The sequence below is a fragment of the Plectropomus leopardus genome, chromosome 14 (assembly GCF_008729295.1).
Source record: "Plectropomus leopardus isolate mb chromosome 14, YSFRI_Pleo_2.0, whole genome shotgun sequence".
NCBI lineage: Eukaryota > Metazoa > Chordata > Actinopteri > Perciformes > Serranidae > Plectropomus > Plectropomus leopardus.
The window spans coordinates 22226835-22444515 of NC_056476.1; the positions used below are offsets into that span (position 1 = coordinate 22226835).

General features: G+C 41.2%; 2 protein-coding genes across 4 annotated transcripts; one reads left to right on the top strand and one right to left on the bottom strand.

The window, feature by feature from the left end:
- The first annotated feature begins 78610 nt into the window (after positions 1–78610).
- Positions 78611–213916, top strand: ralgapa2 (Ral GTPase activating protein catalytic subunit alpha 2). Of its 3 annotated transcripts, none has more exons than XR_006106507.1 (41): positions 78611–78832; positions 97632–97742; positions 98119–98168; positions 109236–109293; positions 111645–111688; positions 111818–111998; positions 112173–112288; positions 114036–114174; positions 115591–115799; positions 116500–116745; positions 116994–117173; positions 118197–118331; positions 118775–118923; positions 119039–119150; positions 119539–119776; positions 120782–120961; positions 124467–124589; positions 125548–125633; positions 125735–125825; positions 126016–126189; positions 127554–127730; positions 129395–129588; positions 129881–129979; positions 130530–130685; positions 134608–134736; positions 136802–136930; positions 137664–137722; positions 138660–138768; positions 140959–141069; positions 141366–141434; positions 141698–141835; positions 147206–147383; positions 148752–149580; positions 152019–152090; positions 152792–152915; positions 153025–153180; positions 156302–156460; positions 160191–160318; positions 186615–186736; positions 199274–199379; positions 213834–213916. XR_006106507.1 is itself a non-coding variant. In XM_042500411.1 (41 exons), exons 1-40 carry the CDS (start codon positions 78727–78729, stop codon positions 192366–192368), a joined length of 5871 nt encoding a protein of 1956 aa, XP_042356345.1. In that variant the 5' UTR covers positions 78611–78726; the 3' UTR covers positions 192369–192405; positions 194465–194551. The 3 variants fall into 3 exon arrangements, 2 of the variants coding, with proteins under 2 accessions (XP_042356345.1, XP_042356344.1); XM_042500411.1 differs by lacking the exons at positions 199274–199379; positions 213834–213916 and adding exons at positions 192364–192405; positions 194465–194551; XM_042500410.1 differs by lacking the exons at positions 199274–199379; positions 213834–213916 and adding an exon at positions 194465–195417.
- Positions 200748–202956, bottom strand: insm1b (insulinoma-associated 1b). Its single transcript, XM_042500413.1, has one exon. It carries the CDS (start codon positions 202797–202799, stop codon positions 201354–201356), a length of 1446 nt encoding a protein of 481 aa, XP_042356347.1. The 5' UTR covers positions 202800–202956; the 3' UTR covers positions 200748–201353.
- Positions 213917–217681: the final 3765 nt, after the last annotated feature.

Consider the following 217681-nt stretch of genomic DNA (forward strand, 5'->3'; position numbering starts at 1 on the left):
TCAAGACCATTTTTGTCCACTGATGCAATGATTATGTAAATCAATAGCATAGTAATGCAAATGCACCTTTTAAAGGAGCAATGGATTCTTCATTTTTTTTAGAAGATTCAGGCATTGGAACTGAAATATGAAGGACAATAAATTAACATGAAAAAAAAAAGTCTAGTTTGTAGGATTGCTGTAGGACAACATGGCAGACTCCTTGGAAGAGCATCCAGTCCTTATGTAGTGTAAGCCCCTTTTACACTGTTCTGTATGTAATGTAAGATCGCGTAATGGGGTGACAGTCTTTAGTTCACCAGGGGAGTGAGAAACAGTGTCTGTATAAACATGGCATCCAGCAGGATGGAATTATGAGCACCACAGGTGTGATGTTTTGACAACGTGTTATACGTGTGATCTATTGTAGGAGATTCAAAAAGCAGCTAGTAGCAGTTAGTGACAAACTCAAAGATGCAGAACAGCAGTTGTTAATGTCGACAAATTGGGAAAACAGTGAGATTCTAGAGCTCCTTACACTCTGAGCAGAGGACAAGATAAGCCTCCATTAAAACAGAGATGGTAAATGATTGTTATTGACATGTTGTGCCATTGTTATTGTTTACAAAGCACTGTTGATGCATACAGTATATGTCACACTCGAGGCTGACGTTATTGTGTCACACCCTTCAAGCCCTTTTTGATTGCAGGATGCTGTAATGCAGTCTATAATCACACACTGGAGTGCCATTGTATGGTTCTTTTTCTAATTGCAAAGGAGGCATAAAGAAGGAAATTCTTAGCGGTCCTATAGCACAATGTTTAAAAAGGGCTATAAACGGCTAATTGTAAGGTAACGAAAACAAACCGATTCTTCAGGTGATTACATACTAATGAAAGTGTGGTTATATTATATCAAAGTCAAGGTCAAGAAATCTTTATAGTGCCTCAAGAGGCAAGTTCTTGTGCAGCCAACAGAAGTCCATTAAATGCATACAATAAAACAGTACATTTAAAATCACATCAAATTATTTAAAAACCGATGAAAGCAGGAACAAATTAGTTTTTTCAGTTTTTCATATACTGTATGTCTGCCAATAAATGCTCCTAAATCCTACACACTGAACCGTTAACACTTGTTAATACAGTATATAAAATAAAGTATATATAGAATTAAAGTACCTTCATACGAGAAGCTCAGTTTGAGACGTGACACAAAATTTGGCCAACAAAAACAAAACCAAGCAATGCCCCTTGTGATTAATAGTCAAGGTTTAGTGAAGCTTCAGGAACACCACAGTTACCTTCATAACCTGGCTGGTGCTGCAGTGGGCTCTAAGGGAAAGTCTCATAATGGTCGATACAACTGTTTTTTTCTGGCATCATGTTGGCTAAAATTCAAGTTGCATTATTATGTACACAAACAAGTATGTAAACACAACAGGCAATATCGAGGTCAGGTCCATATGTCATATAATCAGTCAACTATGTAATTGTTGTCACAGGCCTAATGGTAGATGTAAACAGCAATTTTAATGCAAAATCCTACATACAGTACCAAGATCTGTAACTTAATGTCTGAGCAACCATAACAGACAAGCAGCCAGGAATAGACAGCTCATTATATGAGCACCTCTCCCTACACCCAAAGAGCCAATCCAGTTGTGGATGGCCCATTTGACCTTCTTCTCTAGGAGAGGCCCACAGGGCACATGTCACATCCACATTAAGGCATTAGGGAATGCTTTATTTGTTTGCGTGAGGGGCATCCTCTCCCGTCTCTTCCGTGGGTCACACTCGGTTGACACAGCTGTATCATTGCGCTTATGTGGGTTTAGTCTTCCAGGTCAAATTATCCTTCGATTTGAACTGAAATTGGGAATGGCAGAGGCAAGGATGAGCTTGGGGGCCCCGGCCCTCTCCTCTGTATTAAGTCATCACGGTGTCGTAAGGCGAGCTCATATAATGAACCCTGTCACCGCTACCACTGCGCCAATATCCCCACAACACAGCGTGCATATTGATTGCCGATTGTGAGTGCGAGAGCATGTGTGTGTATGCATGTGATGTATGTGTGCATGCTCGCGCAAGCTCACCTTTTTCTAGCAAGGAGCAAGGGAATCGTGTTACTCTCCGACTGATTAGAAAGCTCATGCATAGGAAATCACGACAGAGACACTGCTCCCCATCTGCCCGCAGTGCAGGTGAAAACAATTTACACATCGGCAGGCTAATGGATACATTCATAGGGAGCACAGACAGAGGGAAAGAGGGATCAAGGGGGAGAGGGAGAGAAAAACGGAGAGAGAAAAAGAGAGGGCTTGTAATGGGCCCAGGCCGATGCAGGCCAGTGGCCCTGCTCATGTGGCCAAGCCAGATAGCAGCGTATCAGATAACACATAATCACCGGGGTCAGGGACTAATGAATGCGGTCGTGGCCCACCAGAGCAGGCTTTTGCCCGCGCTAAAGACACTTGTAAACAATTCGGCTGGGTGAAACATGGCAATAATATGTTGATTCAGCAGGTAATGAGGTTCCCCTGAATCAATACCCCCAGCTAACCCCTCTCCCAGGTGGGCCAGTGAAGAGCAGAGAGCCAGGTTGGTGAGCGCACACCTCTGCCGGTGACCTTTCCGTGCCAGTAAGGACACGAGGCAGTCTGAAGAGGACTATTCTCCTATTGCACAAGGCGCTGAGTGTCAGAACTTTCATTCGCAGCAAGCAAATGAACAGGCAGGCGCTGCATGCTAATGAGTGGCAGGCTATTTTCCACCTTTTTTATCTGCACATTATGCTCTTGACTTTGGAGAAGGTGGGAATTAGGTTGGACCTCAGTGTCAGGCTGCCTGATGGCTCCGCTCAGGAAAAACTGGTAATTGAAGCCGATGGCTGCCGCGGAGGAGGTCTGAATTTGGAAATAAACAGTTTCAAGCACTGCACGTCATTTCTAGAGAGATGACAGGGGGAATGGAAATGAGCTGTCTGGATCTAATGTGCTTTCGCAGCAGGGAAAAAAGGGGGCCATCTTTCAGACAACAATTCCACTCATTAGGACTTCAGTGCCACCGTAATGACGAGAGACCAAGTTGCTAAATTCAGAGAGGACAATTAGGAAATGTTGGCACGCGGACAAACCAAGTAAACAAGAACACATGGCTCTGAATTCTACATATACTGTGCCTCGACATTGTGAGATACATCTAATAGCTTTTAAGGGGAGTTAAACTAGGAAAAGCAATAAATTGCCTCCTACTGGGTAATTCTTGCCGCAGTTGCAACTCCATTATTATTGCTTGTTTATTATCATAATGGAAAATAGTCTAATTAATTCCCCTCTCATTTGTAAAGTAAGTCGTTCATGCTTATTAAAGGGAAATGCCACAGATTAAAAGCCCGTGCTTTATACCATGCAGTTTGTATTCAGGGTTGGATTTAATATTTTAGAGGAAAGCATCTGGATGTATGTACTGGAAACTCCTATTGTTGTGTCTTCATTCATTCACCGTTTACATTTGTGGTTTTAACAGCTGAGCGTTTTTTACGCATTGTCATAATGGCAGATGCCTAACTGTGAAGAAGTAATTGTAGGAACAGCAGTGACAGTAAACAATGCACAGTGCAACAGCAAACAGACTGCATGAGACACTGATAACTTGAAAGCTCATTTTCCTCCAGTACACTCCTCTGCAATTTTGGCAGATGTGGCCTCTTCACCTTCCTCTCACTTGGCCCCAATCCACTGTACCCCCTGTGGCTACCACCAACTTCTCAGGCTCTGCTATGCTCTAGTGTAGTGTTGCCATGTGTGTGTCCACTGCCTCACTCTCCCTTAGGAGCCACTGCCTCTCCCCTATTTCAATTTCCAAAGGATTACCAACAACAATGCATTTCCTCAACAGTTGTGCAAAGTTCCTCCACTCCCCTCCTATACCAGCTCTTCTGCTGGTTGGCCAAACAAAGCCTTGAACCCCCAAAATATAACATGTGGACTTTTCGAGCAGGATTCCATGAGTTGAATGATGGTTTGCTCATTAAAATCTTTAGCTGCTGGGTTGATCTCTCTCGCTGCATTAGGGTAAAGAATTTGTTTATATATTTTCAAATGACAGCAGCAGTTAATCTCTAATGCTTTTTAATGTGGCATGTAAAAAAAAAAAAATGCAACCTTCCATGGACGCGGCATGCAACCTTGATGTAGCGGGCGAGACCACAGGGGTTTCTTAGACTCCGATAGCCTTCATGCTCATGAATAAAACAGGGGGTTTAGGGGGCTTCCTGTGCTGCTAATTCACAGTGCTGAGCTTCCAATCTGTTTTTATGGTACTTGGGCGGAACAATTTCTCTTCCCCTGCTTCAGGGCTGCATATAGCACAGAGAGCGGATTCTCGGCAGCTCGTACAGGGATAGTAATTTGCCATAATCAGTCATTGTGCACTGGTGAGTTCAGCACAAGCTGAGACACATGATACTTTGTGGTGTTTCTTCAATTTTATGCAAATAAACAAAGCAGCACAGCTTCTAAAATTGCCCTTCATTTCTAACATGGAAATGCGTGTTGGCATGTAACTGCCAACGCAACTTTCATGTAGCTGTTAGGTGTGAGTGATTTATGTATTAGCTAAGCTCTGCTGTCCTTTTATATGAGTTGTGTGTTTGGCATTTCTCATGAAGTACAGAAATCTTTTCTGACAAATGAGTGATTATGATTAAGGCCGTATCCTTTTTACACTGAGCCTCTCGCTAAAAGCAACACATTGCCGTCACTCACTGCAATTAGTAATGAGGAACGCTGTTCTCTTCCTCGTGAGTCCTGTTTGCAGACTCATTACCAGGCCCTGCTGGTTTCTCCAGCACTGAGAGGAAGTTAAACAAAGCGCCACTCACGCATAGCCCCTCCGCGGCGACAACAGGCTCCAGACCCATCGCAAAACGCTGAGAAGTGAAGGGCCTGCGAAAACAAACCACTACGACACCCTTCACTCTTTCTTCTACTCGACCGCACCCTGTCACCGCCCAAGCCAATCACTACTACCTCGAGCTACGACAAGAACTGAGAAAACAAATCACCGGGCAGTAAACCCCCGAACCTCTCCATCTTAATTCTGCCATGCACCTCATCGTAACACAGATAACCTGGAAGTGTGACCAAAGCTTCCTCTTTTGATGTGAATTTTTTTATATTTCTGACTATCCCTCATTATAACAAAGAATAAATTGTTATTTTTAATTCCGATCTTGTACATATAAATGCACCCAGATACACAGAAGTGGTCACAAACAGAGGCAGATGTACATACTGATGTACTGCATACACACATACAGTACACACACACAAGAGGCAGAGGGGACCTAATTAAATGCAGACAGTGACTGTGTGGACTGGCGTACAGTGGAGCTTGGCCTCAAGCTGCCACAGCAACAGTTCATCTCGGCCAATTAGATGTTGCATCAAAGCCAGGGCAGCTATAAAGCGGTGGGTTCACAGGCGACATTGTTGTGTGCGTGGTCAGCAATCAGCAACGTCCCCTGCTGGGATCTGCCGCCGCTGAAACCGTAGAGAGAGTCACCTGACAACAGCCAGTACAGCAGAGGCCTGCCTGCCCGCTGTGTGATCTTCTCCTGATGTGTGTGTGACTGAACCACAGGCTCCTGGGATGGAAGTAATGCAATGTTTAAAAAAAATATATATGTGTGTGTGTGTGTGTGAACCCCCAACGATTTTCCTCTTTATTGGCCCTCTTTCAATCAGAATATATGCGTTTTTGATCCTGACAAGTGTGACGCAACCAAACTAAAGATAAAAAGTCAGTACTTTTGCACAAATTATTAATAATGCAAAATTGTTGAACCCCCAGCATGTTTGCTCAATGCTTTACCCTTTTTGCCCCGGTCACGAGCCAGACATCTTATCATTAGCTCGACATTCACATTTTCTGATTCAGCAGTCTTAATTTTGATGTTTCATTTTCCCATCCACTTCAATGAGAAAATTGGAAAAGGTTTTGTGTTTTTTTTCTGTCATTGCTTTTTCCTCACAGCTGGGTATTCTGGGCTTCTGTAAATGAAGACAGGCGTTACATATAATGACACAACGATGCGCGGAATCATTTTTACCATAAAATGAAATGCTTTAGCGAAGATCTCACTTATTCTCCAGTGCTTATATCTCAGTAGTCAGCCCTATCTAATGTAGATACAGGTGATCCTGTAAGAGCCGTGAGAGCCAAGAGAATGACAGCAGAGAGAGTGCAGTTAAGAGTCCAATGTTTAACCCTTTACAACCTGGAATGACACCACTTTTCCAGTGCTGATTTCAGACGCCTTTTAATAGTATTTAAACCTTTGAACTGTGAGCAAATTGGTGTGTTTGTTTTTTTTTTTTTTTTTTTACAAAATGTGGGAAACAAAGGCAATGAGCAACTTGGTAAGAGATGTTCCACAAATTGCAAGAAATTAGTAGACTGAGAAAATTATTTTTTGAAAAGCTAGAGAAAAAAGTCTAGGAAAAAAAAGAAAAAAACTAAGGAAAAACTATATATTGTAATTTTCATACATGTATATTTGAAATTAAGTTACAGAATTGATATATTTTTTAAGAACTTTTCAGTCATTTTCTTATTATTTTAAACTTTCTTTTCTGCCTTTTTAACAATTATTTATTTTTAAAACAATTTTTAGGGAATTTTCTTGTAATGTTGACTGATTTCTCGGTAATTTTGGTGAATTTGAGCCGGCCTTCTTTCCATGTTTTTTAAAGAAAGCAAGCCAATTTGCTCATGTTGCAAACGATTAACCTGTTGATGGACACATGTACAGTGAGTCGCCTGGTCCTCTCTGAGACTTAGCAGCAGGAGTCGCTCGGTTTCTCTCCTCCAGCCTAAAGCTGAGAGTGAGGCAGGAGTCAGTCCAGGATGGGTTTCCCAGGATTAGGAGGGGGGTCAGGGCTGGAGTGCTGCCACTCTCCCTCTCAGCAGCTGAGCCACAGCTCCCTCATTATACCTGAGGAGTCAAAACATTGCCCATGGTGCACTGGGGCCTCTGGGACAGGCCCACCCCTTGCACCATACAGGGTGGGGTGGAGTCTTTACCGTAACAGTGACGGGAAAACGCAGACATTTCTCATATGGTCATTATCAGTGTATAGAAATTTGCATGCTGTTGAGGAATAATTCCAAAGAGCAAGAAAATACATTTGAAATTGGTGAAAATTATTAAGAGCACTTGAGAAGACACTCCATCATTCCTGTGAATGTGTCTATTGTAGGTCACAAAGTATATTCCAGTGTATACATGGCAAATAGACCTAGCCTCCCCGGCATGTAAAGGCATCCATTAACCAATCACATCAATAGGCTTTTGTTTAATTTATGAATAGTTATTTATATATTTCCTCCTTTCTTTCAGTGAAACATAATTACAGATTATGTAATGTTTAGGCCTGGCATGTTGATTACTGTCCGGCATTTGAAAGGCTGCAGTTCTTAGTGAATTAGAGAATGATTAGTGCATGGCAAATCTACTTCATTCTAAATATGTTAATTAACAGTTTATGCAGTGGGTGCAGCAGTTAAAAGCACTAGTAACCTCACACAAGCTTCAGATGTAGCCACACTCTAAATTGCTTGCCGTGGGTTTTCTTTGAAAGGCTATATTTAATTAAATGCCATACAGTAGCCATTTCGGGGCTAATGGAACTTATATTATATGTAAGAGATCTGGTGAGGAGTCACTTAACCATCCATTACAACTGTGGTTTCAGTTCTGCAGCACAGATTTTTCAGTGCCACGTGTAAATGATGGGGATTAAATCAGCATTCTAATACAATTTAGGTGAGATATGTGGATTGAGATGAGTTTTGCAAACCACTGAGGTAGATTTCATAGATTGATGCAAATGTTTTTCATCACTACATTGCATTGAATCACTCTGTGCTTTCTGAAAAGACATCATGTGATTTGGGATGATGAATGAAAGCGATTCGACATGGATTTAAACATTTTTTTTATCGTAGAGTACAAGTTAATTTCAGATTTAATGTAAGATGAGGGTAGAAGCTTTTGTAAAATCTTCAGCATGTGAACACAAGACCAATCCAGTAAGACTAAGTGGCTCCCCAAGATCACTAATAGAGCACAGAGCCGCCTAGTGTTAGCACTCGACATGCAATGGACTCCTCCAGTAGCCTCGGGTCGCACACTGTTGTAACTGAATGGCCAGAAAACACACTGACGTATATGTTTGAGTACATATGGGCTTACTTGTATGATCATTTTGAAGAAAAGTCAGTGTTCTCACAAGATATCTCTAACCACATGCATTAATTATAATGTTAATTCAGACAAGTGTATTTGGGTGCGTGTTTGTATTATTAAGTCTAGCATTTCAACTTTTGAATAGTTTTGAGCATGAAAACAAACATTCCCAGTCCTGTACACACCTCCTTGTTTCATTGTGGCAAGCTGCTCCACTGATGTGGCACGGTTTCTCATATCTTGGTTAAGGGTGCCCCCATCTGGCCAACGGCTCACTTATGTGAGCACAGATAGTGTGAGGCAGATTTGGTTGCTCCTTTGGTTACCTACTACCCCACCGCTCGGTCTTTGCACTGATTCCTGTCATGGAGGCAGATTGTTAGATGATATGGACGGTGTATGTAACCCACTTATGGTAATTTTTGCATTGATTCAAAGTGATTTTAATCATTTCTAACATGTGATCATTAGTGTTTACACTGTGGAGTTTAAGAGGACAGAAAACACCAAAGAGTTTTTATTTGTACCCCAATGTTTGCTATCTCTCTCTCTCTTTCTCTTCCTCTTACACACACACACACCCTCGGGGTCCATGTAGCAACAGTTGTTTGGAGGGGGGGGTGTGACTATATTGGGTGAAATAAGGGTGGCGGTGTGCGGTGGTGTAATTTGCAGCCTTGCCGTAGGAGCTCATTTTCTTGTGCGTGGTCACTGGGCGCTGGCTGCTGTTCATCAGTATGGAAGTCTATGAGGTTGAGGAAAAATTGTAATGATGGACACTGAGCGGCGGGAATCAGCTGCTCAATAAGCCTCCCTAATTGCTTAGCAACAGTGTTCCAGGGTCTCTCATTTGAGATCAAGAGTTTAGTGGACTGAAGACTCCGCTTTGGAGAAATAGAGCTTGTGCCATTCGATAAGACGGCGGAGAAATGGGCTCTATCTTCTACTTCCTTTGTGCCCTCCCTCTCATTCCTCCACCCCCCTCTTCTCTCTCTCCTTCTCTTTCTCTCTCTCCGTCTCTCTCCCACTGACCCCCCCCCCACCACCATCCCAAAAGCCCCACCCCCCTCCCCAACCCTTTCCTACCAGGATGATTATGTTACTTTCAACTGCATGATGTATTCAGTTCACTAGATTATTTTCTGTCATCTCAGTTAATTGAATTCTGTCCATCACATATAGATGTTTTCACATTTGCATAAAGGTTAGAGTGGTGAAGAGTGTCAAACTTCAATTTAGACAATGTCACTCAAATAAATATACCGGCCTCTTTCTCTGTCTCTCCCCCTTTCCTGGCTCTCCGGAGGTGGGTATTTACGGATTCTGTCTGAATTTAAATAGATCTGTATTCCTGGGATGCGCCAGCTCTCATATACATGTAAATATGAATATGAAAATGACCGGATGGCTCTCTGATACGGGGTGTGTGACCACGCGCGGTTGGGTTTGTGTGAATCTTTTTCAGTAATCTGCACGTTCGCACACGTTTTGATTACATGTGTGCGCATCCGTCCACATGGCCGCCCTCATGGCAGGTTTGTGACACAGACAGTATGTGGGCATCACTATCCTCTACAGAGGCGCTCAGTAAGCACTTCCTCCTACTCCCCTACTCATTGTCAAGTGCCTCTAATGTCCAGCCTACAACTGTCATGTGAAAATGTAGGACCACAGTGGGAGGAGTAAGAAAAAGACCTACCCGAGTATGTGAATGTATCTACACACATGCATCTAGAAGCATGTGCACACATTCATTTTTACACACACACACACACACACACACACACACACACACGTCCATTGAGATTTTAAAGCAGTTCCTCCAAGGCAGGCAATCTGTTAAATGGCTACGACTGACAGAGGGAAACGGAGCATAATAACATGTCACACAAGGAAACATAGCGAAGAGGGGGGAGAGAAGCAGACTTCCCTGACAGACAAGAAGACCCGGGCCAATTCACATTTAATAAGTGTCCCGGAATATCCAATTATGTCTGCTTTTGAAAATTGATTCATGTGTCTTTAGCGGCAATTTTCATATTAGCCGCTTTCAAATAAACATCTATTAGGTTTATGTATCACATTGGCGTGTGGCGACAGCATGCAGCCCGAGCTAAAATAAGTCTGTGTCAGTTAGTCAATAAATGGGAGCGCGAAGACGACGGACAGATTAGAGTGCTTATCTCTTTTCATCAACTCTGAATGCCGGCTGAATTGAAGGTCAATATCTGAGGATTCTCCAAGCCGAGCAGGTGTCTGGAGAGTATGGATTGGCTAGTGCTTGCAGCGCCTGTGTCCGTCTTTGTAGGCAGGCCAGGGCCAATTTCAAATGTGTCACAGCAGCATTCGAGCCAACAGTTACCTGGACAAAACCACTATACATTATACTACATTCCTCTTTAACACTCCTTCCCCCACCGCTCTCGTCTTCATTCTTCTTTCTTCCCTCGCCGTCTCCGAGTCCTCTCTGTTGGTCTAGATATGTCACACTGTGGCGCTTTGTCACGCCTTGTGACACATGGTGCGAGTTATCAGGGGAGACTTAGGAAATGTCTCCTGAGAGACAAGCAAAGGTGGGTTATTATTTATGATAGCGCAAAAGACAATTGTGCGCTTGTATCGACTGGGAGATTTGCAATCTTTTTTTTTAGGAACAGACTAGGCTCGGCAGTGGAGAAAACTTCTTTTTTTGATTGTAAATTTGAAAACTAAAAATATGAGGGGAAAGTATGGAAGGTGAAAGCCTGCCTCTTTTCAATAGGCCATCTGTTTACAGCCATTTTCAAGGTTGTGCATTATTGATTACATCTCTATTTGTCCTCCCAGAGACACAGTCCGAAACCACTGTAGATAAAGAACTATTTAAAACTTACGCAGGCAGTGCACAGCTCTATCTTGCTTCTTTTCTCTTCCCTGGTTTGCAATGAATGCAGAGGTTTTCTTGTTGGAAATGGACAGTGAAAGCAGCGATAGGCCGTGAACGGGGCAGATGGCGCTCTGCTCTCGCCTCCGGTATCCTAATGTTTGTGTTTGAGCTTAGCACTCTGTTCAAACTCTAAAATCACACAAAAAAACAGGAGATAAAACAACATCAGCACTCATGCGACGCCACACATGAGCGTATGCAGAATGTGTGCACGTGTGTATGTGTAGTTGAGCTTGGTTACGAGGCTGTGGAGGTGGCGCTTGTATATTGAAGGGTCTTGTCCAGTGTGTCAGAGGGCCCTTTCGGCTACTCTCTTCTCAGACAAAGCTTTGGTGAAGGGGCTCACTCCAACAGGACATGGCTGCTGGGGGGGAGAGAGCAGCAGCAGCACTCCAGACCTACTCGCCTGCAGGAGGAGGCTATCTCGGCCACCTAGTCCACTCCTCAGGCTGGCCGATACCCTCCACCGCCACCACCAACACCCACGGGGAAGGCCATATCTGACCTTATCTCAGCATGTGCGCAGCTGTCTAGCAACACACACTGGGAGAGCCACAGAAAACAACCTTTTCATGGAGAGTGTAAGAAAATCCCAAAATTGGCAGCGCGTAAACGTTTACACAGCCTCGCCAGTCTTGAAACTGGATATAACAGAGCGAGAAAATTATATTGGACAGTTACTAGTCTCAGAAAAATCAGCGCTAACATGAACACAGTGAACCTAATTGTTGATAGGACATAAATTTATTTATTTTTTTGTACTTTGAATTAAACCACACAAGAAATTCATATACTTATAGAGCACTGAATAAAGAGAATGTGCCTGCTGAGTGTTACAAGGAAACGAATGTCTGGCTTTATTTGTGTACGTATCTGTAATGTTATTGTGGGCATTTTTATTCATACAGGCAAAGTTGTGAGCTCACCCTTGGCTTTTATTTACATGGTAGTCTTTCGTCTGCTCAACGGGAGAGCCTAGCAAACTGTAGATAGGTCCTTTCAGATACTTACAAAGGCCGCTTCAGCAGCTTTTTGTTGCCGTAACTACCTCTTTCTTCCTCACATTTCAAATATCTTTGGTTCAAACCTGGTGGCCTTGATGAACAAGGTTCTATGGAATCAATCAACTGCTTCTCTCAGAAGATCTTAACATGGTTTAATGTTGGCCTTGCCACATTGTCCTTTTGAGATATAAACCTCATCTAACTTACGCCTGAGATCCAAGTTTCTTTTCTGAGGGGTCTTTTTGTGTAGAGTGGATTTCAGCGTGGCCTCAGTGTGAGGGGGGGGGGGGCAACCAGAGAGAGAGACAAGCAAGGCTGAGGCATATTGTTCTCACTAATAATGAATGACAGCATACCTCAAGTATTTTTGTGACTCATTCATTCACTTCAATCAAAGAGACATCTTTAAATCAGTCATGTTTCATTTATATTCAGCTTTTTACGCAAACAATATAAGTGCTGCATGATTGCGTGGCTATAATATCAAATTAATGCATTTATTATATATTTAGCAGCGATGCATGGTATTGGATTTTGTTACTGATATATGAAATGCCGATATAAGACTACTAATTTGGCTGATAACTGATACCAATATCGATGTACATACACTTTTATCCACACCTAATTTTAGAGATCATCGAGTCTCTAATGTAGTGGAATTAACATCATATTATGCATACTCTTATATGATGCCCACCAACAGATGGAAACATGACATACAATGCTTTTCTATGTATGTAAAATTCATTCATTGTGCAAATTAAGAATAATACTTCAATTTAGGATTAATGTTTTGTTCACTTTGTCAATTACAAAAATATCTGTAATATTGGCAGAAATAAGCATGTTGGCTGATATTTTATATGAACGCCAATATATGTCGATACCGATGATGTGGCAATATTATCATGCATCCCTAACATTTAGGTTTGACCACAATTCACTAATTGAATCCTGTAGTTCCCCTTTACTGTATTGTCAATATAACCCCAATATAGAGATTACCACAAGTTACACAGACAAAAAAAAAACTGTAGTATCTGTAGCAACAAACTGAAAATAAACAGATATGCTTTTGTGAATATTATGCTTTCACCGTATGTGATCAGATAACAAATAATACCTTTCTTTTTTTTTGTCATATGCGGCAGGAAGCATTGTTAGTGAAACAGACAGCTATTCATGGTGGACATATGTGCAAAGCCCCATCAGCGTCTACAACCTCTCCCAGCTTCAGTAAAACAGCAACATCTGCCTTCAGTTTTTATAGCCCACAACATATGTCCCTTCTTTGGTGACAAAGCTGGCTAAGGCTCTCATGCTGTTCCTGTCCCCTAGTCCAAACATACATCTTTAGATACCTGTCAGCCTTTATTATTCCGTCCTCTGTCGCTGCAGATAAGGGAAGTTAAAGTTTAATGAAATGCAGCCCGGCTACAGAGGCCTGGCTTTTATAATTTGTCACAGGCTGGGTGCTGGGAGCCCACTGCTATGTAAACACGGGAGGCAGTGGTCACGGCCATTACTTCTAAATGACGGAACATGAACGAAGTGGCAGAAATGTCACTCGGCACCAGCCATTTTCCTGTTGTTGCCTTGCGCTGCTGCGCTGTGCTTCGCCCATAAACCAAGATGGAGACGGCAAAATTTGAAAAACACAAATTCTAATAAAGCCAGCCGCAATGTTTTCACAGCAAATTACCCACAGAAACTGTATCCAAATGCAGTCATTTTCCGTCTGTATTTTCACATAAAATTGATAGCCAGCATGTTGCTCAGGCTGTGTTCCGCGTAGCCTCGGATGTAAGAACCAATGTGGTAGTGTGATGAGTGAAAGCCCTGCGGCAGTGACTGTAGCCATCACACTTGGGCCTGGGGAAGAAAAGATTTCCTGTCTCACACATGAGGGCCACAGCAGCACTTACACTGTCTCCACCTATATAACCCGTATGGTAAATAAAGATAGGCCTGGGAAGCCTGCAGCTATGGTGGTCAAGGAGCTCTGATGCACTTTCACTGTACTGAGGAGTCTAACTGCCTTTAAGTATTACATGTTTTCTGGCCATTAGCTGGAGGTTTTTAGGTTTAAACAGAGTGGTCTTTGTCTAATATTAAAAACTACCTGCTGATCAAATGTTCATTATCCTTTATATAAAAGGTCAGTACTTTTACATGCACCGATAACTCGAATTATGGTAATAGCTTGATTAGGCCATGTATTTGGACTACTATCCTTGTCCCAGTATACAAGCACGGGGGAAGAATGGGCTTATTGACAGAAGTATGTCCAACTTTACCACAGTGGGTGGAGATATGACCCCTTTCAGCTAGCTGCTATACACCAAATCACAATGTTTATATACTATACCTTCCAGGTAAAACCACCACTTCACATAGCCTCCATCAAACAGCGCTGAGCAAAGGCAGCCTTCAGCCACCTAAAAAGGCCCACTTACAAAAATTAATCAGTTTGAGTATACTATATTTAGAATATTTTAACTGCTTTACCTTGCCGTATGACAGCCCATACTGACAGGGATTTGAGGCCATTGCATAAAAAACACCAGGCTCCTGGTGTGTGACTTTTTAAATTCTAAGATAAATACAAAAACTACAATTTAAAGTTTTGCATCCCTTGCCTATGCCAAATCCCTCCCCACTGCTTTTTAAATTTTTTCTTAAATGCCTTAGTCATTTTGCGCCACCCCTTCCCCCTTCATAAATTACTAACAATCTCAAACTCTAGCCACTGTGGGAGGCTGGGACGGTGACAAGGAGCGTGAAAAAGACCACCTCGGCCAGTTCAAATCCGGTCGAGGGGTATACGTGAAAGAGTAACTCGATTCTGAACCAAATTAACTTACTGGACGAAAAGTCCAGTTTTAGTCAGACTAACAATAATTAGACTTTTTCTAACACCATGTAAACGCACTGAGTGTTATTAGCAGTACAGTCCATTAGGCCATAGACAACGAGCAGCCCAGTGTGACATAAGAGAGAGGGACCATCCCTCTTCACTGGTTTGTTCTGCACTAGACAGAACTCTAGGAAACGGCTTATTCTGCCACTTCCATTTTGAGCTCCATTTTAGCGCGGACTGCAGTCTAGCTGAGAGCAGGGGTCCACACAGCAGAACAGACACACACATACATACACACTTCAACAGCAGTTGATGTCTTAATACAGGCAGGATCTAATTTAGCTGATCCTCTGACATTTATCCTTTAGGTAAACTCTAGCCCTCCCCTCTCAGTCCCAGAAGCACCCGTGCCAACAAAACGGCGCCGGCATATTTTAGAGCACTCGCTTCACACCTCAAAGTGCCCTCAGGGACACTCGGTGCCTCCTCTCCGGTTTCTAGTGAAATACTCCACTTTTGATGTTATTTCTCAGGCCCTTTGTGATCAGGTAGAGGAAGTTAACTGAGAGTACACCCTTGATGAAAAGAGCGGGGCTTTTTATTTATTCTTGGCTGCAACCATTTTCAGGTGGTGCCGAAATTGATGGGCAGCGGCACACAATAGCATATGCGCTCACTTATGGCAAGGCGCACCAACAAAGCTGTTGAGCAGACATGCGCAAACATACTCCGAGGTGGGCTGTGTGTGTGCGCGGGCTGGTAGGGGCGACAATCAGTAGCTCTGTGACAAGGGAGGGAGGTGGTGGCTGGCGGGAGGGACAGAGGGACAGGAGTGATAACAGATTGAGCGACTCTGATAAACTCTCCTCTAATGGTTCTGCCTGTCCCTCTCCCCCTCTTTCACTGGCGGCGGATTAGAAACCTGGATAAGGAGAAGCAAACACTGGCAGCTTCTCTGAGTAAGCAACAGAGAGAGGGAAGCAGAGGAAGATAGAGAGAATGAGGGAGAGAGATGGGAGGAGGAGAGACATGAGGAGAATGAAGGACAGAGGGAGAGAGGCAGAGTGGGAAGGGAGCCGGAGAGGATATTCAAGGAGTGGCACTTACCCACAGCCATCCATCGTTTCTCCTTACAACCCACCCCTCCACGCCACCCCACCCCGATCCCCTTATAGCCTCCTGCTTTATTTTTGCTTTCTCGGCCCTTGACAATGCAGCAACTGCTTACGGAGCACTGGAACTGCTCTTTGAGCCTGAAGTCGATGATGGGTTCAAGTGGCGGGTTGCAGGAGGTGTCAAACACGGCCTAATTCTGTGTGGTTAACGGCTAGGCGTGACACGTGCAGGACAGTGTAAACATGGATTAGGTTGATGTCTCAATCACAGCGTGGCAGACTGACAGACAGGCTGCTGACAGTGGCAGCAACATGGTGACGGGTTTGAACAGATTTGCACAGTGGTTCATAGCGCATGCCGACCCTGATCAAAACATGAAATCAACTTATCTTCACTGTTTATCCTGCTGTGCAGAGCAGTGTCCGAAATTTCCCTTTTGACGCACCGGCCAAGGTGGCTGGTGGATGGAAAAATCTTCCTGCCAAGCATATTTTTTTTACTGGCCAAAATGAGAAATTGCCATTTGTTTCATTACATTAAATTGAGATAATAATGCATTATGTAAACAAAGAGAAAAGGCCAGAGCAAAATCTGAGGAAACATTATTTAAATATATTGAACAATTCATCAACACAGCCTCAGCATGTGAATTAGTTTACTGTGGTAAGCAGTGATGCAGTATATTTGTCTAGGGCTTTTATTGTGAAAGGTAAGAACAGAAGAAATGGAGCTAATGTGACAATGAGAGAGGCAAAAAGAGTTTGCTGTCTTGGTTCAGACTTCGGGTCTCCGTGTCATTATTTTATAACTTTCATAAGAATGTGCGTAACGCTAGCTTGCAGCAGACCGGCAGCAAGGGATTGTGTGTGTGAATCAGCTGATGTCCCGTACGGTAAACAGCACTTTACTGCTGTATGCCTATGACACTGACAGCAAAACACAGCAGTGACTCTCAGTGTAGAGATTCTCACATGACTATTTTGGTACAAATATTCACCCGCCAGTGTGGATAGCCCTAGATAGCCCTCTGAGATTTACTTGTTAATTTACTTGTTTAATTTCAGACCGTGGCACAAAGGCAAAAGACCTATGTAGACTGGACAAATATCTCCTGTGTTCTTTTTCAGTAGTAGGTAATGTTTGCCTTTACTTGGAAAAGTTCTGTAGAAACCAAGGTCTTGATGTCTTTAAAAACCCTATAGATTGATTGATTCATGCTTATTCATATCATATTTAAGATCCGGTGTGGATTTAGGGGCACCTATTGGCACAATTGGTGTATAATATTTATATGTCTACATTAGTGTATAATCACCTGGAAAAAAGAGCTGGTCATCTTACATAGAATCCACTATGTTGTTTCTACAGTAGCCCAGAATGGACAAACCTAACACTGGCTCATGACGTGTAGGCTACTTTAGTTATCCTACACGTATTGCACATGGCTCTGTAACTTCACCACTAGATGGCACTAAATCCTACACACTATACCTTTAAGGGCATAGTTTCATGATATATGACTAAATTATACCTGTACCAAAACTGTTAAAGTGAGAGATCAAATGGATGTTAAATCCTTTAGCTTTGGTGTGACTTTTTATCATTTTGCAGACATTGCAAAGGCCAAGTACCTTGACTTCCAAATAAGGGTCAAAGTTCAAGTTTGACCTCAAGATTTTAATGTAGATAAAATAAAAAAAAACTTCATTTAAAAAAAAATGCCAAATTTAATATTATGCATAAAATTCATTTGACTTGACACCAAAATAGATCTAAAGTCATTTTTCTTAGTTCACTCTGATAATTTAAGGTCTTTTGCCCTTTACTATCAACTAATGTCAGTAGTGTACTTGAAAAAATCTGAATACTGCTTTTGAATTTGAATATATACAGTTATTTCAGAGCCCAGCCTCCACATTCTAGTCCAAGAGTTCATAATTCAATTGAGAAATATTTTTTTTTTAATTGAATTGGAAAGCTTTGCACAATTGAAGCAACCCTTTGTTCAACTTGGATAATGTTTATTCTGTAGAATTGGATGACTTGGATAATTGCAGCACTTGGAGTATTTATGTAAGTGCCTTACATACGTTCACTTGCTGTTTAATTTCCCCATATATGCACAATTGTGGCAGAGCTTCCAATTACTGTGCACTTTCAACTACATTTTCTGCACACACACATATGTATGAATGAAATATCAAAAACTCAAATATGAGTAATATATCTTTGAAAGAACAGAATGACAAATACAGTTTTTTTTTTTTTTTTTTTTCAAATGGGATGAGGCATTTCGGTTTGTATGTGCCTTCCAAATAAATTCCTTTTTACAATAAACACAGTAGCTTCATTTAACAGACAGTGACTTTTACATTTTTAGCAGTGACCACAGTGTGACCCTCCTGAGCATCAGTAAAATAGCAGATACTTATTAAGAGAGATGCTGTGCTTTACTGAATGTGGAGGGGTAGAATTCAACGCTTGGCTACAATTCAACTGAGATGCGGTCTCAAAATTGAGAGGGATAATGTAACCATGTAAAACGAAAGGCAAATAATTATATCCAGCTTTAAAGCCTCTATTAGTTGCAATTCCGTACGAACAAATGGAAAATTGCACACTTAGTAATTTGTCCATTTGATTATGACTGCTGAGTATGTGTGATTAAAATAGTGTAATTATATCTACTGTATTGCATTCATGCTCTGAACAAGACAGTGAAATGTCGGACAACTGCAGTGGCAGTTCGATTGACTGGACACAATACTATATACTGTGGTAAATTAATAGATTGTTCCATTTGCTAAATTGATCCATGAAAAGGATTTACCCAGAGAAGCCCAAACCACACGTAGCTTTCACACGGCAACAGGGGTTAAACTATCAAAAAGACAACTATGGAATTCCACCACAATGTTTCTTTTCAGATTGTGTGAAAACGAAGCATTAAAGCACCACTCCAGACAGCAGTAAAAAAAAAAAAACACTTTCTTTAGTGAAACTCTTCCAACAATGTCAAAGAAAAAATGACAGAAATTGCCATACACTAGTGGTAATTATGTTGAGTAGCATCCTAGTCGACAGGGTCGTCTTTCTCTGCACACAAGACAACGTCACGCTTCTGAGGACCAGTGAACTTGACACTAGAACATGAGGCTTCTCTCAGCCTCACGTTCTGGTGTCAAGTGCTGCAAACAATATACACTCACAGCAAGCACTGCTCGACTCCGGAGACGACATGCTCCGATGATTGTGCCTTTGCCACAACTATTTGTGATTGACAAAGGCCCGTGTAACTCACCATTGACTTTACCTCACAATCTGGTATCTCCGTAGATCTCAGCGTGAGAGCAAACAAACGAGCAGTAAATAACTCGCTCACTTGGTCCCCGCGGACCGTCAATCAAACGGACAAGTGTACACTACGCCGTGTTAGAGAGCTCGGAGCTGAACTAATCCAGTAAATACAACAAAAGCCCCGACCTGAGAAAAATCCTGTGTGAAGATCCAGTCTCAAATCACAGGAGGAAAGCTGGGAACACAGAAATCTAATGACTCCAAAGCAGGCATGAAGTGTGAAATCCTACTCTTTCCGAGGAACAGCTGAGCCTGCATGTGAGACGACTTGTAACATTTGCTGTGATAGATAATCATATTTATTGATTCACTGAGTGGAGTCATTAGCTATAGTTAACAAGTCGCTGTGGCGGAAATATTAGTCACTACTGTGTAAAAGCCGTGCTTAAAAGACTGTCACTTGAAACTGCTAACAGCAAAATGAATGCAACTATTGTTTGGTGCTGAAGTCTTTCAGTGGCTGTCTTGCCATCATCACACTCATCATACCCATGCATTACACTGAACAAAAGAGCTAAAGCCCAATTATTGAAAGATCCACACAAACTAGCGAGCTAGCTGAATATTGTCAACTCCAGCCAAATTTCCAATCTTCCTCTATTAATTAAGCCATTTAATCATCCACCACACTAATTGCATAATTAAATCACTGCCTCCTGGGTGCTACTGATGTGCAGTGGGTAATCTGGCGCAAAAATACCACTCATCAACAATGTGGGCTGGTTGATAATGGTAATGGATGGCTAGGACCACAGTAACTCACCAAGGACAACTTGCTTTGTAAATACACAAAAGGTTATGGTCAGTTTTTGCACCATTGTAATATAAACTGGATACTGCATGATAGTAATTGTTGGGGAGGAGGTTTTGTTTATTGTCAGAGTAGAGAGTCATATAGTAATACCAATGCCATCCTGCATTTGTGCCACTATTGGTGTTAAAGAAGCTATTCAGATGGATCTACAAAGAAATTCTGAATTGAGAAAAATACTGTATTTTCCTTTTTATAATTATGCAATTATGTTTGACCCTGAGATATACTTTTTTCAATGTTTTTATTTTCGTCACGCTGTAAATGTAGTAATCACTACTTGAACTAATATGTAAAGTAACTTACAACCTGAGGGAAATAGTTTTCCCCCTGTGAAGATCTCTAAATTAACAAAAGTGTAGGCCTGGTAAAAAAAAAAACAAACAAAATCAAAACCCAACTGATTATTATGAGGCATAACATGAAAAGTTTTATAACAGGACGTTCAAGGTATTTTCCTGTTAATATAAGAAGACGTTATGGCATAAACCCATATCATGCAATAACGATTCACTTGCCATGGTATGGGATCATGCTATTACATGAAATATTTCATCTTCTAACAAGATAAATAAGTATATTGTTGTGACAAGAGTTTGTTTTTGTTAAAATATGAAAATAACTTGTTATTACATGAAAATATCCTTTTATAACAAGAAAAGTTTCATGTTACAACACGAACAATTTCTTGTCGTAAAATGAAAATGAACAAGAATAGTTTCTTGATTCATGAAAATAACTTTTTATAACATGAAAACATCTTGTTATAACATGAAAACTGCTTTTTATTACATAAAAACATCTTGACAGAACACGAAAATATCTTATTACATGAAAATAACTTTATAATATGAAAACATTTTGTATCATGAAAATGTCTTGTAAAAGCATGAAAAATATGACATATATTTAAAAGGGTTTTTTTTTTTTGGCCCAGCAGTTCTACTCAATGTCATTTTGAATTCTGAAAAATATTACTTCAAACATTAAATTGCTTTTTTTTTTTCCAATAAATTATATGACATTTTGAGTTTAAGAATTTTAAGACAATTGCTTAGACACATTCAAAACATATTTCAAAGAAAACATTAAAAAATAAATAAAATCATTTCAAAACATTCCACTGCACAAAAGATACAGCACCCTCATCCAAACACAACAACATGCTGTAGCCCTCCAATTTAGCACAATTGTGGTCAGTCGACATGAGTGTGACCAGCACAAACACCTTGTGTGTTGGCATTGTCGGGTCCGCTCGTCTCAGCACAAGACTCAGCGGCTCCAGCCAAGTGTTTAAATTCCTGAAGAGCCTCCAGAAGAAATTAGTATGTAATGGCCACACTCTGCAAGAAGAAAGACCCATTATGGCTTTCCACTGACTGTACTTGGCTTTCATTTGTGAGCTAAATGGATGCGCGTGAAGGTGAGAGTTCACTAGCCATTCAAGTATTTGGCTTTAACTGGCTCCAGCACTCTTGCTTTAATTCAAGCAGAAGGACAAGTATGAATAATCGCTCTGGATAAGACTCATCACAACCAGCGGCATGAGCCCCACCACCGCCACCAACCCCCTGCCCGCCCCCCCGCCCCAAAAAATGGCTGCTGAAGCTTAATGACAAAATACCATTTACATCATGCCTTTTAATTTGCAATTTGCCAGCTTTTGTTGCTGCTATCTGATTTTGGTTTGTTAGCTGCACACTGTATTATTTTGATGCAAATTTCCTCCCAGCTCATCTCAACTGGTTCTAATTTCACATTTGTTTATCAGAGCTAGGGAAAATAGCTAGGGAGAAATGGGTAACTCTAATCAATGTAAAATAGAACACAAAATATCCAATGATTACGAATCCGCGAAGGCTGGCAGACTGTGCAGAGAATTGAGACTGTAGGATGCAATAACCCATGTGGTATTACGGAGACAAAGGGACCACACCCAGCTGACACTGTGGGGATGAATTGTAAAAAAAAAAAAAAATTGAGGTTTTGAAGAGAAATGTCTGTCATTGGGCCTGGAACGAAGGAGTGACTGAAATACACAGGAGTGTACCGCCAAAACTGCTAATACGAGGCCCCAAGGGTGTTCGTCTCATGTAATATATGCACAGGCTAATTTATTACACCAGGACTAATTTCCATTGCTTGTGCTTGGAGTTGCCTTGCTAATTATGGAATGTTTTTTTCTTTTAACCATTTTTTTCCCTCCCCGATTCATAATTGCACAGCCACATTCAGGGGCAGCGTCTTTGCAAATGAGATGAGGCCTTGCCATTTGGCATTCGCGGCCCCCCACACCCAGGTTAGCCCGCAGCCCACACAGGGCACAAGCGATGCTCCCTTTCCTTCCAAAAAACACCCACCCACCCAATCACCGACGCTTGGATCTTTGATGGGCTCTGCCCCCAGAACTGCTATGACCATCTCAGAAATATCAGATAGGCTGGTGTGTAATTAGACTTGGGACTTTAATTAGGAAAAGTTAACTGTTAGATGAAAGCTGTCACATCTGTGATACGTACTGCTGGTTCAGTGGATGGATCCCAGGGGGGTCTGCATCAAAAGGCCCTTCCCTGCTGAGCAGACCCACTCTAGCATGTTCTCATGCGCCAAATCAGGCCCTCTGAGTGGCAGCGGATGTGAGGGGATGGAAAAACAGAGGCACGTACACAAGTTAACTGCAAAAGGGGAGACAGAGAGGAGGAGGAAAAAGGAGAAGTGAATGGAGGAAAAAGAGAAGAGGGAGGGAGAAGAAAGGGAAAATATCGCCGAGCCGCTCGGCTGCTTTTTTTTGTGTGTGTGTGTGTGTGTGTATGTGTGTGTGTGTCTCGTTAAATGGAGAACACAGCACAGACACAAAGGGATCTGAGAGAAAACAATGTCGCTTAACAAGACATCACTGGCTCATCATTAGCAATTTGTTGAGGGCATAATTTTCCCCTGCCCCTTGCATAATAGGTGCCCTGGGATATTGCCGACGCTTTTGTGTGCCCTCATTTGGCTATTTATTTACTTGGCTGGTGTCACAAAAGAGATCTGGCCACCTCGAGCGAGAGCCAAGATAACGGCGTTATGGCTCCACATCACAGCCCTATTAAGATGGAGCTCCTTTAATTGACTCCCCGAGCTCATTGCCTGACCTGGAGTCTCACTGATCCCACCCAACCAATAAGAGGCCTCGTCTCATAGGGCAAAGCTTGGTGTTTGACATGTTTTTTTTTCTAATGTGGTTTTGGTTGGTGTCAAATGGCCTTGTTATGGGTATGCTTGTTTGTGTTTATGCACAGCTCGCTGAGTTTTAAGGTGTAGTCAGGAGCTATTTTGATTGAGCGAATCTTTCTCTCGACTTACTCTCTTCCCGTGCTGGAAAAAATACAACAGCTGCAAACCGCTGTTGTGGTGTTAAATATGGTGAAACTGCTTGACGGATATCACTGCCATCAATCACAAAAGCGAGGAGAGGGAAAAGAGAAAGCCTTATAATTTCATTGTGTACGTTTCCTGTTTACCCATCCCCACAGATGGTACTGCCAGCGCTCCACAGTAGAGCTCTCACTGTTGTTCCATCGTCCCCCGCTTTTCTGTGGCCCTTTTGTGACAGTATAGACACAGAGCTGTCATTTACATTCAATAGACACATCCACTGGGGATGGATGGATGGTCGGATGGATGGATGACCAGAGTCATGGCAACAACGTAGCTATTTGGAAAAACAGAGAGCAGTTTTTTTTTTCTGGAAATGGAAAGAAATTGATGATGCTAGCTTTGGTGCGGCATTGCGATGAGTATAATGATACACTATCTCAGGACGACTTCCTGTGGCTTGCCCCTTTTTCCACCCATCGTTCTTTTTGAATGACAGCATTCACATCAGTGTAACTGTAATACGATTGTCTGTGTTGTTGAGGAAATGAAAATCAAGTATTTGACCTTTGTATCCTACAAGTGGCTTAGTGTTGCCTGGCAGTGGCTTTCAGACTGATGGTGCAGCAGCATCCTTTCATGCCGCCACTCTTGCTTTATTTTTTCATAATTGTTAAGCCTTCATATCGAGACTAAACAGCTTTAATGTATTCTGTCCATAGCATAGCTGGAATTTGCATGAACTTATCAGGCTTAAAGCCAGGCTGTCTGTTCTTAGCCCCAAGTGTGTTAAATGTGTGCACATGCACACAGCAGCCCCCGTGTCTGCAGCTTTGACACAAGACTGTGCTTTGGCATGGCCAATTGAGAAGATAGTGAAATCGATTTCCACATTGTGTTTCACACCCTTTCATCAGGCCCGGCCCTCGTGGCTGGAATGCTTGTGATTTCAAAAGCACTTAACATACGCCAGCCCCTTTGTTCAAGAAGCAAACTACTTCTGAGGAGACATCAATGCAAATAAAACCAACTAGCAGAGCGAAGGGAAACTCAAGCTGAAGAACAACCAAATTACCCGTAGTTAATACGTCTTCATTACAATTTCTCTCTCTCTCTCTGTCCCTCTCTCTCTCTCTCTCCCCAGCATACCAAAGATTCTCAGCGCTAATGATTTTCTGGGTATTAAAGAGGCACCCACTGCTGTCACTCTGGATATGAAACAAGAAAACAGATTATTGTCGAGATCACCCACTGTGAACACCCAAATGATACTTAAAAAATAATGATGTTCTTAACCATACTCATTAACAGCACAGTGCAGTGAAAGAACAATACTCTCCTCTAGGAAAGCCAAACAGATTTCAAATTAGAGCATAAAGCAGAGAGGCAATCAGTTTGGGAAAAAAAACAACACTGAGGATGGAAACAAAGCAGACGGTGCGGTGATATTCTGTTCCCACGCGCGGGGATTTGTGTACGCTAGCAGTGGTTTAAAGTGACTGAACATTTGGCCATGGTTATTGGTGTAAACCCTGCCTCTTTTGTAGTCGAACACATGAAAGGCATCTATTGAAAAATATAATTCAGTCTAGTAACTTCCTGCAGCAAATGTCGACTTCCTACTATCTGCTTGACGTGCGTATAGTCGTTGTCACATCAGATTATAACGATAATTATTGTCCCCCCACTGTTCATCACTTGAGACATCTGCTAAGTTTTCCTGCTGAAATAATTGGCACCATACTGTAAGAACCAAAAAGTATATCCACGGTAGCATGTAAGGGGACTTTTTGTCATTTGTTTAGTTTAAAACTGTAAGTTTAGGGCTCACAGCTTGACAGGAAGTCCATCTCAACAAGTTGCCAATGAATAACTAAAGCCTAATTTCCATTACATAGGAGAACGATTCAAATGTTGGCCCTATAAACAGACAGTAAAGGAAGTCCAATGTTCCATAACTCAACCCTTGTAATGGCGTACTTTCCTGAATAGGACAACTAGGGACACAGTGGGATTGTTCAGTTCTCGCCAAGCCAAAACGATTCTTTGTCAGCCAGGCATAAATAACATAGTGTTGATTGTTCTGTCAAAGTTAATCTGACAGCTCGGGGAAGCAGTCATTTATCTAATGACAGAGTTTCTATGACGACAATCGATCCTCCTGCAGCCTAGGGAGTTTTTGTGTGTGTATGTGTGTGTGTGTGTGTATGTGTGTGTGTGTGTGTGTGTGTGTGTGTGTGTGTGTATGTGTGTGTGTAATGCAAAACACTGGCTGTGTTTCTTGAACACAGTAAAACACATTCAGGAACAGGGGACAGAGATGCTTTGTGGTGATTGCTATAAAGGTGTTACTTTAAAGCATTCTTAAGCTGCCTGAAACTTTCGGTGTGCATTCTTTGGTCTTTTATTCGCAGAACTTGCACAACTTGTGAAATGTTTACTGGTATTCTCAATAATAACTTTGGCACAATAACACTTTTTTAAATGTCATCACAACACTGCAGCTCGTCTCGTGTCCCCAAGTGAATTCTACCTGACATGCTGTGATATCATTTATTGTTCTTTACTGTTTCTGAATGCCTGTCTTCTTCTAGGGAAATGAACACTAATTGTGTTGTTGTAAAAATGTAACATCTATTTGGCACAACATTGTCAAACATCTTTGCTCTTTTTAGAGCTTTTTTAGAAAAGGCATCAAGATAAAAAAAATTTTACATTACATTGTACATTATACAATTTCAATTTTGTGTGAGGCAATTCATTTTTTTTGTATTTTTAGGCTGTATTGTGATACATGATATATATCTCAATATTTTGAAATCTCCTCTAAACTACTGTAAACTAAAATACAGAATTATTAAATGAAAAGTTACAGTTACAAATAAAGTAGCTGCTGCAATAGAATAAAGTTACATAAATATATAATAAAATTTGATAAAATACTGCTATAATGTTAAATAAAGTTTAAAGTTAGTAGTAATAGTAAAGTTAAAATAAAGTATTGTTACAATCAAATAAATTAAAGCAAAACCCATGGTGCTTTAATTTTAAGGGACCTGGCTCGTCTTGGGCTGGAAGTGTTAATGTTTTTGCTGTGGACTTGAAGCTTCTGGTCAAAAGTTGGATGTAAATGTTAGCAGTAAGTTAAACTGTAATTGTGGAATGAGGATTCATCTACTGTGAGCTGGAAAAAACTAACAGCTCTCCAGTTCATATATTGCAAAGATTTTAAGCCGCACTGGTGCTCAGTGGTCGCAAAATGTGACTAATATCTCTGCAGACAGAAAAACACAAAGCCTCACCTGCTCACACTAATGCCACTACCACTCATTAGGTAAGACTTTTAGCGCAGGGCCATTAAACATGATGATCTATTTTCTGTAAACTGAAAACTAACAAACAGTTCATATTTTAATAGTATCTGCAAGTCATAGTGGTGCTCCATGGTAGCAAAATGCGACTAAATAGTCATGGTCTGGAGCTCTGCAAAAGCCCTGCTTCGTGTGTGTGTCTGTGAGAGGCAGAAAGCCGTCAAGGAATGCAAGGGAAAAACAGAACACTAAAGCGAGTCTCATGCCGATCGCTAAAAAAACAAGACAATTTATACTCTGTTGCGATATGTTTGATATTGTGATAATGTTTGCGATAAAGTCTTTTTATACATAATACGTGGAACAAGCCGTGATGCATCAAGTATATTCGTGTATTCACCCACCCCTAGATCTGACTTTCATACCCAAAACATGTCCAAAAAACAAAAGTAGCCCCTCTTTTGGGTACCTGCCCTTCCACATTTGCTTGTTTTTGTGCCGTGCATTGTGTAGACACCCCCTTGGCCCTTGGATGGATGCAGATAGTTTTCAGATGACGTGAACAAAATAACCTTTGACATAATATGTAACAATATGCGTTTTTTTTGTTTTTCGTCAGACAATATATTTTGTCAAATTGTAAAGCACTAATACACAGTATATGGTAAAACTTTTCATTTCATTCATTTATTTATTGCAAACATGTAAAAGAAAATAGAAAAATGGTTATACAAAAAAACAGACAAAAAAGTAATATTTACAGACAATGAAAACATGAAGCAGGGGCGCCCAGTAGCTCAGTTGGTAGAGCGGGTGTCCCATGTACAGAGGTTATGTCCTCGCTGCTGCAGCCATGGGTTCCTCTCTCTCCCCCATTCATGCTATGTCTGTCCTATCCAATAATGGCAAAAATGCCCCTAAAGAATATCTTTAAAAAATATATAAATAAATAAAATACAAAGCAAAAGAAATAGTCAAACACATGATGAAGAAGTACAAACTTATTTAATCCCACCCCTACTGCTTTTTTATTAGTTTAAAGTTATACTTTTATTAACTACACATAACTACACCCAAAATCAAGTATCAACACTTTTACATTAATACTGACAGAAAGAAAGAAAAAATAAAATACAGGAAAATAAACTAGGGGAAAAAAAAAATATTAAGTAACCAAATAAATAAACAGTATCCCCTGAAATGTGATTGTCAAGTCCCCTCTTCATTCCTGTACCTCATGATCAAATCATGTTTTTATACAGCATTTTAAACTGATTTATGTTTAGACATTGTTTTATCTTCACATTAAAACTTTTCCATTGTTTCACTCCACAAATTTATTTTTAAAAAAAATCAGGCCTTAATAACTTAATAATATTGTATCGTGACAAAGGTATTATGATAATATTGTATCATAATTAAGTATCTTGATAATATTGTATTGTGTTGCCTCTGGTGAATTCAACCTCATAAGTTATTTAATAGGTACCTATGCATAATTCTGATATTGTTCCCAGTAATTTTTATTTCTGTGTCCCAGGAATTAAACCCTAATTCCACTATAGTATCTTGCGCACCTAGTGGTGAAAATCTTATAGGTGACACAGGCGACCGCTTAGCATGCCATCTGCAGGGGTGCTGTCAAAATGATCCAAGGATCTTATGCTATTAGTCTGTCTGTAGTAAGGGTACCACCTCTCATCCCGGCAATGCAGTTCACCTTAATGTCATGAGTGAGTGATCATAGTAAGAACATGCTATAGCAATAGTGGGTATGGTGGAGTGTATGTGTGTGTATGTGTATGTGGAGAAATGCAATGATAAGTGTTGGGGCCTGCCTATAGGCACCGAATGTGCAGCCTGTCACTATGTGCACCCCTACAAATGCTTAAGACTTACATTTTTTACACCGCTATTGTGAAATCATTTTGTGTTTCTAAAACTGTGTTAGGTCCATTCCTTTTATGAGTCCTCCTCTTTTCACTTTTTCAGTCATGACTGAGGTTACTGTAAAAAACATCGCTCCTGTGAATAAATGACACAAAAGAAAGCAATTTAAAAGTGACATTTTAGCAGTTTAGGGAGGTTGGCTGTTGTGTGTTTCCAGAGAGGGAATATGGAGGAATATTTAAGCAGCTCATATTATAATTTAGTACTCATCTGTAAATGGAGTCAGAAATATCTCCACTCTCGGACTCTCCAGAACACTTAGCTAAATTCTCTCTGTTACATTCTCGTTGCACCAATCAGGTCAGTGCTCTGGCTATCCGTGTGACCTTGGTGGTTCCTAACAATGGCTACATGGTTTTAGTTTGTGGAGAACTGGCGGAGAATAGATTGAAGTATTAGATTGGAGAAAGGTGTCCTTGGATTCCTCTGTTGTCAAAGAATCGCATTTGATATAAATTCATCTTTTGCTTAGAGTCTTATTGCTCGTCCTGGAGTAAATTAATGACAGCTAGAGGCAGCACACATGCTTTTATGATGATATACATCCCTCATAATGAAATGCATTAATGTCGCGAGGATGCTGGGTGTCGTCAAATGTATTTTTGGATTATAATGAGTTAAAGGACGTTGTGGAGCACTGAATGACCCAGTAGGCATCGGGTAATAGCTAGCAGCAGAGAAATTAAAATATTTTCTTGGCAGAAGTCTGGTTGCATCTGTTTAGCTCCGTCAGTACTTTTAACATCCTATTACTCTGAGGAACATTCGGCGTAGTATCCATTTAAATTCAAAAACTGCACCGCTGTTGTTTCGTTTCTCTATGAAATGAGGAAATTAAGAAAGACTCCCTATCTGTGTCTGCTTTAGCTAATGTCCAAGTGTCCTGATACCTTGACAGAATGTGTCAAATTGGGTACGTGCTAGAGAACGAGGAGGGTTGGAGGAAAAAAAAAAAAGGCAGAACCTTGACAAATATCATCCATAACATTAAAATGGCCCCTATTGTCATTACGGACAGAGAGATTAAATTCATCTCATCAGACGTAAGTATGACTGGTGCCTCAATAGGCTGATGCCAAGCAGCAAGCCAAGAAGATTAGCAGGGCACTGATATCATTATTTCCGCCTATCAGGGATTTAGCAGGGAGGCAATTGTAATTTCTAGGCTTATTAGTTCACACTCGGAGGAGAGAAAGCCCAGTGATAGAGCCGACTGTGACAGCCGGGCATTCCAGCAGCAAGTGCTGTCACTGTGACACTGACCAAATGCCAGTGTGCCTCTGTCCCTGTAATCCTGCCTAATGGAGGTTAACACACAATACAAAGAGGTCCTCATCAATGATCACAACAATTCACACATTTGCATTTTTAAGTTATAAGAGCGGTCACAGAGAAAATAAAAAATTAGGGAGGCGGTAACTTGTGGGAATGAGGAGAGGAGCGGCGGAAACGAGGAAGGGAGGGAGGGAATTTATTGCATAGAGATGCAAGCGCACACATTCGCCCATACACATCAAGTATGTTTTAAAGTTGTGTGGAGAAGTGGAGCAGCAATCTTGAGGGTGGCAGGCAGGCAGATCCTCTTGGCAATTCGAGACATCTGCCTCTCCTGCCTGGGCAGCCTGTGCCAACGCGGGGCCCCTGGAGAGAGCCCTGTTTCCAGCACACTAAAGCCCAGAAGTGTTTGTCTAGCCTAATAAATATTGCACAGCGCTTCCTCTTAATCTCATTAATGTTTGTGCATGTCTGTTGGTGGCTGTAGATATAAACAAGGGATGAGCATTAAGCCCTTTAAAAAAAAAAGGAAAAAAAAGAAGAAGACACCCGTCATTGACGCCACCGGCCTCCTCCCTAGATATACAACTTTTGTCGGCTTCCTTTAAGCCAACAGACACAGAGAAAGACTTAAAGCACACAGCCATTACTATCTGCTCCCCAACACCTGAGTTCATCCCCAGTTTGATTTGTCTCTGTAAATCCACGCATGGGATTGGAGAATGCTGTCACATTGGGGCCAGATGAAGATATCTGCGCCTGTGTTTGGCAACATGTCTCCTTAATTATGCCTAATTTGTAGACCAAATAGCCGCTTATCACTCCCACTGTCTGTGACAGCTTAATAATCTCTAACCTCAGTGTGTGGGTGTGTGTGTGAGAGAGGGAGAGAGCTGGGGGAGCGTGACCGGGACCTTAATATGATTTGTGTGTTTTGGTGTCATGGTTTAACAGTTTTATAAGCCAGCCCCGGTGATAAGTATCATGTTATTAGGGAGTTACATATTTGACTTTATTTTTCTCAAAGGAAGCCACATTGTGACCAATTGTATTACAATAATGGCATTAATCAGGGTCTCCTGGGAGGGAGGAGAAAGGTGATTTGCATTGCGGCAGCTGACAGCTCTCGGTTAATATCTTTGCGTGCATCGTGGACTCCCAGTGTACACTCTAGAAAAGGTTATTGGTGAAAGAATAGAGGAAACCTAAAGGGTTTTGAGCACCTTTGTTGGACTGTCGAATGTCATTGTGGTCACGCGTGATGACAAATAGTCAAAGGGGGCTGGTGATTGCTTTAAAAATCATCAACATTGTTTTTTTTTCCTCCTCTCTTAATGCATTCCTTCTTTCTCCACCGTTTCTCATGTGATTGTGTGTGTGTGTGTGTGTCTGTGTGTGTAACATAAGGAGGGGGTATGGGAATGGAAGTAGAGGTGGGCGAGAGGGCCCTGATGGCCCTGCAATGAAATCTGCCTGAGCTTGCCTCTACCAGCTGCAATTATCATTAAGCCTCCAATGGAACTGGTCCACTCCAGAGACACCTAAAAGCCGCCGTAGACCCACACATAATATTGTATTAAATGGGACCAAAAAAATCAATACACAATGCAAATGAAAAGCAGGGGAGTAGGATCCACTCAGTATGCATATTTCCTGTCAAGTACACTTTCTGACCCGCTGAACGCCGTTCGCGGCGGAACTCAGTACTTTTGAAAATTACTGATGATCTCTTGTTATGAGCCCCTATCTGCCTGCCTGGCACTATTTGTGATACGCTTGTCTAGCCGCGTGTGCTGAAAACCTGCTCGCTTCCTCGCTGAATTAAAAGAGTTTGTCCATGAACTGAGGAGAATGTGCTGCTTATGTCCTTTTTGTACACAGTAAATGGAAATGTTGATAAATACCTCCTCCCATGAAGCACTTGTTTTGTGGTGGCTCTGTGCGGCGCACAACGGCACAAGAGAGCTAATTATGAGAAGGATGAGCCGGGGTGAGGAGCAGGGTGGGCAGCTACTTATTTTGCTGCCTTTCTTTCCATTGTATGGAGATATTATTTCTGGGATGTAAACATTTGCGCTGCATTCGTGTGTGTTTGCGGGAGCGGATGTGCACGTGTGCAGCATTGGAGGGCACATACAGTACATGGAAGAAATACTCCAGCAGGAAGGAAGGGAGCGTCTGAATGCATGTGCTCTGTTAGTGCAAACAGATAAGTGCTTATCATATACCTGTAGCCAGGAGGTCATATCCAATATAGCCAAGCAATTCCTCCAAGCTCACTTCCCCTGGTTGAATTTGCAATCTTAACTGGTCGGGTGGCCCCTTCTATTGTGAACAGGGTACACACTGGGCTGTCAAGGTATTCTCTCAGAGGCCCACATTCACTCTATCCCACAGAAGCTATTTATTCTCTCTCTCTCTCTTTCTCACTCACACACTGGCGCGCGCACACACACACACACACACACACACACACACACTATTTTAGACACAAGTTTTGATTTCCTGGAATCATTTTCAGATATTACAATTTGATATCATACAGGCGCCAAGATGTAATAATATTATTTGCCGTAGTGGACTATGTGGCATCTGTATTAAGAAGCTCAAGCTTGTGGTGATAATCTAAAATATGTAGGACAACTTGGAGAAATGATGCACAATTTCTGAATACTCGTGTATGTGTTGTTATAATATTTTAGTGTTTCTTGATGGGGATAAAATTGCTTTACTATATCACAATTATGAAAGTCAAATTTTCAAACTAGGTCCCTGCATATTAAAGTTATTTATTTTGTTATTTTTTGTACAAATTTTTTTGTTGCTTTTATATTGACCTATATAACCTGTATTATAGCTCTTTTAGTGATGACAACCTGTTCAAAAACGTTAATATTTATTCCTCCTCAGTTTTTCTCAGCTGTTTTTGGTACCAAGAAATTATAATAACAATTATAAATGCACCATTTTGTCTTAGCTTTTTAGTTGATGGCACATCAACAGTGTTGGGAAGATTGCTAGCTACCCCGTTAAAAATGTAATAAGTAATTATTTTGATTACTTCATCATAGTAATATAACTTATTACATTTCATTACTTTTTTATGAAGTAAACAGCACCCAAAATTTGAGCACAAACTGACAAATGAATGGGGCCGGTCTGGACGTATAGGCAGCTGCTTGTAAACCACAGTACCATTTATGATGTTGCATAGTAGTCTTTTGCTGAAAAGAATATATTTTGTTGATAAGTAACTATAATATACTTACATATTTTTCCCCCATAACTATAACAGATTATAATAACATTTATTTTGTAATCTAATGGGGGAATCATAAGAGGCTCCATGATACGACATTATTACAATATTTAAGTCATGATACAATATTATCACGATTTTCAGTGTTTCATAAGTATTGCAATAAGTACATGTTTAGTTTGTATTTGCAATATTAAGAATTTATATAAGCAATTTGGCACCCATGTTTTGATACTGTATTAGCAGGCAATAAAACCCAAGAAACTATGCTGTATTTAATTTTCTCCCCCACCCCTAATGTTTTTAAGTATCGCCCTTACATTCAACTACTTACTCCCTAACACTGCACATTAGATACTTTTTGTTATATATGCATGCATATATGCATAACAACAGCCACTAACTGAACATACAAACTAAACTGAAATAAAAGTTCCTTCTAAAACAACACCATAGTAATATTATGGTGATCTGTCATCACCAAGATGTGAAATATTGACATCCTTCTAATATAGCTTCTTAAATAATAATTTTCAATAAAAGTTGTGTCATTTAAAATCTCCTTCTATCAAGAATTCTCTTTTTTATGCAAATACCAAAATAAAATATACTTTACACCAGTTAGAGTTGATCATTTTAAATGATCATGTGCTTTTGTCGTCTGTGTGTTCACTTTCTGCACAGTAGACATTACAAGTAAGTGGCAGCATGTTTATCACGCAACAATTTCATCATCACGGAGCAGAGATGAGCTGTTATCTAATTAGCCCCAAGCTAACACACTCGTAAAATAGGACTTTACACAAGACTGATGTTAGTCACACTCTTTCCCTCCTGCTTTCTTTCTCACACTTTCTTTTTTTTTTTTTTCTCCTACTGCACCGCAGCGCTGGAGAACATTTGTGAATTTGTTTTAGGTCAATGGTTATGATGTATACTCATTATAGCAAAGGTCAGACCCATACATAAATGTATACTGGGCTACCGTGAGCGTGGCCCATTTTCAGAGAAGGATCTCAGGATGCTTAAAGGACCTCGCCCTGGGAAGAGAGAAGGGCAGACCTCACAGGAGGTTCACAGGAGCTCACTGTCTGTCTCAACCAGTCAGCCAATCCCGTGTCTCACTTCACTGATTATGCTCACTTCCCCAGGCCGCATTGGCGATACTCCACAGGGAAAGGGGTGAAAGAAGCGGGGTTTTATACGTTGTTGTGTCTAAATAATGATGTCGGAGCCGTGAACAGGGGTGCCTGCTATTCCCCTTGGAGTTTTGGTTCATGGCCTGCCGCCTTTCTGGTTAAAGGCTCCTGTCTCTAATGACCCATGTCAAAGAGTACCCCGCGCTAGCGTAATGACATATCGTACTTCATCACTTAGACCCCACACTGACAATTATAATCATATATATAGCTTTCGCTGCCAGATTAGGCCACTAGTATGACAAATTGATATGGAGATGAGAGACGGAGGAGCAGAGAAGGAGGCGCGAGAGCAGGGGAATATGTCCAAGCACTGAGCGTAGCGATGAGGGATGACTGAAGACACCTAGTGAGGAATTGCAGTATCAGTGTTCCCTACACAGGGTTTCATTCTTCACCCACGTTATTGTTCATTCACCCCCTTGCCCCTTAAAGAGTCATATCCTGCCCTGTTTGGCTAAAGAACACTTTCTGTCTGTATGGGTCCTGTCACTCCCCTCTTGTTTCCTACAATGGGGGGGGGTTTAAGCTGCCACACTAGATGTGTAAAACCCATCCCTTTCTGATGGAGCTAGGGCAAGGACCACCAGCATACTTGGCCCCTCTGGCCTACGATGCACCCAAAACAAAAGTGCATTGAGAGTCTCCCCGGTTTTTGTTCCTCGACCTCGAGGTACCAACACCCACAAGGCACTGGACTCACTTCCTGTGCTGCACTTTGCTGTACATTTATTACCCTGTGCTGCCAATAACATGCCCTTCAAGCTCCAAGATGGATGTTTGCTGAATGAGTTAACCTTGTGTATATTTGACAGTGGCTATTGGTGGTCCACCTCTTTGAGGCTGTCTTGGCACAAAGAGGCCTTTTTGTTCCAGAATTTTTTTCTTTCTGCCTCTCTTCCTTGTGTTCTTCTTGTTGTCCTTTGTTTCCTGCCTCCCCATCTCTTTTCCCCAAAAAATAAAAGAAGCACCCTTAAGGGCAAGCTTTTCAATTCAGCATCTTTTTATTCCCTTTAGTGCAAAATTTTTATATTCCACAATATCTCCGACTATAGTCCCAGCCCCCCAGTTTTCTATTCGCAGCCCAGCCTCCATGCCCCAGCCCTGCCTGTCCTGCAGCAGATTTAGCTTTTGTTGGCCAGTGTTAATAGGATTAAAATGGGTTACTAGCTCAATCACAGAGAGCTTCAAACCATCCCTAAATGTAAGTGTCTCATGGGGGTCGGGGGGCATTGTGGTTCTGTCTTTCCCCCCTCTGGCAGCCCTCCTGATCGGAGGAGAGACCCCAGGCCTGATGGGGGTGGCAAAGGTTTGGCCTCCAGGAAAATCCGCAGGATTATGTCAGCACTCATTACAATGTACACAAAGACCACAGGATCAGTAGGAGCACAAACGGAGCAGTTAAGTCAAATAGGGTGGGCCAGGGGATTCTCCGCTTCCACCCCGACATTGATTAGCCTTTGTGCTCGGGGACTCCCCACATTCAGGCTACAGCCGCTGGGTTACTGATAGGCAATGTGCAAAGTTGGCGCTACACCTGCTTTTAAACCAGTTAGAATCTCAATTTGAAGGTTTAGACTAGTTTTCAGTTTGGAATATCTAAATATACCCATCAAAGCCTCCTCCTTTTTGTTTAAACATTTGATTCTGAATTTAATTTTGATTGCACAATATGTTGATTTGCTATAAGCCTGGCTTCCACTATGCAATTCTGCCTGCCTTCGGATACGATCTCCTGGGAAAAAATGAAGGATTGATTTACGGCACAAAAGGAAGTGCATCCGACATTGTGCGGGAAGAGAAGCTGTTTGTTTTCTCAGTTCCAGCACTAGCTATCTGCAGCAAAGGAGTAATTTTGCAGTGAACGAGGGATTTTTGCAGTTGTCATTACTGTCCACAGTAGCAGTGGATTGATTGATTTATAGGTCAGTCTGTTTGTGACGTTATTGTAGGGAATATGAAATGAACGTCACATTATATGAGCAATTATTTTAATGCATACACTATAGTCTGTGGCTTTTGTTTGATATCTAGTGCACATTTCTGACTCGTTAACTTGTTTGCCATATTACTGAATTCCACTGTTCCACTGAACATCCTGCTGAGCCCCGTTCAAACTTTTTGGAAAATGAATCGTCGAATATTCTAATGAACAGCCAAATCCATATTACGGACATAATTCTGAGTCGGGTACCACCCTACTTTACCTCCTCGGTGAACATGTTTTTTTTTCTTCTCTCTTCAATGTTGTGTGTGTGTGTGTTGATGATGTTCAGTGTCGATTGGTTATCTGTGGATAGTTGCGAAGCTCTCAGGAAAATAGAAAGCGATCCCGCTGGTCTTTGCGACAGTGGTGTCAACAATAATACCACTTGGAGGTGCTAGGTGGGGGTAGCACTGAAAAGTTGAAAACTTATCGCTTTCAACTTAAAATGAACTACAGCATGTCGTCTAATGATCAGGTTTTTACTAAGCAGACAAAAACAGTCAGCCAGCCATGATAAAAAATCAAACCTTGGCGAGGTGGATATTGTGGGTATAGTGCACCGTGCCCAGCACCCATACATAATTAGACAGTGGATGAGAATAGTAGGGGATCTATTGTGATAATGTGAGGTCACATCGCTCTTGAACATCCATGATAATGACCATATCCAATGAAGTTGTATCCATTAGGCACAGCTGAAGTGTCCAGTACCGCATTCACACAGCCCTGAGACTCACACATACACACACATGCATATACCTCATTTGCATAGCGCTTAAACAAAAAAAAAAAAACATAATTAAAAAAAATAAAGCACAATAAACAGCGGGACAGGATTAATATTCTGCTTCTCATTAAAAACAGCACAGAAGCATCCTGGGTGGAGCGTGTGCGTGACTACTACAGTGTCGCCCTCCAAGGCTGGAAACACGAGGGGGGCCAGCGGGCGATTGATGTTTGTGTTCATTTGAATAGGTACTCAGGGGCAGTGTTCCACCCAGCATTTCCATAGGTGCCGATAACGCACTCATCCATTCACAGACGCGCACTCACTCAAAGACGGATAAATACATGTGTTGCGTTCATGCACACATCTCCCACCGCACACAAGCGCGTTTGTCGATCAGCGTGCACACTTGTGTTAAGCTGTCCAAAATGGCCACATTCACACTTCACCAGTGCTTGTGCATGCTAAAAAGGGCTGATGTGCCAGCAGTGTGTGCATGTTTGTCCACTGCAGTGATGTTGCAAAATATGCACCGAGGCTGAATCTACTAAGAACATCATTTTACTGACCAACAAATGTAATGCAATCTCCATGTACCCGCACGCTCGGGCCGCTGCACAGATGTTGCATTTACCAATATGTCCTGGCTAAACAACAGGAAGCGACTGAAGGGATTTTGTTTCCATTTCTGCTGCATCAGGGTAGAAAACAATGCACTTGGTCCACATATAGAGTACACAGCGGTTCCTGTTAAAGTAGCTTCTCGGTAAAGATTGCTGAGGTCCTTTAAGAATATTACAGCCATATGGGTTTTCCCTCCACACATATCTGTTTATTTATTTACCTAGATTAGATCATAAAATCACGAAATTACCCTAAAATTGCTTTTTCGAGAATGCACACAGTATATACTGTAGATTTATATATATATATTTTGCCCCTATCCCCTCCTGTCAGCGTATTCATAAATGTTGCCTGGAAAATTTCTTATTCTAGCAATCCTCCAGATAGCCAGAGCCCATTTCCATAGCTTTAAATAATGTCAATCTGGGCAAACCCTGGATTGAAGCCCCTGAGCCGGAAGGCACAATTTCTCCTTTGCCTACAGTCTGATAATTTTCGGAGCTATTGGCAACTTGGGAATTTTGCAGCCTTATCACTGGGGCTCAGCGAAGTTCACTGCCACTAATCGGTGCAGGGATCACTCATTCAAGGATTGCATGATCATGTTTTTTTTTTTCCAGGGCAGTGACAGCTGTCTGCACCGTGGGCATTAGCAATGCAGATGAACCAGCCTAATAGGTTAATGCGTAACACATGAAAATTAGGTTTAATCCCCAAGCGAAATAATCTAACATTTTCAAATTCCTTGATGTGGGAATAGAGACATTGCCTGTGACTCAATTAGGTGCAATGCGGATCAAAGCAAATTTACCTTGAGCATGTGCCCTAGATCCCCAGCACGCAGCCATGTGTATGTGTGCAAGTGTTTTTCGGTGTGTGTGCATGTGACAGTGAGGGATATGGCAGTGTGCCTGTCCTCGTAATGCCGCAGGCAAACCCAGGGCGGCAATAACATCATCATGACAGGACCTCTGCCTGCTTATTTATTCCCTTTACTTACCTCACCGCTCAAATAATGTCAATGCACACATGCACACGGACGTACACACCCCGACACACACACATTTGAAAATGAATAGCCTTAGCCGTGGAACCTGCAGAGAAGTGATAACTGAGACGGTGTGAGCAGCCTCCGTCACAGCAGCAGTGTTTTCAGCCTAATTGGAACTAAGTACCAGACACATGTGGGAGCAAATATATGTGGCGATTCATATGCATGTGGTCAGGTTGGGATATATTTCTTATTCAAATCTAAATTGAATGGGGGGCTGGCTGAATCCATTCCAAATGTAGCGCTAATGTTGGATTCTATCCTGCATCATGCCCCGTGATTACTATTAATAAGCTCCTGCCATGTGTACATCGGGAGACCCTATACAGTGCCCTGTAATGGAAATGGAGCATCAGGGGTTGTGTGTGTGTGTGTGTGTGTTTGCACATGCGTGTATGTGTGTGTATCATTAGCAGGGTGCAGCTGGCCATTAGGGTCCTAGGGTGGGTGTTGTTTTGCTCTTCTCCTCACTGTATTCCTGTCGGTTATTCTCTAATGTGTTACTCTGACCACCGGCACTTTGTTAGAGGACAAAAACATTTCCTCATTGCCTCTCACACAAGTGTGTGTGAGTGAGGTCGAGATTGATTTCTCAAAGCAGGTAGCGAGTAATGAAAGACACACTCCAAGCCTTCGCGAATTGGCAACCGAGAGAGGAGAGAAGACTTCAGAAATAAGCACTGTTTGGGGGTGGGAAGCGTCAAAACGCACCAATTACTATCCCCAGACAGTTACCCCTCCAAAAAAAAAAAAAAAAAAAAAAAAACACACACTGAAATCAATGAGGACACAAACTGAACAATCAGCTGCAACTAGCTATCAACAATGGAGTGGAATATGCAAAAATGCCAATTAAATGTGTTAGCATACGCACAGGTTTTTTTTTTGTATGATATCCCAACATCTGTGGCATTAGCCATGGCTCTCTTTATGTAAAATAGAGACAGGGAAATGAATACGCAATCTACCACTGTGTTTTCATCATTAGTGCGCTCCAACTCACGGCTCTGCTGCCTCCCAAGCCGCCTGAGTGGGGAGCGAGAGGAACATTTGTGTGCCCTCGCTTGCCAAATTAATTCTTGTCTTGACATCTTAATTCTCAGTTCTTGTGTGTGGTCAAATCAGCCTACTATAGAAAAGCAATCAAGCAATTATTCCCAAATTATATTTGCCCAACACACACTGATTGGTTATTCTTTTCTTATTGAGTAAGCTCATTAATTCTGAGCAGCTTGCTTGTTATGCCTCTGCCATTACTCCTTTCCCCTCTCATCCCCTCTCTCTCTCTCTCTCTCTTTCGGTTTCTCTCGGTCTCTCTCACCCCCTGCTCTTCATCATGCACACTCACTCCCAGCTCTTACTCCCACTCCCCCGCCACCCCCTTACACACACTCCTCTCTCCTTCTCTCTCCAACAGATGCACCCTATCTTCCAGCCCCAGCCTGCTGATGTTTTGGAGATGACATACACTACAAAAGCCCCATGATCTGTGGCATTGTCTAGTCGGCCAATTACTATTCCCATCTCTGATTAACTTTGATGTGGAACCTAATGAGATAAGGCAGCTTATCAAGGCGGCAGCTGATAGTGGTCTCATTTATTCCTGTGCCTGGCACGAGTGACAAAAACTAATGAGGAGGAGTTTGCATGTAAGCTCAGGTCTGAGGGAAGTGCGAAATTGTTCATCCGCAGTTCATCAGCTCCCGCCTGAAATGGCCTCGGCATCGACAGCGCCGAGGACACTCCACATAACAGTGCCAGTGGCTCGCCCCGTAAGAACAAGAGCCACCAAGTTCCCTCTGTGTCTGACTTTCTCTCTCTCCTCCTCCTCTCTCTCCAGCATCTTTCTCTTATCAGCTCCTTTCCTCCTTCTCCAGGCTCTAATGGTGCAGCTAATTGCTCAGGTTGTTTAGCTGTGAGGAATGGAGGAGTGTGTGTGTGTGTGTGTGTGTGTGTGTGTGTGTGTGTGTGTGTGTGTGTGTGTGTGTGTGTGTGTGTGTGTGTGCAAAGCCTGATCTCCAAGAGGTGAAACCTTCATTTTCCACTCCTGCCATCTGTGTCTATTTTTATTTCATTTAGTAATCCAATCTGCAGTGGGATATACTCTGTTGCCGATTGCATTTTTGTATAACATATTTCATGTTTAAAAAGAGGCACATTCTGTTAAAATAGCATGTTTTGAAATTTCAAGTTAAAATTAATTAATGAATTGTGGCTTACAAAAATGGAATTAAAATATATAAATGTTTCCAACGTTTCAATTGCACCAGAGGTAAAAATAGTGTCTTTTTCTCATTAGAATGAAAATATGGAGTCTCTAGTTTCTGTGCCACCGCAAGCAAGGCAGTGTAATAATTACTGTCCTTTAAAAGGGTTGTTAATATTTTCTTATCAACACTACCACTACATTGTAATGAAACAGTCCTTTTAAATAATACTTTTGTTGTGAAGCAGCAGCACATTCTTGTAATGTGGTTTGACGAAGGAGGGAGGGAGGAAAAAAAAAATAGCCTGAAGTGAATTGAACTGTGAATTCTCCTGCACGGACTGTGTGTAGAGAGGCAGGAAGTGTGTGCCTTTTGATTTGGAGTATAAAAGTAAATAATATTTGTACATCTAACACATACTCGAAGTGAATGAGCAGCCCCTGAATGTGTTTCTATGAGCAAGTGGAGAGCTCTACAGACTTTAAAGCCGGAGCCCAATTAAGCCTCGCCTCATCGGGAGAGGGAGAGGAGCTGAAAGCTGAATACATAAGATAATGCAGCCGCACTAAAGCAGCCAGCTCGCTCAGTGTAAAATTAGAGAGGGAAGAAAAAAATCTTGATAAAGCGAGAAGAAAAAGCAGGGACAGACAGTAGGGGGAAGAAGAGGAAAAGAAGTTCCTTTGGGCCAATTTCCTTTGAAACTGGTTAACCAAATACAGCTATTCATATTCAACACAATTAATAGCGTCTCTTTCTTGTTCAGACGGCACATCACAACGGGCAGAGGGGAAGAGAGAGAAGAGGATTTCTTTCTCCCTCCAAATTGTAGCCAATTTAAGGACAAAGCGGTACCCTCTAGTTCCCCAGAATAGGAGTCGCGCGCATAAAAGAAGACTGACATCCAAATCTCATTCAAGGACGCAATTTCCAAATGCTAATCATAATCTGCAGATGTTGGCCACTGATACATCCGTTTATTTATTTATTTTGGAAGCATGTCTGTGCCCATTTGGACGGCCTGTGAAATTTGAAACAAAGAGGGAAAATCCCTTCTTTTTGAGGCATGTTGAACAGTGTGCGAGACCAGCCACAGCATGGACATCTGCACCAGCCTCAGATGGTGTGCAAACACACAAAAAAAAACAGTTGCACATGCAGAGATGCACACATGCACGGAGGGAAACACATACACACCCATCTTTTCCTTTTTTTTTTTTTTTTTTACTTCTCTTGCTCTCCCTTTCTCTCCAGGTCGTTTTAGAGTACCTCAGATGTGTCATCAGACATTGGTTTCCATCTGAACCTGAGGGAAAAAAGAAATACTTGACAGAAAGGTATATAAAAAGAAGACACTCTGAATTTTTGACATTTTTTTCGCACAGCTGCTTCAAAACGAGTAGGATGTGAGAGGCACGGAAAAGCAACTCCAAGACGCGTTTTTGTTTATTTGCTGCCTTTTCTCCCTTCCCTCTTTCAGGGAGATGGAGGCTAGCACAAGGCCACAACTCACTCATCCTTGTATAGAGGGACTCAGCGCAGGGCCGTGAAAGAGGAATAGACGTGGCTAAATTAATTCTGGGATCTGTTCTATTCAGACGTACTCAAAAAGGATAACCCCTTTTTTTCCCATTTAGATACCAAATGCAAGGTGAAACTCCGCTCAACCTTTCAGTCAGGTGACATTAAATGTGCTGCTTCCTTTGATAGGTAAATATACAGCCGTAACTATAGCTGCTAACTAGTAATTAGATTCATTCAAATTGTGGCTGGTGATGAATCAATTGTGTATCTAAGTTCTGAATTGTCCCCAGCTCACCATTCTTTGCATTTTTCCATCCTTTTTTTCTTTCTTGCTCTTGTTTGCATATGTGGAATTTAGATTTCAATATTTCTGTTGATAAATAAACTAATACGTCAGAGAACATTCATTTTTCATACAACCATGCTGTATATGACATTGTAATTTAGATATGTATAGAGACAGGGCATATAAAGCCTGTGTTGAGTACATGGTGAACTCCCGTCTTGACTAGGGATGTAAACCACCACTTTCAGCACGGTACGATATTCTGTTCTTTGGAAAATGATACACTATTTGCCAATATCACAAAGTCTGCCACAATACGATTTCGATTCAATTCAATTCAAGGGCTCGCAACCAATATGAGACAATATATTATACCCATTTAACAAAATGGGTTACAGCAGAAGCTGCCATCCCTTTTTCTTTTTTTCCTTTTGGCCATAAAAGATAACATTGGGCTGGGCTATAAAACAATTACAGCAATTATCTTGGTATAGTATTCCTCAATAGAGATGTTAAAAATCCTTGGTATTAAACCACCCAAATGCCCATAGAGAGGGGCAGTAGTCACCTTGAACACCAGATTCCATCCACCGTTAACCTTTTGAAACCTGGAATGACATCACTTTTCTTGTGCTTCATTCAGACACCTTTCACAAGTATTTAAACCTTCAAGCCTTGGGTAAATAGGTTTGAGTTCTTAAAAAAAAAAAATCACATGAAAAAGGCAATGAGCACCTTAGCAAGAAATGTCCCACAACTTGCATGAAATAAGTAGCTTTAGAAACTTTTTTTTAAAGTGCTAGGGACATTTTCCAACGAGAACGATATTTGAAATGATCATAATTAAATATTTGAATTACTTTCATAGAATTATCATCATTTTTAGGCATTTTTTAAGTCATTTCTTTTATTTTTTGTTGTTTGTTTGGTCTTTGGGAATTATTTTGTAAATTATTGTTTGGGTTTTTTTGGGCTAATTTTCAGGTAATCTTCGTACTTTTTACTAATTCCTTGCTACCTTTTTACTAATTCCTTGCCAATTTGCCCAGGTTTCAAAGGGTTAACCAAAAAAGGAAGGAGAAGTAGTAATAGTAGTAGTTGCAGAAGAAGACAAGACCGGCCACTAATATCGGTCTATACTCATGAAGTAAGTTTTAGTACAATTGTTTTGATTACGGATAACAGGGCAGTGCTAACACACCACATGATTCAATTCACCACAATAGCTGTATAGTAAACTCATCTAATGCTAATGGTAAGTTGGCAAACTATCCTGCTGCACTAACTGGCTATTTCATTAGAATGCTATGACATAACATGACTAATGGTAACACAAATAAAACTCAAATACATTTCCTCGTCCATAAACATGACTTCAGTTAACTGTATTGTTTCTTCAACTTTAACTCAGGTGCAAAAGTTGCCCTTTTAACATGAAAGAAAAAATGATTTGGCTTTTTTAGCATGACGATTATTGTTATCAGCTGATATGAAAATGATGACAATTTTTATCATAACATTTTTAACCATATCGGCCTGCCCTACAACACATAAAACTCTCTCTCTTTTTTTTTAAAATAACTGTAACCAGTTAAGGGCAGGAAAGTTTACTTTAAAATAACTCAATTATCACACATAAAACTGTTCTTGGGATAAGATAGCATTCAGGATTTTCTGCCACAAAGGCCTTTTTTTAAAAAAAAAAAAATCTTCACACAAACCACAGTCTTTTTCTTAAAACTTCAGGGCGTCTGGATTAAAGCCCTAAAGGCAAATTTCTCCCAACAGCCATGAAACATGGATTAACAACAAGATCATTGAACAAAAGCCTTAAATTCAGCGTAATAATAACTGTCAAGGATCAAAGACAAAACAATTGTTTTTTGTTAGTTAGCCATTATTCGTTTTAATAATAATAATATAATAATAATAATAATAATAAATAGTAGTGAAATTTTATCAGTAATTGTGTAATTTCATTAGTAATTAGTTACACTATTTTTTTACTGGAAAAAGCATTATTATTACTCGTAACATCTAACTGCCCTACACATGTATTTATACTTTTTCTTACTCACTGATGGTTTAAGCCACTGACAGAACCCAACAGAACAACACTGTTTATTTTCAGGTTGCATGAAGGCTTTTTTGGCTTAACATGGTTGAAACAGAGCAGCCGATGTTGTGATAGTGAGGATTTAGCAGAGTGAGATGCTGGCCAGGCAGGTACATCGTGTTTCTTGAGTATTTTATCCCCTAACCACATTGTTTACATATGATGTGCTTTGTCTGTTGACTGGTATTTTCTCCGAAATTCCAAATATTTTCACTTTACTTATTTATTCCCAAGTAAATAACATCACCTCATCGTCTTTTTCTTGGCCGATTATCAATATCTGCTGGGTGCTGTTTGGCTGTGACACAGAATTTCAAAATAAAGGCATATACTAAAAATGATGATATAGAATTGATGTTTTCGCTTTGCATCAGTGAGATCATTGAATCGAGGCATCGATCAGTGAATCGCGCAGAATGACAGTGTATGTGTGGCATAAGCATTATCATGTAATCGTATAATTCTCTCTTCTTGCTCTGAAATCTGATATTTTTGTGGGTCTGTGAAAGCAGCACAGAAGGCGAAGTTTCCATGACTTCTTTTTTTCTGCAGCAGTTTGTCACCTTCGTGGTGGATAATTGATCCCTTCACAGCTGATCAGATAACAACAGTGGATGAGAGGAGCTGTATGCAGATGTTTGCAAGTGAAAGCAAAGTTTGAGACGATGCTGATTCAACGGTTAAGTTTCAGTTTCAATTTGCCTGATTATGCTGTTACGCTGTGCCCCGTCTGCCCTGAGTGCGCTATAAATAACCAAATGGTATACACAACAGTGCTAATAACAAGTCCAGCTCCAACAATCTATTTGTGGCAATGAATGATTTATTTATGTCAGCCTGCCACAAATAAATGGATGTGTGCGAAACCCTGTTGATGAAGATCGATGGATCACTACACCCCTGATCATAGTCATGCTGCCCTCCATCATCGCTGATTGACTGCCTCTGGTTATGTAGTAATTAATAATCATACTTCTCTACATGCGATCCATCCTTCAGTGGCTGCTGATGCTACAGGGCCCATTGTGGCTCAGTGGGGTTTATACTTGACTACAAAAGCCATTGATTGAGGTGGCACTAGAGAGATGAGTATTGTGTTGCTATTTGTAATATTTCACGGTGGCTTGGAGGTGCTGTATAGATGCTTGTTCCCTTTGAAGACTGTCTCTGGACGTTTCCAGAGCCACTGTTGGCTCCTGGCTCTCTTTGTTGACTTTGTCCCCAATAAACAATCCTCCCAGCTGATAGCATGCCAGGTTCTGTTTGAAACAATCAGCACTCATGCCCCTCTCATGCATGCCAGGCCAATCAAAAGGCAGGGGGAGACAAACAGAGCCGCGCAGCTGTCCTCCGAAACAAAATGAAGCACTTCCGGGGCCAGCGAGGAGGACCGGGGGCGCTGGGTGCAGCCTAAATGGACCATTGTACTCTCCCAGAAAAAAAGCCTTCAGGATCACACAGCACCCAATTGTGGGCCAAGTGACACTCCTCCACACACTACCCACACCTACAAATCACACATTTACCTTCACCAACCCCCCCCCCCCCAAACCCTGTTTCTTCATTCATTCACTCCCTCCCTCTCCTGGTCGATGAGACTTGGTTGTATTCTTCAGGGAGAAAGAAAAGACTGCTACAAATGGATAGAAAGGCTCCGGTATCCCCACCCACCTTTCTCTCCAGTCAGCAGCAGACTGTGCGAGGCAGACTCTGCATGTCCAGCCGCCAAAACACTCAACATGCCACAGCAGTCTGACTGAAAGCAGGTCTGCATTTTAATATTCATATTCAGTGCGCCAATTCATTAACATTCTATTGGAGCATACAATAGAGACTGGAGAGGCTCTGACCCTGCAGTTCCTCGATCAAGGTCAGTAACTAAGAAAATAAAATTACCCCCCCCCCTCGCCCGTCGCCTCCACCCAACATGATGAACGCATTCACTGTGTTCTCAATAAGGGCACTTTGGAATGAAAAGACTGTGCTTCAAAAGTAAAAATTATTATTTTGATCTCACAATATGAAAGGCAAATTCATCTTCAGGACGAGCATCTGAAAAGTACTTCTGTCGTCACAGTGACCCTTGTAAATGATGGATTTGGTAAAGTTTCCTATTTAGGCTCAGCCGTTCCCGTGCACATTGCATACAGGGGTCTGCAAAGGCACTCACAAAAGCTCCAGGGTTTTTTTTTTTGTGTTTTGTTTGTTTTTTAAGTTCACCCAAGCAGCTTTACAACCCATGCCAACTATGCGCTGCAGTGTCTGTAAAAGGTCACTCTCACTATTTACATCCCTGCACATATGGACGCACACACACAAGTCAAGAGAATAAATCTAGCCGACCAGTCGATTATGTGATTGGGTGCTGTGACAAAGGGTGAGCATGTTGCTAACACGTTCCCTGTCAGTAGAGGGGCTATATGTGGGCAGACACAAAGCCTCATTAAAATACATACAGAGCCGGTGCTGCTCCGGTGGGTGTGAAAGATGCTCCATCAAGATGTCGTTACAACAAGGCTATCTCCACCCACTGGCATGTATCTCCCTCACACTGTCCTCCCCCATGCCTGGACAGCACAATGGCAGGCTCCTTTATAGCCGGTGCGGGCCATTCCCTCCATTCCCTGCGAGGTCAGGGCCTAATCCTCGGGGAGTTCTTGCATTGTGTTTTAGCGAAGCGGGGTCAAACTGTTTGAAATGAGGGGGTTTAGTTAAACATCTATTAGGCAGGCCCAGTGTGTTAGGGTGCGCTTGATTTATGTGCAAAGCTGTTGTGCTCAGCTGTCCAGATACTCGGCAGTGCATTGGGCTGTATGTTTCGCAAGTCCTGTATGTGTCAGCGTGAACAAAAAAATCCCACGGCATACGTCGTTTTAAATAATACGCATTGACCTAACGTTCACCTCGACACATGTTCATCTGCACATATGATGTGTCTTCCACGAGTGAATACACAATGGTTCTGTCATCTTGTTTGCCGTTGAGAGGCGCTGTGCTGGACAAAAAAAAAAAAAAAAAAAAAAGAGGGGGAAAAAATTAAAGAATAAAAGTTGAAAGTAGCTGTGTTGTCAGCAGTGCCGTGTAGGCCAACTGCCCTGTTAGTGAGGCTGACATTCAAAGAGAGTTGGGACGCCGACAACAATCCCACAACCTCCTGCTGCGAGAAGACATTTCGCATGGTGGCCGAGTGCTTTGATACAGCTCTTGTGATCCTCGCTGGCGTGGCTTTGAGAAAGCAAACACACACAGCACAGAGCCCAGGCCATCGCCATTACATACCATTTGAACACAGTGCTTTTTATATATTCCAGAATTTTTCCATTATTATTGTCATGAAAACCGCCCTCTTTCAGCCGGGCATTAAACGCATGTTTGTATGGAAACGTGGCCTTTGTTGCCGCACCAATATTTGGTTTCATATCTTGTTCTGAAAAACGTGCATTACGCTGAAACTGTACAGGTGCATGAAAATGTATTTCCAGATAAAAGACCACTTCATTGAAAGTGTCCTCTTGTCATAACCAAATAGAGAATAATTAAAATATGACACAGTCCTCACGCTACCCATTAATAGCAAGGCTGCCGCTATAAGAGCTAAATGTGACTGCAAAGCAATAATGCAGGTTAGTGGATATACAGCCCACTTTCAAGACTAAAGGCAAAACAGGCTCCGCTAATTACTGAAGCACTATGCAGTCATTTTTCTGAGCAAGGGGTTACTGAATGGTTGCCTATTACTTCACTCTCCCTGCACCAAATGCTTAAGATAATGACCAGTTACTAATTGGTGCTTACACCTTATATCAGTTTGTGCAGAATATAATTGCAGCTATTATGGTTCTAAATAATCATCGGAATTAGCATCTTTTAGCAAAAACCGCGCTAAATAGAAGTATGGAGCGTTTTCCAGGAAGAGGTCTTAGTGTCGATGCACCACCGGTTGATTCGTCATTAACTAGAGGGTTCAGGGCAGAAGGAATGCCTTTCCAATCACGTTGTGGTGTCAGTGCATCTTCTTGCACCAGCTAATGGAGGCACGGATGTAGCACATTCACATCTGCGTGCGGTCATGTGTTTACCTTCTTTAGTGGCGTATCAGCCGTGTTTATGTGCGTAATGCGTGTGGGTTCGTTTGCTCGCCACCAAGTGCACAAGCGAAAGGGAGGGAGGTCTATATTCTATGCAGATCACGCTCCCCATGCTTCAGCAGCTCCTCCTTTGTGTTGGCCCTTCCGTCAGCTGTTGACTTCCTAAGTGTCTCAGACAGCCGTGTTTCTGTCTGCGCCTCTGTCCACTGCCTTGTCCCGCTCACATTTCTGAAGTCCGCTGACTGCTAATGGCCGTGTCCAGACAAAGAGCCCACTCTGTGGCCACTCTGCGGGGCCGGGCCGGGGGCCAGGGACAGCCAGGAGGGAGGGAGACGGAGGGGGGCGTCCAGGGAGGTGGAGACACAGGGAGGGCCGGGTTTGGGGGAAAAGGGAGGGCTGAAGCTGGGAAGAGCACCCGGCACTGCCTGCCTCTCTACACTCATGTCACGCTTGTGTGACAACCACTCCTCTGTGCTTGTTTGAACTGTCCTTCCCAATTAGCACTAATAAGTCACTCTGTAAGGATGAACAAGCATAGTGTGCCCAATCACCCCCCAGTTCACATAAACAGATTTGTGCACAAAATACAAACACACACATGCTCTCCCCCCTGCCACCCCTAAGCTTAGCAGCCCATGAAAATCCCAGGAGCACAACCCCGCTAATAGACAGAGGAAGCCCAAAACGCATCTCGTTCCCGGCAAACAAGTGCCAGTAAAGAGGCAAATTAATGACAAGTCGTTTGAAGGGTTCGCCTAAGAATAATTTTACTCTGGCGTCTCACCACCACTGAAGAATTGATTAGATCCCTGCTCAATCAAAGTGCCTGAATCAATAAAGAGCGGAGCAGGCATGCTCCAGCCCAATTTATTCACAGCATCACTCTAACATAAGAGTCAGAGAGAAACGGAGAGAGGGAGGGAGAGGGAGCGTCTCTGACAGGTGACAATGTGAAGGCCCTGCTGAAACTAAAAGCTAGTGTCAATAGCAGAAAGGCAGGTGTGCCCCGATTCATGTCAGTGCACTGCTCATTAGATTAGCTCAAACGCCATGCAGCCTGCATTCGGGGAGGCACAGCGCAACTTTAAATCGTCTATGTCGCTAATAAACATTAGAAACTTTAGAGAAATAATTGCTTTTATTTAATTTTCGGTTGCTGGAAGATACATGCTGCATGGGGAAGAAAGCTAAAGAAGTCTGGAATAATGACTTCACTTGTGTTTTCTCAAAGTACAGACTGGAGGACTTAGTCAAGCTCGGCTGTGCTCGGCTGTTTATTGTTGCCTGCTTGTTTATTGTCATGCAGAAAGCAGAGGAGGTATTAAAGGCAGATTCTGCCCTTATTTTAAAATGTGCTGCCGAAGATTAGAGCGCTTGCCAAACACTGTGGAAACACTTAATTGATTTCCTTTGGACTGTTTACCTCTACTGTAGCCCTCCTAGAGCCCAGCACTGGCTCGCGCGCGCACACACACACATACACACACACACACACACGTAGAGTACAACCCTGGCCCCATTGACGCCAACGCAGGCCTGCCAAGAGCCTCATTAGTATTCACAGCAGTGGCATTTGCCAGCCTGAGCGTTGCCGTGGTGATGCTGCCCACACAAGTGATGATAAATGGTGCTTTCAGCTTCTCTGCCTTCCATAGAGCAGAGCAGGGAGCTGAGGAGTTGCTGGCTAGGACCCAGCTACAGCCACAGCTAGCAAGGCCTCATCCCCAACGCTGGGCAACTGACGCATGACTACACAAGCCCGGGGCTGCTTGAAGGCTTTGGGTGCAGGGGAGTGGTGGGTAAGAGGGGTTTGGTGCCGCATGGGTTGTGTGTGTGTTTGTGTGAATATGGAGAAAAGAGATTTAGGTTACGCTGTGTGTGTGTGTGTGTGTGTGTGTGTGTGTGTGTGTGTGTGTGTGTGTGTGTGTGTGTGCGCGCGCGCGTGCGCGTGCGCGTGCGCAGGGAGAGGGGGAGGAGGGGGCATGTTGGGAAGAAGTGTGTGCTTGAACTTGTTATTGTTGGCTGAAAAAGTGATGTCAGCTTCAGTGTTTCTCGAGTGTGTTTTGTTCCCTGTATTTTTCAGTTATGTGATAATCTGATCACAAGTTAGTGACATAAAATATGTGACTTAAAAATCTCTCACTTTATGCATTGGTATTGTTGACTCTTATGTATTTATGATGCCTCAACAAATGTGGCATTGTGTCATTTAAAAAAAAAAAGAAAAAAACATGGTGGAAGTAATTATTGCCTACCTAGCCAATGATACAAAACATTGGTTTTGTATTAAAATATGTATTTAATTTACACACGGTAATAACACATACATTAACATTAGCGTTCCCTTAAGTTTCATTAAAAACTGTCACACTAAAACTCTTTTTTTGATAATTGGAAATCATGTTTTGTTTGAATTTACAAACACAGAATCACTCTATTTCTTGACTGCCTTCAAAATAAAAGGATCCCTACAAAAGTGCCATTTGTAACTTTATGCATGTATTAGAATAAACATGTTCTGTCACAAAAACAATTAAAATACCTATTTTTTTTTATTTTTTATTTAATTTTATTATAATTACAAAAAAAATCTAGAGAAAGTTAGAATCCCTTTCTGCAGTGAAAAAAATTGCAGGTAGACAACCCTGTTCAACATTCAGTAAAAGGATCCCAACCTAAGTGTTATTTATTACTTTATGTATGTAGTTAAATAAAAAGTCCTGTCATGAAATTTAATTTTAAAAGAAAAGTTTATTTATTTATTTTATTATTTATTTAAAAAATCTACAGGAAGTTAGAAAGTAAAATACCCACTGGAATCAAGGTAGACAAAACCTGTTAAACACTGGTGCACAAAAGCCAAAATAACTGATTATTGTGTGAATAATTACTGTAACAGCTCAGTTAAACAAATTCAGCGCGAATTGAGTGTCGGAGCCACTGCAGGCTGATCCAGTCCCTCTCCTGTTTCTTTCTGCTGCAGGTGTCACAGCGAGGGCTGTTTGAGCCTTAAATCAGCGTAGACAAACAGAGGGTTAAGGTATCCAGCTACACTTGCCTTCCCCAGAGCTCACACATACAGATGTGTAAGCAATGAGGACGAGGAGGCTGGACCGAAATCCTCCTGATCCTAGTTAAACAGAGGAAGACAGTGTTATTCTCACATTATGGTGCACTGATACGTAGCGCATTAAGAGCCAGCCTGATTTGAAATCGTAGTGTCTTATTAGAAGTAGTGTTGAAGCAGAGATAGACAGTGTCTTTATTTTATTCACATATCGATAAAAAAATTATGTAAACTGTTTTAGGTTTGGTTTTAAGAGCTTCAATCTGTTTGTTCCTGTGTGTTTTCCTACAGTAAAAAAAAAAAAAAAGCTTGTTATAATTAAAAAAAGTTCATAGAAAATATATTATTTTTAATTTAAAATGAAGATATTCATCTCGGAGTTTCAAAAGAGGAAAAATCAAACGCATCATGAAAAACTGGTTGAACTACACAGCCCACACTGCCTCAATACTCCAGATATATTCAGTATTTTTTTTTTTTTTTGTTTTTTTTTTTTTATCTCTGAAGGCTTCAGAGTTGAATCAGTAACAGAAACCTTCTTCCAGCATCAAAGTTGAATACAAACACAATATTTCTACCTTACAATTATCTCCCAGCTGGCAATTTGCATTACACAAACCTCTTACACATCCCTGTTGCTATATTCCTAGCACGACCCAGATGCTCTCTTCAGTTACTTTTTTGGAGTCTATTAAATTCAAAACTGGGTAGTGAATATGTCCGATGAAATTACAGTAATTCTTACACAGACCACGAGCATAGCCCCCCCGGTCGAACTTGGGGATGACCGCCCCTTCAAAAGATGGCCTGACCCTTCCAGAATCAAGCCTGATTACCCATCTCTAGGACACTAAGAAGCACCCAACTTCAAAAGGAGCAGAGACAATCACGTGGCACTGGGGAGGGGAGAGCGGGGTTCAGAGACCTCAGCCCTGTGCTGTGGCGGTTTGGGCCAGACTGAACGGTCTCAGCCAGGGGGCCGGGGCTATTAAAAGATAAATGTATTTCTCTGTTCCATTATTCATGATGTGAGGAGGTGGGGAGGGAGCAGGGAGCCAGAGGCTTAGCACAGCAGTGGATCCCTTCTCGGCCTCGTCGGGACCAAGGCCCCCACTGCACCCGCCGCACCCACACCCTGATGCAAGAGAGGTGAGTGGGGTGGGGGTGGGGGGGCAGAGGCGACAGCTGTGAGGTGAGAGAGGGAGATAGAGAGATAATGCAGCAGTATGTATTCCCACACACACATTTAATGCAGTGGTGTACTGCAACAAAGTATACTTCTTGACAGCACTTTAATATTTCTGTGAGTATCCACACTTTGCTTCATCATTTTTGATATTTCTGTCAACTTTTACTTATACTTCACTACATTTCCTTGATAATATATATACTTTTACTCCACTGCATTCCTCCTAAGCATTTTTACTACAAAATAGTGAAGGCGTTGAATGTAATGTACACTCCAATATCAAGGTAGTGTAAGTTGCAAAGAAATAGACTTTTACATAAGTACATTAAATATAAAATGAATTCTCATATATAATATAATATCAGATACTCAAAGAACTTCACTCAAGTGATATTCTAATAGGCGACTTTAACTTCTACTAAAGTCGTTTTTCTGGAGAGATATCTTTATTTTTGCTCCAGTATGGCTCTCAGGTACATTCACCACTGATTAAATGTCATAGGTGAATTTCATTGTTAATATTTAACAACTGGTGTAATACAAACTACAAAAAGATACATTATGGCAGCATTAAAAATGAAATTATTGTGGGTTTTTTTCTTTCTTGCTCATAAGTGTTTTTAACTCATTTATGCACATACACACACATGTATCAGAAACTTGGAAGGAGCATCAGGCTGTGGTGCTGAATAACCTCTCAGCCGCTGATTAAGTAAAGGGTTTGGGCAAATACTTTGGAGACATATTGGACTTTCTACACTGGAGTGAATGGAAAAGTGAGCTTTTGTCCAACTCGTCTCTGATCTGCTAGAAAAGCAGATTAGGATGACCCCAGTGTCACTCATTTGGAGATGAGTCAGTGCTGAGAAAAGCCAAACACACTGGAGAGAATGTCAAACAGCAGTAACAGCTAAGCCTCTTCTATTTGCTGCTGTTTATTGCACACAATTATTCCATTTTTTTCCTCTCGTATAAGCAAAGACAATCATGCTATAAAATATATGTTTATTTTTAATGAAGTCAGATTTTTTTTATAGAACGCATTTAAAAATAACAGACGTTGACCAAAGTACTTCACTATGAGTTAAAGTTGATCAAATAAATACAGAAATAAATAAAGAGGATATAAGTACATTGTTAAAGGCACACAATATCCTGCAATGCCAAATTATAACACAAAATGGCATTGCACAAGCAACAACAAAAAAGTAAAATGAAAAAAATAATAATAATAATAATACAATTATTAAAATAATAAGGTGGCTATTTGAGATTTCTCCTGCTGAAGCAAGGCAAATTGTGTATATATTTCAACATGATGCTATTTCTTTCTGGTATAATATCGTCATTAAATCTATTTTCAGGAGATTAAGGATAAAAATGACGCTTATATTGTGTTCAACAACAACAAAAAAAAAAACATTTATCTCACATGCCTCATGATGGGAGAAACTACCTGTTCATGTTTTAATCAAATGCTTTCCAAATTGTTTCATAATTACCTATAATTGAACGCACAGCTGTGCAATTTTGCTGTTTCATGCCAGTATCTATTTTCTGCTGTTGCTTAAAAATTGTGCTGGCGTTATGTTTGTCTCAACAATGGCAATCACTGTAATCTCTGGTTTTTCAAACATCCTTCCTTAAATTATTTCCTGGACAAAAATGAAACAAAAACAATTGAAATGTATTTAAAATATAAAATATATATACCAGTCAATTAAAATTTCATTCATTCAACAGAGGCCTTCTCACGATATAGAGTGTAGCTCCCGTGTCCATTAAAAAGTGCTTTTCCCCTCGACACAAGTGGGTCCCCATTGCTTATATTTACAAATTTGAGATGCATTATACCGGCATAAAATGCACACCAATGTTTGGGAGAAAAGACGAGCTCTATGACAGAGTGGAGGGTGGTCTGAACACATCAGTACTCATGACTCCATGCTGGGATCATTTGTTTCCAGACAAGAGGGCACAAGGATGGGAAAAAAAAAAAGAATATAAGACAGCCGGGAGATGTGGGAAGGGCAGCGGAGGGGTGGGAGCCGGTGATGAAATGTTTGTGTATGTATGTGCACACTTGGACAGATGAGTGTGTTTTATCTGTCTGTGTGTACCGTGTTAATGTGGATCACCATTCTTGCTTTTGCCACTTTCTGATTTGAATTAGACACAAGAGACAAAAGGCTTCATATTTGCGCTTGCATGTCAAGGATTACTTGTTCCATTGAATGTGTCCCCCCCATTATCTGCTTATCACTCTCTGTGCTCTTTAATCTCTTTCTTGTCTCTCCTCAATGGCTTCCTCTCACTGTCTCCCCATCACAAATGTAGCCTTTCTCCCCTTCTATTTTTTAACACTTACAAAACTGAAAAGGCTCGGCCTGGTCTGGGCCACCTGGAAGCGCCAGTGAAGCTTTCTCCCAGGCCTGGCTCCCTGCCACTAGCCAGCTGTAGCATTGTGAGTGGCCCATCTCAATTAATTCCATGCATTGCAATTGTTGCCGGGCACTGTTTACAGCCACCTCCTACTCCGCCTGGGTAGCCTCTCCGATTGTCCCGGGGCCTCCCTTGTTTAATACTGTTTTGCAAGTTATTAAGCCCTGGAAGTCCATTAATCACAGTTCACGGGCTGTGTAAGCCCACACAAGGCAGGCAGAGGTGGGGGATGGGGAGGCACACTCGCTGTCCTCAATGGGCTTAGACGGTGGTCCATTCAGATCCCTAACGAGATCATTACCACTAACTAAATACAAACCTGGACCCCGCGACCCGCTGGGAAATTACGTAGGAGCTCCCTGGTGCAAGACATTAATATACACCCCCCCCCCCCTTCTCCACCCTCTATCTCCACAACCTACCGTTTTCCTGCAACAGTGCGTAAACGCCTCACCCCCAAGTCTCCCAATGCAACCAACCCCGCTCCCCCCTCCCATCTTGTCCATTCTCACTTTCTTGCCAATGGACAGAAAACTAAACCTGTCATCAAAAGGGCCTAGATCCACTGCTGTGGTTGTGGTAAACCAAGCCTGACAGACATTTCACTGAGGCCTCAATGGCCACATCAGTGCAGCGAAACACAGACCCCCCCGCCCACCCCCCCTTCTCTTCTTTCTCTCGCTTTCTCTCAGTCCCCTCGCTCCTCTCTTTTTACCAGGCCTCTGGCCAATGAGCAACAAACACCCGGGGGCTTTTCAGATTACTTGACACACTGTGTCCACTTTTGGGGAAAGGGAGACCACCTGGTAAGCTCATTTTAATACAAAACCAGTTCGGTCTCCTCTCCCTTTTTTTCCCCTACTCCGCTAATTCCGCCTCTCAAGCCAAGCTACCACCATGAATTCTGTCTAATCCAGTGACCCCCACAGAACATTCCTGGTTTTACACTCCTCGGAAGAGGCTGGATTTGGGCGGATTACATGCTTCCAGTTCTGTTTGGAGGCACCTGTGACTGGGAGTGGAAGGGAGGACCAACGATGACAGCGAAACACAGAAAGTGAGGAGACAAGAGAGAGATTCCTCCTTTCTTCTCAACCTTTCACCTTTTATCCCACTTTTTGAATCATGGGGAGTCTCACCTTTGCTCTCCTACCTACAACTTTCACATTGTTGGAGGCAGGTTGGACGTCCGAGCAGCCGCGGCGTGGTTACTGTGTGGCCCGGGCGTGGGGGTGGAGGGGTGTGGGGGGTTAAGAGGGATGACAGAGCAGGGGTGAAGGATGTGGGTGGAAAGAGAGGTTGGTTGGGGGTGTTCGCACTGACTTTCACTTTAGCCCCTCAGCTTATGTTAAGATGTTGTCACTTTCACCATCTCAAGTGTTGCCACTTCAGATGCCGGAGCTTAGCGTTTGCAATGGGCTCTCGGGGGGTTGAGGGAGGGAGAGCGGGAGCAACAGGGAGGAAGTCTGGGAACATTTCCATTTTGAACAAGCACAACTTTGTCACCTGACAACCATGGCACCCCCTTTTCAATGTTACCCCCCACCCCCCCCCCCCCCCAACTTCCTGTCTTGTCTTTGCTCCTTTCGCATCTCCTTCTCTTTAGCCGCCTCCCTTCATCTTTCTCAAGAACTCTTTAAGGCGCTGTTTCCGCCCTGAATTCCTCTGCCAATTTGATGAATTGTATCTCACAGCCTTTGAGTTTTCTTGCGTTAGGCGCTTAATTGTTTCGCTCTTCTTCCTCTTTTTTTTTTTTCTTCCACAATATCATGGCAGATGCTTAAGCTGTGCGTGAAGTTGTAGATGTGCATATTTTAAATTAGGTGTAATATCCCCCCTCTTTAATCCATGATAAGATCTCAATTGTTCCATGATGTGAAATGGAGATGCAGCGACAACCGGGGCTGAATTAAATCGAAATCTTAATTTACCTGGATATTATCCTCCAGTGAAATATAATCACTGACTGAATAACTGGGCACACCAGCAAATTCTTAATTGACTCTTAATGAGTGTCATGGAACATATTCTTCAGCGTAGATGCAGAGATTAGGGAAAGGCAGCTCGGTATGCCTCAAAAAAAAAGAGAAAATTATGAGCCAAAACATACGAGCATGACCACATGCAAACACATAAACGCACTCGTATTTTTCAAATTATCCACTCTGCGAAACACAACTATAAATACAAAATTACACACAAAATCTCAGCACATAGGCTGGTACGAGAGGGTCTACCTGGCGCTGCATTGATTGTTCCTCAACACTGACCAATTGTAAGCTCATAATGATGATCTCTGGCATGACAAGTGATTTTAACCTGCCTGTGGGCCGCCCCCGCACCGAGTCACAGATCAGCTGCCCCACGTAAACAAAAACATTAGGAGAGCGTTCCACATTTAAGAGCATGCTAATTACAGTCATTCCCATCTGAAGTACTTTCTGCTGCAATTTGCTCAGATCACCAAACCTCCAATCCCTCTCATGTAAACAAATAAACTCTCACGCACACAAAGAGATAAAGCAAATAATAAAATAGACACTGGCGCTATCGGAACTCGCTGGGGGCACTGTGTTTGAAGTAGGCTTCAAATAGTATCATACTACTCTACAGTGTTGAGTCCTAGTGTTGTGCACATCCCCAGTGAGGAATAATTACAAGGGCTGTTGTTGATGCGCTCAGGAAAACAAATCATTTACTTTGTAATGGCAGAACGGAGATGAATGCTTTCCCAACGCAGGAAAATAAAGAAATTATTGTTATTATTGTTTATTTTTTTCCCCAAAAAATTTAAAAACAAAAGTGTATTTGTATTTTGTACACATTGACTCAAATACAATTTGAACCAGAGCTGGGTGCAAATCATTGGCTTTCAAGTCACAAGTCTCAGGTCCTTGCACTTATGTTCCGAGTCAAGTCTCAAGTCCTAAACTTTGAGTTTTGAGTCACAAAGTAGTAAATGTTTTGAAAATCACAAGTCAACGTCAAGTCTTTGCACATGAGTCCTAAGTCCAGACAGGCAAGTTCTGGGTCAGGTCCCAAGTCAAAACAGGCAAGTTTCAAGTCAATAGCCCAGGTCAAGACAAAAAAGTAGCAAGTCAATTCCCAAGTCCCTAAACTTTGAGTTTCAAGTCCTCAACAAGTCATAATGCACTCTTCACCAAATTCAATGTCATTCTAACAGCAGAGTAATGATGTATTCAATTTAAAATAAAAACATGAATGCTTTTTAAATTTTAACTTATCTACTAAAACCAGTTCATTGGAAGATGTTGCATCTCTGTCTATAATTTTTGTCTCGTGTTTTGCATACTGCAATTCGCTTTTTTGTTTATTACCGATTACCTTTGGTATACATTTTTTTCAAACTGGCGTAACGTCAGTTCTTCTCCTCTAACTCGATTAGGTGCTGTTTAAACAGATTGGTTTAGAGAAAGTGGATCATCTGGTAATTTAGTGTTGACTTACTGTTAATGAATAGTGTTAATGTTGGTTGATTTGGGAACTGAATCAATTCCTTGCACATTTTTAAATAACCTACTTTTTAAATCTTTGAAATCTTTAGGGTTTGGGCTGAAGTCCAAGTGAAGTAATAAGTCATTGGTGTTAAAGTTCAAGTCGAGTTGATAGTCTCTTTTGATTTGAGTCTAAAGTTATCAAATCTGTGACTTGAGTCTGACTCGAGTCCTAACCTCTGGTTTGAACACTCAGTATTCATAGGTCATAATCCAATTTTTGTGTTGAAATAAAGAGAATGGAGTTCAGCTAATTGATCAAAACCCAACAGGTGTCAAATGATTCAATTTCCCTTCCGCTGCTTCTTAATAACGATTACATAATTACCAGTTCCTACTCAGCACCCCTCCATTCTGATTTGGTCACAACCTCTCACCTCGGCCCCTAGGCGCCGGAGCTGATCCGCGGGCAACAGATACGGGAGTGAATGTCACCGCAACCCTCTCCAGCCCTCCAGGTGAGTGTGTTTCTCCAGCAGTGGAAGGAAATGAAGCAAAAATGATCGAGTGTTTGTTTTCTGACATTTTGTCTCTCTGCGGCCTCATCAGGGCTGAGCCTCGCAGACGTCAAGTGTTAATTTAAGGTTCCTGCCGAGCGTGAGCCTGTCAGCGGCGAAGCTTGGAGGAGGGAGGTGAGCTCTTGCAGAAAATGACCCTTCTGGTCTGATTGTCTTCTGGCCTGCAGACTGGCACTGAGAGGAAAAACAAAGACACGGGGAGAGAGAGGGAGAGAGAGAGGTGGCTGAGTGCTAATGCACCTCGCAGCAATTAGAGAGGCTTACCTGACTGTGTGAGCACAGCACGCAAACACACACAAGGTACACTCTGTAGAGTACACCACCCCCTCAAAAAGGCACATACTGCACACTCAGGTAAATACATACACACCAGCTGATCCTTTTGAAACAACTTATTCGCTCAACCAAACACACACAAATAGACACACTTTCACCGTGGCCCATTCCCGGCGGATGGCTTCCCGCCACCTTTTAGCCCGGTGATTAATTGGCCTGAGCTTACGATAGTCCGACCCTTTATTCTGTGAAACTTAAACAAAAAGGACAGGCCTCTCTAAAGATTACAGCAGCACATTAACCACAGAGTGAACCATGAAATTGCTTTTTCCCCTCCCGCAGTGTTGTGACTCTATAGTGGTCACTGCCAGTCACGGGGAAGGTGCACGGGCATTAGTGTTACATCACTGATAGACAACAAAAACATGACATGCGGGTGGAGCTTAGCTGAGAAATGCAGATCAGCTGACCGCCATGGACCAGTGGTAAAATAGACACAGGTACGGCGGCGGGATAATAGGCAGTACGGTTTTATTCGTCAAAAGAGTCAAGTTTTTTTGCTGGAGAGAGTCCAGCACATCAAATTCACAGTGATAAAGAGGGTTTAGAGGGCTGTCACATTGGAAGAAAAGGTTAATTCCGTAATTATTTCAGTGTGAAAAATAAATAATGTACCCTTTGCCGTTTTCCATCATTTCCTAATTCGCTTGGAAATTCATTTTCTTTTCTCCCTTTTTTTTTCACTCCACCTAGCCCAATTCAATCACTTGAGTTCATCTGTCTGTGTTATGCAAATCTGAGCGGCTGAGATTGAACCCATTTGAATACCTGGTTCAACTCGTGAGCGGAGGGGCTGATAGAAAAGATGAATTCTTCCGTTTCAATGTGTCTCCCTTTTTCACCCAGTCGCACGGTATCAAGGCTACCTTTTTACATGGTGCTCTCATTTATTTTAGCCCATTGCACAATGCTGCTCTGGCAGTCAAATGTATGAATAAGGAGAGGGAGTCACCCTTTCTCTCACTCATTTCTCTCTCTCTCTCTCTCTCTCTCTATCGTGCGTTACTGAGAGGCGAGGTCTCTATCTAAGATCATGGACACTAGCAGAGGAGACCAGAGAAGATAATTTTGAAAAACATGAGAAGAGGGTTCATTTGGAGCTGAGGATGGCTCAAATATCCTCTATATCTGTCCCTGGCAATTCCCCCAAGTGAAAAGGAATGGAAAATCTGTCTTTAACTTTAAGAGTTGAGCTGCACTCGGCAGATATGCTGGCTACACGCCTCCCTGTGTAATTCCCTTTTTCCACCAAAATTTGCACATGTATATGGGTAGTAAAAATGTTAAACAACGACCGCTTTCCTGTTGCAAATAGACCAGAGCTACATGCACACCTCTGTAGTAGAGAAGTATTTCTCTTTTTCCTGTTTTTATGCCTATGCGCCAGCAATTAGCCATGGTTGGAGGCGTATTTTTTTGGGTTGTCCATATATACATGCAAACTTAGGTACATCTCATTCTTGTGAATGTGATATCTCAAGAATGCTTTGAGGGTATTTTTTCAACTTTGACACAATTATCCACTTGGACTCAATGATAGACTGAATAGATGTTGGTGGTCTTAGGTCAAAGGTCAAGGTTAGTGTGACCTTATATCCATCTTATTCAAGAATACCTTGAAGGATTTTTTTAAAAATTTGGCACAAATGTGTACTTGGACTCAGTGATGAACTGATTAGAATTTGATGGTCAGAGGTCACTGTGACCTTGTGTCCATCTCTTTTCATAAATGCAATAGCTCAAGAGGGCCTTGAGGGAATTTCCGCAAATTTAGCATATTTGGCTATAACTCAGAAATGTATATGCTAAGTATGACAAAATTTAATGCATTCATATCTCAGTAACAAAGGTGTGGACATTTGTTTGAAACTGAATTGATGATGCTAATCTGGGTGTCCTACTTGAAAATGCGGATTGTATAGATCTTTTGTGCTGCCAGAAGGAAGATGTGTGTGAAGCATCCATGTTTTTAAAGACATGGATGTAAACTGTAAGTGCAACTCGACTGGTTTGTGGAAGCATACAACTGTGAGATCGAAATTCTATTTTTTTCTGATTTTTTTGGTGCATCATGTTAAATGTGATGAACGGGCCGGAAAACAAGTAAGTAACTAGTGGAGAGCAGCATGGAGGCCAGTGAAAATGTTACGGTGGTTACGTTGTTTTTATATCACTCACCTATTCAGTCTCTCTCTTGAAATCGGTGTAGACTAACTTTTGATCAATTTGCTTGATCGAAGGGGGGCGTCTAAGGGACTAAAATTAGTGCTTTTATCCGGGTGTGATATTTCCATCACTGCTGAACTGAGCCATCTGGAGCTGGAGCTGATAAATACCTGTGACTACTGCAGTGTCATTTGTCCTGGGAGTGAATGCTTTCCTGTTACATATAAAAATAAGGTTTTAGTGAGGTTTTTGTGCTGCAGAAAAGAGGTTTAACTGGTCAGGGTTTTGATTGACAGACATCCCTGGGCCTGAGGAAGGCTAAGGCCAGTGTCTTGGACGCATGCAGACATAACACTATTATTCCACCTTATCCCGAGGAGTAAGTCCAGGCAGCCAGGGGCACAGTGGGAGGCTAATAGACTCGCCCAGAGGAGCCCCCCTGAAGCTTGATGCATTGTGTCAAGGCCTTGTCTACTTCACGCACATTAAGGATCACATGCAACAATTTCACAGTACAGCAGGGGGACTGGCCCCCATCCCAACCCCCCTGATTGGCCGGTGATGGATGGTGTTGACAATTACAAGCCGAGTACCAAGTGGAGCAACACAAAGGTCAAGGTTGAAGCTGCCAGTGTGGTCCTGTTAACAATGGAAGGTCTCCATAGTAGGAAAATGCTGTTTATACTAAACACTAACTATGCAGAGTGTTATGTGGGCACAAAGGGCTTTAGTCATTTGAAGCCATGGTTTTTGTCAAACAGTGTTTAGCATTCAGGGACTGGACTACTTAAAGCGTAACACCTCCTAAATAGTTTAAGCCACCTTAAAAAGGCCTGTCTAAAAAAAAATCAATATCAGTTTAAGTGTATGGTATATAAAGAATATTTTAGTGCTTTGCCTTTGTGTCAGACAACCCATGCCAACAAACACTGGCAAAACAGTTATTTTCGAACACGGTAGTTACTGGTCTCCTGCTGCCATGATCAGTTAGTGAGTGTGAGGTGAAATGATGAAAATGGAGAAAATCTTATATAGTTCACTTAACCCTTTGAAACCTGGACTGATATCACTTTTGTTGTGTTAAATTTCGGCACCTTTCACTAGTATTCAAACCTTTGAACCCTGAGCAAATTGGTGCATTTCTCAACAAAAAAAAAGTCAATGAGCAACCTGGCGAAAAACAGCAAGACAATATTAATTTAGAAAATTATTTCTAAAAAAAGAATAGGTTAAAATAAAAAAATCTTTATACTATAACTAGATTTTAAATGAAAATGAATTATACAATTATTTTACAGAATTAATATAATCTTATAATAAATTATAATAAATCTAAATTCATTTATAATTTTTGAGGTCATGTCCTTGTTTTGTTTGACTGGTTGTATTTTTTTCTGCTAATTTTGAGGTAATTTACTAGGGGGTAATAAATAATAATACATCCATTGTATCGATGCATTGATTTATATTCCTGCGATCATACTACATTGACACGTGAACGACAAAGTCATCCTTCTAATGTGACTTGCATCTATCTAAAATCATTTTTCAAGCCATAAATCGATTGTATCCATGCTAAGAATCTGCGCTTTATATTTAGCACGTCAAACGTTGTTATGTCAGGGTGTTTCACTCGCATTTGCGACTAAAAACAGTTGGGTGCGAATTGTAAAATGTATTTAGGAGCACTTGTGCAAGTCATGCGCATAGCCACAAGTGTGTCAGGGTGTGCCTGTTCCAACCAAAGAGACAACTAGCACAGCCAAAAATCTGATGAAAAATTAATTCATTTTTAGTTACAGCCTTATTAAAAAAATGGGGGAGGGTTGTTTTTTTTTAAACTTAGCCCACTTCCCTGTTGTTTACCTTCTGTCTGTCTGTTTAAGTTAAAGATTAAATCAAATAAAATTAAATTAAATTAATTTTAAGTCCTGCATTCAGGAGAGGAATTATCAGCACAATGGATTTTAATTTACTCAAAATCTGTTCAAGGTGGACCTTCTAATTTTTATTTAATGCTGGATAGTTTAGTAAATTATAATGTGACATACTGTAATTGTTACATTTTGTGAGTAACAATTTGAATGTCTCTGTCAGGTAAATGAAGTGCTACAGTGTTCTCCTGTGAAGTAAAGGTGTACAGTTGTCAGGATATGTGGGAAATGTTTTGAAGTTTTTTTTCATTGCGCCCCTAAAGTTTTTTATGTGCTTCTAAATTTTTTAAAAGAAGGAAAAGAAGTCAGCATCAAGCCCTACATGTATGTGATATGTTTTTTACATTTATAATGGTAAACAGTTGAAAACATTACTGCGGTTTATTCTTCGACGTTCTGGCCATGCATATTGCCTCAGCACTCAGCAGCGTCAGTCAAGATAATGGCGGATCATGACAGGGAAGCACCAGGTCAACAGAGACCAAGAGATTTTTAGTCCATGTAAGGTGACAGTGACCTTCAACTCCCAAATTTTTATCACTGTATCCTTAACACCAAGTGGACGTTTGTGCCAAATTTTTAGAAATTTCCTCATGGTGTTCTTGAGATATTGTGTTCACGAGAATGGGACAGAAGGATGGATGGACGGACAACCCCAAACATAAAACCTCTGTCTATCACAGGCGCAGAGGCATAAAAACAAAAGCCAGTATTCCACTGCCTGCTTAAGGTGAAAATATCACATAGTTATGCTGCCTCGCCGTTCTGTATATAACGTCTGATCACGGAGAGGGGGAACATCATCATCTCTGAGCCGGGAATGGAGGTAGTAACAGTGTCAGAATGAGGTCTGTGTAAACGTAACACCGCAAAGACGTGACCATGTTTGGGAAGGTGTGACGTTTTGATAATGAATTATGTTGGCAAGATTTAAAAAGTAGCTGTAAGCTATTAGCGGCTAACTCAAAGAATAAGAACAGTGGTTGTAAATGTATGCGAACTGGGAAAAGGATGAGATTCGGGAGCTCCTCACCCTCTGAGCAGTGATCAGCTGCCATACAGCAGCGAAGGTCAATGATTTTGATTGACATGTTATGCCTCTTTTAGTGTTTATAAAGTACTGCCAACACAAATCACACTAGAGGCCGATAATGTTGTGTTATAAGTCATGCCCGTCATGCCTCTTTTGAATGCAGAGTTTAATCACACACTGGAGTGGCATGATGCTGCTGTTGTTTGGGTCTGTGTATAAATGCAAGAGAGGTATAAAGAAGGGACTTTGTAGCAGCTCTAAAGCGCGATCTCTGTGTCAAAAGGGCTACAGTCACACTCCAGCCAAATCCCTTACTCTGTTAAATATAGTACAGTCCCTGAAAAGTGACAGTTATGGCTGAAAATGACAACAGAAATTAACACGTGCTGATTTCACAGATCTCCGCAATTCAAATCAATTGCCAGTTGTCTACCCGGATGTGTTTGTTGTTGTCAGCCTTGGAGCAGTTTCAGACTTCATACCCTATGACATCCCCAGTTCCATAAGTTTTTGAACTTTAGCCTTTGGATTTGACTAATTTTGGACTGCCTTAGACCATAGGAATAGCAGGAATTTTGAAAATGGGCATAGGTCTCCTTTAAAATACCATTTAAAAAGGACATTTGCATGAGGAAACCACCTTGTTTCTACACATAGCAGTGGCAACATCACTCTGAGAAGAGGGGAATAAAACAGTTGCTCCCACTGCAGTGTCCTGCAGGAGTGAATTTTTTCAATATAGCACTTCAGGTTGAAGACATTTCTCCTGTCATTTTCCTCCAGTACTTCAGTGTAATTCTTTTTTTTTTTCCTCCTCTCTCCCCTCCATTTTTTCCCCGGCGACTGCAGTATGTGGCAGTCTGAATTGTGTGTTATTACCCAGCAGGAGACAATATCATTACCACATATTTGCTGTCAAGGGTCTGCAAAGAATGGTGCTGTCTTGGGCCTCAGTGATCTAACAACCTCACACAGGGCTCCAGAATTACCCACTCCTGGCTGGGGGAAGTCAAACACTACCAGTTAGAGAGGGGAGTGAACAAAAGAGAGGTACCCGCTCTCTCTCTCCCCCACCGTCTCCCTCTCTCGTGAAGATAGAAGGGGACACACCTCCTCTGCGCCAAACGGAGGATGCTATTCTCCCGCGCCGTGATAGAAATATATGTTTGGTTCAAGTGCCGAATGATATGAGACTGCAAGGTAGATGTGGACGGGCTGCATGTGTGACAGTCTGTCATTTTAGATAAAGAGACAAATTGTTATCTCTGTGATATGTTATTAGTGTTGGATGAGTAGCTGATGAGTAATTACCAGCACTTTTATCAAGTTTTTGCTCGATACTACCTCCGCACACTCTATGCAGAAACAAGAGATGTCGGATTGTGAGGTGTGTGTTTGCGGAAGAAAAAAATGTCAAGTTTCTGTTCTGCTTCCCTCTTAACATATCACATTGTGACAGGGGATTCAGCATTTGAAAGGGGTCCGTGGAGATATGTCATATAATGTCTGACGAAAATAACTTCAGAATGGACAAACAATCCCTTTTCGTGAAAACTGCTATTCAGACTTTGTAACAATGTCTTTCTCATAAAGACAAATAGAATTGCTATCATTTCCGTTGACAGCGTACAACAAACAGACCAACAGTTTATGCATACTGAGTGACAAAGCCATCTATTTTCTTTCCGGAAAAACAGGCAATACACACTCTGGCAATTGAACCACAAATGAGGAGTGAAAAATTCAAAACTTCCTCTCCCATCCACCATCATTTATACAAGCCATAGAAATATTTGATTGCTCTTGCATATCTCCTCACGCTTAAGGAGGCAGCCGACCGATGCGCGCGCCCACATAAATAAAGTCTGGGAGTCTATATGAGCCTATCATTTAAGAATCCAAGCGAATCAAGCTTGCAAACAATCAGGAGGGAGAGGGAGAGAAACTCTGCAAGAGCTTCTTCTTCCAGCGCTTTGAAGGTGTAAACACAGACCCTTATTTAAGGTAAGATGTGGCTGTGCATCCTTGATACACCTCTGCACTGAAACAAGGCAAGAGTCCTTGATTTTTTTTTCTTTGCACAACAATAGGGGCCAGCTCTTGAGGAAGACACATTCATATTCATGAATTCAGGATGTATATTGGTAAATTATGAACGTGCACTTCCACGTTTAAAACTTGTAAACCACAGACAGTCATAGTTACGATAAAGAATATATGTACATTCCTGGAATGTAAGCTATGGTTAAAGTGGAATTTCTCATTAATTAAATCTTATTCAATGCGGCACCCTTATGGAAAGATGTAGAATGGAGAAATGTGAATAGCAATGAAAGATTTAAGACGCAAGGCGTCTAAGGTCAATCTGAGATTTGAATGATAAACAACTTGCCGTTTTATCACAGCGGAAGGAAGGATTTTCATCTGTGGTACAGTTACATTCACTTCACTCAAAGGTGGACCGCTTATTACAATTGAGAATTTAATTAATGCGGTGTTCCTGCATTCAGCAAGTGATAGCCAAGATCGCGCATCAGTCAGATACGGTATCTGACATGATATTAAATCTGAACAGTTACACCTTACAAACAGAGAGCACTCAAAGACACCAGCCGATAGGACGGCGCGATAACGTTTTGAAATCGCTGCCACTAAATTAACCTGATTCTAATAGGATTTGAGCAAGATAACATGGAAAATTACTGTTTTCTTTTCAAGGCAATATACAAAAATGGAAGCGCGACAAATTGATTTCTATTTCCTCCCGAGGTGCCCTCCCTCCCATCTCGTCCACACATTTTCATAATTTGAGATGAGGCGATATGGCATTAATATTCCCTATCTTATCTTGTCACATCCTGAAATTGTTGGAGAGGATATGATTAGCCGAACAATAGCATGAGAAATGCACTTTATGAAGGCTATCCAGGTTTTTATGACAAAAAGAGTGGAGAGGTTGGAGAACAGGGGCCAGGAAGCAGACACGGTGGCAGTCAAATGCCCTCCGTTCCTGGATCTTGATTTGTCACAGCAGGCATTTAGAAGAGCCTGGGGCTCAACGCTACATGCATGCCCACCGGTGTTGGCCATTCACACATGATTAGCATTTTATTATTGTTTATAGGCCATTTAGGAAGCAGGAAGACAGCCCCGAGCCAATGGTGGAAAGGAGGGCTCCAAAGCACAGTGTTTTGGACTGGTTAAATGCACCATTAAGCCTTTTAAAATGAGCTCCACCCGTCAGAGACTAAAAACAAACGTGGCTTTCTGGCTATCAATGGGCACCACTTAGAGGAAACAATGCCCTGTTGAGGCCCACCAGTTTCCTCATCAATGAACATCAAAGATGAATGAGCCCTGGCTGACAGCTTTGTTTTGACTCTGATACCCACAAAGCCCTGCTCAATATCATCCTGGTCCTGCTCCTCTGGGCTGCCCTAACAGGTGCGACCCCTCTTCTCAATGCACCGTTTGACAAGACCATGGATGGGCAGGGGTGGTGGTGGTGGTGGAGGGGGGCTTTGGTCCACATCCGCCTTAATCCATCCTACTATAAAAACACTTTGAAAAACAAACGTTTGTTTGGCCAAAGTCAAAGCCCTGGAGCCTGGGGCTCATCCGTCTGTCTGCCCAGGCTTTCTCCCCTTTATTCCTGCCCCGTTTTTGTCAGCGCTTCAACTCTTCTCCCCCGCTCATTTGGACAGGACATTAAACACGACCCGAGAGGATCTGATTCCCAGCCATTTCCCACAAGAGGAATACATACAGTTACAACAGCCAATTGTTTGGATTATGATAACAGACGAAGAAGAAAGAGTGGGGGAAAGGAGGGAGGGAGGGAGGGGGGAAAGAAAAAGTCAGAAATCTCACCGAGCAAAACATTGTGTAAAAAAGAAAAAAACAACCAGCGGCATCAAAAGACGCGGAGCGCGGATCAAACCCGATTATCATTCAAGTTAGTCTTTAGATGGGGAGCATTTTAAGCCGGTTAATTTCTGAGCTCCCCTTTTTCTGCAGTGAGGACTGTGCGTTTTTCTGCCAGTGATAGGCTCCCACTACTTCATGGGGAGATTAGAGCTCCTCCACTCAGGGATATAGAAAGGCCTTCAGCCTGGCAGCAGAGAGAGAGAGAGACAGAGAGAGAGAGAGAGAGAGAGCCAATGTTGAGCATTTTAATCTAGAGTCACAAAGATAAGATGCAATGGCAGATCAATATGTGCTCTATGGTGGCAGCTCCCTGAGAACTTGTCTCTCCGACTGTGCACTGAGAAGCCTTTACCCTCTGTGTCCCATGGCTTCATTTCTCCACGGACCCGCTATCTGTAGTGACTGTCTCACGGTGACATCTCACACCGGGGCATGTTTAACCCCAGACGCCACGCAAAACAGACGGTGAATATCTAAATGGGATCGGCTGTGAAATTTGCAGTGATAAATCTCTCCAGGAATCACCCCAGTTTGAATATTTGATATCTGTCCTTGGCTAGCTCAGGGGGGGTGCAGGCAGGTATGATAAGGGATATTCAGAGGAGTGATTAGATAAAAGAAAGCTAAATTCTTTTTGTGATTGCGGGAGATGCATAGCAATGGTATTTGCACTCTGCCATGTCTGTGTGACTGAAGTAAAGTGTATAGGAAGCATTCAGGATGTCATTTTTACTTAATTTGCTCTCCTTTGCATCAGTGCGGCATTCCATCATTCCAGCAGAATCAGATGTGCCGTCAATGATGAGGCACCACAAAAAAAAAAAAGAAAATTCTTCTTTGCTTTTGAGAATCTTCATGCTGAAAAGTGAGACACCTTGAACTCCTTTAATTTCCAGCCAGATAAACTGCTCCCGCAGCATGCCATTATGTTTTAAGTAGACACAAAACTCAGTCGCGCACACTCGTACAGACGTCGTTAGCACACACAAGTGGGTTACGACTTCGCTCTTTCATGTTCTTTTTTCCCAGCAGCCCACGTCCTTTCCTGTGTTTACCCCCGTCCTTCACATTTCAGCATCCTGCTTGCGATGATGCTTTTGACATGCCTGTGTCCTAAACAGAAACAGATCATTAAAAGGAGGAAAAAAATGCAAGGTATTATCATGTTTGTTTGGCTCCATCCTGGGCACAAACACAGCAAAGGCTCAGAGCCAAACTAAAAGAAAAAATTTTTAAAAAAAGCAAAGTGCTGAACCAAATCTGCATTTGCGAGCACAATACATGTACTGCAAAAGACAACTGCAGAGCTGTGGGTAAAAAAGGGTGGCTGCTGCAAGTTGTGTGTGTGCACGTGCACTCACGGGGGCGTGTGTGTGAGTGTTTGTATGCCCGCGTGTTGTGTGACAGCAGACCTCGCTGAGGAGGACTAGCAATCACTCCATTCAGCATCTGCTGCCACACAGCTCATATTGTCATTCCCCAGTTTAAAGGAACCTTGAGCGGCTTCAAAGATCTTTTCAAAGCCTTAATCCTAATAGGTCGCGGTTTGTTCTGTCACATCAAAAGAGGGGGGGAGAGAGGAGGTAGGGGGAATAATGCATCGGGGCTGGCAGAGATTCTTAAGGGCGGAAGATTGGCAGAGGATTTGCAGTGCGGGGAGGACTGAAATCTGAAATATCGGACACAGAATGCCTGCTGTAATAGATATGAAATAGGTCTTCTCAAAAGCATGAAAGGCTGACATTTCCAGAAAGTTTGTCATGAGAAGGCCCTTTTATTCCCCTTCGTCTATCTTCGTTTGTACTGCCACCTTGTCCATAGTGGAAATTCGCAAGTGTCACTCTAACAGGTTATAGAATAGGATTGGACATTTTAGATTTTTTTTTTTCCCACCTCTTCCCTTTTTTTATTGAATGTTTAGAATTTTCAGTGAGAGACCAATTGAGTCCTAGCTATGCAGAAAAACTGCCTTCTGCATGGGCACTCAACTTTTCCATTTTTACTCCACACTCAGCACTTGTTTCCTGACCCCGTGTTACAGCCGACTTTTACAAATATCATTGTGAGATAAGAAAGCTCACTTGATAAACATACGTCGCCCTCAGTGTGTGGAATGCTGCGGCGGCGCGGATGATAAAGTTCAAATCCAGCCTGCCGAAGCATATAGTGGGCGTGCTAGACCATGAGTGTCACTTGTGTGTTTACTCCCTCAACCCTCTGACACTTTATCGGCTCTGAAGGTGTCTCTCATGCATTTCACCTGATCGACTCAGCAGACAAAGAGATCCGGCCCGTGTTTCAACAGTGCACAAGTGTCCAGCTAATTAGGTGCTCATGGGAAACCGAGCATTGATTTCCTGTCAGTGTGTCAGCCCCCCTCCTCCTCCAAAAAGCAACCGGGCTGTTTGTCTTTTTCTAATGATGCACCGTGCGCCACTGATAAAGGCGATAAAACAGGCCAGAGGTGTAGTTTAAGCAAACCTGCACACATCACACCCGTGGGAACACATATATAATGTTTAATTGTATGTGTGCTTTTTTTTTTTTTTTTTTTAGAGAATAGGTAGGCAGCGACTAGTGGGAAGTAAACAAAGTTTGTCGGGGGATGGAAATGGACTGAGTTGTCTGACAAAAACATACCTTTTCAGCTCTGTAAAGGCGTGAAATCCCTCTTGTGCTTGTTATTTCACACTCCTGTGGCTCCAGCTTGGGCCAGCCGTGGCACAGTAAACAAACAAACACAAGTGAATTCACGCAAAACACACACACACACACACACACACACAAAAACGCACACTGAAGAGAAGGGATTTGGACAGGCAAGTTACTAATGACCTCGCATTTTTGCAGGATCCTCACACACACACACACACACACACAATTTTTGGCAAGTTATTCCAAACACAGTGCATCCGTAGCATAAATCCAGCCTTAATCTATTTTTTTTCCCCCGGAATTATGAAATAACCATGGTGGTTTATTTCTGAAGGTGGCTTTGCCGAGCGCTCGGAGAACTGTTATGTATAAATAATGGTTTCAGTATCATGCTGGACAGTGTGCCAGCCACCTGCTGATCCAACCACACACAGGTAGAGCCAGCCGGGGTGACACAGGGCTGCAGACATGGGCATTCAATCTGCCAGCAAACTAATCAGTGAAAGGGATGAACTCCAAGCTTATCAGAGGGGGTCATGGATGTAGGTGGAGGAGGCAGGGATGTGTTTTGCGCAGCCACAGCAGGGTGACACGGGTCCTAGAATGGGAAAATTCACAAATCTCGATGTAGGAGGTTGAAAGAGCACAACCCTCAAGGAGGTGAAGGAAGCTTTGCTGCCTACCACCCACACATTACCTGAACCTGTCAGAGTTGGATGCTAACACCTTCAGCTTAACTATGATACCATGAATGCCTGGTTCACTCTCCTTGCAACGGATATCTGCCAGCCACTGTATTATTGGGCATTTGTGGGTCTAAATACAGTATCATGACAAAAATCAGCGTATACCATCGCTGTAAAATATTGGAGTTTGAGAAAGACAGAAAAAGAATACCTTGAATCACATCTACAGGAGTATGCTCAAGTATTGCATTGTCTCTCAAGTACTAACCTGTTAAAAAAAAAGACAATAAATTTCACTAGATAAACATCTGTCTTTGAAATGCAAGGCTCCACAGTTTGTTTCTAAATTCAAGAATGTTCTTTTGCCTCCACACGGTGATGCGCCTGCTGAATGGAGGCATTATTTCAGCTCCTTAACTGATCACGGCTGGAAACCATTCTGTATCAGCATTTAAAGGTACAAGACTGTAATTCAGGAGGTAATTTCACATCTTAACAGAATCCAATTAAAAGCATGGACATTTCAATTAAACGTCCCCCCGGCTTGTCGCCGCGGTGTCACGCCGTAAGTGAAATTGGAATCAGATTACGGTGAGAACCTGAAGAAGTATTTTTTTCCAGCACAATAAGGATCACGCATTCCAGACAGAGACCCCTGTCATGCATATGCCAGCGAGGAGGGGAAAAAAAATAGCCTTTCTTTGCTAACATTAGTCATTTAATTCTCCCTCCTTATTAATTTCACAGCAGATTACCTGAGAAGATACAGAATGCTGTCAGCAAAGAGTTTTAATTAAGTATGGGTTATGTTGCTATGAGTGCCTTATGTGAAACTGCTGCCTTATAATGCTCTTGTTTTAATTACTTCAGAGTGCCCCCTCATTAACCTCTGTGGAGATGTGCTCCAAACTACAGTGTGCATTACAAACACTAGATTCAGAAATTGCTTATATCCATATGCAGAGCCGTATATGTGTAGTGTTTGAGATATTAAGAAATGTAGAATTTAGTGCTAAATATTCCCTTGTTTTATTGTTGAGGAAAATGTACAAATTTTAAGCATTTTAAAGTAAAAGAAAGAGGCTCTACAATTATAAATGCGGTGCTTTGAACTTGTTAATGTGAGATAACCTTGGCGGTTGGGGGCACCATGACGACCCCTGGTGGGAGCTGTAATCTCAAATTACACGCTGTTGTTTGTGTCGAATTTGTAGAACCTGCTGTTAACAAAATGGCATCAAGCTTCCAATATAATACTTAAATAAAAATAAATATTAATATAAAAGTGGACCTAAAATATATTTATGTTGTGATTTATTTAATGTAATTTGGTCAGTGTAGTTTTTACTCTTCTAACACCTAGTACAAAAAAAAAAGGTGTTCAAAAAAACTAAACACTGAAAGGTTTTCATAAGAGATTTACGTCAAACACACATTGTTTCATCATTTCATTGCTCCGTAACTCATCCGTGTCAAGCAGCTGTGGGTGGTCTCCCAGCCAGAAAAATCAGCAGCCCTGTGGACATTTCCCTTTTGATCCTTTTCATCCTGAAGTTTCTGAATGGTCCGATATAGATTTCAAAAAAATTGCTTCGAGAGCGGGGCTCCTATTCACAATATGCGGATGGATAACTGTGCCACTGTCCACCCCAACACCTTAATGTGGTTTAACAGGATACATTAGCTTTTAATGGCACTTAATTGTACAAAAAGGAAATCCATAACCACATAAGGAGAAAAGTCAAGTATTTCCAAGCTCTTTATAAGAACAATTTAGAGCAGACAAGTGCTTTTCAAACCTTGGATTGGAATCAGTCCGACAGCCTGGCCGTGAGAAGGCGGCTCTACATTTGTAAGGCTACAGTGCCACCATTTGGTCAGGACGAGGCCCTCGTTTCTCTGCCAGCCTTTGGCAATTGGTAATTCTAGGCCTGTGTAAGAAAGAATAAATTATACTGGTTTACACTCTGGAAATCCCATTTTGAAATAAATGATCTCATTCAAAAATAATGTCACAGTTGGCCCCGTAATTGTCTAATTCGGCACTGAACTATCTTTGAGAAAGCAGTGTAGGGGCTCTACAGCAGACTATAAAGTTGAATTGTCTCAGCCAGGAACGAGCTGGACCCGAAAATACTTCCAGGTGCAGGATTAGAGAGGGAAGAAAACATCCAGTCCCATTGTTATTGTTGATAGATTATCGTAGGTCCATGCCATCTTAGATAATGAGCAATAACCTGCACTTCAAGAACAGGGGAGGTTTGCCAAGAAGGAATGGTGATTACAATCAATTAAGACTGGTGACAAAGCACCAACAATAACCCTCTGTGTGTGTGTGTGTATGTGTGTGTGTGTGTGTGTGTGTGTGTGTGTGTGTGTGTGTGTGTGTGTGTGTGAGTGTGTGTGTGAGTGAGTGTGTGCATGTGTGTGAGAGAGAGAGCTTGTGTTTTATTCACGCATCCTTCCAAACTACCCTGTTTTGTGTAATCAACATCTGTTGTGACAGGCAACCTCCTCCTTTCTCAGAATGGCCCACTTCAGATAATGAGTGTCATACCAAACTGCAGGGCAAAGGCTGATTTTACTCCTTCTTTCTTTTCTTTTTTTTTTTTTTTTTTTTTACTCCTCCTCTTTGGCCTCCGCTCTCACTACCCTCTGTTCCCTCTCCTAGCATTCAAGACATCCATTGTGCCGAACCTTGAAATAGAGAGACAAACACTCTTGCAACATTGTCACTGCTCGATATGTGGGGGTGGATGATGAAAAAAAAAACACCAGTCCTTTCTTCTTTATCATAAGACCCTTCACAGTCGACTCCAAAACACTGACATGCTTGTCAGTGCCTTTGTTTCACTTACAGAGTTGTGTTATTCAAACAAAATCTATTCCTTTATAACACTTTTCTCTGATTATACTTTTGTCAGGTGTATTTTTATTATTTATTTTTTTAACCCCTATATTAGTAGGCTGTGCATGTACTTGTTATTCATAAAAAAAAAACAACCAAACTAAATAATATGTGCTGCTTGTGTTGGTATGTTTTCTTCAAACATGGTTTAGGCGCCATCTTCTGGTAAATTTGGTCATCCCCGAACCTTTTAGTGAGTTTCACTTGAATTTTTTGCAGTCAAATAATAAATAGAAATTATGTCTATTATTTTATATTAATAGGCTTTGTCGCATAATACTAATTCAGAAAAGCATTGCATAATGTGATCATATTATTTCTTATTTCTATATGTGCGTATATTGTGAGGTACATTGTGGCACAGCACATACCTTTTTATTTGTAAAACTTCACCAATAAGTTTTACATTGTAATGAAGCATAATAGGTGAACACGTATTTTTAAAATTTTAAAACTACATTAGTGTCATACATTGTAATCTAACATAGCACGCATAGTTTTTTATATTTCTAGAACTTAATGTATTAGTTTTATACATTGTAATGTACCATAAAGATTTTTATGTTTATGTTTTGTTATGTAGCATAATACACATTTTTGTATTTATAGAACTTAACATACAAGTTTTATATTTCTAAAACTTTAAATACTACTTGAATACATTGTAATGTAGCTATTTTTTTATTTACTCATTATTTTATATTTCACATACTTGCTATTTACTTCTTATTTCTACTTCTCTCATAATTTCCTATGATTTACATCAAAGTGACTGCAATGTATCACAATTTCTCCCAGGTGAACGAAAAAGTATTTCTGGTCCTGACATTTGATGGGGTGAACAGCGGCACATTTATGAATAAATGTCTTTTGCTTTTATATTAGAAGACTTTATCTAATACTAAGTCTGCAAAGATTTTTCATTCACAAAGTTGAACTCTACAGTCTAAGCTCTGTCTTCAATGCGATGCGCCTAAAATGTGTAAATAAAATAATTTTCCGAGCTTAGCCTCAAAATTAATTGCCTCCAAAATAAGACAGGTTCAGACAAGCGAAAGTGTGAGATTGCACGGAGTGTCAGTTTGTTGGGGTTGATTAACGGATGCATCCAATTTCTCCAAACTTAAGATTCATCTCAGAACATAAACACATTTTTTTTTCTATTTCCAAGATGGAATTTGCTGTCTGCACAACCATGTAGAACAAATTATTTTTTAAAATCCATTTAAGTCTCAAGCACAGTGAACTCAATTTAGCATAACCGGAGGTTTACTGGAACTGCAGGAGAGCTCTGCTTTTTAAAAATGCCCTTGTATTCTTATATTAATTCATCAAAACCTCCAGTTAAAGTGTCAAGTGGCAACGGCTTGAATGAGCAGTGAAGCTGTGATACCTTTTTTTCTCTTTGTGAGTGTCACCATAGTGAGGTGTGAATATCAAAAAATACAGGTCTCTTTCATCTGAAAGTTAGGTTCCCTGGTTTCCCCTGCATTTCAAACAATTGGTGCATTTAGCTGTGAATATTAGCAGGGAGACCCGCAGTATTTTTAATACAGGTTTTCACTATGACGTTACCAGGTTACCAGTTAGCTAAGATAGTAGCATCGCTGTGCATTTATACAGCATGAGAAACAAGGTGAACATTGTGATCATTTCACATTCATCCTGCAACATTCTGCTTTTGATGGACACCTACATATACAGCAATAGGCCTTTTCTTACACATTTAACCTATTTGCACTTCCAGAAGCATAGCAGGAGAAGTGTAATCAATAACATTAAGGGTTACTGTTCCATTTAGAGCCAACATGCACAATACCAGAGCCCAATAACTGAAACACTCAAATGGAAGAGAGCCATTGTTAATGTTATTAACCACACTGTGCTTTAGTGCAAACTGTCCAGTCTACAAATAAAAAGTGAACAAAATATCAGACATGTAATGCCGCAAGAAGGTAGGAGTACAATTAAAATTTCTTGTGTGTGTACACATACTTTGGTGGGCAGCAAAATTGATTCTGATGATATAATTTTAATTTACCTCGTCTTGAAGCTCTTGTCCTTGGACAGGCAGAAAAAGTCTAAAGTGTAAAAGACTTGTTATTTAAGCTTCTAGTTAATTGACAAAAAAATTAAACAATAAATTACTGCTAATTGAACTTTTTTGATAGCTAATTAATAGTTAGTAACTCAATCACCAGTCCCTGTTCTGCATATGTTAATATTTCCTCGTTTTCCTCTGTGAGATCTTTGGATTTTTGACTGTTGGTCAGACAGAACAAGTAGTTTGGTTATGGCAGTGTGCTCCTTTGGGATATTCTCATGGGCATTTTTACTTTTTTTGGTGACATTTGATATCAACAAAAAATAGACAATAATCTGCAAATTAATCAGTAATGAACATCTTATTTAATAGCAGACTTATCCCAAATATACAAACCATCTAATCCAAAGCATGATGTCTAATTCTATTGAAGACAGTAACCTTTGCAAGTCTTGATCTTCTTTCCCGTGCATTTAAATATTGACTTGCGTTAAACTATTTCAAACACCAGAGGGCGTCTGGGGGCTACAACAGCAACAACCAGACCCCAACCTGCTTTTATCAAACCTTTATTGTGTGGAAGGAACTGGAATCGATTAAGTCCCTGTTTAGACTGAAGGTGTGAGCAAGTTTTCAACATACAGAAAATGCGCTCAAGCTTCTTACTTTATAAGAAGTAACAATGTTGGACTTTAACAAGACGAACGAACCATCTCTCTAAACAGTGCAGTGGCTAAAAAATATAAGTAAAGCAAACTGAAATAATTTCTAAAAATGCACGAAAACACACCCGCTTGGATTGCAAGGTGGAAGAGCTATAAACAAGGAGGCGTCCTCATATAATGTGGCCACTCCTCCGTGTCAGGCTGCGCTTCCGTGTTTACACACCCACAAAAACAGGACACCAGCGGCCGTTGGTGAATGTTTACCGAGCAGGCATAGAGTGGTGGTGAGGAAAGTGACAGTCACACTGGAGGCTGGGTGTATGGTGAAACACAGGTGATTTCAGCTTCCACGGTTGCATTTTACAGCGGGATGTTCACTCGCAGGGGGCATGGAGACGTCAAGAAATCTACACAGAAAGTTCTGGACCCAAAGAAGGATGTACTGACCCGGCTCAAACACCTCCGGTCGCTGTTAGGTGAGTGAAATGTCACCGGGTTTTTGATGCTGCATCGCCGAGGCTAAGCTAGCCGAGCTAGCTGGCTGGCTAACGTCAAACAAGGCGTCAGGTTAGCTTGCTGGCTGTCACTGCGCTGACTAATGCACGCCAGCTGACAGGTAACATAAATTCGCACTAAAAACCACTTTCGCATTTTGAAGTGTTTGCCATTAACCACGCGTTTTCTTTTATTTTTTTAAGTACAAATAACAGACGCTGTGGTAAGGCATGAATGCTAGCTAATGAGAGCTAGCTCCCCTTGCGGCTAACTAGCCAGCTAATGCTAACTGATGCTGCCTTGTCTGGGCACCAGTCGTTGAGAGGCAGATGTCCACCACAACCTTTGTTGTCATTTAGTCCTGTCTCATCCTGGCTGTTTTTAAAAACAGACTAAGTGCAGCTCTCTGGTTCGTCACATTAGAAACACAAGTCACCATTCTTACACTTTGGTTGAAATGAGAAGGCAGCTTTCTTTAGCTGGTTGCCTGGTTGAGCTGCTATCAAGTTACTCTATCCTGCAGATATTTCACTTGGATATTATGAGAAATATGAATATGAAGCAAGTTAAGTTGTGAAGTCCTTTGTTTCTTCAATTGGATAGGAAGTGCAGTATTTATGCAGTCATAAAACTGTTGTGTGGCTGTTGTCCCAACCCTGTTTTTCTTCACTATGATTACCCAAAGATATGACTTTGCTCTGTAGTTGCCTGACCTGTGCTGCACATCAGAGTTTTGCATTACACATAATGGATCCTATTTCTAAACCACTTTCATGGTTTCATTCATTGATTAGCAATCCTGATGCTTCAAAGAATCCATACAGTGGACCACTTTGCCTCTGTGATTCTCAATGCAAAACCCATTTCACAAACAGGCAGATGACATCCAAGTTAAATAGTTTATGTCCAGTATGTTTTGCAGAACTGAGTCCACATGACTCAAAAACAATCTAAATAACCAAAAGGTATTTTGGAACTCTACAGTATAGCTTCATTTGTAGTTAAATGTGCAGATATACACTCGTCATTGCATTCCACCAGATCAGACATATTCTCCTGCAACCAATATTCCCTTCATAGACCCAGGGACTGTAGCATGTACATGTACATGTCTTCTATTTTCATTGTATTAGAGACAAAATGGGGTCAGTGGGTGCTCTGGGAAAGTGTGGAGAGGAAGAAAAGTTGTCAGGAGGGAATTGTGTGTTGGAGGAAAACTGCAGTGGATTTCTTATAAGTGCAACATACAGTATGATGTGCTACTTTTCTCCAGAATGTAAATCAAAGTGGGTCGCATAGGCCCAGGTTTTGTTCTGTAACCTCAGAGTTCTTGTAAAGATAAATGTCTAGTTAATGCAGCTGTTTATGTTGTCATGTTGTCTAAGCAGCTCATCATATCATGTTATATATACAATACAAACAGTGTAGGTAAAATTATTATTCTGAAAATTTTCAGTTTTATGGTCATTGAAATGTTCTGATATTTCCCAAAATATTCAAAATAACATGATTTACAGTTTATAGCCTAAACAACAATAGTGAACAACTATAATATCATCCAGCCTTACTTGATGGACAACTGGGCACTGTAAGGCAAAGCTTGACAATGAATAGCAGTGAAAATCAATGGAAAGGAAGAATCACTCTGGTAACAGATGATTAGGCTTTGAACCATTTGTTTTCAACAATGCAGGCTTACATCAGACAAGCATCCATCAGTCATAGTGTGTTTTCTATTTCATTGATTTCTTGCACAGTGCACAACTGTGACAGCCAGTATGTGCTAAATAGTTTCCATGCGCTTGAGCAAACCAGTTGTAAGTTAACATGGTTAGATCTCCTTGTATCATAGTACACCTTCAATGTCAAGGCTAGTACAACCAAAGTGGAGGTCAGTAGCGAGCTCTGTATGTCCTCTGTGTTTTTCTTTCCCTCATGTGCAGTTGAAGATAAGGCTGGTGTGTTTATGCAGCAGCTGATAGAGGGGCACTTACAAGTTGATGTCCCCCAACCTCCCTGATTTCACTGTGCTTTCAGCTGAGGATGGACTTCCTCTTAATGTTTCTGCTTCCTGTGTGGACAGGAAGGAGTGATGAGAGATGGGGTGCTGTGGAGGACAGGACAGGGACTTCTGGGAATTCAGCTTGCCTGATATAATTGGTCACAACATTTTGTAATCTATAAGTTGTATTATTCATTAGGGGCTAGGCAATATATCAATGTTATATGGATGTTGTGATATGAGGTTAGATATTGTCTTAGATTTTGGATATTGTAACTCATTTTCAGGTTTTAAAGGCTGCATTAAATTAAAGTGATGTCATTTTCTAAACATATGACATTTTTCTAGCTGCCCTATTATTTGCCTTTACTAGGGCTGCAACAATTAGTCAGTTAGTTGTCGATTTTTACATTACCGACTAATTTGATTATTAGTGATTCATTTTGAGTAGTTTTTATAAGAAAAAGAGAAAAAAAATCAGATAATTACAAAATGTCAACAGCTTTAGTTTCTTCATTAACATTTAAAAAGACTATCTTATGTTGCTATGGCAGATAATTGTTTTATATTAGCTTAAATTTCTAGGGGGCTCTAAATATTTGAACAAAACTTGAGGGTTGCAAGCAGCTTATTGAACCAGTAGATCACTCCAAATTTATTGTCCTCTATGATGGTCAGATATTTTGTAAATTGTCTCAGTTTTTCTGTGGCTTAGTACTACTACAACCAAAAATCTGTTAAACCAGCTTGCTGAAACCAGTTGTAGTATCAGTGGTATTGGAGTTGAAAGGACAATCTGTGGTCTGGGCTATTTTCAGAATGGCTCTGTATTGGTTTTCTGCTCACTGAGCAGATCTGTGGGATAGAGTGTGAAAGCTGCTGCATGTTAATTTGCTGGTCATGCCTGGCTGGATTTGGCTGAGGTTGTTAATTACAGGAGCCCAGCAAACCACCTGATTATTCAGTGCTTCTCTCAATGGAGGAACAAACGACTCTTTCCTGTTCAAAATCATTCTCAAGCGGTATCGACTCGCACTGCATTGGCTGCCCTGCTTTCTCCAAAACCATAAGCCTGAAGTGGATGATCAAATTCTAGCAATAACAAGTATTTAGATCCTTTACTTAAATAGAAGTACTAATAACCATGTGACAATATTCTGTTACAAGTAAGTGTAATCAGGAAAATGTACTAATAACATTAAAAGTAAAAGTACCCAATGCAGAGAAATCCTTAAAAACACACACACACACACAAACCTTGAAACATGAAAGAAGGAACAAAAACATCCCAAAACCTAAAATAAAAACAAAAAAATCAAGATTATTTAAAGAAAAGAAATTGAAAAAGACTTAAATATTTCACAAACTAATTGGCAATTAATTCTCTGTGAATCGATTAATTAACTAATCCTTTTAGCTGTACTTCCCAAAACTGTCGGGGAATTTAATTAATAATAAAACATATTTTAAAAACCTTTCATATGATTTTTATGTTAAAATCTTGCTCCCTCCACAGGGAGGTTAGCATGTCAGGTCAGCTGTGGACCAGTCAGAGCTGCTGGGACTATTAGTTATTCAGTATGTTTTGCTATAATGGGGGTCTCATCATGGGCTCTCTGGTTGAAAGACAAATAACTACATTACATAATCAGCTGAATAGAATAAGCTATATTCTAAGGAGGTACTGTTTGTTTCCTTTGTTGTCCTCAGCTGTTGTAAACAAGCTCAGCGTGAACCTGTGGGTGAACTGCATGGGAACAACAGCGAATGTGTGCAAGTGTTGATAGTGATAACAGTCAGGTGTGTTTGTGTCTGTGGCCAAAGACAATACTTTATGAAAGGAAGCTCTGCTCTCATCCTTTTAAAGAAACAAAATACAGATTACAGGTGACAAGTTAAAAGGATTCATTGATTCATTAAGGGTCATAAGACTGAAAGGTATAAAAGGGAATCACAAGGTGAAGCACCTGAGGAAACAATGAGCACAACACTGCAAGGGCTCTCAACAAGGTGTTCTGTGTGGCAGAAATAAAGGCTGAGATCACTCGACTTCTGATTCTCCTCTTTTGTAATACACTCAGGTTATACTTGTGAATAATTTCAGCCTCTTATCATCTTTTATCCCACAATATGTAGGCACAATGTCGACACTTAAGGGCTTTTCTCAAGGTGTTAAAACCACTGGAGTAAGCGGTCACAGATGCAGGTTTAATTTACTTTTTTGGGGGTCTTGAGGCTTTTTAGATATTTCCTTATAGGCTATCACTCACTGAAGATGATTGAAGTTGAGTTTGTTACTTCGATTAAGGATAAAAATCAACACGTTTCCATGCTTCAGCAGACACTATTATCATTACAGTATTCAGTTTTGCAGTGCTCTATTTCACAATGAAAATACACAGCCTGTAAATCACATTGGCTTAATGAAACTTTTGGAAAAAAATGAGCACGAATGGACTCTTTTATGTCAAAGTGAAAGTTAATCTTTACAAATTAATTTAAACTACACCATTTGCCAAGCTTTAAAACGACTGATTATAAGATAAATACACAGCATTTGAAGCAGAATGCAACTTCCTTTCACAGAGGCAAAAAATATAATTGTTTAGCAATTTGCAAGTGACACCACTAATAGCTACTAAGACAGGACTGTCTGATCTTGCCGTTAGGCAACACCAGACGGCCATTAGCAGGTCTTTGTCTGGTGTTGCCTATTACGATAACAGCTTCTGTCATTATGATCCTGGCATTTAGCATCTTAGCTCTTTGCTGCCCGATAGGAAGAGTGGAAAGAAGGAATGAGGAATGAGCCTCAGGATTGGCCATTTGAAACATTTAAAATATGGAATAATGTATGGTTGCATGACTTTATCTGAGATTGTAGATATGTAATAAGAACCTTTAATGGAACTTTTAATAACCAAAATTCAGACTGACTTCAGTAAACTTTGCAGTGTAATGTATTTTACCTAAGCAAATCCACTACTCAGTCCCATGCTTTGATAAACTGATAATAATTGACTGCCAATATCAGCCAGGGTCCACTAAGATAGGGAATCTAGGTTTACCTGCATTTTACAATCAAAGATAGACTTTGTGTGTGTTTTTTTAATGGCCTTAAATTAGTTGGAAAACCCCAAAAAAAATGAACACATTGCATGTAGAGATAATGCTGCTAAATACAGAGATTGTCATACTTATTCTTACAGGAGGAGGGGGATAGTGAAATATAAGCTTATCATTTTGACACAGATAAAACGGTGTTCATTTTGTCAGCATCCACAACTACAACTTACGAGCCTCTTTCATTGGCAGATCATGCTAAATGCTCGAGATATTTTGTTTTTGAAAGCTCACAAAATAATTCTGAGGCACAGTTACTAAAAACCCTAGGTAGAGGGTACATGTTTCAGCTTTTTAGAAAAATAAAAATTAGACAAAAAAACTTAAAGGTCTCTGACCGAAAGATCACTTATTGAAAATATTATTGAGCATGAGGATGTTTCTAAGTGCTTTATCAACTGTAGGCAACTGGACTGGCCTGAGGTTCTTGGAGATGTTTCACCTCATATCTGAGAAGCTTCCTCAGTTCTAGGTGCTTTTAAAATTCAGCTCTTTAGAAAGACCAGTGAGAGAGCTCTATAAAAGAAGTCATGGTGATTGAGACGGCAGAACAGAGGAGCAAGGTGCAGAGCAAGGCACTTCTGCTTTGTAACTAAATACTTGTCAGAAAACAAGTGCATGCAGAAACTAGTTAGTAACAATAATGGTTAGCATGGCTTTTTTGGTTAGAGATGAATTTAACAGATTTGAGAAGCAGGAATGCTGTAAATACAGGGTTTCCCACACATTCAGTTATTTATGGCCGGCTGCCCAATCAGAACATCTGCAGCCATGAATAGATTATCTATTTTCGGAGCTGAGCTGCGCTGTTCATGAAGAACATTATTGGAATATATACTGTTACAAAGCACCACACTGTCGGAGCGTAAAGCATACTCTGGTCACAGGTGGAGCTGCAGAATGTCAGGCGCATTAAAAATGAAAATTATTTCATTACTTAAGTTCATTCTGCTCGGTCTGAAAGTTTGCATTCACTCAGAAACAGCTGCTCCTCTCATCCATTGAACTGGTAAGCTCTGAAAGGATCAACACATCAATTATCCACACCGTGAGTCACAAATTGCTGCTGAGGAATAAAGAATTCATGGAGTACTCCGCCTGTGCTGCATTCACAGACCCACAAAAAACACCAAATTTAGAGAGGGGGCACAGAGTGACACAAAGGGACATACACGCATTAAAAACAAAAAAAAAGTGAAATGCTGAAATGTTTACATTTTGATATTTTGTCCACCTTTTACACCTTTGATTGTTTTTCCCAGTCCGATTAATAATACCTGTTTAGTGAACTGGTTAGACAAATACCTGTCGGTGTGAAGAATAAAAGAGGAACATTAACTTTATTATTTATAGCGTAAAGTCCTCTTCTGTCCTTTGTTATTCCTGCTATTAAGGTAGCATATGCGAGGCTTCCTCTAAACTGGTGCTAATGTCAAGATAAGCATTTTGCAGTATAAATAAGTCCTGTGCTGCAGTCCCATTAGAATTGCAAACTATGGCATGATAAAACAGAGCAGTTAGCTCTTGCACATTATATTTATGACTGTCGCTGGCTCACCACACCTCTGTGTCTCTGGATTCTTAATGTTTTTTTGAGGATTCTGCCATGTGTTCACACCACAGTAATGGCTTTTTGTGAAATCAATAACTGGTTTTGTTAGTTAACAAATTTTGTAGTGACGTCATATTGGGTGCGGGCTATGGGTTGCTTTGGTACTTGTTTTTTAAAGCACCGGAGGGCTGGCTGAGTCATGTTATCAGTCGGAGCAGACTGTTATGATCTGGAGCATGCTGTCTCATGCTTTAGCTCATTGTACGTGTATGTAAACAGTAATAATCAAACATTTTTTAAGTAATTTTGCCACTAAATACGGTAACATTTTTTACCTAGTATTTTTTTTTCATTGTAGTAACAGCTATTTTTAGAGGGGGTTCAAAGCTAACTGTTTATAGATTTATTTTTATTTGGATACATGTTGTTGACTTTTGTCAACCTCTAGCTTGTTTTTATATCTCTAACCTGTTTCTTTTTTTAGCCAGTGGTATTACTGTTATGTATTTCAGAGCTTCCTTAAACCACACTTGTTCAGATAGGACATAAATCACATGCTGCTGAATGAAAGGCCTTTTTCTTTTTATCTGCTGGACTGCCGGAGAGCTAGAGATAAAAACACACCAGTGCTCTGTGTTCTGCGGTGGATGATACCTGTGCGATTTTACACGGCACACGAAAAACCAGTTTGTCTAGTTGCGCTGTTTACCTGTCCTGCTTTTACAATAGCCAAACCTAGCTCAAGACCTGCAGTTTACTGTGACATTACCTGTTATCAAGGTTGGATCTCTAAGTGGATTTATATTTTATGTTGACTTTGTGGATGTCCAAGCTCTCTAATCTGCTGTGGATTTTTCAGGTTTAAAGCCAAAAGAAAATAAACACTTACCTTTGGCTTACAGTATCAGCAGATTGTTACTGAGTTGTTAAAGAGCAAATTTTTAGGTTGGCAGCCCCAGTGAGATACTGGTTGGTTGAAAAAAAAAAAATATATATATAAATATTTTAAAAATAATTATATATATACACTTTTGTTTCAGGTACCACCCTCATCTTTCCTTAATGTGAGCCCCCTAGTAATTACATTCATTATGAAAATTAAGTGAGGTATCAGCTGAAGTTGAATGACCATCACAACCAATAAAAGGAAGTGTTGCTATAACATGTGGTTTTAATTTTAAGTGGATTAAACCATGTTGCTTCCATGTTTTAAATGTTTTCTCCACTGAGAATGGAGTCAATAATGTGGGTAAAACATGAGTTATTTTGCTTTCCTTAGAAACAGGAATTATTGCTATTTTATTATTTAATTTTGTTTAACTGGGGCTGTTGTTTTGGATTTTGTCCCAGTCAAAAAATGTTTCAGACCTCCCTTTTCATTTGACCTATTTACATTTTTTCCAGGATGTTTAAATAATGGACACAGCTACCGTGGCGTCACCTGTTGGTTGGTGGACTACCTTTTTGAAGCCTAGAGTTTGTCAGGGTGTCAGGGAGTCAGGGTGAATCTGACAGACTGTAGCGACGCCTGGCAGATAGCCTGCCACTCAACCACCTCTTAAATATGTGTAAACTGAGCCTTAATAAAACGTAAACGCTCTGCAGTTGTCAGGAGCAGTGAAATTAGCTGTAGGGACCTGATTGTTTATTGTATCAGGATAAGATTCACCTGTAGTATAACTTTTCAGGTAAGAATTACAAATTCCTATACACCTACAGCATCGCTGACTTTGCATCAATACCTTTTGTTGGAAGGGAAGACAAATTAGGGAACAAGGACAATATTACTGTACTGTGCACATTGAAACCAAATTGTTTTGCGTCCATCTTTTATTTTTTTTCCTGCCCTCCAGTTATGAAAAGGCAATGTCCGGAAGGACTCACAGGGAAACAAAAGTAACCCCTGAGTTGATAAAGATCAGGATTTTAGTGCTACCTGAAGAAGAAGAGTGAAAGTTAGCAGTTTAGCAGCTCTTCAATGCTAAGCTGCCGAGATAAGCCACTCTGTAATGTGTGAGCTCAGACTGAGATAAGGTCAGGCTTTGCCAGTTCTACCATGACTCTTTCACACTGTGCTCTGTGCAGACCCATAGTCCCCAATCTGTTACACAGCGAGACAGACTGCAAGTAGAGAGGCATTCATGCAGTGTTTGGCACAGTGGCATCATAATGAAATTATATGCACCATAAGTGATGTGATTGCTGGAAAAGGCCCCTTTCATATTGATTACATTTCTTGGATTTGTTTGAATGCAGCTGTAGTTCGTGCTGAATCATAAACAATATGACGATGCTCTGCTGTAGCATTTTTATCCTTAGCTTCACATTACTTTTGCAGAGCCATTACAGGCCCATTGACATTTTAAATAAGGTTTATTTATTGCAGACTGGCATACCTTATATGAATTGTATATTATACAATATTATTTGCTCCATTGCTTTGGCATGGCTGTATGTTAATCATTCTCTGTGGAGTCATTGCTCAAAGAGGATGATGCATTGCATGGCCAAACCGGTTATTAATATTTTCTCCTGACTGGCTTTGACAGCTCAAAATCAGCAAGCCCGCTGCAGGCTTACGTGACTGTTAGTCCACAGCGTCCACAATTGTGCAACGCTGCAAACTGAAAGCTTTACAAGCGCAACCAACTCACGGAAGATGAGTCTCTTGTCAACACTAATAGAGAAAACTAAGTGAATTGGCTCCAATCGACCCCCCGATAAGGAACATCAATTTGACCCAGTGAGTGCTGAATTATGATTGATGTCTCCAGACTGGCACAGCTTGGTGCACATTCATCAGTATTAGAAGCAGCTGTGTGTTATGAAGGCCTCAAATAAGGCTCATACAGCCTGCTATTGTAAATGTAAATTGGGTCATGTGACAGCCTTGCCCTTGTCAGCTGGATTTAACAGATTTATGACTAAACTCCTTTTTACTGTGGTCAAATATCAACCACCTCGTCAAGCCATTGTTCACAAAGAGCTGTCTGCAGCTGATCTGTTTTTGTTATTCTCCATATCATTGGGTCTTTCTACCATTCTTAAGGGAAAATTCTTCTGAGAGTCCTGCTTGCACAGTTTTATTAACAAAGATTCTGATATTAACACGTCTTGTTATGTGGTATTGTCTTAAGTAAGAAAAGAATCTATGCACATTAAAGTATTGAAACTACAATAGTATTTCTATAAAAATCTAATATTTTTATAATTACTTTCATTACTTTAAAAAATGAATGCTGTCTATCTCAAAAAAAGGGTGAGATTAAAATACAAAAACTGTAAGTAATGAAAATTATAATTTTGGAAGTGCATCTGTCAGTATGCCTTTTGGGGTCCTCCTCATACTGTACATGTCCCCAGATGAGTGAAAATATCCCAAAATAATACACCTCTCTGATCTTTCAAATGATTAGTCTCATGCATTCTCTTTAAGTTGGTTCTTCTTTGTTTGCAGACAACCATTTAATGAGGGAAGCGCCATCCATGGTGCATCCATCAGCTCCCACATTAGCTACCACCCCCGCATCTCTTCTACTATGCGTTGGCATCCTCCAGGCATCCCTCTGCTGGGGCTCTTAAAGAGTCCTCTGTGTTAGATCTAAGCACACTGCCAAATAAACATATCAGTCTTTTCTCTCTCCTCATCTCCTTTCTGGCAAGAATGTAGTGCACCTGCAGTGTCGGCTAGCCCAGAGCTAATGCAAATGAGCGCATGTCTGATCAAAGGCTTGGTTAGACTGCTTTTTGAGTATGACGTGGCATATTAATGATTCTGCTTCAGGTGGTATAAATGGTATACATTGTAAGTTGCCCCTAGGGTTAAATATGGTTTGACTTATTATTGCATGTGTTGTTTGCTGATTAAGTTTGAACAGGGAGCTGCAGGCAGAGTAGCCAGTTTGGTTTTGAGTGTGTAAATATACCATAGGCTTCAGCTGACTGGATGACCTTCACCCGTTTGGCTAACAAGCCCTGTGTGTACACTGCTGTGTGCACTCTCTTAGTGCTCACTGGGCAAACCAAGTTTAACATCAATTCATTAGAATAGCAAGCAACTGAATGAGAGACTAATTATTCAGTTGAAGCTTAAAGAGGACCTATTATGCTCATTTTCAGGTTCATATTTGCTCTAGTTGAAATCCCAAATACATGTTAATATGCTTTAATTGTCAAAAAACACAATTTTCCTCATATTGTCTGTGCTGGAACACTTTCTCTCACTCTCTCTGTCTAAGAAGCTTAATTTTAGTGCCTGTCTTTTAAAGCCCCCTCCCAAAAGAGCTCAGTCTGCTTTTTTTGTTGGGGGGGGTGTACCTTAATTGAATATATATAGTTGATGTGGGTCTTTCTTATTCAATATTGTTTTTTTTTATAAATAAATTAATAATTAATAATAATTTAAATACATAATTAAATTCCATTCTGAGTGCCATTAAAAAGTCTTAAAATTCAATTACCTTAATCAGTAGGACTCCTGTAGCAGGATTACAATCCAAAATCAAGGAAAAATTAACTATATCAGCAACCAAGATTAAAAAAATGTAATCTTTGTTGTTAGTGCATGTTAGCATGTAGCTTCATGTAGCAGTGTAGGCTAATAATGTAAACATTTGCAGTTGCATGCCTGGAGCAGATGACCATATAAAGAAATGAGTCACGAGCTGATGTCAGCTTGTAGCCAAAGTAGAAAAAACTGTTGGAAACAAAATCTTCAGAGTAGTCTGAAACTTGAGGCTTTTGCTTAGAGAGCTTATTTTTGTATAAGTTTATCTAATTATTTGAAACATTGGCCACTTTTAATATGAATATCCAACATTGTAGCATCCATATATGATGGAATATAATGAAAAGTATAAAAGGTCCCCTTAAATATTATGCTATTTTGCTACAATGGCTACCTTATGTGAAGTTGTTTTGCACCAAAGGCATGCGATAGAGTTACATATTACTGTGGGACTCAGCAGTGTAATCCCCCCTTTCACCCTTTGCCCCAGACGTCAAAGTGAGACACAGGATGACCCTTGGTGCTGTGATGACATTAAAAATATCATAATTCTGTTTATCCAGCCAGAGGTTGGAAAATACTGGCGTGCTCTTTGCACTGACATTTGGATGGGATATTTTTCTGCAACGTTGATAGCATCTGCTTCCATAGAACATTTTGAGAAGATGCTGTGTTATAATACATTTTGGCCCCTCAGCTCTGAGTGTACATTATTATTTTCCAGCTGGTCCTCTCATACGCGGTTGGAACATCTGCTCTTTGCTGACAGTTAACAGGAAACACATCACAATGGAGAACAGTGTCATCCAACCCGAACCTGCTATGGCTGCTCTGTTTGGCATGCGTTTATTAATTCCACTAGAGAAAATTGCAGGTCTTTGCATCATTAAGTTATCACTGTCAGCAGTATCTAGACTGCTGTTTGTACAGTTTTTGCTTGGTTAACAATAAGGCTAAGTTAATGATCCCCTTGTAGTGAAGTCAGTTTACTGTAATTTAGGCATGTGATGGGCCGTAGCTGAGTATTTAGCTTCGGTCAATAAGACGTAGAATTACTAGGATAGCATTTGGGACAAAAATTGACCCTTGTTTTGTTTGGTTACTGAACTTGGCTGGGTTTTCTTAGCACCCCTCTATCCACTCTCTCTTCCCCTTTATTAGTTCTTCAGCACTCTCCCTTCTACAAGAAGTGCTATTATGTGTGAATCACATCACTGAGTGTTGGCATTAACTTTGCTTCCTCAAACAGGGGTTCTGAAAACAAGAGAGCCAAGCTATCGGCTCATTCAGCTGCAGTCACCAGTGTTAAGACACATGGTTTCCTCCCACTATAACAGCCCTGTGTGATCACAGCTCTCCACAGCTGCTGTTCAGCCAGCACTCTTTTCCTGTCTTTGACACAAGAGCCTTGCAGACTCAGGGGTGTCAGTTGAAGGACACAGTTATCTTGTCCAATTCAGAAGATACAGTGTCATCCCCTGCATTCCCAGGACCTGGGGAACAGGTTCAGTCTCTTTCTGTCTGTATACTGTTACCTGAGAAGTCAGTGAAGCCCATTGAGCAGAGGGCCTCGCTGGTTTTTACAGTTCACAATGCTGACAACAATTTCATTCTTTCAGTCCAACATTTCATTTTCAAAAAGTAAGACTTAAAGGTCCAGTGTATAGTATTTGGGGGCATCTATTGGCAAAAATTGGTATATCATATTCAGAACTACGTTTTCATTAGTTTATAACTACCTGAAAATAAGAATAATTTATTTTCATTACCTTAAAATGAGCTGTTGATTTCTGCATAGGGAGTGGGTCCTCTTTCAGGGTATACACACTTGCTGCACAGTAGAAGTTTTAGTTCTGCAACCTCATTGCCACTAAATAGATGCCACTAAATCCTATGCACTGGAACTTTAAAGGTGCAATCAGGGATTGTAATCCAATACACTTTTAGTCAGATTCAGCGAATATCCCCACACGGCCTGCAAGCTGTCCAATCTGCGTGCACCAAAAGAATCCAGTGTTCATACTTACCCTTGGCTCTGTGAATGGGATGCAAACAAAGTTGTGTGTTGAGACACATCACACAATTACAGCCCAACAGCATAAAGTAGCGTTCATGCTCATGCAGAGAAAGGCAGCGAGAGCAAGAAGAACAGTAAATGTGGCACATGCTAACATGTTGAACTCCACCGCTCAGATATCAACAATCCTCCAAAATCATTGACACTACCTTTGAACCAGAGAGTAGGGTTGTGTGATATGAAGAAAATCAAATACCACACTATTTTTGACCAAATACCTTGAAACTGATCCTGAAATAGTATTGTAGGATTGATTATTGTTTTTTTTAAATTACAAAATATTTACACAATTAGATTTCTGATAAATAATCAGCAGTAATGTGGATGTTAATAAAGGTAAAATATAGAACAGGTAGAGTCAGTCTGAAGAAAGTTTACAGCACTTACAGCACTATGATATCCAAAATCTAAGACGATATATAGCCTCCTATCACATTATCAGTCTGATACTGATATATTGCCCAGCCCTGTTTGTAAATTGTTAATAGCTCAGTATGCCATTAAAATCAGACAGTTCATACAGAATTCTGGCTTTAATTCATTAACTTTGTTATAGTTGTCATTGATTTTGCATAACCTAGTACACCTTTCTCATGTGAATTAAAGGTAATAACCAAAGGAACCAACTTATTCAGCATGACGGTGCTCGTTTAATTGTTGCATTCTTTGATTGAACCCACATGAAAAATTCAATTATTGAATTTTTTTAGTCAATAGACAAGACATCAAGGATTCTGATTTCAAAACAAGACATGAAGGATTCTGAAATCTTTAATCTTTAAAATTTAATGCATTTTGGTTGATAACTCAAAGATATTTAATGTTGTCTTGTTTGGTCTGTATAAACACTGAGTGAACAGATGGCTTTGCTCATGCATGAGGATGAATGCTCACCTTTGACCCTTTGACATTCTGTATGCAGCCTGTACAGAAAGCTGTACACATACACCTTGAATGTATGACACTGATGACATTGACTGTCTTTTCTGAATATTATGACGGGGAGGCTGATGAGTGTCTTGTCAAGATGGGACGTGTCCACCTGAGATTCTTGCTTGCTGTCAGGAGGCTTGTGATGTGTGGGTTTTTTGTTTTGTTTTGTTTTGTTTTTTTCAAATTGCCCCCCCCTTAAGGTGTCTCTCTCCCTCGTCACGCTAACTGGTTAGGTGTATTTGAGCAGATGGGGAGCAGTGAGTCTGAAGGCTGGTGAGCACAAAATGATGGCCCTGTGACATGCAGCATGACATATGAAATTGACCCACAGACCTCCCCACATCAACTCCTCATGCATGCAACAATATTCAAATTAAAGCTGCATGATTCATTTACAGACTGTCTCTCTGTTCTGTCTCTCTCATGCACACATGTACACCATTTGCACTGATCTGACCTGTTTGATCCTAAGAAGTGTTATTGTATGATTGTTTAATAAGACGTTCTCATCTTTGTTGATGTAAGGCGTTACATTATTTTGATTGGAACTAAACTGAGAGCTGGTCTAACTGTAGGACACAGTCCAAAGCTTTTCTTTGTTTGGTCTCTGAAGGATTTTGCTGAAGTCAGCAGTCCACTTACTGACATGCACAATAAACATTCACATGCTGTCTAAACATCCACACACTTACACTGACCCTTGCACCCTCCAAATTTAGTTTTACAGAGGATTTTCTTATCCTCTTCTCGCCTGTGTTTTTTTCCTGAGTTTGCAGGCTTACCAGCATTCAGGAAACCCTCCCAACAGAATAAACCCTATTAAAAAACTGAAACAGGCTATGAGCCAAGACTGGAGTGCCTTCGGACCCCCACCCTCACATTTCTGGTCCTTAGTAACTACAATTGCCTTATGATTAAATCAAATGCATGACTTAATATCAACAGGTTTGAAACATTTGTGAATTAATTTGTAGAAAAGATAAATAGATAGTGGATTTTCTGAAAAAAATAAACAGAACAAAACAAAATCTATTTGTAAAAGTGACATATGGACAATTTTCTTAATCATTGCACTAATCATTCCAGCTACCTAGACTGAACACAAGCCAGCGAGGTTAGTTGATGCTGCCAGTTCAGAGATGAACTCAAAGAAACCAATGCTAAAAACAGTGGGTAAAAATCCGTTTTATTCAGTGTTTCTGTAACAAAATGCCATATAAATGGCGTGTGCATTACATATGCGTCAGGCAGGCACAAGTCAGACAAAATATTAGTCACAGCAGTGGTGTTGCGTCACCACTAAACTTTGCCTACATCCACAGCTTCTGGTGTTGGCTGTTGCAGCTCGAGCCAGAGAGGAGATTTGCTTTGTACTTTTCACTAAGACTAACAGACAGCTGTGTAGAAACACTAACTTGTGACACGAAACTTCTTTATTCAATGCTTTTACAAGTTGAAATTACTGTGTCCATTTGTTTTGGAGAGGAGGAGACTGCTCCAAATTACAACAGAGGATTAGAGCCATGTTAAAGGAAAAAAAAAAGTTGTAGTTTTACGAGAAAGGAAAATCATAATTTACAAAAAAAAAAAAAGGTGTGATTTTACGAAAATAAAGTTGTAATTTTACAGGATAGGGGATATTATATTACGGAAATAAACATATTGCCAGCAAACTACAAAACAGGTGAGAGCACAGACATTCTTCTTTTTTTAAATAGTATAGGGAAACAGCTCATTTCCCGATTTTGGTGTTCTCATTTCAAAACTAAAATCTGTTGGCCAGTTTACTGTGTGTGGCACGGCGCAGCACTGGGGACAGTGGTTGGCAAGGACGCTGCGCTTTTGCCTGTTTTATAGTTTTCTGGCAATAAGTTTATTTCCCTAATGTAATATTCCCTAATGTAATATCCCCTTTCTCATAGAATGACAACTTTATTCTTATAAATTACAGCCTTTTTTCCCATAAAACTATGACTTTATTCTCGTAATGTTACATGTTTTTTCTCATAATATTACGACTTTATTCTTGGAGTCTCAAAAGAAATGTTTATCCTCAATGTGGCCCTAAAACTCTGTGTTACCAAATAATTCAGCTCCCAGTAAAAACTTCCTAAACAATGAACACTTAAGGAACTCTAACTGGGAGAAGCTTCAGCTGGTTGCAAACTGCAATTCTCACCGCTAGCTGCCACAGTTTCCTACACACTGTTCCTTTTAAGTTTTCCTAATGGTTCCCAATGTTTGTTTGTGTGTTTGTGTTTGTGTGTGTGTGTGTGTGTGTGTGTGTGTGTGTGTGTGTGTGTGTGTGTGTGTGTGTGTGTGTGTGTGTGTGTGTGTGTGTGTGTGTGTGTGAGTGAAGGTGTGCACTCTTATGTTGGTGTTTGTATCTAAATATGAGTTAAGCAGATCTGATTAGCTTAATGCCATGAGCAAGGAGCATGTACTGAAGTGTTGAGTTCTTTTAGGGATGGCATTGGATCTTTGGAAGTGTTATTTTGTGTAAAAGACTCAAAGTAGAACAAATGCAAAAATTTAGTGATTTGTTTTCTACCTTTTTCAATGTAGAATAGGCCTCTGTCTATCTGTTAGATATTTAGGATTGCATCAATTGCTTTTATGCACATCTGGGTGCAGTTTCCAGTTGTGTATAAGACCTCTTAACTATCAAACAGCCACTTGGCATCGTCAGCCTCATACGGATGTCTCCCTGGTTTGTCCTTCATCGAGGCTGAAAACTAAATGGCAGCCATGCCTTTGACTTGATCTTCCCATCATGCATCTTCATTATCTTTGCTTTAATCTCAGGGCAAAGATAAGTCGTCTGAGGCTTTGTCACACACTACATAATTCCAGAACTCCCCATGAGCTGGACTGCTTCTGGGAGTCTTCCAGTCTGCCATGTGGTAGAGGGAGAATTGCAACAGAAGGTGAACCTTAATTGCTGTTATTGTGCCAGGACTCCTCCTGGCCTATATTTGATTATTCAGACCAGACCTATCTCATTACCACAGTATAAGTTTGGCATATGATAAGGGTTCATTACATGTAGAATTTGGGATTTTGTCAGTGCCAGTCTGAGTGTACACATGTACCACCTATTTCCCTTATTAGCTGTTGCAGCTAGAACTTGTATGGCCTTTAACTTACCTCAGCGTGGCCTTTATCCAGACCATCCCTTTCCATCTACAAAAGATTGTATGAAATAATCCCCCAAACTGAGAAACTAAAATCCTGAATGGTGACTGAAAACCTTTTGAGAAATATGTGAATTGTTCTGTCGGCCTGAGCACCAGCATATGTTTACTTAGTGAACGGCTTTGGCTTTTACGAAGCGTGTAGAAAATTCCAGTATAACACACTCCTCATGTCAGTGGTAATCAGCATACTGTAGAGCAGTGTATAGGTTTGTAGCAGAGAGATTTAATCCCAGTACGAGATGAAAATCAGTTTAGTTTTGTCCAGTTATTGTCTTTGTACATGGAACTTTAAATTAATGTCCTCCTTCTACCTCAAACTGTATCCATCAAAAGAGGACTTATTTATTCTGTATCACATCATAAACTGAAAAGGGATGTTTAAGAAATCTCTGCGCTTACTCAGGGATTGTGAAATGATCATTTTAGAGGCAAATTCATTTCTCAACACCTCCAAAGAGCCTGTCATCATCGTTTCACTAATGATAACAGGTGAGGGGTAGAGAAGTTACACAGGATAAGGAAGTGAAGCAATTTGCCTTGATGAAAAACAGATGTAGTCTGCAAAATGGGGAAACAAGTGGAAAGTCATCTGTGCAACTTTGATGTTAAACAGTGTCACTTTTAAATCAAAGAGACGGCTGCATGGCATCTTAAAATTAAAGATACACACTCACACGACTTCAGAAGCATTTAGGTATCTTAGGTTAGTGAGAGATTTGTAGTGGCAGTTTTGTTCAGCTTTCTGTACACTAACAAAACTTTGACACACACACACACACACACACACACACACACACACACACAAATCTTACATGTCAGTTTCTAGTAGAGTTGAAAAAAAAAACCAACCTGACAGAATCACATATTAGCCTTTAAACCAATTCAATATGAGATCGATTTTTGGATGGCTTTTAGTGGAGAATATAGATATTCTGAGAATTAAATTCATCAGCAAAACGGATGTTTCGATCCGTTAGCCTCATTCATTGTTTATTTACATTTTTGGATTATTATTTTGTGTCATAAACTGCATCGCTGCCTTAACAGCCAAGAAAATACAAATGTTAGACAAAAACCTTTCTCAGTTCAACATGTATCTACATCAGGTTATAGGATCGTGTCTGTGTTTGAAGCGTGCACTTGCCTGGGTCCAGATCATTGAATCTGCCCACTGAACTGAATTTAAGTTGACTGAAGATGGAAACGGAGCGTAATGAGTTGGCAATTTTGTCTGATATCAGGCAACACTTGCACTACTCTGTTTAAAATAAACAAAAAGATTATTATGCATTCCTTTTTTTTCTGTTATGAACATACCTTTACTTTCGTGTACCGTTAAATTCAAAATATTCATGTAGTCATTGACTGTGATTTCCTTTTCTTTCACAGATATCATTGACAAGAGTGAACTAAAGCCGTTCTTCGAAAGCAACTGTTCTCAGATTTATTTTATCTTCTATGAAAATTTCATTACACTGGAAAGCAACTTAAAACAAAAAGGTGAGTACAACGCCCTTATTTTGCACACTCACTAGTAGACCACCACCCTAGATTGTGGTTCAATAATTAACCCTCTCCCTGCTCTCTATGGTATGCATTTCAGCAAGGGCTTATTTACATTCACATTTACAGAGCGTAGAGCTCACAGAGTAGCAGTTTCCAATGTCCTGTATAACTTTGTGTGTTAAGCCTCACTCCAAAACTATTGGGGGTAGGGGGTTAATTCCCATCGGGAGTATGTTCTCATGGTAACACAAGTTCCTGTGAATAATTGTTCGCAAAATGGCCTGTATTATAGTTACATTATTGATGAGGCTAATGCAGTCTGGCTCCCGGTTATGTGTTTAAAAACCTAACTACTTTCTTTGTGTTGCAGGGAACAAATCTCAAAGGGAGGAGCTGGACTCTATCCTCTTTATTTTTGAAGTAAGTCATCTGTCTTTTTCTGTGTTACTGTCTCCATCTCTGATTTCCAGCGATAGCTGCTGCAGCCTCAACCTGTTTACTGCTGAACTCTGGGGCGGGACTGTAGTTTCCATGGTGCCATGCTGCATGCAGCTCTGACAGCTTCCTGACTTTGCCTTAAATAGCCTAGAAATCATCTGTGCAAAGCCTTTGCTCAACCATTTTTTTTGACAGGTTGTGAGGGAGCTCTCAGTTCATGACTTGTTTTTAAAACAGAGGTGTGTATGCAAATCAGAGGAGGCATGTTTTGTGTCTATGTGTGCAACACATTGTTGACTCTGAGGCCCCTCCCTCTGTGTCTTTGAATGCTCTTGTGTTGCAAATGCAGGTTAAAGTCCCCTACCTTGTTTTCCCACCTGACTGAGAAGGCAGCTCAAGTTTCCAATACAAACAGCCCGCTCTCAAGTTACATTTGCTCAGGGCAGGGCTGTGAGGATGGCAGTGGATAAAAAAAAAAAGAGGGGGCAGTCTGTTTGTCCCTCTTTATACAGTATGTCTTGTCCTAGTTTTTTCTGTTCACCTGGGAGATCTGTGCGATTTCATTATGCCGAACACAGAGAAAATCATCCCATCGTAGAAAGCACAGAAGAGGATCTGAACCTTTGGATTTAGGCCCACTGACCAATTTGTTTGTTATTGTAGCATCAAGCCAAAGATTGCTGTTATCTGTCTTTAGCCCTGAATTCCTAGTTTGCATGTCAAGCATATCTTGTACAGCTTGATCTCTATTTAGACGTTATCACGTTAGATCTTTGTTGGTTCTTTCTGGGTGGAGCGTTATGTACTTTGAGCATTTTAGTGCATCTGCTTACGCTAAACTCATTTGTTTCTACATTTTCTTGTTGTTAAAAAGGTAATTTAATAATTGATCAAAATGCAGATTTTCATTGAAGACAGGTGCTCTCTCTTTGCTGAAAGAAGACAAACAGGGCTTTTTGACAGCACTGAGTCAAACCAAGCCACGTTTTTTTTGCGTTTCCATCACAAGGTTTAATGCAATGATCCAAGTTCTGCTGAGTTGTGCCCAAGATGGACTATCTCTGGAGTCAGGTGAAAGCTTTCCTGATTATCTCCAAGCGGGTTGCGTTGACGTCAGATAGGCTTCATAGGCGTCATTCAGGGACGATTCTGCAACATGTGTAAAAAGCCTCTGCATTGTTTTTCCAAGCAATAAGCGGTAGAAGCCAAGCAAAACTGGAACAACATCCTGAAAATCCACAATGATGAGTACTTGACTATAAACAATGGTTGCACAGTGCAATAGTAAACAGGGCTAAGGAGAGCACTGCTTTTAAACCAAGGATGGGCATTTCATTAACTTACAGATTTGAGTACTTGCATTAAATTATTATAGAGTAGTTGCAAAAATAAAAAAATGGGAATGCAAATGGCCCAACAGTGGAAAACATGTGCAATTTGATGTCCAAACAAGTACTTGAGCACTCATGCCCATCCCTCGTCATCAACTCAAGACAAACACTTCATCAGTTAAAGGAACACCTGCAAGTGTGCAGCCCTGTTTATATGAAGATGAAAATCACTGCCGTGCTGGGCTGATACCACAAGTTAAACCGCGTCAAGCCAAGCCATCACATGTGTATGGAAAAGCGCTCTGACTCACTAGATGTCCCCGCAGTTTTCTCCACTGCCCACCAAGACTGCCTGCCTGTCTGCACACATCCAGTGATCTAACCTGTAAATAAAGCCCGGCTTTATGCCTCCTACATATTTATTGAGTCATCTTTATAAAAAGAAAACTAATATTGAAAGCAGCTTAACCCTCATTTGTCCCCTTTTAGCCCCTGCCTATGACGCCGTGTGCTTTTACCCGTGCTCTGAGAAGATAAGCTTGCGTTGAGTGGTGTGTACAGGACAGATACAGGGTCGCTTTGATCTGCAGCTCTGCTACACTCTGCGGACTTTCTCCCTTTACGCCACATTAGATTAGGCATGTTGGATCATATGTTGTCATGAATATAATATCAATGGATACATTTGTGCTCACAAACATGCACTACTAATGTGTATCATGTTGTCCCAGAGGTCATATCATGTAACACGGGGACATGACACGCAATTGAAGATTAACAAATACAATATTTTGAGGCAAGAGGGTCGTGCATCCTTATGATTTTTTCTTCAACAAGCAGTCAATTTTTGTCATAAATCCAGTTTCTTAGGATATTTGTTTTTGTGAATGTGTACCAATTGTTTAAGTCACATGGGCAAAGCATAAGCCCCTAGCAGCCTTTGTCCAAAAGCCTCAGAGCAGTGTGTAGAGTCAGCTATGAATGGATAATGGTTGAGACAAAAGCCATTTTGCAGCTTTGTGCTTTGCACCATATTTACAGGCTTCCTGCAGATTCCTAAAAAGTCTTAAAAGGCATTGAAGTCATTAAAATAAGGCCTTATTTGGTATAAAAATGCTCAGACATGGGAAGTAGAATTTATGAATCTTTTTTTTCTGAGATTGCCTTGTAAAAGCTCATAAAACTGATAACATCTTTTTTAAAATTTATATAATTTACCAAATGCCTTTCATATTAACTTCTTTCAGATTAGGATATTGGAACCAAAGAATTAAATACATTTACCACAACCAATTAAAAAAAACTTTTTTCAAGTTGAATCAAGTAGATACTTTTTTGATAATGTTTTCATTATTTTTGTGTTTTCTATTCTAGAAATGTTACTTTTTTTTCAATATTTGAAGTGCATAAAAGTCATGTTTTAAGATAAAAATATACATTTGGGCAAGATTGCACCTAACCTTAAAGTAGTTGATGCCACCACCTGAGTCCCTCCTTATATTCCAATCTAGCTGACCTATACTGTACATGTCCCTAGTGAATGTGTTTGCCTTGAGCTGGTTATGTGGGGATTACTTTGCTGTCATAATGAGGTATGTGACCCCTTTTTTGTGGGTTGCTGTGGGGGAGTAAGACACCCCCACACTGAGCATGTTTGAGTAATAGATATCTAGAGGGGGGAATCTTTTGTCCCTCCCCCTTAAACTCTGCTGGAACACCCCACCCCCACACACACACACACACGCCACCAGCAGCCTTCGCCATTACCTTCCAAGATCCCTTTGTGTCTGCTGCCACGAAGGCATCCACCATGGCAGCTTGTGATCTCTGTGAGAATGCAACAATATTGTTAAAGATGTCAGATAAGAAAGTCCCTCCTACTCTTTTACGTTTAATACTGCTGTACTGTATGCTTTGGCTTTTTAACAGAGTTGACCAACACATAAGTTCAGTGCCTTTTGTGAATTTCATTCAGTATTCAGTATTATGACAGAAATAGGTCCATGTTCTTTTTAAACCTCCGCAGCAGATCAACCATTTGTCCACCTGTCCGTCTGTCCCATTCTTGTGAACTTGATATCTCAAGAAAAACCTTGAGGGAATTTCTTCAAATTTGATTTTTTTAAAATTCAGGACAAATGTTCACTCAGACTAAACGATGAACTGATTTCAGTTTTGGTGGTCGAAGGACAAGGTCATGGTTATTCGTCTCATTCTTGTAAAAGCTATATCTCAGGAACACCTTGAGGGAATTTCTTCAAATTAGGCACAGACATCTCTGAGTCAACTCAGACTCAAGTTCATTGTGACCTGGTAGAACATTTTTGGTCATAACTCAAGAATTTATAAATTGATTATGACAATATTTCACATGAATGTTTAATAGGATAAAATGATGAAGCGATGACATTTTCTATCCAAAAGGTCAAAGGTCAGCTTTACTGTGACATCATAATGTTCTGCGAAAACATTTTTGCCAATACTTCACATCATAAGGGGAGACATTTTGTCCAATACTGAATTGGTGACGCCTTGTTGAAGATGTGTGTGAAACACCAACATTTTCAAAGACATGGATATAAACTGTAAGTGCAGCTTGGCTGGTTGTCAAAAGCATACAAAGGCAAGGAGGCAATTCTAGTTTAAAATAAGAAATTCTCTTTCATTGAACCAATGTGAAAATCCTGCATTGCCTAAGTATTCATCCTGCTTTTCTATGACACACCTAAATCATTACTGGTGCTTTTAATTGTTTTAAAAAGTCGCACAACAAGTTCAGTAGAGACCTTTGTGTATAATCAAGGTGTGACGAGTGATCATATGTTAAGATACACTAGTACATGGAATTTGTCAGGTCCATGACAGTAGGTACCTCTAACGATAACAAAGGATCATTCAAACACATTCAGCTACAAAGCCAGGGACAAAAATTTAAAAAACTTTGCAAAGGTGCTGCAAATCCCTTAGACTATGATAAGGGTAGTCAAGGAAATTGAACATCAGTGCAGGATGGGAAGAAGTGAGAGGAGAGGTCACGAAGAGCAATAGGGCTTGGGAGGTTTGTGAAGGTATAGAGTTAAATGAGAAATCCTGTTGGGAAAATGCCAAGCTTTAAGCAAAATCTTTATGTCCTGAAATTGTTAAATCTGAGTTTAGACTTCCTGTGCCAGAATTGCTGTTTGCTCATGCTCCCCCTGCAGCTTGATGCTTGAGCTTGATGTTTACGTGTGGAGTTAAGGAGCATCAATACCAGGCAGGCATGTGAAACAACGTCCATGTCAGTTGGATCATCTCAGTCTCGCTGGCATCCATTTCTATAATACCGTATTACATTCTCCTTAATCTTCCCTTATGTCGCCTCTTGCTGCTGCGCGGATAAAGTATGAGCAAATGTACTGCAACTATATAGCAGGAGAGGTACTGAAAAGCTGTTTTTGATAGACACTAATTGTGCAGCAGGAGTGCTTGTGTGCAATTCCAGGAATGGCACCAAATGAGAGCCCTTACTGTATTAGAAAACAGTTTTTGCTGTCACAAGACCAGATCGAGCTTCCCAGGCCTTGAGGGACTCCAGTTTGTTTACGCTCCTGCATGATTCTAAATGACCTCTTACTGTCTGCAAGCAGTTCGATCCTGGTGCCGCCGAGGTTGTGGGACAGGTTAAGGGAAAACTGTGGTACCAACAAAACTGAGAGGGGAAGTCTGTTCATGTCCACTTTCTCTCCAGGATATGACCTCGACATGACCTGTTGTCCGTCATCCGGACCTGACTCAGCATTCTGAATTCCCCCTGGTCATCCTCTGTGAAAGCCCCTCGTCTAGATTTGAGACTTGACTTACTGAGTTGTCTTATATGGGTATTTCATGCGTATCACAGCTAGTTAACCTTTTTCTTTAGATAAGTGGATTAAATTCAGTTTAGGGGTAAAGCGAAAGCTGTTGTCTTGCAGAAAATCTGAGGCTTTTGGTTGATTTACCTTTATTTAACCAAGATGGTCACTCAAGATTGCAGTTTTAGGAGTATCCTAGCCAAAATGACGGCACAAAAAACAGAACCAGCACACACAGTCAGCATGGGAATACAGAGAAGAGAGCCTAAAAGCAAAATCTTGCCATTTCCGAAAAAAAACCCTGATACATTTCAAACAATTGCAATTACTCAGTTAAGTCAGAAACATAACATTTATAGGTGAGGACGATTTAAGGAGGAATGAGCCATGTTATTTTCCACCTGCCATAGGCTCATGGCAGATAGAAGATTGATTTTGACTTATTTAAATGCCACAATGAAATGCATCATTTAAGGGGATACTTTGCGTATTTTCCAAGCAGCTTTGTACCATAACAATGTGGGCGGTATGTGTAAATGAACTTACCCCTATCTTACCAGTGCCCAGATCTCTCTGCTCATCTCTCAGCTCAAATCCGCTGAATGGCACGTATTGCAAGCAGCCGTATTGTTTTCATATAGTTCTCAAAATGGCAAAGCTCACATAATATCACCCAGCAGTGGAATTGTTTATGGGTCCAGTGCTGCTCAGTGCATTCTGGTAGTTATTGGTTTTCTTTTTTTTTTTTTTTTTAGCTAAAGTGAATGCCACTCAGCCCTTTTCCTTTGTTTTTGCTGGTTATCTAGCATCAGTTTCAAAAGTATGTGCTTCTTTTTCCTGCATGTACAGCCCAGTTTTACAAAAAAACACCTTTCTAGCAATACTTCTTAAAGCACTGCGTATGTAAGAGGTCAGTAAATGTCTTTCTGCTGTAATGGCATGATATTCCTCTTTGATGCACGTCTTGGATTGAATCATTGAAACTCTCCTCTAAATGCTGGCATAATATATTGCTGAGAAATGAATGCAGAGCCATTTAGCTAAGTGATTTCTTGTCCTCCCTCTTTCCTCTTTATGCAGCCCTAGCAGTGACTGACAGTTCTCCAGCAGGGGGTTATTGGTTAATGCATAAATGCAAATTCACTAAGTGTAGCTCCTAACTTCACTGGCTGATTAAATTAATCTTGACGTCTATTTAACCTTCAAACCTGAACTGATTTAAAGTTATGTTCCGCATTTTACAGATAGCTATTTGTGGATCCCTGCAAGAGCTCTTAATTTATGAACATTTTGTGGATGTATAGTTTTATAATTGCGTGACTTTGTTGACGTGTCATTTTCTTTTTGTCCAAAATTATTTGTGCCTAATCATGATAACCATTTTAAACTGTACCAGACAAAGCCTGCTGCAGTTTGGCTGTCAGAGCAAAGAGGAAACCCTGATGTCAGAGCTAACAGGCAGTTGGATGCTTGAGGATTCGATTGTGCTCTGCTGCTGCCACCCACTGGCTACAGATGAGAATGAAACCATCTTTGTAGTGTGGTTCAAAGTAATGAGTGTTTTTTTGTAAACAATACTTAAATAAAGTTTAAAAAAGTGCTCTAGGCTTTAAACTTTGTTTTAATTTAGGGGTCATATGAAATATGTCATCTCAAATTTACTCTTTACCAACAAATGAGAGGGAGGCGAAGACATTTGTTTAGCATGTAAATAAGCAGTGTGGTTTGGTCTACAGCAGAGGTGTCCAAACTCTTTCGAATGGCTGCTTCTTGCATCAAATGGTTTATTAGAAACAAAAAAGGGCATAAGCGAGACAAACATAACTGTTTCATTTGTCTTTGAAAATGTATTGTGCTCTCCATGGCTCCTAAAAGCAGCTGTCCTCACTGTCAGCTTTACGCTTCTTTGGTGTGGCCATGTCTGCTACCTTGCAGGAAATTTCCGCTGTTAGGTAACCATCCTTTTGTTTGTTTTCCACATTTGTTCCTGTGCAGTTCCTACTTGGTGCAAGTCTACAGACTGGTAGTCCTGCCATTGGGAGGAATTGAAGGAATTAAAAAAGTGCTCTTGCTTTGCTTTATTAACCACAGTATAGTATTTTTTAAAAGTCTAGCTGCAGGCCATTTAAAATTGGCTCCCGGGCCAAACTTTAGAAATTTCTCGTCTAGAGTGTTTGGACTTACCCTGTAAAGCAGGTGTGTAACTGATGTCTTTTCTTTTAGTGTTGTACGTGAGGCCTACAAGTGATTTGCAATTTATTGCAATTTATTTATTATTTATTTTTTTACCACAAATTTTGTCCTCAAAGGAGAACTTTTTTTTTTTTTGGTTACATCTACTGAGATAAAGTTTTAAATATAAAGTTCCTCACTTCAGTTACTTTTATTGCAGCAACTTGTATCTTATGGACTGAAAAGCAGTCGATTTTATTCTAGAAGGCTACTAAAAGTTTAATTTGTATTTGTAATATTTATAATTTAAATCGATATTTAGCATTTAGCATGCAAAATATGGCATTACTATGCTTTAACAAATTTTCCCCCACCTCTAATATAACCTACATTGTGTGACATAGTGGCAACATTTTTTCTGTGGCTGTAAATGTAATGTAATTCTAATATGTGTCACTGTGTGATGTTTTGTTTACCATCATGTACCTTTCTTTGTTTTCTTCCTGAGCTCTGCCTCTCCCTCCATGTGTGCTGGTGTGATGACATTTTGTTTTAGTGGAATTTTGATCTGATAAGTCTGAAAAATAGCAGGCAAGGGCAAAACATTTTTTTTTTTTTTATAATTATGAGTGTTTGAAAAGTCATGGAAAAGTTTCGAAATATTGTCCATGAAAATGTGTGGGAACCCTGTGTTACACATATCAACTGCATTTCACTTTATTCCCTACATTATTTACCCTAACTTTGCCTAAATTTTGTTATGTGATGGATGCTCTGTACATGTTGTGTTAGTAGGTTTGCTGTATGTTAGCAGGTTAGTTCTTTGTGTCTTTCTGAGATTTCAATGTCCTTAGGTGGGAAAATCATCTCTCAGTCATATCAAAAACCTAAACAATATGTAAATGACCACATTTCCTCAGAGAGTGCTGCGTGTCTGCTCCTGCCGTCAAAAAGCCCTTGTAGACCACCTCTTGGAGAAGTGTATTCTGTGTCATGTTCGGGCCCTGCGACTGGAAACCTAAGTGCGGATCATGTAAATGTGTTAAGGCTGTAGTTGTACCACAGTAATGCCCCCATCTTTATGCTGGAGTATGGCTGCAGATTAGAGTAACTCCACCAACCTTCAGTCTGTCAGACTCTCCATTCGCCTCATATCAGCCAGTAAATTCCTCATTGTTGCAGCCACCATTCGAGCTCCGCGGGGAGTCTTTCTGAGCTAGCTTCTCCATCTCATTCCCACTCTCCCATCCTGGTGCTCTGTAAGGAGAGAGAAAGACAGTGTTATTGTGTCTGCTTGCACACACACACACACACACACACACACACACACACACACACACACACACACACACACACACACTGAGAGAGGCTTAGGCAGGCTACCCTGCTGTGTTACCGCATAGCATAATGTGTCTGCTGCCCCAAGGAGACAGAGTGAAGGAGGCCAGTAAGAAGCCTGCACAGAGATGTGGTAATCCCACGCGGGATCAATAGCAAGGTGCAGCCACACGCCTGTACACGCATACCATCACGTCTGTGGATCACAGAGAAATTGAGCAGCATAGATTGTCATCTCGCGCCACCCCTTTAAGTGATGTATGTCTTTCAACATCTCCGCTGTCACTGATAATGACAGGGATTTAGTCTCAGAGGATGAGAAGGGAAAGTTAAAGATGGAGGATGACAAGGAAAGAAGGACGTTGTTGACAAACTGAGACACTCAAAACTTGAGATAACTCCTGGACCACCACAGCTCTCAGCATAAAGCAGCGTAGCATCGGGCAAAAAGGAAAACGTAATCATGTACCATTTTTCAAAGCAATTCTATTGTGCTTACATGAAGAGTTTACAACAAAACATGATCACTTGGTAGTCAAAAAAAAGAGAGACAAGCACACTACTGACATTTTATTATGTCAAAATTGCTTATGATTTGAAAATTACAAATTTCTCATTTATGAAACACCAAAGATTTGTATTCGCTTAAAGTTACCAACTTCAGTTTCATTGATTAAATAATTGTTTCTTCATTGTTACAACAATGAAAAAAATCCTTGAGATTATAAAACCTTTCTTGACATTTCCATTTGTTTCCACATGTCACAAATCGTCTCTGAAGTTTTCTTTCACGCTCTTGTCATTTTGCTTTTTGTCTTTTTTCATTCCTCACTCAGACACTGTCAAAGCACTTTGCATCTGTGACTGTGACTCTTTTTTTTTTTTTTTTTTTTTTTGTCATGCTCTGTATCCTTTTCCTGCCTGTTTCTCACTCTCCGGGGCAAGATGAGCTTTTTATCATGCCGCCGGAGTTGGTTGTCTGCTTGAGTGGGTCAGAGCTGCATACGTAAAGCAGTAAAGGACAGACTTGACCTCTACATTGCAATCATGAAGTCTTATTGGGTCAGTGATTAGGATTTGATGAGAAGTGAGCCATTGGGGCATCAGTTGCTCACAGTGCACAGACTATTAACTAACCATGCGTGCACGAGCACACACATCTGCCGCCCCCCTGCCTTTTTTTCCCATCTCTCCAGAGGGACCCAGTTAACCTGTCGCTGCATTCAAGAATAATGATAGGCTGCTGAAAGGTTAGGGCGCTCTAATTGAGTTGTAAAGCGGTTGTTGGCGAGGTGATGACATTTCTCAGTGCTGTCCTGTGTCACAGGGATCTGCAGACATGCAGGGCCAAGTGGAGGAAAAGGGCAGCGATACTGCATTCCTTAAGTGTATACCGCTTTGGCAAAACACTGCCACTTACCATTACAAAGTCACTTGCTGTTTCCTCTTTCTTTTATTTTAGGATCAAATAAAGAAAACAAGGCTGCAACTAGAAAAAGGACAATATCTTGATATTATATCAATATCAGGACATTAGACAAGATATCATCAGAGATTTTGGATATTGTAATATAAATGTTGTCTTTTCCTGGTTTTAAAGGCTGCGTTACAATAAAATAATGTAATTGTGCTGTTCTATTATTATTACCCACTTAAGCATTATGTCCACATTAGTAATGTTATATTGTAAAACTGTGGGTTTATAAAAACATAGTGATTCTGATCATGAATATTACTTAGTTTCTTTCCTATTAAGTAGGGATGGGCATGAGTGTTTGCATACTTTATTTAGACGTCAGTATTCATTCAGTATACAGAGGGGTTTTTTTGCTTTGAAAAGGAAACATAATTAATATAAACATAAATTGACTGTTCTCTATGAAAAGTTTAATATTTTTGGATGGGACACAGTGAGGTATCTAATATCTATGAATACCTACATAGTTACATATAGCAAAAATGATAGATCTGTGCAGCCGCAGTTAAGAACATCTTCAATCAGACATCACTTGATGTAATGTTACAGGCAGAATGGAGACCAGGGGTGAGAGTGATGTTTGGGAGTATTTCAACCAAATAAATGAAATGAATGAGCAGTGCAAGCTATGTTAAACTAGTGTATCATAACTAATCCCTACAGCGTGTGCAGTGCAGAGAGGTTGACCTACCCCCTGCACATACTTCACTTTGGTGCTTATTTTTACTTTATCTATTGTACTTTACTGTCATGCTTTTACTCAGGAAAGTATGAGGTGTGTGGTGAAGAGAAAGGGCCCAAGTGTGTACCCCAGTGCAGCCATTATGCCATCAATGCGCCAGACTCTTATAACTAACAACTTACTGTACCTAATCATAATTTTTTCTTTCATTTTCATCAGAAAATTCTACAACATCTGCCTGAGAAAATCTACAACCGATGGCAGTTTCACAGTATAGGTATGTATTGCTTTGTACTACCTTGAATGCAAAGCTTTGTCTCTCTGTTCCCTCTGACAGAGGTTATACACTGTGTCTGTGTCTTTCCACCTTATGTTTCTGTAACCTCTAAGATGCACTTCAGGACAAAAAAATGGTCACCGCAACCATGCCTAAGCCTTTTATAATGAAGAGAAAATAATTAGTCTTAGAAGGGGATGTAAATGGAAAATGCAAATGAGCGCTTCATTTGAAATGCAAATAAGTAATTGAATTATGCTGCCATGATTTCAGTCCCACACAAAAAAAAGGAAAACCCTTGCAAGAAGCGATAACCCCAATTATAACGGTTGTTTGTCAGCCATTGGCAGCTAAACAGTCTAGGTCTACGTAGATCACTGGTGGAGATTGGCCTTCCCCCCTCAGGCTTGTAATTCCAAATATCAAGACTCATCTGGGGTTGGACGCCCCAGACGAATTCCCTATTTTGTCAGTCATTGGACAACAAATCATCACAGGCTTAAGGCTGCCTCTTGGCTTTTAAAGTTTGCCTCTTGGCTTTTTCTTGAACTTGCATAGAATTTTTTCTTGGCACTCATCAGTTCATGTGTCACTGGTCAAGATGCTGTGCTTTCACGATGTACTTCTGCTTTGAAGAATGTGTGGCAGTGGATGGATAGCTTCTCGACATACCTGGGTTTAAATTGAATTGAGTTTTTCTTTCACATATATATATTTTTTTACCACACTCTATGGACAGTCACATTTCTGAAAGTATGTCAGTGGATCGCGATAAAATCCTTGAGGTGGTCAGGAATGACATTATGACTTTTAGTGGTTTTGTCCTTTTTAGCAGAAGATTGCAAGGTCAAAGACATTTGATACAGACAAAAAGAAAACAAAGAAAATCCTTTTATCATCCTCTGTCAGCTTATGTATAATTCCATCTGTTCAAAGCCCAAAAACCTTTGTAAGGATCTCTTTATGTGTCCAACATAGAATTTTTTTGATGAACCAGCTGAGAGGAGAACAATTAAAGCACCATACACACACACACACACACACACACACACACACACACACACACACACACACACACACACACACACACACACACATCAGCTTTGCAGTTCTTTTAAAATAACTCTTCTTCACAGCCACCTGTTAAAGGAGCAGTGTTTAAAATTTAGGGGGATTTAGTGGCATATAGCAGTGAGGATTGCAGATTGCATCCAGTCAGAATTCCTTCAGTGTTTATTGTTACAATAGATAGGTTATACAATAAAGAAAACATACTTATTATATTCTATTCCATTTCTACATCCTACACACTGGACCTTTAACTCTTTGAAACCTGAAACGACATCACTTTTCTTGTGCTGCTTTCAGACATCTTTCACAAGTATTTAAACCTTTGAACCCTCAGCAATTTGGTTTAATTCCTGTCAAAAACATAGGTAAAGGGGCAAAGAGCAACTTGGTAAGAAATGTTCCACAAATTGCAAAAAATAGTAGATTTGGAATTAGAAAGCTAGAGAAAACACCACATTTAAAATTATGTAACAAAATGATCATATTTTGTAAAGCACTCTCTCCAAGTCCTGTGTACCTTTTTTGTTTATTCTTTCTTTTTTTCTTTTTTTTATTTTCTCTTTTTCTCATTTCCTTTTATTTTTTACTAATTTCTTGGTATTTTTTGGGTCATTTCTTCTTTTGCTGCTCATGTACTTCTCATGGTTTTTTTTTAAAGGAAATCAAGCAGCTTTTCTCAACTCTCAAAGAGTTAAATATGTCAGGGTCAGATCACTAAGTTAAGGACCATCCTGATCAAGACTTAAACACCTCTTTAGTGTCTTAACTTTTGCCCTGATATAATCCCAATTTAATCTTTGATTCTTAACTTAAAATCCCTTTAAGAACCAGCCTAAAATTCTTCACAGCCCACAGGAATCTTACAAAAACAGCGCTGATTGCAAGCGATTGTCAAGAGAGTATGTCCCAACTCACACACACACACACACACACACACACACACACACACACACACAGACAGAGACCTTATCCGCCCAAGGTATTTAGCAATCAGAGCAATGTCTCATTTGATTACAGCGGAACCAGATTGCCTTCATGAATGCATGTCGCCGCCAACTGATGTTAATTTTCATCAGCAAAATTTGAAGCCATGCCACCCTTCCCACTAGTTTATCAAGACCAGCCATCAAGGTCAATTTGTCTCAGTGGAGATGACAAGCGTGTCCCTCCCTGTCAGCTTCGTGCTGTTTGTTGTGTCTCTGCTTGTTGTGTAACAGACTTCAGTTGAATATTTTAATTGCAAAAGTCTTTGACAATCGCACTTTTTTCATTTGTCCCAGGTTCTATTCTGAAAAAGCTTCTACACACTGGAAATTCATTTAAGGTAAGTGCTGTTTTTCATTGTTGTTATTGCCACAAGATTATGAAAAATCACCATCTTCTAGCCACATGATGAATTACAGCACTAATCTTTTGTGTATCCGTTAATGTTTCCCAATCTCCTCCTGTCTAGATCCGCTGTGAGGGGATCCGTCTCTTCCTGCTGTGGCTGCAGGCCCTGAGGGACAACTGTGCTGAGGAGCAGTTCCTTATCTTTGCCTGTCTGGTGCCGGGATTCCCTGCTGTGCCCTCCTCCCGAGGGCCCTGCACCCTCGACACCATCATTTATAACCCCTTCTCCAACCCCCCTGATGGTGAATGTTTCCACATTTGTGAATAAAGACATAGACTGTGAGACATTGATAGAGCCTATGTTGTGATGAGGATGGTCATTAAGGTGAAACTGATATCGGATTGTGTAGGTTTCTTTTTAGTGGGGAACACTTGCTTTTCTACACCTAACTCTTTTTGTTTGCTGATCTGAGCAGCCAAGGTGGTGCCAGAGGAGATTACTCCGCTGGTTCCGGCTGTGGTAGGAGAAAAGGTTGCGGACGACCAGACCTGTTACATCCTTGAAACCCTGCTCAAGTACATGGTCATTCAGGTAATAAGTAATAATGCGAGGAGAGACTATAGAATTTTTGCCAGATCATCGGGTACAATGTGGTTCATGATAAATGAACTTGAATTGGAATTAGAGTATATGTACATATACAATGTGGTCAACAGCAAGAGCCGAGCTTGTTATTACCTCGCCAAAAACTGTCAGCTCTCTGGCAATCTTTCTCAAGCCAGACGCCATCCTTTTTAGGTTGTTATAGTGAAGTAAGGAGGTATCGTGTAGATAATTCCTCATTTCAACTTCATGAATCAGCTGTTCCTCGTCCATCGTGCCGCCTTCAAAGTGAGTGATAAATAGCAATACATAGAAACACAGCATTTGACAAAAGTTTAGCTTAAAATGACTGCGCTGCATCATCTGCAGCCACATAAGACATCTCTCTTATCATCTTTAAATCCAAAATGTTGCTGTATTGGTGCAGTTGTATTTTTCTTAAGAATGTAACTCACCCCCAAAAAGAAATGAACAGAGTGTGGCTGCTCATCCCCCCTGTCAAACACTAGTGGCAGCCATTTCTAAACGTAGTATTGTGTTAATCACATTATCATATTGTTTATTATTAATGCAATATGATTTGTATTTAGTGCTTTGATGCCATCGGCACAGATTTCTGATGTGGGCTACTTTTTAATTTGTCAGATTGTGTCAGAATGATAATTGTCGGTTCAGCCGGTTTGCACAAAATCTAACCGGTTTAAGCTTGTGCACTAGACCGGAAAACACAGAATCTACCTAACTCTAACTGGCATGTCGTCTTTCTAGTCTTCCGATAATTCCTAGCTCTTTTACACTACACGGCACATTCACCCTTTCACACACAGGCTACTGTACAACAGCACGCTACTTTCTACTAATCTTTCACGAGTAGTCGCAGAACATCGGGAGCAATTTGGGGTTTAGTATCTTGCCGAAGGACACTTTGACACATGGACTGGAGGAACCAACTGCTGATCTTTTGACACACTCTACCACCTGACCCACAGCTGCAAAAAAGCAGAGATACGGCTTTCTTTAACTTTCTTGTTTCATGTTTTGGACGGAATTTAACAATCATTTTAAGTTTTTAACAGAATATGAAGAGAAAACTTCTTTCTATGGCAATGTAAATTGCTACTAGAATTACATAAAATAATAGACACAAAATAATTTAATCCATACATTTATTCTAATTTTTTGACACATTACCATAGCAATATATTGTCAAGCATATAATATTTTGCCTACCGGCCATTCCGTCAGATTTTTTTTCCCGTGCCATTTAGGGGGTGTTGCCGGTCTACTGTCTGCTGGATTTCATGTGAACGCATCATTATTTGTCCTTTTTGTCAGTAAGACAGTACTTCAAAAGAACCAATCTGAGCGAACAATGACAATCATGGCAAAAATACATCAACCTGTACATGAAAGTATTCCACAGTCTATCTTTTGTCATGGTCATGCTGTTGACATGAGTTCTCAGATACTCTACTACATACATATACTACACGGTTTCTCATACTACGGTAACATGAAAAACAACATATAATATCAGTTGTTAAGTTTGTAAAGTTTGAGTCTGTAAATCTTATGTGTACCCAGCCCAAACAATTTTCCTTTTGTATACCATTTGTTAGAGGAACCTTCAAACTATTGTGTTGCAAACAATATACTGTTGCTTTCTGAGTGATGCTGGAACCATCTCCTCTCCCTGTAGCCTGACCTTGTCTGCCTTTTGTGCTCTGTCTGCCAGGCATCCAGTTTAGAATGGAGGAACAAAGAGAACCAGGACACTGGCTTCAGGTTTCTTTTCAGCCTGTTCAAGAAGTACTACCTTCCACATCTATTCCCCTCCTTCACCAAGCTTACAAATCTCTACAAGCCTTTATTGGGTAAGCTGATATATTGTATATGTTGTGTGTGTATATCAGCAGATTAGCCAAAACATTAAAACCGCTGGCAAGTGAAGTGAATAACACTGATCTTGTTAGAATGCAATGTTCTCCTGGAATACTAGGGGTCTTAGCATTCATGTAGATGCCACCTCACATGCACCACCAACCCAAACAACGTGGCAAATAAAGTACTCCCTGATTGTAGTGGCACCCCTTGCAGGACAATGCGCCATGCCACACTGCAAAAACTGCTCAGGAATGGCCTGAGGAATGTGACACAGAGCTTAAAGCATCTTCTTAACCTCAAAATTTTGCAAATCCTAATCAGATTGAGCATTCGTGGGACAAGCTGGTATCCCAGTGGTACCCCCAATCCAACTTGGCTCTGAACTATCAAGGCATGGACACGGGAACTCCTGTGGTGTCTGGTACCAGGGTGTTGGCAGTGGGACCTTTTAGTCCTGTGGGTTGTGAGATGAGGTCCCAGCACATCCCACAGATGCTTGATCCAATTGTTATCCAGGGAACTTGGAGGCCATGTTGATGCCTTGAGCTCTTTGTCATGTTCCTTTGGCCTTTCCTGAGCACTTTTCAGGTGTGACATGGTGCATTGTTCTGCTGGGGGAGGCACTGCCATTGCAATAAGGGGACACTTGGTCTTAAATGGTGTTATGGTGGGTGGAGCATGTAAAGCTATATTTGAATGGTCTTTCATGCTTTTAAATTACAGAATATCATTTTTACAAATAGATGTTATTTTGCGTAAGGGGTTTGCGAAAAAGCCGTCCTTTGTTCATGGAGTAAAAAATGCTGTAGAGTGGTTCAACCAGACTGATAACTGAAAGGGCAGAAAGAGACAAAAATTCATCTGAGCAACAGTCCAGTAAGAGTAGAAGACATCACCAGTCATTGCATCAAAATGTGGGCAGATTTTAACAGAAACAGGCTTCTCTTTCGGTGTCAAGTGCAAAATAATACCAACAAGCTGGAATTAATTAATTTATGATAAACCTCTTGTATCCTTGTACTTACTTGTACCTACGTACTTACTTACTAAGTACTGAAGGCTTTTCAGTTCTTAAAGATACTATAATTAAAATGTGGGTTTTCAAAAACAACATTTTTTGTTTATGGGTCGTTTATATATGATTTGTGTGTGTGTTTTGATAAGGGATTCCAAAGCAACAGATTCTAAAAACAAATAAGTACAACACGTGAGCTCTAAAATATTTTGATTATGATAAACAATGTGCTGCTTGTTCAGTTCTTGAAGCTTTCACTCACTGAACAAATTTTGATTCAGCTGGAGAAAAAAAACTTCTTTCAGCGAGACATCTGGAGTTGACATTTAATCTTTTTCTCTTTGTCTTTCTCTCTTGCTCTTCTCCTTTTGTCCTTGTTTTTCTCAATTAGACCTCCCCCACCACAGACCAAAACCCTTGTATGTGCCAGTGACGCGGAACAATGAGAGCACCTTCTGCACCAGGGACCAGTACCTGGCACCCCGAGTGGCCTTCATCACCTGGCTGGTCACCTTCTTCCTGGAGAAGAAGTACGTCAGCAGTGCTGCCACGGCGCAGAGCGCCAAGAACGGCACCGAGGTCATTCCCAAACTCATCCAGGTGAGCATGACAGTCATTCTGTCACTGAGGATGGTGGATGTAGGCACAAAAATATGCAGACACATGTATCATTAATGGTATCAACTATTTCACAGAGAACAGGGTTTCAGGAGTTGTGAGCCAAGTTAAGCTCGAGTTACAATATTACGTTCTCATGCAAACTCCTTTAAATTACCTTAGTACATATTGGTTGTGAAAGTTGTGAGGTTTACTACTAATGATTTTTGGAGTAAAATTTGGAGCAAACATATGGATGCAATTTCATCAAGAGGAATGCAGTTGCAGACCACTGTTTCTGAGCCCAAACACAAGTCAGTGTCCACAATCAAATAAACCTCTACCATCCCTGTCTACAACCCCCCTGAAGTCCTGAAAACAGTTTAGTGTTATTAATGTACATTACTGTAGATTTCTCATGTATTCCTTTGTGGGCATTTTGCCTTAACATGACAGTTAATGGAGTGACAATATCAGTAGAAAAAGAGGGAAATTACATCCAAAATGGATCTTATTTGTATGTATGGAGGTGAGAATCATTTCACAGTAAAAATTTATACAGTAGTTCATCCCCCATATAAATGACCATTATACACAACTAATCCACGAAAAATGTCCAGCCAATGAGATTTAAGCATTCAATGATTTACCTGTGCAGAAGCAGCCCTATAGCATACAAAGGACTCTCTCTGTGGTTTCCCAGACTGTCACTGCAGGCAGTAGCAGCCAGGAGAAGGAGAAGGATAAGACATCAGATGGGGACGCAAATGGGCCAGCGGGGGAGCCTGAGAAGAGCCACTCCAACAGCAGCACGCTGTCAGATCGACGGCACAGCGATTCCAGTTTGTGTAGCATTGAGGAGGAGCACCGCTACGTCTATGACATGGTTCATGCCATCCTGCTGTCCACCAGAGACAATGTGAATTTTGTCAACGAGGTCTTCCACCAGGTACAGTGTGGTCAACAAGCAATATTTCTTTACATCATGCTGTAAAAAATAATTATATTGCAGGTATAGTTTTCACTGGATGGTGATGCTGTGATAACTTACACTATGCTGCCATCTGCTGGCTGTTTGTTAACATAATGTAAACATCCCTCCCACCGCCAGGCTGCCTTTGAAAAACATCCATAATACTTAAATAAATCATAATACTTTAATAGTTCAAATTAAAATTTTACGTTCTTCCTCCTAAGGCCTTCCTGCTGCCATCCTGCGAGGCATCAGCAACTAGGAAGGTGATCAAAGTGTACAGGAAGTGGATTCTGCAGGAGAAGCCCAGCTTCATGACAGAGCCAGAGAAAACTACTCAGGAAGATGAGGTGGACCGCTCTGAGCAGATACTCAGCACAGAGACTAACAGCATGCACGTACAGGTAAAAACTTTGATACAGACAGCCAATTCAAAAACATTTAGCACAAACATATATGTATTTAATGTAGTGAAAGGGTCCAAAATAATGGGTAGTGTGGCATAGTGTTTTTCTGACAGAAGCCAATAACATGGAAATCTCTTGAAAGCTAGGGATCAGAACACACAACAACACACTTACTACAGATTACAAAAAGAACACATTTTAGATGCTTCGATTTAAACTAAATCGTACAATAAATTGTAGAGTTTTGTTGCAGACTGAAATATACGTAGTAGTAATATTTCGTTTAAAGTATTTCTTAAAATGTGTGTGATTCAAACTTAAATTTGACTGACATGACACACCTCAAGTCATAAGATAAAATATCCTCGCTACGGTTGTCTCAAAGCAGCACAGATAAACAAGTTATGACCGACAGGATGTTTGTTCTATTCAAACATAAGAGCTATTTTCTATCACGAGAGAAGCATCTGAATTAAGTAGCACTTTAACGTTGCTTTTTTAGATTTGAAGCTTGGATTAAGGTTTTGGAATGAAGCTTGAATGTTGTCATATGTTACAATGTCATCACCGCCACCCATCTCACAAAAAATTTCCTTGAAAAAAATTCCTCAATTTGTATACAGTGATTCATCAGATTAAACAAATTAGTCTTTTTCATGAAATCAGCTTTCTTTAATGAATATCACGCACTCTCTGGAGTTATTGGAAATGTTTGGCTCACATGAGTTGGAAAAAAAATTCTGCGCAGCCTCCACTGGAATTCAATTCTACAAATAGTGTAATAGTAACATTAAAGTAGCCTCATCTTTATCTGCAGCTGTGCAGAAATACAGAGTTTGAACAGATTTAATAAACATAAAAGAAAAAAAACAGATGTACAGCATTCAATTGTGGATTTAGAATTTGAATGTTAACTTCATAAATGCAGCTTTAAAGTATCCGGTACAGCCCTAGTCTCAATATCTTAGCTTATGTCTATTGAGCAGTTGACTGACGTGTCTTTTTTTTTTTTCTCAACAGATGGCAGAGAGTCACGGCCACAGACGGTCGTCCAGCTGGGGCAGGACTTACTCATTCAGCAGCGCCATCAGTCGGGGTTTTCTCACTGAGGAGCAGAACAGGGACATCAAGGCTGGTATCCAGCCCACACTACAGGTCGGTGTCCACGTTAAGCATGTTTTAATCCTGAAATCACAGCATTCAGTCATTAGAATCAGAAATACTTACTGTACGTCTTCATGGGCCGCAACTCTTCTGTGTGGAATTTGAATGTTCCTCTGTGTTCTGTGGGTTTTCTCTGGGTTCTCTGGCTTCCTCTCACAGTTCGAAAACATGCAGGTTAGGTTAATTGGTGACTTTAAATTGCCCAAAACCACCATTAGGTTTGACCTGGTAATTTGTCTAAATGCGTCAGCCTGTGATAGTCTGCCGACCAGTCCAGGGCGTACCCCTTCTCTCGCCCAATGCCAGCTGGAATCAACTCCAGAGCCCCAACCACCTTTTAAGAGGTTTATAAGCGGTTACAAAAAATGCATGGATGGACTTTATTTTGCTATTCTTTCCATTTACTGTGTCTTCACACACCTCTGTGTATGTAGGTGTTCCTGACCAACTCATCCAATGTTTTCCTGCTGGAGCCGTGCCAGGATGTAGCTAAACTACTGGATAACCAGGTGGAGGTGTGCAAAGGTGTTCTCAGCATCTACCGGCACATGATCATGGAGCACACGATGAATACACAGACATGGTCAGTTAGATACACACACAACAGTTATTTCTGTCCATCTCTTGAATGTCATCTAGTTTTTATCTGATTCTTTATCACTTCACCTTTTCCTGTTTACTCTGTGTGTGTTCTGCAGGGAGCAGATGCTGCAGGTGCTGCTGAGGGTCACAGAAGCAGTGATGAAGAGGCCGCAGGAAAACCAAAGAAAAGACAACTTTGCTGAAAGTTTAGCATCTATACTTTTTAGGGTATGTCTATAGGTGGTGCCTCGATTTGCATTTTTATTCATATCAGGGAAACAAATAAGTGATACGGGTATGGGTATGTCATCATACCTGCTTTCAGTAATGTGTCACTTTAGTACATTGCTATTTCTAAATGTTGAATGTGCACAGTTTTGTGCAATTTCCTTTATGAGTTACCACCATAAGTTGTTGCTGAGGTACTTATATGTGCTCGTGGTGTGTGTGTGTGTCTTGGATGGATCGGTCGTTGACAAAAAGCCAAGGAGATACTATACCAAATTAAACGTATCGGTGTCATAATTCTGCTGTCACATCTTATCAGCAGGTGAGATTCAGAGCAGCAACCCTGTCTGTCAATGCTGATTCTTTCCTTGTCTTCTCTCGCATTCAGACCATCATTGTGGCGTGGGTGCGAGCCAACCTGTGCGTCTTTATCTCCCGGGAGCTATGGGACGAGCTGCTGGCAGTGTTGTCCTCTCTTACCTGCTGGGAGGAGCTGGTGACAGAGTGGGCCAGCATCATGGACTCGCTGACGGCTGTGCTGGCACGCTCCGTTTACAGCCTGGACATGGCCAGCCTGCCTCTGGACAAACTCAGCGAGCAGAAGGAGAAGAAGCAGAGAGGACGTGGTGAGGGGGAGAAATGGTGGGGGGTGGAAATGGGAATTGGAATGGCTAGAATTTGGGTGAAAAAAGATTTTAAATTTACTTACTATTGTCTACCCAAAAAGAGGGTACTTAGATTCACTCAGAGCAAAAAAGCTTGAGTTGGTATATATATATATCAGTTGTATTGTGAAGTTTTTAAATCTAAGCTGCAAAATATTGCATTTAACATCACTTATATAGATTTGATTTCATTTTTGCCAAACACTTAGTAATAACAACATCAACGTTGCCGACAGAGCTAACTGCATTAACGTAGGGGGGACCAGAAGGTCGACCTTACGCTTCTGCAACGACCCTGCTCTGTATCTAAAGTGGAATTAGACAGGTTGTTTTGCCTTAACCTATCATTAAAAAATAAAGGATGATTGCACAACCTAATAGCTGTAGAATAATGACACCACTGGCCATTATATTGATTCCCTGAAAGCCTCATTTCCACTTGCTATTCTGTCTGCCTTTGGGTATGATCTCCAGGAAAAATAAAGGCTTGCAACCAAAACAGGAAGAAGATAACTGTTTTGTTTTCTGCAGTAGCAGTCAGTAGCCATCCGCAATTATCAATATATTTTGTAACCTGTTTTATTGAGTTGCCTCTTAACGACACACAGTGAATTTAAGTGCCTATCCATTAATATAGCCACAACATAAAACACTGTAACAAAGTGTGTACTTGACAATGAGCTTATGCTAGTTTAGATACCCACACTACATGCAAGTTTAAGGAAATGGGCATACGTTGATTTTGACAGTGTGGGGAGTTATCATTCAAAGGACATGTTTTTTAAGGTCTATAATACCATAACCACATTTATACTTTAAGTCACTCTGTGTTGCTAAAAGCTACAGTGAAATGTCTCGCTAGTCAGGAGAGCTTTGTGGTGCTACATCCAAATATAAAATTTAAAATTAATAAAAAATGTACACTGACACCTCAGTACTCAGAAAGGGTTGTTCTCTGCATGTCAGGTGTGATCCAGGACTCCCAGAAGGCAGCAGCTGTTGCACGTTCCTTCTCACTGAGTTGGAGGAACCAAGGGGAGCAGAGCGGGCCAGGAGTTCAGGAGCCCATGAGGATTCGCTCTGCCACAACGTCAGGAGCCCCCGGTGTAGAGACAGCCCGTAACAACGTCAGACAGAAGGCCTCCGGTAAGTACTTGTAATGTAGTGATAACATTATTGTAGTATAAACTGCATATTACTATACAATAAAAGCTGTTAAAAATAAAATACAAAGAGGGGGCTTTATGACCCTCCATATTTATATAATATTCTATATAATAACGCTGTATTAATCCACTGGCTTTGTGTGGGCCAGCAACAACAGCACTGATAAGCTTTGGTAACACGGCGTCGGACCACAGGGTTTATCAGACATATTGATTGCGTGTGAAAGCCTCCAGACAGGTCCGTGTGTACACTAGCCCAGGTGTCGTTGAAAGGCCCAACACCAAAGACAAAGAGGCCAGCAGATGGCCCCCATTGTTCCCCCTCACATGTCACTGGCCAGTGTCAACATGTTTCCATGTCAGCTCGATTGCAGGCATACAGCACAATCCCCCCCGACGGCATGTCAAAGGCCAGCTTTGGACACTCATTGTCATTAGCTCAATTCAGACACCGCAAACACCCCTTATCTGATGGGAATGTGGCAGGCTAATTATAAGTTGAGCTGGGAGGCAGTAGAGTAGTTACTAGCTGCAGTGCCTGTCTTGCATGTCTTAATTTTGTCTAGACAGAATCTTAATGTGGTGGATAAAAGACGGGGACGATCCCTTTTCCTTTCCTGGCCTTCCGCCTCCCCAATTACCACCAACGCACTAAAATGATGAGCTTGTTGAGCTAGGAGCAGATGTATTTGTGCCTGAAGGATGAAGTCTTAGAAGATGCGTGTGCGCGTGCGCGCGTGTGTGTGTGCGCATTGACACATCTATTATGCGTCTCATGTGCATGTTTATGCACCTTCTCTGTAAGTCTGTTTATTTGTATCCGCGTGCAAGCAAAGATGGACATTAAACACTACCGCTTCAAATTCCCTTCCCTTTCTTTGGCCTAATTGGATTTCTCCCACATTGATCTTCAAAGGCCTGGCAGCCCTCCTCCCTACTCCTCAAGAGAGGGCCCACACATCAATTGCACGGCAGTTTTTGATAGTTTCATTAAGAGTGTAATTAATGCTCATTAATATGCATAAATGGGAAGCAGTGGCGGGCTGTAGCAGAGACGATGTATCTCTCTCACTGAAAGGCGTAATTAAAGTGTGCTGAAAGCAGAGAATAGAACTGTCCTCTTTCATTGCTCTCTTTGAGATTAAGCCTGAAGTGCTATCCAGACACAACGGCCAATGCCTCAGCATTGACAACTGTCAAAACTTGGCTCCACTTCTGCATGCAAATACAAACTAATATTGTTCAGAGATCATGTCTTGATAATGGGGGAAAAGGCTGGATATTTAATTATGCTGCTCATTAAGCCTCTACAACTACAGAGACCCAGTTGAACCAGTTCTCACTCAGCTATCGCTCAGATGGTATACCTTTAAACTAAATTGCAGTTTCATAATATTATATAATTTATTTATAACTCTTAATGATAATAATTATATCTATCTATCTATCTATCTATCTATCTATATATATATATATATATATATATATATATATATATATATATAGTTTTTCTATGTTTTGGTGCCATTTAGGCAAAGCATCTCAATTAAAAAACAAACTCAGCGCATCTTTTATATCTTAAATTTTTTTTCTTTTAAGTTTTTTTTAATTCCTTCTTTTGCTTGTTATTGTCAAGTTTGCTTTATTTTTCTTAAAATGTTGACTTAATCTTGTTTGCAATGCTTATATTTACACACTAGTTGTGCATTTGCATTTGTAATGAAAAGTCAATAAAGAAGTTAAATAATAAAAAAATAAAAAAATTAAAAGTATGTGACACTTTTAAGTTATGTTATTTGGTAGAGCAATATTGCTACATGTCCGGTATTAAAACTTTAAAGTGATCCTTTATTTAAAGCTTTTTAATAGTAAAAAGGGAAAACATAGGCAAATACTGTTTTTATCTTATTTTTGAGTATTTTATGTTATTTCATTATCTGTGATCTCATTTGCTAGATTTTATTTAATTGTGGTGCTGTTTTGTGTTAACTTTGCTTTCCCTGTGTTAAACGTTTTGTATTTTGTCTGCTAACATGCTATATAAGTTAAATTTAGAATTAGGGATTCCCTGATCATTTTTTTCCACCAATACTGATTGCTGAGCGTATTTTAGCCAATACTTATTATTCTTTTCTTTTCTTCTAGTAGCTGGTATGATCTTTCACTGTGACTGCTTTGTAGTGTAATGAGATCACCCCTAGGTGGCAGCGTACTTAAGGCTATAAATGCTGTGTGACTGATAGTGTTGAGCCGAATACTTATCCTGTATCCGGTAATGATAATGTACTTTTTACTTTTAAAGTCAGTCTCTTATTCTTGTAATCAGAAATAATCTGAAGTACAGTCCTGACATTTTTCTGTTAATAGTTTTCTAATAAATAATACATGTGGTATCTTCTTAACAACGCATATCTGTTTCAGGTTTAAGGTTCAGGTTTCTTTATTTCTTTTTCTTCTTCTTCTTTTTCCTATTCATTTATTGTATCCAATATCAATATCAGCATTCTTTGTCAGTCTAAACATATGTCATTGTGATGCCTCATCTTACAGAAATACATGCAACTGACTTATTGTTAATCTACAGTTTCAGTGACTTCTGTCCAAGTTTGTTTTTTTTCTTTTTCTCCTCTGTATGAATGTTAATTACAATTCTTTGTCAGAGACACAGATGTAATTTTTTCTGGAATTTTCTCTCATAGTTATCTCACTGTACACTGTATTGACCATATAAAGGTCAAACTCTGGATCTGATGTGCTCTACTTACTCTGTTTTCCAGATCAGGAATGTTTTTATTAATTGAAGCACTTCTGTAGCTCTCTGTACTTTACTGTAATTGAATTCTGTCTTCTTCCCTTTACCTCTTTTCTGTTTCCACTCTCTTTCTTCTCTTTCCTCTCCTTTCTCCCTCCATGATGGAAGCTAAGCGAAGCCAGTCCATCAGCAACTGTGTTCATCTGTGCGAGGCTTTGCCCACTGCTAAAAGCGTTCCTATGCTGCTCCACACTGTGAGCTCTTTCTTGCCTGGTATCTCTTCTGGTAACTCTGCTTGCTCTCACAGACTCTCAGGTAAAGTGTGTTCTGAGAGCTGCATGTGTTTGTGACCTCCGCGCGTTTCCATCCATCTGTCTCTATCTGTGATATGCTGTCAGTTTCTGTGTCTGTGGCGACAGTATCTGGAGCAGAAAGATTAATGTTCTAACAGGAACTTAAAACTTACTTGTGCTTATTGAAAAATGTAAAATTCTCTTGGGCAGCCCCGCAATGTCTAGAAATACAGTCTATAACAAGAGTGTCTGCATCACCTCTGCATGTGTGCATGTCCTAATTTCTCTCCAGCATTCTCGTGAATGTGTCAAATCACCTTTACTGAGTCGTGGGTAACAAATGACGTATGTCGGTGTGTTTTCGTTTAAAGGTGTTATTGTTTCTGTTTGGTTCTCATGACTTTGCCTGAATATACGTCTTCCTCTCTCCTATCTGTCAGATGTGGAAGAGTGTCAGCTGTCAGAATGTGGGGGAGAGGAGGAGCTCGGAGGCGGAGATAGTCCTTTGCCACGTAGCAGCAGCACCTCTGACATCACCCAACAACTGTCTGACACTCTACCAGGTACGCACAAACACAAACTTTGGTTTTGATTCCCCACGTTTCATCTCTGATCTTGACTGAAATTGCACTTATGGCCTCACGTTGGAATTATAATAAGAAGAGATTCAGCTGAGCTACATGTAAGCCATCAGTTAACTTGATAAAAAGAATCAAAATCATTTGCCAGTTGAGTTGCCATTTCATTAATAACACCCTTTACAATTTCTTACAAACCAATACAATAACTATCCTTTCATTCTCTAACAAAATCTATCAATGTTTGTTAAACCCCTCATATTCAGAGATTTGGTCATATGTGAAAGATGTGAAGGCCATAGTAAGTGACTGCGACTTGGGAATCAAAAGTAATCATTTTATAAATATATATTGCAATATTGTGCATTTTTTGAGATGTGACATCTGCTGTTTTATATAAGAAATGTAACATTTAGCCCTTTAACACCTGAGCAAATTGGCTTGTTTTCTTTCAAAAACATGGGAAGAAGGCAATGAGTAATGAAAGAAGAGATGACCCAAAAATTAGCAAGAAAATATTAAAAAGTACAAATAAATTACTTAAAAATTAGAAAAAAGAAAGGAATGTAAAAATAATACCAATAATTGTGAAACATAATTTGAAATATGCTTATGATAATTATAAATATAGTTATATAGTTTTATAGATTTTATAGATTTTCCAAATTGATTAATTCCTTGCAGTTCGTGAAATGTTTTTAATAAGTTGCTCATTGAATTTTTTCCCATGTTTTGGAAAGAAATTGCACTAATTTGCTTTGAGTTTTAAGGTTTACGTAATTGTGAAAGGCATCCAAAAGCAGCACCAAAAAAGTGATGTCCCTCCAGATTTCAAAGAATTAAACTCATGAGCATGAAGGTAGCAGGGAAGTGATTCAAACTTTGAAAGATAACTTAATTTTGTTTTCTCTGCCTCTTTATAATATTCCCCTTTGCACTTTAGCCCAGAAGAGAGAATACTCCCCTACTTCCTGTGGCTCTGACAGCAGGACGTCTGACGGGAGGAGAGAGAGCAACGAGCCACCAGTGGTGAGAAAAATCATCTTGTATTATGGTATTATGCCAGAGTAATTAAATCAGATTTTTCCATAGAAGTTTCTCTTCTTAAATGTTTGTTTCTATATTTCTAGATCCTCATACGTCGCAGCAGCAGTCCAGCTGAGACAGAGTGCAACACTGAGGGACACACCAACCACACAAGACCCAAGCTCAGAGAAAAAAGTTAGAGATTACATCAGTAATATTTTCTGTAAAATGATCATCTCTGTGCCTGTGTATCTGTAGTTTAATTTATATGTTTCACGTGAGTTTTTACTTTTCCTTACAAAGCCAATAGGTTCCAGCCAATGTCTGTATTAACTTTTTACACTTTTTATGTCCTTTATCCACCTCATTCACCTGCTCTACTTAGGTGAGAGTATAAGCAGTGAGACGTCCAACGGCTACCTCAATGAAGCCGAGGTCACCTGGCAGGCCTTTGATGAGGAAGCTGACACTCAGTCCACGCAATCAGCCCACATGGACGTGACGACAGACCCCCAGAGCCAGGGGAGTCTGCTGCTCAGCCACAATGAGGCGTTAGCAGGTACTGGAACAACTCAACCTGAGCACCTAAAAAATGTTTGTCTGTCTGTTCATTCCAGATGTGTAAGTATTTTACGACCAACTTCAGTCTGTTTGGGAAAAAAATCAGGCACCCATCAGGGTACATAGGCTGACCCTGAGTTTATAGCAGCTACAAGGAACTGTAATTTTGTGTTGATATTGGTGACCCCTTTGGAGAGTAGCTACAAAGTATCCCAAAATGCATTTCCCATGAGCACCACCACCTTGTGTCATGAAGATCTTGATCTGGCTACGGCGTGCATTTGTTTTGGAAGCAAGTGAAAGAAAGATGCAGTTTATTTTTTAATAAAACCACATCACGCAATGTATTTCTTGAATAAGATAAAAGACATATTAAATACCTTTCTAGGAGGCAGAGGGCAAATTCATGTATAGTTTTGGATTTTTTCAAATGCCCAAATTTTTTCTCTCTTCACTGATCCTGTGCCAGTATAAGGCATAAACACATAACATAACATAAAAATAAAAAAAATAATAACAAAAAGAAAGAAAAATATCTCCCTGTAAACTGGTGCACATACCAATCTCTGTGAAACTTTGCCTGGGAAAATCTAATTATAGGCTCTACCGATCTGCATGCCATAAATTGTTTTGTCTAATAACACAGGGAATCAGACCCAGGCATTAAGAAGAACTATATAGAAATAGACAGTCTTTTCACTGATGGCCTTGTTTACTTATGTAGGCCATAAAGAGGCATCAGTATTAAGCTGTTAAGGATAAGCTGTACACCTGTAGAATGTAGCCCTGTTGTGAATTAAAACAAAATCACTGTAAACAAACTCTTTGATATGTATGGTTGAGCGAAAATGAGTTCAAAGAGTTCAGCGGTTCTGTGAGTTCATGTGAGATGTGTCCCCTCTTGCTGGGGTTTTGATGCCTCCAATTACCTCACTCCGGATGAATTAGTCGCAGCCAGGTAGAGTGACCTGGGAGGGAAACTTGATCAGTTTGTCAAAATCTGTCACAGTACCTCTCTGCCAAAGCCATTTAACCCAATGAAACCTGGATCCACATCAGTTTTCGCAAAAATATCTATCTATCGATCTACAGTGATTGAAACAGAATTGTAATATTTGTCAATGGCATTTATTTTTATTTTCATGAGAAAATATTCAAGGTCGATCTACATTAAACCCTGCATCTTTTAGTTCACCCCCTTCATCATTACTGATGGAGACTGTTGTTCCCCTTCCACCCTTGCACGTGACCTTTGTTTTGTGCTGTCCTACATTGTGATCATCATGAAGTTGTCACCCTTCCTGTCCCCCTGTGCTCCCCTCCTCAAACCCAATTTTATCCCTTGCCCCTTGTCGTTTTTAGGTCCTGAGTGTGCCCACCCTCCCCACTCTTCACCCCCGTCCCCCCACCACACCCCCTACCACTACCCCCAGAACCCGCCCTCCTCACCAGCCCTGCTGGTGCACACAGAGTGCCCGCGGGAGTGCCCCCTGGATGACACCATGCATCAGTCTGTCTTACACATGCCCCACCACTTGGGTACTGCTCCCTAGCTGCTACTCATCATATAGTCCTCATTTACCATTGACTCTCCATGCTCTGTATTTTTCAGCCTTACCTTGACTTCCTTTGCTTACATTACATTTATCCATGTTTGTTTTTGTTCCTGTCATTACTCATTTAAAGGTCTAGTGTGTCAGATTTAGGGGGATTTGATGGCATGTCGCAGTGAGGATTATAGATTGCGACCAGCTGAAGCTCTCACGGTTACGATGCCTGCAGCGTTCATTGTTCAGGAGGTTTTTACCTAGAGCCGAATTATCTGCAGAGGTTTCTTCCTCTCCAAAAGAAACGTACCAGGGCACTAAAACTGGCAAAAACAATGATTAAAGTAGTTTCAAGTTGCAATTTAGTGTTTTTCCAATGCTTTTTGGCACATTGCAGACAGCCTGCTTGCCGACCACCTACAAATGTGTTCTCACTTTATTACCGATCCACATGTTCGGGAGGTATTTACTATTAGCCAAGGTATCCACAGAAGAAAGCTGTTTCACAGTACAAATCAGTGTTTCTTCAGTACTGTATAGCATATAGGAGACGGGGAGCTAGCACAGCACCTGCTAATGTACGCTCACCTTTTTTCTTTTTAACTTCAGATCCAGACATTCAGGAGGTTTTTACCTGGAGACAAATTATACGCAGAGGTCTCTTTCTCTCCAAAACAAATGGACCATTGACTTAAATCAGAAAAAATACTGAATGAAGTAGTTTCTGAAAACAAAATATCTTTGTCTTTATGATCCTCTTATTGTGGAAGGGCTGCTAAATATGGTGGTCAACACAAAAATGCAAATTGTTCTATATAGAGCCAGTGTTTGGTTTGTCCATTCTGGGCTAGTGTAGAAATGTGGTGATATAACAAGGCGAGGTCTGTGAATGAGGACCAGTTCCCTGTGTAGATATAAACAGCTCATTCTAAGGTAACAAAAACACAATGATTCTTATTTTCAGGTGAATATATACAAAAGAAAACTTATGTATTATGTTCCTTTTCTGCCAATACATACTCCGAAATATTACACACTGGACCTTTAATTATTGGAAATTACTTTTTACCTTCTCCTTGGAACCAAACATGCATTCATTTATATCTGATTTTAATTGTTCACAACATTTTGCTGAAAAATGTTTCGTTTAATAATCAGCTGGGATCTTCCACATACTTTCCATTTGTGTCCTTTCCTTCCTTTATTCCCTCCACTCCTAATCGTCCTCCTGCTGCCCACTAGGTGGCACTGTCCTCCCACAATTACACTTGAGTTCTTGTGGATGATGCATGAGACCTCTACCTGTTTCCCAAAAGTGTTTCAGTGCTTTGATTGGTTTCAGTGATCAAAAAAACTATGCATTTTAATGCATTTGGGAAAATGCACAGAGGGCCTGAGAATTTGGTCAACATCTGTTCAAACAAGAACAGGATGGCTTTGAGGGTTTAGTTTTTTTCTTATATATTTTACAGACAAATCCCCAAATTTAAAATGTTTTCTAAAAAAGATGTTCTGCATTTGTTGACTGTATCCCACGCCCTCTATGACAAAAAATTGAATTCACTCCGTATTAGGTACCAGCAGCAACAAATATAGGTGTTACCAAATAATTTGTTCTCTAACCCAAATCATCCCAAACTCTCTCTGACCATGCAGACAGTAGTGAGTGTCTGGCTGATGATGTCAGCATAATAGCGGGTGGGACCCTGACTGGCTGGCATGCTGATTCGGCCTTCGTCCTGTGGAGGAGGATTTTGGGTATCCTGGGAGATGTCAACAGCATCCGCTGCCCAAAAATCCATGCCAAGGTCTTCTCCTACCTTTATGAGCTGTGGCACAAGCTGGCCAAGGTAATATGGAAGAGCAAAAACCACTTGCATATACATGAAATATCAGTATGCAATGATTTTCTATAAAATGCTGAGTGACTGATTTAAGTGCTGTTTGCATATAAAACAGGTATGCTTTGAGGAACTAATCATATTGATAAAACGGTGCATGTTTATCTAAGTGAAGTGTCTATGTGTGTTAATGGAGATAACAGAACAGAACAGCAGCCTTCAAACTTTATCCTTTCATTCTCACACAAAGATTAATCATGATGGTTACATGTATTGACTGAATGTGAATGTGTGATTATAGATCCGGGACAATCTTGGGATCAGTGTGGACAACCAGTCTTCTCCTCCTCAGCCTGCCTTCATCCCTCCTCTTCGAATGCTGGCCTCCTGGCTCTTCAGGGTAGCAACCAGAGCTTTACTTATTCCCTCCTTCCTTTCTCTTTACCCTAAATCGCATTTAACTCCTGAACAGTTCAGAGAAAACATTCCCAAAAAAAACAACAGTCACAATAATGACATATTTTAAGGAATAAATGAAACATGAGCAAAAAAATAACTATCAGGAAACTGAGAGTACAAACAGCATGAAGATTAAATAAAAAAACAGTTTTATCATTGCCAGATACAGACCATCATGTCATTCAAATAATAACCAAATGTAGTTTGATTGAACACCATAGTTATTTCACTTGTTCCAAGTTCATAAAGATGTATTCAAATTGTGCTGAAAAGTTAGCTTGAGCAGCAGCAACTGGCTCTGCGACTGAATTACAATATCTAATCGTACTATTTCAGCAGAAATGGAAGTGACCATTTTCCACCATACAAAAAAAATGGACCTAACTGATAATCTTCAAAAGTCACCCTTGCAGCATAACAGATGTGAAACATATCAAAGATTTCATTTCCTCACATTAATACTGACCTCAGCCTCGGTCTCTCTCCCACAGGCCACCATGCTGCCGGCTGAGTACAAGGCTGGCAAACTGCAGGCCTACAAGCTGATCTGTGAGATGATGACCAGGCACCAGGACGTGCTCCCCAACAGTGATTTCTTAGTGCACCTCTACCACATCATGCACAAAGGCATCACCAGCGACGACCAGGTACGGCCAGCAGGTGGCACCGACTGTATGGCTGCTGGTTGTTCTTTTATTGAGCACTAGATGGCGCATTAGTCAAACTCGTGATGTACACACATTAGCCGGGTTTAAAAACTGGAGAATGATGGTTTGTAGTTGCCAATTTGCACTCTACTTTGACCTGTATGATGTGACTCCTATTCACCTGTAAGTTTTTGCTATAAATTATGTCTTATTATCTACTTAGGATATGACATTTAGGATTAGGTATTTAGAAACAACATGAGGATAGTACCTGACAGTATTAAGAACGGGGGTCATTTTGGTATACTGCAGTTTGAGATGGTTTGGGCTTCAAAAAAAGGGCTTAAAAAAACAGCGAGCCAACCAGTGGTGATGAAGAATGCCCATGTTTTGGCATCTTCCTTGTCCTTCTAGCCACACCCTTCCTTGTATTTAAATCTCTTTTCCATCCAGACGAAGCTGAGTGGAGATGAATGGAGTCCCCCCAAAACAAAGAACAGGGATAAAAGTGTGTGTGGCTGGGTGGGGGGGTGTTTTGGATGCAAGTGTGTGTGTGTACATATATGCCCTCCTGGCTGGGTTTCTATTGCGCCTTGGCAGTGCGACAAGCTTATTAGAATGTTTTCCATGTCGTTAAATAATGTTTTGAGCCCCTGCCGCGTATACGTGATTAATTAAGGATTGACGTCTGTCGCGCTCCGTTAGACTGACACGTCGGCCAGGGGCCCAGAGTAGGCTGGCCTGCCTGCCTGCCTGCCTGCGTGCGTGTGTGTGTGTGTGTGTGTGTGTGTGTGTGTGTGTGTGTGTGCGTGCGAGTGTGTGAAGGAGCGGGAGGGGAGCCTGGGGAACGTAGTGTAGAGTAGAGCAATGAGGGGGGCACATTGAGGGACGAGGCAACATTCTCCAGCTTTTGTTGTGGTTCTGTATAATGCATCGGGGGGGCCAGAGCCAGGCTGGCCACTGAAGCATGCTCAAATTGGCCGGAGAAAAGAGTCCTCACGCCACACAATAGAGGACAGCCGCACGCCTGCTTAACATAAGAAAGTGGCTCTTACTCTCCCCCTCCTCCTTCCTCTCTGCCTTCAACCCCCACCCAAAACCAGGAAAAAACATATACTTTCCCAAATCCATCACACATCTCTATATATTTTATCTATCTGCTTTTCATGCGCTGATTTTTCAATTGGCTCTCGTGATTTAAGTAGCCTTCAGTACCGTCTGGTCTGCAAAACATCTAATATAACTGTGCATGTGCAATTAGTTAAACAAATGTATACATTTGATTTTTACATACAGTACGTACTGTACATTTGTGCCGTAAAATACGGAAGCTTACAGGTTCAGCATTTTCTTTAAACTACCTGTTTATTAAGTGATAAGATGTGCCTTAACCCTTTGAAACTTGAACACATTGGCTTGACGAAAGGAAATAACCAAAAAAAAAGTGTGTTTAAAAAAAAAAAAAGTGTGCCATTATTTTAAATATGAAGTTATAATAATTATCAATCTTGTTTTCTGGACATTTCCCCCTTTTTTCATATTCTTTCTCTCTCTCTTTTTTTGTCTCTGTTTGTTTTTGTTCTTTTTTAGCAAATTTCTTGCCAAGTAGCTCATCGCTTTTCTCCCATGTTTTTGAAAGAAATCAAACCAATTTGCTCAGGTTTTAGAGTTGCAAATGCTTGTGAAAGGCGTCTGAGTGCAACACAAGAGAACTGATGTCAGTCCAGCTTTCAAAGGGTTAAACAGTCTTGTTTTGTAGACAACAGGGGGGATCCCTGTGTAAATCCGCAATGTTAAATTCACTAAGCTTAGAGAAAAAAATGACAGGTCCTTTGGAGGGGATTCTCCCTCCATCTGACAGTGTGCCAGGGTCAGGGCTATTGTCCTGGTTGTCATCCTCTGGTCACTGGTCTCACAAAGGAATGACCGTAGCACAATAGCAGTAATCTATCTAATAGGTCTACTGTCTGGCCTGCAATAGTCAACAGTATATTTTGTGAAGTATAGTGGTGTACACAAATAAAGTGTGTGTACCAATTCACGTTCATCTTCCCACCGCCAAAAAAAGGTCTCACTACCAGATTAAAATTTAACAGTTGACCCTCGGAGCCACAAAAGTGACTGTTGATTAAACCTGTCACCTCGTAGTTATGCAGGTGGCTTCCTTCCTAACAGCTTGTAAAGGGAAAACCCCAGATATTCATATTGACGACCGTGGTTTCGAGTTGCAACAGGAGATCTGGCTGACACTAAAATGGACATGTTTAGTAAATAAGACAAAAAAAACTTTCCAATGAGTGACACGATACTAGACTGAACCCTCTCACCCCTGAAGCCAGCAGGTGGACAGAGCGTGATATCCTCAGGATGAGGCCAAATGAAAAGACCTGGGGCGGCTCTATTAAGAGTAACGTTAATGCACCTTTTGTTGATGCAGGGGGCCATTTCTACTGCCAACGCAGAGCCACATGTGGGGCTCTATTCCCATGTCTATCTACACACCTCAAATCAGGTTCTCTCTACTTGCACATACAATAGAAAAAACACTTTGCATTCTACATTTGTGGCTTCCTCTAAAATGCTCATTTTAGGCAATCAAGCAACAGTTTGTTGCATGCTAATTACCTCTGACTGCACTGCACATTATGCTTCAGAGGTCAATTACCAACAAAATGAGGGTAAAATGGGCCCTCAATCCTAAAGCTCTTCCCACCAATTTTCCACATGCAGTGCATCATGTCGGATTGCCTCGGTGTGTTTATTCTATTCTTCTTTTGTCCACCTGCATTCCGTGTTTACCAAAGCTTCAGGTGATTAATGTCCCAGATAGATAGGTGGTACAGTGTGTATGTGTATGTGAGTGTGAGTGTGAGTGTGCGTGTGTGTTTGTGTGTGAGTGAGTGACAGAGAGAGAGAAAGAGAGAGAGAGAAATTGTGTGTTTGCTAAGGTACCCTTCGGTTCAGGCTGATGTTTGAACTGTCTGATTTACACAACTTTATGGCCAAGACGGCAGGTGTTTCTAGCCTGGACCTTGCCTTTGTACACAAATATGCACACGCATGTTTCAGATAAGAGAGAACAATCTTTCTGCCTTACTGAGATGATGCGTTCTCATACCAATATGTTTCTGCTTTTCAAAATAAGAGTCTTTTTCCTGTCACTGAAGAGTAAATGGAAACATTCACCTTCTAAATATAGCATGGAAAGCCTGTAAAGAGCAGTCCATGCCCTCTGTATAACACTGTACATACTTGAGCACTTTGGGTAGAGTCCTCCGCAGTACAGCATATGTCAGTGTTGAAAGAGCACCCATCTGCCGCTGAGCCTCCTGTACCTCAGCAAAACAATACCTAGTCTCCTGCCTCAATCACAGTTATTTTGAGTGTGTATATACATGAAAGTTGAGGTCTTTTGTTCTTTTTCTTATCCTCTGTGAACAATCCATCTGCTGCCTCTCTCTCTCTCTCTCTCTCTCTCTCTCTCTCTCTCTCTCTCCCATCTCCATCTCCATCTCTTTCTCTCTTTCTGTCAGTCTCACTCTTTCTCTCACTCTCACATTCTGTCTTCCTTTACCACTCTGTTTTTCTGTCCTTTACTGACATGTACTGCTGAGTGCCTTACTCTCCCCAACACCCTTAAAATGCTTAGCCTACCTGTTGGCAGGGGAAAAGCTTTTTCCTCCGTGTCTGTCACATGGTGGTCCATTTACCAAATAGTTCTGCTTCCCTCCACCACTTCACTAAGTCCATGCACCCATACCAAATGCTAAAATCCCATCTAACTGTAAACATCCTGGAAAAGGTCTGAAGCTGTTTATTCCTGTATCAAGTAAAGCTGGTTGTTGGTGGGGAATACAGAAACATAAATATGGAAAATACTGTTTGCCTCTTATTAACATTTCGGTGTACTTCCTTTTATCAGGATATTTTGAACACCATCATTCGTTCCTGCTCTCCTCGTTTCTTCTTCCTCGGCCTGCCGGGCTTCTCCATGCTCGTCGGAGATTTCATCACTGCTGCTGCCTGCGTTCTCAGCTCTGACTCATCAGAGGTACAAACATACTTTGAACATTCAGATTTATCATGTGAATCAAACTGGAATCTAAAAGTCTTTTCAGGAACTAGAAAAAAAAGGATTAAACATATTTAGAAGTTTTTAGTAATGACTAGTTGTCAAAGGGGACCCATTATGTTTTTCTTTATTTTCTGTCATATTCTGTTTATAATGTTACAATGTCAGATGTTCATATTAAACATGGCCAAAGTTTCAAATGCTTGTAAAAAATAATCCCTGCGAGCATAAATCTCAGGCTTTGGGACCATTTTGAATACTGTGTTTCCAATTCTTTTCTACTTTTGCGACAAGGTGACATCAGATGTGACGGATCTGCTCCAGGCACGCTACTGCAAATGTTAACATTAGGCAGCCTAAACTGCTACATGTAGCTACGAGCTAACATGCGGGAAACGTAATCCTGGTTTCTGATTTGAATTTGTCCTTATTTTCAAATCATATTCCTGTTGTAACATGTCCGGTTGTGTTTTAAAGCTTTTATTGGTGATTTTTCATGCTAGAAAGTGCTGCTATACTGGGTTGCAATAATTCCCTGTCGTTCGAGACGCAGAGATTCAGATGATCTGAAAACTTTGACCAATCAGAGCAGACTAGGCTTTTCTGGGAAGGGGCTTAAATCGACAGGCGCTAAACGGAGCATCTCGGACAGAGTGTTAATACAGGTGTTCCAGCACAGACAGTATGAGGAAAAGTGTGTGTTTTTTGAGCTTCAAATCATGTAAACAAGTTTTACGAGGAACCAAACATAAAGTTTGAAACTGAAAATGAGTATAACAGGTCCCCTTCAAAGATGCAAAGTACTCATTGTTTTGGAACAAAGAATAAAGAAGCTCCATCAAAATGCAGAAAAACAGAATTCTTCATCATACCTGTCAATCCTCAGATCTCATTTTTTCACTTAATCATAACTGATAACTCTATGAAAAACAATGTTTCCTTGTAATTTTTTTTAAAAATAATTACAGTCTTAATAATTTTGCATCTTTTTGGCATTGAAAAGTTTGAATTGTTTTCATTCAGAGGGATTAAATAGCATTCTTAAAACCTCTCTCATTTTGTTTGGCTTGCAAGAAAATCAAAAACGCAATCTTCAAGTTTGGAAAAACGGACCCCTGTGTTCTGGTTTCATTTTACTTTAATGTAGGACTGTACAACTGTGACTAAAATGACTACCACAAATAATATTTGCTCAATATTGCACAGCAACAATTAGTCATCATGATTAGTCCTCCATCTTTGGAAAGTAAATCCGTTAATTGCACAATCGACATATAGCACAATATGAAGATATGTCAGTTTCACATTGCTATACTTATTGCCTATAATTATTATTAAATGTAAAATAAAAGTCTCCAGCTAAGTCAGCCGGTTTGCGAATGTTTCATTAAATACATAAGAGCATCAGACTGCTAATACAAATAATAACATGTCTGATTTATTGTGGAAACCAACATGTATTAGCAGTCATTATGGTCTTAATCACCACAGGCATTGTCTCCTCTGCTGTAAAATAAATCCGAACAGGTGAATTTTAAAGTTCTATGCACAGTCTTTTGGATTGTGTGCTGATGTGCATTCACATGAACACCGAAATGTGGTGCAAACATTTTGCAATGACTGTGGCTGGATTTTGATTTAGTAACGTCTGTTTTGACAGAGCGATATGATTGCCGGGGTGCACAGATGTAAACATGGAGAAGTTCTCGTAACTGTATGATATGTCAAGAACATCTCACAGCAACATTTATACGTGTTGTTTCTCATTGTTTTGGTTGCCAGATAATTTCAACAACATGAACAATCTGCTGCAGAGCTAAATCCATCATGCATTCAATCAGTCATTTTGTTGTCCAACGCCTACCACGTGTCAAGAGACTCTGTCAACCATCAACAGAATCATGAATAAAGACACAATTAATTCTGCTCCCTCCAATCCTTTTTCCCCCGGATAGCGATCTTCCTGCTTCCTGGAAGAGGGTTGTTCTCATGTAGCTTCAGGGAGTGTATGATAGCCTTTTTTTCCCCCTCTCATCTCGAACAGGCTCCGAGGATGGAGGCTCAGACAGTCCTAGGCTCCCTTGTGTGTTTCCCCAACCTTTACGTTCAGGTTCCTGTGTTGCAGCGTGTGCCTGGCACTGATGACTTTATTGCAGGCAAAGAGGATATCAAGGTAAATAGTCAACATGTGCCATACAGGATAAACATGGTGATGATTTAAATGCAAAAAACTGCACACTCTGTACACCGCCAGAATGAAGAAAGTTGAGATTCAGTTTTACACCTTTCTCCTAAAGAATGATTCTGTTTGACAAATCTTATGTTACAGTTAATGCTATCAGAGCTTTTTTCGTGTGTCTTAGCCCTTTGAAACCTGGGGTGACTTCACTTTCCTTGTGCTGCTTTCAGATGCCTTTTACAAGTATTTAAACCTTTGAACCCTGAGCAAATTGTTGTGATTTCATACAAAAAACGTGGAAAAAGGCAATGAGCAACTTGGAAAGAAATGTACCACAAATTTCAAGAAATTAGTAGATTTGGAGAAAAAAATAATTTTAAACTAGGGGAAAATGTCAAGGGGAAAAAAAGAAGAAAGCAACAGAAACATTTTTTTTCTAATTCTCTTAATTACATATTTAAAAATATCTGATATAGTTCCTCTTTTATACACTTTTGCCAAGGTCATTAACTTGTTTGTTTCTAATTTTAGTTTATGTATTATTATTTATTGTTTTTAAGTTTTTTAAAATAGTTTTTAAGTAATTTTCTTGTACTTTTTACTTACTACTTCATTACTCATTGCCTTCTGCAGATGTCAAATCAAGCCAAATTGCTCAGGTTTCAATGGATTGAACATTAAATAAAGTGACCTAGATTAAAATCATCATGTTGTCCTTGTTGAACAGGATTATCTGGTCAACATCCTGCTTGAGACGGCAACAAAAGAACACTGTGAAGGGGCCAGGTATGACCGGCTATACTAGTGATGCTTATTTTTTTCTTATTTAACACTGACTATTGTTTTGGTTTGATGTACATGTGTTTTTACATACGTGTGTATGCACGTTTACAATTAAAAAGCTAATTTATGTAGAGCATTTACTCATATCATATTATATCATAAAATATCATTCTTGTCCTCAAAGGGGCCTGTGTGTGTAGGATTTGGTGTCTTCAAGCCTGTAGAGAACCCACGGATTAAACGATAAAGTGAATAGCCCTCTCTCGAGCCAGTGTTTTGTTTGTCCGCTCTGGGCTACTGTAGAAACGTGGTGGTGCAACACAGCATGCTCCAACAACCCAATCTTTATGTAGATATGGAGGGCTTAATCATTCCAAGCTAACAAAAATGATTCTTAGTTTCAGGTGTATATAAACTAACAAAAACATAATTATGAATATTATATTCACTTTCTGCCTATATATATCCCCCTAAATTCTACACACTGCTGCTTTGGGTTAAATTGTAGATAGTTTTCTGTTGTCTTAGAAACAGACAAATCTGCAGGCTCATTTTTTATTTGCTCTGGGTGATATGAGGTTGGCTGGAAATTTGCCTTTCAAACAAATTTCCAGCCGACCTGACCCTGGTCAGCCCAGTCAGAATCGTTTATCTAATAAGGGGTATGTTTGTTATGATGAATGACAACTTGGGGAGCCTTCATGCTAGATTTGAGTGGTGTCTGTTTGATACCTTATACCTTTCCAAAATTTCACCGGGGTATGCGGTATGGTTGGTATTTGTTTGTGTAGCGATAGCATCCTGTAACGTTATCCCCACCACTCGCAGTTAGCTCAGCTGCCTGTTTCACCTGTAGAGACTGACCTCTGTTGGCGTGCGCTTTGCACCACAATTCAAATTCTGAATTGTTCTTGACAACATTTTTCACTCTGTTATTCAGGTGCATCGCTGTGTGCAGTCTGGGTCTGTGGGTGTGTGAGGAGCTGATGCAAAAGAAAATTCACCGGCAGGTTAAAGATGCCATCAGTGTTTTGGGAGTAACACTAAAGGTCAGTGATCCTCTGAGGCAAGGAAGCTTCATTGCATTATATTTACATTTGATATCTGCAAACTTGTATAATATGTGTATAATGTGATTTACAGAATACAACTGCGCTTTTTAAAACTATTATGTCATGGTCTGTGTTGACCATCGGAACTGTAACAAACAGTTTTAAATGGAATCGATCTGTTGCAGTGTCTTTTAACAAATTGATGCAGGAAGCCTGGATTTGATCAGTCTTTTTTTTTGTTTTGTTTTTTTCATTATACTAAATAAGCCCTATAGTGTATAAAAATGATATTTGATTACATAAAAGGACTGCAGGACAATTTCAACATAGTGAGTGGGCAAAAACTGTGAGAATGAAACATGTCCAGTGATGTGACTCATGTGCATATTTTGGAAGAGCCCTCTTTTCTCCCTGAGTGAAGAGATGCAGAGAACCAGCAGTGGCTATTTTTTTGTTTTTTTTTTTCATGGAAAAGGGTTTGGGGCGGTGGCGTAATTTCCAGGCTGTTCGCTCTCAGTAGATGTGGGCCAATTTAAACAGCTACATCTCCCAGCTTCCTGCTCGACGACCCCCCCTTCTCTAATGGAGCAGTAATCACTCCCCTGTACAACTTGACACACAGACTCAGCCAGCCCCAAAATAGAGGGTATAGGCTGTGTGGGGGATCTAGGGGGAAGAGTGGCACTGAGAGTCTCTTTTCTAAAAGCAGGTGCTGAACTCTCAGGGCCCCTTTTTGTGTTTGGCCATTTCTGCACTCCCCACATTGTCTGCCCTTGTTACATGTTGAGAGGCATTCAACTGGAAGAAATGGGAAATTCTATTTCTCCACAAAGAATTTGAAATCACTAAAGAAATCCACATTTGAAAGAAAATTGTCAACAGCTCAATTCTTTCCTGCAATGAGTGTGGGGAAAATGAGCCATGGTCTGGAGTGGAAATGAAATTATGCTGATTACATGCACAGTAAGTGAAAAACTACATTTAAGGGAAATCACTCTGAATTTTTCCTCAGTGAGTGACTGAACTTTTTCCTCATCTTAGACCAGAGGTAGCTTTTTAGAATTTCGGCATTTTGGTGACAAAAAGCCAACAAGGGGATGAGTAATAAACAAGATTGTTAGTGTTGCTCTCGAAGAAGCCTGAAAAATGAATTACTCGTGACAACACTGAATTCTGCCTCAAGAGCACACATAACAGTCAAGACACCGTATATATCATTTCTACGCTTCTGTGTATATATGAATATATAATATATATGTTTTGTTCTGGGTTAGGGTTAGATGTCAAACGAAATATTATTTTACATTTATTTTTTTAAATCAAAGTCTAAAGTCAGCATCACAGACATGGCTTGGTATATGTTCAGGTATCTATACATTGTTCAGTTTCTATCCTAATTAATTAACTTAACATCAAAGTGGAAGCAGATGATGTTTCAGCTTTTCCTCCCTTCTGTTTCTAAGGGGTATTATTGTTGGTGCTGCTGTTGCAAAGACAACTGTACATGTACACTGATGGTCTTTGGTATTTGGGACAGTTGCAGTTTTTTGCTGTCAATTGATTCCTAATCAAAATGATGTGATAAGAATTGCTTTACCTTGTTAAAATGGACTTTTTTGCAATGCAAATTATTGGAATTGAAAACGTGATTTAAAAAATGTGATTAATTGTGATTAACTATGGAAATTCTTCGATTAATCGCGATTTTTGAAAAATGATTTGCTTGACAGCCCTAGTCTATACAGTTAGAAAGTTATAAACAGGCTCTTTGTGTTTATTTTCATGCTTTGTTAATGACTTAATGAAATGACTTTCTCATAGCTAGCATTTTTTAGTAGCGTGGAAATAAACACAAACAACTTCTATCTATATATACCACGTTATTAGTGAGACAAGTGAAAAAGAAAGTCTGCTCTCAAAAAGTTGATCCAAGGATATCTATCACTCAGTTGGCTCACATGACTGAAATTTCAGTGAATTCCTGTTTTTCCTGTAAAGCGAATGTGCAAACCATCACAGCAACAATGTTCAGACAGTCAGTATAAAAAGCATTCTTTTGCCCCAAGAATGTACATGTATACAGAAACATACTGCTATCTATGTTTATGCTGTTTATTATAAAAGGAGCTAAATCGTTTGCATCGTTGACCAGCTCTTATTTTGTTCTCTGTTTGTTTGTTTGTTCAGTTTGGGAACAAAGCAGTGGCCCAAGTGGCCTGTGATGTGTTTCAGCTGCTCATCTCTCACTGGGAACATCTAAAAAAGTTGGAGCCCACTCTGCCTAAGAAAATCATTGAGGTAGCATGCACAAACATATGCACACACACACACACACACACACACAGACACACAGAGTTAAATTTCCAGTAGCCATTAGGGGCCTGTGAGAACATATTAATAGTAAGAAATTGAGTGAAAAGTTCCTGTCAAGTCACTTAAGCTTTCAAATGCGAGTCTTACATGAGTAATTTCTCATGTATATGCATAGTCTACATCTCGAAGCATCACACTCATTTTAGCACACAGCCCTGACTCAGCTGATGAATAGGAGTGTGTCATCCAATTATCTTTTTCCTTGTTTTGTCCCAACACAGATCTTTGTGGCCACAATAGCCTTTTTGTTGCCGAGCGCAGAGCACTCAGCAGTGGAAGCAGACAAAAAGGTACATGTTGGAAAGGAGGGGGACATGAAATGGCTGAGATCTAAAGGCCCTTGATCTATCATGTGGGAATGGTGCATTTGCAGAGGAATGTTTCTGCTGAAGTGATTTTCTTCCTAACGTCTCTTTATCGCTGTATTTTCTGACTCTACAGCTCATATTTATTTCCTGTTGTTTCCCGGGAACTGTACAGCTCTTTTTGGCTTGATTGATATGTTTTGTTTGCTGTGATATTTTAAGACCAAACTTCTACCTCACTTCCTCAGTTAATGGTGTCACTGCTGCTCTGCCTGCTGGACTGGTGCATGGCTGTCCCCCTGAGTCTGCTGCTGGAACCCATCACCATGCCTTCGCTGGAGGACCGCACATCCCAAAAGGCCCCACTACTGGACTACATCTACAGGGTGGGTAGCCTCACTGGCAGCCAGGAGGTGGGAAAAGAGCAGCAAGATTGAAATTACAGGAAAAAAAATCCAAACCTGAAAAATGGCTAACTGTATTCTAATATCCTCTGAAACATAAATATTATTCACCCCCAGTAACAATAGCCCTTTTTATACAGAAATCACACTTAGGAATGCTACTAAGTCCCTTCTTTATGCCTCCTTTGCATTTTTGCACAGAACCAAACAACGGCAGCATCATTCAGCTCGAGTGTGTTTTCAAATATCATTGCAGTGCCGAAAGGGGCGTGATGTTTCAGCCTCTAGTGTGACATAAAACATACATGTCACCAGCACTTTCTGTACAATAGCAATGGCATAATATTAGTTTTAGTTTAGTAGTATATAGTTTAGTAACATGGCAATAACAATCATTTACCTTATCGGTTTTATGGCGGCTGATCTCATCCTCTGCTCGGAGGGTAAAGAGCCCCTGAATGTCATTGCTTTCCCAATTGACGGACATTGAAGCTGCCATTCTTCTGCTTAGAGTTAGCCACTAACTGCTAACAGCTGCTTTTTTTAATCTTCCGCAGTGGGTCGCACACATAACAAGCCATCAAAATGTCACACCCATTCTGCCCATGGTCCTGTCCTGCCCCTCCTGTGGCAGCTTAAAGGCAAGCTAAAACTCTGATGGGCTGCCCCCTGTCGGTCGGAGATGTAAATAATCAGAGAGACCCCTCAGTTGTCTGAGATAGCGTCAAGTGGAGTAGTAGTTTTTGTTTTGGTTTTGTCTCTTTTTCTTTCTTTCTTTTTTTTTTTTTTTTTTTTTGCTTGTCAGTGTGCTGTGCAGTGTACTTCTGCGGACATTATGGTCCCCAGACTCTGCTGCAGTGTGAGCACCCTTGACTGTCACGCTGTACAGGCTGCAGCGGATGTGATGCAGCGACACAGAGCAAGACGCACTGCACTGTAACGCTCTGAGAAAAGATTATCCTCTTCCTTATGCTGAAGTTTATTTACAGCTCATGTCAATTGCTTGATTTCTAGTGCAAAAAAAAGTTGCGGATTTGTGATTTGTTCTTAGCGCCGTTAGTTTGTTTACTATCACATTAATGCCTCTGTTGCACTGAACATCCTGCTGAGCCCCATTCAAACTTTAAAACTTAATATGGTGAGAGAAAAAAAGGACTTGTCGAATATTTGTATTTAACAGCCAAATCTGATTAGACTGACATATTTCTGATGCTTGGGTGAGTTGAAAAGGAGAACCGCCCTACAACTCTGTCCCCACATTCCACAATCATACCTTATATGCAACGGCAAGACAGCATTAATGACGCAAGATTACCGCCCTGAACAGGCAGTATAAAAGTGGCTATAATCTTTGCCGGCATATACAATAACTTTGACCTCCTACCCCCACCAAATGGGCTTGCCACTTTAATTAGACTCACCTCCACCGTGACCTCATCACTATGCCTCATTTAACATTATAGTGGCACAACAGCATAGAAGCACCCGCTGACACGTGTGGTTGACATTTATCATCTCCAGGAAAACCTTACAACTTGCTTTGTAGTAGCATATACTGCATTTCTTTGAAACAGGCAAAATATGCAGTATTCACTCTCTGTATTTGTCCCTCTAACACTTTTATTTCATGTCCTGACCCTGAGGATGAGGGCCAAGCTTCAGGCACAAATGAATGAGGTATTATTCATTCCCTCCTGTCTGGGCAGATGCGGTCAACGGCAGATCTTTGTAAGGATGTCACCCCTGATAAGAAATGGTCCAATTATTCAAACAGGACCCTTTGTCCAGTTGATAAGCCAGGGCTATAAACGCTTGTCCCGGAGATTTGAATGGAATATGTCTTAATATGAGAGCTACTGCAGCTGCTATGAAAGCAAAGACAATTAGGCATGATTGGTTGTCTATCAGCACACAAAAGGCATGGCCCCTCTGGGTTTTGTTGGAAATAATATATTAAGCAAGGCATCACAAGGTGTGACAGTATTAATGCAATATCAAGACCGAAATGTATACATTTCAACAGATAGCCTTGGCCGCTAATTATTCTCTATACTAAGCAGAGAACAGCTTCTCTAATAGAAAACATCTAGGTTTTATAACATCACTGGCCAGTGTCACTGACAGGGTAGCAGGGGTTGTCGATTTAATTTTAATGCTTTGCCTTCCTTTAATTACAGTTTTTATGATCGAATACCAAGCCATCAAACACCAGCACAATACATGTACCCAGCTAATGAAAAAGTTTGTCATGCAGTTTGTCCTGAGTGAGAAAGTGAGAAAAGGGTTTTTTTTTTTTTTGGTGAGTAACAGCATGCAGATCGACGTAAAAAAGCCACATTGCGTAAGTCCTAATTGGTTCGCTGGAGTTCTGCTTAAGCTTCTCCATCTGCTCTCTCAGCCTGCCTCGGCAGCCAGCTGCACCGCGTCTGCGTGTGCGTGTGTGTGTGTGAGTGTGAGTGAGGGAGAAAGACAGGGCAAAGACAGGTACATTTGTGCATGTGCACACCTGTATGTCTCTGTTTGCATTGTCATTGTTTGATTTGTGTGCACATAGGCGCATTCATGTATCCATACAATATGTGTCCGTCTAACTACAGTATACTTGTTTTGCTGTGTGTTACCTTCCAGGAACTGTTGCTATGCAAAGTGCAGTCACTTAGTTGTCAAGCACAGCTGTGGGCCCCCAACCCATATCCCTATTTCTGTCTCTCCACATCTCAACAGAGGAAGCTCTTTGGAGCTTTGGCGTAGCAGCTGTTTGGTTCAGGTCTTTTCAGCTTCAAGCCCCCCCCCCCCCATGCACCCAGAGGTCTGCTCTGTGGAATCATCCACATACTGTCTACATTGCCCCACACAATACTGTTTCAGATGGCAGGGCCCAGCCTGCCTCTCAGAGCGTCTCTCAGCCAAGTTCGAGCGTATGTGTGTACTGAATGGGATTAGCCTTTGCATGGCTTTACCCAAGTTGCTCTGCTCTGAATGAGAGGCCCCACTCATTTACATACATTAGGCATATGCTTCACCCACTCACATGCAGCACCTTAGCTCCACTCAGATTATACAGTATACAGGTGTGTTTGTGTGTGTGACAGAGCGTGCGTTTGTGGTGGGAGCTGAGCACAAGGATAAAGTCTTAATTAAATCAAACAGTGTAAACCTGTCCAATGGCTGTAATCAACTGCCCCAGTGCGCCTTATCTAGCCCTGCCAACGGATGCTCTGCCATCTGTTATGTAGATCGATACACTCACACATCACAGGAGAAATGGATTAGTGGCAATAAAGACCCTCTTTTCTCTCCCTCCCTCCCCCCCTCCATCGCCTTATGATGTAAATGCAGCATATATTCCCCTATCATGTGCTCCTGGATCATGTCAGTCCAGAGCAGTCCTGCAGGAGTGTCACTGTGCATCGTCTCACCAGACACCACCATTATCAAGCAGGATGATATCTTTGCACATCAAAGTTCAAGTTCAGTCATCAAAGTGCCTATCACTGTCATGCTGCAGGAAAACTACGCAGGCACATTTAATCTGAATTACCAAAGCCTTGTTGCTACCAAGCAGTTTTGCTCAGTTCATTTCAGTGCGAGACACTTAATGATCACTTTTGAGTTTCTATTTTTAAAAGGCGTGGATGGTCAAGTCAAGTCAATTGATTTTATTATCACAAATCACAATTTGCCTCAGAGGGCTTTACAACATACGACATTCCTCTGTCCTTGCACCCTGGCATAAGGAAAAACTCCCCCAAAAAATCCTTTAGTGGGGGGAAAAATGGTGGAAACTTCAGGAAGAGCAACTGAGGAAGGATCCCTCTTTCAGGACAGACAGATGTGCTATAGATATTGTAAATAACAGTAAAATTACAGTAATATATGGCAAAATGATACATATGTAGTCAACATTTTTATTGTGCTGGGTTAAAGCAACAAATTTAACTAAAAAAATAATCACTTAACGTATAAAAAATCTCATGTCTACAAAATCTATGGTATTGTACATTACACTTTGTTGCACTTTGTTTGGATCATACAAAAACAACCATTTCATTCTGTCTTGTTTTTGTCATTACCTCTCCGTTGAGGTACCTAGCACACTGATCAGATATTAAAAAGGGGAGCTAGAAACACTGCAGTGCGTATATTGGTCAAGAGAGAATCGTCCTCAATGCACCATTCTGCAGTTTTTAAATCTTCCATCGATTGTGACAGACTCCAAACACCCCGGCTGGTTCTTTTTTGTTCTGAAAATGTCGGCATGCAACCCCGTTCCGTTAATTGTTCAGCAAATGCAGTTGTTCCTCTGCATAGGCACTGAAGAGAAAATACAGCAAGAGACAGGAGTGGTGGTGTGGCTTTAAATATCCGGTAACAAACCCACCACACATTTGAGGTCCTGACGCATCAAGCCAAAATTCAGCCATTGATCAATGTCGGGCAGTAAAGGAAAATGCTATTTGGCTGTTGGCTGTAGCCTTTGTGGTGTGTTTATGTGTATTTTTTGGCCAAGGCACATGCAACATGAGGCAATGCAAGAGTTGTTCTTGGTCACCACTAATTCTTTGATGTGGGTTTGGTGTTTCTGGCTTTAAGAATACTGTCCATCAGGATTCCCGCAGCTCCTTATAAAGTCTTAAAAGGCATAGATTTCATTAATCTAAAAATAAGGCCTTAATTGGTATTGAAATTACTTAGATTTATCTTTCAAAAGTCTTATAAATTTTCAGACACGGGAAGTAGGATTTTATGAATGTTTTTTTTTTTCCGGCGCTGCATTGTAAAATCTCAAAATAATTCATAACATATATTTTTTGTTTAATAATATCATAAATTCTTTTTCTTAAACTGGTCATGCTGGGAATCCAAGCAGTGGAATCTCACATACAGAGTGAGAAATAAAATCACCAATAAAACCGTCTAGAAATGCAAGATATTTCCAATTTTGTTTGCTTAACCAAATAGAATATGATATGTTTATGGTCTTCTATGTGTTCCACTCTAAAAAAAAAAAGGTTTTTATTTAGCATTTGCTGTAGGTAATACAACTTTTTCACTGTACAAAAAAAAATCGTGATTTATATGAAGATAAAAATTTGGGCAAAATAAAAATGTTGTTTAATTTTGGTTTTTAGAAAACTGGTCTTACACTTCAGTCTGAGTGGCAATAAAAAAGTCTTTAAAAGTCTTAAATCTAACTTGCCTTGAGCTGCAGGAGCCCTGGTCCACAGTGTAAACAGCGCAAACAGATCTACAGTTTGGGTACATGTCCGAAAGGGTTACATAGGGCTAAAATATTTAATGTGTTTAATAGAGTTGCAGCATAAATCCCTCATTTTCTTTACTGTTTCTCAGGTACTGCATTGTTGCATCTCTGGATCTAACCTGCACACCCAACAGAGCCACTACCTCCTCAGCCTGTCAGACTTGTCCACTGACTATGACCTCATGTTGGGTCAGGTTAAGAGCTTCGAGCCACCACCCTCCCAGACAACCACCACCGACTTCGGCAACCTGCTCACCGTAGCTGAAGGTAAGAACGTGGAGCCATCCTGATGCCCCTTTTTACTACCCGCTGTGTAGAATACTGCTCTAGGCTCAACGATAAAATGATGATGATTTTTTGGGTGCATAGCATGTGTGTGTATGTATGGATGTGTGATGGAGTAAAATAGTGGTGGCTCTCAGCTGCCACATCATAGCTTATCCCCAGATGACTATCTCTGATCACTTCAGTTCATTTCAGCTCCTCCTGACAGACCACAGAGACATATATTCCCCCCCTAAAAAATATCCAAAAACAGATTACAGGGAAAAGCAAATTCTGAGTAGCCCCATCCATTTGGAGGCTCTCCATTAAATGTCAATATCTTATTAAAAGTATGAAAAGGAAATCAACCATCACAGGGAAAGGAATGTACGCATTAGTACTCAGCCCTAGAGAGAAGACCCATTATGGGGTTTAGATAAAAATGCCATTTTTTTTCTTTTTTTTTTTGTGACCTTGTGATTCCATTAAGCAATGAATTCCACTCTCCCTCGTGTCCTCAACTTCTGAAAAGTCCTTAGAGCCCAAATAGAAAGTGCTGTCCTCAGAAACAATGTAAGAAATCTGAACAGTAGCTTTTGCCTGGAAAATTTCACCACACCTCTCTGCTTTCCGGTGCACAGCTGCAACAGATTCTTAGTTGAAATAACAAAACACTATCAAAAGGGCAAACCAAAGAGTGCCGGCCTAGTTATATTCATGCCCCCACCTCATATTGATCAAGTCACATCAAAGGGCTAGTGCATCTCTAATGCAGCTTGGCCTGCTTTCTAAAGAGCTTTCTCCACTTTGATGGGGGGATGATGGTATTGATAGCACTGTCACAATGCAGGAGTGCATCTTCTTGTTTTTCCCACATCACTGCAGAATAAAGCACGGCATGCCTTTCACTTGGGAGGAAAAACCTGTGCATTTACATAAATGCAATTCGCTAAGTAGAGTCCTATTAAGCCGCCTGTAAAGATGGTGGTTCTCATTAGCACTCAGCCAGTCTCAACGCTTGTCCATTGTAAGAAGACTCAATGGCCTTTTCAAAGTTGTCTCTCATGATTAGATGCTACCTACTTAGAGGTGTGCCGGCCGAGCTATTGTGAGAAATGAATAAAGTACCCCTATTAGTAATCATAAATGAGATTTTGGCTTTGTATGAAAAGAGCTAACAGAGATGATAGCATGTCTACACACAAATGTGGGGCTAGCAAAGTGTGCGCTGGACGTATGATAAAAGAAAGCCCCATGTGCAGCTTTATTCTAAACCCATCAGTAACTTTAACCACTGACCACGTTGTACAGTTTCTCATGTGTATTTTCCGTCTCAGTATTTTTATCTCCCTGCCCTCGTTCCTCCAACAGAAAAGCGACGTCGGAACATGGAGCTGATTCCCCTGACGGCACGGATGGTCATGACACACCTGGTGAACCATCTGGGCCATCATCCACTGAGCGGTGGCCCCGCCCTTCTCCACAGCCTCGTGAGCGAGAATCATGACAATCCGTATGTGGAGTCGTCCGAGCTTTCCTCTGAGGTCTTTAAAAGCCCCAACCTGCAGCTGTTTGTCTTCAATGATAGCACGCTGGTGTCATACCTGCAGATCCCTGCAGAGACACCCACTGCGGGACAGCCCCCTCAACCTTCCTCACAAGTGCGCGTAATTGTCCGGGACATCTCGGGCAAATACTCGTGGGATGGCGCGATCCTCTACTGCACCACACAGGAAGACTCTGTTGATGCTGGAGTTTTTACTGCAGTTGATCGTCCTCTTTCTGCCACCACCACCGTCACTTACAGCAGAAACCAGCCCAACTCTCCGACAAAGGGGCCGTACAAAAATCACTGCTCGGACTCTCTCTCTGATTGCTGTGAGGAGGAAGAGGTGGATGTTTTGGATACACTTTTGGAGGACCTGGGCCACAGCAGCCCAGAGTGCCTGCCTCAGCCGCAACTCAAACTCAACCAGCCCGCCCCCTCACCCCATGGCATGAACTTCGAGCAAGAGAGCGCCATTCTGGACGCCATTCTGCGTCAGACACAGCAGGAGGAAGAGCAAGTGAGGAGGTGGGACGCTGATGTAAGCTTTCGTGCCGCCTGCCAGAGGGAACCCTCCCACCAGGAACCAAAGGCTCCTTTCTACTTCTGCCGGCTGCTGCTTAATGACCTTGGCATGAACTCTTGTGACCGCAGGTACACTACCAACTGAAATAGGCTACAATTACTGGGTGGATTTGCACTGTAGTAGAAGGAGAAAAAGGCAAACAGAGGAAAGTGGGATTGTAAGAAGTCATGCAGGGGTCCGTTGCTTATTTCTTTTATCGTTCAGTCTGCAAACCACATTTTAAATGTAATCACTATTACAGAGAAAATAACAACCTGTTTGAACGTCTGCAGCCTAATGCTATTCTTGAGTAATTTCCGTGCTGGTGTAACAGGCTCTGCAGCATAAGTCAAAATGTAGCTTAAGTTATAACACAGGAAGTGATTGACGCTATGACTTGATCTCTGTGTTTGCATTGTACAGGTTCCGATGTAGGCTCAGATATAACATAAAGTTTACACCCATCCCTCCACTGGATGTAAAGTCGTAAAAGTTAACTCAATCATTAATCAATAGAATATGTGTTTGGTAATGTTATAGTAGTTTCAACTCTGATGCCACTGTAGTTATTTTGCAGTACACTTATGGTAATCATAATGCGTTGTCCCAGTTTACTGACCCTTTTTGTGATTAAGTTTTTAGCCAATAATTTAAGCCATTGAACCGTCTTCGCTGTTGCAATGTTAAAATGAGCACGAGACACACTATTGAACATGACAGTAAAATAATGTTACATTTAAAACATCATGTAAGACAGTGATTGACGACACAAGTAACTTACTTTATTTTCTGTGAGGTCAGTTAAAATACAGTGATGTAAAAGAGTGATCACGCCGAATAGGCTGTAACCAAATTGAACTCGCCTAGTGTTTGAACCTGAACATAGCAACAGTATTATCATTTTTTAAGCGTTGCTACAAAAATGAAAGAAACCTGGGGTGCCGGTGGCTCAGCGGATAGAGCAGGCACCCCATGTACAGAGGCTGAGTCCTCGCTGCAGCGATCGCAGGTTCGATTCTGACCTTGGCCCTTTGCTGCATGTCGTCCCCTCTCTCTCCCCCTTTCACACGTATAAACTGTCCTATCAAATAAAGGCCACGAAAAAGCCTAAAAAATATCTTTAAAAAAAAAAATGAAAGAAACCTGCTAACAGACTGGGACGATGTTTCGATGTTGCTAGGACATTACTTTGGTTAGTGTGGACTTAATGGCGGTGTATTTAAGATTAACTTTACATCTCTGGTGCAACCAACCATCCACACAGGTTTAGTATCAGAGTAACTAGTTTCAAGTTAGCGTTCAGTGTGGACTTTGCTCCCTTACTAAAGTGAGAACTTAACGCACAGCTGGTGCAACAGACTGCTGGTTAGTTGGTTGATTTTTAATCAGTTTTTAATCTTTAATAAGGCCATGTTTCCTTCAATGTGTTTCTTTTTCCAGCTGAAAAACATAAGCTGTTCTTCAGCACTTGTATTTGTCGTCTGTCAGAGTTTGTGTTTGTCCCTTCCCTTCTCCACTGTGATTGGGCAGCTAGTGACAGTGACGTGCTCAGCATTTTATCCCAAGTTAAACATTTTTCAACTTTTGTTTTTAATTGGGAGATGAATAAATTATCACATAAGACATTCAGTGTGGGACATATCACAGAATGGCTGATGTTCGCTTCTGGGCTAAAAATAGTAAGTCTCTCTCTCGCATGCAGCGTTACAGAGATATTTGACATTAGTAACATTTTTGTTGTTTTTTTACATCGTCATCCCTAGAGTTACCTTCTATAGTGTCCAGTTTGTGTCATCAGTCCTGTTCAAAGCTTAGTGGTGAGATGGACTTGCATGCAACTCAGGTGGAAAAGCATTGCAGTGCATAGATTAGTTGCATTTATTTTCAGTAGACATCAATATTTTTTCAGGAAAAAAAAAACTACCAGGTAGATTGCACTCTGAACTGTGGTGATTTATTTAATCTAGAGATAACATGCAGTTTTTTTTCCCCAATTTACTAACCAATTCGTTGATGAGTAGGTAGAATTTTTGTCGACCAACATTTTCTTTGGTTGAATAAAGTCCTACTTCCTTCATCCTCAAAGTAACTCAGCTGTTGGCTCGTTACTCAAAGAGAGAAAGAGCAAAGTTAAAAGCCCGCTGGAGTCTGGAGTGTCTTAATCTCCTCTCCACGGGGTAAAAGTGCCCAGCTGTTTTCACTAAGGTCTACCTTGCAGAGCCACATCTTTGCTGCGCTTCCCCGTAAATTAAAAGCTTACACCTCTTAATGGTGGTGCACCGTGCACACAGCTAGTAGGAGATTGCTGCGTGCACCTGTGCCTTTTTCTCCTTTGTTAATCTTGTCTGCCAAACAAAAGTTTGGTTGAAAACAGTTTTGTTTTTTTTTTTTACAATTTGCTGGTATATTATACCACTTTTTCATATACCCATTATTGTTGCCAGAATGTGCAGTTTCCTGAATTGTGTTTTATATACAGAATAGAAATATCGTGTTTAATCAAGGATGTTTTCTTTTGTCCAAACAGAAAAAGTTTCCATTTGTTGAAGAAAAACTCCAAACTCTTAAGGGAACTGAAGAACTTGGATTCCAGGCAATGGTAATATATAAATTCAATATGGATTTTTATAAATGTTTGTATTTGCATCTTCTACTCATCAAGCTGTCACAGCAGCTCTATGGTAAACCTGCCTCTACATAACCGACATTAACACTGATTATAAATCATACAGTTGCTCCAAGCAGGTTATATTGCCCCCTCCCTCCCTTCCTCCCCCATGATCTTTATAATTTGTATCATCTCCTGTTGATCACAGCCCTGGAAGTCTCCCACTATCACTCTTGCTGTCCCGCTCTGACTGTGGCTCTCTTAGTCCAATCAATAAGTACACCACACGTTGCTAATGACAGGAGCTTATTAAGGATTTCCCTCAGGACCGGACTTTATTTTCCCAGATGGCCAGACTTGGTTGGGCAATAACAACCTGTGCACAAGCATGCAAAATGCTGTAAATCTACCCCAGCATGATGTACTGCCATGGCAACAGGGAAAACATTTTCAGACAAACTTGGGTTTTTTTCCCATTTTGCTATTCTAATTTAATTCAGCAAATCAATTACACTTACATGCCCATTTTACATTGATAACCAGTGTAGTGTTTTGAGTCATTGGATTTACATTTCAAAGCATTTTCATCTCAAGTGGTGAGAGCGGTGAGAAGCTTCTCACATTGTGTTCAAGAAATCCGCTGCTGTTGTTGCGCTTTTTAATATTGGCAACTATGTGTTTTTGTTCTGTAGTCGAGAGACACACAAGATTGCTGTGTTCTACATTAGTGAGGGCCAAGAGGACAAGTGCTCCATCTTATCTAACAGCGCAGGCAGCCAGGCCTATGAAGACTTTGTGTCTGGACTGGGATGGGAGGTACTGACAACCACACCCGCAAATCAGCACACCCTTTGTATCTAAAGTTGCAGCTTAATATGCACATGCTCACACTCAGAACACGTTGAATTTGATATTTTTCCCTCAGGTGGACCTGGCTACACACTGTGGCTTTATGGGCGGCCTCCAGAGAAATGGCAGCACAGGTCTAACAGCCCCTTACTATGCTACCTCCACCGTGGAAGCCATCTTCCACGTCTCCACACGTATGCCATCTGATTCTGATGACAGCCTCACCAAAAAGGTAAAGAATCACGATGTCTTTGGAACCTATTATGGCTTTTGACAATTCCTGCCTGTCCGTGACTTTTGGGTTATTGTAATGTGTGTTGTCTTTCCCTTTTTTTTATCTTTATTTGGATCCCCATTATCACAGCATTAGCTATTCTTTCTGGGGTCCACACACACACATATACATGAATACATACAGACTTAAAACAATACTACGGATAAACACAATGAACAAAACAACTCATCTTGTTGGTTTAACAGTGAATGCAGAAAAAAAGACACTATCCTTTTGATAGCAGATTTGACTTTGGGCTTACAAATAATACAAATAATTCTTAATAAGCATCATTGTCTGATTGACCTATTTTCCGTGAAAGTAGAAGCCTCTCAGATGAGAAGTGAAACATCCTCAAGAAACTCTAGCATGTAGCGCTGCAATAAAGCACGATATAACACTCAGGACGTAGTATCTCTTGTATTAATTGTACACCTCCATTCCTGAATATGTCAAGAAACAGTCGAAAATTCTGCTTTGCCTGTTTGATGCAGTGAAATGGCTACACAGCCCTGCCTGCCCATAGCAGTGTGTTGTTGTAGCCTTCAGCTCTGTGTTAAGCTGTGATCAGGAGGTGTGACTCCAGAGTGCGGGCATTGATTAGTGACCCTGGCCAGGCAGGCCTGAGGAGTAGAGAGTCGCAGGCGCGTGAGTGAAGAGAGGGCATGTGCCGCTGCGGTAATGACTATGATTCTCCCTGCCCCTGCCCCCCTCCCTGTGTGCTGTGACCAGGGCCTGGATTCAGCCATTAGCTCTCCCTGCTAGGGCAGGCGCCGGCCGGATGCCGGCAGGATCCTTTTATCCAATTCCTGCTGCCGCCACAGGAGCGATCGATTGGGTTCTGCAGTGGGATTCTGAGCCGTAGTGCACCAGTAGCAGTTAGCACGAAGAAATGAGCCGCAAGGCCCCTGCCCGTGCTGCCAATCTTCTCATAGAGTACCCTGCTGAGAAGGGAAATTCATCAGGCTCTCTTCATATCCAGCCCCCCCCCCCCAGCCCTCCACAGACCTTCCCCCTCTCCGTTTTACAAATAGCCCCCTGCTCCTTCCGAACCCATCCTGAACCTTTGCTTAGTGACTGCAAAAATTAGTTAGCCTGAGTAAAGATTCTGACTTTGGTCAGCCAGAGTGAGGCGCTGGAGGGGCGGCCATGCCCAGAGTGGAGTGTGCTGCCACTCTTCTTCCATTCATTTTACAGGGAACTTCTGTAATTGCTCGTACTCACCTTGCACAGATCTCCACACCAGCCAGAGGCTGCACAGAAATTGGCAGGCTGGCCGCATGCATGGATGCGTCTGAAAAAAGATGGCAGGGCAAAGAGAAGAGAAAGTGGTATGAAGAATTGGATTGAGAAACAGGCTTTGTCTGTGCCCAAGTAGGATGTTTCCCTGTCAATTTAAAAATAACACTTTTAGTCCAGCAGTCACCCACTTTACTGCCTGTAACCATAGAGGCATACTGTGGGGGAGCGACGGATGGGCGAGCTCTCGCTGGGCAGACTGCCTGTTTGAAGACGAAGGAGGGGAAAGAGAAAAAAAAGAAAAACAGCTAAACCAAAAAGAAAAGAGGGAAAACCATGAATTCCTCAATCCAATTTTGGGTTTTAGGGCAGTGCAGGCTGCAGCAGTAGCAGCTGGCTTCAGTAATGCGGTTATAGAAGCGACCTGCAGGGTTGGGGTCAGGCCATGAAGACCGCGTGCGTGTGTATGTGTGTGACTGTGAAAGAGAGGGAAATAGACGGGTGCCTTAGCTATCACATTCACCCCCAGGCACCACAGCTTAACTGGGCTGCTGCAGGTTGTTTTTATAAGGAGCCTCTTGTGTTCTGGGGTCCTCTGGTCTGCTGTCTCTGCATGTGTGAAGCCCATTGGCTGGGTGGGAGGTCAAAGAGGGCTAATTGGACAAGAGCCTTTGACTCGAATCACATTTTATAAAAGAAGTCTCAAACATTTGGATGTGATTAACAAGGGAGTGAATAGATCGGTGCAGAAGATGATTGACTGGAGCATAAGCATCCTCATTAAACTTGTGATTAAGCTCATCCAAATGCTAATATCTTAACCCAAATTAACATCCCAGTGTTGATTGTCTGCCGCAAATGCATATTCAACATTTTCTCTGAAATTGTCCCAGTGACTGACCTGGTTGGTACCTGCTGATCCTTGGACAGACAGACTGAACTGGCGAGCTCCAGTAATCAGCATGCCGTGGATTTGTTTAAGATTACCTTATTACCATAATTAAGGGCTTATAATAGAATGTGCTAATTGCATTTTTGGTGGCGAGGGCATGTTTCTTAATGGCTCATTAGGCCCACAGTACATTGGCAGATGTTTTCTTCCAAGTAGAGGCTCACTTTTCAGCGTCCATGATACCCCAGAACACATCACTGGGTTCCCAGCTAATAAGTGATTTACACTTGTCAGAGAATATAATGTGGTTGTGTCTCTTTATTTTACTCTGGGTAGGGAAAAGCTGTTTACCTATTTCAAACTAGCATCAGTCAATTTCCTGTCATTTACCTTCTTGTCCAGCCCAGTTTCATTTGGGTTTGTGAATAGAGTGGAAATGGGAAGCAATTTAATCCCTGATGGGGAAAGTCAATTGGATTTAAATTATTTGCTTTTGAAATGCTCAATTTTGTTCATTTTGTGTTGGCAATTTGAATTTGTAATGAAAAAGCTATAAAAAGAGTCAAAGCCAGAGCCCAGACCCCTATTTAAATCATTGTTTTCAGACAAAGTTTGTGATTTAGTTGTAAGCAGTCACCTTGCTCCTGCACCTGCTGCAATTATCTTCAGAACACACTACATCACAACTGAATAACACATTAAATAGGATATTTCTGTATGCATTGATAAAAGCCAGTTACAGCATTTGAGAGTAAATAATTTTTATTATCCCCTTCGACATACCTCTTATACCTCACTTCTAGAGGTGTGGGCCAAAGGTACTGGCTGGAAAAACCCGGTGACATGCCTAATCTCACTAAATATGTGCTCTTGTCATCATCACCGTAGGGATGAAAATTACCTACACTCGCCAGGCACTTGATTAGACTGATTTTGTTTGTTTGGCAGCTGCGTCACCTGGGAAATGATGAGGTGCACATAGTGTGGTCAGAGCACTCCAGGGACTACCGACGTGGCATCATCCCAACCGACTTTGGAGACGTGCTGATTATCATCTACCCAATGAAGAACCACATGTACTTCATCCAGATCATGAAGAAACCACAGGTAAACCACTGCAGTCAGCTAATTTTAAGATTATTGTCAACAAGGGCTAGGTGATACTGAGAAACTTGACCAAATACCTCGATATCAAAATTGAGACGATATTACAGGGTTGACTGTTGGTGCTTTCACAGAATATTTGCACACTGACATTTCTGATTTAAAAAAAAACAAAAAAACATTTGTAATGTGGATATAATGGCAAATGGAGAGATGAGGTAATAGATAATGAAAGATAATCCAGTCCAAAATCCAATAAATATTCATTCATGAAGCACATTTAAAAACAACAGATGACCAAACTAATGTAAAATTAAAAAGACTTTTTTTTAAAAAAATTAATTAATAATAATAATGATAATAATAGGGAAAGCACAGAGACCAACAATAATAATACTACAGCTTGAACAGTCTGGTGAGTTCAGACAATGGTATTACTGTAGCTTTTAAAACCAGTAAAGACAACACTTATGATATTACAATACCTAAAATCTAGGACAATATCTCGTCTCATATGATGATGATACATTCTATATTGCCCTGAGTTATCGTCAACTGTATGCATACAGTGCGCATCAACTCGGTGAAACTTGAAAGTTACTCTTAATGTATGTGATTTAACCTTCTTAAAATTTACCTCCTCCTGTTTTATAGTAACAATGACAAAGCGTCTTAGTTTCCAGACACAGTAACCAAGGCTAATTTCGGCACTGCGCTAATTTCCTGTCTCTGTTCACGAGTTAAAGGCAGCCGTCCCTTCTCCTTACTTCCTATTCAGGCTTTGCCATGAGTTTTAAAGGTCCTTTCTGCTTTTCTGGTGTCTGTCTGAAGGCTCTCAGTTTCCCCTACTCCAGCTGTGCATTATTACCCACACTGTGGGTATGTGCTCTCAGAGATGCTTACTATCCTTTCCCGGCTAGCTTTCATCTTGGCTACTCTTCAGTACTGCACTCGATGTGTGGCCTTCCAGAGGAAAGTGAAATATCTTTGTCTGAGAATGGCTGCCTTCAGTTGTTCAGGTATATCCACATCATTCAGGATAAAAAAAAACCTCATAATAATCCAGTTCTGTATTCCACATTGTTAAGGAATTATTTTTTCTTTCAAACGAGTAATTTTTCAGAGATGACGGAGAAATGCGCACTACAATCTGGGAAACAATATAATCTCAGTTTAGCTTTATGAGGACAGTACAAGGTATAACGTTAGCCTCAGCTGACCTTCTAACCTATGGAGGAATGACTGACTCTAAAACATGGAAAGCATAGGACCAATTTAGTTATTTATTCATCCACTTGTATTCATATTGCCAAAAACTGCATATGTCCATGCAATGTTAAATTGTTAGCTGTGTTTTGACCACACAGACAGACCAGCCCTTTGAAGAATTAGCTGTCATGCATGACTATAGAGGCGTGTATTTGTTTCATATGGTGTTAGTTATAACAGTGTTTTTCCTTCTCACATATTTTTCAGTCAGATTATGCTGATTACCAAGAGATATGATCATTAGTAACAATGTATTTTCATCCTTGTTGAAATCAAAATGATCCAACTCATAGTTTGCATGCTTACACTAAAGCTAACTGCTGTCGTTTAGACCCGTTAGAGACTGTTTGGATTGTTCATGTTGGATAGCTAAATTTAGCAAAGCCTTTTTACTTACTTACCTACCTTTTTTCAGACTTTTTTTTAATAGATTAGATACTTACTAAATAACACAAAAACAAGCATGCTTTAAAGTGGCAATCGGAGAGGTTTCATTCCTGATTGATTTGGTGCCACCTTAGAGGCTTGTAGTAATAGCAAAGGTGGCTTAAAGCTGGTTTCATATTTCTGCGTTGAGGCTTTGCATTGATGTGCACTGCAAATATCATTGGCTTGTGCTATCAAGGTTAGCATGCAGTATATGTAGAGAAAACATGTCCAGCTAAAGACGATTTTTTTTTTTTTTTAACCTTGTGGGTTGTTATGGTTTTGTGTAATTTTGTCTCTATTAAGCCACTTTTTGTGTATGTTTTAATATGTGTTTGTTGAATCAGTCAAATGTTACAGCACTTGACATAGATAACCCACTGCCAACTGCCGTTTTATAGGTGTGATTGTAGAGCAACAAAGTCTGAACATGTGGCTAGAAACCTCACCTCATTGGTAATTGAATTAAATATTTATGGAAGCATAATCTAGTGTCAGGGCTTTGTTTTTTCTTCTAAACAAAGAGAAATTCCTGCACAAGTGTAAATGCTCACAACGGCGCTGGCCACCTGCGTAGGCTACGGCATTGGCTCTGCATAGAGTCAATGTATAACTTGGCCTTTTACCATAATTCTGTGAACAACCACGATCTGATTTTACGCTGCACAAGGCACAAATCTGCAGACAAGGTAAAGTGAAACGTGTTGGTTACCTCACAAGTTGAAGATGTGCAGTCTGTCGCCTGTGGCTCTAATCATCTAACAGCTCACTGTGGCTGCTGCTTCTTGTTCCATTTCAAACTGATCCACTGTCAGAAAATGCTGAAAATGAATGTCATCTTGTTTTATAGTGGCATCTTTGATGAACAATAAATGCTAAAGTCACTAAAAAAACACTTTTGATTTCCTGTAACTGCTTCATAATAAAAACCAATCAATCATCTTTTAATGTGAAGCTGCAGCAGTATGAAATGTTGGGCTTACATTAGCAGTAAGTTAATTCAGCGTTTTTTTCCTTCAAATTGTCACACTCGACACTCAGTTCATACTACTGCAAATGTGTAAATACTGCAATACTTTTATCAGTGGGCCATAGGCTCAATTGTCAATGTATTACCTCATTTGGCAATGGATAGTGACTTAACAGACATTTTCTTATTACTTAAAGTTTAAATACTTGTTAACGTGGTATAACGTGTATACGTGGTTGCCAGCTGTTCACAAAATGAGTGCATTAAACAGCCTCAGCATAGTGGAGGGTACTAATAGCTTAAGCACAGAAAGGCAGAGGCAGAGGCTGCCATCGTTCTGCCCCCCAACCCCACCCCATGCAAGCCAGCAAATATTTCCAAAATTCTAAAACTTTTAACTGTCTTCGCCTTTTCCAGAACCTGTGATGCTGTCTACTCAGGTTTTTAGTTTACACAGTGTCACACAGTTTTTGAACATATGATTACATTAATGTGGTCTGTGTCATTTCTGGTTAAAATCCATTTATTGTACAATTTGACTGGTTATTATTCCAGCTTGGCTTCAACTATCAAGTTGAAGACAGCAGGACCTTTCGGAGACTTTGACATTCACGTCAACTTCCAGGTCAACGACCATTGAGCTTCAGTGATTAAGGGCCCCCTTCCAATATGCATGAACAGACGCGTGTACCCACACACACTCACACGCTGCCGCTGAAATGCATATTGCCCCTTTGTATTTGTTCGGTAGCTCAATATGAGGGCATTGTTTAGTATTGATTGTCATTTTAATTTCATTTGCCAAACATTGATTCACATTAGATATGTGTGGTTGTCATGCAAAGTTAGGTAAAAATCCAATTTCAACTTGAACCCTTGCCCTAAACAGATGGAGAAACGGTTAAAAAAAAAAAAGTAGAGGAACAAAAAGATTCTAATCAGCTCTTTCTAATTTTCGGGCACTCACATACAATGACAGGACACTGACCAAATTAACTTTTGATCAGTGTGGATGTTTTGAAGCCTCACATTCTTGTTATTTTTTTTTCTCTCTCTTAACTTCCCCAGGTTCCTTTCTTCGGGCCTCTGTTTAATGGCGCCATCATCACTGGGACGCTGCTGCCGAGCTTGGTGCGGGCCACCTGTATCAATGCCAGCAGAGCTGTCAAATCCCGGCTGACTCTCTACCAGAGCTTGTATCCTTTACTCCTCATGCCTTCTGCTTCACTTAATGTGCACTATCCCATATGATGGCTCATCCAAGGAATTCAACAATTTTCTAGAAAAAAATATCTAACACTGATTACCCATACAGCTGAAGCCATTAGGGTTATGAGCATACATTAAACTGTAGTTTTTATGATGATTTCATTAGTTGTATAACACCACAGAGCTTAAATTTCCAGCACTACCAGTGTCCCATTTGGGTAAATTCATTGAGACATGTGGCGTGCTTGTCACGTCAGCCAACGTACACAGCTGAGTGCTGACACTGATCTTTATGGGCTGGCTGATTTACATACAGCTATTAGGCCAGGGCTGTTTCACAGCCTGGAGCAGCATGGGAGGTTGTGTGGGGCTGTTTTGGGCAGGAGCGCAGATAATGTGTCATCATCTATCACTACCGTTTTATGGAGCACAAGGAGAGCCAAAATAAGAGCACCCTCAACTAATGCATACAAGTGCACACAGACACAAGCACACACACACATGCAATACTCGCTCTCATCCCTCCACCCATCCATCCAACAGTGTGCCGTTAAGAGCCTGACTCCAGCTGTAGTTGTCAGTTGGTTTAAAGGGAGTGTAATCACCAATGGAGATGAATTAGCATGTGAATGCCAGCAGCACAGAGTTGGGGGGTGAGATGGGGGGCAGAGTCGGGATGGCCCCTGGAGGGGGAAACCTGATCTCCCTCAACGCCCCGCTCCTCCTCGGACAGCATGTACGGCACCGCCTCACCAGAACCACGCTGCCCCTCTGGCGGTTGCTATAGAAACCTCCCCCGAGGAGGTTTCATTTGGATGAAAGACTAGTTTCTATTCTTTTGAAGACATTGACATATTTTAAAAAGTTGTTTTTGTTTCTGAATGATCATGAAGCCTTGTATTATTTACGAAGAAAGGCTTTTGGCTTTTAATTATCCTACAACACACCCTGTGTGTGTTGTTTACAGTTGGGTGTGTGTAAGTATGTGTCTGCTTGTATGCGTTTCACAGTGCATCACATCCTCTGGCCCCCCCACCCCTATATCAGGCCTTGTCTGTGTGTCCCCGGGGGAATCCTGAGTGACAGATGTCTGTTACCCGACGCCAAGTGAATTAGCCCAGTGTGACTCTCAGTGCCAGAGGGGGGCCAGCCACAGGCCTGCCTGCCTCTGTGAGCCTCAGGGGGTGTGGGGGGTGGGTGGGCGGGACAGTACCGAGCCTGTGCTGGGCCACAAAAGCCTTACCTGGCATTCCTTAGCAGAGAAGCAGACAGCACAAAAGCATGATCTATGAGAGGAGATAAGCACTGCCTCTGGAGTTCTGGCACTGATGGGCTGCCAGGCCTCACGCACTCCAAGAGAGGAGATGAATGAATGTGCCAGGGAAAGCACACTGCCAGCATCAGTATCTGCATGTCTGTTTTTTCTGCTGTTTGTCTGCTGAGCTCGAGAGCTTGTGAGGACAGAGGCGATGTGTAGACTAATGCAGTGGTTGCCAACTGGTCGAGCCACAAGATTCCAGATTTTGTCCACAGTCATTAGTTGAAAGTTCACAAATAAAATAAATTACCACATATTCAATTTTATTTCACCAAATTTATACAACACGTCAGCTTAGAACACAATGAAAAAGAAACGCATTGTAAGATTAAAGTGCTATTACTTTAAACTTCAGTAAATAACCTGCTTTGCAAACAAAAAAGTACATGTATTGCTTCAAGGTCAGTGACATAAAACTCTGCAAAGAAACAGCATGTTTATAGGCCAAACAATACCAAGAAAGGGGCAACAAAAACATCGCTGAACAGGAGGAAAAAGTCCTTCAAAATGAAAGCCCAGTACCAGAAATTCCAAATAAAGTGTGTTTTTTACTAGTGCCTTAAAGTGGGGGTGGTGCAAAGTGGAGTCATCAGCCGGAGACCACTCAGTTAACTGAGATTGCTACAAGTTTGGCAGTCTTTGTTTTGTTGTTTTTTTTTTTGCTTGTCAGCTGTGCAGTGTAGCCTACTTCTAGGGACATTTTGGTCCCCAGACTTTGCTGCGGAGTGAGTGCTCTTGACTGTGTCGTTACTCTTTAGTTAAGGATTTATCGGCACAGAGGAGGAGACTTTGCACTGTGCCGCTCTGTGCTTCCATCTTCTCTCTTTTGCCTAGAGTTGGTGAATTTACAGCTCACAGCAACTTAAAACGACAAGCCCGATCAAACTTAAAAACTGAATATAGAAAAAAAAACGAGAACTGTTAATTATTCGTATTGAACGGCCATATCTGATTCAACTGGCATAATTCTGAGAAAGGCACAGCCCTGTTTTTTTTACAAACTTGACATGCTCAGGAGTCACTCGTGGCCAATTCAGAATGGACCCACCATTTGGGAACCACTGCAGTAATGAATACCCAGAATGTTACGTGTAGTGTATGCCATGTGATAACCAAGTTCTTTGGTTATAAAAGAATGTTCAGCACTGGCATGAATCATAAAGTCTTGAGCAGCAGGCAGAGTTACTCTTTTCATGCTTTTATTATAGCAGCCTTTTGCACTTTCCCCTCTCCAGTCGTCATTCTTCCATCTTCTCGGGTTATGCGGATCTTTATCTTTCACAGGTTGGAACAATGACCCAACCCCTTTTTTTCCCTTGGATGTGTGTTTTTTGTGCCAGATGAAAAATCCTCAGCCTTAGTTTACCCCTTCACAATGCCTTGACAATCCTCAGTCTGCTCTCTGCCTGTGAGGCCACTCTCCAAGGTAATTAGTTGAATATTTCTTCAAAGAGAAGCTATATGACCCCCGTGTGTCCTGATAAAAGGCCAGTATGGCGCTGCGGCCCCCTCTCTCACTCTGTCACAAGGCTCGAGAGGACTCCAGCAGTCTGCCGCAACACTCACAGGATCTCTCAGGCTAATAGGATTTGATATTGAAAAATGACCACCAGCAACATTTTCAAAAAATACACAGATAGGCTACAAGAGTGTTTTTCAGATAGATACTCCCCCCGCTTGCTGTCTATCTTTCTTTCTCCTCATCGCATCCTTTGTCTCCCTCCTCTCCATCTCTGAACTGTGTGGGGTTTGTGAAATCTGTGTTTTCTTGCACAGGGTCCAGCTCTTCATTGTCAGTCAGAATTTGTCCATTTCTACTGTCAAGACACGAGCATGGCCTCATAGACATAATATCACAAGCCTCTCACAGACAACTCATAATGTATCATCTATTATTTATACGCCTGATGGAAAATGCAGCTGGTCTGGCTTTGTGTGTTCTAAGTGTATTGTCTTCAACTAGTACGCCCTCCACAGCAGCATTTTGAATAATTGAGACCACAAAATGTGGTCTCAATTATTCTAAAACAACTTTGTATGAAACCACCATTCTCGGTTCAAGAGCAGCAGAGTATAATAAGTAAATTTTGTGCCTTTATTAATGGTACTTGCACTCTGTGTGTGACATATTGGCTTGAAAGACACAATGAGTTTGTTTGCGTCACCTGAATCCAGCCTGTCACTGAATGGCTTCGCTGTCTGCTGCCATTTCCTGTATGATGAAGAGCCTTCATACTGTCACTGTAGAATAATGTCTTCATCCAGCGGCTGAGATTCATTTCTCTCTTCAACAAGCACTTGAGTTTGATGTGCCGTCCGTCACTCTTTGTGATGGGAAGGCATTGTTGAGGGTAAAAACTGTCTGCACGTGTGTGTGTGTGTGTGTGTGTGTGTGTGTGTGTGTGTGTGTGTGTGTGTGTTAGGGGAGACAGCAAGTTTCTAATAGGTGAGACAGTGCGGAACTGACCTTGATTCAGAGACATAGCCTCTCCACTGGACAGAATCAATAGTTTTTTTGCACACTGCCCTTAGTCCCCATCCTCTACTCTACACACACGTAAACACATACACACGCACACACACAGATCCATCTCCAGGCAGCGATCAATAACCATAATCTGTTTCTGCCCATCGCCAGTCATGCGAGCCAGGCTTTTAGGTGGTGTGTGTTTGTGTGTGTATCTGTGTGCAGAAAGAGGAGAGGGGAGGCTTGATCCTTTCAGTGGAACCCGGAAAGCTGAAGTCTGTCATGTTCCCTCACAGGCTCATGTGAGCATATCTCCAGTCCCCCAGCTCCCCTGAATGCCAAAACGAGATGTAAATTATTTCAATGGATGTATACTGAAAACATAATGGATATGATATCCTGCATGCACTCCTTTGTGTGCTGTTGCTGCAACCGCCCCTGGACGCCATCACAATTATTAGAGTCACTGCATTGGCAATGACATATTCTCACACCCCTTCTGAGCTAGTTATTGTCCCACTCTCACTGCGTCTTTGTCCGACGGCGGTGCGTTCTTTTGTATACTGTAAGATTCCTCACCTAGCGAAGATGAAAGTGGGCCTGTATGCATGATGGGATGTCATGAATAGGATCTGCCATGTTAGTGTTGTCTCACATGAATTATTTAGCATCGTTGATAGGTCTAATTTGCCAGCTGTTGTGCCATAACTGTCAGCAGTCTCATAGATAATACTCAGCGGTCTATATCACAGTGGAACACAGTGCTTGACTGGGCACAGTGAGACGCCGAGCTAGTCATTATATGCTGGTTGCATGTAATGTTCTGAGCTGATATGAGTGTAACTAGCAACTTCCTGTTTATGGAAAACAGGACTGACCCACTAAAAGCTCTTTTAAAAATGCCCCCAGTAATTCGTAATGCACAGATTCTTAAAGGAAGACTTGCAGTGTTTATTAAATGTCTAGAGGTGGATGCAAGCCTTTTATTTGGAGCCAGTTGGCTGTTGTCAGGTGTGGTTGGGGGTTGTGTTAGGGGCCATTTTTAAGTTGAAGTGTCCCTGCTTGGCGTTGGCCATGGTGGTTTGGGCGGAGGCCTGGCATTGGCTTTGATAGAGGGGTTGAGAGTTTACGCAGTATTTGGGGGGCTACACTAAGAGGAGGGGTCTCTCCCCCACTGAATGTTTTAACCTAATCCCATTATCAGTGTAGCGCACTGCCTCCCATCTCTTCCCCCCTCCTTATCCCTACTACCCCCCCTCCCACTCTTCTCTCCAGCTGACCAGCTGTTCCTGCCGGGACTCACGACAATGTCCGATGTGTTCAGATCACTGAGTACCCCCCCCCCCCCCCCACCCCCCCCCCCCCACACACACACACACACACAAATACACAGAACGCAGTCCATGCACAACCAAAGCAATTGCCAAGCCCATTGCTGGAGCCTAGGAAGGCCTAGAGGGAGGAGGGTGTTAGTTAGGGGAAAAGGAGGTAGCTTTGGGGTGAGGAGGGGGCAAGCACAGGCCTGTCAAACCAAGAGCCCTGACTCAGGAGGCAGCCCAGCTCGGATGGCATATGGCGTCTAGCTTCATACAACATGCAAAAGTATTCTCTCCCTTCGCCCCCTCCTCATCCACGCCCCCCCTCTCCCTGTCTCCCTCCCCTGCTGCTAATGCAGAATGACTCATAGCATTACTCATTTTTTTTTCCTCCGTCCCCCCCACCCCCCCAACATTAGTTCCTCCTCCTCTTGCCACCCAGCCTGTAACAAAAGGCGTCCGCTGCATGGCACCCACACCCTGAAAGCCCTGGGGGCCCAGCCCAGCCCAGCCTGCACACTGAGGTCTGAGCTTCATGGGGGCCGCCCCTTTTAAACACAGGTAGAGCAGGCGTGGAACCAGACGGCCAACAGCAGGGACCCAGAGCCCCGCCTGGGGTAGCGTACACACACTGCTGGTGTCAAACTGTTGTGCCTGTTGGTGCATTTGTGTTTGTGTTTACATGTCTATGGAAGCTGTCTTTATTTTGTAGTGCCTCTGGTATCATGAAGCCATCATGCTCTGTGTGTTCGGGTGTGTTAATGCGTTTGTGAGCACCATGTGTCCCAAATGTGTCTAACTGCAGCCCTTGTGACAAACAAGGAAAGTCTTTTATTTGCCAAAATAATAGAAGTGCTCCCCTCAAGTGTAGTTTGAGTCCAGCTGGGTTAATTCAACTTTTTCCACATTTTGATTTCTTTTTTATTTCCCTACCCTTGATTATATACTATTGATGAACCATTTTATGGTGACAGGGAGCATTCAGCTGCCAGAATAACCCAGTTTTTATGCAGAACATTAAATACTAAGTTTTCAGCTAGCACTAGTAGAAACTGCATAGCCTAATGCAACCCTAAAAATGTCATGTTCTGTGTATTTTTAAACTTGAACCCCCACCCTCACGCCCCTCCCCTCCTCTCTCCGTCTGTTATGCATTCATGTCTGACATCTGTGTGTTTGTGAGCGGCAAAGTGAAAGCCAGCAAGACTGCCAGTTCTGCGCAGGGTCGCCTTCTCTGTCCCATCCCCAGCTCAGGCTTTGGGTGTCAGGTAGAAAAACATAAACAAGTCCATCACAATTGTGTAAATGATTTTATGTATTTTTGACAACAGTCTATATTAATTTTACGGCGTATCAGTATTTCCTGAATTTGAATCTGTAACTTGTTTACTTGTGCAGATTCTGGAAGAATGTTTACTAAAAAAAACTCAATGTACACATCTCTTAAGTTTCATTGTTTACATGTAAACAAAAGTATACGTCCTCAAAGTGCATAGAAAATTCAAGTTTAGGTCCTTATGTGCACGTTTCTAAAGTCCAGGCATTAAAAGTGTAAATTAAAAACATGTCATCAGTTAAAATAATTTACAAGTGGTTGAGCATCTTTCTCGAATGACACTAATTTAGATTTTTAAAATAAAGTACAAAAAGCATGGCAACACATTCACTACTCTAAATACACACAATGGACCGTATCACAATGATTGTTTAAAATAACTTCCAGGAAGAAAAATTCTTGAGTTACATACATGAAATGGACAGCATTAAGCAAATGCTGCCTCAAGTGGTTAATTTTTAGCCACCTAAAAAAGGTCCACCTAAAAAAAATGTAATATCAAGTTAAGTGTACACTATATATAGATTATTTTCACAGCTTTAGTGTGTTGGCAGAAAGCAGTTCTCTCAAAGTCACCAGACTGCACTGACAAAAACGGTAATTTTTCTGAGCAAAAAATGGGAGTGACTGGTCCGTTGCTTCCTGGATTGGTTTAAGGTGTAAGGTTATGTGGAGAAAATATTCTATATACAGCAAACACTTTAAATGATATTGATTTAGTTTTAGGTGGATAAAATTTTTCGATTTTACGTGTCTCCACTGTTAAAATCAATCGCAAGTTGTCTATCCAGAACTTATTGTTGTTGTTAGCGTGATGCCATGTTTGGTCAGTAGGGTATTATTTGTAAAGTGTATGTGTTTAATGACTAATTGATAGCTGTAATACATCAGTGTTGTCAATAACATTTTTTACAACAATTTTACCAACATATTGGCTACGATGTGCCTTTTTTTGAACTACTGGCTGAAGAAAAATCTCCTATTTCTCCCAAACCAAGGCTCAAAAGAGTAAATCCCCATAGATTGAAGAGGCAGAGAGGATAGCATGACTTTCATTGCATTTATTATATCTTGCATACACTTGAACATGTAGGCCTAACAGCGAGTAATCATCCCAAATTGGCTGCTAATATGTAAAGGAATGGCTGTCTGTGGGTTTGGCTGTTAACACTGATCAGGAGCATACCCTTGGAAGTGCTGTCCAAGAAACTACAAATGTCCTCACTAAAAATACACAAAAGAAATAAATGAAATTGCTTTCATGACGTTCTTGCTAATAGGTCAGTGGTGTCAGTGCATCAGCCAGAATGCTATGACCCCAAGTATCACCGCCGGACAAGTACCGACTGCATTGCCCTTACGAAGACATGTTCATTGTGATTGATGTGTGGCGGTGCACGGGTGTAAAAACCTGTCTGTCTGCTTTAAGTGATAAGCATCCAGCTAGCCATTCCATCTGTTCCCCCTAGCCTTGTTTAATTAATGAACTTTCTTTCTCCGCCCCGTTGCCAGCCAGCGCAACACTAAAGCAAAAGCTGTTAGCCCTCTCAGGTTATCCAAATGGATGCGTGTTCTTGCCCCCCCCCCCTCAATGGGTGCGTTCTCATTGATTAGTTATGTTTTGTTTTCCCCTCTTTTGTCTCAGGGTTCTTGAAGGGAGGGTTAATGAGCTTTCCTGGCAAGCTGTAGCGCTTGGAATCCGGGGATAAATGGGAATAATTTTGTTGTTTTTTTTGTTTTGTTTTTTTGTGATGGGCTTGGCAGAGATGTGAAGCCTCGTGCCACCGTGTGCGTTTGTGTGCAGGAGTGTGTACGTGTATGATAATGTGTGTTTGTTTGGATGTGTTTGAATGGCTTTGAGGCGGGGTGTATTGCATTTCATTCCTGCTGGTCCATTATTCCCCTTCAGAAGCAGGGAATCTGGAACACTCTTTAACAGTTGGGTCTGTCACTATTCATCTTTCAGCCATCTCAGCACAACTCTTGTCCTGTCCTCTTTTTTACTACCAAGTACTCTCTCCCTTCCTTTATGTCCCCTCTTCCTTCCGTGTCTCTTGTTACAAGGCAGTGGACAGCCCTTTGTCCAGCTAAAGCTGCCCTCTTTTGTTTGTGCGGCCTTTTTTATCCTTGTGCTAATCGCCATGGTCGTGTGCCTGAGTTGGACCCCATATTTCACGCTCAGCTCTCCTTTGTTTGACACACCGCCCCTGATAAGAATCCCAATTCTAGGGCCTCTCTGATATTGAAATCCAACAGCGGCGTAGAAAGAGCCTTCAATCATCCATTATCTGTGCTCCAGTGATTACCATTCAATCTCCCAGGGTCCAGGCTCGTCATCACCAGCCCCAGAGCTCAGGCGTCCCCTGAAAGAACCCGCATCCCTTAACGCCTGTGTCACATGCAAGCATATCCATAGATATTTCTGACGCCGTCTTGAGACAGCCCTGCATTGAATGCTGCTGGGAAATGTCACTGAAATGTCACTCATCGTTCTCCGCTGGAATCTCTTGGTCTCTGATGTGGCCTTAGGTTTTTAGGGACTCTTGTGAGGACACCTTTGACATTATTGGGTTTCTTTGTCCCTAAATGGCCATTACATTTTTAATTCTTCTCTTTTTTTTGTTCAGAGCCTTGGACTGCTCTTTTTCTTTTTGCATAAGCCTGCATTGCTTTTAATGTCACAGACTTAATTTGCTGTTTTAAGAAGGAATTAGTTGATTATTTATAAGTTGCACATTAATGCCTCTTTAAATGGTTCAAAGGCAGTGCCTGCTCCTCTGCTGGCCTGTGGCCATTGTTCTCTTTTGGAGGATGTCCTTGTGCCTTGCAGCATTTGCATTTTTGCACTAAATGGAATTTTCTGCATTGACAGACAAGGCACGGCAAACAAAGCAATAACAAAAAAACAAAACATTTAAGTATGCATCGCTGTGCATTGTCTGCCTCTTCTTACGGAAAGCAGCCTTTGATGTGTTAATACTGATAGTCTGTGTTTTATTGTCAAGTGGTGGATGTGGCTGAAAGAGGAGCACTGAGAAATATTGGCCAAATCTTCCTGTGTGTGTGTGTGTGTTTTCCACGGCAACAGGCTGTAATAATGTTGAGTTTGATGCTGAACAAAGAGAAAGTATTATTGGTTGCAGGCACAGCTTATCGTAACAAGTATATGCATCTTTGTCATACAGTATAAAATTAGAATTAGGATTGATACTACACATGATTGTAATGGAAATGAAATGTAAGAAAAGCTTTGTGCTGCAGACGTCCACTTATCCAACACTCTATGTTTAGATACACAACAGCTCTCAGTACCTTTGTTTAATGTAGTGTACACATCTTCATTAGTTATGTATAGCCTCTAATTACTATTGATGAGACTCTAGCTGATTTGGGTACAAATCTATAGCTTTTGTTATTCTAATGAGTGTTATTTACCCTCAGATCTCCAAGCCAGGGGGCTTCGGAATGGGGCTTTGTGCAGGCAGATATAGCTGGGGCCGCTTGAGCTACACCCACTTGTTTTTGTATCTGCCGACTTTGACGAAATCCAGTTTCCCTCCCCCCACATCGTCACCCGTCTGTGTAGATGTATAGCACTTCCCGCTCCTCCATCTGTTTTTGTCCACCCATGAAAAGGTCCATTATAATCTGCAGGATGCACAGTTGACGTGCCGCAAGCTCGGCTTGAGCCAATCAAGGCAGTGCGCTCAACTTGGGCCACGAATCCAAGAGGCCCTAGCCCCCTCCCTTTCCCAAGTTCATTTTGATTATCTGAGCTCTCTGAGATCTTCAGTTGAACAAGTTTTTATAACAACATTGTCTCCATCATCCCTTTCCCCCCTATAAAAGCTTCCAGTCTGAATGGGGCTCTATGCATGCCCACTGGATGATGGCAGGCTCCTGATTAACCCTGGAGTGACTAGCTAATGTCATTGAAGGAGGGCCACCTGGCTGTGAGACTGTACAGTCAGCTGCCACTGAAGGGCCAGAATAGGAGACGACCAGGTGTTGGGCTCCAGCCCCCCTAATTGTTGCCATGTAATAGCCTGCTTGACTGCACAATATAGCCCAGGGGCGAGGATTAGGAAAAGGCTGTTGCCAACGCAGAAGTCCATTTTCTTTTTTGCCCAAGGTTTTTGTGTGTGGGTTTGTCTCCATGTGCATGCTTATGTGTGTATGCATAAATACACCTCCCTTTTGCCATCATCCTCATCCATTACCATAGGTAGAAGGCTGGGCCCCTTTTCCTGGCTGTCACCCAGTCCCTTACCCACCCAGCGCATTCATTTCAGACTTACACCAGAGACTTACTTTTAGGCTGGGAGGGATGTTAGACCTACATATAAGTACAGCTTTTTGGCCTGACAGTAACTAACACAGACTTAGGCCCAATCCCAAGACACACCTTGCCCCTTTCATTTAGCCCTCACCCCCGTTTAGTGTGTTCACATCTAGGAACAGGGTGTCTTGACTCTTGTTGGGATGGAGGGGTAGGGCCAAATGCCAAGGCTACATGTTCAGAGGCACTTTTTAAACCAAGTGCTTTGAGAAGTCATCTGCAAGTTATAGCTGTACAAGCAACAAAAGAAACCCACTAATGTATTTTCTTCTGTAATAAATATTTAAAAGTTCTGATAACCATCATATTATCTTGGTGTAATATAGTATGCCAGCAATGCTGCTTTTCTGTAGGCCGAAGCGGAACATCCTGGTTCCCTCAGCAAAAATCCCACAGGATTTTTCCATTGGATTTTGGGTCATTGCGGAAAACAATCTCCATGGTAAACAAATGTTTATGATATTTACACATTTTTTTCAGCAAGATAATTTACAAAATTGAACAACACTTTCAGGATTTTAAAGTCTAAATGCAAAAGCCACAAGAAAAAGCTAACGCTAGGCTAAAATGATTACGACAGTTGCGACGTCACCGCTACGAGGCTGTAAAGCCGTATTCAGCTTGATGACGTTCTGTAGTCTCATAGAGCCACTTGTTGGTAACCGCCTTTTTTAAGACACACTCAAAAGCTTCAAAGTTTGCGAGTGGTGTATTCACTGACATGTATTTATGTCATTGAACATAATGTAAAAGCACGTGTTAAACACAGACCTGATTTCAGGCTTCTGACCAAAAACCCATTCAAAAACCCATTGACTTTTAGACAAGGAAATTGGAGTTGCTAGAATGCTAACTCATTTCTGGGTATTAAGACTCATTCCTGGGCATTATTTCTCTCCAGTTTTGATTAAACACTGGATTGTGGCTTTCCAGAATCAAAAGAAGCGTGACGGGCGTGATGTGTAACACAACACAGCAGCACTTTCTAAACAATAACAATGGCATTAACTTGTCAATAGTAATCATTTACTGGTCTTGTTATATGGCGGATGATCTTGTCCTCTGCTCAGCTGCTTTTTAAAATTTCCACGGTGGGTCACACGCTTTTTCAGCTTTACATTTTACTCAAATCTCGTTTCAGGGCGGTTACTGCCTCTGTTCCCAGCTAAGAGGCGAAACAACTGTGTCCCCCCTTTCCACAATTGTACGTTAAATACAGAACAGCGAGGCAGCGTAACAGTGCATTGTTTTCACCTTAGACAGTGTAAAAGCAGCAAGAGTCTTGAGTGGTTGTCCCATTTCATAGAGGAAGGTTTTTTTTAACCAAGGTGGAACTTGTAAGCGCTGGATAGGGTTAAAAATATGAAATGGGAGGGGCCTTATTTTTGGGCTGACTGTAAAGAAAACTTCACAAAATATGATTGCTTTGCAACAAAAGCAAAAAAACAAAATCATTTTGACCAAATTATATAAACAACTAGTCCTGACCGGTGTCTTCATTTGGTAAATTTAGGCAGGGGTTCATACCTCATTATAATCACAATGGCATGGATTGAAATATGTTCCGAATGCAAATATGAGAGCACAGAAGTCACTCTTGCCCCAAGTAACTAACCCTCTCTGCCCGGTGCATTCACCACAGCTGTGATCATATGTAACCCAGCGCTAATCATTATCATTCCCACTAAATGCCTGGCATTTTGCATAAGGCCAAGCAGCCTAATTGGCCCGTTGAACCTTTCGCAGAGGGGGCAGTGGAGGAACAAGAGACTTCATGTGCAGCACGTCTTAGCGCGGGGGAAGCAGACGGAGGTGCTTGCCGTTAAGGCATCGCAGTTATGCTGCGGCGCATGCCACAAGCATCATTAAAATTGCAAAAGCCCCTCGTTCATTTTGTTTTAATATTTCATCAGTGCTTGTCTGAACAGTGTTATCATAGGGGTAAAATCAGAGCCATTTGGCATGACCTGGGGTTGGCACACTCCTCATGCAATTTAAGTGTCAGACTGGTTGTCTAGATGTGTCAAAGAGATTATAGAACATGAGAGTGCTTTGCCACCATGCTTTGAGGTGGTTACAGGTGGGCAGAGTTTGTAGCCTGATGTTGATTATCACGCCATAAATTTCATCATGAAAAGTTGGACAAAAGAAAAGGCTAAATGCGTCCTAAGTAATCAGACGGATTTCAAAGTCTAGGTCCGGTGTGCCCTTCCTGTTTCATCTTTGACTTTTTATTAAAAGTTCAAATTGAGATCAGATAGATGCTGTTGTCCCCCGTCTAAACAATTCAAATATCAGGAACTGAAGAAGGAAAAAAAAATACAACGCACATTCACCTCAGATAACTCATAAAGATGCACACCTTTGTCCTGACCTAATAACGTTTCCAGATGGCTGAGGCATTCATGTCACTCTGGCCATCGTCACTGACAAAGGAGACCTTCAGAGAGAACTCTCCCCCAGCCAGTCACAGAACTGTATCTGTTAATCTTCATCCCTATGAGCCGTTGCTCATCTTATTATGACTTTCTGTTAATGCACGGTGGAGGCCTGTGTGACTGTCTGGCTATAATGGGCCTGTGTTTGATTAATCATGTCGATCCATTGTGTTTCACATCTAAGGCCGCTGTGTTAGGACTCATCAATGGAGACCAGAGTCCTTTGAAAAGGAGATTGGTTACAGACTCAGCTCGTCTGAATACACAAGCCCAGTAGGCTTTGATGGCAGTCATGTTGTGTTGAACAAACCACGCTACAACTGATGATGTCACCAGGTATTTTTGCAGCTATCCTGTCTCTCCACGGTGTGAGGATGACTTGTTGCTTTATCATTTATATTCTGTGAAGCCCCAACAATCTGTCCGAACATAGTTTAGGGGTCAACATTGACTTTGGTGTAGGTGCTGGTCTTGTGATTTGTCGTGGAGCAGAAATCGATTTTTAGTGTCCCCCAGAGGAATGGTGGGCTGCCAAGGACTTGAGAAAATGGGTGACTACTTCCTCCAGTCAGCTCATAAATAACCTGCTCATGCCAGCCAGCAGACATCAGATTTTGTCTGCCGCTGTGGCAAACCTGTGTGAAATCACTGATGGGCAGTGATGATGTCACAGGTTAGGAGTGATGTCACAGCCATAACTTCCCATCCCGCTGTCTGAATGCCAGATGGACGGTAGAGAGGTGTGGAGGTTGGAGCTTAGAAAGCTCTTGCTGTGGGGAAACTCACCCCTCAGGAGGTGTCATTAACCTGGGCTTACTGTTTGACCCGACTCCTTTGGGGCTTCGGTGCTCCAGCTTCCTGGCCCCGCTCCTAATTAGGCTACTTGTTAAAACTCTTGTGGAACCAGCTATTCCTCCAGAGCATCTGATCTTGTGTATGTCTATGCACACCGGGAAAATGGACACACAAACACCTCCACTCATCATAATGCATCTGTGACACATTCAGACGTTTTTCTGTCCTGCTGCTGTGTCTACAGCAAAAAGCTGTTTAATGAGACACCAAGGTTTGAGTAGCTGCTGTATAAAATGGGATTGGGACACACACACACACACACACACACACACACACACACAAACACACAAACACCATACAGTCACCCCACTGGCTAGTTTCTGTCACACACGCTCTCACTTTATCCAGCTCAATCTGTTGTTCCTTCCCACCCTGCCATTATTCCAGCAGCCAGCTTTATTGCCACATTCACTCTCTCTGTCTCTATCTTTCTTTTTTGCCGAGTCTCGCCGTCTAAATGTCTCTGTCTTCCTCCCCGTTTTCCCATAATCACCTCACACCTCAGAGGGCCTCTGCTGAGACGAGCTTCACACCTCAGCCCTTACTGTGACAACAGGTACTGCTGGCACTCACCGCCCGGCCTCTCTCCAATCAACACCTGCTCGGCTTTATCCCTCTTTCTTCCTTTTTTTCACCCCCCCTTCCTCCCTTACATCTCCTCCTTTCTCCATAGTTTTATCCCTTCTTTTAGTGTCTCAGCCAATCCCTTGTCACCATATATACCCTTTTTATATTTCACAGCCTCTCTGCCATTTTTCTGCCTCTTATCTCCTTTTCCATAATGAGTAACACTTCCATCCATATGCAGTCCAATCCATTTCTCCATACCAATGCGTGGAGATGTCACTGTGATCCCTTGTTGATTTAAACATGGTCATGTGACACCAGTCTGCTTTCATTACCCCCTATGGTAGCCAGAGTAATGACTGGCAACAACAGGCTGTATGCAAGTCATTTAAAGGCATGTTGCGCCTATGTTTGCCCCCAATGACTTTTCAAATGTAACACTTTTTCCTTTTTAGTTCATCACCTAAACAGGCAACTTAACCCCTAAATGTAATTACATGGATGGACAATAATTGCATGATATAAAGTAGCACTGTGATGAGTGTGTGAGTGGTATGAGGATGTGAGGCGCTATGCCTTTCAACAAAATAAAATAATGACCACATCTGCTTTTTTAGTCTGCTTGCACGGGCACCCCGGCACAACCAAGCCCCCCCCGCACACACACTCAATCCCTTCCTCTTAACAGGCCAATTATATGACTGCTGGGAGTCAATGGCGCTGTGAGCTACTCCTGAGCTCCTCTCCTCGCCAAGGTCAAGCTGATTGGCCCAGGTTAATGGGCAGATGTGGGGCGAAGAGAGGAGGGGGTCAAGCACCTAGAGGCACCCTCCACCTCATCTCTAAACTGTCCCTCTTCACTACAAGAGCCCCTTTTACTACCAGCGCTTCTACAAACAGGATTAACCTTGGCTGCTGCTGCAGAAGCCCGAAGTGCGTAGGAGTGTTTTTTCCTCCATGCATGGCAAAGATTTTATTTCCGTGTTATGGCCCTGACACACCGAGCAGACGGTCAGCCACTGGTCAATGTCAGGTCGTCACTGAGCATCTGTCACCTAAGTTTTTGTGGTGTGTCCCCTAACACTGGCACAAGTCGACTCTTGGCAGCTTTTTTTAGTCAATTCAGCATGTCGAATCGGCTAAGGTGCTAATTTTTCAAGTGGTCCTTTTTTTTTTCTTGCAGATAAATGAGATAATGCACAACATTAGTTCCCCACTTCCAACTCTTATGTCCTGACAAATTTTGAAACTAAACCTGCATAATCCAACCCCTACTAGCTAAACTTTTTTAAAGATCTCTGGCCATTTCTGGGACCTACAATTCTGAATATTGTTCTCTGAGACATTGTACTTCTTTTACTGGATCTCAGTGCAGCCATTGGCACTATTGATCATTGAATATTCCTAGACTGACTGGAAAATTCGATTTGGCACCTCTGCCTGGCACTCAAATAGATAATGTGTTACTTATCTAAAAGAACACAATGCATTTTCTTTGATCATACTCATCAAAATGTGCAAATCTGAAAAACATGGAGTACCTCAGGTCTCTGTTCTTGGCCCTCTGCTCATTTACATGTATTTCACCCAGTTGCCAAATTATATGCAGTCATGGAATTCATTTCCACTGCTATGCTGATGACACTCACCTGTGTGTACCTGTGAAGGTAGAAGATCAATCCCAAATTATTCAATGAGAGCCCTGTTTGTCTGCTGTGACAAAATTACTGTCATGTAATTTCCTTACTCACAAACTAATTAAATAGAGATGATGGTCATTAGCCCCTCTGGACATAAACACCAATTTGATCTGGTGACAGTTACACTGAACAACTATGTGATTTTGCTTTTGATCAGCTCATTGAAGAAATCACAAGACCGCCTTTTTTTACATATGAAATATGGCTCAAATTATTTTTTTTCTTTTTTTGTCAATTAATGTCATATTTTGTTGAGTTAAAAAAAAACAAATCAGTAGGCTGCAGGACCGTGTGACTCTGTTAAGGCCTTTAAATTAAACTTTTGCCTTAATTTTCAGTTAGTTGCTTCTTCTTCAATTATGACAGGCCTTGTATGCTACTCTCCTTCCGGTGGGTCTGTTTCGGTCTCAATTACTCTATTAAGTCTACTGTTTATCCATGTTTGTCCTGCCTATGAGGATACTGTATTCGAAGGATAGAGGATGTAGTATGCTGAACAAAATTTGAATCCCTTGAGGCAAATTTGTGAGTTGTGATATAGTATAAATAAATTTGAATTGACTTCAGCATGAAAACTTCCTCATTAAGCAGAGAGATTTCCGTCTCGGGCGCTAAACATGATAGGGACATCTTTGTCAAAAGGGGAGGGGGCAGGCACCCTCCCTGCACGCATCATCTGACTTCTGTGCCTTAGAAGTGGATAGAAATGGAGCTTAAGTAGTGAAATGTCAGTATGGGGCGTCTTAAGACCCTGTTCTAATGCTCCTCTGCCTAATCTGGACCTTCACCTCCTGCCCTGCCTTATCAACAGATTAACTCTGTGTGTGTGTGTGTGTGTGTGTTTGTGTGTGTGTGTGTGTGTGTGTGTGTGTGAGAGAGAGAGAGAGAGAGAGAGAGAGTGTGTCCCGATCTATCTATCTTTCTCATTCATTTCTGTTCAGTTTTGCAATTACTGCAAAATGAAAGTTAAGACTATAAGACGTTATAGAACTTCCATTGTATTGTACAAATTGTTCATCACAAGTCTTAGATTTTAGCTTCACAAGGGCAGGTGGCCTGAACCCACTCTGGTCTTGACCAGTCTCTCAGTCCCTGCAACTGACAGCCATCCCTACAGCAACCAATGCAATTCGCTGTTGGCATTGTATTCCTGAGGTGTTGAGCGTTATCTTGTTTCCACCAGATGTAGCACTGGTGTTCACTTGGCATTTAGACCAAATTGTTTTTTCTCCCCTCACACTCTCAATATCCCTGAACTTCCATTTGGCAAACTCCAGATGGGATGTCACACAGTGGTCACTGGGTTCACCATCTCCTGACCAAGACCTCTGTGACATTTACTGAGACTGACCACATGGCCATCTCTGGAGAGAATATTGATGCTTCAAAGCATGTTGCATTTCACAGTGATGGTCCGTACATGACTCCAGGGGGAACCTTTGGCTTAAACTTTTACTTACATTAACAGTGGAGACCACTTATAGTGTTCACAGTTACAGTGATCCAAAAAACAGACTCATCCCTTACCAAAAGGTTCAATGTCAATCAAGTATGCTGCTTACAGTGTTCATTTTGGGTCTTCTCTATACATGACAGGGAAAAAAAACATTTAAAACTACAAAAACAATTGTTTTAATAATCTTTAGAATATTAATTATTAATGTTATAAATTTTTTAATATTTTTATTTCCCGTGTTAGGCTACTTGACTAGCATAAAGCGTCTTCTTCCAGCTGGCTAACTGATGTTGCTGCTGCGTTGAAATCTTGACAAGAAAAAGAAAGTCAGTTTCTCTCAATAAAAATGTTATCACCTCAAAGCTTATGAGACAGAAAAGTAATGCACACAGGGAAAGCACCTGTGGTTGCCGCCCTCATGACATGGATTAATAATGCCTGATCAGGTAATGAAACAGCTGTGTAGTATTTTCAAAAAGTCAGTAACATATGGGAAATAATAATAATAATAATGCCATGATATGCAGATCAAAAACAGAAACTGTATGCTCAGAAGTCAATAACACAACAAAGAGCCAAACAATCCTACCAAACATAAGCAAGGCTAAATTAAGGGTTGGTTATAAAAAAGTTGAAACAAGATGACAAAAACGCAAAATGCAGGACAAAAAAAATGTTAATATAAATTACCGCAAATAAAAAAAGACCAAAAACTAAAAAAGTCATAAAAACAATAAAGGGATACAACAACAAAATTAAAGGAAATAAAAAATAAAATAGTGAAACTGTCAGTGTCAATACTTTATATACATGTAAGAAATATATAAATGGCAATTTCTTGGTGATCTACATAAGAAAAGCTGATAATAGTAATGATCCGCTTTTAGTGATCAATTTGACTTGGACAGACATGATCACTATAAGCGTTTTCCACTTTAATATCTTTCCCAGAATCTGTATTGTAACACAGTTCTGTCTCATATGACTGCCTGAAGCTCTTTGAATTTCATGGCTTGGTGTTCAGTGTAATGTTTAAAGGAATCATGATGTGGTTCTGTAGCAAATTAAGTTTTTTCTTTAAAACTATATTGCCTTATCAGTATAGTTTTGCTGTTCAGTTATGTATCCTTTACTAGCACCTACAAGCATGCGTTGGAAGCGATAAACATTGTTGCTGATTTTTGATACTTGCTCTGTTGATTGACATTTGCTGGTGGTTGTGCATTAAAAGTGTTGAGAAAAAACTGAATACAAACGGTGTGCATTCAGATTACCTCTAAATTGAGGATTACTTCCTGAAGCCATGGGGGTCCCTGCTGGCTGTGTGTGTTTTAAAGGCTGTGTGTGTTCAGTGTGATGTTCAGAGTGTGTCAGAGGCCAGTGGTGGCGTGAGGCCTTTTGTCAGCAGGGGGACTGAGCAACACAAAGACGGAGGCTAGATGGTCAGGATGCTGCTCTCCAGAGAGACACCAGTTCAGAGGTCAACATAGACTCTTTTCGGGAACAGTGTGTGTGTGGTGGGGGGGTGGAGGGTGTCAGTGTGTGTTGTGCCTACTTATGCACAAATGCCTGTGTGCGAGCATGTGTACGTGTCCGCATGCGCTGGGTGGGGTTTCAAAATGGATCCCAGTGGACAGGCATTTTCAGGACAGGTCCCTGTGGACAAAAAGGGAGAAAAAGGGGAGAGAAATGATGATGAGGGTTGGTGGCGGTTGGCCGATGGGGTCCAGCAGGGATGGAGCAGCCTGCTAATGAAGAGCCATCTGAGGCCTCCATTCACCTTGAACATGGGCCACTGCAGCTGCCCTGACCTTGGCTTTGATCCACAAAGATGCTTGACCCCAACCATTCCCCCAAGAGCAACCCCCTTGCCATCTGGACAGCACACATGCATATGTATACATACGTGCACACACCCACAGATACATATGCATGTACACGTAGGCTGACTCAGATACACATGCACATGTATTTTCACAGGTTTCTTGTTGTCGGACTCTGTCTCTGGTGGTGTTTGTGCAAGCATTTATTTTCTTCTTTAGGCATGTATGCTGCATTTTGTGTGTTCATGCATACTTGACTAGTTTTCGATACACACCTACACTCAGGTACCACATGCAAGTCACTTCCTTTGTCATCAAGAAAAAGAGGGCAAGCAGAGGACAGGGTGTTAGAAGATGCACTAAAACACATTATCCAGAATGTGTTGTAGTTAATAGATTGGATTCGAGCTCTTCTTGTTATAACTAATACTCTCTCCCCATCCTCATAACGCCATAACCACAACCGCCATGCCTGTAGACATCAGTCGCCTAACTAAAGTTGTTTCACATTAACTCAAAACTGGAAGATTTTTTTTTGTCATTACTGTCCCAATGGTAGCCACGCTCCATAGGCATTGCATTGGTTTCCCTCTCCTCTCCTTAATAGGAATGCAGCGGCTTGGAACGCAGGGGTTCCTTGGAAATTCCCAAAGTGGCGCAACACACTCTCCTCCCACACACCGGCTTGTCTTGCTTGTCCGCGCAGTTCGGCTGTAAATGACAGTTATGTCACGGGTGACTTGAGTTGCAGTCCATCTGTGGAAATGTAGACCTGTCTACATTTTGTTTTTTATGTATTTCATCCCTTGCTGTATGAGAATTTTTTATAGCACACAGTATTGTGGGGCTTTGTGCGAATACAATAATATTGTCAAACAGAGAGGCTATCCTAACAAAGGTTTCCTGTGGATCCTTAAAAGGTTTTAAAGGGCATTTAATTAATTAATCTAAATAATGACACCTTAAAATTTGCATTAAAATGTCTCAAATCAATCTTTTAAAAATCTTGAAATTTCTCAGATATGGGAAAAAGGTTTTATGAATCTTTTTTTCTGATGTTGCATTGTAAAGTTGCATTTTTTTAAATATAAAAATTTACCAAATTCCTCTCTTACTCATGAGCGTCACCAAAAAAGTTATGTTTTATGTCGCAGTAAATATTTGGGCAAAATAGACTAACCCTAACCACACCACCTTGCCACACTGTATAAAGAAGCAGGTCATGACAGCTACCTTGCTGAACTGCTGCAGTTTGCATGCATTTGGTGTTCACACAGATAGCATTGTTGCTTCGGCGCTGCAGAGTAGCCTGTTGCTATGACTAATGTATTTACACAATTAAAGCTAGTACTCCACTTATCAATGAAGCGCTGCATGTCAGTGTATTGTCAACAACATGGTCATGCAAATATTTCACAATAGAGAGCCTCGTGTTAACAACTGAAGGGATTCTGTCGATGGAAACTTTGTCAGAGGGCTCTTATTTTGAAACAGAAATAAGAAAGGTCGAGTAGACCAGATATATTTGTATTTCCTTATGTCTGTGACAGATGGAAACATTGAAACTGTAGTGGAAAGTCACCGATTTTTACAATGTGACGTGTGTGGTAATCATTAAAAATAGACAGAGTTGGTTTTTTTTTTATCTTTTTTTATGGTTGTACTGACTTTATGCCACCTTTCACTCCAGTTTCTACATCTGTCACAGACATGACAAATATAAATATTTACACTTAAACTGAACCTTTCCTATGTCCATTTCACAATCCCTTCCGTTGTTAACATAAGGCTTTTATTGTGAAATATTTGCATGATCGTGTTGTTGATAATGCAGGAGCTTGCTCGGCTGCACAAATAAGTGGAGTATCAACTTTTGATTGTAGAAATAGAGTAGCTACAGCAGCAGGCAGCTGTGCAGCAACAACGCTGTCACCCAGGATTTCCACTGCTTGCATGTGAGTTGCGTTACAGTTCCGCTGTGGTTTTGCTTCGTGCTCCCCCATCCATCAATTCTCACCGGTTGCGTTTTGAGTCCGGCACGGCGCACCACTGCTGGATCAGCTGGAGGGGCGAGACCGAGGAGATCCCATGGTAATTACAGAATCACACGCATTATGTCAGTCCAGAAAAAGTGATCCGGATTAGTGGAGCTGAGACAGAGTTGATCTGCAACGCTGCGAGGCCAGTGGAAATTAACACATAGACTAAAGTGTAATCTATTTGCTCTGTCTGACGTGACGGATCGGAGCTGGACACTGATCTGGTGGAAATTAGAGGTCAGTGTGAACATTGCAGGTGTGCGAACCGCAGCAGTTCAGCGAGTTAGCCATCCCATGTTGTTCACGCATGCAGTGTGTCCTGGACGTTATTGATCTTTCTTTTCAGTTGTGGTTGTTTTAGGCTTAGTTCTTAATTAGATTAAAAACATCTTAAATTTTACTTTCCTCAAGCTGTAGGAACCCTATAACATAACATTTTCATCAAGTTTAACATTTTGTGAGCCATTTTTCCAGAGAAGTTTGTCATGCAGTTTAGCCAGGCGCTCATCAGCAATAGATGCAACTTTTTTTTTTTCCAAATGTAGGTCAGTGTCAGCGGGTTTGGTGTCCATGACATGGACATAATCTTTGCGTCACTGTTCTGGACATGTCCCTTGATTAAGTTACTGCATGGAGGCAGGCACATCTGTGCATATGCAGGGGAACAAGCTGTGCCCATGGCTTAGTAATTAGAGACAAACAGAAAGGTGAGGGAGTGCGAGAGAAATAGGCGGCAAGATTACCCCTCACTGTGCATCAGGTCTGATATCTGTGCTGCAATTTTTTTACCCACAGATAGCATCGTACATTTACTTAAGTGAGCTGATTACAGCTCTTGCTTTCACTCATCTCCAAAATACCTTTTATTAGTCTCCCTCCCTCATCGCCTGTCTTTCTCCCTGGCAGCCTGTCATATTTTTTCCCTCATCTCTTGATAATTCTACACGATCTGCCTTCATTTTATTCTTTGAAGTTTTTTTCTCACCCACTATAATCCATTTGTCTAACTTGGATAGAGGGCAGCGGAAGGAAGTAGTGGAGGAGAGGCGTGTGTCAGAGTCAGAGAGAGCGTCTGCTCCAGCTGGAGTCAATATTTGCTTTAGGAATCTCAATAACAGGCCTCCAGTCATCTGCATCTCTGATAATGGACAGCCATATGGCTCTGTTGACCCACGCTGTGCCGAGGTTCTCTTATTCTCCCCTCGTTCTCCCCTTGTCTTTCATTTGTTAGCCTCCTAACTTTTTCTCATTTCTTTTCATTAAGTCCTTCCTTCTATGATATTTTGTCTTCCACTTATCACCTATCTGGGCACATTTTGTTCTTTTACAAACATCCTTTCTCTCTGTCTGTCATCCATAAAAGCCTGGATATGACCCACCACACAGAGCTGTGACCCAAGTTACCATGGCAGCAGAGACTGGGATGCCCACTCTTTTGCAGCAAGTGACAGAAAACAGTGACGTTGCATGTCTGGCTATGACTGGAAGACAGATATAGAGCTCAAGAGGAAAGTGCTTTTACGTGCTTAAAGTCATGCTGCTCTGCATCTCCAAAATGGAGATCCTGGCCCCTGTCTTTCCATTCCTCTTTTCCTACTTAAGGTAGGAAATATGAGCTTTTATTTTAATGGATTTCTTGGTGTACTGTCTCGTCAAGCGTCCAAATGTTGCATATTTATCCAAAAATCTCATTTTGTAACAAAAAATTCCCCAAAACTGAGCAGAGCAGACTTCCCCAATATTGTACACAGAGAAAGTCTATTTTTTAGTATTTCTGTTTTCTTCTGTTTGTGTCAACCTTCCTTCATTAGTTATTTTCTCCAACTTTAATGTTCAGTGGTTAAATTAAGCTATTGATGCCGATTTGCGGTTTAACCCCTTAAAACCTGATTTAAAATTTTTCTTGTGCTGCGTCCAGACGCCTTTCACAAGCTATTCAACCCTTTGTAATGTGAGCATATTTGTTGATTATTTTGTTTAAACATGGGGGAAACAGGCAATAACCAACTTAGTAAGAATTGTCCCACAAATTGCAAGAAATTGGTAAGAGGTGATGAAAAACATGAAATGAAAATTAGTTTTTAAAAATGCAGAACTATTAGAATATTATTAAAATCTAGGAAAAAATATCCAAAAAACTAGAAATGTTAGGAAGAGTAATATTCTCACATCTATTTTCCTTATTAAACAGAGAAATACAACTGCAAACCTTTTGAATTCAAGTTTCTCTCAGTCACAGAAGACTGACATGGGTTTATTGCCTCCTTAACTCATCATAAAACACACTACATTCAAACGCAACAGAAACAAAGTAAAACCCAGCCAAAGCATCTTTTTTACTCTTGCTAGTACTTGTTAGTAAGTTAACAGTTCCAATAATCACGAGCTTTGGTCTGCTCAGAATAATTCCTTTAACTTGACTAAGTTTGATGTAAAAACAAAATGCCATCCCCACGGTCTCCATCTGCCTGCTGTTTACAGTCCTGTTACTTATCCATCTTCGTGTCTTTCAGGTCTGCTGCCTGCTCCACCAGTAGAGCTGTGCACTACATACATTGAGTTCAAAGGAACACCTGTATTTATGACAGTATTAAAAAACATACCTTTCTTAATCCCCAAATACACCATGATATCACCCAAGCCTGTTCTTCCAGAAAGCCAGCATGCTATCTAATGTCACACTGGGGCGGCATGACACCTGTGTTGTTTGGTTCTGTTTTTAAAAAGCCAAGCCGGCGTAATAAAGGGTCTTCATCATGGCTGTATTGCACATTCTCTGTGTAAAATAAGGCTTATAATTATTTGGTTCATAGGGCGTGTGGAACCAAACATCACTGCCATTTGCTTGAGTATACAAACCTATCCCCATGTTACGTATCCTTTGTCTCAGCCTGCCCTCTGTCCGTCTCTGTGTGTCCCCGTGAGCAGCTTGGCCATCCTACCCTCTGGTGCCTTCCGGCTCAGGTGCCCGTCACCCCCGCTTTGCCACGCTTCCCTCAAAGCCATTGGTCATGGCTGCCTTGGCCCCTGCTGTGGCGGCATGTGCCCACAGCAGGCCCCCTGCCCAGTCACTGTCTCGTCCTATCTATCTAACCCAGACCAGAGCCTCTCGGCCCAGTCCAGCCTATCTCCGCTCAGCCTGGTTCAGCCTTGGCGTCAGCAACAGCCCAGTGCCACTCCACCCTGGCAGTTGTAATGAGATGAGGGGGAGGGGGCCTCCGTGTTGAGCGACTAGAGATCTGTGTGTGACAGAGAGAGAGTGAGAATGCATCTGTTTGTCAAGCAATTTGTAAGGTGTCGTCTATCAAGGAAACGCGGCCACAACAGACAGCCGTGAGAATAATCAGACTCATTGTCAAACATGCACGCACGCACGCACACACACACACACACACACACACACACACACACACACACACAGTTAAATCTCACAAGTGCTTACTATCATTATGCCATCAGATAGACCTTTTCACTCCAACAGTTTCCTAACACCATATTTTATCCAGCATTTGCCTCCATTCCACAACAGACTTAGCACGATATATCTATGATAATGGTATGATAATGGCCATCAGAATGTTTTCCACTCTCACCCGGCAGCCATTTTGCAGGCTTATTTATTTATTTATTAATTTGAGCTTTTCCCATTTCAAATCCGGCCATCCATCCTGCATGCTGGCTGCCCAGGCTCCAGTCACTGCTTGTCACTCTGAATTTCAAATGGCTCCAATTTTCCCCCTGATGGCACGGAGAAGTGGCAGGCAGCACATCGGGGAGGGTGGTCCTAGACATGCTGCCTGCAGCAGGGGTTCTATTAGAGAGAAGAGAGGGACGAGAGGGGGAGGAGAGGTTGTGGAGCATCACGCCAGTAGTGATGTATTCTTTCTTTCTTTTTTTATGATTATTTTGGAGACTGCTTTCTCATTTGGGGCTGTGTGGCATGGCTGATTGTTCCATCTTTGCTTCTGGCTGGGTTTGCTGATGATGGAGCTGCCCTGCCGCTGCCTCTCGCTCACCCAGCACACTCTCACAGTACATGTATATGCAGCGCAGCAGTGAAAAAATCTCATATGTAACTTGAAGTGTGGGATATGTACGAATGGTTTTGCTGACATTCTGAAATGTGATTATTGTGTGAGTATGACAGTACTGTGCAAAAGTCCAAGGCCACCATAGTTTTGTTGTGACAGCAAAGTTGTAATGAAGGGATATATGTTTATATGTCTCTGTCTTTTTATTAAGATACAAAGAATACAGAGAACATGTACAATGCCTTAGTACGGCTGTAAGCATTAACGTGTTGCAATTAAAGTCTGTAATTAACGCATTCATTTTTTAACCGCAGGCCAACTTTCCTGTCTTAAAGAGGCTGTACAGGGCTGAGTTTTAAAGATGATGAGACTGATGATACTGGTATCACATGAAACATCAATACTTAAGGAATCCATTGGAATCAGCCATGTCACGCTAGCTTCGCAGTAACGGGACGGAATAACACTCCAAAGTTGGGCTAAATTTTGGGGTTGCCTAAGACTTAAGCACAGTGCTGTAGATTTAATAAAATGTTGACGCAGCCTTGCTATCTTTTTTTTCCCCAACATGTTTTATTCCTTAATGGGTGCCAACCAGCTATGAGGAGCGGGCGCTCTACCTAGAGGCTATTGTCCAGAACCACAGAGAGGTCATGACCTTTGAAGACTTTGCCTCGCAGGTCTTCTCCCCCTCTCCTGGCTATCCAATGAGTGGGACAGGTGAGAAATGAACAGCACTGCACCTCTTTCCACTCCATGGCCACTTCCTCCCCAATGTGCTTCGTCACATTTGGGCAGTTTCCTCCCATGCCTTCTTTCCCCCTTCTTCGTCATCTCTTTTCCTGCCTCAGTCTCTCCTCCTCCTCCTCCTCCTTCTCCTCCACAACACACCTGTTTGCCCCCTTCACCTCCTCCACCCCCCTCATTTTTCTCCACTCTCCTTCCACGCCTACGCTCGCTGATGAATATCAAACGACATAGCCAGGCTCTTCACGCCATCAGACTGACTTCAAACACTCTGCTTTCCCCACTTCCTCGAGCCCCCTCTCACGCCACTTTGTTCATCTCTTCTTGTTTCAAACTGCATCTTTCCGTGCAATTACTTTCCTATGAATATAAGCAGCCTTGTTAAATGGAGGTTGCAGAGTGTATGTGTGCGCGCGCATCTTCATGAGCTCGTTCGCAGACACTTAGGAGAGTCGACTGACAAACAGCCGCACGCGAATGTCAGCACAGCACTCTTATCAGCCCGTGATGAATACAATGGAAAACGTGTCTTATCTTGTTCTTCCTACTTGCACCAGCTCTGATCGATCTGCAACAGCACTGAAATCAATACGGGATTGCACTTTTCCACTCTATTGGATCCCGACACACGTTCTGTTTTGACATGGAGAGCACTCCACAATACCACACCACAGATGTCTCGTCATTTTCACATCTGTCAGTGCTCATATGTTTTAAGGGCGTATGTAATATTTTCATCCTGTATGTTGGCATGTGAGAATTAAATGTTGAATGTTCTAGACTGTGTGCGCATGTGTGTGTGTGTGTGTGTGTGTGTGTGTGTGTGTGTGGGAGACTTCAGGTCCTCAGACGGCAGGTGTGTCAGCTACGTTGCCATACTGTTTGCCCATCTCCCTGCAGAGGTGTAAAATCTCCCCAGACTGACCTCTCATTACCTCGTCTCATCACCAGCACCAAACCTGCATTCAGGGAAGGACTGAGGGAAAAAATGATACACATGCAGAGAGATATAGAGGAGGGGGAGCTTGTGAACGCAAACTAGAGAGGAAGAAAATCTACATTGTGGGCTATTTCAACCATGAGTTCCTTTGTGGCTTGAGAGAGAGAGGTTAGAGAGGTTAACCAGGCTTGAGAATAATGTTTCACAGCATGGGATATGTTCTGCAGCTAATGTGAGAGGCCATAACATAATGAAGTCTGTAAGGCTGGTGTGTCACCCTCGCTGCTGCGGAAACTCGTTCTGAACGGCAATCTGTATTTCTCCAGAATCTATGCATGTAAATAGATTACTAGATTAATACGAGGAGGCGTGCGTGTGGGTGTCTGTCTGTAACACAGTTACTTCCCTGTACGTAAACCATTGTAACAGTGCTGGTGAATAATTTCACATGTTGCCTTTGCTGCTGGTATTGGACCTCTTAAATACTGTCCGATTCATCTGTTGGCCCACTTTCAGAAAAAGTGGATGAGAATAGCTCAAACCCAGAGCTGTGATTAAAAAGAAATGCCAAAATTAAATAAAATCCCTCCCACCAGACAAGCAACAGTATATGCACGTGCTTCATACAGTAACTCGTACAAGCACTAGTTATTCATTTCACACATCCTGGTTGTGATTGCGATCTCGATGCCATTATTCAACAACAGCAGTTTCATGAGAATTATTTTACTGTTTTCTCTGCAGGAATGTGGGCCTGTAAAGCCCTTTAACGTGACACACTGTAGCCACTTATACATTGCCTGTTCAAGGCAGGAGTATTACTCTGTTATGCCACTTCGTCATTCTCTGGAAGAAAAAACAACGTACGATCATGAAATGGGGGACAGAGCTGTCGTGCTTTTTTTACCAGCATAGAATGTAATAACTGCACCTATAGTGCATCTTTGTAAAAGGAACAGCTGTCAGGACAGAACCATGAGCAGGACAGGTGTCATTTTTGAGTTAAAAAGCGGCTAGCAGTAGTTAGCAGCTAAATGAAAGAGGAGGCAGCAGATAAAAATGTATGCACATTGGGAAAACAATGAGGTCCGTGAGCTCCTTACCCTCCAAAACTTTAGCTTGACACAGCCGTAGCCGTGAGCCTTTTGCTACAGTTAACTGGAGGCTAAACTATTAGCAAACATTTAACTCCATTTCTGAAGTGCGCCGCCAATATGAGTTGGGTTTTTTTTCTTTTCATTTAGTGTCATTGTCATTATGTGTCTCTTTTTGTCAAGTCCATCTTCCTTTTTTGTGGTTGCTTTACAGTGTAAGCAGTTGATACCATTGCTGGAGGAGCCAACTTTTTCTGTAGGATTTTCAGCCAATGAATCAGGCTTTCACTATTGAAAGGGAAATGCATACACATCTGATTTGTAGAACCGCCAGTAGGATCTCCCTCTCTCTGAAATGACTTCTGATTAGTCAGAGTCTCTAGTCATCTGAAGCCTAAAAACAGCCAAGAGGAGGTGCAGAAGTCTAGTTTTCTGTCAAACCACCTGAATTACAATATGCTTAAAGGGAGAAGTATAACATACATGTATCTGAAATTATTTATCAATTCAGTGCTACAATATCATCAATACCAAGAGAAAAGAGCAATGCATAGCAATGCACTTTTGGATATGCCTTTATTTTGAAAACAGCAGTTTCTTTCTTCTTTTTTTTTTAAAATAGTAATCGAACAGTTTTCTAAGTTAGAACCAGTGAATGTTTGGGTTTTTTGCTTGCAAAAAATAACAAACAATTATTCAATGTCAAAAAAATGAAAATTAATTGTCTATCATCAACTTGTTGATGAGTTAAATTGGGCAGTTACTCTCAGCGACTTATTTGTGTGTGTTTTCATGTATTTTTTATCATAAACTAACAGTTGCCTGGTAGCTTTTCAAAAACATAGGCATGATGTATTTATCCCTTTGAAACCTGAAGCGACATCACTTTTCTTGTTCTGGTTTCAGACGCTTTTCACAAGTATTTAAAACTTGGAACCCTGAGCAAATTAGTGTGATTTCTTTCAAAAACATGGGGGAAAAAGACAATGAGCAACTGGACAAGAAATGTCCTACAAATTTCAAGAAATGTGTAAATTTAGAAAATTATTTTCAAAAACCTTGGGGAAATGTCCAGGGGGAAAAGCCAGGTAAAAAGTTTCTTTATGTCGTAATTACATATTTCAAATTATGTTACAAAATTACAAAAAATCAGCACATTTTTCTTGGTCATTTTCATTGGTCATCTTTGCATGCTTTTTTCTAATTTTCAGGTAATCTACTTGTACTTTTTCACAAATTTCTTGATCATTTCAGGGTTATTTTTTTCCTTCTTTTGTCATTGCCTTCTTTCCATGTTTTTAAAAGAAATCAAGCCAATTTGCTCAGGTGTCAAAGGGTTAATGTTTTAGGCCACATGTATAAGGCATCTAAGTATCCTCTGTAGTTGTAGTCATCGCCCCTCATCCTCTGTGTCACATCATGCATAGCTTCAATGTAGCAGTGATGGCTGGCTGACACTGCTCTCATTCTCACCCTTCTTTAATGTGCTGTATTGCCCTTCCATGCCTCCTGTGTTTGTGTGTGTGTGTGTGTGTGTGTGTGTGTGTGTGTGTGTGTGTGTGTGTGTGTGTGTGTGTGTGTGTGTGTGGTGTTGTTGTTGTTGTTGTTGTTGTTGTTGTTGTTGTTGTTGTATGCGAGTTTGTCCATCCATCTGTCTGTCCATCCTGCTCTGGCTCCCATTGCTGCCACTAACATGTCATCCATGCTCCATGACAGCGTGCAGGCGTTGGCCGGGGATGGTTTGGGACATGGAGTACCCCTGGGCCAAACTGGACTGTAAGACTCTGCCTGCTTCCTCCACACTAGGCATGACGCCCAGCCACAGCCCACTGACATCCATTCATTCATTCATTTTAGGTCACTGTGAAAACCCAGCTACCATCAAATAACAGGAGGTTGCGCTTGATTTAGCCCTTTTTTTAAAAGCAAAGTAGGGCTGGATTGCAAGTACAGATTTTGCATGCTAATTGCTAAATAAAGCACTCCTGCAGTGTTTTGCAAGACATTTAACCTCAGCCGTCTCCTGCCATCTCTTTATCGATTTTGCTTGTCAGTGTCATCCACAGCCACGCCCTCCATGATCCCGAATGCAACTTCACTCACCTTTCAGACCAGCATCATGGCCTCCTGCATGAGCTTGTCCATCTGTCATACAGACTTGTTCCACAGTGCTCTGCCCGTGTTGTGTTACACATGCACTGCTTTGCTCAGTTTTTATTAATTTTTTTATGTTGTGTGTTTTCATCCTTTAAACTTTTTAGATGAAGAAACACAAGAAAGCAAAAGTTCTCTCTGGTGGATAAAACAACTTAAAAGCTCCCATGACTCTTAAGTCCCCCAGCATCTTTTTCTCTCACCCTAACCCTCTCTTATAGTGCAGCCGCGATTCCAAAAAAGTTGGAATGCTGTATAAAATGTAAATACAAAGAGACTGCCATGACTTGCAAATATTTTTTGACCTATATTCAATTGAATACAGTACAGAAACAAGATATGTAATGTTCAAACTTATTAACGTTACTGTTTTTTCAGTCTGAAATTTAGCTTTGGTTTTTAATTTAGTCTGTGAAGGCACCATGAATGCTGGAAGTAACAGGTTTTGGAGCAACATATGCTGCCATCCCAAAGACATCATTTTCAGAGACGTCCGTGCTTATTCCAGCAAAACAATGCCAACAGCATGGTGTCATAAAGAGAGAAAAGAGAAAGAGAAAAGAGTCAGAGAACTAGTCTGGCCTGTCTGCAGTCTCGATCTGTCTCCTACTGAAGATGTGCAACTCGTTATGAAGTGCAAAAATGACAGCAGAGACTCTGAACTGTTGAGCAACTGAAGTTGTATATCAAGAAAAAATGTGAAAGAATTTGACATCTAAGACTTCGATTAGTGTCCTGAACTCCCAAACACTTGCTGAGTGTTGTTAAAGGAAAATGATGATATAACACAGTGGTAAATATACCCCGTCCCAACTTTTCTGAAACGTGTCGCATGCATCGAACTCAGAGGGAGTGTATATTTCCCAAAAAAAAAACTTTTTTGGGGGGAATTTATCAGTTTGAACATAAAATATTTTGTCTGTGTACTGTTTTCAAGTGGACATAGGTCAAAAAGGATTTGCAAATCATTGCATTCTGTTTTCATTGAAGTTTTGCAGTGTCTTACCTTTTTTTGGGATCATGGTTGTATAACTGCTGTTAAATGTTTCTGTTGTTGCTATGTCAACTGTCTGTCAGACATGCTTTGGATTTCAAAATTGTCCTGACTTTGAAATCTATGAAACAGGACAGATTCATCAGATACCATCAGACATTAGGGCCTTAAAGCTATCTTCAGAAAGAAAAAGGCACTTCTTGATTAACTCATCAACCGAATCAGCTAACCTTGTCTGACTTTTAAACCTTCCAGTGACGACTAACCGCGACGCCACACAAGCTGTCTGAACACCCCTCTGCTCAGACGCTCATATCACCGACTTTTCAGCAGCGTTGTGTCGTATCCTGCTGCAGTTTGGTTTGGTGTGTGTCCACTGCTCTCTCACATGATGCTCTACTCTGTTTTTCCCTTTTAGATTAAAAATATCTTAAAGGTCCAAATACTGTGTATGGCGAAGGTAAGCCCCGAGTCAGACCGGAAGCTTGTTTCCGTCCAGCGGCCTACCTACCCCCTTCGCTCGATCACTCATCCTGGCTGTTTCCCCCATCCACCCACTCTTCCTCTTTTTCATTCAGCACTAACCAAGCTTTATTTACTGAGTGCTCTGACAAAGGGAAGGGGACAGAAAAACTAGGCTGTTTATTTGGGGGGTGTCCTACTGTTTAGGCCAGGCTGGTAATTGAAAGTGATGCACGGTGGGGACAATTAGCACCTGACTAAGTAGCAGCATGAACAATACGGCTACACTTCTGGCCCTCGCTTCTGCATGTGGCGCGCCTTTATCTCTTCCCCCAGCAAACACTTTTCTTTCTTTCCTTTTTTTTCTTTCCCCCCGAATCCCTCCACCCTCCTCATTTCCTCCTGTTGGAGTGTGCCTGTTTGCCTGGGGCAGACTCTGAGACTAACACCTGCCGCACTGGAAGACGTCTTTGTCATCTAAAGCCTTGTTTGAACTGCGGCAGAGGGGACCAATGGGATGGCAGGGCCATTTAAAGACCCTCTTTGTTTTCTTTCGCTCTCAGTCTCTCCCTCCTTCTTTTCATCTGAAATTAACCTCACCGTACGGCACGCCGCGTTGTGTAAGGAGCGGAAATGCTTTGTTATAGTGACGACAATAACGATACATTAGCCTTTTCTGTATCTGGGTTATTTTTTCACTTGATATGAAAATGAATTCTTGAATAAGGTCATATAGTGATGAACGTCATTTAGAAACTGATGCAACCGCAGTCATTAAGTGCCACAGTGGGATTGATGACTGTTTAGTGCAGCATGTTTTAATGGGCGCTAAACGAAAAGGGAAGTCTGTTGAGTGGGTGGTGAACCGTACCTCACTATTGTCTGTGTATATTAGCTGTAATAGGTGGTTGCCCTCTTCCTGTCTATCACGCAGCACATGGAGTTCAGTTTATAAAACTGTAGGAATGAGAATACGGGAATGCAGGATTTTGCTCCATCCGTGAGGCCAGCCCCAATTTTTAGCCAAGCCCGGCCCTTTTTTATATTCATATGCAGATTTCATGTTCGGACCCCCTCACCTCCCCTCTAGCCCTTCACAATACACACGCCCGATGTTTCATCCACAGCCCAGCCCTCCTCTCCCTGCGAGCCGCGGCCCCGGATGCTGCCGGTGTCCACTGTGCTGCTGAGTGTCTGTTACTCCAGCCATCTGCCATTCCTTTTAGCCGCTGCAACTTGAGATGCCTCGGAAAAAAATGGCAGGAAATAAAAGGATAGGAAAGAAAATAGGCAACCAGATGCCATCTCGACAAAGCAGAAAAGTTGTTTAAACTCGAGGCATGGGGGCAGAGGCGGAGGGGGGCCCATCGGTCTGGGTTTTGGTCAGGGCACACTGTAGAAGTCAGGGCGACGCTCACAATACTTGATTGTCCTCTCCGGCGATCCATGCCCACCTCCGGGCTTATTACTGTTTGCCATCCCCTAATCATCGATGTGAAGTTTTTTTGAAAGAGGACAGTACTTGACAATGGGAAGGCTCCACATGTTCACAACAAGAGCATAATGTGCAATTTTATTTTCATTCAAAGTGTTCTGCTGTCACACTGTGAACTGAATACTTTTTTTTCCTTTTGCCCGTAGCTACAAAGGTTACCTCTCGTTTTTTAAATCCTATAAGCATCTGAAAAACTGTATAGGGAAGAAAAGGCAGCTTCTCTTTTAACAAGCTTTGCTTTACAACAGCATGTGAAAAAGGCATGTCATTTCTGAAATATTTAAATTCCTCACATTTATTCTCGTGATTAAGGGATAGAAGAAACTTGAATCTTGACTTTTTTTTACAGTTTGCATTGGAAGTTTTGTGAATGTTGGTGAAAATCCTGTAAACTGGGTAATCTTGGTTGTGGGAGCAGCCACGTGCATGACAAAGCATGCTGGGATAAACAATCGCACAAAGACCAATGAACCCCAGACGCATCTAACCGACTCTGTCTCTCTCCATCGTTGTCTTTTTTGTTTCTCTCTACCTCCAAACTCTCCCTCCATCTCTCTCCCAGGCTCCTTCACCGGCAGCGTGAGCACCGAAGCCGGAAACACCACAGCAACGACGGACGCCCAGGCTGACCAGGTTTCTCCCACAATGCCCCGTGCCACAAAGAACCGAGTTTCCGGGAAACTCCGCCGATCAGCCAGCGCTATAAGCAAATCCTCCAACTGAGCTCTTCAACCGGTCCCCCTTTCTCTCCCCCCTGAGCGCAGCCTTTAATCTTTTCTCAAAGAACCTCACACACCCAGTCGTGACTGCAAGTTTTTCTTTCTTTTTTTGTTTTTTTTGGTGTGTTTTATTTTGTGTCATATAAACATGTAACTGGAGCATATTGCAATTTTTAATTTAAGTGGCAATCGTTGATTTCGTTGATACATTTCCATTTGTGTGTTGTTTAACTGCTTAATCGAGCTGGACATGTGACTAAGCTATTTATGTTCACCCTGGTGGTTTCAGCTTCAGCATAGGAAGACTTAGCTGAGAAGTCTTAATGCAACCTGTGATTAAAAATTTTTATTCTCGTTTTCTAGTCTCGATGCACTAGAGGAATAAAAAGTTCTTACTATAGTAAGGGAATGGGAGACTGCTTCACCCCGTTTCTGTGTCTCAACACTTACTGTGACAAAGCACTGAATGACACAGCTGTAAATGGCATCATGCTAAAACTGCACAAGAGATTGCTATCCATTTATAAACGTGTCTGCCTTTTTACCTCCTCCTGCACCTGCCACAACCTTTCTGTGTCAAAGATAAACCACTTCAGTTGGATCATGTAAGTTTGGAACCTCTCCCTTACACTGCAAAAGGAGAAAAGACTGATGCATGGGGAACGCCTCCCCAAAATGATTTGTACTCACTGCACTACTACACAGACGTCCTGAGCATTGTGTCCCTGCAGTAATGTGCAGTCAGAGTCTTTTTTTCTCTTTTTTTTATTGTTTTGAACCCAGAGTGGACAATCAATGACGTCTTTCTAACTTGAGCTGAAGTTTTTTTTTTTATCACTCTAATTTTCCTTTTTAAATGAATTCCGATGGATTGTGTCATGATTTGATTTATGCAACTCTGCTGGAATGAGAAAAGACTGCGTTTGTAATTGTTTTCTGATGTCGTTAACATAGGCTTATGTCCGGTAATTGAATAAGTTCCTCCTGTCTCTTTCCTCTGCGATCAGTTTCCCCCGTCCTGTGAAGCTAAGACATCGACATTCCAATGTTCCCGACCAATATTTTTTTTGTTGTTGTTGTTTTTTTTGCACTCGCTCTCATTGATTTAACTAGCATTGAATGTTTCTCTTTGTTCTTTGGATGCAAATTGCTTTAAATTTTATTTTGCTGTTTTTCTTGATGTATATAGAAAGGACTATTTGATGAATTATTTTTGCTGTCTTGTTGTATTCATGTGCTGTTTAGAGGAAAAATACCGCCAGAGCCTCAGGTGAATCTTAACTCCATGCACTGGTGTATGTGTGTTTGTGTTTGTGTTTGTGTTTATGTTTGTGTGTGTGTGTGTGTGTGTGTGTGTGTGTGTGTGTGTGTGTGTGTGAGTGAGAGAGAGAGAGTTTTGGAGGGAGCTTCTCACAGTGCCTGTGTAATGTCTGTCCTCTAAAGATGCTGTCCAACACCACCTTCTCTCCCTGTAATCAGATTTTAGTTTCTCTGAGACAAACCATGGACACCCTGCATCACGTCTCCCTCGTTAGCGCTCTAAAACAAAGTGTTTTCCTCCCCCGTGTCTCTAAAGGTCAGCGTCTTGTGCTGCCCACAACAAAAACACCAACAGATGGATTTGAAATTGTGGGGTTTCTCTGTTAAGTCTTTATTACAGTGCTGCTCTGTCTTTATCTGTGAATGGAAGTGGCACCTCCTTTTTCCCATGATCCTCTCCACATGTCGCCTCCTGAGGCCACAGGCGTTTGTGTGTGTGTGTGGGGGGGGGGGGGGGGGGGGGGGTTAGATGGCATGCCAGAGCTGAACTCTAACAGCCCTCCTAGCAACAGCAAAGCCAGCACTACTTCTTCTCCAACCTGCCCGCTCGAGGTTGTCATGGTAGCCAGGTGTTCCCCATACACACACACACACACACACACACACACACACGCACACAATATACACTCACACCCTCTGAGGGCTCCACCCAAGCTGCAACACTATCCCCATCTGTTGCACTACTATGCCTTACTTTCCCCTCATGCTCTCATGCTCTCACACGTCGCCTCCCTTTGTTTGTTTCCCAAACAGAAAATGGGGAATCCAAACAGCTGGAGTATTGACCATTTTTTGTGCTTTTTTTGAGGAATGTATAGATATATATATCGGCCTGGATCACATCTATGGTTTTATTCCCCCCTCTCAAAGCCACTTAAAGGAACCGCCCAGGGTCTGAAGATTGTAGGCTTATAGATGATGTCTGTTGAAAAGGGTCTGTGCTCCCCATTTGGTGGCGTAGTTGATGGAGTTGTTAGTTTGGACCAAGATAAAGGATTGTGTGTCTTATATACGTGAAGAAAATGAGCTTGTGTTAGCCCTAGTACATTTTTTTCTTCTCTTTTTCCTCTCGTTTTAGAAATCCTTGTACATTGTGTCAAATTTGAGGGCTTTGAACGCCCTCTGAATATAAATATATTAATGCCTGTAACATAATCTTTGTATAAGAGAAAGAGGAAAAAAAAAAAGCTTGAAGATTTCATCATGACTTGTCAACATATCAAACTGTTTTTAACGACCGAAGTCCTGCTATCTTTATTAGAAATGTGAAAATTGAAACATTTCATTAAATCAAATTGAAATTCTATTTAGCTTTGTCCTGTTTTTGACAACACATCAGATAATTGTGTAACCTCAGATTTTGTAGAGTAGTGGGATTTATCTGTGTGTGTGTCTGTGTATTTCTGTGTGTGTGTTCTGTTACCATGCACTGTAAAATCTGACAAGTTGAAGTTACTTTAAAAGCATCTAGGGAACTGATTGTCTTAAAAATGTAAGTAAATGTAACTATTAGGCTTAATTTATAATTGCTTTATAAGTTAACTTAAAATATACCTATTTTCCAAAGTTTTTGCAACATACAGATGACAAATTTAATAAAACCAGTCTTTCTAAGTTTTAGCAACTTCAGTAAACCAAGTTTACTGTGCTATAAATCTATATTCTGCAGACTAGTCGGTCACATTTGTATTCTCTTAAACATGTTAACAGAAACAGAACTTGCAGATCTCCTAACTTCATCTGCAAAATCCTCTTTGTGATGATCGACTTAAGTCAGACTGGCTTCACTTACTGAAGTTGCTGACACACAGAAAGAACATGGTGATTTCACCTGTTATTTTGAAGTTGCAACAACTTTACAAAATTAAGTAAATACTTTAAACGTTGAGTAAACTTAACAATTAGATATAAAGTAAACATAAAGTAAGATGAAAAGTTATATATACATTCCTTTTTTGAGGCAGACAAGTTTCCAAGATTATTTGAAGTTAGATCAACTTGTCAGATTTTACAGTGTGGGCTCTCTAACCCTGGCCCAGCCGTGCAGGCAGCAGCAGCAGCAGGGGTAACCTGACCCTCTTCCCATCTGTCTCCCCTGCTGCTCAGCCCCGCTTAGGTGGAGGCCAGCATAATGGAGCCTCACCAGGAGGTACAGGTGCAATGGTTGCAGCACCTACGGGTGCCCTGCCTCGCCTGGGTCACACAAAGACGCAAGAAAAAGCACTTGACCGTAATTGGAGGCCTAAAACTGCGTGAGAGAGAAAGGAGCCTATAATGTTACCTCATTTTCACCCGGCTCTGTGCTGTTTGCCTCGATCATTGACTCTGCGATAGTTTACAGCAGGCAAGGTCTGGGTGTCCCAGCCTCTCGGAGAGAGGCATTCTCTGTGATTACTACACGATTGTATTATTTCATGTGTTACTCTGCTGCCTGTAGTCTGCCTTCACACTTCAAATATCTCTCTGTCTTGATGTTTTGTCATTGATGCCTTTAGGGGGACACTCATTTGGAAAAGTTTGTGTTATGTCTTTTTTGGACCTTGAATAGTAATGAGCACACTGTAAAATCTGACAAGTTTATGATACCTAAAATAATTACATGAACTGATGGCCTTGAAAGGGGAAATTTATATCTACTTTATATCTAAGTGTTATGTTTACTTGAAATTTAGCTGAATTTACCTTATTTTGTGAAGGTTTTGCAGCTTTAAAATGACAGATGAAATTATCTTGTCCTCTCTATGTTAGCAACTTCAGTAAACCAAGTAATTCTGGTGTAATGTTGATCATCACGAAGATGATTTTGCCAGTGATGAAATTAGGAAATCTGTTCTGTTTTCTTAACATGTTTAAGAAAATACAATTATAACTGACTAGTTTGCAACCAGCAGAAATAACACATTAAACTTGATTTACTGAAGTTGGTAAAACTTAGAAAGATTGATTGAATGAAACTTGTTGTTTGTTTTTTTTTTTTTTTTAAGTTGCAACAACTTCGCAAAATTAAGTAAATATAACTAAATTTTAAGTAAACTGAACAATTGGATATAAAGTAAACAAAAATTAAGATTAATAGTTATATTTACTGACATTTTTCAAGGCAGTTTGTTTCCTATATTTTTTGAAGTAAAATAATCTTGTCAGATTTTAAAGTGCAGGAACAACTCTGTAGTAACAAAAAAAAGAAAAGGATACCTAGGAGATAGAGTCAGTGTAAGGGTAATTTGTTCTGTGATAATGCTCTGAGGTGAACTCCATGCTGACAACTACAAGTCTGAAGTGACACAGTTGGGGGCTGCCTGCTAAATTACACCTGACTTAATGTTTTACAGGTTCTGGAGGTCACATATGAAGCCCAACTGAGCCCCGAAGTGTCCTAAATCAGCCCCCAAATCGAGCTGCATGAGCGAGGCAGACAGATGTTTTACTGCTCCAGAGGTGAGTTTGATCCACCACCTCTTTGTCCTCCTGTCATGTCCTGACATGGTATTAAGGAGGGGATTTATGATTAGGCCCTAAGTGCTTCTCTGTGGCAGCGAAACGGCGTCTATTGAGCCACTGCGGCTCTGATTTACTGCGAATCAGGCTGATAAACGGGGAAGCGGAGGCAAAGGTTTGGCCAAAGGGGCTTCCTGAGGTTTCTTTTTCCTCTTAGGGACGACTTAATAGATTCGTAACGTTTTGGAGAGGGACCCGATGTGAGCGAGATGGAGCAGGGGAGAAATGAGAAGTTGAATGATGACATTTTTAAAACTTTTAGGCTTTTAAATTATACTTTTATTTATTTTGCTTGGTAAGCTCGGGGACCACAGTTTAGGAAACAGCTTTAGCAACCACCTGATCGGCAAGATTAAAACTGCACTATACCTGCTTTAAAAAAATATGTGGGGCCCAGACAGAAAATATATATATTAACTTTTTTTTAATAATTATTAAATAAATACTCAAATGCATACAATAACTTAAAATATAAAGCCTTGGGTGAAGTATAAAGTTCTTTTTAGTGGAAAGGTAATTTTGAACTTTTACGTTAAGTTTTACGCACGGGGTAATTGTTTCAATTTGGGTCCTGGAAATAACTTTTTTCCAAAAAAACTCAAAGTTGTCCACAACGTATATATAAGTCAATGTTTCCCACGTGTATGTATGTCCATATCATCGTGGCGTGATTATATGTGTTGGAAAATAATTTTCTAAAGAGTCTTCCGTGAAACGCAATTGCACACCCACAATCAAAATTTGGATCAACAAGCGTATCATAAAAAAATTAAATAAGCCCATAAACTCATTCATATTAGTAATGCAAAATTGCCCGACGAAATGTGGTGATTTCTTTAGTTAAAAAAATATTTAGAAAAATTATATATACATATTTGTTTCACTCAACACCAAAGTTAAAGCACATTGAGACACGTGTCCTTTTGAAAATATTTTATTTCGATAGACAACAACGATATACACATACAATCAAAGCGCTATAAAAGCCAACATTTAAGAAAAATAACTTGTCCTTAAAAAAGATTGCATCTAAGGTAAGAGCTTTACGTTTTTTTTTTCTTTTTACAAGAGCTGTGGAGATTGAAGATTAAAACCCGACCCACGACAATTATCACAACTCATTAAAATTTGACAAAAAAAACCCCAAAAACATTTTGGCTATACGACATGTAAACTGCCAGAACGATTCACAGAAGAAATCACAACAAACACAACAATAAGTTACATAAAATAATTAGAATAAATAAATAAATAAACATATGATGAAAAATATTGCAACAATCTTCAATAATAATAAAATATGTGCCAGCATTCAAAATTAAATCAGTCTATGTTGACTTTTTTAAGGCAGTTATACAGCAGGATTTGGATGTGTACGTTAGACTATGTCGGACTATCATACTAAAGGCATTTGTGGTTCTACTAACAGGGAATGCTTCACTCACTCTTTTTTGTCCCACCAATACAAAGTTCTGTCATTCACAAACCAGCGTAAAGCTACAGTGATAGAGCAATCACGGTCGGTGAATTGAAAAGGCTCTGATGGGGAAAATCTGAGAATTTTAAGACATTTCTTAGGTCTAGAAGCTATCATTGAACACATGTGCTGTCCTAGAAAAATACCCTTTAACAGTCAAACTAACGCTTTGTATCTTTTTTTCTTGATAAACTAATTTGAGAAAGAAAATCTCAAAATATAATTCAAATATAGAGAGAAGCATTCAACAATCACTGATTGGCATGGAAAAGACACCTCATTAAACACCACTTAAACATCAAACCGCCCTGCCTTTCATTGGCCTAAAGTTATGGCAGTGAGCATCACAAACTCTTTAATTTTTTTAGCCACTTTTTTGTTTCTCCTTTTTTTTATTTCTCCCCTCATCAAAGAAAGGCACAAGTTTTGTGTTGTCTTTAGCAGGCGGGGCGCACCGGCATTTGGAGCAGGATCACCTGCCTGTTCTCCGAGGGGTGGCACTTGTTTATGTGCCTTGTGAGCCCCGGCGAGCTGTACAGAGTGGCGGGGCAGTATTTGCACGGGTAAATCTGGGAGGAGTGCATGAGGCGCAGGTGTCTCTCCTGGCCGGCCCTGCTGGTGAAACTCTCCCCGCACACCGGGCACAGCAGGCAGTCCACCGGGCTCAGATTGAGAGGGCTTTGGTTTGAGGCTTCCTCTGAGGATGATGAAGATGCTGAGGAGGAAGAGGAGGAAGAGGAGGGGGGTAACACCGGAGCCTGCTCTGCCGCGCGCTCGCCGGTGTGAAACTCCTCCAGCACTTTCTTTTGCAAGGCCTGGTGTCCCATGATGTGTTTTCTTAGGTACGCCTGTCGCTTAAACCTCTTCCCGCAGTACTGGCAGTCATACGAGCCATCTTCAGAGCCCGACTCGGACAGACCTGGACTCGGGGTGTCTCTGTCACTCATGTCTTTGGCTTCGTCGGACTTGACTCCTAGCTGTGGCATTTTGGCCATTTCAGGTTTGATGCCCTGTGCCGGTGGCATTGCCGGCGCGCCGCTGGTCCTCGGTTTGTGCCAGCGGCGGTGAGAGGCGAGGTTGGCTGGGCAGCTGAACATCTTATCGCACTCGGGACATCGGTACTCGACCCTGACGATGCGGGAGCACTTGTGCTGCGCCAGAGAGAAGGGATCCGCGTACGCCTCCTTGCACAGCTGACACACAAACTCCCCCAGAGGCTTGTTTCCTCCCGATGACTGCGCCCTCGGCTTCACCTCCACCGGCCCCTCTTTGATTTTGAGCCCGAGCACGGGAGAAGTCGTCATCTCGTCTTCAAAGTTGAGTTTTCTAATGGCTTTGGGTTTCTTGGAGGCGGGTTTCGCTTTGCGCTCTACGCCGTCAGCTGCGGGTCTTTTGGTGCCGACCCGGTTGCTTGGCGCCGGGAGGCTGCTGCTGGTGGTGGTGGTGCCGCTCCGGCTGCTGTTGCTGGTACCGATTTTCAGGTCGACTGGGGCGTACAGGAGATGGTCCAGGCCGGAGAGGGAGGCAGGTGTCGGGAATGACTCGGCAGAAATAGGCGAGCCCAGATTGAAACTTCGCTCAAAATATCCCCTGTCGTGCTCCTTGCTGATGGGCCGGGTGGGGCTGTACAGGGCTTGGCACACCGCCTCCGGGTTGCCGAACTGCACCGGCTTCTCCAGTCTTGGCACGGGCGCGTCGGCTGCTGTGAAATCAGGCGATGCTGCAGCGCGGTCCGGACTGGACGCCACGGACATCGGCGGGGAGGGGTCCACATGACTCGGCAAGGCAGCTGGTGGCTCCTGGAGGTCATCATCGTCCGACCGAGTCCTGTAGGAAACATGTGCAGATTTCTTGTTTCTTTTTACCAGGAATCCTTTGGGCATCTTGGCGAGTAACAGCGGAAAGGCACTTCGGGGAGGCGGTTGAAGTCTCGAGTATCCAGGTTTGTTAAAAATATGGCAACACTAGAAGCTTCTGGGACTTTATCTCCCCCAGTATATCGATTCTTCTGTTGCTGAAATGTTTTCGTCTCCAAGGCATAGCTCCACTCTTTTTATGCCGGAATGATGCTATTGTTCTCGCCCCCCCTGTTGCAGCATCCCCAACCAATCGGATGAAACCAAGATCCCAGTGGATTTGATTGTGGGAGGGCTCAGAGCCTGGCTTTGGTGGATTTCGTTGGAGGATGTGCAGATAGCTTAGCAGATGTACTGGCGGTTTATTACATTAATGTGTGCGCTCCAGCCCCTCCCCGACTGAGGCACACGCCGGGACCCTCCTCTTTTTACGGTCTGATGGGCCCCTATACAAATGCACACGTGCCACGGCTTTGTGGCTCTCCTCTGGGGGCCCCGGAGCTGCCAAAAGGAAATGTCCGTCACTGCCACAATCATCACAATTTAGAATTAAGACGAGGATGAGACAAGCTTGGTTAAATTCAAACCAAACGCTGAGCTTCTTTCAGTTGCTGCGATGTTACGCGAAGAGGCAATTCTCCTAACGGACACCTTCTCTCAAATCAGTGTTTTACCACCACATGTGTTTGTTTTCCCGCATGCTCCTCTTTTACGCACGACCTTTGCGCACAGGCCTTCCAACAAACCAAATAAGCCCGACTTTATAGACCTTTATTTTATTATGTCTTAAATAAACACTATAGAGGGAGTGTTTCTTTATTTTAGGGCACGTGTCTGTCTCGGTAGTTTAACTCGACATATAAATCAGACATCTCGTTGCATACATAAGTAATAAGAAGGCCCTCTGGTCTTTGTGCACAATAGCCACGTCTGCCCGTGCTTGGATATCCCTGTCTCTCTCTCTTTTTTTTCGTTTGAAAGGCAAATTGACCTCTTAACTGTGAAACGGGACTCATGGCCAATCTGGCCCACAGCTAGACGCGTGCTGGGCGGAATCAGTGCTCCAGACAAAGAAGGCCGCAACTGAGGCTTGGGGTTACAAAATTCTGCACAGATATCCAAAGCTAAAATGACGCGGTTTTTGGATAGCTACAGTGTGGAAGTGCTGTTTGTGAAAATACGCTGCTGTTTGTGCAAATATTTGCTGTTTTAAGGATTTTAGTTGTTGTTTAGTAATCTCATTTTGCTAAAAGAAGCGTATAAACGTTAATATTAAAGTTTGCATTTAATAAAATAGCCAGGTGCTGCACCATGCGTTTTAATTAATTATTAAAACAAATTGAATAAATTCTGCAGCCTCCTGCCTTCCTAACAAAAAACTTTTCCCTCCGACAAACTCATGTGGCCTATTTCTTTTACCAGCGCCCCTACAGTTTCTTTGCATACCTCATATATTCTGTATTTGTCCTTTTTTCTCGTTATAAAGGCTAAATGTAGGCTGCAGTGCGCCACTTGGCAGAGAGCGCATTCTTTTTCCTTTCACTCAGCAGACCAGGGAGGAATTAATCTCCATCGTCGTACATTGTTCCCCTCATTTGCATAAAGCTGCAGTATGACCAAGTCAAATAATTACACAATCGGAGCTGAGCCGCAGGCCTGCGCCCTCCTTTCAATGGGCCTCTGTGAGCCGGTGCCTTCTCACCTGCCTGAAAGTACTCCGTTATTTTGGTTTAGAGAGGGTTAAATGACAGATTTGCCAAAATAAGGGGAAAAAAATAATTAAACCGTTCTAAAGAGAAATATAAAACTAGATAGAAACTTTCCAATGTTTTAATTAAGTGACTATGTTGGAGCTTTATTTTGAAGGATTAATCGAAAATAATATTTGTCTGCAAAGATTTAAAAAATGTCCCTCACAAAATTGTTGCTACGTTTTGTTTTGTTTTTTAAATCTTGTATTTTATCTAAAACATATCAAACTCTTTGTTGGGTGTGTCTCCTGTTTGTGTCCTCTGCTTTGTTGCTTGTTGTTCTTTCAGTGCGCACGTCTATTAGTCGTGGTTTGTTTGCGACTACAAAGCTTTGATGGCATTTTAACGAGTTCCTCTTTTCCCCCGTGATAATTTCTGTGGGACGCGTGGGCCGGTGTGCTGGTTCTTGGCCACACCGACGCATGCGCGTGTTTGATCAGTGGCGCGTGCTGCCCTGGCGGACGGGAAGCATAGGCGCCTAATTAGCATACAGCTGCAGCCGCTTTAATGCAAGCTCAACTTCAGCCTCTTAAACCGTATGGCATGCTATAGAATATAAAATGTTGCTCTCATTTTCCTTCTGTCTATAAACCAATGCTCACAGCAAAATTACTTAGATTATATAATAAAAAGTTGAAAATATAAATAGGCGAAGTCATGTTTTAAATGCTTTTGTGTGATGAAAATCTTGTGTTTTTGCAGTAAGTTTTCTGCAAATAGTTGGCATACTTAGAATTGATGTGTAAGCTGTTGCAGGTCAGATAGCTCATGACTTGACTGTACAGAAGTTTGAGTTAAAGAGTAATCAGTTTCTGAGCTTGTGGCCTCAGATCCCAGTTCTTACTTCATTGCACCACCTACAGGATGAAGAATTAATGCTGAGAACAGACAGAAAAGTTTACCTCCAGTATCCAAAGCATTGCACTCAGATCTCTTTGCACTCAGATCGCACTGTGCTCTTTCTGTCAAACATTAACTGTACTTTTGGAAAGACCTATGTGATACCATGTCTTCTATTATAGGCATCCCTTCTCCATTAGAGCCAGAGTTATGGTAACTTGGTAAACTTCTTAGTCTAAATTTCAGCACCAACACTGTTTTAAAAATTAATTAAGATTGCACTTGCTGTTGCACAGCTCTAACACTGATCTCCTCTTCTCAGAAAATAATTAATGTGTAAGTTTGGAGAAAATAAGATTCTGAGAAGCAGATATGAGCAGTTTATCGAAATATGGAAACCCTATATTGACTAGATGGACTCTCTAAGTCTTCACAGATTCACTACTGTAACTTTAATAGTATGTCCTGTTGATGTTTTTGTCTCATGTTCTGTTCTTTTATTTCTTTTTTACTTTTGGGTATTGGCCCTGCTGACTTGGTAAGCAAAGAAACAAATTAAACAAATTTGCAATAGTGATTGAGGGAGGATGGAAAGGGAAATTGTCTTGTCTGGTTTTGTATTATTTTGTTTCTAAAATGTATACAAAAAAAGCATTAACTACAGAGAGCTGTGGAGCCGTTTGGTTCCTCCACAGAGATTAGATTATTCTCCCCATAGATGTACAGAAACCTCCTGTACTTCCCACATGAATGATTGGCCCTATTTGCTTCGCCAACCCCAGGCCAATTTGAAAGTGCAATAGAACAAGACTGTAATTGGTGCCCACTACACGACCACCTTCAATGCATTGTCAATCAATTATTGTAATGGATTAGCTGAGGTCCTATTCTGGCTGGTTTGTAATCTGATAGAGGGCTCTTTCAGCACCATGGAGAGAGCCAGTGAGGGACCCAGATTTAATCAGGCTGGCTGTGAACACGGCACAGCCTCGGCCTGAGCCTTTGTCCCCGACACTGAGAGCAAGCAGGCACCGAAAACAGAACAATGATGCAGTAGAACAAAAGTGCCATAGTTTAATGAACTGATTGGTTTTTAAATATAGTTCTAAATGGGCTTGTCCAAAACACATTGAAACTATTTTTGCAGAGAGGGCATGACTCAGTTGTCCTCTCTTATCTTCTGTCATGTTCTGGTGTTTTAGGGGATCTGTTGCGGTTTTGTTTAATAATCTACCTGTGTGTTAGTGTGAATTAATCTGCATATACTTACATATTTATTAGTTTTTCCTCCCCTGTGGCTTAGCTATGATATATTTGTTGTTTTTGCTGTTTTTATAGAACAACTCACTGCCTGGCCTTATAATACATTTCCCTGTCATTTTCAGGCGAGAGGAAAAGTTTATGGAACTTTAATCACAATACTGAGTCAGGAAGTTTTCGGCTTTATCTGGTGTTTTCAGAAAAGAGATAATGAAGACAGTGTTATCTAACATGTATTTATTAGTTGTACCAAATTGCGCGTCACTGTTCAGGTCACACATTCTTGATTACCTTGACTTGCTTCTCACAGAAGAACTGGAAAAAAATCTGTAGGTAGTCTCAGGGGAGAAGACAGTCAGCTGGCACTTGTAAAGAGCAACAGTGGTAAAAGGTTTGTAGCGAGCCTCCAGTAGAGAAGTCAGACTGTAGCATCCAGGAGATCAATGGGGAAATTGGCTGTTTGGCCATGAAAGCAACACCAAGGTCACTGTCTAGACTTTAAAGTGTACTTTAGAAAGATGCCCACGAGACCAGGTTACTGTGAAAAGCTCCGTAAAGTGGTATAGCTCCAAGCTTAAGACTAATGGACCTCAGTGTTGACTGGGAATGTCCCTGATGTCATCTGTCCTTTTGACAATGATGCTGATGACTCGATGAGGACAGATGTTTATGGGCTTTTATGTGATATCTGAAGAGGTCAGGTGGAGCTGGCAAATGGTAAGCAGTCAAGTAAAGGACAGTGAGGATAATTTTAAATATTGTCAAATATCAATTGCAGACACCTGCATCAAATCAAAATCATATCGTGGCAGACTTTGTGATATCAGCAAATATCATATCGTTGCACAAACAGCCCATATAATATGGCATTGTGATGAAAATTGTGATTTGCACCCCATTGGCAACATGTGTGTATACTATATTCTGTGAAACATCCAGAGGTGGATCTTCCTACAGGCATCATAGGCAGCCGCGGGGGATTGTTGGAATTGCCCCCCATTCAAAATAATTGAACATAAGGGAAATGGTGGAGTGCAGTATAAACAAGAAGTGCAAATCTGCATCGTCAGCGGGAAAGTTACAAACGCGTAATTAGGGGTGTCTGTGTGACATCTGTGTAAAAGGGACAGCCAGCAGGATGGGACCATGGAATGGACAGGTGTGACGTTTGGCAACGTGTTATGTGTGCAACCCACCGGAGATTTAAAAAGCAGGTGATAAGAGTAAGCAGCTTAGTCAAAGTAGAAGAAGAGCAGTCATAAATGTCCATCAAATTGGGAAAACAAAGATGTCCAGGAGTTACTTACCATCCATGCAGAGGTTAAGATCAGCTGCCATGTAACTGAGATGGTAAATTATTGTTATTGTGATGTTATGCCATAGTTATTGAAGAGTTACAATGTCTATGATATATGTCACACTAGAGGCCGACCCTGCAGTGTTACGTGTCACATGTGTCACGCATCATTTGCTTCCTCCGATGCTGGCATGCTGTCTCAAATCAAACACTGGCGCAAAATCATGCCGCAGTTGTTTGGTTCTGTGTAAAAATGCAAAAGCGGTACAAAGAGGGGACGTCTTAGTAGCCCTATAACACGATCTCTGTGTTGGCTATTGTTTGTTATATATTATTGTTGTTTGATAGCTAAGTTGTCATTTATGTTAATATCGCAATAGCTCTTTTTTCTAGGTAGTAATAAATACAATGAACTTGAATAGTAATAATCATGGGACACGTTGGTGGTTCAGTGGATAGAGTGAGTGTCCCTTGTACAGAGGCTGAGTCCTCGCCGCAGCGGTCGCAGGTTTCGACTGCGGCCTTGGCCTTTGCTGCATGTCGTCCCCTCTCTCTCCCCCATTCACATGTATACTCTGTCCTATCAAATAAAGGCCAAAAAAGCCCCCAAAAATATCTAAAAAAAACAAAAAATAATAATAATTTATATTTTTGGGGTGGGGGGCACCAGGGGACTGAAAGCATCTTCAAATCCACTGCAAACTAACTACAATATGACACATCAACCATGGCAAAATTGGTTGTTAACCCCTTGAAACCTGAGCAAATTGCCTTGTTTTCTTGAAAAAATACGGGGAAATGCAGTAAGCAACTGGAGAAAAAATAACCAAAAAATTAGAAAGTTATAAGTAAATAATTTACCAAAAAAGAAAAAAAAGCCCTGGAAATTAACAAGAGTTTTTTTCAGCTTGTTTTTTTATTATTAATTTTCTAAATCAACAAAATCTTGCAATTTGTAGGACATTTCTTGCCAAGTCACTCATTGGCTTTTTCCTATGTTTCTGAGGAAGAAATCAAACAAAGAAAAAAAGTGTCTGAACGCAGCACAAGAGAACTGATATCGGTCCAGGATTCAAAGGGTTAATGACTTCTGGGAAAACCATAGATGCATTTATTAGTTATGTGTGTGCACAGACGTAAACAAAAGCTTCCAAGGGACAACAGCAGATTTTCTTTTCTCATAAAGAGCCTCTTATTAAAAAGAGATCTTCCTGCATATCAGGCATATCAGTAGCTGGAGTCCCAGGGGTGCGTTTAGCTCTAATTTACTCATCAAAAACACCAGAGTGTCTCTCAATAATCTCCGCAGTCCATTGGTTGTTTTGGGGTGGAGTCCCCTGTCAGAAAGCATGCCCTGGAATGTTAAACACTAATTCACCTCTGAGCTGTGGAGGTGGATAAAGTGATTGTTCTATCTGGGAGCTGATTAAAACGGCTCTGGCCCTGTTTCTCCCCTCTGCGCTCACCTCTGACGTCCACCACATTCATTTCTGTATTCATGAGCGGATGAGAAAGCGCAGGCAGAGCGGCTGCCGTATTACAGATAATAAGGCCAGCAGGCACCACGTTCGCTGCCACAGGTTTCCCCCTGCCCCAGCTCATTCAATTACTTCACAAGAGTCCTCTGAGGCACAGCTGCACTATGGGGGTGAAGAGGAGTAAATTGAGGTACATTCATGTAGACACACAGGCATGCACACACCTCACAGATACAAAAAGAAGTGGAAGAGGCACACACACACACACACACACACACTGTAGCAGGAGAAGCAGGCGTAAAAAGGATTTTACTGACAGGCATTTGGCTTAGCACTCAATACATTTCTCACACAACAAAAAAAGGTCCATCCTGTGTTGCTCACTGGCTCCCTGAAGATTGTAATGATATTGATAATGACTCCATGTAAGAAAAAATGAAATCAGGGCCATTGCTCATAGACTCCATATATGAGGTCACCATTATCTTGATGAAAGTGTCGACAGCAGCTGTATCATTTAGGAGCATGATAGATGGACTCTGGCAGACCTAATGGGCCATATCCTTTATCTATTGACACATGGAGCTACACAGTGGTCATCTTTCTCATAGCCTTGAACTATTAGTCAGCTTATCTCACTTATTAATACATAAGATACATTAGATCCATGTAGAAATCTCTCTTAGATGCATTAACGTCCTGTTTCCTAAATTAATATTCTTAATTTTATATTTACACTCAATATAAAAATGTGGGAGCTTGACCAGCAAGTACAATCTCTCTGGAGAGGACCGGTTGCTGTCCATGGTACTGAACTTCTGCCCTTGACTTTACAGTGGCAGTAGTAAAAAAACACAGGCCTAGTGGGAAATAAAAGTTGGTGGCCTGTCACTGGCTTTAAATGCCTGAGTGATGAGATTATGTCCTTCTTGCTCTCAGATAAGTGGCAATGTACCCTTGAAATAGATTTGTTTTTACCACAATGTTGAGCATGATTTTGATGTTACCGATGCTTTGTTTTATTATGAAATAAAAGAGAATTCTTTTATATTTGGGGAAATATGCATGTTAGATAAGAAAATTGCTACAACTTTCATGCCTATATGGCAGCCACTTAATATATCTTAGCTTAGCTTAGCATAGGGGTAGGCAACCGCAGGCTTTAGAGCTGCATGCTCTTTAGCCCCTTTCCATTGTCCCCCTGTCTGTGTCTTTGACAAACAACTTTTTAGAAATTATATAGATATGTTTTTCTTTTCTTTTCTTTTTTTTTTTTTTTTAAATTTTAGATTCATTCAACATTGTTGTAGGCCTAAAGTGGTTCTTACATTCTACATTTGTAAGCACGTGTTGCCTATATACTGGAAAAAAAGCAATGTTTTGACTAGGGATGCATGATATTGAATTTCTGTGGCCAATATATGATAGGTAACAACTCAACAACTCACCATTCAACTAGTGATCATTAAGTCTCTTCTGTAGTGGAATTAACATCATATTATGCATACTCTTATTGTGATGGCCCACCAGGAGATGGAGACTTGATGGAGCTTTTCAGTGTATGTAATCATTCCTTGTGCAAAAAAAGAAAAATATTTCAACTCAGGATTGATGTTTTGTACATGTTCACTTTGTCAAAAAAAAAGAAAGAATCAGTTTGCAATATTGCCACAAATCAGCATGTTGGCCAATTCCAATATTTCATTTAAAAGCCGATATGTGCCAATACTGATAATGCGCTGATATTATCATGCATCCCTAATTTTAACATTTTGCCAACTAAGATGTGCATCATGCATCTATGGCTTGATGCCTTTTCCTCTAAATTTTGCTGAACCTCAGTAGTGTCTTGAGTCTGCCTACCTCATATATAGCTTACAAATCCAAGAAAGGATACTCTCAAAGGAAAATCGAGAATTTAAAAGTCGACGGATTAGTTTGCTTACTTACCAAGATACTGCAGATTAGCCACCTTGTGGTAAAACATATTCATGAATGCTCATTTGGACCCGTTAGTATTGTTGATAGACTAATTCAGACTTAATAGGCTGTGGCACCTTGATTATAAGGCGTAAATATTTTTTGTGGATGAAGACTGTTTTTATTTGTTTTTAAAGGTTGCTGACCCCTGGCTTAGCACAAAGACTGGGCAAAGCGCCTGCCTCTGTCCAAAGGGAAACATATACACCCACCAGCACATTTAAAGCTGAGTCAGAGAAATGTAATGTGAAAAATGTTGGGCTCAAGTATGTAAGCAGGCTGCATCCTTAACGTGTGCACGTTTAGAGAGGATCCTTTTCTTGGCCTTTGACTTTGGAATGTCACATTCTCCAAACAAAGAATTCCCAGAATTAGCACACGCTGCATTAGATGGCATAATTTGCATTCTCTTATAATTGTGCTGCTTCTTTGATTATTAAATGATCACCCTAATTAGGGAGCATAATAGGGTTAATCAGACTCTGCTCATCACACTTATTATTATTCCTGCAAAAAAATGAAGGAAAAAGATACAGTACTTGATTAATTATATCAGCCTTTTCATCAGCTGGGCTACCATTCCCCCCTCTGAAATTAATATCATGTTGTAAATGGAAGGAAGGAGCTGGCCGGACACAGACAGATGAAAGATTTCACTCAAATTAATTAAGCACTAATTATGCGGTGGGAGTTGGGAGCAGTTTGCATAATGAGCTCTATCAAAAGAGATCAGTCATGGAGAGGGGCTGTAGAGTTTCTATACAGCCTTCAGATGATACACAGACACCACTGCACGACATGAAGAGGGCTAGCAGAGAAGTGGGAAGAGGGTTAAAGCACTTTGAGGCTTGAGTCGTGAGGTTGAGGAGTGTTTTGTTGGGTTTGTCAACATGCTGCGAACCGGAAGCTCCCTCACTTGGCATGTTTTGTGCCACAAACACGGATTATTCCGGTCTCACTTAAAGATATTACACCAGTCCTGGGGCTCTGTGTGTGTGTGTGCCCCCCCTCCCAGCTTAAGCATCAGATAATGAATTCCCTGCTCCAGCAAGAGGCAATAAGGACAGAATGTATCTTTAAATTCGAGCTAATCACAAACAACCTGCAGCCACACTCCAGGGAGCTTTAAAGACCCTAATCACCTCTCACTCCAATTCTTGTGGCGTTTAGTTATTGTTGATCAGGGACTACACTGTGGCTATCTATCTAGACAATGGGAAAAGGGATTAAACAGACAGAAACTCTCTATGTCTTAATCGCCTGTTTAATCACAGCCACTGTGTAGTGTATGGAGTTGAGTTACTTGAACTGATTTGTGCCACAGCAGCAGCAATCATGCATAGGCTAATCAGGGTGCACAGCCCCGCACTGCCCTTCAAGGTCTCCGAGTGGAATTACAAAGACTATGATTAGTTAATCAAATGAAGAACCCAATGTCCTTTCTTTATTTGTGTATACACCTTATCTAAATGGAAATTGTATAGCTGAGGCACTTCCAGAAGGACACATCTACATGTGAATGATCCTCATTGAGCCCTTGGCAGTGAATTCAGAATAAGATCTTTCACTCCCAATCATCGTGTTATGGCATCGCGGAGACTTTTACATGTCTGAATGATATTTGTTGTCAATGCTCATGTGAATGATGCAATCACTCAGTCTGTTGTGAAGTAAATCAGGAAGCACTAGACAGCAACTCTTCAAACACACATGATGATTTGAGGCAGAATGTCAAGAATAGTTTGGAGAATGGAGAAGAAGACAGAGCAGACAGGTTGTCAAAGTAAGGCAGCTCATTGATAGTACAGATATAAATACATTCAAATGTGCAGAAGGGAGGTAAACATGTGTCTAGGTTTAAAATGGTACACATATAGTTTCTATAGTGGTTCTATAGTGGGTGTTTTTGGTCCTACATCTTAGTACACACACAACACTCCATGAAGCTTAATCAGTTCATCAGGATTTATCATGTTATTTATGATTTAAAGGTCCAGTTTGTAGAATATAGGCGTATACATGGGCAGAAGTGAATTTTAACACAATAAGCATGTTTTCTCAGTGTATAATCACCTGAAAATAAGAATCATCTTGGGTTTTTTTTACCTTACAACTAGCCGTTTATATATATACACGTAGGGAGCGAGTCCATGTCCCATTGATTTCACCATGTTGCCCGCCATGTTCCAAAAGAACCAAATTGCTCTAGATAGTGCCACTGTCTCTATCCCCCCCCCCCTATTTTGTTTTATTTTTATTTATTTATTTATTTATTTTTTAACACAAACTGCTTTATTCTGTGTTTTTGTCAATTTAGATCCCTTGGTGTTTTTGTGTTGGACAGAAGGAGACCTCTGCAAAAGGCCAGAGACAGAAAAAAAATATTTGTAACATGAAATGGCTGGCATGAAATGGTGTTTTTACCTGTTTTAATCACCTGATCTGTTTATTTTAGTGAAGAAGAAACCTCTGCTGATAACTCGTGTCCTGGTAAAAACCTCCTGAACTATGAACACGAACAAGAATTCTAACCAGGAGAAGTTTCAGCTGGTTGCAATCTGCAGTCCTCACCACTAGATGCCACTAAATCCCCGTAAGTCTTGAACAATGCTTCATTATTTTGTTGTATGTTTTTAAGCAACGTTTGACAAATGCACATCATTTTAATGACCTTGAGTAACATAATACAGTTAACATTAGTGAAATGAGGGATAACCCACATAGCATCAGCACTGTTAGCTTACCAGTCTGGCTGATGTTGGCTAGCAATGAAATTAGCCAAGCTACTTTTGTGAAATATAATGATGATAATAATAATAATAATTATGATAACAATAATAATAATAATAATAATAACAGACATCAAGCTCAGTGCTTCTAAACCAGGGGCCCTTAGGGAGTTCCAGAGTATCCCCAGAAAAAATGGAGGGCCATGACCCCCTCAATATTTGGAACATGCTTTTGTGGTGGCAGTATGCAACCTCAAAAGCAACTTTTGCAATCTGTCATAAAATGTTAAGAAGATAAATCATCTATGCACGCCTTAAGTAGGAAGTACAGTGACATTTCCACTATATACTGATGCACAAAATGCAGAATTTGTTTCACTTATTAAAATGTGTTTCCTTAAATGTATGGAAAAAAATCATCCCCTTGGTCTTAATATTCTTATGAAAGGTTTCACTCCCTTCACAGTTTCAGATGGGGGTCCTTGAAGTGAAATCTTACCAGAATTTTGTTTGTAACCTAATGTGTATCAATATAGGGGAACTTGACACAAAAAAGGATTGAGAACCACTGATCCAGTTGATATGTTGGGTATAATGTGATTCATGCATGTATCTTGGATTGAAATGTTCATACTAAATAGAAAGATATAGTTAAAGTGCAAGAGATATGTCTCAATAAAAAAGCATGCAATCAATTTGGGTTAGCCAAAATTGGATTATTTCACACTGCCTACAGCTCTCCTCTCCAGAAGCCAATTAACATGAAAGGCTCTATTTTCTGTACAAATCTAACACTGGACCTTTTTGTTGCAATAGGTTTTATCTGGGGGATTAACTCTTATAAACTTTAGATGAGTAGCAGAAAAACAAAGATGATAAACCTCATTTGTTTAGCCTTATTTGGAGAATGCACTCTCCACATCACTCAAAATGTGGCCTGTATTAAATTTAGATAGATTTCAATTCTATAATTTTAGCGTCAAAGAAAACCTTTCTTCACCACACGTCCTTCTGTCAGACATGCTGTTAGACATTGTGACCGTTGTTCCTAAAGAGAAAAGAATTTCCCTCCATTGCTTTGTGATAACTTCCTTCCAGGGGCGGCAGACTTGACCTGCTCACTCCTCCTAGAACCACTTCTATTATTTGTCTGTGACAGCAGCCCTTTGGAGGGCGGGGGGGGGGGCTCCCTGAAAGGTACAGGGTCGTGGATGTCCCAATCCATCTCTGTCTGCCAAGCGATTGATTGTGATTTAGTGTGCGGGCAGGAGATGGTGGGGTTCTTTTCTGATGAGCGATAGGTGAGAACCCTTTGACTCCCAGCACATGGCAAGCAGAGGCAACGCTATGATGAGGGGTCAGAGGCAGCTGGTGGGGGTAACTGGGGTGGATCTGGGGGTTGGATGGAGGCAATGGGGGATCACAAGATAGAAGGTGTCACGGATCCAGGACAAAGCCCCCCAACCAACCGCCTGAGTCTATCACTTAGCCCATCCATCACTTGTCCAGCTTTATGGTTAGCATAACGGTTGCTAGCTAATCGTTTCATCATCAGGGAGATAATGGAAGTGACAGTGAATTCAGAGTAGGCGTAAAGCCGCACCATGAGTATAAGGCCATACAGAGGGGGGCTGTATGCCAGATGGATGAAATCTGGACTCATGACTGAAATATCATTGATATTAAATGGCCTTGCATAAAAGGGCAACTTCGGTATTTTTCAACCCAGACTCTATTTTCTTATGTTTTGTGTGACTAATGGAGACAACAATTTCATCAACATGTAACATTAATGGCTAATTGTGTACCACCAACTTCCATTTACTAAAAGTTCTTGTTTTTGCCAAGCTCATACTGTTTTTCTTAGTGTCTGACAACATTATGGAAAGGATCTCCACAGAGACAGAACTTTTTGTCAGGAAGTAAGAACCTTTTGTTTAGACCCCAAATCACTATTGCCAAACCCACCAGTCTCCATTTAAATAACCGTGATTTTATCAGTGTTAAAGACACTTCATTTGAAGTTCACAGATTCTAAAACTGGTCCAGTATTAAGCGAGAGCACTTCAGCCTACAGCAGCGAAACAGTCTGCAATGTAACTAATTGGGGCGTTTGTACATTCATTTATGTGCGCTAAAAGTGCTTGTTTTTGCCACTGACAGGCTCAGACTGTTGTCATAAATGTCCAGCGAAATTATGGAAAGGATCCCTACAGAGATAGACCTTTTTGTTAAAGAGTGAGATCCTTTCTGTTCAACCAGAAAAATCCCCAAAATAGCTATCGCCAAACTTACCGGACTCCATCTTACTAAAATACACTTCATTCAAAGTCAGCAAATTTTAAAACTGGTCCAGTACTGAGCGGGAGCACTGCAGTCAGCAGAAAGCAAAACAGGCTGCAATTGTAGTCTTCATTAGTCACTTACAGAAACATGGAAAAAAAGGGTCCAGTTTGAAAAATACTGAAGTTGCCCTTTAAAGGCTCTCCTCTGGGAAGCACAGGCTATAGGTAACGTTTGTTTGAACATCGGTTAATGGTTACACATGAGTGTATGATGGAGCTGATTGGATGTTTGTAAGCATCTGCAGGAAGCTACCATGAATCTGAGGGGATTTTTCCCATATTGTGCTTAGGAAAATGAAAACTGTCTTGTGTGAAGAAGATATGCTTGATATCCTGTCAGATGCTCCAGCTCCCAGGTTCTTGTCTAAATAGCACAAGATATGCATAATAAACACTATCTGACCAGAAATAAGAATACCAAAGTCCTCGATATTATAATCTTTAAATCTCCGTACTCAGGAGCAAAGTTCAGAAAGAGTATTCTTCCTATTCTTGACTGAGCTTTGTCTCCCAGTGCAGATCAGATACAAGCTGTCCTTGGAAGGATGTTAAGCCCAGCCGCAGCCTCGCTTCAGCAGGCCGCTCTGGCAGCTTAACTCCATAATCAACCTGAGAGGCCTCATCAGGGCCAGATCTTAAAATAAGAAGACAGACTTTTGGTATAAATGTTTTTGGAAATATGGTGTTCTATTTTTTATATGAGAGAGCTTTTTCTGGTGTTTATTTAAAGGGGATCCACATCAATTTTCAAAATGTATACATGTTATTCCTGTGGTGTAAGACAGTCCAAAAAATATTAGTAAACATGAACCGCTCTCAAATCCAGAAATTAGAGTGCTATAACTCCAATTTGTGATAGTGTATAAAGTGTTGAGCTGTGCCATAGACAATGAATGGGGAAAGATACTCTAGATGACAGTGAGAGCAGCCAGGAGAATGTTCAGAGTACATAGGAACATTTTTTGTTTCAGAACTGAGAATACTGCAACAGAATGATACTCATTTGGGTATAAAAAGGAAAAAAAAAAATAAAATAAACATTTTGTGGGTCCATAAAATCAGTCACCCATTCAGCCACTTGATGACAATTTACACACACACACACACACACACACACACACACACGCACGCGCACACAAAAACTGCTGTTGAAGCAACATATGGCTGCACAATTATTACAAAAACCTGCATGGCTTAACTGCGATTGCCATAATGAATTACAGTTGTGT

Coding starts and splice junctions, on each gene's coding strand:
- ralgapa2 (XM_042500410.1), top strand. CDS start 78,727: ATGTTCACTCGCAGGGGGCATGGAGACGTCAAGAAATCTACACAGAAA. Junction 114,175..115,590: donor TCTCTACAAGCCTTTATTGG/GTAAGCTGATAT, acceptor TTTCTCAATTAG/ACCTCCCCCACCACAGACCA. Junction 125,634..125,734: donor AGAGCAACGAGCCACCAGTG/GTGAGAAAAATC, acceptor CTATATTTCTAG/ATCCTCATACGTCGCAGCAG.
- insm1b (XM_042500413.1), bottom strand. CDS start 202,799: ATGCCCAAAGGATTCCTGGTAAAAAGAAACAAGAAATCTGCACATGTT.